Source organism: Melopsittacus undulatus, chromosome 9 (assembly GCF_012275295.1).
Source record: "Melopsittacus undulatus isolate bMelUnd1 chromosome 9, bMelUnd1.mat.Z, whole genome shotgun sequence".
Taxonomy (NCBI): domain Eukaryota; kingdom Metazoa; phylum Chordata; class Aves; order Psittaciformes; family Psittaculidae; genus Melopsittacus; species Melopsittacus undulatus.
Window position 1 is genome coordinate 18,731,190 of NC_047535.1, and position 288,358 is coordinate 19,019,547.

The window sequence follows — 288,358 nt, forward strand, 5'->3', positions numbered from 1 at the left end:
AAATCAACTCTGAGAAGAGTTACAATCAATTTAATACCCAGTTAGAACAGAAAAAAAATGTAAGAGGATTCTTTAAGAGTGGTGCCTGGGCTAGGAATTCACAAAGAATGAGTTGCAAGGATCTCTGAGCACTTTAAAGGACCCTTGCAGAGGCTGATAGCATTTGGCAAGGTCAGCATTCCCCCAGTTAGCATGGCATTACCATACACAGCTGAGAACTTAACATGGAACCTGACAGCAGCTACTCTCTTTATTTAGTCTCAGGCTATCTATGGGCTGTCAACATAAGATGCAGACAAACTGTTGTACAAACACATAATTTACTGGCTGATAAAGCAATAAATAAAACGTGTAGACAGAGGGGCCAGCTTTGCTTCTGTTTTCTAAACAAGTGTAAGGACTACAAAATACACAATGCCAAATCTATGGCATGTCCAGTGCAAGACATGAGAGAGGCAGGGAATAGGTACATATGCTACTTCTGTATGTCTCAAGCTGGCTGCAGCTAGAATATGATTCAGCCTCAGATCAACAGAGTGCTTGCACTAGATTCACATGCGGCAGCTGTAGATAAACACTCAAAATACCCACACAACAGTTCTATGCTACTGGAGCTATGTCCAAGCAGTATTGCCATTTACACAGGCAGAAAATGAGCAAGTTTTCTAAGGAACTTCCTTTCTATTTTTCAGCATGCAGAGGAAATAGAGATGTGTTTGGTGTTCCTAATCATCAGTGATGTGCTATGTAGAGGTCCACTTCTGGATCTCTACATGGACTTCTGTGCCCCGTGAAATACAAGCAGAGAAAAAAAGAAAAAAATTCTTCAATTCCTTGTTTAAAAAGGTAAGGAGAAGGCCCCAGAATAATAATCACTCCTTCTTCTCCTTTACAGATGAGATTAAGGCAGACAGAAATTAAAGGACTCACCAAGACTGCCACACAGTCGGGATTTAAACTCAAAACTTCTGAATCCAGCCCCAGTGCCTGAACCACACATTCCTTTGCTTTTCTGTATTCCCCCACAGCCTTAGGCCATGTGGCCACTATTGGTGAAATGAAAAACAGGTGCAGATCCATGAACAGATGGGAGCCCAGCCCTGGCTGATCTCTGGAGGATAATACAGTGTTGTTTTCCGGCAAAGGACTCCAGAGAACAACAAAGGCAGCCCTAAAAGTGAAGCTGCTCTGCCTCACACTAAATGTTATCTCCATCAGCCCAGCAAGAGGGAGTTTTGAGGCATGGTTTTTTTTGTCAGCAAGGACGCTGCCTTACTGACCTCTCAGACTGGCAGTATTGACATCTCTGGTTTTCAGGCATCCCTATAAAGGTTGTAGAAGACTAATCTCAGTCCCATTCTTTGCAGTAACTGCAGCCAATGTTTCTAAGTTGCTGAAACATAAAATTTCTTCCCTTGGGTAGACAACTTTGGAATGTCTAACCCTCAAAAAATGCCATTAGTCATATGCAGAATCTTTCTCTGAGAAAATCGGTAGTAGTATGGGACAAATCAGCCAGGTAAGATGAATAATATATTTGTTCTGGATCTGTAAGGCTAGATCTACTTTTAATTTCCAGCTCATTCAGAGCTGATGGCTTACTCCACAATATGTGGTTAAGCAAAGAATTTGGTCTGCTTTCTCACTGGGAGAGAGATAGTAGGTAACTAGTAGGGTAATTGCCTGATCCTAAGTTCAGAATGGAGTGCCAGGATGCAAAGTACTTCCCTGGCTTATGTGACCCACAGTTTTAGTCCCTGCAATGGTACAAGACACATTTTCCCTCCATGTATCACCTGACACACCAGTCAGAAGTATTAGAGAAGACATTGTGATCCTCAGTTTCCTCAGATTCACAGAGCACATATCAAACCCAATAGGATAACACACACAAGAGGACAGGGCATACCCTGGAATCATGGATAGTTGATGCTTCATGGAATCATTGGATAGTTTGGGTTAGAAAGGACATCTAGTCCAGTCCCCTGCAGTGAGCAGGGGTATCTTTAAGTAGATCAGGTTGCTCACAGCCCCATCCAACCTGGACTTGAACACTGCCAGCAGTGGGGCACCCAAAGCTTCTCTGGCCAACCAGTGCCAGTATTTCTTCAGTGTGCATGTCCACTTGTGCCAAGAAAATCTAATGAGACCTGACTGCTTCTTAAATACCATTTAAATTGGGGCCACAAAACATGATTTGCAACAGTAGGCCAAAGCCACACTGCTAGCACCATGTATTCTGCTCATGCTAAACAGTAAATCAGTTTGGGAAAACCTATTTTATCCCAGTTTTAAGCAGGTTTTGAAGGAAAGCATTCTCCACAGATGACACTAATAGAATTTAGCAATGAAGACCACCCAGGACACTGGGAATCTCAAACTGCTTGGCCTCAGTTTCTCTGATTCATTCTTCTCAGCTTCATGTGTGCTCTTTGAGAAACAAAAAATAGCATTTCCTTAATTTTGAACTTCGATTTCTCTTCCAGCTGAACATTCGTGAAAGCAGCTGGTCCCAGAGGTGGAACATTCCAAAACCCCGTTTGGAGCCAAGTGAGTACGTTATGGAGTCAGTCGTGACACCACTTTATAGAGAACAGACAATGAGTTTTGGATCTTGTAAGTACCTTTTATCCCTGCAAATAAGTTCCCTTCCCCCATTCTTTTGGAAACATCTCAGTCTGTATTGGAAACAGAGGATGTAATTTATTTTTATCGCCTTCCCTGTCAAACTGGCCAACTGCCACAGGGTTCTGCTTTCAAATGTAGCAAGAGGCAGGAGAATCACAGTGACAAACCATTCATTTCAGTGGCTCCTCCTGTTTCCTTATCTTATTTAGAGGCTACCTACTGTGCTCCCTTATCACTCTAATTCTGCAAAACTTCTCTGCAACTTGACCCTTCCACAGAAAAAGCTGACCTGCTTAGACCTCCCTGCTTCTCTACTCCTGTTCCCTTTCTCACAGAGCAAGTTGCTCCTTCCTTTGTTACTTTAGAACTCCTTTTTCAATTCCTATCTTAGTCCCTCTCTCCTCCTTTTCCTAGTTCATTATATTGCATTACATTTCCTAGCTGAATGCACATACAACTGTGTGGCCTCCTTCGGGTATGCTTAATTTCTCACTGTCCAGCCTGCCCTTTGATGTCTGCTGAAGAAGGATACATCTTCTTTTCCATCTCTTCACATGTGCCTATTAATTACTCTCTTCAGAGAGACTGTTTACTGACTATCACTCTGTTTACAGTTGAATACAGCTAAACATTTGGTCTTCACAGTTCTCCTTCTTACACACCACCCACCCAGCTTCTTCCCAATTGTTGCAGAATAGACGTCTCCAAATCACTTTATAGTCACAGATGCATTGTACTTCCATTCCCACACCCAGCCTCCTGCTCTCAAACACTGTTTTTGCTTCACTTACGGAGATGTAAAGAAAGACTTTGCATTGGTAATTTTGTCTCTAGTTCTCTAATAAAAAAGAAGCAGTGAGGCCTAATATTTTGACCTTTCTGTTGCACATATTCCTACCTTGGGCACTGTAGAGAACCCTGAAAGCTCTGTAAGCATCAGACTTCTGACCTGTGAAGAAATAATACGAGCTCAGTAGCAAGTACAGAAGAATGCCCACTGAAGTTAGGAGGGTTATCCTATGCATAAATTGTTCATATGTCTTTGTGCGACCAGGAACCTTGGGCATGGGGAATTTTAATATGCTGGGGAAGGATTAAAATTGCTCCAGCAAATGTGCAGAAAAATTATATGGTTATAATGCAGCAATTGAGATCTAAGATGAAAATTCCTTCAGATGTCCTTCTCATTCCATATGGAGCTTAAAATATTACAAAATAATATGAAATAAATGTAAAACAAATGTGGACTAAATTATGTTTTTTCCAAAGAAGAGATTATTGTCAATCATAGAATCGTTTGGGTCAGAAGGGACTTTAGAGCTCATGTAGCTACAACCCCCTGCCATGGGCAGGAACACCTTCTACTAGACCAGGTTGCTCCAAGCTCCATCCATCCTGGCCTTGAACACTGCCAGGGATGGGGTAGCCACAGTTTCTCTGGGCAACCTGTGCCAGAACCTCATAGAGAAGAATCTCATCCTATCTAACCTAAAGCTACCCTCTTCTAGTTTAAAGCCATTACCCCTTGTCCTATCAGGAATGCCCCTTTAACTGAAAATTGACTAAAAAATCTATCAGTTTAATAAGCATATGTTCAGTACAGGCTTATTAGATTTGAGTTGAATGAGGCTTCCCATGTAATTAACTCCCTCAAGGTGAGTGTAATGCTGCATGCCAGAACTGAGAAGACCAACTTGCTCTCTGTTCTCCTGCCCCCACTTGCTCTCTTCTGCATCCTGAGGAGGGTCAACTGCTGCTGTACCTAAACGAAGCAGTCGCAACACTGGGCCTGGAAGGAACAGAAGCCAGCATGCTTCAGGCTGGAAGGAAAGGATTGGACCTAGAGCTGGAAGCGTGGAGGGATAAATCCTTAACGATGGCAAATGAGCCAGGCAAGAAGTGGCGCAAGTAAGGGAGCCAGAGGTGTCTCTGATGTTTACCTATGGATGCTGGAAGGAACCTTGCATTGTTGAATCTCACCAATGATCTTCATACTGGAGCAGTAAATGGGCATCACAGTAACCATGTTATTAGTTAAATAGCAGAGGCATGTACCTGGAAATGACAATTTTTAAGTTTGCTTATAACTGATACAGTTTGGAGACCATATCTTATGCTACAGAAGCTGTGGGTGGGGTGAGGGCTGGGACAAGGGAGGAAAGAAGTCCAGGAAGACCTGTGGAAGCACATACAGACAGCTCAGTTTACATGGCCTGCCAGTCGAAAAGTCAACAGTTACAGAAATGTAGAATTGACTGGTGTGTGGCTGTGGTTATTTTTCATCAGTTATCCTGGATATGCAAAATAGCCACGCCAGAAAAATAGACAGCGAAGCTTAACAGACACATATCATTTTTGGTTTCATTCACACTCTTTTCCCTGATACCCCTGATATTCCTTTAAATGCAGAATCTGTATTTATATCCAAAACACTTCTATAAAGAGAGTTTTATTGACACATTTGTTATACTTCTATATAACATAATAATGACAACCAGCTGGCTACAGCTAATGACAGGCACTAATTCATATTGGGTTACTACCTTCGTGTTCTGCAGGCTGTCACTTTCTTCCCGCCATTTTTAGCATTCTTGCCCTCTTGTACTTGCATTTTATGGTGCTCATGTATACTATTCTTGCATGCTAGGAAAAGAATGAGCATTTTAAAAGCTTTATGTTTAATTACACTTGCAGATATTACTTAGTCACATAAATTAAATGGACATTTAATTAAATGTTACCCTTTTAAAAGGTAAACTGGAAGCAGAGCCTATTGACTGAACACCAATATTGCGTGCATTTATCTTAATTAGTCAGGTAGTGTTAGGGATTAACGTACTTTAGCTGTTATATCCATAATCAAATACATTAGCATTTATGTCTTTGTAGCATACAGAAGATCAGTTAAGATGTCAGCTCTCTTCTGCTGGGTACTGTACAAACAGAGCTTGAAGTGCATCTGAAAGACCTCCTTCCTAAGTCAACTTTAAAAGAAGATACTGCAATACCGTCTCCAGCTGTTGCAGGTGTGAACTAACCATTCTGATGACAATTCAAACCATGATCCAAAAATTTCCCCCACCGTATAATTTTGTATTTATATACAGGAGAATTCTCTCCTATAGAGTGAGTTTTCGGTGTTTTGAGATGGGGATATTTCATTCACAGAATCATAGAATAGTTAGGGTTGGAAAGGACCTGAAGATAACCCAAGTTCCAACCTCCCTGGCCATGGGCAGGGATGCTTCTCACTAAACCATGTCACCCAAGGCTCTATCCAGCAGAGCCTTGAACACTGCCAGGGACGGAGCATTCACAACTTCCTTGGGCAACCCATTCCAGTGCCTCACCACCCTTACAGTAAAGAACTTCTTCCTTATACCTAATCTAAACTTCCCCTGTTTAAGTTTGAATCCACTGCCCCTCGTCCTACAGTCCCTAATTCCGTTCTAACACATTGAGGTTCTAGTCTGAGTGAAGGATGGTGCTACAGTAAATACCAAGCCCAAATGCCTCAAAGAGCTCATCTGATTTTGTAAGTAGTTATTTCAGAGGTCAGAGAAGATCATTTGCGAGTAGTCTGGAGCACTGAATCTGGCTGTACAGCAAACAATGGGCTATTTAGTGTCTTTCCAACAAACACACAAACTAGGGCTACTGATTAATTCCACTTCTGTGATAAGCTAATGCTTCTGATCATCTCATTTATAGATTAAAATGCAAAGTAATTAATACTCCTCGGATACCTCATTCTGCAGATGAGTCTATAACCTCATGTTTGGAGAACTTATTTTTATAGTGATTGCTACAGATTCATTCATGTTCATGAAATTTCTTTAGTTGTGTTTGGATCTGTAAGACTAACCTCCTCCAATTCCACAAGTATTCATTTTTTCCTTTTTGCATACTGGATAGAGAAGGTGTGCATTTAATGCAATACTGTGTGTCAGAACTTCCATGGGCATAAGGAACCACTTAATTTACTTACATAAGTAAGTAATCTAGCAAACTAGTGAAAAAGCCTGTTCTGGCATTTCCAAGAGCTTTCCTTAGTCACTAAAATACAGTGGAGGGGGATCAGAAAAAGCCTCAGCACAAAACTAAGAAAGTAGGGCCTCAAATCCTCATTACTACAATAGCAACGCACTGTGGTTCCTTTTGTACAAGAGCTTGATGTCATGTCCATTTACTTTGAATAATTTCCTCCTGGATTTTTATCTTTTCTAAGAGCTGAATTGCTGAGTTTTCCAAAACAAACACAACTTACCATGTTGTTCAGAGGTTTTATGGAAAGAGATATCCAGCTATAGGACCTGCATAGGTTTCTCATGCTTTTCAAAAGTCCAGGACTAGCAGTAGTCTATGCTTAATATAGACTGAATTTTGAATTATATTGTCAATTGCTTTCTCATCTGTTCCATCACACTTGGCAGCAGTTACTATTCTGATACAGTTTATATTTAATTCCTTTGTCTATATTTAGGTGATACTGTTAAAAATGCAGTGGATCTCTCCTGAAAATGAAGCAACTGTGGTATTCTTGTTTCTCTAGTTTACCTGAAATAACCAGAATTCCAAATATTTAACTTAGCCACTGACGATAACGGATCTGCCCTTCATCAGTTATGATTAACATTATGAAAGAGATTTTTATCTCACTTGATATTTGGTATAGTTTTTTTAGGACTATTTTTTAATCAGGTTTTATTTAACAGATATTCTTAATTGCATCAAAACATTTGAAAAACCAGGAGAGAATTGAAAGAGCCCAGATGATTTGCAGTTTCAGAGCCCAAAGCCACTTGGCACCCCCCAAGTCTTGGAAGGCAGACACAGGGACTGTGAAAACCTAGACCCTGGGCCCACTGTACAAGAGGATCTGGTTCGAGACCATCTTAAGAACCTGAATGTACACAAGTCCATAGGCCCTGATGAAATCCATCTGCGGGTCCTGAAGGAGCTGACAAATGAAGTTGCAAAGCCACTGGCCATCATATTTGAAAAATCATGGCAGTCAGGTGAAGTTCCTGATGACTGGAAAAAGGGAAATATAACCCCCATTTTCAAGAAGGGGAAAATGGATGACCTGGGGAATTACAGACCAGTCAGTCTCACCTCTGTGCCTGGCAAAATCTGGGAGCAGATTCTCTTGGAAGGCATGCTAAGGCACATGAAAAACAACAAGGTGCTTGGTGACAGCCAGCAAGGCTTTACTAGGGAGAAATCCTGCCTGACCAATTTGGTGGACCTCTATGACGGCGCTACAAAAGTGATGGACAGGGGTGGAGCAGTTGACATCATCTACATGGACTTGTACAAAGCGTTCGACACTGTCCCACATGACATCCTTGTCTCTAAATTGGAGTGTTATCAATTTGATAGGTGGACCACTCGGTGGATAAAGAACTGGCTGGATGGTCGCACTCAAAGAGTTGTGGTCAACGGTTCAATGTCCAGCTGGAGATCGGTAACGAGTGGTGTCCCTCAGGGATCGGTGTTGGGATCGGTCTTGTTTAATATCTTTGTCGCTGACATGGACAATGGAATTGAGTGTGCCCTCAGCAAATTTGCCGATGACACCAACCTGTGTGGTTCAGTTGATATGCTGGAGGGAAGGAATGCCATCCAGAGGGACCTTGACACACTTGTGAGGTGGGCTGATGCCAACCTCATGAAGTTTAACCATGCCAAGTGCAAGGTCCTACACCTGGGTTGGAGCAATCCCAGTCACAGCTACAGGTTGGGCAATAAGGAAATTCATGGTAGTCCTGTGGAGAAGGATTTGGGGGTGTTAGTCAATGAGAAAATGAACATGAGCCAGCAGTGTGCACTCACAGCCCAGAAAGCCAACCGTATCCTGGGCTGCATCAAAAGGAGCGTGACCAGCAGGTCAAAGGAGGTGATCCTGGCCCTCTGCTCTGCTCTCGTGAGACCTCACTCGGAGTATTGTGTGCAGTTCTGGTGTCCTCAACATAAAAAGGACATGGAACTGTTGGAACAAGTCCATAGGGGGGCCACGAGGATGATCAGGGGACTGGAGCACCTCCCATATGAAGACAGGCTGAGAAAGTTGGAGCTGTTCAGCCTGGAGAAGAGAAGGCTGCATGGAGACCTCATAGCAGCCTTCCAGTATCTGAAGGGGGCCTACAGGGATGCTGGGGAGGGACTCTTCATTAGGGACTGTAGTGATAGGACCAGGGGTAATGGGTTGAAACTTAAACAGCAGAGGTTTAGATTGGATGTAAGGAAGAAATTCTTTACTGTTAGGGTGGTGAGGTACTGGAACAGGTTGCCCAGGGAGGTAGTGAATGCTCCATCCCTGGCAGTGTTCAAGGCCAGGTTGGATGAAGCCTTGGGTGATATGGTTTAGTGTGAGGTGTCCCTGGCCATGGCAGGGGGTTGGAACTAGATGATCTTAAGGTCCTTTCCAACCCTAACTGTTCTATGATTCTATGATCAGACCAAAACAAACAATCCCAGGGGACTGCAGACAAACAGCTTGACTAGCTGTCATAGTGAACATGCACATGCAGTTGCTTGCCGTATCAGTTGAACAGTATGTTAGTGTTTTAACCAGGAAGTAAACTCACAGTATTTTGCAATAGCATGCAGGTTGACAGTGGGATTAATTTCAGGAAAACAAATGATGGTTAATCAGTACAAAACACCACCCAAAAATGGCACCTGACTTATCTGCACTTGACAGCAAGAGCTGGAAGGGAAAAGAAAGGATTGTGGCAGTTTTCCCCCTTCCTTGAAAACTTTTCCCTCACTCTGCTGGGCAGTTGAGCAGCAGAAAGGCAGGACCTGGGGCTGTGCCTGTCACCAAAGATGCAACCCTCCATCCCTGTGTTTGGGATGCCCTGTAGCCAGGGCAGCCATACTGTGGCTCTCACCTCTGGCCACATCTTGTATGGATGGTGTCTGGATGCAGGAAGGTGTCAGCTTGCTTTCTCATTCCTACTGAGCCTTCTTGAACCCCACTGTTGAAGTGCTGCCAGGTCTCCAAACTGGGACAAAGTATTTCTTCCTTCTACAGGACATTTTAGTATCCACAGGTTAGGTATACTAGGAAGCATAAGGTATTAATGCTACAAACAAAAAGCAGTTTACCATCCAGATTGTCTTTTACATTTTGGTTTTGTTCTGACATGATTTCCAGATGCTAATGGGGAAAACGCTGACTCATTCTTGGAACAATATTAACTCATACATAAAGAACCCACAATCTTCTTTTTAACATGATTTACTCAGTGCTGGAGACAAAAAAGATTAAGTCCATTTTAAGCCTCTCCCAGTGCTTTAGAGGAAAGCTTTCCTACAATAATCCAAAAGCTCATTCTAGCAGAATTGTATTTATCAAAGGTATTGAAGGACTTGTGATAAGAAATCATATGCAAACAGGACAGCAGAAGTATGGTAAATACAAAGAAGAGGAAATGTCATTTTTACTCTAGAAGTGAAAAATTTGTAGGAGGTCTCATTCATAAACAGGGAGAGGAGCAGTGATGGATACTCAAAGGCTGGATCTGTTATTACAACTGGAGTAAGTTAGAATTGTTAACGCATGCTAGGGAAGGCAGCAGGGCACCTCGGCACCTCTTCCACAGCTAATACTAAATAGGTACTAAAAGACATACTTAAATTTGTCGAGTCTCACCTCCCATATTTGGCCAGACCTCATTAGATTTGCCAGTGGTTAAAAGTACTAGCTTATCAGAAGAACTTGCTTGTATAGGTATGCTGACAATGTCACAGTGTAAACCAGATCTCAAGATGATAATAAGATTTTTTTAAGGTTACAAAGGACAGTATCAAGAGTTGGAAAAGATGCAGTACACAGCAGCCATGCTGACTGACATACACCGCATTCAGTTAAACATCATAGCCTTATATGTAGAGTACCTGTTTGCTTGTCTTTGATGTGCTTTTCCCAGGGATATTTATTTAGAAAAGAGCTGAAAAAACTCAAGTTTTGGCCACATCTGCTTGTTACTTGAGGCTTTTGGCTTAAACAAATGTGGACTAAGGACTTCATGAGGATTTCCCCCTTGCCATTTTCTTTCATTTCACTTGCAGAGAGAAAAATTGTAGAAAATGTGAAAATGTTAATTTCAAGGTTAAGATACAGACTCCCCCCTCCCTTTCCCCCCCCCCCTAAAGCCTACATTAATGCATTGATTCAGAAGTAACTTGGTGCTTAGCTTCAATTCATGAAAGGGGCCTCAGCCTTAGAAACCTATCTTAAGGACAGGCAAAATAAAGAACAAGATACAACAGGAAGCATATACCTATGGCTCAGCTCCTGCTCCCAAATTGCTATTTGCCTATGAAATCCCCTTTGTTCCTCAGTGAATGCAGCCAGGGTACTGCTCCTCTTCGCCTCACTGAGAGTTTCTTTATTTGCTTCTCAGGAAGTAGCAACAACACTTCTTGTGCCTGCAGCTTATGCTGTGTACCTCGAGAAAGGATGTTAGGTTTTATTTAGATAAAGGTGAAAGCTGATTTTGCTGGTGTTTTTCACACAACACATTACCTATGAGGAGAGAGGAATTTAAAAAACTCACTGATTTACCATGTTAAAAAAAGATGGCACATTTATTGCTACATAAATGTTATATACATAGTGTTTTCTGTTACATTGACAGAAATTTTTTTGAACTTCTTGCTGCTGGTTGGAAAGGTTTATCAGCAATACCTTGAAATTTGACACAGGGTACAAATCTGCAATAAACCAACAATGGAAACTGGAGAACAAGATGAGAAGCAATTCATCTCGGACAATTAGCTCTTACAATACTCCATAGGTACTACACGGTATGCTAGAACCCTACTATGGTCTTACAATGCTATTGTAAATTTCTGATATTAATGAACAGGTTATGGTAAATAACCCTACATTTTTACTACCTAATATAGTAAAATAAAGTAAGAAACTTTTTACTGAAAACTTTTTCGATTTCAAAAATCTAGAAAGAGTAATATTTAGAATTCAAGAAATTTTCTTACAAGATTATTGTATAAAAGACTAGCTACAGTGAAAAATAAGCCAAATGTTTTTTTCTTTCTATTTTATGAAGGAAAGCTTCTGGGCATACTGCAAAGTCTAATATAGCCAAAAAGACAACAAGCTTAGAAGGAAAAAGGCCAGGCAGTGGCACGTGATCACTTTCACACGTCATAAGCAACAAATTTGTTTAGCTGATAAACACTGAAATGAAGAACAAGGCCACAGATATAGTCAGGTGTTATTTGATGATCTATGCAAATTAAAGTAACAGAAATGAATCCACTAATTCCACAAACTGTTTTGTTAGGAACCACCCAAACCATGAGCTGAAATTCATTAGTTTATTTTTAATAATCCATCCTTTGTTCTTTCAATTTAAATGACTTCATAAAAATTACTGGTTTGTTCCTGCTTTGTGTGTGAACCAATTGCCAGTGATGAAAGATGCTCTATATGAACAATAGCTCAGACAACCTTGGCATAGGAAATTTCCTCCCATGGTCATTGCAGTGGAAGACAGTTTCCATGGAAGTTCAAAGGGATTTTAACCATTTCAACACAACTGTGACAAAGGAATACTTAGGGACACTGTTCTGGTAGAGAAACATTTGAAGGTTCAATGCTAATGTGACTTGGAAGGGGGGCATTTGATTCACACTGGGTATATTTTTCTCCACTGACAAGCCATACAAAAATGACAAGATAATTAATGTATACAGTAAGGAAAAACTGGTGACCATTGCTCTTATATTCCATTTTGTAAGTAAGCCCACCATACTGGTGGTTATAGCATCACACTACCTGCCACGGTGAATGTAGGATTTCACTATTCACCAAAATTACAGCCTGAAAAAAAATCTCCTTTGTATTTTAATGCATTTTGTGCTTACATACAGCTAACACTTTACATGTACTATATGTAGTACTTACTGCTCGGAAAACAAAGCAACTCTAACAAAGTAGATTCTCCCCACCCAATTTACACTTCACGTTACAAGCTTTACTATGAAGCCTAGAAGCCTAAAAAGGTTTTGTTTATAATTAGAAAAACAAACGAAAAAAAGTATTTGAGGAAAGTCTGAGGGAAAATAAAAATAACTTCTTAAACCCAAGAAATGTTACGGTCACAGCACTGCTCCTGCTGGCAGCCTTCACCAGGCCTTTCACTGGCTTTGAAGCACAGACCTCAGTATGGAAGGGTGACTATGACCATAACTGTTCAGATTACCAGAGACCAAAAATAACATAAAAAAAAGCTATACCAAGGAATAGTTTCCTATTGCATGGAAAACACTAGTCATATGGCAAAAGGAGAGGAAAGGACAACAAAAGACTTTTCCCTTCCTTTTTTAAGACACTAATAGGTATGCTGGGAATGCTACGGGTCAATGTTTGTCACTGCTTTGTTCTCTGAATGTGAACAGCTTTAGCAAATGCTGGCATCCAGCTGAAACTTTATCAGCCTTTAACATGTTAACTTTTCCCTTTATATGTAGACCTTTACAGTTCCATAACAATAAATAAAATTTGTAGTTACAATGCATTTGTCAATTCAGTTTAGGCACAAGGCAACTTCCACAATGAGTGGAGAGATCACAACAGTCTCTGATTGTGCAGAAGCGACACACTGCTTGCAACAGAATGATATGTTCAGAGTATTTCATGGGCTGAAATTCTGTCTGAAGACCTTGTATCTCCAATCCTGATGCAGGTGTTGACCAGTAGCTTTGATCATAAGATTGCATTTGGGTTTCTTGCTTCAAGTGTTTTCTCCTGTCAGGTTTGTGTCTTCATATAATGTTAGTTGTCTGTGTCCTTGTGAAGAAAGGTCACCTTCTGTGTATCCTACCAATAATTCTGGAATTCTAGAAATAAATTTGGAAGAGTAAAGGGGTATTATGAAAAGAATCAGTAAGAAGCATGGGTCAACACTGGAGAACTAATTTAAACTATACCATTTTTATTTTTAAGCATAGCATTTTCAGTTAAGTGCAAAAGAAAAATCACACAGAGAGGCCTTGAAATCCTTCTTTCCACAGATATCCATACTGAATATGATACACGGAACAGTTTACTCTCAGGAACATTCTATTTGACTTCCTGGACATGGGACAAAGTGTAATCTGCAAACCTCAAACCTTCAATTTGCATTTGACTTTGGTCTCTAAAATAAGCAGGAGTCAGTACCCAAAGTGAATCACTACTGCTGACGTTAGCCATCGCCATATACCCAATGAGCTTTCCAAGTCAAAGTTCCACCTGAGTCACCTTACAAAGTTACATACAAACTTTTAAAAGCGGTACATTGTATTAACATGGCGAGAACAGGCTACAAATTCTGCTGTAAGTCGAGAATTCTCTGACAATTTAGAAGTAGCCTGTTTCTTTGGTATGAAATAGAGCAATTAAAGACATTCTAAGCACCTTATTTTCCTAAAAAGAAACCCCAGAAGCAAGCAGCTGCCTATGAGAGATGAGGGAAAAGTACTGCCTCGAGTAAGGCTTGCTTTCTAAGAAACATGAGAGAGTAATAAATTTCCACAGAATACATTCTGGCAAGATGGATGCCTTTACTTTAAGCTTAAATAGAAGCAAACCAGTCCATATACACAACAAACCTCCGCAACATAAAATTTAATAAAATTATGGATATAAATAAGGGCATCAAACCTAACTGCTTACTTGTTTTGAAAGTGGCAACAGTTCTACTATTTTAGAAGACACGGAATAGTCAGAATTTTTTCTTTTAAAAATCAAGTTTTCCCCCATTTTTAAAAAAGAACAAACCAAGCAGCTACATGTAATAAAACCAGAAGACTAATATATCCCTGGTAAGAGCACCCCACCAGCATGGTTCAAATGAACTACTGCATTTTGGACTACATGGGGCTTTTGGGAATGCTGATTTATCTTGCAAAGCTGAAAGCATTACTTCTTAAACCTTAACTATCTTTACTAATAGAGACTGTGACTTAAGATAGTTAAGCAATCTCTGCTGGGCACACAAGATGAGCTTTAAGCCAGACAGCAAATCTCTTTGTGATGAGAAGTCTCTCTGTTTCAGCACTGGGAAACTACATGGATTTTTAAAAGAGCTAATGTGATATTTAGATCATTTAAAAATGTATACTTCATTTCTATTATGCTTGGCTTATCTAGCAAACTGTTAACTATTCCTCTCATGTCATGCCAAGAAGGCCACCTGAGCCAAGAGATGTAGCCATTGGCAACAACACATGGAAATGAAGAGTTTAATGACAACTTCTTGGGATTTTGTTTTATTATAAAACTAAACAAATCTGCACGCTTTGCTTATGCTCAGAGACCTCAAAGTACTTAGCAGCATAAAGAAGTCTGGTGCTAGTGGCAGCTCAGTAAGTAAGAACAGGCATATCTACATCTCCTTAACTGTAGCCAATAAAAAGCAAAAAGAGCCATTCCCCTCTAGACCAGAAACGTACCTGGCTGGTGTTCACATATGACCCATAGGGTTGGTAGTTTCACTCAGGCCAGGGTGGCTTCCTGGGTGTGGTGTTGGCGGCTCTGCCGATACGGCAGAAACTTTTTCTTCTTCCCTTCTCTTAAGGCAGGCTGCTTTAGGGTTTAGGTTTCGTTCTGGAACAGAAACATGATGTTAACGTCCCATACGCTGATAAAGAGGGCAGTATAGATCCATTAAGTGCTGGAGTAAAAATAGCTGTGCAGCTTCCCTCTTTGAACTCCTGATGTCCCTGTGCTAAAAGGCAGGTGTTTAAAGCTGCAGACAAGCACTACTGAAAACCCTACCAGGCATCTCCTGAGATGTTATTAAAAAAAAAAAAATCCTAAAAAATCACCCAAACTTCCCTAAGTGCCTATCTACCCCCTCAAAAACCTGTTAGGAAGTGCCTCCCTTGTCACCAGGAGTTGCTAACGTGCAAAATGAGAACTGTAAGAATTTACAATGCAAACAACCCCAGATTTATTTCTGTGCTTCACTGGTATGCTGAAGTCACACCAACCTTACTGACAGCACGCTAGTTTTAGTAATGTTACTGCTTCTTTCTTCACCTTAATATTAGCCTGCTGTTAGAAAAGGGAAGGTTGAATGTCCTGAGTCAGTAGCTCTCCTCGTACTCTCAGGTCTGGGAAACCATCTTAAACTGAAAGAATATGACAATGGCACAGAGCAGAAGGCTCATGTATTTTCAAACCATGTTTCCTCTCACATCACAGTCAGTACTTTATATAGGCAGCTGTGGACCAGCTATCAAGCTACCTCCATCAGTATGTTTCCACTTCCCCAATTAGCTTCAATAGATGAAGCCTTGGATCTAGTTTTCAAATTATGATAGTTTCTAACAGTCAACTGTTTCTGTTCTTCAAAATGTTTTTTCACGAACCAAAATACAAAAGATGAAAACTGCCATGGCCAAAAAGACACACGAAAAGTGTGTACTATGTTCTACCAGTGCATGTTGAATTTAATCAACATGTTGAGGTATTTTTCTAGCTGTCAGTGAATTCTGGTTTGCAGTTTAAGATTGCAGATATAATTTTAGCTGTAAGGAGACTGCCAAGACTAAACAGACAGCACAAGCCCTTCTGCACTGCACAGGCACCCCACAGTAACTGCAGTTTGCATTTTACAAGGGTAATCTGACAGAGGCAATTTTGAACAGACTTGCTAATTCTGCTTTCACCCAAGTCATTACCAACTGCCTCCTACTGCATTTCATAAGGATGAACACTCCTAAAGAATCTACTGGGGGAAAAAAACAACCCAAAACTGCTAACTTTTCTTAATCACAGTTTTCTTTGTTTAAATCTGGCTTGTCTTGAAGTTTTAAAGAAGATTTAATTATGTGGAAACTCTGAAAGGAAGTTAATTTACAGTGATTTATGAAACGGAGATGAAAATGCTAGCCTACAGTTAGAGCTCAAAATCTGAAACGTTTCAGTCTGAATAGCACCAATCACAGAATGAGAAGCCTCATTACCAGCAGTGAGAGGAAATGGCTGATGCAATTATATAATGCACTGGTGAAAGCTCCTCCAGGCACTGCACAAAGCTCCGGTCACTCACTGTCAGGAATAGGTGCTAAGAAAGATGCAGAGATAAAAAGGCAGCACAGCCTCCTGCACAAGAGGCATCGTGTGCTTGTGATGCACGGGGAGTAGGAGCTGAGCTGTACACGTGAGGAAGGAAAAGCTCTCAATTTACACTGCCTGCAGAATAGGTCCAATTTAACTGTAAGTACATACAGAAGAAGATTTCTACCAGACATAAGGTTCAGAAACAACCTCTGACCAAGGCAAAAGTGATTTTACTAGCTTTCACACAGAGCTTTCTGTGACTGACAGAATCTGGGAGAGCCAAGAGATGGACTTGATGGTTTTTAAACATTACAACATGGTTTTAAACATTAAAAACCATGCTTGATTAATGTTATTCTGACTTCTTTGTAATATTCAACCTTATCTTCCAGACTCTGTCATTTTCAGAGCAAAATAATTCCCAAGGTCAAAGGTTCAAAGATGCTAAAATAGGGCTTTGCCATGGCACTACTTGGTGCCTCATCTGCAGGGCAGTTAGCTGCTCTATGGAAGAGCCCTGACTGGAGCCTGTGAGCCTTTATTAAAACCCAGGTCAGTAAAACTCTGCCTGAAAACACAGAATTTCACCCTTACTACACAGCACATAAGCCTGTGTTGAGTTATTGTCACTTTGTCACTTTCATTGAACTTTTAACTCTTGCTTTGATCTGTGTAAAACACAAGCAACAAAACAGGATATGGAAGTAAAAATAAGATACACAAGAATAAAACACTGACATAATTCAGTGGCATCAGTGATTCAAAGATGTTGTGCGTTAAGCAAGTATGACTACTGATATCATCCACATCTGAAAGACTTTTCCAGTCACTTGATGCACTTCTGTCAGCAGGACACTGAGAAAGACAGCTACTCACTAGTCCAAGAAAGCAAAACCTGATGGAATGCTCATGTCAGCTACACAGGTCAGACTATTTCAGTTGGACAGGACCTACAAGGGTCATCTCATCCAACTGCCTGACCCACTAGGAGCTGATCAGAAGTTCAAGCAGGGTGCCTCTGCACCTTAACATGTCTTTGACTCAACTGAAGTAGGTTTTCTCTCTCCTCCCCACTATGTGTTTAATGCAAATCCTTAAGTAAATGTGGTTAAATTCACTGCATTTTAATATTTCAGTTATATAAGGTATGTTTTAAAATAGATCTCATATTTTTGTTAGAGCTTTTGTGCTACTACGTAAGTGCTTGTTACAATTTAAAGCAAGGTATGTCAGTACTTTAAATTATTTACCTCTCACTTGCTGCTCTAGACTGAGGATGACTGCCACAGCCTGGTGGAGAATAAGCAGCTTTGTCTGGGGTTTCTCGCTCTTCAGATGAAGCTGACACATACGGCCAAGTTCTTTAAACGCTTCATTAATGTCTCGTACACGCAAACGTTCTCGAGCATTATTTGCCATTCTTCTCTCCTTTTCTCTTTCTATTTTCTGCTCTGGGTTTAAATCCTCATCTTCATTAGTACTGCTGCGAGAAAGTGTAAATAAAAGTATACTGAAGTATCACAAGTGATCGTGCTGTTGGTTCAAAATTTTCAGTTGATGAAATTAAACTTTTTCTGCTTAATCTATTTCATATTTAAGTATACTTAGATAACTAAGGAAGTGTTCCAAATCAGTGCTTAAGTACTCAAGGTAATTCTTGCTGTTCCTGCCTTTTTCTAAAAGTAAGTTTTAAATGGTGTCTGGCTGAAGAATATGCACAGAATGTTATCTACAGGTGGCAAACATCTCTAGGAGAAGTAGTGGCAACACACTGCCCCTTGAAGCAAAACTACCACTTCACTCAATCACCGAGGAATGAGGAGCAAAGAGGTAACTCAGCTACCTCGTCAGGTGAGGAATAAAGCCTTTTCAACAAGTAGTCCAGCCAGTTTCCAATATATCAGCTTATATAAGAAGGCATTTGGGTAATTTTCAATTTACTGTGCTTATTAAAAAGCATTAGTTTTGTTAAAGACCTTATTGGCCAATTTTAGAACTATTTTATCTTATAATAATAGCCAGTGTAGAGCTGATCAGTTTTAATCAGAATTCTTGTATCACTTCAAATTATTGTATTAACTTGCATAGCCTTTTTTTTAAATACAGAATTGTCCAATTCAGTCTAAAACTATGCAAAACCTCTGCTCTAACTAAAATTAACATGCTAAAATGACATTAGACACATGCGATGATACAGACTGTGCTGCCAATTGTTGCAAAACTCTCACTGTTTACTGTTATCCTAAATGTCAATGTTTGTTTTAGGCCTATCAGGCAGATCCAGAAGAATTTTACTCAGCGTCAGCTCCAGGTCTGGGAGAGAAGTGTTTCACAGACTATGTACCTGTCGTGCTCATCCCAGTGAATCAGGGTTACCAGGCTGCTGCTCTCCATCACCACTGGCTCAAGTTTAGAAGCACAGCCCTGGCCCAGGTACAGAGTATTGCAGGTTTCTAACGTTCTCCCATCCTCTATGCTGGGCAGGGTTCTCTGTATCTTACACCACTTACACGCACACAGGCAGGAATCAGGCAAGGCATCCACATAAGGGAATGCACACTTTTGAAGTGATTTCCCCAGAAAATCCTCTATTGGGTATTTAAGTGGATACAAATACATAAACTGTTTATCTGTTTCAGCTGTCTATTAACAGATGCACTGAGGTAATGCAAAAGCCTTGAAATAAATTAATCAGACATAAGGACAGCATGCTACACAGCATTAAGGAAACACAAATTCTATAGGACATGTCAGCAACCCACCTTGTTCTGCCTCTAGATGAGACCTTGATATCCTTCTGGGAGGACTCATCATCTGATTTCATGTCATCCGATGAGGGGGGTTCATGTATATTTTCATCCTTCTCCTTATGTTCAGACTTGATTTCTGTTGGACCTATAGCCACAGACTGGCTCTGTAAGCCACCTGACAATGCTGCAGGCAACCAGAGATCAATGTGAGTATCACAGGCATGAAATGCCAAGGAGAACCTCAAGCAGATGTCAATTGGAGGCCAGAGCTGAGCACAGAGTCTGAAAGGACGACAGGAGGAACTACACTCTGGCAACAACAAGAAGAGAAATCCTGGTAACACTGCATTACTGGGCATGTGTCAGGGGTTGTAAAGGGATCGCAGCTCAGAGCAGCTTGATCAGTAACAGCTTCATCTAAGAAAAGCACTGTTAATAGGACTTCCTATTAGGACTTCAGTGAAGTAAGGAAACTTGCACCTTATGTCTGGGCTGCAAATTTTAGGGCAGAGCTGCACTGACATCGAGGCTTGGGCTTAGATCAAATGTGCAACATGCACCTCCCTAAATGGTGCAAGCATGCTAATGAGTAAGCTGACTTGTGTCTTCTACAGCTTACTGCTTCAAGTTAAAAACTGAGGGAACCATTAAGACCTGTGTGGAGGGACTTCCTTTTATTAGCTAGACTGAAACCTGCCTTCAGCTCACTCTGCAGCCCTTCCTGCCGATTTGGAAATGGCTGCAGTACTGCAAATGCCATTATGGCTCCTTCAGCCAAGAGAACATGGCTGTAATGCGGTCTTCTGCTGGAACTATAGTGGGTCAAGTCTGACATAGGGATGCCCTGAAAATTGTTGCAGGGATACTTCACAGCAGCATTTTACAGTATTTATAATTAATTTCTTATTTCTCAACATCATCTATGTCTTTATGCCCTGTGCTGATGCAATTTTACCAAGATTTATGGCCTCACTGGCTCTGGATTACTGCAGACACCATTTAAAATAACTGGGAAGTTACCTCTGTAGCTTTCTTGTGTTTTATGATTTAGTTCTGTGCTCTGAGCAGAAACTGCACTGGGAAGAACTGAATGGTTGCTGCTGAGGCTGACACTTTCCTCCCGATGAGCCCCAACCTAAAGCAAAGCAAACATTTCCATTAAAGATGTGCTTTAAAGAAAAAGAAACAATCCAGATACAGAAGTTTAAAAGGCAAAGTATTCGCTGGATTACAAGCCCAAGTTAAAGTTCTAGCTTGGTAAAGGAAAGATTTAGTTGGAAGATGCTATTACACTACACCACTTGATCACACCACACAGGATTAAGCTGTGTTTCAAGCAAAGCAGTGACCAACACCTGTTTGGAATAACACAGCAACATAGCAACAAGGTTTTTCACTACTTTCCCACAGAACACTACAGAGTTTTCTCCTTGATTTATACCTGAGGGGTGTAAGACTCGATTAACCTTTGATTGTTTAAACTAATTCAACTAGCAACTCCAGCACATGTAACATTTTGATCCTTAAATCATGGAAAATAATCGTCTTCACCCCACGTGTAAGGTGTGCATACTGCCCCACATTCACATACACAGGCATGCACATATATAAATAGCATCTCCTCACTTGTGCTGAAACAGGATTAAGGCAGAACTGGGTCTAATATCAAAATACTATTTTGTTCACTTTAATAATTTCCTCTCATTTTCCTCCTTTCTCAGCTAAATATATTTATCTTGGTCCCATTACAGAATCTTATCATACAAAAATAACCCAGGTATCTCACTGCTCCTACCACCTCTCAGTATTTTCTAATCTGCTCCTTCATAATACATCATGATCAAATTTCCAAGCAGCAAGCACTGAGAGGAAGCATAAACTTGGATTAACAGTACTTATGCCAAGACAGCGATGAGTGCCCGTGCCCAGCTTGAACAGGCAAATCTGTTAAAAACTGCTCAAGACAGAACAGTGTTATTAATGCAGACCTCTATAAAAAAGTAATATTCTTTTGAGAAAGGAAAAGGTACAGACACACTGCCTGTATTTAAATAATCTGGAATGCAGACTATTTAAAGCTTTTGATTCCTGAAGACACAAAAGTCCTTTAAATATTTATAATACAACCACAATACAATTATACAACTAAAAAAGAACCCAAAACCCTAACAAAGCTGAGGATTCTACTATTATTTATATAGTTACAAAAATTGGCTACAGATGAAGCTTTTTATTGGAACAGTAGCAAACATGTCAAGTATAAGATTAAGCCTTTAATTAAATAGGTTTATTGCCTGGAGTTACACATGAGAACCACTGTTTTTCAATAAATCCTTCAATCCTAGTAAACTGCTGAGCTTTGAATCCCTCTTGAGTAATTAATGCAGCTTCTACCTTTCATGTCTTAGTATGGGTTTTACCCAGAGAGAGATAAATGCCCTTATGCAAGTTTATCCTTTGTTTAATATGTACTTGTTCCTGTAAGCTAACACACAGGAACAAGAAAGGAAAGGGGGAACCCCCCCGCCCCATAACTAATATCAGGTCATTCCAGGCTGCTATCCATATCTATTGTTCTGCAGAAAATCTCTTGTATACTGTGGGATATCTGTTGCTATTTAAAGTGTGTTTTCTCTTCCTGTGTGTGTAATAGGCTTTGTTTGTGAGAAGTTCCACTACGGATGCAGTCATCTCAGCTCCTGCGGTGCTTGAGAGTTCACTGGGAGCAAAGGGCAGAGGGCCCGGGTCTTCCAGCCTATGAGACAAAATTCTTTACAACAGGAACATGAAGCTTGCTCTGCACAGAGAACTTCCAAACCCGAGTCTTCCCCTAATTCTGCCCTGCAGGTTGTGTGATTTGTTCTTCTGCTCATGCTAAATCCTAACACATGAGGGTGCTTTTATTCAAACTACAGACTATGAATCACTTTAGGGCCAAGTTTGTTCCAAAATGTACTTCTTACAAAAGGCAAAAATTCTTAAAGCTGTGTCCAAACGAAGCATCTGCCAGAGCCCTGGCAAATTCCAGATCCAGTGCTAATCTAGACATAAGAGATAAGCACATCAGTTCTGATACAGGCAGGAAATAGACCGTGAATAAGAGCTGAATTCAACTCCATGTTCCAGTCCTTTGAAACAGGCTTACAAAATCAAAGCATACAACTTAGATTAACAACATTGATACAGAAATCTGAAGAGCCAGGTGTCACAAACCTGACCATGCCATGAGCATTCACCTCTGATCTGTGGTGGGCTAGAAAATTCAAACAAAACAATCCCTAAACCAGGAGACTTGCAGAAAGCCACTGTACCCCATGCAAAGGCCCAGAGATGTTTCCTGTAAGCACAGCTCATCTGGGCCTGCTTCAAGGCACCAAACTGGACCTTAAGTGTCTTAAACGTCGAGCTTAGAAACCCGAGTTTGCTTTTCTTTTGCTCGTCCGTTCGCAGAAGAGGCCCTCTCCACCCGCATGTCAGTGCAGTGGAACCTCCTGCTAAGCCTTGCGCAGGGCAGCCTGTGCCGCAGCACAGCCCCCCATCGGCAGTGTTCCGGTGTCACCGATCCCCAGCTCAGCCGGTTTCCCGGCACCGCGGTGCCCCCCCCGCGGCACCCGCCAGCTGCGCGGGGCGGCGCGCGCTGCCCGCATTAGCATACAGCTGGGAGCCTCGGCCCCGCCTCCGCCCGCGGCTGCGCGCGACAACAGGCGGGAGGGCTGAGCCGGCCGAGGGGCCGCTGTGAGGTAAAGCTCAGCCCCGCGTGGGGCCGCGAAATGGCAGCCGGGGGGAGCCGCGGCGTTCCGGCACACACCCCTGCTACAGCCGCACTGGAACCACTCACCTCCGTGCAGCCTCCCTGCACAGTGACAGTATAACGCCTGGGTCGGGTTCTCAGCGAATCGAAGAGCTTACATTTAGCAAAAGGGCAGCCCAAGTCCTGTACCGGCTCCTCAGTGCCTCAACACACTGACTGAAGTTCTGCACTTCAGGAGAGTGGCGCAGAGGGCAGTCTACAGCCACACTACACTGACTTGTGAGCTTAAACCCGTGAGCGCCGAACTTACTTAGTCTGTTTAAGTGATAACATTTGGGAGCTGAAACTAGAAAAGCAGTCCAGTATTTTTGGCAACTAAACAAAAACCAGACGGATCGTGGCAAATAGTACAGTGCTGCACATGTGGAGATCCGACCCGGAGCCACACGTGGGGAGAGGACCTTTGCTCTGCTAACGCGGGGCCTGCATCTCACACTTCAGTTTCGTTATTAGTTTTGAACTCGTGGCAATAAAGCTTTTGAGAACTGAAGAACCCACGAAAAAACTCCCCCAAAACCAGTCTTTGCTCGTATTTGCTGTAGGACTTACCTAAGCACAGTTCAGAACACAAGCACTTCTCTGCCCACGCCAGCTGATCAGTAATACAATTTTAACAGAGGTGAACATAATTAAGACAATGAAAAGGGGCTTTGGAATCAAGATGTTTACACTTGGGACAGCTCAAAGTGGTTCAGTGCGAGCATCAGTTCTGCTTAGAAATACAGTGTGCAAGAGCAGAGGGTGGTGCTGGCAAAGCAGCTCCTACTGCCCTGTCCTGCCCTTACAGCACAGCAGACACAGGGTAAGAAGAAGGAGATCGTCCAGTTTTCTTGGATTCCTGTTATACCTGGAAAAAACCCTGTGACTTAAGGATTGAGTTTCATCCTTAACCGAGTTTCCAGGCCTTTTATTTATTTATTTTTAATCAATTCAGGCTGTTCTTTTTCCATTGTACTTCAATGACAAATAAAAAGCAGCTTGAATAGGAACAAAAAGAGTATTACTTCTTAACTTTTCAATAATACATGAAATAAAATACAAATCAACTTCAAAGGCCACTTAGCAAATATTTGATGAGTTTGAGATATTAAAAATCTATTTGAATAAGTCTAATGGCCAGCCCAGCTAAAAAAAAAAAAACAAGACCATTCAGAGCAAGCAGGAAATGAAGTCAACTAGAGTTTTAAAATAAATCTGGCACAAAAATTAAGCAAATGTTAAAATAAAACCATGTCTGGTTACACTAATTACATAAAAAGGAGTTAAATTACTCATTTCCTAGCTCCTTCTGCCAAGATCATCATCTTCAAGGGAAATTAAATTTAACTTTTCTATTTTTTTTTCCTACAGAGAAAAAATGTTTTGTATGAAAAGACACCCCCGCCTCTCTCCCCCAACGAGGAAGTTTTGTTCAGTGCTGAATCCCAATGAACGTTTCTTGACTTAAAACCCTTCCAAACACGTCAAACAAAACCAGGTAAACACCTGCACTGATCACATTTCCCACCATGAGAGCCAACACATTATTTTCTTGAAATTTACTGGAGGCTCTCTGAAGTAAAGCACTCTTTAATTCGCTGTTCTCCCACATTTACTATTCAAGAAATACAAACAGTAAATAAGTATAGGTTGAAATTGATTATTGAGTAGCACAACAATTGCACCTCTTAAGCGGGGGGCGCTACTGCAATGCAGTCATCATTAACTAACACTGCTCAGTTTCCACTACAGCCAGAAAGGCCAGCCTCTGTCTTTCAGGCTCCATCCTAAGCCATGCTCACTGCCTGCGACTGCAAATGATGGCAAAGGGCACTCGCTGGGGACTGGTCAAGGCCACGACAGGATGCTTTCTGTTGGAGCCAATTATTCTGATCTAACAAAATTAGGGTTAATCCAAGGAATTCTTTAGCTGACTCACTATTCAAGCAAAACTGATCTGCAGGCTTGCTTCACCCAGCCAGACGAAATATAAAAGCAAGTGCTGTTTGTTTGGTTTTTTCATTTTCCTAATCTAAGTTGTTTTTTTTTTTTAACAGAGAGCAAGCATCTTTCAATTGAAACAGCAGGTCAATCATTTGGTGGGAATTCAAGTCTAGATTACATTTTAGTTACACAACTACATCAAACTACAGCAGACTGGGGAATTCATTCTGGGGAGTCATCTTCCACCACCACCTATTTCAATCAAAACCAAGCTGATAAAATATTTATCATAGCTTAGTTTAAAAGAGAAAAAGAGATTTCTGTGTACATTGCAGCACTATCTGCATTTGACTGGATCTGGCTTAGCAGCACCAGAAGGTTCCACAAGACAGAGAGAGAACAATTCTGGCACTACAATTTCAGTCACTCTACCCCACGTCATTAAGACCAAGGAAAAAACAAGTTTTCTTTTATATAACTAGACTGCAGTCTACCCAGACTACTGCAGAACATTCCCTTTTAACAGCATTCTTTAAATATGAGGCAGTATTCAGAAAAAATTCTGAAGTATTTATGCATCACTTCCTTCATTACTAATTGTAATGGCGAAGTTGTATAGAAACCTAAAGCTGAGTATGTGTTGGAAAACACTGCCCCCCTGAAAAGACCCCAAACACACGCAGCTTATAGAAAGTAACCAGTTCTTTTTGATGTCTACTGCAGTGGTTCTGAAATTAATATAAATGGATGTGTGACGTGCAAATGGGAGAGCCTGGAACTAATTCAGTTTTATAAAATACAAACCCTTCAGCAATTGGGGTACCTAATTATTTTGATGATAGGTGAAGTTTTGCCTTGATCACACAGTGCCCAGCTGTGAATCTGTTTTATGACAGAAAATTTCACAGCATGTAACTGGTCTTTAAAATTACGCTGTAAACATGCAAACACATGGCACCACTAAAATACGCATGTTTTAAAAAGCCCTTTTTCCTTTAAGCGTTCTTGAGAAGGGAGGAATGCAAAGGAAGAAAAAGGGAGGTGAGCAATGCTACAAATAGATTTCGCTTACTGTCTAATGCTTTTAACATACTGCTGATCTATAAAAAGCTCAACTACATTTTTTCAGAACAGTTCACTTTTTAAAAGAAACTAAAAGGGATGGATTGAATTATTTCACTCTTCTTGTGGATTAATCTAAAAGTTGTTTCCCCTTCATTGTTACTTACACTGCAGCTGTGCTCAAACTCCTTTTCATTTAGAAAAAAAAGTTTACATTTTGAGCCTGCGCACACCATGGTTCCACATTCCAACAGCTTCCTCCCAGTCCTCTGCCAGCATCTGCTATTGAAGACTAGTTCCAATTTACAATAAACAGCTTTTCCAGACCAGAACACTTGAAATTCAGTCCTTCTTGACTGCTTTTCCCATTCAATCTCCCTATTCACCATTTCAAGGAGAAAACTGTTCTGCCAATTATTACACATCTGGAAAAAATGCATGTATAAGCTGAAATGCTCTCAGCAGAAAGTTTCAGCTTTCTGCATATGGTCACAGCAGGATTTTATGGGCCACTGACCAGGCCCAAGTTTAAGTTTTCCCATCTTTCTCCTCCCCCTCATTTCTACCCCCACCCTAACCCTCTAATTGGAAACCCATAGCAGGTGCAAGCTGTCTGCCACCTTTTCCTCCGCAGGAACGTCAAGTAGTTTCTTCCTGATAAATGTTGGTCTTACACCCCAGTTGTAACTCACTAGGCTCTGCGCTAAGTCAAATGCATCAGCTGAAGCTGTTATGCATAAAAATACACATTTAAAAATACCATTACCATTGACGCTTGTCTGTTGGTTGTCACAAGGCTGGATGCTCCATAGTTTGAGTTCAGGCTTCCAATTGGCCCATTGTGGGATGGTCCCAATAAACTGTGTATATCTCCATGGCCACCTGACAGGCTTGTTGAAGGCCCCACAGCATGATTTCGTAGTACATGGATGGCATCATCAAGTCTGTCCAAGCGATCCTCCATTCGAGACTGCTGTTAGAATTAAAGAGGGACAGGAGCAGCTATTACTGAATAAACCTGCACGCTCATTATACTGCAGTAGTTTCTACCTCAGAGATATTAAAGACAGAAGATGAAATGCATATATCAAAGACTTTGAAGGCACCTACCAGCACTACAACAAACAGGAAGAAGAAAAGATACCTGGAGATTTTGCTCAAGATAGCATTCATTCCACAAATAGGTGGCAGCTTTTAAAGTGAATCTTATTACAAGGTTAATGTTACTCAGCTTCTATTACATGGCATGAACAAAGAAAAAGGAAGTGCTACAAAATAAGCTAATAAAGGATGAGAAAGAATGATCATAAAATCAGCCTCACCACACTGGTAACAATAAAAGAGAGGCTTTTTGAGAACCTGTATTACAAAAAACCTGGACAAAACTTTGAGCTATCGTTTTCTAAAGTGGAGCTTTAAACACATCAGCTACTGCAGAAATAAAAGTGATTTCTGTATGTTACTGCAGAAGAGGCTGTCTTTAAATTACTTTCCTTAAAAAAAAAAAAAAAGACAAACCCCAAAGCAAAACCAATTCTGACACTGCAGCTCTCCAGAAACTGAAATGGCAAGATGTTGGAGTCAGAAGATGGGTCATATGCTACGCTAATTTAAGTTTTTAATGGGGAATCCGAAGGAAGCATTAATTGAAACACAAAAAGGCACCATCTAAAGTGAAATAGTACCTCACAGACATCCTTTAAGAAGGACATTGCATCTTGCAAATGCTCGTGAAGTTGCTGTTCAACTCGATTTTTCTGGCAAAGTCAAGACAGAACAGGAAGCAAAGCACAGGTTAAGATTAATTCAAAAAAGAGGTGAGGAAACAGCTGATGTGCATGTCAGCAATAAATTGTTAGTCAAGTTAATGCAACAGAGATCTGATTATATTAAGATAAGAAAAGGCTAATATTTAACACTGCAGTTTTGTTAGGATTTTAAGATGTACATAACAATTATACTTAATTGCAAAAATATTGAAGAAAACAGATTTGCCTTAAATTTACTCTTGTTAGACAGAAAAATGAAATTTCACCTGTGGAAACTAGAAATATTAACAGGTAATCAAAGCCTCCCCTCAAATTTTTCCCTTTTCCTTCCTGATCGTGTATCAAGAATTTAAGAAAGAAGTCAGTAACTTAAATCCTCTGCTGAATCTTCAAAGGAAGAAAATTTACAATGCTGTAGATGATTTCCCACGTCTTTTTCTGTAAATTGGTTCATTAATTAATAAATGAACACTCCCCAATAACAAATAATAATTATAAATAAAATATATTAGTACTTTAATTAGACAGGTGTAGTGAAGGCAAGCCCAAGAGGCTACCATTTCAGGGAGGGAGGGGAAGGACAAGTAAATGCAAAGGCATGAAGTCTTTATCTTTCCTCCAGACTGAACTTTAGATAAGAATTAGCTATGGATTTGTGAAAAGGTACCAGAATCTCATAACAGTGCTTTAGCACCAGCTGTCCTCAGCACAGAAGCCTGATGCCCAAGGAACAGATGGTGAAAGACACACCCTGCACGTCTTATATTGTTCAACTGAACAGGCCATTTGTTAGCAAAGAATTCATTTGTAATGCTATCCTACTGTTTCCTTTAATGATATGCAGGATTTATACAAAACCAAGCCTTCAGCTCTTAAGTAAAAAGTATGGTGTTGCTTTCAACAATTCTTACCAAGGAGTGTAGAGAGTTTTCATAGTTTGGAGATGAGGGGGCTTGTCCTCCACTCCTAGACCACTGACTGGCACCTGTCAAAATTGTCTAGGTTAACAGAGATTTATGCAGCAGAAGTGGGAAGCAGCGACGCAATATTTCTCAACTTAATCAAAACCAGCATTCTGCATAAAGGTAAGCTAACATATGGGTACACAAAGGAGGACAAATTCCTTCATTCTGCCTTGCAAAGGGATAATTTTTATATCCTGGCATCTGTAGGGTTAGGCACATTGTCGATGACAAAGCAATGACATCTTCACAGTACTTAAACGATACAAAAGTGGACTAAACACACACACAGAGTACCTGAAATACCTGCCCTCTGCCAGTGTCACCATAAAAGGGTTGCTGAACTCCTTCTTCAGGTTATGTTCAGTATACGTAGGCATATCTTTAATAATGTTAAAATATACCACAAAAGTATTTAAAGAAAGCAAATGGACACCGAACTAAGGATAACTGGAAAACCATTTTTATGACACCTCTTTACTAAATGAGAAAACTTAAAACTAGATCAAAAGGACTTATCTTACCTCATTTCACGATACCATTTTAGATTATAATGCATTTCTAGTTTAGAAGAGTAAAAATACACCCAAGTAATCTCCATTTGTGATTTCAGATATACTGCACATAAATTGGCAGTTAAAGAATACCGACTGCAAGAAATTGTCAATTACATCCATACTACCTATACAGTGCAAATTCAGATCCATATCCATTCTCCTCCGACATAAATATACCTAATTACCATGCAAAAATTAAAAATAATTAGATGTGAAATGCTAATAAAGAAGTACTTTTAAAACAAAGCCTGAAGTAGTCAACATGTATTTTTCTCACCAACTAATAACACATCTTTTATAAAGATACTACACAAAATTCTATGGTCATTAGAGACAGCTTCCTTTCAGCCATACAAATGTAATAATAAAGCAATTACATTAATAAATTATGGACGTACAATCCAAAGCAGCTCATTAAAGGAAGAGCCTGTGGGCTTGTTCTTTCAATAACAGCCAGAGCTGTACATCTGGAAAACTGGGAAAAGGTTTAATAACATTACAGTTCCTTTGTTCGGAGAGCTGCAAGTAGTTACCTCTCAAAGAAAGGGGTTTATATAACAAAAAGAGTACAGCTTGCATAGCTATTAAAATACCTAAATATTTCCTTTCTAATTAAAAAAAAATAAACCATCTCCAGTTTCATAGCAGCCCAGAGCTGCTATAACTGTGCTGGAATTCTCCTTTAAAATACAACAACATCAGTGAGCAAGTTTATAATTATCAATTTTCACTTCACATGACTACTCTGGGTCTGGATCTGTAGTCTTTCCCCCCGCATTACTGTCGTTCCTGAACTTTGGAATGACGCTTGGAGTCTCACTTATTTTTGTAAAGCATTAATGGAACAACTTCAGAATATTCTGGCTCACTGTAAGGTCCAGCTTTTTATCTGGTCAAAACTCCATTTTTAAAGACAAGACCATAGTCAGGGCTTTTAGTGAATGCGCTACTTCCTACAGTAAAGCATGAGCTGGCAAACAGAAAGGCAACCAGCTAAGAAAAGAAAGCAAAGGCTCAATGCCTGTTCACCTTGTCTCATGAGTTCGCTGGGGAGCTTTTTTAATAGGAAAAGGTTATTATTTCCTTAGTGTAAGCCCAGAACACTTGAGTGGGACTTCTCACAAAGGAACTAAAAAAAATAAAGGGGGGGGAGGGTAATACTAAACTCCTCTCATACCAACCACCCAACTGCAACCTGCAGTTTTTAATCACACCTCTAGTAATGCTGGTGCTCTTTCTGCACGATGGCATACTCCATCTCCATGTCTGCACAGGTTGCCAGATGGCACTGATTTCCTGCCTTCCTCATTCCACTCCCCCTCCTAGAAGTTTGTGCACGAAATCCACCAATTATATTAGAAAGCATCCTGGCACCACAAGCCCTGCAATTAACAACTGCAGCTTTTAGTGCAGCACCAACATAGCAGCATGAAAATACAAATAAGCTAGGCAAGTGTTAGGATTTACAGGGGTCATCAATAGTAATCACTCCAGTATTGTTCTTCTACTACCAACACTAATCCTCTGGCTCTCCTTTCAAACACACACTGGGCATCAGAGTCCACAGAGGGCTGGTTTTGTACCCTCAGAACCAACTGAAACCTTCTGAATACTTCTGATCCTGGGAGGAGGATTCTTACAATACCAAGGTTCCCACTGTTCAGATTCATATATATACTTCACATATGTATACAGAACCATTGAAACTATGCAAGAAGCTAAGCTCTGGGCATGTTTATGTAAAATTAGAAATTAAATGAGGGCAGGGAAGATGAGACATGCTATTGTCTCACAGTACTTGGGGGTTTTCATCATGATGTTCTCAAAGCTTTTACTTAAATTAATTAAAAAATGTCATTACCCTTATTCAGTAATGTAACAGCCAAATGGTCAAATACGAGTTTATCTACGTGTGTCATGAAGCTATCATCTCTCAATGCTTTAAATGGCAGAGTACTCCTACTGTAATTTACAATTAAAGGATATGCAAGTTATGACTCACTCAAACCTATAATAAGAATGCTAGATAAACAAAGAACTAACTGCAAAAAGAGGAAAATCACAATGAAGGCTAAAATGCTGCAAAGCATATTATTTTAGTGTACATAAAACATTTGTGTTATCTGCAATAACTTTTTGGGTCAGGACAGAAAATGGCTACCAGGAGTATCAACAGCCATAAATGTAGTAGTAATTACTTTACATTGTGCTTCACTGTGTTCTCAGTGACTCATCTGGGAATAAAGATAAAAGTCCAGATTCATAAATGAAGGTAATTAACTACTGCAGCAATTTACCAAAGGCTTGATAAATTCTGTATCACTGAAATTAAAGGGGGTGGGAGGGTATAATCGTAAAGCAGATGCTAAGTTTGTGTCTAAGAAGGATTTCAGAGTTATTTGCTTACATATACTACTGTCTTAGCCATCAGAATCCAGAATAATGAACACAAATTAAAATGCAAATTTTGGAGAGTTTTACATTTGATACAGGTTCCAACAGACAAAGGCATCAATGGCAAAGGGAAGCTTCACATTTCAGGGACCTCAAATTTGTGTTCTAAACCCAGGAATTAGCTGGCGCTTTCACACTTACAAAATCAGATGTAGTATCTGCTCAGGGAACTCCAGTTGGAATCTTTAAAATTTAAATACTTTGAAATGTCAGAACTTTTCTTCCAGCCACAAAGTATTTTCAGTATTTGCTTTGATGTTAAAAAGAAAGCAGTAGCAATTTTCTAGTCTGATCTACCTTTTCAGTACAACAAGGATACACAAAACATTTTTTGTCAACTGCAATCACTGCATCAAAAAGCCCATTAAGCCCATCCTCACTCAATTCAACACGGAATTTTCAGTTATAGAAATGCTCAAAGCAGCTGCTCAGGTATACCATGTCAGATATTCAGTAATCCATTAAGACCATAGAAAACCAGAGCAGTGTCCATTAAACATAAGTCAAGTATGAATGATGAAAGTTTTCTGAGTGACACTGCATGTAGTCTGTATATTCACTTACATATGTCCATGGCTGCATTTTATGTGCCATAACTTTAACAAATTATTGCTCTAGATTACGGAAGTGTCCAGCCAAGCTCATTCTGTGCACCTTTCACTGCAAGTTAATTTGGGGGTTTTTTTAATAAAAAAATCTAAACACTACTGCAAAAAGTGACCAATGGCCTGGAGCCTGCAGGAATATATTAAACAACAGAGAAAGGGAAAACAGACTGTTGTATAAACGTTAAATAATTTAACTAATTGCACTATAGGAAAGAACAGGTTAAAGTTACATCATCTTGCTTGTAATTCTAGTTCTTTGTTAAACAACAAATTTAACTCAATGGCGCTTTCACAGCCCTCTCTATATGGAGAACAGCTGTTCAACTTTTACTAGACAGCTGAGGCCACAGTGTCTGTGAAAGCTGCACTACCCACTAATAGCTGTAGGCAGCTGCCCACAGTTCATCTCCACACTGGAATGCTCCTTCCCACATTCACACTACAAACACACAAAGCACAGGTGACAGAGGTGGCTGCAATATAGAGCATTTATTTTGAAAAATGCCAGAAATTCTTCTCCCATAGAATGAAAGCATTCATGAGATACGAATGAAAAGCTATCCTGTGTAAAAACTGGATACTCTCATAGCTGCTATATTTTCATTAGAGGGAACACACATCTGTTGTGTTTGTCACTGAAAGCTGCCACAGAATTTTAGCATATAGCTTTAAAAAACCCAACAAAACCAACCAAATCACTCTTAATTCTATCCGATAGTACAGATCTGTACAGACATCTTTATAGCTGTGGTTGTATGTGGTCAGTGTTGTCAAAGATTATTTTAAGAAGCTAATTTTAAAAGCCTGTCACCAGGATTTAAGTGAATGCTCGTAACAAACCAGCTAAGAATCTGGATTTCTAAATCTGGATTCAGTACAACGGAAATATAAACTAAATGCAGAAGTAATTTTGCAAGGAATCTAACTGCTGATTTCACTGCGATTCCAAACAGGAGGCTTTCAAAACAACAAATGAGTTACTGACAAATGGCTATTCTCTACCTGTAAGAGGCGATGGTGATCCAACTGGTGTTGACGGATTCGATGGGAAACTACTGCTGGTATGATCAGGAGAATAAATCTAACAACAGACAAAAGAGATTGTGTATCAATACATGCCATAATATTCACTAAAGAAAATAGCTATTAGGATTCCTTTTCATGCTTTTAATTGTCATTCATGATGCTAGATTGATAAAAACCCCAATTTCATCCTTCAATCACAGCTCTGCTTTATCACACTCAAGCCTCTAAAAATGTCCAGAGAACTTTCATTTTCAAGCAGCTGTCAAAATAAGCACAGCCTGTATTTGATAGCAACACGAGTGTAACTGATCTTCCTTCTACTTCAACAGCAGCAGAAATTACAGCCTTGTTGTCACTGAAGGAGAACAATATACATAAGAGTTAACAGCACAAAGATAATTATAACAAACAAAACTTCAGGAAAATGTGAAGAAATAATGACTTCCCCAATTTTACAGAGAGAAAAGATTTTAGCAGTCAACACGTTATCTTCTAGAAATTAAGCCTTCACAAGAGAAAAATACCAAGAAAACATTCAGCCCTAGTTACGTACCTACCAAATGAGAACCATCTGAAATTTTTTTGCTCTTCCTATTGTATTGCAGTGTGCACAGATTTTCCCTCTTATTTCTGTATCAGTTGCTCCCTTGAGATACCAAACCTCAACTTGCAACAATCCATTCCTTGCTATTAATGTAATTAAAAAGCCTTAATAAAAACAGAAGACATAATGCTTAAAGCTTTAATTAAAACTTAGAATTCTAAGATTCTTGGAAAATTAATTTTGTGAGGGCAACTGAATCAGTTTAGGGGCTGACTATGGACTTTAGAACATATTTTTACAGGTCACCAGTTCAAACCTGTTTTGCTTGAGCAGAGACCAGGATTTGTTAGTCATCAGATGGCAGTTAAAAAAAGTCTTCACTGGCAGTGTGGTTGATGTCTCTTCTCACAGACAATATGACATTTCAGCATTTAGCTGACAATAAACTGGGACTTGGTTAAGTTGCATATTGTATTTTTTGAACTGACAAAACTAGGACCTGAGAGACCACATGCTCCTTCTTGGTTTATCACACTTTCCCATTAGAAAACACCATCAGTTCCCTATTGGAAATACCTTCTCCATTTAATATATGCTAGGAGGTAAGTATATTTAAAAGAATAAACCACCTCAGACCACTGTAGGAAATTAATGCATTGCATATGAGCATAGAAATAAATCTTGGGTATCAGTATGGGAACTGCAGAGTTCCAGGCAGGTAAGATACAGAAAAAATTATATCAGAACAAAGGCCACAAAGTTTCCTTTGAAACTGTTTTCCACTGCTCTACCTGCTGATTTTGTATGAGGGAAAACCTCCATTATACCAAAGCCACAACTAAGACACGAGATCAGAATTCATTCTGCATTCAGTCACTGGCCGCTGTGCTGTTAAATGACCAATGATGAACAACCCTGACACCTTCTGCCAGGCTTAAACGGTAACATGACTCATTTTACTGCAACAAATGAGACTCCTCCTCCTATCAGTCATGGTCCATTCCAATCAGCAGGATGCCAATATGCCAGGGTCTAATGAAAAGGCTCTTAGACAAAAGCTGCACAATTGAGAGCCTGCAGAGCCAAACCTCGGAGCTGTTAGTCCAATTTTTTAAACACTACAGTGTACATTTCAGTTAGGCTTTGTTATGCTAATGTTATTGAGTCTAAAGCAACAAAGAAACTTAATTCATGAATTACTTTTAGAAGTCAACTTCCCCACATTTTCTTTTCTTTTGTGAGGGGACCAGTGGCTATTTAACTACTGAGACCGTACAAAGGCCTTTACCCTAGTTCTGAGGTAGGAATCAAAATGTAAGTTATCACAAAGAGGTCTGATATAATCAACAAAGTTAAACAGTTCTCCTGTTTGATCTCCTCTAAATTAAAGACCAAGTGTTTTGATTTGGCATTAGGCAATGAAATAAACCAGATGTTTCTCCTGCCATATAACCCTCCATGGGCACAATCTTAAAGGGTTATTGTTTGGCAAATGTTCAGGGAAACACATTAGAAATGGCACGAATACCCAGATTTTCTTTTCTTTCTATCTATACTAGTTCATTATCCAAACTAATGCGTAATCCACAGGGCTTTGGGAACTTTGTGTAAATACTTTCATGTACAATTCTCTTTCTTGCCTACCCTGAGATTAAGACCACAATTATCCAGGCTTAAACCTAAAATAAAAGAACCTTTGCAAATGTATTATCTGGCCTTACATGTTTAATCACATACTATTCTGTATGGTCTTTAATACCTAAACTGAAGAACAAATGTCATATCCTCTGATGTTTCGCACATGAAAGGCCTATTGTGAGATGTACATCAACAGAATTTTAGAACTAAAAATTCCTCTCAACAGTTGCAGCAGTAGCAGTTAAAACCCCACCAGAAAGGCACGTACTGTTGTCTTGGGGGAGGCAAAAATAAACACTAAAAAGACAATCACAGTATTTAAATGAAACTTTGATCAAACAGAAAAAATATTCTTGTTTTACTGGCTATCAAAATTCATCAGTGCCAGCTTCACCTGCAGCAGAGAGCACCTCCCCGCTCTCCACAGCCAAGCGGTGCTCCTCGCTGAACAAGCGCAAGAAGTGTGCTGGGTGCGCGTGTGTTGTGGGGTGCGGGGGAAGCAGATGGATGAGGCGAGGGATTTGAAGTGTGCAGACTATGGCATGCAGTGATAGAGCAGATGGAATGCATCACCATCAGCTATGACAGAAATGATTTATGGAATGACCTGGCTGCTCCTGCCAAGCAACAACACGAGATGACAGAAACAAGTTTCTATGACAACCAGAGCCCACCCACCAGTTAGATTAAACATTTCTGCCCTGACTTCCACTCGCAATATATTTAGAGTTTTTCCTCACAACATCAGCCTCGCTTTCTCGGCTAGTGACTTGGGAAAAAATACCTGAAAGGATGAGAAAATAACTTATAAAAGAAGAGCAGTGGAAAATGTCAAAGTCCTGCAGCTCTAACGGGCCAGCATGTCAGACTAGCAACAGAAATTTTGGTCAAGCTGCAGAACAGCACAGCAGACATCCTAATACATCTGCAGAGTAAGGAACAGCCTGAAGTATGTAAGCATCGCTATTTCTAGGAGTCAAAATGATCCCAGTTCCTTTCTGACAGGTCTCAAACAGACAAAAAAAGAGTGTTAACTGCCCTCTGGGCTCGTGAATTGTTATCTGCTTGCTGAATCTCCAAAAGCAACAGGGACAATGTTTTTCTCCTCAAAGCCAGTAGGTCAGAGTTCTTCTACCCAATTTGGACATTACAGACATTATCAGATCTGGTAATCCTTTAACATATGACCCTCTGAGGGATGCAGGGGAAACAGGATCTGCACAAATATGCGCATCTGCATTCACTGATAGGAGGTAACAGATGCAGAATCCAACCCAGGAATGGTGTTTTGGGGCTGCGAAGTAGTCATTTCTATCTTTTAAATCAGACCTAGTCACCCTATTCGCTATGTAGCAGAAATACAAAGTGGTCCCCCAGCAGCACTCCTAACTGAAATTGCTGCTATACTGAATCAACTACCACTTCATAAAACGTACATCTGATTGTATTAATGCAAAAATAACTGCTATATGGGTGCACACACAAAGCTTATGATAGACTAAAGGTACCTGCAATATTTTACATTATCTACATTATTGTAGCAAGAATGAAGAGTTTAAACTTTATGCATATATAGCATTTTAAAAGCTGCTCCATAAATCACAGCTGTACAACACAGCATTCAAACCCACTCAGTTTAATAAAGCCACTGAGAAAACATTTTTAACCTTGAGGCAGGATCTGTTCTAAGAGTAATGTTAAAAATGTTTGACTTTAGCTCAACACTACAGGGAAGGAAAAAAACCAAAACAACCAGTCAACCCCCAAGCTCGTCAGGATTGTCTTTTCCTTTGTCTGAACAGCTTTCTGAACTCGGTCTGCCCCAAAGTTTTTGATCACCTAAAAAGACTGAATGAGTCTCCTACTTGTTTTTTTTATGCATTTATCTATTATATGACATTACATCACAGTGTATTATTCTAACTTTGTACATGAAACTCCTGATTTGGTATCAGAAAAGGAATGAAATAATGGATGCAATGATCAAAATGTGATTCTCAGATCTGAATATTCGAACTGCTACTTACAGATGCCAATGCCTTCCCGAGGGCATCACCTGTCTGTGAGCTTCCAGCACCATTTCCTCTGTTTCCTGTAAGGTGGAAAACAAACCCAACACTTATTTTTAAAGCCGAAATCTTATATATGATTTTATTCATCATGTACAGTTGAGCAACCACTTTTGAAATGGATATTCTGAGGAAGTCACTGTCAACAGAATCAGCTCGCATTATACTTAAAAATTTAATTAAAACAATTAGATTTAAATTGAGATGATCTCCTCTTTCAAGTCACACATGGTATCACCGCAATAACTTCAGCACCAGCAAGGGAAAGCAGTTAGAAAACAGACTAAAATTATTTTCTAGGACTACAGGCTAATTTTAATGAAATAAAATTGTATCATTGCAGCTGATTTCTAAACTGTTCTCACTGAAGTGCTGCACATTTCATTAGTTCTTAAAGCCAAATTCACTGAATAGTTCCTTGTGTCTCCCTGCTCCCCCGCTCTAATTCCCCGTGTTGTACTCTCATCTTTATTTTAGAAAATCCCTGAAAAGCTCTTATCCACCAAGCTTTCCGTCACTCCTGCTCTCAGTTGCATGTCAGCAGCTTTGCATGCCCTTTTGCTCCACACACCATTAAGCCGAGAGGCAGTTTGAAGCCCTGCCAATTGCAAACCCAGAAAGGGCCTGAATCCTGCAAAATCTCTGCTTTACTGCAGGAAACAGACCCTTTAAAAGTGAATCTCCTTTCTCCAATTATCAATTTCTAATGGAAAAAAAAGTGTTTATTTAATGTAAATGTAAGCCATTCACACCAGAAAGCCAAATCATGCAACACTTGCTGCTTCAAGTTTGGGGCAAACTTGGATTTTCTAGCCTGAATTTCCCATGCAGATTCATTAACTGCATTCTGTTTAAAAGACCCAAGTGTAAAACTTCCCAAATCAAATCCAATATAGTCACTCTAACTAAACTTTGCTTACTTAAAATGAAACTATGCAAATCATATCAAACTGACAAGGGGCATGTACAAGCAGTTAATTTCTACATCTGTATCTTAAGATGTGCAAATACGTGCAAGGAATGGATGGATCATCCTTTATTTTGTGCTAAGTAAGCACAGAAGAGACTAAATCAGCCACCATCCTGGCTACCCAGTAACGTCTGAATCAGTTAAGAGAGGAATTTACAATGCAGTTTATCAAGCTCCCCAAAGAAACAGCCTTCCTGCCTTTCTCCAGCACAGTACTTCGGTGATGCAGCAGCTCTGAAAACCGCAACACCAGAACTACCTACATGAACAGTACATATAGCAAACTATGGAAGGATAACTGCTGTAAAGTCAGAGAGATACGATCTCCTGGGAATACGCTTGGCTGTGAAAGCAAACAAGCTAGTAAGTCTTAAGCTAACTGCACAATTTGCCTCATCTCAGCCATACTGAGGACAGAAACGTCACAGTGGTGCAGTATCCCTGATTTACATGCATCCTATAAATTAAAGCTTACAAATTCTACATGTCATGCAGCCCCAAACTGCATTTTCTCATAAAATTGAAACAAACAAAAAACAAAATCCAAACCAACCAACCAAAAAAAACCAAGCCAACAAACCCAAAAACTTAAACAAAAACAACAACAACAACAACAAAAAAAAAAGGCAAGAAGAACTTTTTACCCAGAATAGTATCTGATCCATTGACAGGTGGAGTGTGTGAGGCAGCTACATAAGGTGAACCGCTGGTACTGCCACGATGGAAGCTAGACATTGGAGGAAGACTGGCATTTATATCTGTAGGTGAGACTGAATGTGGGGGATAGCTCTAGAGAGAAGAGAAACAGACATAAGACATTAAGTTTGTCTTTAAATAAATGTTGGTACTTTAAGATATCAAACACACAACACCCAGTGCCTTACTAAAGAAAGTGTCTCATCCATCCTCTGAACACACCACTATATAGCCACAGATATTTATTTATACAACAGACAAATAAAAGGACATAAATCTAATATAGGAAGTCTGTGATTTCTGACAACTGGGTTTTTAAGTGACACACAAGAGCAGCAAGAAATTAATTCCTGTAAGTCAGCTCTCTGTATACAAATACACGAATCTGTGCTACGTGTCTTACCAAACGGTCGTGTGTGTGCAGGCTGCCGTAACTGCCGGACTGGGACATGTGGGAAGAGGAGCCTCCCAGCATCCCACCGTAGCCGGGCTGGCTCATGCCATTGGATGAACTCCAGAGGTCAGAAGAATTGTGGGTCCCATCTTTTTTTTGATAAAAAAGAAAATAAAAACCCCATGTTGAATGAAGAAGTTAACTGAGTGCTACTTCCCTTTACACCAGTAGTTTAGGAGCAGACAAAACTCAGCTACTCAAACAAACAGCAGCTGGGAAATGGTGACCAGTTCATCCGGTGGTTCCTATTTTCATGCCACCAAACTGTTGCTGAATTTATAAAAAAAAAAATAAAGAACCAAACCCAACAGAGGCTTTTATAGCTGAAACACAATCCAAGCACAGCTGAGAAAATACCAAGTACTTGTGCTAATTACACAGACCTTCAGTAAGGTGACATTTATATCTAGAGGCTTGATAAAAATTCCAGTCTGAAAGAAATAAGAAAGGGGGTGGAGGGGGGAGATGTTTGGCTGAGCAGAGCTCATCATGCACATACAGTGCAAAACAGCCATTCACCTAAAATAAGCAATTTATAGTCTAAAATACCTCCATACCATAAAAACACAAAAACATTTCATAATAGCACACTGAAGTCACGGAAATGACTGCATTACATAAGCCTTAAACCCGTGTGTCGATGCAGTTTTCCTTCTGCAGCACAAACTGAAGTGCTCTGTAAATTCCCGTATTGACAGACTATGCTTTCAATATGCTCCAAAACCTCATCAGACTCCAGTACGAGCTAACTGCATGACGTGAGGCCAAGGAAATGAATTCCGCTCTCGCTTTGTTCAATGCAAACTCCTTTTTTTTGGCATGCTGGATATACAAACATTTGAGAACTTAAGACTGTTAGTTGATATTGTACAGTCAAATTCCAAAGCGACCAAAAAGCCCCCACCTCATTTTTCTCCATCACTCCAGTGTGCTGCTCTGAAGCCCCTACAAATCAAAGGATGGCGGATTCTCTCCATCTGGCCTGGTGTATAATCCCCTTAAATTTCAGTCAGCAATTAACGTCATGAGAAGAACTTTAAATCAACAGACAGCTCCCTTCATTTAACTGTTTTAGACGTATATAAAACTTATTGATAGACTCTCGCACAACGTTACCTTTACACTTCCTCATTCATTCAGTACTGCAGTGCCTGACTGCAGATGTCTACTCGAAAGACAAGTGACATCTGCCCATATATTTACAGTCATTTTACCCACCTTGCATAAAGAAAGTGCTAGCAAACATACTGCTCGGTGGCTTTGGAGATGGGTAACTTGGAGATTCTCTGTTGAAATCATCAGAACTCGGGGACGGTGCATACACCTAAATATTGGAGAGCAATAAAAGCAGGTTAGTAGTATCTGGTTGTCGTACATTACAAAAACCCATAACAGCATACAGCCACAGAGAGAAAGCACACATAAAAAAAGAACAGTGTAGCAAGCTGCAGCATTTGTTGCCCTTGTTTTATTTGCTTTTTAGCAAGTTGCCACAGTACAGAGGAACTACAGTAGAATGATCCTAACAACACACTTTCTGGTGTGCCAACTCAGCCAGGTGGCCTGATAAAAGCCTGAATGCTGATTTTTCTTTCTAAGTGCCTGACTCGCACAGACTTGTTGCTCAAGATAAAAAAAGCAAGATAAAACAACTGGGCCCCAAACAAATTTTATTTTAAAACAACTGTATGCCCGTTTGAATATTTAATTAGCTGGCATCCCAACAGTCAGAAACAAAAAGAACATCCAGTGACAAAGGTTTTAATGCAACCATTGTATCATACTTTTAGAAACTTCCACACCTTTGTAGAGTCATCAAAAGTATAAGTAATGCCAGTCCTAAGGACACATTTTAAAACTGCAACATCCAGCATGTTATTTTCACACTGGCCTAGCATTAAAGAAAACCAGCCTCGTTCTTTTTTTCAGCATAACTTCACATTGGAACAACCACTCAACTTGCAAGCAACAAATTATCTGAACAGGCTAAACGTTCTAAGATGCCAAATAAATGTAACCATTAGAAGTCTTTCACTGCAGGGACTCTAGGAAGAAACACAAAGTATATTCAGGAATAAGGCAAATCAACAAAGCCAGTATTCACAGACTCAAGGACTTGACCCATAACATTAGTTGTTCTACACAACGCTATGTCATCACACCAGTCAATACACTGAACACTGCAGTATGACCAGTGCATGCTAAAAGAAAAATTTTACAACAAAAAAAGGGCAAATTAACAAATAATGTAGCAAAGAGCATCAAAATGTAACCCTGAAACAAGAGCGCCTTTTTGCTACCACATAAAAAAAGAGGTATTTTTTCACTTTATCATTCACCTCGCTTGTAAATATATAAATCTTCATAAACACATACATTAAGAGTAATTTTAAAACTTCAAAGCATACATAATGCAACCTATGGAGTGCACTATGCCCTACAATCCTAAAATAAGAAGTGATTACTTCTGTCCCTTCCTGCGCATCTCTAGGCACAAACGTTTCTCCAACATTCACATCTCTCCCTCGTCCTTCTGGGATGTTGTTTACCAAGCAAGAGAAGGGCCAGGAAAACCAAGCCGGCCAACAAAAAAGCCGTAAGTTCCCTAAAAGGGAACCATTGTTCTCCCGGAGAGTGACTGTTGTGATACGGATATTTAGAAAGTGAAGTGGGCAAGTCCCGCTTCCATTTGCATACCAATACCCCTCCTCCCCACTCCCAAATGCTTTTCTAGCCTGCTGTTGTCAGAACAAATGGCTGGGCATGTGCCTGCAGACAGAGCTCTTCTATATCAGAGGGGCTGATTTACCACTCGCTTAGACTCGTTTTACATCAACAGAATTTCAATACAATCTCTCAAACTGAAGTACAATGGAATCGGGACAAGGACACAAGGAATTAAGTTAGGGCATAGCTGTCGGTATGAGCTATGTAATGAGAATGGCAGCAGGTAAAAGGGCACTTGGTAAAAAGTACTCAAGTGGAACACAATTTTTTTTTTGTTTTAATATTTTTAAAAATAAAAATAAATTATTTTTTTCTTTTTTTCTTTTTTTTTTTTTTTTAGGAAAGAAAGCCTTTCAGGAAGCTTCTGTTCAATATTTTACTTGCAAATTTTCAATTTATGGAATAAATGTAAAACAAGAGATGCTTACCAAACCTGAGTGACAGAATGACAATACGTTCTAAGTGATGTTAACAGTACATATGTATTTACTATATATGATGAATGCATGTATATTCCATGCCTCCGACATATTTTAACAGAAATGTCACTCTGTCAAATTGTAAATACTCGCACTCATAAGACTGCAAACATATTAGGCAAAACTGGGCTTAATTTACAAGTTCTCCGTTGTGCAGAATAACGCAGCATATGCTATAGCTGATGGATAATCTATCACTGTCACAGGACAGCAGTGGAAACAAAGCTTTATGACATTTAGCACTTCCATGGAGATGTACGCTGATTAATGCGAAATCACCTACAGTGACGGAGTGCATTGCTTTTAAACTGTAACATTATCAGTGAGATTTGTAAATACAAGCTTCAGACAAATTTTAACATTTTGCATAATTGGGTGATTTATAAAAACTGAACGAACACCATCTCAAAAGGGAAATTAAAACTGAAAAACTCCTACAAATGTATCACTTAGATACATATGTACAAGCCATTAACATCATAAAAAAATATTATGAATTCTATTAACATAAAAGAGGCCCTTCCAAACAGCTACATGAAAGCCCTAGCACAGACACATAACTTTATATAGTTTCTGCTTGTTTTGGTATCTTAACTATAGCTTGCAAAAAAACATAGCTGCAATGTTATGAAGCTGCACTTGTGCCAGTCTACATTTTTCAGATCAAAGGGTTCTTGCGGCAAAACACAACTGATGTGGTCTCAAAGACTTCATTAACTCCAGATGTGGGGAAATAGTCAGCCAGTTCCACAAAAGGAGCAAGTCTCTTTTAGTTACAATCAGAACTACCCACAAATTAAAACCAGGCCTCTGATGTCATCTGATCACCTGCAGATGAGCGCCAGGTTTTTTCTGGTTAATGACCTAATCATCATTTTTATGTTGTGTTACTACAAACAATTCAAAAGCAAAGGAGAATATTTATTGAGATTAACGTGAAGTCCGAGTGGCGAAAAACACCGGCTTAAAATAAAAAAGTGTATAAAAAAAGTTGAAGTTTTATTTTTGAGCCAGGAAGCGAGGTAACAGGCAGTTTGAGGGCTGGCTCTGAGCACCCACACACACCCAGAGCCCAATCCAGCAGATCCCAGCCTCTGTGGTACTGGTCTGCAGCTCGCATGGCTGCGTCCTAGTTAAAGGGCTTTCTCTTCTGCAACAGCTGAATAAGGCTGTAATAAATATGACGTGGCTGCTCAAGACAGCCTCTTTTAGCTATTAAACTGATAACACTGACATCCAGAAGGCACCAAACCAGTTTTTCCTGGCTGACATTCCCACTAAGATGAGGAATACTGTCATAAGGTCAGTCTGTCTGCAGTCTCCTTGAAGAGTCTTGTCTCCAGAAGGTAGAAGAGGAGCCCATCTTCTAATCCCCTTAAAACGCACTGCACCCTAAGGCATCGGATGTGTCTCCATGCTGACAAGCAAAACACTCTCTGATTATGAATGGGAAATTCCCTTCTTATAAACTCACACCAAAACTGGATTTTAACATGACTTATCAAGTGGAGGACTTGACTTTCTTGGAGCTGTGCTAGAATATACATCAATCCTAATGTTGCAGCGCTTCTGAAGGGTAGGCAGCCTCCGCAGAGGGAAGTAGGACAAATGAGTTACAAAGGACATCAAGTCCAAGTCCCACGTCTGTCTCTTCTGCACCCTGAAATGGATGACAACAAAGATATTTTTTTGAGGGGTAGTGGTGGGAGCTGGCTTCAGAACAGAGCTGAGGAGCCATTATCTGTACTGCATCACGTTTAAGCAAAACAAACGCATCATTCCAGTTCCAAAATCTGCCCTGATTATTAACATATATAATGAACACTATCATGAAAGTTACATGCACCTAATGTATCTAAAACACATCAAAGGACTAGACAGTGTGCTTCTGTTTACTAACACAAGTGCCAATAACATGAACATTAATTTAAAGATCTGCGTTTACCGAATTTTATGCTAAGTAAAACTTCCAAGTCTTCTTCTATAAATGCATTTGATAAATACAACTCTTTGAATCCTCCTGTTGGCATACTTCCTCTCAGGCAATTTTCCTGTAATATTTTTCAAATTCTTAAATATTTATAAATGTTTAATATTAATGTTAAAAGCAGAATAAATAATAGCAACAAAGCAACCAAACCTTCCTTATGACGAACTTATGCTACCTCAAGACCAGGGCTCCCATCACACATACTGTTTATGGATTTAGGAATTATGTTACTCATTTAAGCCTAGTTATTAGTAATACTTGGAAGTTCCAAAAAATATTTATCAAGCTGCTGGAGACAGAGGATTTTCTGAAACCAATAGAGATGGATAACCTATTCTGTAGCTTGTAAACTCTGCTAAGTAGCCTATCTACATTCCATCAGCATCAGTCATGCACTAAGCAAGTGTGCACTGATGAATGATTTGTACATGTGGCAAAATTTTACAGTGTATTATCTGCAGGTTTTGTGGCAAAAGCTAATTCTGCTGAAAGGCAGCTCTGGGAAAAGGAAACTTGCTTTCATGTTTACTAAAGCTTCAGGAATGTAGAATAGTAACTATAGTTTTCCATGCACCTCTTTACAGCGAGACAGAAGCTGCCAAAAAAAAACCCCAAACCCTAACCAAAAACCAAAACCACCACCGTAAATTCTGATGTAGTTAATACTCAAGCAAGATGATAAAATGAAGAGCCCCAGTATACGAGATCAGTACACCACATGATCAGTACACCACATCCTCAGTCGTACTCTGTATTTCCAATGTCAGGTGTAAAGGTTCGCACATTTTAAAAGGTCTTCTCACCACCCAGAATGAAAAAAAAAACAACTCTCCTTTGAAAGAGCAGAGCATCAGTCTTGTCTGCAAATCCAACCATGATTTTTAACATTCAAACTCCCTGAAGTAGCTAAACTGAATTCCATCTTAAATAAATGTTTATGCAGTTTAGGCATGCTATACATGCCTATTTGACTATTTCTGAAATGCAGAACCTAACTGCAATGACACACAGCCTAGCTTCTTCCCCAGTGTATGACAACTTTAAAGTCATGTTAACAAGTGACAGGTAAACTTACAAAAATATCCCAAATTCTGTATATGGAAATCTTTTGGTCTGTTCTTTTGATTTTATTTTCTGAATTGTAGTGTAAGGCAGAGAGCGGAGGAAGAGAAGGTAAGGCAGCAGGAACACCAGAAATACATCCACGTATATAGCGCTTGAAGAGTCTTTTTGCATTTTATTTGCTAAGCAAAATCTCTTCCTCCTACTCTTCAAACTACACTGTTATTAAAGCATGCAATTGTTAGTCTATTAACTAACAACTAAGTTTTTAGAAATCCCTGATTAAATTCAGATTTTAAGGAAATAAAATTAGCTGAAACTCATCAGCCTGTTTCTTCACCTGTTCCCTGTATTTCAGAAGGCTGTTCTAGCTGTGGTAGGAATCCCCAGCACCAGTACTAACCACAGAAAACGCATGATAGATATAAACATGCAAAAGATAGTGCAATCTCTCCTCTGAACTCACTACTCTTAGTTTCCGTAAAGCCGTCAGAAACTATTATATTCCTGCAAACAGACTTCAGTATGCACATGATTATCAAAACAAACGCACTGAGCAAACAGGGGTTTGCTCCTCTTTGGTGCTCACATTTTGAGAAATATAGATCTGTCCAATACAGCACCTGATCCCAGCCCTTGCTGTTCTCATTTGCCCAATGAAAGGGACATAACCTTCACTTTAAAGCATCAATAAAGCTTGTTGCAGACAAGACACCCTTCTGGCGTGGGACCACTGCTCAGCAGATTGGCAGTTCAATGCAATGGAGTGGAGAAGGGAAAACTCTCTTGGGCTGATGCATTGTAACTCATGGAGTTTTTTTAGTGGGATAGGGAGGTGAAAAAGAATTGTGAGGAACAGGGGGGGAAAGAAATCCAGCTGACCAGTGTTTACTGCCTCTCTTTATTCAATGTCCCCAGTCATGCGCCCCTAGAGATTTTCCAGATTATCTTATATTTGCCCGGACTTACAAATGTTAGCATTGACCTTGTCTGAGTTGCTGTGGGCAGCATATGGTACAGAACAGCTTTAATTGTACTTTTCTCCCTCTATACTAACTGGCCTGATACTAATAAAAGCAGAATTGAATTGCTCTTTTTAGCACCTGGCTGCTCCAAAACTCACAAACTGAAAACATTCTACGCTGATGTTAAAAGACTTAGTAATTATTTATTGCATAGCAGCTCCAGACAGACATGCAGCCGTGTCATTTAAGCATCGCGCAATAGTATTAACATGTTTCTCTATGCTGTAATACTGAGATCTACAGCTGCAAGACATGCATTTTCTCCACTAAAAAATACCCAAGTACATGCATTTGTACTCACACCTGTGTGTATTTAGTCATTTATATGCATGTGCCCATTTGTATGTACATACACACATTTATAAACAGCCTTCTAGATTACAAATTCTTGAGAAAATTCTCAAAAATAATGCCTATTAAAAAATAAAATCACAAAACATTGTGTAAATGCAAAATTATATATATATATATATATGTTGGGTTTTTTTTTTAATCCCTTTCCAAAAAGGCATTGTAGAAATCTACTATGAAAGATGCAGCAACTCCACCTTGGAAAAGGGCTCAAAATCTCAGCCTATGCTGAGAAAAACACAGAGTAGTATATCAAATGTACTTGTTCAGTGCACAGAATACAAAAATAATGTGTAATATAGTCACAAATTTAATCTCATAGAAATAGTAATCATAGGTGATATAATATATAACCAATTTTATTCCTTAAAATTATTTTGGTGATAACTGATATGTTATTGCAGTCTATATAAAAATAATTCTAGAGTAGATTCAGGAAACAACAAATTTATTTCTACACTTGTAAAAGAACTGAAAGGAGTGGAAATCTTTAAAGTCTGTATTTTATTCCTTAAGCACAAAGAAGATACAAAACTGCTATCACTGAAGTATTTTTTTGGTGCTATTGCATTTTATAAAATTTAAATGGAAAGGCCTCAGTGAATGAAGTTCATTTATTTATTGTTAAAAAAAAAGAATGAAATCAAAATTTATCAAGTGCAATTTAAATTTGTGCTCCTATTTCTCCCTGAACATTTTTGAAGCTTTTTTTTTTAATGGGGGTTTTTTGATGATTTTTGGGTCTGTAGCAGAGCTCTTGAAAGAAAGGGAAAAGGTGGAACTTCAAGGGAGATGTCATTTTTAACTAGAATAATTTTCTCAAAAAAAGCTTTACATTAAAATTTCGTTAGCCTCCATAAGCTGAGAATATTTTGTACATATCAACAGGTGAAGGACAAAAAAAAATGCAGGCTAAATCTTTTAAGTTCTTTATTTTCTTTACAAAATAGATAAAAACCTTTTTTCTTTTTTATTTGGGGAGGACTCTTGATATATATATTTATTTATAACACAGATTACACATAACGGTAAAATTATACTCCTTAGCAAGGGATATGTATTAAAACACTATTATTCACTTCCATGTCTCCCTCACAAAACACATTGAAATCACAAAAATTGAACCTCTTCTAATAGTAAACCCCCCTGACTTAATTTTTAAGCTTTCAATTTCTGTGCCAGTGCACATAGGACCATCTATTGGACACTTGGCTTTTAACTTAATATTAGGCTTTCTCCTGGCTTACAAATTTAAGAAGTTGAAAAGAACAAAAAATTTCATAAGAAGCTGACAGACACACACACATTTTCTGCAAATCATTTCCTATTTGCTTTGTGTGTAAAGAAATGAGTTTTTATACACATCAGCAGGTAACAAGGAATGTAAACACTCAAAATCTAACACAATAATCTAAATAAAAATCTCAAACCAAAATAACGAGGTACATACTGCCATCTACTAATAGGTCAAACAATACAAGTAGAAGCAGCAAGACATCAAAATGAGGGTATATACTGTTCACTCACTATGGAAAGGCTCATACAAAGATCTGGCAAACACAAGAGGTGCACTTCATAAACTGTAACACAAACAACAATCCCCCCTGCTTCACATATCCTCCTCCCGTATATTTAAATCAGTACTTCAGTCCAACCTACAGAATTCCTAGGAGAGAAAATGCTAAAGACTAGTGAGATGCTTGGGGAAAAAAAAGTTACTTAAATAAAACCCTGAGCAACATGATATAGGATCATCATATGATTTGTCATCTATTTACTAACTCTTCAAGCTCATAAAGGTCACCTCTGACCCACAACAGGCACATGCTATCAATTTTCCAGCCAGGCTCTCCTACAGTACCAGCACTTCCATCTACTATATGCCTGGAAATACTTAATAAGATCAAAGCCTTTTTTCCTCCTACAAGAACAAAGAGAAATGTTGTAATAGAGTGATCTGTGCTCTAGAAAGAATAAAATCAAAACTTCATGCAAGTTATATTCCCTTTGCTTCAGGGGTATTGTATAGTTAATTTTACTTAAGTCTTATATATATCTCCACATAAAACTTCAAACAGATTGTTTTAGCCTAGGAGCAGACATGAAAGAAAAATAATGTCATATTTGAAAGACAGCTGGCATTTATACCAAAGGAAATTAAATAGAGACCAAGCAATTTTACGCATTCCCCCAGCCTCTCCCCCGGTATCTTTGCTTTTATTCAAGAAGCCCATGCACAGTGTCTTCAGTAACTATAAAGATCCACAGTTTAATTATCAGCGAACAAAGATCTTGGCAAAAGTTTACCGATGACGGCACAGCGCACACAGGCCCACAAGAGAAGGCGCAGTTAAAAGAAAGGGAAAGAAAAGAGAGATCGCTATCAGCATCTCGCTTTTTCTTCCTACTTAATGTAATTTTTATAACAAAAGAAAGCCAAAACCGCATACATCATCAACAGACCGGGAAAAGCACACTGTGTGCAGTTTACCATTGTTTGCTAATTTTTATACACAAAATTCCCAGCTCTCGTCATACGAACTTAAAAATTCAAAGTATCAACCGTGAGGCAGAAATCTCCAATTTCCACAGTTATAACGCAGAGAGGAGGCTTCTGTTCGTGAACCTGTCCGCCCGTCTCCCCCTCCTCCCGGGGCTGTGCAGGACTTTATGCCCCAGTCCCACAAGCGAAGGGCAGCTCTGCCCGGCAGCGGTACCGGGGAGCGGAACCCGCCGATCGGCCACAGCCACAGCGGCGGTGCTCGAGTCGCGCCCCGGGAGGTGAAGCCCAAACCGAGCACCCAGCAGCGCGCAGCGAGCACCGCGGCCACGCAGCAACTTCTCCGCAGCGCCCCGCCAGCACCTCAGGGGCCCGGCGAGAGCAGGGCGGCTGCGGCCCCGGCCCGTCAGGGAGCGCCGCCTGGCTGCGGGCCGCTGCCCTCCGTCCTCCGCCGAGCCGGACTCGGTGCTTCCGTGCATAACTGAGGAGACTTCCACCAGCTCCCCCCGCGGACCCCAGCGCAGTTCCCCTTCACGACCACTCGCCGCCCGCCCCGCTTGCTCCGGAACCGCCGGCACGGACACGGGCTGCCGGCCGGCGGAGGAGCCGCCCTAAGAACTAAGTATGTGCCCGAGGACCGGCCGCCAGCCCCGAGCCCGCCGGCTCCCGAACAAAGGCGGCCACCCTTACCGTCTTCCCGTTGTAGTAGTACATGAGGGAGTTGCTGCCCACCCCGGGGACCGGGTACGCGCAGTACATGGCGCGGCTGGCGGCGGGCCGGGCTGAGCTGCACCGCCTCCCTCCGCCTCAGCCGCCCGCCCGCGCGCCGCTCCGCACACATGGAGCGCCTCAGCGGCGACTTATGCAAAGCAGGACTGAACCATCTCCGGCCGGCGCGGGGGTAGGGCCGGGCGCGGGGCCCCGCCACCCGCCGCGGCCCGCGCCCCAGACCGCGCCAAGCGCCGGAAGGCGGGGGTGGGGGGAGCGAAGGGGGAGCACGCCCCAGTCCCCACACGCGGCCCTGCCGCCCCCAGTAAAGCGCGACCTGCGAGGCCGCGGCAGAGGGACACGTCCTGAGCCAGTTCACCTCCCGCTTTCTGTTCTAATTAAATTAGAGCACTTGCGGCAGCGGAGGCGCCGCTTGGTGCAGCTCCAGCCACACGGCCATCTGCCTCATGGAGTTGTCTCCAACTCCGGCAGCGCTTCGGGAGCTGCCGGGCCAGAGGCCCCCGGGCCGGCCGAAGCACCCCGAGAGACACCCGCACAGACACCCCGCACCAGAAAGCTCGTGTGATGGCACAACACGCACACGGGATGCTCGGCTTCATAATCACTCTTAAAATCATGTAACTGTGTTCGTGTTACAGCATAAATCCAAAATCCAGCTTCAAGATCCCATACACAAAGTGTGATGGCTCTTTGGAAACATGAGCCCAGACTTCCTGTATATTGTATACTACATTTTTGCAAGGATAAAGCAGTTCTGTGCCCATATGAGAAAGGGAGGAGACCCTAACAACCCTGGCACATCACAAAATGGGCATTACACAACATAGCAAACAGGCTGCAACTTCCATCGCAGTAATCCTTTGTATCTGCACATTACCTATGCCTGGTTTCTTAACAGTGCCATTAACTAATGTTAACTCTTAAATGAGGTGTTCATTTCTTTATGTCCTTTATGAATGCACTTCGTTATTAACTGAGCTCCTGATTAAGTCAGAGACGGATTTCAACCCAGGAAAAAAAAAAAAGGTTAAAGCGAAACCACATTCTCTACCTCTGCGTCAACTGCCAACGCTGTGAACTCCCCCTGCCTCCCTCCTGACAAAAGCAGGAAAATACGTCAGGATAAGGAAAAATATGGACAAAGTTCCACAATTTACAGGGAAACAAATCAAGCTCCAGAAATCGGGTTCATTCTGCCAAGTACCTTGTGTCAGTGGAATGAATCTTCTGAACTAGAAAGATCCATGAGGATGACAAACTGACTACAGCAGAATACTGTGGTCAGATAAAAACCTTAGTGGGTCTTCTGTATCATATCCATTATCTCAGGACGTAACTACTGTAGTGTCTGTACATACACAGAATATGTTCATACTGACAAAAAATGTTCACATCCCCAGCTTCAGATGTTTTCTCAGTGAACTCTTCCAATCATTTAGGAGACTACTGTGCTTAGAGTACACTGGCAAATACATCCTGAAGCTTACATCAACTGAAAAACACTTGCACGTTCACTGCAAATCACACTATATATCCAGAACTATGCACTAAAGCTAAAGATACCCAAACTGAACTCTCCTCTGATACAAAAGGCATAGCAGCAGCTGCAAAAAAGAACATCCCTATACTTCAGACTATTAAATCGCCAGGCCTGCAGAGCGAATGGCAGCTTCCTTGTTCCCCCAGGGACCAGAAAGACCCATTTCAGTCCCCAGAGAGTCCATAAGCTCTGTTTTGCAGCTAACAATGCCATTCCTTAAAGCTCCTCACTAATGTTCAGGACTCTACATATGCGATATGTTAAAAGATCTTCATATGTTTACATGTGCTACTTCTCATAGCACCCTAGATTAAAATCACCAATTCAAACTACTGTACAACTTAGAAAAAACCCTAAACACTGGAAAATGCACTTTCAGCTTGCAAGAGCTGAAGAACTAAGAAACCCCTTGTTTTCCTGAAATAATTCAAGCACACAAACTTTTTAATCACTAAATATACTTCCCGGGTAACTGGAATCAGTTCTTTGAAGTAAAGACTATCATCAACATAGTTGTAATTGCTACTGCGCCTCCATGCACACATGCTCTATTTTTTCAGTAGTTGTGTTTGAGCTGAAAAGCGTGATCAAGCCCCCTCTCAAATAATCAGCGTTCTCCACCCATATTACAAACAACTGGAAAAATGCTAAAAGATGCAGCAGAAAAAAACAACTTTCCGGGGTAGCACTGGGGAGGAGTCTGGTGTTTCTCTGCGTTACAATGGCCCTATACTTGTACAGAGCAACTGTAATGAAAAATATATAGGTAATATTAACTGGTAATATTTACTAACACAATTAATATCTATCAGCACAAGGAATTAATTGATGTTGCTCACCATCACATGGTTAAGACAACAGCAACAATCTGATCAATAAAAGTAACACCACTGCAAATGCTGTCTATTTGCAGACAAACTGGTTTAAAAACTTGTACCTCCATAATGAGGCAATAAGCAAATTTCCTCCCAAGTTACTTCCCCACAGATCAAAAGGATAACAATTTCATTTTACCAAAAAGGGATTTAGTTGTCCTACTCTCAACGCTGGTGGGAATAAAATCTTAGTCTACAATACCTGAAATTTATCACTGCAGCTGCTCTACATTTACCATACAGAAATGCTGTTTCTCACAGGATGTTTGCTACATCGATGCACCTTACAGGATCCAACCATAACTCCCTCAGCATATGAAACTTTAACCCCACAGAAGTTTACTTGCACCACAACACATGAAAAATAAACCTAAACCGGAAGAATTTGAAAGACTGCTCAAACACTTGCGCCGTTGTTACCACCAGCTCTGTATATGCAGGAACTACTCCCACGTAACTGTTCCAAAAGCTCCTCAAGTCCAAAGTAAGTTTTCGCTTTGTGGCTGCAATTTCTATAATCCCCATTTAAGCCAAGCAACAGCTGCTCCGAAATTTGTTTTCTTAAGAGAATCATGTTACAGTGAAATGAATCATCGCTGGATTAGCGATACTGTACTGGGTACAGTTGTTTACTCCATTTTTCCTTGGTGACAAGTCAAGGGTTAATCTCATGACTCAGCCTGACAAAACAAGTCAGCTGGAGACAGGGCCAATTTTTTAAACTTGATTTCAGACAGACATGCCGTCAGCAGAGGAGCACTGAACTGACATGCACTTTGTAGCCCCAATTGTTTCCACTCATGACCCTGTACTGTGTGTCAAAAACAATAAACTGCCTGTTTCTAAAGTATGCAAAGAGATTATGAAAGCTGATGCGGAATGAAATACTGACCTAATAATAAACCAAGCTACCTGCAGGAGGGTGTTTTCAAAGATGGTTTTAACACCAAGAGATTTTGTGAATGAACTACGTGTTCTCCCTGAAAACACACTTCTATGTGAAATATGATTTTGCCCAACTTGTCAGAGCCTCTCACAAACACGCAATAAGCACATGTAACCCATCATTTGAATTTATAGAAAAATAAACATCATTTTCCCAGATGACTGAAAGTTATACTGTGTGAAGGATAATTACGTAACTGTCTCAGCAGATGAGAGCCATCCTCTGGTCAAACCCATTCCACAACACTGAAATATCAAAATACTTTTAAAAGGTTACTGCTTTTTAATCACAGCTTTATGTTCTAAATGGGTTTATTCAAACACAACAAGCAGCGAAAACGAGAAAGTGAAAGTTTCTTTTCCACTAACAAAAGCAACTGTGACCTGTACACCCAAGTACCTAGAGTTTCCTCATAGAGAGCTGGTTTCAGTCCTGCTGACAAAATGGTGACCTCGTCAGAGCCAAAATTCTGGGATACAAATTCTGTTGTTCTAACCAACCTCCATTTAATTTCTTAGGGGCTAGGTTAACCTTCTATCTGTGGAAATAAGGTGAAGGCAACTGCCCTAGAAGCCCCTCCTTTCCTCCCTACTCTCTCCAAGGTTGGAACTCCTTATCAGTTTCAACCACATTGGACAAAGGAACAGAAGTTTCACAAGTGATTAAGCTCTTACCAGTTTCTAAGAAAACTGAACCTGAAGAGAAGACAGACCCCAGCTGATACCCCAGTGAAATAAAGGCAAGGAATGGGGAAATGAGGATAAAAGACAAATTTATAGTCCACTACTGAACAACCTGTTGCTAATTAAAATACACTCAGTAACTTTCAGCTGCTTCTCTTGCGACTATAGCAAGGTCAGAGTTAGGATCATTGATAAAGGGTGCATTGAATATAATGCATAATGTAGCTGTTAGACACAGACAAGCTTTCAAGCCTTAAGAAACAAACCTGGCTGTTCTAAGGAGAAAACACATTGCTTATTATACTGTCCTCTATTCAATTGATCAGTTAAGTAAGTGCTAATTTAGTTTTAAATCCTGGAAGTATAGTCTTGTGTTATTAACCAACCACTAAGTACGCTGTTCAGCAGAAACAGAGCAGACTGTGGAAGACAATTTAAAATAACCCAGTGGACTAAATTCAGTAGGCAAAACCTCCACAATATCCAAAGGAAGATGATTGAAGCAAATTAATTTACTCATCTATGCACGAGCCAAAATACTTTGGTGATTTTCCTGTTAAAAAGGTTTATCTTTAAATTCACATTTAACAGTCATGTTATTACAACCAGGAAAGAGGGAACAGTGTGAAGGAATAGAGAATAGACAAGTACTAATGACATGGCTATTAATTGCTATCCGTTACTTTTACCTAGCAATACTACCAGGTTTTAGGGGATGTTTGTTGGGTTTTTTGTTGTTGTGTGGGAGGGGTTTGCTTGTTTTCAAAAAAACCCAGTTACCTGTGACCGTTTGGGTTAAAAAACTTGGGTATTTTTGTTTGGTTTTAATTGCAAACTACAGGTAGAAAGTTTCTCTTTCAGTAGTTTTCCAAATAATACTGAATTTTACATGTTTAAATTTTTACATAAATATTGTACGAGAGTGAAAAGCATGAGGGAAAAAAAGTGCTGTGTATCACATGCTTTAGAGCCAAACACAAAATAGCTTGAGTTTTTAAGACTTGTTCCACAGTCCTTCAAATACAGCTTCAAATGGGATATTGCTCAAATCCAGAACGTTTTACCATGTTGCTGAAATACTAAAGGTTTGAAAGCCTCCATATGAAGGTCTTAACTCCCCGTGTCGGCATTAAAAAGTAAACAAACGTGTTAATTACTCTGAGGCAACAAATAACCCCATCAGAAGCCAGATAATCATCATCCCAAAATGTGCTTTAACCTATCCCATCTAAACATGTGTATAGACAGTACAGCCGGACATCGGTCAGCAAGGCTGCGTTAGGGAAGGCTGCAGAAGTCCTGAATCTTTCCACAGTAACTCAGTATGACCAAGGAATTTTATTTGGAAAATTAAACAGTGATTAAGGGGTCCCTCTGCTGGTGCAACCTCACAGCATCGTTTAACTCTTCTTTCATCACTGAAGTACAGGGTATTTTTCACTTCCTCCCCTCACCAAAACCGTACGGCTACACCTGCACTCGTGTGAGCTCCCTGTAGGTGGCTCCAGACTCTACACCTGAGCCCAGCCCAAGTTCTTAACACACACACACACACACACACACACACACACACACACACACACCCCACTTTGTGAATTCATGAAACAATCCCGTGTCAGAGAAGCTGTACAAGCTTGCGTGTCAAAACGCAGGAGCTAATCGTGCCGCAGCAAGAACTTCCCTGCATTCCTCCCCTTCGCCTGCACTTACTGCTTGGAAAAACTGTTTTGCAAATGAAGCCAAGCGAGTTATCAAAAGCCAAAGGAGCAATCCCCCTGCCATCCACAGTTAGGAATCTGCCTACTTCTTCCCTACAGAAATTAAAAACGCTAACAACTAATCCTAGCTATTGGTGCAAATCGTGAAATCCCATACTTAAATCTCCAAGACTGTACAACTTGGTTTTTTTTGTAAGTCTTGACATCACAAGAAACTCCGTGGCACTAAAACAAGAGGTAATTTAATTCACTTTCTTCTCTTCAGTGTGTAAAGACCCATCTTGCCCTGAAATTCCATTTCAAGATGATGTGCTTTAATTTCATAAAATAAAGCAGAGCTTTAATTTCAGTACCATTCTTTTGAAAAAGCAATCATTTTTGTATTGCCCCTTTTGACGAACGGGCAAAGCAACCTGCCCAGCACTGGGGCTGAGCAACGAACTGAAAGGAAACATCTCATTTCAACAGCATGTAAAAGCCTAGAAACACAACACTGCTCACCACTTTCCCAGCTGACTTCAGGGTTTATAAAAGCCTTCCCACCAATACCACAAGTATTATCAAGCAAAAGACATTAAGAAATAGTCTTCAAAAAAGCTTTTATCCTTATCTAATGTTATAAAACACCACACTAATTTATGGTAATGGACACATTAATCTTTGAGGTAAAGCAGAAGTTGCAGCAATTCCATATAAATTCTCCCTAAATTATATGAGCTGCAATTCAGTCATGTTATTTTTTCCAGATAACAGTTTTAGAACCTATGCACAGATTTAAGGTCCTTTTATGCAGATCTACACTCTAATTTAAGAGCATTTAATGTGCTCATTTTGATATGTTGTGAAAACTTCAAAAATAAACTATCTCCAGTAAATCCAAACACAGAGAATTAATGTGACATCATTAGGTATCCCTCACATAGGTATATGCAGGATTTTAACAAAGAAGATCTCTCAATGAAACAGCCTCACAATAGTTCACCCCAGTCAGATGATGAGGTAGCTTGGAAAAAGTATTTGATTTTCATTTTAAAAAAAGCTATTAGGAGAGGGCTACTTAAGCACCTTTACCCTAATTCTGTGAGAACTCAATCTGAACTTTTCACAACAGGACTTCGCAGTGGACTACTCAGTTGTTTAATGACAGCTAAATGTGCCCATATAGCAAAGAGCAGGTGGAATGCTGTAATCTGAGGTCACTGCTGGTTTCTGATACATTTCAAATAAAGCTCACATTGAAAAAAACTAAAATCATCCAACCAGAAACACTTCTGCTTGGTTTGTAACAGACTGGGGGTTGGATGGTTTATATATTTGCTTTCTGTTCAAGCTCACAGATGAACATGGTGCTTACAGAGGAGTCTAGAGCAAGTCCCTAAAAACATCCCTTGAATCAGGTGACCAAAGAACAGGCATAAAGTAGAAGAAAGGAAGATGAAAGACTAAGTCACAAGGAAGAAATGGCAAGTTCTGTGTTGCATTACCCATAAGGATTTATTTGCTCAGTTTTGTTATTTAAAATTGCCTTCTAAAATACAGCACAGCATTGGAGGCAAGGGTCAATGAGTTACTGCTGTCTTTGAGAGTGTTAGATACTGAAGACAAGTGACAGTTGAATGTATTACTTGACTGCACAAGGCAATTCAGAGCAGCTCTGAACAAACTAAATGCTGCTGTCTACATTTTGACACCATTTCTGGCAAGGGGGAACAAATCTTACAATAAAACCAAAATAAATAGAAGTCTCACTAGAAAGTCAGTTAAACACATCATCACTGCCGGTCAAACACTGCACAAAGATCTACCCGGGATGCTCCACACTTCCTATCCAGAGCCACAGACTTCAGCAGAGTATTCTAAGGATGTTGCTTTACACCAGGCTACTTCAATACCCATTAAATTTGGTAATATTGAGGATAATTCTCTAAAGAAAGGCCACTCCACATAGTGAACAGTGCATTTCAGATAAGCATTCAGAGGACTGGATCCTTTCCACTCCACCATTTCAAATTATCTCCTTTACCCTTCAGGAAGGGCAGACGAAGTAGGGAACACAGAAGGGAGTAAGATCTATTATTTTCCTTCTGGTACCATTGCTATCTTTTGAGACATCTCCTAAAACATATTTATCAAGCTCGGTCTTAAAAGACTAACACGATACCAAAAAAGAAAAGTAAATGTTTGGGAGGTAGTTCTATTCACTAAACCAGGTTTTGGGGTTTTTTTTAGCCTTTCTTCATAAAGAACTCCTGTAATAAATTAGCACCATGGACTATACACATACAATAGAAGATGATATATGAGGAACCCCTATAATCAAATTGTAAATTGTCTTAAATATATTGAAAAACAATGAACTTGAATTTACTAAGAGAGCTCTAGTACTAGAAAATATTCATTTGACAATCTCTTATTAAATAAGTGGAAATCTAAAGATTAATATTAAACCGATTGTCTCAGGTACTGCGAAAACTAATACACTCAAAATATGTATTAGAAATGGCATCACACAGAAAACAATCAGGTATTTGTTCCTGTGTGTCAGAGCTCATTTTCTGTAACAAAAATTAACAGACACGATGTATTCCAGGTTTGTTTCTCTGACATGAGACTAATTAAATAGCAAAAAAAACAATTATATTCTCACTATTTTTCTTAGAATTATGACTTCACAATAGCTAGACATTATGGTACTAATAAAAAAACATTAGTTTGAATTATTTTCTGACTACACATGTAAATAGTATGTTTCTGCTCATAGCCCGTACATAATTAGATGGCAATCTCCCTGTGCATTTCCAAGTGAGCCTTACTTGTCTTTCTCCTCCCTCTGTGGACTGAACAGCTCTTTGAAAACCCTGGTACCCTGCTCTTCCTAATTCAACCCCACGGATTAGTTACAACTGGTTTCAAGTCATATGATATTAGTTTCCTGGTTTAAGCTAAGGTACCTCCCACAATCAGAGAACAAATCACAAATACAACAGTCCTGAATCTCCGCAGATAATGTAACTCACCAAACAGTATTCCCCCCTGCTAGAATATAAATGGCACATCATAATTTTTCTGCTCACTCAAGCCTGGCTTGAGCTAACAGTGAGAAAAAATAAACTACTGATTGTTTTAGTTTCTATCCTCCCCAGAAGGCTTTAAATTTAGTAGTTGTACAAATGCTCGCGTGTCAACATTCAGAATGCTTTGGGCAATGACTCACCACTTAGAAACTTACAACAGGAAAACTTAAAAATGCATCTGCCCGGTGCATCTGATTTTTGCAGTAAAAGGACACGTTCAGATTCAGTTGTGCTCCAGAAACTAACTAAACAATTTGTTAGCACTTCTCTGTAAGTGTTTTTACTTTAGACCCTAAGAATACAAGAAGAAAGATAAACCTCAAAGCAAGTAATTTCAGAAAATACCAGACAAATGCAAGAGACAAAGAAAAAACTACAGGAAGGGGTTTTTTATTTTTTTTTCCTTAAAAGACTGTTACTAAATTACAGTTATCTGGGAAATAAAATTCCTGTTGAGTATCTGTTGACATGGCAGCCCTATACTAACATGAAAACATTGCAGAAAATCTTTCAGAAACTGAAAAATTAAATACAGATTTGTAGAACATTAAGTATCACCTTTCTTGTGACTTTTCATATTATAATTAAACTTAATCTGCACTGCCTAGTAGCTAAACTGATTTTTATCCCTCCACAATACATTCGAGACTTCTTGCAAAGGTATATTTAAAATAGAGACAATACTTCCACATTTATCTGTCAGTGAAATTTAGTTTTTGTGTCATCTTCCAAAATACATCATACCTTGTATCACTTTTTTTTTAATACGGCATTTTGTTCAGCCCTGACAGCATCGGAATACACAGAAACAGTACTTCAAACTGCAGCATCGCAATCACTGTTTACTCACAGTAACCGCACTTCAGTGCACAGATTGGTACAATGTTAACACAAATAAAATTTAGCAGCATTTTGTTGTCTCCACTCTTGCCACAGAAGAATTAAATGAAAGCCATTTTTAAAATACTGTTTCTTAAAATTAAAGTTTGGGAAGAGAAATGAGAGAAATGTTTCATTTAGCTAAAACAGTCTCTCTACCTGGCTGATGCTATTAACTATTAAAAATGTAACGTAAGCTTTATTACTCGCCCGGAATTATGGTAATAAATTACACGAAAACTGCACTGCTCTGTGTTTTAGCTTCTCTGACATCTTAAATATATTTTTGTTAACCTAGCAGAAATCATCTGCTAGACTGTAAAGCCACCCCACATAACACACAACTGTTAAAATGTAAATTGCCAAACTATTTTTAGCTGCTGCTGAAGGGGAAAGGAAAAAAAAAAAGGAAAAAAAAAAGCAGGGGGGGGAAGGAAGAAGAAGAATATTCCTGGCCTCGGGAATAATGATTTGAGGCATTGTGTTCATTTTGTTTATCAAGCAGCTATTCAGCCTCTAGTGGGGCCCAAGTGCTTATGCAAGCAAAAGCTTTTAAGAGTGCCTGCAGCTGCAATCCTGGCTTCCAGGTAGGCTGCAGGTTCAGAGCACAGCTGCCCCAGGCTATCTAGACTATCTCAGCTCCATCTGGAAGTACGGTTAAAATAGGATTTCAGATCCTTCTTTCTGTATGTACCATAGTGAGCAGGGGGAGGGAGCAGGGAAAGAGGGAGGAGAAAACGGGGAAGATGCAAGGGCTAGAAGACACCATCCGTACTTGAGGCTCAATACAAAATGAAAAGCTCAGAGCATTCCGCTCGGCTGTATCTCTGCTGCCCGTGCAGTATGTTCCATTCAGCCTATCCGGCTTTGAGTTATGACTCAGCCAAGTGCACCTGCGCCCATGTGTTAAGTACTGCCAAATAAAAGCCCAACAGCCATTTACACAACAAAGAGATGTACCCCGCAAGGCAGGAGCTTCCCCCTCCCCTCCTGTTTGTTCTGAGCAGGGGAAAACACAATTCCGTCCTTCACTTCACTGGGGATTTTTCATTTCACGTGGATTTTTAAATGCAGATTCATTTATAAACAATTTTCTCCCTTTTAAGGATAAAACATATTTAATACCACAAAACACCCCTATAGCATTAGATTATCACAGCCATTAATGATTTTTTACCAAAACCCTTCCAACCTTTTTCATCAAAGCCCTTTATTCTCGAAGGATAAATTTTCAAGCAAAGAGGGATCAACAAACTAGTTGCTTGAAAGCTTTCCTGATGCTAGGCTGAAGTTAGGAAAGGCTTAATGAAGGCTTTAAAATCCACCAGGGCTTCACAATGAACATCTGACTCGGTGATTTATGCATATTAATAACCTCAGTCCTACTGAGGCAAGCAGAGCTGTACATGTCCTCCGAATCTTAATGTCTTCAGCTCCACTGGGATTATTACAAATGTAAATTTCTAAGATTCTCAGCTATTAATCTCTGTCTGTCCTCCTGTTCAGCAACATAATGACTAATTAAACATCAAAAGACCTGTACAGGAGATCTTCTTTGACAGCTCCTGGCCCAGCTCTCTTCCCAAGAGAGGAATTCAAATGACAGGGACAAGTGGGTAGGAGCATATGAGCAAGCTACAAATCACTGCTATGAAATCTAAAAATTCCACATCAAATGTGTATTTAGTCCTCCAGAACCACACCCAATCACCTAGCCTAGCTGTTTATGTCCAGCAGATATCCTTTCTAATGCTGAAGTTAAGTAATTTGTGTGTATGTCAAGTGAAGAGAGCACAACTTGAGCATGATTTGTTTACTATCAGTAAAAACATGCAGTACTTACAGAAGAAGGCAAACCAGGGGGCACCTTTCTTACTTTCTTTGTCTGGAGAGGATCTGAACACAGAAAAACAACGTTTCATCAAATATCTCCGTTACAGATTAAAAAGAACAAATAGCTACACGAGACAGTTTTTTCTTTCCATGCTAGATTTCTTACTTTCCAGTGTAATGCATTTTTATTCTATGCCAATGAAATCTTTCACACCAATACAAGAATGTAACATACCAATGTTCTTCTCTAAAATAAAGCTTCTGCTAAATATTTCGCTAAACAATTACTTTCAATCAGAACACTAACTCTGAATGGCACACTGATACCTTTTCATGTTTGATAAGAAACAGTAAGATTTGGACTGAATAGTGAGAGAAATGCTTTCCCTTTTTGTACTTCAAAGACAGAACTGTCAAAAAAGGATTTGACACGTTTAGGTACAATTTATACTTTAAAAATACTAATATAATTTTCCATCGTTTTTAAACTATAGCAAGGTTCTAAATAAACAGCAAATCCAATGACCTAATCATTTTTCTTAAGTAGTAAAGCAAAACAAATTTGCATGTAATAGTAAAGCATGATACCTTCTTCCTTCTACCAACAATTATTATAGCATCATGAAAGTATCTAGTAATTTCACTACCTAAATTAAGACTCTGAACCAGTTTAATCAGCTGCTAATAAAATTACATTTGAACACAATGCATACAAATTAGAAGTCAACTGATGGTCTGAAGACTCATATCTGGCAAGATTACCAGTTCTACAGTTGACCCATTGAATCTTCAATTAAAATACAAAATTCGTGTTTTTCTATTTTCATTCAGAACATTTAATCACAGTGTTGTTACAAGATATGACAAGATAAAAGTGAGATAAGGTGAGAATGTCTGCTGGGTATCTTTATGCTGATTGTTCCCCACAGGGCTTGTTCAAAACGAAAATAAAAGGACTTATGGAAGAGATATTTACACTGCACTCAAAAGTGTCACCTAGAATGAACAACTGGTTGGGTTCTATGAACTTTAGTAGCAAGTTTAAAGACAGTTTGTTAAAATCCTGGTCAGGCAACTCCTTCTTGGAGATAAACCAGCCGTATAATTAAACTTCTAACTAGTAACATTTAACTAGTCCTTAAAAAAAAAGATGAAAATTCAGACATACTTTCTCAAGCCACTGGAAACAAGATGTGAGATACAAGTGCACTTCCTCTTTCCTGCATATCTGGAATAACATTTGTAACTAGCCCCTGCCATGTCCCAGGTTTACAGTCCTCCAAGATTTAGCCGTGAATCTTGCTATCATGCTGCTATCATTTGAACAGGTTTATACCCCCCCCCCCCCGGCTTCTCTTTCAAGGAAAATAAATAAATAAATAAATAAATAAATAGTACTACTCTGTAAGCACTATGCTTAGCTTCATTTTGTTATATTTAATATTATTTGCAACTTATTGAACTCTATCTAGTTTGCAGAAGAAACTAACTTTATCACATAATCAAGTAAATAACAGGAATCAATCTGATGTAGGACTCTCCCTCAATGATTGGTCCCTAACTACTCTACGATTCATACCATAACCTTTCTGCACATGCTGGCATCAATGTCCAGCTACCAACCAAACACTCAAACAGCTCCCCACTACTTGAAACCATAGCAGGTTACTATTACAGTAGTTTCTCACTAAAATCGATTCAATGGGGACTAAAATATGATCATCATTATCCCACTATCCAACTCTTCTATTAAAGTTCAAACATCCTTCCAAGCAGCAAACAATTTCACTTCACTTTCCTCAACTGCTCCTTTTCTGAAACAGATCTGAAGAACTGCTGCCTTTGATTCTCATGTTCTGAGGAACATGAATACTTACAAAAATATCTGTGAAGACAGACAACCCCAGATTAAACGGTGGTTGTCTTGACAACAGGTTAAAAAGTTGCACAAAAAAGGTATTTTAAAATACATACACACACACATATATATAGGTAAAGTTCCAAAGTAACAGCTTCACAATTAAGATTTAAAAAACCAAATGTCAAGTATGTTCAGGGCTTTTTTAATGCCCAAGGAGTCTGCAGTTCTAGCTAATACTAAAATTACTTCAAGAAACAATTTGCATTTGATGAAATCTTATTTTGAGTAAATATGGTTTAAGTTACATGGTTTCAACAAACAAGATTTCATTATGGTATAGAAGTGCTATACAAAATCGGGAGCATTAAAAACCCAAACATACAACTTGACTAATCCTAATGACATAACATGCTAACATTGAAATATAATAGCTTTTAAAATAGAATATCAGGTTACACTCCTTCTTACACAAAAAAGAATGTTTTAAAACCTGCACACCCAATTATTCATGATACTCATAGCAGAAATGATAGAACAGCTGGTTCCTTCTTGATTCCCTAATTCAATGCGAAGTCTTTACAGCTATGAAACATTACAACTAACTATGACCGAGTACAAAAATATCATTATCTCTAAGTCTCTCCGGAGTAAAATATTAATACTGTCACAGGATTAGAACAATTTTTAAGCAAGTTCCTGCCTGTATTATTTTGCAAGGTAGTTTGATTTTAGGATGAACTATTAGTTTCCTATTGGTAAGAACTTTAAAGGCATGTTGAACCAATTACAATGAACTATATATTGCCCTGAATAAAGTTACTTCTAGCATATAAAAGGATAATTGTTTCCCCTTTGTGTCTTTCCCCTACTAAATAATGGTAATGACCTCAAGGTCAGGCATTTCCAGGAGTTAATGATGGCATGGGTTAAGGGCACTCAGCTGGTCATCAGCTCCTATCCATCTGTCATTATTGCTTTTGCAATTACGGGGTTTATTGGGATTTTCTTGTTTGTTTTATAAGCAATACTGACCAGTGTTGAATCCCAACTAGTGTATCAAAGAAAATGTTAATAATTCCAGTTTCTCTCTTCTATAGCAGTTTGCTGTAATTTGAATTGCTCAGTACAGAGCAATCTCCAATATATAAAATGAGCTGTCAAAGAAAACAATAAGGTCTGCAGAAATGCAGCAGCAAAAGTAGTTTAAAAACTGTCTATATTACTCACCAAGAGCTGGTGAGTCATGAAGTGGTCTTCGGCGCTGATTTGTGCCGGAAAATGGATAGTAGGGTGCTCCAGGTTTTCCAGAGGATGACAGCTGAGCTGGACTTCCAAGCCCCATATCTGACCGAAGCAGACTAGACTGCAAAATATACAGAGATAAGTAAAATTAAGCTCTATAATAACTCAGTTGTTATTATACCAGGCTGACAAACTATTAACCACACATACTGCTCTCAGCATTTATAGAAATTTACTGGGCTTTCAGTGAGGGTCTTATGGTTCAAAACAGAAAAAGTTTACTTTTTGAAATTAGTATTCAGAGACTACTAAAGCATAATTCAGAAACGCAGAGCAAGTTTGGCTGCGGGCCTCCATGAAACCGGAACCACTGCAGTTTAAAATAGTCGAAAGAAACAGTTCATACTTGAATTCTAAACAAATATCATAATACTCTTTAGTTTGCCAGCAACACCTCTTCTATTACACAATATAAACTTTATTGATAAAAACTGCTAAGAGTTTATAGCGTGACATCAGGCTTTAGCACATACTCAGAAATCCAGACTGGTATTACATTCATAAAAACATGGAATAATTGTAAAAAACACCCGACACAAAATGAAACCCCACCCCAAAAACCCCCACAGACCAATGGGATAAGATTAATGCATAGACCATAAAAAATGATGACATTTTAGAAACTTCAAGCCACTAATGCAGTTGAACCCTACGCTTTGTGTTCCCTTTTCATGCAGTAAATACAAAAAACATTCTAAATACTTAACAAGTGCATTATATGTTGTTTGACCTCATGTTATTTGTATTTCTTCTGTGAATCTAAAATTAATGTTGGTGATTTGAGAACAGAGCTTTACCACGGTTGATATTATGCTTAGCCTTCCTGGGGTCTGAAAATCCCCAAACTTGGAGGGAAACCCACAGAATGTTGTGCAGAAAACAATGCTCCCAAGCACTGAAAATGCATTCCTCACTGCTTCCCTCCTGGCTGTTGCATGCAGCTTTCCTCATACAGCAACATTCAGTCTGTGGTGCATATAGCTAACGACATTTAGCTTTTAATATCTGCAAAACCAGATTATTAACTTTAATAATCTGCAAAATTGAGGTTCCATGGTGGCCTTCAGAAACAAGTGATTTGATTTCCTCATACTTGGTCATTACATAGTACAGTGTTCCCTGTCAGCTGGCAAGACAACCTTCACACTCTTGTCCTGCAATTGTCAGGTGATGCTAAGACAGAAATCACTGACTGGTTTAACTATTATACCAAAACAAACTAGAGGTGCCACTAGTTAAAATTTCTCCTTCACCCCCACCACTCCCAATCCAAGTTTCCTCCTCCCCTCAAGCAACTCTCAATGACAAAGTCCATGTGCCCCTGCAGGTCTCAAGCTCACTGCAGGAACTGCTTTAGCACTGGTGCCTTCTAGGGGTACAGCAGCCCACTGGAATAGATGCAGAGGACATTGCTCTTGGCTCTCCTCACCTCTCCTTCTAAGGCCTGCACACCCTCATTCATAAACAAATGTACTTTTTGAGTCATATTGTATCATTCAAGCCAATTCTTGTAGTGTGATGACTTGTGAAAGGTGAGGCTAACTCATATGGCTTTCAGCAAGGTACTAAATTCCTTCTCATTTGGAATGCACTGGGATTAGCAGAAAATCCTGAGTTCATATAAAATTACAGACCACATAAAAAAATAAGCAATAACCTCAAGTGCAATTTTCCAGATAAGTGGCTTTGCATCATACCACTACTGAAATTTCTATCTTGTATTTCTCTGATGACTAATTTGAGCATGAAAATCTTGTATTTTAATTGAAAAGACTGGGATGTGAGTCACCCCATTACAAACTAAAGGAGGGCTCAGAAGCGTTAACTATTTCTTACAAATCTATCTCACAGTTTGAAGAACAAAGTTAACAATGACTAAAACTGATAAGGGCATACAGTTTCCCCTCAACTCCATTTCCTCATTCTTATTCTTATAATAAAATAGTCTTTAAATCAGAATTGTTAACATAAAACTTGTACTGAAATGAAATACCCTTATAAGGAATGAAGGAATCTTTACACGAAGTACACACAGAAAATACGGGGTGTGTGGAGGTGGAATCTGCTTGCAGACTGTTTCAAGATTTGCTATTTTTGTCTCTGACAAACAGTTAAGAGTTTATTGTTTTGCAGAAAACATGATTATCAGAATATCTGGCTTACACAGTAAGAGTGTAAGAGTCTGAATTTAGCAAAGATACTATTCTAAACAATTATTAGTGTTTTAGTGGTGAACACTGTGCAGGAAACCTGGGCAACATTCTGTGAAAAGCAAAGGCATTGCTCCTCCAAAACACTTCACAAAGGAAGAAATGAAACCAGTTCAGCACTTAGCCCAAGACTTGACCTTCAGACCAAGAATACCTAGGTCTGAAGCAAAACTACTTTACATAGCCCATGGGGAAGGGGAGGAAGTACTGCAATAGTTGTCATTTCAAGTAGCTGAAGCAAGGTCCCACTCACAGCATTCCAGAACCACTGAGGCTGGCAGGGACCTCTGGAGGTCATCTAGTTCAGCCCTGCTTGCTCAGAGCAGCTGTCAAACACAATTAGGAACTATGTCCCATTCACATTAAAGACAAATCTCCCTGCTTCTGCCAGCATCTCCTGATCATTGGCAGGGATTCTGGAAATGCAATGGGATCCATACAGACACCTCCAAAAAAAGAACGGAGGAGCTAGGAACTCTCACTCCTCTATTCACTGGGTGGTAGGGAGGAAAGGAGGGGAAGGAGACGACAGAAAAAAAAAAAAGGTCTAGAATAACTCAAACTCACTTCTGCCAAGCCACTCCAAAAGGCATGTGTCTATACCTTTTCCAGACTTAACCTTCAACCTTTACCTCCTGACATTTGCCACTCTTGCTTTTGTTCTAAGCACTGCAGTTGTTGACATTTTTATCAGATCCTGAATTTCAAAGCAGCATGGCTACAACAACATGAAGTTAGTGTGTAAGTAATATAACACATACACAGGAAATCTCAAGCTATGTTACACACTCTAAAGAAGATTTCTGATCCATACTGTGTTTGGGCAAGAATTCTTTATATCTATCAAAAAAGAAGTGGAGGGGAACACACCAAACCCACAATCCTCTTCCACCATCCCACCATCAAATGCAGCATCTGTGTAAAATTTTATAATTGTTCCTCAGTCTTCCAAAAGAAAATACAAATAGATGTCATTAGTTCAGCTCATTGATTTTTCTGCCTGTTTGAACCAATTGAGAAGCAATATTGATTAGGACTGATCCTTTCCTAAGGGCATCTGATAAAGAAAGGAATACAAAAATACCACTGAGGATAGCAAAAAAGCTTTGTATTATCAGCACCAAGCTTCTCCTGACTAAGTGCCTGAGGTCCCTGCACAGAGGCAGATCACTTACATACATAGTTTGCAGCATTCTCCACAGAGAATGTTCATGCTCACCCAGAACCTCATCTGCCAAGCACGGATCCAATTACTAAAGAATAATCAATGACTGGTTATTCTCCTGAACACTGCCGAGTCCTGTGTGCATTACCATTATAAATAAAAAGGCATAACCCTTAAAATATGCCTCTTTGGATTCTATAAAGGGTATTTTCAGCCTCGAGATAAACAAGAATTTATCTAAAGCAGTATTTTCCCTAAACAATGTGTGTTCAATAACCAATATTTAAAAAAAGGGAAACAAAATAAAAAAGGCTTTTATTACCATGACTGAAGAACACATCAAGCCTGATTCCAGAGAGAAGAGAGAAAGAGGTAAACATGACTGCTTTACTTCTCAAATCTATCCCTTTCAGCAAAACCAAAACCCAGTTTTGACAGCCTCAGAGGAAATGGCACAACCCAACCCAAAAAATAAAGGCTTTTACAAGGGCCACTATCTAGACAAATGCTTTATAGGTGTCCTTTTCCTAAGACGCATTCTCATAAAAATAAAACGCAGGGGAGTCATCTGTTCAAACATTGCAAGGGTGAGGTGCAGGGAAAAAAGAATCACATCTACATACAGGGTGCGTGTATTTATGCACCTTTGTTGCAGAAAACAAGTGACATTGTACTGCAGCTGCACTTAACATGCACGTAAAGTTAGCTTCCATTCAAACTAACAAGCTAATCAACCATATGCTTATACCAAAATGGTATGTATGCCTGAGATAAAAAAAAAAAGCTCCTTACTCGACATATTTTAAGATGTTTTTTAAATTGATTATTTCAAGGAATTTGAGCATTAAAAAAAAAAAGAAGTGTTTGACTGCTTTGGATGTTGTCTTTTCCCCAGCCCAACTCTATGAATCTTTAGAATCCCAAAGGTATGACTTGATGCCAAAATACTGATCTGCCTTGAGTGAACTTCTAGGACACCAGCCAGCAGGATTCTAATATGTTGGTAAACACTTCTTTGATTCTTTTTTGGTTACTTTGATATAAAAAAAGAAATATGAACATGTAAAGGCCTGCAGATGTCCTTATGTAATATTCCTTGCAGCTCCCCAGCACTAAGGCTGTATGCAGATAGGAAAAACAAGCTATCCCGTAAAATACACAAACATTTTTTAACTAACACACTCCATACACTGCACTACCATATATAAGCTTTTACCTTTTCAAAACAATGTATTTGTTAGGGGCAGTTAGCCATGTGCTTCTTGGTTTAAATCTCGTTCACGTTCATAGCCAACCTATGCAATATTTTCATCCAAATACAACCATGTGCCTTTACATTATTCATTATTTTCTATCAAAAGAATAATATGGTTGAGAATAAAAGCACTGCCCATTATATGCAACTGATTATGACAGGCCCATTGTGCTGGCATAATAAGGCAGGCTGCTTTGGCAGAGAAATGAGGGCTGCACCTTAGTGACTGCAAACTTAGACCTTGTCCCTCCCCTCCAATAAACTACTCAGATTTTATTTTTTCCTAGTTTTTTTTGCAATAGCTTTCTTTTCAGAGAGTTTATGCTGTGAGGCCGAGCAGCCAGGCTGTCCCCATTTCCCAAAGCAGGAAAACTGTTCAAAGTTTAAAAAAACAAACAAACAAAAAAAGAGTACTGAGGTGTCTAGTTAAAAACTGGAATCCATGATTTTGTAACAGCAAAGTAACACAACACTTCAATCAAATCCCTCCATTATTCCATCACAGTTGTAGACTAACTCACTTCACATTTCTCTATTTCTCAGAATGTTACAGAGCAGACTAAGTGCATTCCTTGCCTCACAGTAAACTTGAGCCGCTGCACTGAGAAGAGCAGAAGTTTCACATACATGTCCTTTTATTCAAGTGAGCCATTTGGATGACATAAAGCATGCATATAATTCATCTTTATTTCACATCCTGCTTTACAGATAAACCTGACAATTTGCATGAGCTAGATTAATGTAACAATCTAGCTCATGTCATCTAATATAATTGAAGAATGTAACAAAACTGAGAAGTCAAACTCTGCTAAACTTGCAAAATCCTCCAAGTTGTGTGTGGTTACTGTGATTCCATAGGAAAACCTATCACAAAATCAAACGTTAACAAATAATTGCTCTGTGAGATACTTAACAAAGTACAGAGGTTTGAGCTGAAAAAAAGACCATTCACCTCAGCTTCACATCATGCAGTTTAAGCCAAAAATATAACTAAGATACAAAGTGTTGAATTTCACTTTACTCAAGTCTCCAGTCTTTGGAAACTCTGATGAATATGCACTCCAAAATAGGAGCTGAATTTGGAAAAACACTGACATATGATGTAAATTCATTTTAAATTTAAATTCTAGAGATATGTTTGCAATTATCAGCATGTTGTTAAAGAATCTCATCCTGAGAATATCATCAAATAGTAATGTGAAATACAGTGTTACCATTTTGAGAACAAAGGGACCCTGAATGAGTAATCAATAGCAACTGGCAGAAAATGAGGCATTAATTATGATCCTCTCTAGTGTTTTGTCTCAAACAAGGTTTCATTAAATATATTGTGCTAACCTGTACATCTTCGAGCCATTACCAATAGATCTGATCAGATACATTTTTGGTCTGTTTCAGGAAGAGGAAAATATCAGAATTAAAAAACAACAACATCTAAAGTGTTATATGATAACTTGAGCATTTTTTCTTGATCAATTTAAAGGAAATCAGCAGTTACTAATAAAACATCTCAGGAGAGGATCCTCTAACAACATGCTGATAATTGCAAACATATTCCTCATCTGAAAAAAATACTCAGATCTTATAATCTCAATGTAGTCTCTTGAAAATTTAATTATCATCTCCTATACCTAAAGTATCATGCAGGTTTGAGAAGATAATGACAGTCATCCATCAACTGCATCCTGCCAGTGTAATCAGGCTAATCTAGCTCACTGGAGTAAAAACCTGCTACCTAGGGTACTAAATACTGAAGTGATGCAACATCATAAACAAAATAACAGACGTTTAGTTTTACTGTCTTCCCAATTAATGCTAACACTCAAAAATATCAAGGTATCAATATATTCTCTTTTTACACCAAAGCTTTCCCAGATCACCATGAAGTGCTTATTTAATGTGTTTACCTAAGCAGAATCTGGTGCTAGGAAAATTCTGCTTATGTGTAAATATACTGAAACTAAGCACAGGGACAGAGGACAGAAGGAAGAAGCTTACTCAGAATTCCATAAGATTTTTTTTAGCAGTGAGCGGAGTAAAGACTAAACATGAAAGCAAGAAAACATTTTGTATTCCTTCTGTATCTAGATGGCTTTAAAGCACCCGATTAATACAGATATTTGACTGAGGCCCTTCCTTCTCTTTTGCAGTAATGGCCTCCCTGTTCTACTACCGCATATTGGCAGGAGTACAAATTCTGTTTTACGCTTCTCAAAGAGGCACCCTGCTGATGTTGGTGTCCAATCCCCGAGGTTATGCTGGCTCAGCTTGTCTTCACTCATCCCCCCGGGCAAGGTATTTTTGCGTTGCTGACTGAATTCTAGGAAGGCATTACTAAGCATTGTGATTACAGGTCAGGCTCCCCTCCCGTTGCCTTTGAATCTTTTTGCTGCATTATGAAAACAGTAATTTGAACAGCTTCCTCACTGTGATTATACAAAAGCAGAAGGTTTGTGGAGAACTGCAAAATGTCAGAAGAGAAGCAGCTGAGGGGTTACTCATTTACTTTTTAATTTTTCTGCACCAGCCTTCCTGTGTTTCTCTCTGATTACCAGATATGAGCATGAGAAGTCAACATTAGAAGATTTTTTTTTCTTATTTACAGAAGCCAGACGATAAAGGGCATCATAAAGCCCAAACTACCCTTACATCTGTTTCTCCCTCCGCATCATCAGCAAATTGATTTCAAAAGATTTCAGACCATTAGTCGAATGCTTCATGTACACAGTATGGAAGCTGTGCCCCTCCTCTCCCACACAACAGAAAAACCTCACTCACTCTAAGCATGAAGTCAGAAAACGTGTAACATAATGAGGGTTCAAAAACTAACATTAACATAGCAACCAGATAATTGTTAGGACTTAACATGGAGGGCCCATATGTTTCCATATATGATCAAGCGAAAGCTATGCCCAGTACTAGGGTGCTAATAAATAGACAAGCCCAGTGAGTATCTTGGGGTACAATCTCCTTGCCTTAAAAAATGTCACCCTTCTCTCCCTACTCTTTAGAAATCTGTGCTATCAGGAGCACTATCATCTTGAAAAGCATGCCACAACACAATTGAAACTGATGCAAGTTGGATGATTTAGTTCCATGGAAAACGAATCAAAATGGCAAATCTGTCTTGCGCTTCTTTCCAACCACTGACTATTCACTCAAGCTGCAGTCTCTCCTAGCCCATGCTAGACAGCAAATAGTAAGCAATAGGTTGCTTACAACACTTACTTCCCCTTTCCCAATTCTGCTCAAGGCCTTGTACTCGTCTCAAGAGCAGTCATCTCTGCAGATGCAAAGTTTGGGAAGGGATTTTATCCCTCTGTGAAGAGTGGAAGGTAAATGGGAACTCAACATATTAGAGTAGTCACAGACAAAAAGAATATATGTCAAGAAAATCCAAAGGGCAATCCAGCTCATTCAGACTGGCAGGTTTGGCTGGGATAACTGAGCTAATCTTTTCTCCATCCTGAAATAGTACTATAAATTTTTAATTGGGAAGCACCCAACTCTGAGGCAGTAAGATTAGCTGGAGACAAACAGTAACTGGCTGAACAAATTGTATCTGCACTCCATGTTATAACATGCTTTTTCCTTCTTTATGCAGGAATATGCAAGATACTATATATATATATTGATTTACAGGATATTCATTACCTTAAACACAATCAAACATTAAAAGGAGGCAAGAAAATTTGCCAACCCTAAATAGTGTGAGAAAGTGAAGGGCAAAGACAAGTAACAGTTTGTTTGCTTAAGACATCCAGAATGATTCCTCGCAGAACTGCTCCCTTTTATAAATAGCATCCCTCCCCAAGTATAACTAATTCCTAACACCTGCTACCCACTCCATTCCGGGGGGATGTCTTCCCTGATTAACTTCAGGTGGTCACCTCCAGCTCTGGAAGAAGACATCTCGCCTGTCCCCAGTTCTGTTTTACTTTCTAAAAAGGTTCTGCAGATTTCTTATTTGCTGAGAGACAGGAGATTATTCTCCCAGTAGCACAATAAGTAATTCACTTCTAATAAGTCCTAATCAAGAGAAAGTTAATATTGCTTGATTTTACTGGAGGAGTAAAATGAAGCAAAATAAACTCAAGTGTGGATATTCCATCTGCCCTTAAACTATATATCCCTCTCCCTATTCCATCCTAAGATGGTATCAGCTGGCAGAATCCAGAGTCACTGCTTCAGTTAACATTGTGTCACAGCCTTTCCTTCAGAAGACACATTTCTTAGAGATTGATAGCTCAGCTGTAAAAATCTGCTTTAGGGAGACACCTGATATCAAAGATGTCAAAGAAGAGGAGATTAAACAGAGAACGTTTACAAAATAAAATCAGTTTGTCAGCTTTAAAGTTATACTGGTATTAAAACCCACACACATGTACAAGCCCTATTTTTTTTTTCTGTTACCATGGATGTTCTCCATACTGCTTCTAAAACTCTGTGAGGAAGTAAGAAAAGCAACTGGTGCCACTGACTGTACTCTTCTCTAAAGGCCCCACAGGTAAGAAATGTTCAGAATATCACATATTTTTCTGCCTCACTGGAAAGACCCATCTAAAGCATCATCTAGATCTTTTTTTAACTACAAAATTGTTGCCATGAATAGCACCTATGCTTTTTTATAATTAGCACATTTAAAGTGTGCAGAGCTTTTCCTTAATATGGGGAACATATGAAGGGTGTTGCAGTTGCTTGTTTTAGTGGTGGTGGGGTTTTTTTGCTTGTTTTGGGTTTTTTGTTTGGTTTGCGTTTGCTTGGTTTGTTTTGGTATTTGGTCGGTTGGGTTTTATCCCCACTCTAGCATCCCTTTTGCCACAATATTGCTTCCTCTACTGTCTGCCACCTAGGTGTGGTCTGAATTTGCCTCTTTCCATCCAATTATTCCCAAGACAAGCTATTTATATTTTTCTATCAATTTAAACTCTTTCATTAATTGCCCCCCTCTTAAAAATCTTTTCAGTAACACTGCAGTATCATCGGAGCAGATGGCACATCCTCAATACAGAGTAACTGTCTAATTATTTTTCTCGAGGAAGCCAAGCAGGGATAGAAGTCTTAGAGACAAGTAATAAAAGTTTCAGGATATGAACTGAATTCCTACAGGAAGAAACGAAGACTGCAGAACACCAAATGTGTGCAAGAGGGCTGGCCTATGCAGACTTCAGCATACATCAGGTTACCCGAGAAGAAACTACTGGCCCTACAAGAAATGATGTATCTGCTCTTCACAGCTGTCTGCCACTTCTTTCATCTTCCAGCAACATATCTAATGCTCACTATTCTTTGAAATATAATGCTACACCAAAGCATGTTAGTAGTGGTCTAGTACAATGGCCCTTGCATTAAAGTAATGAATAGTTAAAAACTCAGCAAAGCATCCTAGGGGGACTGCAGAGACATGCCACACCACCATGCTGCTTTCAGGGGGCCATACCTGCAGATCAAGAAAGACTTGTTCAGAAGTTTTAAAAACTAACCTTATTTTAAAATGCCATGCACTAAAAATACCTATTTTCTGACTTGCCCATTTCAGGTAACATCTCAGCTGTCAGACACCACTAAAAGACTGTTCACAATCACTCTTCTCTCACTCTCGCAGAGTTTTTTGTTCTTACAAAACACATATTCCAGATTACATTTTTCATACTGTTCTTTGCTTTTCTATTTTTGTCAGTAAAACTCCTTTCTGTTTCCCACATACCTTTTTATACACTCTTACCTCCTAACATTCACATTTTGTCTGCATTCTTGTTCTTCCAGCTGTTTGTCACCTCATGCTTTACTAAAAAACTTAAATCAGTTATCTTCCCCATAATACTATGCACACACCTTACAACTATACGGTTGATGAATGTTTTCAAAATACATTTAAGACAGTGCTATTTTATTATTTTTTTTGTCTATGCAGCGTGCTGGTGTCTGCATCCCAGGACGGATACTTTTGTTCACTCTTGCTTGCATTATCCCTCACCACCTCACCAGTACACAAAAAAATGCAAAAAAAAAACCAAAACAAAAAAAAGCCTTTACATTCTCTCTAGACAACTCAAATTTCTGGAGTTCTACTCTTATCACACTTGTCTAACCTGTGAGGGAGCTGATATAGAGAGCGTGCTCAGAGATACCATTTTCTCCAGCAAGGCAGGATTGTTCTTTAGATTTGCATTCTGCTCAAACTGTTTTAAAGTCTTTTTAAATTTGAAAGAGGAAAATTACTGACTATGCAAAGGCAAAGCAACATACACTTGCAAACATTTCTTTTGCCAAAGTGATCATCTGTTAAATTGCCCAAGAAATTGGTGCTAAAGGCATTTTTGGCGTTTATTTCAGAGTTCCAATAGTATGTTTGTTAAAGAGCATCTTAGAATTCTTTTGCACAAAAATAAAACAAGCTTTTTAGTCTGCAGAGTATGTAAGAGCTAATAGACACGGTTTTTCATGCTTGCAAATTTATACTTTAATAGATTGCTAAATTTGCAAACAAGATGCAAACCTTTCAAATTCCACATTAAATTGTGAAGAAAGTTGTTCTTTAGTCAACAAAAGTCGCAAATTTTTGCTCAAAAGCCAGCAATATGAGTTCCAGTTGTTTAATAACTACACAGTATTAAAATCTGTAATATATTTCAGCACAAGTCAGGCATATACAAATCTAGCTTTCTCTGACTGACCTCCAGATGAGAATGTTTCCAAGCTGAATCACAGCAAAGGTGGAAGACTGATGAGTTTGTTCCAACATATTTTAGCAATCAGTGTGAAGTCAGCTAATTTCTTCTCCAAGGTACCTATCTAAGTTACAGCATACACTGAAAGTAATGAAACACAAAACATGCTCTGAAGATGTACAAATGCCACATTTATCTTAATTCCGGTGAAGCATACTTTTTCTTTCCTGATAAAGAAGAAACTGGTAAATCCTGAAAAGTTGTCTGAAATCATATCTCAATATGCTTACTTCAAGTATATTCCCATAAGGAGCTCTAAGTATGGTGCTAATGTGCATAAAATGTTACTGTCATACTGCACAATTCAGGCTCATTTAATAATGCCTGATGTGCCTTGCATTGTGTTGCAGTGATGCAATAATCTGCTGCTAAATGAGTCATCTCACATTAGCTTCACAGCAATAGCAGAGTTGATGGCTATTGAAGGGAAAATAGTGGAGCAGTATTTATTGGAAACATTGATGGGGCTGCTCTTCCTACTGGATTTTTCTTCTTCATCTAAAACTATAGATTCTGAAGCAGCCTTATTTATTACCAATACGCACAAAACTTCTAGAGTAATAGTAGCAGCAGTGAGTTAAAATCCAAGTGCACTACTAAATAAAATATGTGGAGTACACACAGTATCCTATCAATTCTTCATACACACTCTATGTAGTACTGTATATTTCATACTGCATGAAATATATAGTAGCATATGTACAGATCATGTACTATACAGTAGTATATTTTATGCAATATTTTATATGCAATTTTACATAGACTAAATGAAGTGTATTTAGTAAATATAATCCATAGCTCCTTCCAGCATTCATCTACAGATCAATTAAGCTTTTTTCTAAGTGCTTATATACCATTTAAGCATCCCATCATTGCATACTGTACAGATTCAAAAGAAAAATAAATTACTGTCTCTTTATAAAAAGGTTACACTAAACAAAACCTGATTAATGTCTTTTTAGTTCTTGCTTAACATCCACTACATTTAGTACTTGATTTTTATCTCCTTTCTTGCACATGGGATAGTATGTGGACCTGAAATTATTATATGAAGGGAGGGTAAATGTGTTATCTCAACATGTCAAAAAATCCGTAATGTCTATTTTTCATGCATGATTGCTCAGAATTAAAACGGAACATTAAGGGGACAGTCACAAATAATTTACTATTTTCAGCCTAGTGATGCTAGTGGGGAGAGACAGACTTTGTCAGACAGATGAGAACAGGCACTGTTAGGCCAAAGGACCATCCCCCCGCCCCTCTCCACCAATTAGCCAGGGCACTTACAGGCTCATGGGGATAAAGTTAGCTTCTGTGACGACCCACAGAAACAATTATAAGAATTAGTCTAACAGCTACACATGTACTGCACATTTATCTCAATTTCACTTTGAAAATAGTGCAGATTCCTGGCTTTCTTCAAGCTCAGACCTGTCAAAGCAATGTGCAGTGACAGCTGGGTGCCCTTTTGATGATACTGGAAATGGGAGTCATGCATTCAGTTTCTGAAGTCTCATCACACATCCACACCAGGTTATTAACACCATTTACACCAGTGACATATGAAAAGAACTTTGGTAAGAGAAGAACAGGTTAGAGAGTACTTGCAGAAGTTACGTATTTTCAATTCAGCTGCACCCTCTATAAGATACTCAGAAGACTGGCTCTTGCTGTTGTTGCAATTTCAGAAACCTTAGCCACTGTCTTTGAAAACTCATGGTTCTGAGAGAGTGCAGAGACTAAGAAAGGCTGTGATTAGTTGGTTTGTTTCACAGGTAGGAACAAACAAAGTGGCTTGCAAATCCTCAACAATTAAAATTTCATTTGGAAGAATATAACAGAAAAAAATTAGACTGAAAATGCCAGAAGGTAACAAAGAATTTGTATAGATTCAGCTGGAGTAAACTCTCTAAAGCCTATTTACTTCCTTCTCGACAGCATAATAGGTGTTTTAATAAGGCTTTTACTACTTTCACATTTCACAGGTGAACTAAGGAACCAAGGACAACTAAAACTACTGCTGAATACAGAGCATAGCTATTTAAAAACCAGTAGCTAAGAGTTCATGATCAACACTGGGTGAATGTATTAACTGAGAATTTGCAGGCATCTGTTTTGGGCATCATTCCACCTCTTAATTAGTGATTTGGATGAAAAACGAAGACCACATTTACTAAATTCACAAAGCAACCCAGAAGGATCTACAAATGCAGTGCAAGCCTGGAATTCAAAGTTGCATTGACTAATTTAGAGAAGGTAGAAGCAATATGTTAGAAAGTAAATACATTTTTGCATATGGAACCTGTAAACTGAAAAATACAGGCTGAGGAATGACAAGCTGGCCAGCACTACCACAAGAAGGCATTGGAAAATTTTAGACCATGACCAATCAGACAGCTATCAAACAGTGGATTTTTTTTTTAAATGAAAAAGGATAAATACCATATGGCAGAAAAAAACAACAGTATTGTCAGAAAGATCCAGATTTTATTTTTTTTTTGCCATAATGGTAAGGCCTTAGATGATGTACTTTACCTAGTCTGAAACACTGGAATTCTCTAGTTGTGAACCTACAAGTTTTTTTACCAATACTTCAATCTGAGATAGACCCTGATATGTACCTGCTACTAAATATATACCTCATTATACACATCAATGTAAGACTTAAACAGAGTTAATTTTTATCTTTTTTAAAGCCTGCATATCATCTTAGGGGATTTCCAGCCCCTACTGACTTAAAAGAGCACAGATCCTTCTCCACATCTACTGCCTGTAAGACAAGAGTTAGATGCCTTAATTACAATGATATTTAGATAAGGCATCAGGGAAACTTTTCAGGAGTAAGTATGTTTAAGGAAAACAAAACCCAGTGTGGCCATGCAGTCTCCATCTCTAGAGGTTTTTAAGACCTGACTATTTGAGCATCCATGAGGGACAATGCAGCTGATTCTTCATTTGGATTGTCAAAATGATCTCTCAGGATCGCTTTCTACCTTTTTCTCTAAGATAGCTTTCAAGCATTGTAGCTACATTGAGCTGTATTTCAGGCATTGCTATGGATTTATGAAAAATAAGTTTAAAAAAAAAAAACAACAAAAAAAATTCAGAAACCCCACCACATTTCAAGTTAGCAAATGTTTTCAAGCTCTGTCAGATTTAACTGATACTGTCAAATTAAGGTACAAACTGTAACTTATCAAATAAATTTAAACTGTATTAAAATTTAATTGCAAGTTAATTCTATGACCATTTTCTATTACCCTGGGCTATAAAAAACAAAACAGATTTACCTAAATAACATTTTCTCATATACTGACAATGTATTAGAAACTGTGGGTGAGAAATAAGCAGGAAGCATATCAAAGGAATAAATGGAATTAGAAGTGATGTTAATAGAAACAAATATGTATAAGATTTTGGCTTTTAGAGAGCTACATGTAAAAGATTAATATTAAATGGTACTAGATAGAAACAATTAGAAGAATTCTCCTCAGTGAGAAGCCAAACAACAGAAATTACACTCATTACTGCAAAGCAAAACAGAATTTTATGCAAAGTTAGCAAAAACTCATTTTCCAATGCAGAACATTAACTTAATGAAAGAGAAATGTGGAAATTAATTTGCTACTAAACTAATGTCAAGTTTAAGTTATGATATTTAAATATACTACACACAGAGCTATTTGAACAGTAATAATAATAACATTAATACAATGTTTTACTATCTAGACTGTCAATAATGTGAAGCCTATAACTTGAACTTAAAGAGTTATCCTGCTTTCTGTGAGAATGTTACTGAAAGCTCACCAATACAGTTACAAATGGGTCTTTGTTCCTCACATCTGTGTTTCAGAGAAGTAGTAAAGGCTCTGAGAATGATCCTTTTTTAATAGGGGAAGCAATGCTTGGCCTTCATTGCCACATGGGGCTGCCCATTCACACTTCCCAAACTACTAGTGAAAAGATTTAAAACCAAGATGTCAAGTTTCATCCTCAAGGAGAATGATGTTCCTGAAAATATCAATTTAAAGCAAATAGTCTGTTTAGAGTAAAATAAAAAGAGATCCCTCTTTGGGAAAACAAACATAACAAATTAATTGATTATAATTAAAAATACAGTATTACTTATTTAAATCTTTGTCCACAAACACAGAATGCAATCAAATGTTCATTAAGAATTCAAACAGACTTGAAACAACGATCAGAGTACTGTTAGTGTGGCTCATTAAAAATAACACGGAAGAAATCTTCACTTTAAAATGAAAATCTAAAGACATAAGACGAAAGTTTCTTTAATTAAAAAACACATCTAAATTACAAAATAAAACAATATTACACTGGATAACCCAGTAGCTAAAAATTAAAAGCCTAGTAACACTGTCTTCTTTAAAAAATGCCCATGATCTCCACAGGAATAACATTCAACTTATGAAGTATATTTGGCAATTACTGGAATTTTTTGACAAACTAAATGTGGAAATTATCACGAGTATCGTGGACCAGTTGTGATGTGCAGTCAATACTGGCCTGCAATTCTGTCTGCAGACTTGGAGAGAGGAACTGCAAAGGGTAAGAAAACTCATTTCACAATGATCTGTAGGAGAGATGTGATACACCTGGAGCACATTGCTCCATATGTTCAGACCAGTAACGATCTCCCTTTTACTAAAACCATCTGAATTCATGCTCATGAACTACAGAGCCAGTTCCACTCATACATTGCAAAAGTGTCTCCCCTAAGCAGATGTATTTAAGTGCAAGGCAATTTGAACACACAGAGGCCAGAAACTATTCTGCAGGTTGTGGAATACATTCTTGTTTATTATGTTTGGTAGCCTGACACATTCAAGTAGCTTAAACTAAATTCTAGTTCAGGTTATTCCATTTGCTTTCAATCATCACTATACTTACCTGACAGCCTGGTAACCCCGTATCTCTTCCATACAATGGAAATGGACCTCTGTCGGAGGTTTTTCCTGTAAAAGACAGGCATTTGATTAGGTTCTTCTAAAAATCTGCTAGATAGCTGCATCAGTTGCCCTTACACAGGCAACTCAGAAAACCTGTGACCATCATAGCAAATTTACCAAAATTAAACAGCATGAATACAAGCAGGCTTTTATACGTGTTTTTAACACACGCCAAGACCACTACTATGATAGATGACATACTTACCTAACTCAATTTCTTACATAACTGATCAATAAAAAGAACTACTGATAGTTTTCGATGTTATAAAATATCCCTATTAGTATGCTTAAATAAAAAGGGCAAAGGTCCAGCTTCATTTTTGCTAACAATGAGAAAAGACAGACACTTTTAGACATTTCTCCTTCCTACACGAAACTAATAACATGGCTGGTATCATCTTAGGCAATGAATATACATTGCCAAATAAGCAGCAAAATAAAACCAACAAAACAACATGAAAAGTGAACAAAAATTTCAATTCAGAACAAGAAAACCCACACCAAACTTAAACCATGAATGAATCATTCAGCTATCGACACTTACCCCTTAAATCCTTAAAAATCCTTTCATTTCATATACATTCCAGTGAGGTATAAAACTCAAGCAATAAAACTGATCAAGATGGCAAAACCGACTGGACTCTTCTGCCATATGTGCAATATTTGCCTGTAGGTAGCATATACTAAATATAGTGCCTTGTACAGAGTGACTGCCCTCTGATGTTGCGATCTGAGGTCACAAGACATTAGCAACATACTTGTCAAGTCCAGAAAAAGTACTCCGTGATTTATTGCTCGTTGTGCCACCAAACCGGCATGTTTGTGTATTAAAACTGAATGTGAAGTTCTCCAGTAAGGCTCCAGTGTCAATCAACATTTCTTTTTAAAACAATCCTGAAGAGAAGTCTCTTGAACAATGTCAAGAATCAGACAGTCATCAAGTATGTGTGTAATTGCCCTAATTATGACACAGACAGAACTAAGGAACACCCTATAACACCAGTCAGACTTACCCAGAGGTAAGCATTAATAAACTACAATACCAGTTCATTTGAAAATGGTTGTCATATTACCCAACTAGGCATTGCCTTTTCTAAACAACGCATGTCTCATTCAGCCTTCAAGAAGAAAAAGTAGCCTTGCTTGCACATTCCCATTTCAGTGATAAATAGCTCCATGCTGTTACAAATGCACTTCTAGAACAGGACTTCCTTTGCTTTTTCTGATTTTTCTCTGTAACTACCAAAAATCCCTAAATATCATTTTGTAAGAGAAAAAAACTAAGGTATGCTTATAGTTCATTTTAAATGTGCATCTTGTATAAGCAGAAAGGAAGTTTCAATCTCTTGGAACAACAACTCTGCAAGGTTGTCATCTTGATAACAGGTAGTCTGGTCAACAATAGTTTCCTTGAAAAATAACAGCTTTGCTGTAACAAAGGGAGGAAAAAAACATTTTTCTGCTGAAGCAATTTGCCTCTAACAACTATCAGGCACTAAGCAAGTAAAATACCTAGTATGCAAAATTATATGAAGTAGGATGAATCACGTTGTTCACATTAAACCAGACTCAGCATTTTCTTCCCAGAAAATGAGAATCTTGTACCACATGATAAACAACTTTGACTGAAGTATGCAGTATTCCAGGGCAGGCTTTGAAACAAATATTTGTACAAGAGTCAATTACAGACACTAGAAAAATTATGATTTAAATTATGGTTTGCGTAGCAAGCAAGAAACCGGTAGATAAGAATGCATAAAACCACGTTATTCAAATGTTATCACTTTGCAAGTCTGGCAGGTTCCTACTACTAGGAGAAAAGCTTAGTAGAATAGCCCAATCTATGCAAGATTTGGTTCTAAGAAATGATCAAGAAAAGTCAAGGGTACCTGATGCTGCACTGTGTAAATATTTATCCAGATCTGGAGCTATTTAGCATTTAACCTGCGTTCAAATGGATAAGCTTTTCAGTGAAGGGTTTGGGAGCACCCTAGGACCAAGTATAAGACAGTGACTTTCATAGACAGTCTTCCAAACACACTCCCAGTGCAAGCACTTAGATAGGACTCTCAAACCTGCAACAGTGTCACAATGTTAAAGGTACACAATTTTAAAGAACAATAAAAACCAACAGGCACACATGACAGAAACACACGTTGAGCCCACACTCAAGTCCTGTCCTGGTTCTCTCTTGTACAGTGGAACCAGGCTGTTCTGTCCCTTTTGCAGGACTGTGTTAGCGTCAGTCTTCATATTCTTAAAGCAGAAGCATAGGAGAGAGAAGGTGAGCCATCCTGGGCACTGCTAGAGCACATCTGTTGTACTGCTCACTAGAGAAGAGGAAGGACTCCATCAACAGCCCCTGGAGCTTCACTGATACTGTATCAAAGAGGTTTCCCAGCATGCTGCTGTCTAGCTGTACCACAGGACCCTTTCACTATAAACACAATCCAAAAGTGAAAGAGTATTGACTAGGAATTGCCTGTTGTCATTTCAACACACTTCAGCTGCTCCTGCCTAGGCACAATGATACTGTCACTATTTAAAGCCTTGTAAGCAACCACCACAGTAGTGTTTACTTATAAATAGAAAAATACTTAGCAACTACTCTGCACAGTGAGCCAAGTACCTTAAAAGTAGGTAATGACAACTTCGAGAAGGTGACACTTCCTCATTGGTTTAATAAACAGGTAGGTCCCATACATAATTTCTGCACAAACCAAACTTACCAGGATACCAGTGTTTATGACACTGAAAGCCAAAGCTGACCCTGAAACGTCTTGCAGGTTTACCCCACAAGATCTGCTGTTAAGCATATTCTAACCTCTGTCCAATCACATCTTCTCCACCTCTTGTCTTAGTTAAGTGCTCACCATGCAGATGGCAATAGTACCTTTCTTTATTATAGCTGGAAATTCAGAAACTCTAATGATCAGCATTAAGGGGACATGAGGAAACTCACTACAGCATCTGACATTAACTGGAAGAGGGTTATGCAGAAACACTATTAAATGACAAAACCCTCACTGAATTTTTTCCTTTTCACAGGTTTGTGTGAACGTGACTGTCAGGTAGTTTGCAGACATAGCAGCTGGGAAGGTAAAGCAATGCCCAAATGAAATTTATTTCCTCATCAGATTCTATTTTCACAAAATATTCATGAGAATTAAAGCAACTTGGGCCATTTTCCCAGCCCCACTGCTTCCCATCAGCCTTGTGCAGGATAGCTTCCTACTGTGAACCATCATAGAATCATAGAATAGTTAGGGTTGGAAAGGACCTTAGGATCATCTAGTTCCAACCCCCCTGCCATGGGCAGGGACACCTCACACTAAACCATATCACCCAAGGCTTCATCCAACCTAGCCTTGAACACTGCCAGGGATGGAGCATTCACAACCTCCCTGGGCAACCCATTCCAGTACCTCACCACCCTCACAGTAAAGAATTTCTTCCTTATATCCAATCTAAACCTCTGCTGTTTTTCAACCCATTACCCCTTGTCCTATCAGCTCTCGATCACCTGAACATGTACTTCCTAACTCACACATTTCAGAAAGAAGCTGTCATTTTAGAAGCAAAATCTAAGCCTTGCTTACACAGTGTCTCAATATCCCAGAGTTTTGTCTTTTAACCAGATTTGAACTAAAGCAATGGACATTTAGAAATTATAGAACTGACTGCATACAAAAATCTTATATCTGCACAGATCAGCTCACAAGGCATCTGAATCTCTTCACTTGAACTTGGCATGAATTTACATTCTTTTTTTTTTTTAGTATGTTTCATGTGTTTTCATGAACAAAACCTTCACTGACCTAAACACTTCCTTAACAGGCTTAAAAGCCCAAGGACTATGAGTTAAAAGGCATCCAAACAAGAAAATCCCACTGAGCATTCTTGACCACAAGTATTTCCTGAATTCATAAACTTATAATCTGGACACATTCTGCACCAATTCAAACATTAATAGGCATTTAGTAAATAATTTTTTTCTCTTGCTATCACTTGTCTAAATATGATATGCTCACAACTTAATATAGCTTTCAAATACCACACAAGGAATTGTCTTCCATAATAAATCTATCTGTATAACAGCTGTGCAGACTAAATACTCTCAACACAGAATGAACTGAAACAGCAAGATGCAAAGTCATAGTGAGCTGAAAACAGCTCTACATAAACTCAGTTGAGGACTACTTCAGTGAATGTGCTATAAATGCCTGCCAGTAGTAAACCAGCCTTTTCCCACTGCTACTAGATAATGCTTGGTTTATGAGAGCATGACAGAACATAACTGCAAAAAATCACTTAAATTCCCACAGAATTAACCCTTTACAGAATGAAGATCTTTGTATGTATTGCTAAGAATTCATTTAGGTGCTAACATGGAAAGCACCAAAATTTTTTAATGAATCCATGTTTATCATCCAGTATAAATACCATAGTGACCACAGCTGGCACCTGCTCTATTTGTCAGACATGAAGTATGTCTGCCCTACTTGTACAGAGACTCATCTTTCAGCAAATCTTGAGGCCTGTTTTCAGAGTTCCTAATCATAATTTCATAATTGAAAACACTGTTAACTGGCCACAACAGATAGCATACCCAAAAGTCAAGTCTGTAACAAAACGTTGTTGGTATCTTTGAGGACTTCCTGTGGGCTTTGTTTTGTGTTGAGTTTTTTTAAGTTATTAAATTGCTGTTGGTAAATTTGGTTACAAATAATTTTTTATATTGCTTTCTCCCCTTCCACACCCAGTAACAAAGAATCCAGCAACAAAGTACATGGCTTTGTTAGTCACAGAATACATTCGAATGTTTTTCATATGCAGATCCAATATAATAACAAACAAGTTGTAAAATCCATATTGACAGGTGCATATGCATGATTTAAAAACAACATTCAGAGTAAACATTTCTCTAAAACTCAGTATCACTTTCCAACATACCACAAAATAGAAGGAAGCACACAAAGTTTATACAGGAACATCCTTGCTGCCTCCAATACAGACCCATTCTTCATTTTTGTTGCTGTTAAAAATTCCTATTCAGCAATTATGAATTATCATTCGGTATGGTGAGAATAAGATTACACTCGATCAAAACACAAAACCAGCCCCATTCCCAGGATTTGGCATGCTGCCGCCTTCTCAGAGGCACAACTGACACATGGAGCCATAAAAGTTTTACTACATATCTAGACATTTCCCACAGCACCAGAGAAATAATTTCTTCCTCTTCTACTGCTATATAGGCCTACTTATTAATAGAGGCTGTCAGTTTGAATATCTGTCTTATACATACAATCTTATCTCTAACATTTTGAAGGTACTCAATACACAATACATGTATGTCTCTGTGTGTTAGTGAATATATAGAAGATTATTATATGTTTTTCCTTACAATACTTGTGACCAGAACTCCTAGAAATGAAATGAGATCTGAAGCAACATAATTTGAAGAAAGTGCTTAAAAGAAGTGACCTCCTGTTCTCTTCACAACAATTTAGGTATTATTGGTTAATGTGTGCCAAGCACGCTGCTGGCTACACTGAGGATGTTTAACAAGCCAGTGCCAACAAGTGCAGCTGCTGGACTTGCAGCACCCTCCTCCTGTTCATCCCAAGCCAAATTACTCACTCAGCTATGAACAATGAAGCAGCAATATAGGAAAATGACAAGTGCAAGTGAAATTAGTGATGAACTGCAGGATCCCTACAGAGGTCAGTGATTATCAGGTCCCCAGTTGTAATCACTTTCCCAACCTAGGATTTTATCTCATCATTACACTCTATCTTAGCTCAGTCTTCTGACTGTGAGTAGCTTCCCAATCAATAACCCTTGAAGTCTTGCAAACTCATCCACACTGTCTTACCTTTTAATAAAGCAAACCTACATAATAAGAAGTGTATGCAAACTCATAATACAAATTTTGAACCTTAAAGATTAATGAGTAATTAATGCATTAAAAATGTTACTGGAAAATCTTGTATGAAAGTAACAGAAGAAAAATTATGAGCGTATTTAACCAGGAATGCCAAGTCCAAGTGATGACCATCAATGCAGTCTATACAGGTAATCACACGAACATTGGCCTATGTGGTTTTGAAGTATGGATAAGGCAATGGTATGTACAGACTATCACCAGTGGACATTATTTTAGATTTCTCCCCCATACTGTGACATCTTCTAAAACCAGGTTTCCCAGACAGGAGAAGGAAAGGTTAAGGCAAAGCTGGTTTCAAGACTACAGATTTGCTCCCTACTCTTTCTTTGTTCAAAATTTTGAAAGACCATGATCCTACAGAACAATTCTAATAATCTGCAAGAAGCAATGAGATTTATGGGATTTAACTGTCCAGTCTCAGGTCTTCCAGAAATCTCCTAGGATTCTCCATGCCATAAATTCTCATTTTTAAGATAGCACTATACTTCTGCTATCCAGTCCTATTGCTTATTTGCCTTATTTTTTTTCCTATCTAAAAGACACCAAATGTGTGAATTCTGAAGCTGGAATTATCTGGAACCAACTTCCCATTGTAATTGCTGAAATTTAGGTACAATGCTTTAAGACAGCAAATACTAATTTATTGTTTTTGTTGATGTTTGGGCAGGATCATCTGGGGGAAAAAAAAAAAAAAAAAAAAGCTTGGCTTTTTATTTTTTTTTCATTGTACTTTCCAAAGATCAGAAAAGTTCCTAAATTCTTTTATACTTGTGTGGGCACTTACAGATGTCTTTCACTCTAATATGACTGAACTGACCAGGCAACAAATCTCAAGAATACCATATCACAATGATAAACTTGGAAGCCAAGGGATATCTTACCAGACATTTAATACAATATTTTAAAAAGAAATGTCAGTGTGTGAAGTGGTATTACAGAACCTGCTTCCCAAAGACATGCCTTTGACACTTTCATCCCATTGATTTGTAAGTACTTCTGAGGAAAGATGAAATATTTTGTCAGTTTGCAGAGCACTGCACAGATCTTGTACTGTAAAAAACAATTTATTAATGCTCTTACGTACTTACACAGGAGGTAAGGGTGGACTAAATTCCATGTTCTATTTGGACTGAACCTATGAACTTGCAATTTACATGCTCATGTCAAACTGAGACTATTTCTATTCCACCAGTGGCTGATCCATGATGGCTCTCCTTCCTCAGTAGTGTTCTTGTCCCTCCACTTACCAGGCTTACACTGTGCTAAATAACACATCAAATGTTTGCAAGGGTAAAATGTACTGAAGTCTCCGACAGGAAGATGCACATGAGTAACTGAAAGCAAGGGGAAAGAGAAAGTACAAACCTCTTAAATGAAGAAAGAACTTCCTTATCCTCCTCCTCCAAGACTAAGTGGGTAAGTATTTGCGAACCAAATAACTTCTGAACAGCTGTGTAGTATATTTAGTTTCAATTCTCCACTGCTACATCTACTCCAGGCTAGCCTTACAATAATAATGTTACCGCTCTATTAACATATTAACATCTGCCATGCATAGACAGAACATCCAGCAAAATGTACAAAAGTGTACTAAAAATGAGGGAAATCAGATATGTACAATATCCAGAAAACAATTAGCCACAACAAGAATGCATGTGAATGCACACACATTTCAAACCGCTGACAAGAAGGCATTTTTTCACATGCGTTTACTCACCTATCCACCACATATATTTCTATAGTGTTTGAGTGTTTTCACTTTGTCTATTAAAATGTGTCTTCCTTTGCCATCTTGCCAATCTCATCCCAAACTAATGAAGTTGCTATTTACAACTAACTTGAAAAGTATTCCTTGCTCTCCTGGTGTGGAATTTGTCTCAGATCTAATGACAGAAGTTACTCAGCCGCTGTCAGTGACATTGAACATCAAGCACATTATTAAGTCTAAAGGGAAGAGGATTTTTTAATTGGAAATTAATAGAGAATCTACACTTTACAACAAAATGCTACACCTGTTTCTGATTAAAAGATCATTTTGGAATACTACTTACTACAGATTGCTAAATTACTTCATATATATATAATGATATAAAAATTAGAAAACAGTTACTTCAGCTCCTCTCACCATCCAAGGTCTATTAATTCACACTAAACTTGAAAAAGCCAGCTTTATCAACAATGGTTTCCCCCCTCAACCATTTCTATATAAACGCAGGTACAAGCATGGAAAGCACTTACAACCACCTTCCATTAAGCAGCTGGCAAACATACACAACAGTACTCTGTTGTACAGTTCTTCCTTGGATGACTTGCATAACTTATTCAAGCTTCCCCCTTCACAGGTAATCCAGGCATCCCAATCACACAGAGACAGATGTTTGTCAGGTTTTCCCAAACTGCACTCTCCAGACTACCAGTAAAAAACCCAAAACAAACCAAGCACAATCCAACCAAAATAAAGAAAATCAAACCTCAAACACCCATTAGATACTAAACCAGACTTCAAATGAAAACAAAACATGTTAAGTGTTTTCCCAGCATTACTGCTTCAAGAGAACAATTTCTGCAGGTACCACAGAGTAACCAAATTATCCATTAAAACAGGAGTGAAAATCCTCACAGGACAGTGCCTTGAAAGCAGTCATCTCCTGTTTGGGGGCTGAAACCCATGACTATTCACATGTTCTACTTGCAAGGACACTGAGCCAAAGGAAGATGAAACGAAAGCCCCATAAAAAAGAGTTACACAGTTTAAACTAATACAAAGCTCCTAAAATGCTAAGAGATTAAAATAGGTCCTCTTATTTCAGTACAAAACCAGTAAGGGACTTTAGACTGTCCAGAAATTTGAAAGCAGTCCTACTAAGCCACAAAACATTGACGATAAGTGCACAAGAGAACATCACTGTGTTGCAGAAAGACAAACTGGTATTGGAGTGACATAGAGAATGAAATTCTAACTATCTACTAAAAGAGAAACCAAAAACAAACAAAAAACCCCAAAAAACAAAGCCCCCCCCCCCCCAAACCCAACAACAAAACAAAACAAAAAAAAACCTCAAAAAAACTCAGACCTTTCTAACCCATCACCTGTAGGCAACCCATGTCTCCATGTTTATGAAAACACTGATACCTTACTGCCAAGGCACTTGAAAGAATTCTAGAGCTTGAAGTTATTAAAACAATACCAAAATAAAACCCCAAAAAAAAGCCAACACACACACACACAAAACCAACAACAAAAAAACCCACCCAACAAGCAACATTAAAACCCAAACCAAACAACCAAAGAAAAGCAGTTGTAACGAAAACAGGTGACCGCTGCTTGTTTTGGGAGGTGAGACAAGTGGCATTCTTGATAGAAAAAGAAAAAAAAAAACAAGTTTTCATGACATATCACAACAGCCGTGGGAATGGACTGAAGAAATGTGAACAGTAACATGCCAGGTGAATGTAAGTCTCAGGTTCAAAAGAACCAAGTAACATGGTGTGCTGTTCAGTGAACTAAAGAATAAAACTTCATGTATCACTAAATATTACCTCCCCGCTTGGCTACCTCTAGAAGTACCACCAGGCTGCTTTAAATGACCTAAAGCAGATAATTAAAACACTTTTCCTCAGCATGTTAAGAACAAAAAGAATACTCATGGCAATATTGGTAATTATTTTATAGAAACGATAACATAAGAATGATGAAATATTTTCCATTTCGACAACATGGAAGATGTAAAAGCTATTGCTAACACTCTGCACTTTGGCATCTGCAGATCTAGATAACTCCAACAGGACTAATGGTTTTTCACATACACATAAACCAAGGAGTTCTCTCAAATATTGGCACTGGTTTACTTTCAGAAGAACATTTTAAAGGCATAATTTAATTACTCTTCCAAAATAAAAATGCATTAAGGTAGTAAAAGCCAGGCACCAGACAAAGTTTTAAAATGCAACTGTGAACAGAAGAACATCACTGAATATTTTTCAGTGACTCAAACTTTGTCCCTAGATTTACACACACACTTCCTCTCCACCCCATCAACATGACAATCGAAATGTGTTACTGGCAATTCAGAGCTTGTTGGCAGATTGAAACAACTGAAGACAGGTCACTGATCTGGAGTGCTCAGAACTGCATGTATGGAAGCAAGCTGCCTTTTTGTTCAGCCAAGTGCAAAAAGATGCCTTCAGGATTGAAACAAGGCCCTACAGACTCCTCTTCTTTAACTAGATTTATGGCGGGGAGGAGGGTGGTGGCTACGGAAACTTTTTGTTGTCCACCATTATCCTGACCTTTCCTGTTGGCCAGCCTCAGCAGCTCTGCAGGAGGCACACCAGCCCTTGCAAATCCTCCCCAGGCATTGAATAGGAAAGCTTAAAATGTCTACCTTGGGGCTAGGAACATGTGGTTAGCACAGCTCAAAGAGTTGCAAAGTGAAAATCTTCCTTCTCAGCCTAAATGGTATTAAAGAGTGTAAGTAAAAACTGTGTGGGTTTTGTATCTTTTAATCTATTTTACCTGCTCATACTTCAATTCCTGTGCCACCGAATGGGAACTGTGGAGCTTGAGCATTATTATAGAAGTCTTTTATACACAAACCAGGATTAATTTCAAAGACACTTTCCCATTTTGTATCTAGCCCTTATCTCTGCTATAAGCTCTCAACTATATTACTTCTTGATATTAAACAGTCATAAACACTTAGAAAAAGGCTTTTCTTGATCCTGCTCTCTCTTGAGTTATTCATCCAAGTCTCAGCATCTCAAGCACCTATTTTACTTCTCATGCAGTTGCTTTTCAACCTAAATTTATGTTAGGGTGGTGAGGTACTGGAATGGGTTGCCCAGGGAGGTAGTGAATGCTCCATCCCTGGCGGAGTTCAAGACCAGGTTGGATGAAGCCTTGGGTGATATGGTTTAGTGTCAGGTGTCCCTGCCCATGGCAGGGGGGTTGGAACTAGATGATCTTAAGGTCCTTTCCAACCCTAACTATTCTGTGATTCTTTGATTCTATGTTTTTATCAATCTTCCTCCATCTATAATTTTGTCATTAACAACTATAGTATGTATATGGAGCCTGTCCTGCTTGAAGTCTTTACCAGTAGCCTGGAGGAGAAGACAAAGTACACCCCAAAAGAGTTTGAAAAGACCCCAAATTTGGGGGATGCAGTTAGAATGCCTGAAGGCAGGACCACCATTCAAGGAGGTGTAGATTATCTAGAGAACTGGACCAATAGGAACCTCACAAAATTCAACCATAATAAATGTAAAACTCTGCACCTAGAATATAACTCCTTGCAGTGGTGCAGGTTGGTGACCAAGTCTGCTGAGGACCAGTAGTCTTGAAAAGCACATAGGACAGCAAGTGGAGGGGAGTGATTATCCACCTCTACACAGTACTTGTTATACCATACGTAAAATAGCACATCCAATTCTGGGTCCCTCAATCAAAAATATTTAAAACTAAGAAACAGAACGAAGCTAGAGAGCAAAATGGTCAACAGGAACATTCACGCTGCCTTCACTGGACACTGAACAAAGCCTCATGATGATGTATCCCTTCCTTCAAATGGTATCACATCTATTCCAGAATCCCAAATTCTAAAATCCTACAACTTACAATTCTCCCTTAAACTTTCTATCACTGGATCAAATCACTTCTGCTCCTCCAATTTCTTTTCTCAGCTTCCTTTTTATTCCACAGCAGGCAACTGGTTTCTCTTTACCTCTTACACTGAGACCTCATACTTATTTTTCCCCCAACATAAAGATTTAAGCAAAACCAAAAATGTAAGGTTCCAATTCAGCTGAATTAACTCCCTTGATTATTCTTTACATACTGTCTCTGCAAAAATGCTCATGCATCTAAAAAGCCCTACACGCTATTTATTGTATACCATCTTTCCTTCTCTGCCCCAAGAGCACTCTCTTGCATACCTGCTCTCTGCAGTGAGTTTATGATTTTCGCTATGCTGCATGAAACAGTAAATGATTCTGAATTATGACAAAAACCATTCTGCTTTGAGCAAACCATTTGAGGAAAGGTAATAAAAAGGATTAAAACTGCTATTGAAATGCCTGGACCTCTCCATTTTCAGATTTAAAACTGCACAGTAAAACATCGCATCGTTGTAGGAGTTCCAGGCTACAGTTGTATCTTAACACCCTCACTACTTCTATTTTAATTTAATTCACATGTATATTCTAACAGAAAAACAAAGTAGTACTGAGGTGATTTAAATTGTTGCACTTTTACTTTGAGGGTTATTTTCACAAAGTCTATTTTAAGAACTCCTTTGGAAGCAATTGATGTTTTATGCAGTGAACTGCTATTTTCCCAGATGAATAGAATATCCATTCTTTGGCTCACAGTTTCCATGACACTAAAAACAAAACATTCATCGGCACCGACTCAGTGTTTGATGGTAAATGCAGCTGCAGCTCACAACAGCTCGCAGTGTACCTCAGCCTGCCTCAGCTGAACACAGGCACTGTATTTTCCCAACGCAATTTCATTGTTTTACAGACAAGCCCTTTCTTGCCAAACTCAAACATTTCAAACCCTGCTGGTATTCCGTCTTGAAACGAAAAGTAATTCAGTTCTGCAAGCAATGATACTAACACAAAGTCTTCCAAATTACTGAACAAAGTACATAACCAGAAACACGGCTTTGGTAACAGCATCATTTGCCCCACAGTTATGGAGAAATTTTTGGCCCAAGAATTTCAAACTTTGCTCCCTGTTATAATTCCAACTCACAAGAAGAATATTACAGGGACCATTTAAAACTCATAGACAGAGAAAATCACACTGGCAATTCAGAAACAAGGAACAGCACTCAGCTTTCAGTGCTGCTTCACTCCCCAAAAGAAGCATTAAAGCACACACCTCTCTTTAGAACAAAAGATATTATGAGACACAGGCTTTTGCTTTAGGGGATGATGGAAAACTCGCATTAGCTAATAATTTAATCTGCCCTATATTAGCTAGCTTTTTGTCTATTTGAGATGCAGTTTAAGTACAAGGTCACTCACCTTTTCACACTGGTAAGTACACTGCTGTTACACACACCTTGACTTAATCCCATCGGTCTGATTCGAAAAGCCATGCCGAAAACAAAACCTAAACAATGCTCTGCATTTATAAGAAGCATTTTTAGGCACCAATTCTGTAAAGCTACTGGGCAAATAAGTACTTAAAAGTATAAAATTGTACTAAATTCAGCAGGGATTACTTATATAATTTAAACTGTACATTACTGAATATTGGTGGACTGCAGGCTGATTACAGAGAAATCTGACAAAGGAGAACGCATCACCTTAGTCTACTCAACGTAGGCTTTAAGAAATTCAGCCAGGACTTCTGAAAGCATTGAAAATGGAATATGTCAATAATAACCTATGTGCAACTTAAGGGAAGTGCCATTTTAAGCTAGAAACTAATTTCTTTACATTATGCAGACTGAAATCCGTTTCTGGTTTCGCTACCGAGCAGAGTAATGATACACCCTCTCTCCAGGCGAAGAAACAAAGTCCTGGCTCACAGCGTGCGCGTGTTTAGGGACACGAAAGGAGACAAACATTCGCACTGAACTACTGAAATGTTATGAAAACAACTTTCCAAGACAAGTGAGAGCGGGAGGGGAAGGAGGTGGCGGCAACCTCCTGCCCCCGCGCAGTGCTCCGCTCCCCCTCCTGCCCCTGCCCGCTCTGCACAGGGCTGCCGTGCCGAGAGCTCCCCCTCCTGTTCCCAGGCACTCGAATCACGCTGCAGATGGAGCTGCCGCACATCAGCAATCAAACCGGTCCACGGCCTTCTGAGAAACCTCTACATCGTTACAAAAATAATCAGATGGGAAATATAAGCTAAAGGCATTTCCTTATACTAAAATGGAACAAGGCTCCCTTTCCAACCAATCTCCTTTAAAATACATCTCAATAAAGAAAAGCATTAATCCAAAGACTGCAGCAGTATTTATTAATAAATCATTAGCAAAACAAAAATAAAAAATTTATTGCTCTTCATACCCAAACCACTGACTTCAACTTGAGATTCTGCAGACCCTTCAGGATCAAAGAGCGTTACAGCAGCTTACTGTCAGAGGCCAGTGGAATTCACTTTCAGGCATGACTCCTAATAAATTTCTATTGATGGCCTTTCTACTGACAACCTACTGGACTTTTATAACATCCTCACACTAAGCCATTAACAAGAGTGGATCATCAGTGAGCTCCCCACAGGCCACTGCAGATTACAAGATCAGAAAAAAGTGAAGCCTGCTTTTGTAGCTTTTCCAGGAGCCAAATAACAACGGCACACACAGAGAACATTTCTTACTGCCAACACTTACATGTTCACAGAATACTATGAACTGGAGTGTAATCTAGGTTGCAGGTAATCATTGTAACCTAATAACAACATTCCTGTTTTTCAAATATAGTCCTGCAGAAGTTCCTTAGTTGGTCAGTAAACACTGATACGGAACACAAAAGCTATCTTCAAAATTTTGGTTTTATTACGTGTCTGCTGAGGCTTTGACTCTTACTTTCCTTCAGAAGCCAAAAAGGTGATCAGAGGTCCAGAAGCTGGTAGAAAGAGTCAACTCCCCTTACAGTTCCTGGAAAGAATTTTCTTATCTACAGCTCTAAATTCTTCAAGTGTATTGCAGCACTGGTGCACATTTTCCTATCCTAGTATTTCCCAAACAGTGGACAATAAAATACAGAGACCCACTAGCTGACTAGCACACCAGATGATATGTTGCTCTTCCTCTGCTTCAAATATGGAGCAAGTTTTACTAATAATGCTAGACAGATCAAAGATAGATCAAGTTTTTTCCTGAGACTGCCTTTTTGCAAATGCAGTGGCGGTAGCAAATAGGTGACTTCATAGTACAAATATAAGCAACAATGTCCTTAAGTCCACAGTAAATCCCCACCTGGCTCTGATACCACACATACAGCCTGGTATGCAGGGGAGAGATGAATGAATCTAGAGAAACTTTTTAAATTATAATTTGCAGCATGAAAAGCTGAAAAGAAACCCCATATCCTAAACTAACACAGATTCTTCATAGGTCAATAGTTATCCTTTTTATTGTTGACCTTCTCAAAAGCAGATTCTGTCTAGCTGCTTACTTTCCAAAATTTCAGATAATGATCAGAGATGCTAAACTGGGATGTTGAGCTATGAAGCTGGCAATGTGGGAGGGAGACTGAACAGACAAACAGTATCTGTTATAATCACAACCAATACATACCCCTCTTTCCCAGCCATGCACCACATCTTCTCTACCTGCTCAGGTATACCTCAAGAGCTATTTAAAAAAAAATAACAAATTCATATTCATGTGATAGTGATTCAAAGGAAGGAAGAAAAAAATATATCACAGCAGCTATTTTGGGTGGGAAGGTCAAGATTTCCAGAGACTCAAAAAACTGTGCTTTAGAAGAACTTCCAAAACTGCTATCTAAAAGATGTCTGCTTTTCAGATAGTAAAGCACCCCATTTTATTTGGAGCCTAACTCGATCACAAATATACAGGAATGCTGAAGCCATGTCATGCAGCTCTATTTGAAATCCTAAATATGGATTTATAGCCCTGATCCTTCAAACAACTACATACATGCTTAACAGGATTATGCATGCTTAAAGTCTCTTCTATGTGGAAGTATTTGTAAAATTAGGACTTACCTTCAGCACATAGATCATTCAATAGGAGACATTAGATTTATATTGGCTTTTGTTAAACTCTAAGACATGGGACACTTCTCATTATATAATGCAACCACTGAAGTAAACAAATTAAAGGACTTCAGCAGTATTTTCCTTCCTTGCATTGCAAAAAAGCTTATAAGGATTACTGTTTTCCCCTAAAAAAACCTCAGGATAGCATCAGGACATTACCAAAGCACCAGAATGCAAATTAAGTGGTTATTTTGCTTATGATTTAAAAAGAAAGTCATTAAGTAAAAATCAGAGATTTGTTTCAAACAGCTTTTCTCACACTCTCCTAGAACGTTCTGTATTTCTAGAACTGGCGCTATCCTGAAATACCTGAAGAGTTAAACCACTTGAGGTATTATTTTAAGCACCTTGTATGTGTGTATGAGTAACAATACCTCACCTATGTTTCAGTGTATCCAAACCACTTCAGCCATATAGTTTCACTGAAATTTTTCTTCCTTGAATAAGGCCCATTCTTTGTTTACTACTTTTTTTTTCTTTTTCTTTTTTTTTAAGTCTTTTTTTTTTTTTCCAATTACGGGCAGGAAATAAAAAGAAATGCAACTCTTTTATGTAAAGTAAATCCATCTGGATGTTTGCTGCATCCTATATTATAAACTTGTGATCCCCAACCAGAATGAGTTATAGTGAAGCTGCAGGCAAAATTGTCTCCATATACCACAATCCATTATCCCTGTCAAGTTAATGTTGCATGTTGAGCCATATGGCGTGGGTACACACTCAACAAAGGAAATTCCTTAAACTTGTTATAATCAGCACTTACAGTCATCCAAAAAAACTGACATAAACAGCTTTATTGTGTTTTGTGCATTTCAGTTGATATCCATGACAAAAAGAGGAAGCTGGGGTGGGGGTGGTAAAGTTGCAATAATAAAAGGGGGGAGGGAGAGACGGAGAGAGAGAGAGACTGTACATTTCATAATTACACAACATTTTCCTTAGCAAGTGATTTTCAATTACAATAAAGCTCAAGCCTCCTGACACTGATACACTGTGCCAGATTAACAAGAAACAAAAAAACACCACCAAAACCCCCTGCATCAATACCTCATTTTCAATGCAAATAAGAAATCCTGCAGTTTCAAAGTGCCTGACTCATGTAAAAGATTCTCAATTAAAAAAAAAATCTGAATCATTTTTAGTTTTCCTGACTTTGGAGAGAAGGTTTGCCTTCAGTTGTTGTGTAATTACCAAGAATTTAACAGTCCTTCATTAACAACATGGTAATTTAAGTAAAATATCTTTCTATGCATCAAGTGTAGGTCACAGATGAATTAAGGGCTCCCAGAAGCCTCCGCTACCTGGCACAACCCATCACATCAAGCCTAAGTCAAGGTACAAGTAGAGCAGAACTTCATTCCAGCCCCCGCAGTGACAACAATAAAACGCTGAGAAAACACACTATCAAATACTGAACTCAGCATCAATTTCTGTTAATTACAGCCTTGTCAGCAACGTGATTATTCAAACAGCTCATGCAAATGTTAATGAGTCCTTATTTGCATATTTATTTTTTCCTTTGTTGAAATGTCATTGATTATTACATTCTACAATGATGAATGCTGCTGATGATGTGCTCTGATATGTAATTAGTCATTAAGTGGAATGAATAGATCAATTATGAAAAAGGAGTGAGATTAAGAAATATCAAACAAGACCGCCCAATGTAACTATAGAATTTTTTTTAAAGGAACTAAAATAATTTCTTGGCATTTAAAGTGCAAGATCAGTAGTTTTCAATAAATAAACTACTACTTTTCTGAGGTTAAATAAGATCTTCCACATGCGCTGCTACTTGGGTAATCTAATTACAATAGCAGAGCGCTTTTGTAAGAACAGTAAGAAATCTGCAGTTACACGTAGGTTTTGGGGTTTGGTTGTCGGGTCCCGACCCTCCCCCAGCTCTTGAAAGAAATTATAGCGGTCCCAGAGCTGCTCACGAGCACACCGCAGACTATGTGATCTTTTAGCAGAAACGAAAACAGCGCTCGCTGCACTCGCAGCAGCCCCACTTTGTTCTCAAGGCAAAGACTCACGCTGCCTTTTGCAACCGCCGGCTCTAACGACCCAGCCAGCGCTGGCTGCTGGCGGATGAAGGGGAAATGGGAGAGCAGAGGAAGGAAGGGGAAAAAAAAAAACCACCCAACAAAAAAAACACATTACTGCAGACCAGATGGGAACATTCCACATGACCAAACCAATCAATCACCTCGGTGGGGCGCAGGTGCAACACAGCCGTGTAGCAACACACCATTTCACAGTCTATCGGGCACAAACACATGGTCACCAATCAATGGCACCCCCAGGACCTGGGGGGGAGGCTCTCTCGAGCCTTACTGGTCCATGCCTGATGACTTCATAATCACACATCATTTCATTCACTGGAGGATACAAACCAGCATTCTAATAACCTTCCCCCGAAACCGGTCATGTTGTGCATATTAATAGTGCTGGGTAGAGCTGAACCACCGGCTCCGTGCCGCAATCTGAGCAGAGCCTGCAAGGAAAAAACCTGAAGCTACAAACTCCTGCCCGAGAAAGGATAGTCGGCTCAGACCCAGATCAATGGAAACATTATTCATTCTGCCAAAATAAACTGTGCATGATGCTCGCACCTTTCACAAAGCAACCCTTGAACAATAGCAAGCGAGTAGGGATAAAGGACAAAGCAAGATGAAAAACGAAAGAATCAATGCAAGAATGTGCTTCTGTACTTGGCAATACCTTAGACAAGATTCTGAAACAAACAGGACCACTGGCAATCTAAAAAAACAAGGTTAAATCTACAAAAAAATAAAACAAACAAAAAAAACCCACAAAAAACCCCTACAAGCTTGCCAGTGCTGTCAGTGCAATAAATTATTACATTTCTTTTAAAGCAAGTATCACAAATAAGTTTTAAAGAAAGTAGATAAAATATTACGCAGGGTGATGGGATCACACTACAAGTCTTGAATCAGAGCCCTAGCTGTTTTTAACTACAGTTAGCAAAAAGGGCCAATTACAAATGTCTATTTATGTTTGTCTTATTGATGACTTAGGAGCATAATAAACATTACAGACATAAGTGTATGGAGACAGTTTGGCCAGAGTTTATCATGCTATACTCGTAAGTAATTGCACTGTTAAAAAGATATTCGGGAAACAAATGTGACAAAGAGTGCATCTTCTCTTGAAATTGCTTTATGCCTTGGGGGTAAAAGTCAAATAAGTCACAACTGAAACGTAAAGTACTAAACAAACTATTAATATGCACTTTTCACATTTAGAATGCTCTAAGTGCCCAGATACGTAGCTTTCACTCCACCATTTGGTATCAGAGAGCTTAGTTTTACCTTTTTTTTTCTTAAATCAGTTATATGAAGAGCAGACACCTCTGAATTACACAGTTAGATCCCACAAGCCTGAACCACCTCATCTTTGCTTTCGGGTGTAAATTGCTGAGAACTACTTGGAGAAATAAGTACAGTAGCCATAGTAAGAGTATAGTTGTTAGGTTACACTACATGTTGCTTTTGGTTTATCACAATTCCTCCTTTCCCATCCAGAAGGCTACACAAAGGGACTACAGTCCAATTCATTAATACAAGAAGGGGTGTGGGGGGATATCACGTCAGAAGCAGAAAGCACTATTTTTGTTAAAAAAACAGATCATTTGGTGATCTGTACTGCTGCAGGCCCTTTTATCTCCTTCCTTTGGCTTCCTCCCTTCGCTATCACAAAGATCTCAGAAAAATGCACGGAAACATTTGCATTTTGCTCTCAAGTCAGAGTCTCAGTATGATTCACCTTTTCACAGGGCCAAATCTGTGTTCTGTAATCCAAAAATTCCACACGATAAAGAGGTTGCAAACTTGGTGTTAAATGAACACAAAAGAGTTAAAGAACAAATATGAGTAATATCAAAGGAATATTCACATCCTTTTGCAGAATCATGCTGACCAGCAGCAGATGAGGAAGTACTCTCCCCTCACTAGAATACAAAAAATCATTAATCAATAAATCATTAAATTAAGGGCCTGACGACTAGTTCTATTCTGGGCACTCACAGAATGCTAATTACTGTAGTATCTGGGGAACCTACAGTGTTAAAACCAGAACATCTTCCTTAATAGGATCAGGTTTTTTAGATTACATTTAGCTTCTTTTATTTTCAAAGCTCTTGAACAGGAATTAAAAATGTCATAGAATGAATCAAGTATTAATATTCGTCATACTTCATATGTAACACAGGGCAAGCTGGTAACTATGCTACAGACTTGAAATCTCTTAAGAGGTAAAAAACTAACAGCTGGTGACATTTACAATGGAAAGAGCTGGGAAAAGTTTGACAAAGAATGTCATCCAAAATGAAAACAAACCTCAGCAAACCTCACCCATAACTTAAGCAAGAGGAAGAAGGGGACAGTTAATCCAAGTGTCCAGGCCAGCCTGAGCACCTCACCTGCCTTCCCTGTGCTAAAGCACTACACAAGGGAAGCCAAGGACATGTATCTCTGGTAGGAGGCATGCCCCAGACACTAAACCTGTTCTGGTTTAGAACCTCTCTTCTCATTGACTAAGGTAGGAAAGCAGTGCAGTTTTGCTTGCTTGTGATGTAATTGTACCTAAAAAAGCTACAACATAGAAAGTGAGGGTTCAGCTGAACATATGGAAACTAAAGCACAAAAGGGTAACGTTTATCAGAGAAACTTCAAAAGAAAAGGTATTTCAAGATGGCAGAAAGGTGACACTGCTTGCAAGCAAGGGGATTTCAAAGAACACTGCATGAAACGACGAGACATTTTTAATGAACTTTTGAAAATCTTTTAGAAGTATCGAGGATACAATTGTTATATAGATTTTATAGGCAATAGGACATCGAGATAACAGGAACAGATTTTAATCAGTTCATCCAAATCAGTGAACAAGTCATGACAACAGTAACACAAATTCTAATCCATAAGCAAAACATTATATAACTCCTGATATGTTGCCTGCAGCAAAGGACTCTAATGAAAATTTCCTTATACTATGATTCTTACTCCTAAAATATACAGACACAAAGCTGTCAACAAAATAGTATATTTAATTCACACACATATAGTGTATAAATTAGTAAAATTTATCTTGCAAGTAGCAGCTTTCATTTATCAATTCATTCAAAATTAGGCAAGTACCACTGTTTGGAAAAAGAGAGACAGAAGATAATGAGCAAGACAGTTATAAAACAAATGAACAACACCACCACCCCCAAACCAGAAAATGTCGTCTTGTCAGTGCAATGGTAACTGGTTACAAGGTTAACCTGAAATGATTTCTGCCAGAAGTACTCCCAATATTATAAATACAGCAGAATTGTTATTTACAATAAACAGAGGTAAAAATGTGTTGGAACTTATGACAGTTGATAACTAAGAATGCAAGGGTTTTGTGATTTCTGGAGTAAAAATGGTTAAATGAGGCACAGTTAATGTGAATGTTGCCCTAACAAGCAAAAGACATGCATTTGGACAATGTTAAAAAAAGCTTCACAAAATTAATTCAACAAATAAAACCGCAAACTGAAAACCTAGCTAAAATTAGGTATCTAGTTCTTTTAGCACAAGCAATTCTTTTAAGCATACAAATCCAAAGAACAACTGTAACACTACTAAGAACCTTCTTTAACTACTATAAAACATACAAACCCAGCTAAATTGAATGCTTTAACATTTAGATACAACCTACAGCGTAACTGGTCTCCCTTATCTAAATCACCTCTACTGATGTTACTCAGCTTTATCCAGGATCAATAAAAACTATTCATTTTACATTTTGTCTAACTGGATTCCTTATGATCAGCTGTTAGTATCAAGCTGGTTGATTTCCATTCAGGTTTTACAGCTGGGTTATTATAAAAAGGAGTATTAAACCCTGGGCAGGCATAACTGTCTTTGACTTCAAAATAAGCATTTTTATAACTAATCAGGCTATACTTCCAGGTATCAAATAACATTTTCATTCCAATACTGTTTTTTCAATGTGACACAGACTGCATGTATTCAAGAATTTCCAGTTGCTGTCAAAGTTGCAAACGTAAAAAATCAAAGACAGAATTTTCAGAGAGGAGGAAAAAAAACCCCAAATAATGAATAAAGCCAAGAATTTATCTTCTATCAGTAAAAGTCTCCTTGCAAAGCAGAGCTGGAGTTACATGGAGGCAACGGCTCATTTTTCTTTTTTTTTTTTTTTGAAGAGATAAGGAATATTTTGGGATTTGTTTTACAGTACTTACTGAGTTGGATCTTAAAGTCATGATAAAGAGAATACTTATGTTACGTGGAGCTATTTTACATTTAAAGGCTGCTCTTGATAGTGAAAATAGTTTCCGCAAGATGAGTATATTCTTAAAAAATAAAAAAAAAAATCAACATCCCTGGGGGAAAAAAGGGAAGTCTGTGCAAAATTTTTTATTTAGATTTGTCTTCCAAAACAGAATAGAGATGAGCAGCTCTCCCAACAATGCCTATTTTAGCAAATATTTGAAGAGGGTCAGCAGGACAGAAAAGAGAAAGTCAACGTAAGTTAGAAAAGGTGCTCCTGTGTACAAATGAAAAAATAAAATATGGCCACTTAATAATTTGCAGCGACACTGCCATCCCCTTCTTATATCACTGAAAACATCTGCTAGAAAGAAGAACAGGTGGATTTTCTCAGGGGGAGGAAGTAAAGAAGGCAAAGAGCCACCTCCTCCTCAGAACAACAGACCTTGAACAGGCTACAAAGGGAGTTCGGGACTGCGCTGCTCACACGGGAAGGGGAGAACGCAGGAATATATACTGTCAAAAAGACAGTCAAAAGCAAAAAGGCAGGAAGGGTAAGAATGTAAGTAATTGAGAAGGAAAAACAACACAAAAAGAAACCTCAAAATAAAATTTACTTGCTGTAGTTTGACACTTCCTGTGCCTCACTGTTGAAGTACTACTTCTATACATTTGCAAAAACAGGGAGATACAAATCTTGCCACAACAAAATGGTCAGTGCGTATGTTTTTAGAGCACTGAATCTTAAAACTGAACAGCCAGGTATGAATTTAATTTTACCTGCTACAGATTCTAAACTATTTAAAAAGCATGAATTGCATTAAATCCTAAAAACATCAACATTTTTTAAAATGTTTTCTTTAGGCTCTCCAGAGCATATTTATGGACCCCAGAAAGGAGACTGTTGACCGGATCTTATATCTTGAAACTTCAGGTGTTATTATTAGCTGCCATTAATCCTGTCTTACAACTAAAAAATGTATCCAAAGAGAGACACAAAAACACATTTTGGACAGCATCCTGCCGTTACAATCACTTGACACAATTCTTGTAGCAAACTAAAACACACAAAATATCCCCATCAAGCTGAAGAAATTTAAAGAGAGCATTTTTAAAGCCAAACTAGTCCTTTTTGTGCCCCATTTTTGAGTTTGGTCAGCAGTTTCCTCTACATACGCATTTATACGATGTGACCCCCACATTATTTACTAGTAGAAATGAAATGTGAAAAAGTTTGGAGTTAGTACTTTCTGAACTGGTCACAGCAGAGTAAGCTCAGATGGCTAGTCGAACAGAACATCCTTAGGGAGACAAGAGCCACCCCAGCGGCTGTGCAGGCAGAAAATCTCCAGGCAAAGTGATTCATCATGTGTGGCAAGATGACTGTGACATCTACAGATTCTTGCCTTGAGCAGCATGGTACATGCTACAAGGGATCGAGCATCCTGAAAAACACCCATGTACATCACAGAAGCTTCAGTAAGAAGGACATGTTTTAAATAACAGAACATTGCACACTAAAAATGTGCATATTATTTTGCTTTCTGCAGTGGAAAACTATGATGTTTCCCTTCAGCATGTCTGAACCCATGCTGCTGACCTAACACAGATATAAGCAAATTTTACAATTTTGCATTCAAGCTCACTCTTTCAGAAGTAACTAAAGGGTGTTTTAACATCTGGCTCATATTCCTTCCTCCAATGTAGCTAAGCCACAGCCTTGCAGGTTTGTTTACAATCTGGCCATCAATAAATGATTCTTTTTCCAGTTAAAAACGTATTTTCCTATAATGGCTTTTATTATCCTCTTGTCCATGCACTATAATTTCTAGCTCTTCTAACAGAGTATCAGAGAACGCACCTCTACTGCAATATGAGAACAAACAGTTTTGATCTTCCAAATCTAGTACACAGCAATCTGTGCTGTGAAAGAGAATACTTACTGTACTACACAGAACCCCTGTTCACAATCTGCACTCTAAGATCACTTGGAAGAGCCTGGTTTTGAATGTGCAGATGTCTCACATATAAGCAAAAAGATCCACAGTGAAACAGAGAAATACTCCTCTACCATGGTATTCCACCAATAGCACTGGCCAGTAACACATACACAGATAAAGCACCAAGAATAACAACAGAGCAAATGTGAAGCATGACGTTATGCTCTACATTTCAACAGCCAAGGAAGTACCATATTGTAAATAACAGAGCATAATCAGGCTTAAAACTTTCTTCATATTTAAGATGAAGGGAAAAAAAAGAAAACCTATCTACAAAAAGCAACATAACTGCACAAAAGCACAAAAAAATGGCCTTTCCTAGAACAGTCAAAAAAAGTCAACTGACCAAGGAAGACAGTCAAGCCTGGTAAAGACAAGGAAAATCCCAACATGCAGCTGTGTGTAAGCCTGATGGAAGTGTCCAGGTGGAACAGTGTATTGATCCAGATGGGTGAGTTCAGGGACAAAAATACAAGTTTAACCATACAGTAAAACTATACTAAAACTATACCCTATAGATTTGAAAACAGGTGATTCTGCTGATGATTTTAATGTAAATTTACATTATTTTCTGCTTCTGCTGTTTTGGCATTTTTGAAGGGAATATATTGGGCCAATGACATACAATTGTGTTGCACTAAAACAAGAAAGCGACATAAAAGTACCATCAAGAAAACAAGAGAGATTGGACAGAAGGGCAGTGGCAGGCTTTAAAACATAGCTTTCAGCTCAATAGCGGTGCTGAAATTGGTTATCAAGGAAATAATGATGCTTTAGACCACAAGTTAGAAGACGAAAAAAAGTTACTGGGGCCTGGATAACATTTTCTCCTGATGAATCACTGCCTTTCAATTTGGTGTTTTATTTCATGTCGGTTTACTGGCATTTGCACTATGTCTCTATCATGAGTCCAAGCTGTGCCTGTGCTGGGGGAAGAGAGGGAGGCGCACAAACCAGCAGATTGAAGGAGTACAATCAACAGGGAAGCTTGCCTCCTTCATACTGCAGAATGTCAACCAAGCACAAAAGAGCCAGCTAAAGTCACTATCTTGAGTTCAAGGCATTTGTGCTCTGAATTTTCTTCTATGTAGGCAAAATGAGATGAATCGTACAGAAAATCCTCTACAAGTTGTTCTTTATCTTTACTCTGTTCTAAATATATTACTGAAAGCCCACTGTTAATTCCGTATATGTAAGCAAACTATCCTATATAAAATGGTTACAAACTGGAGAAACACATGGCCCTTTTCCTTCTGCCAGCAATCTATATTCCTTTTCATAGTTTGCAACTGTGCCACTTCATCAACGAAAACCAGCAGTATTTCTCTTCTGCTCCCTCTGCCTTTACCCCCACTCCAAAATACTGGAGGAACAGGTTTACACTCAAATCATTTTAATAGTTTTACAAAGTTGTTGAGCTATTTTTACCAAGCACCTTTTGAACCATGTTTCTAGGAAGATACATTTCTAAGGTAATAGCAAAAATGTAAATGAAATAAAGAGCATACACATATACTGGACAAAAAAATTCACTGTAATTGTGCACAAGGCATAGTGCCAGATAGCTGTCAAACAAAGGAACAAAATCATACAGTTGTTTGGCACTCAAGGCTGAAATCATCATGAAACATGCACTGTTTATAAATTGTCATTGATGAATAAAAGCAGTGAACAAAAAAATTAAAGGAAATGCAGCCAAGCACCAGAAAGACAAGCCAATTGTCGCTCCTCCTCCCACCACTCTCAGCAATCAAACAAAACAACCCCCACCTCCCCAGTATGCTGGGCAAGAACAACGCAGCAGTGCAAGGTAAACTGAGCATTACATGAACAGCAGACTTCAGATTACGCTCTCATAGCTCAGCCCAATGTACCTAGAAAAGTGATAGGTTCGGACACCTAAAAATAAATGGCATGAGGATTTCTCAGCTTTGTTCCTTATAAAGTAATATTTTAAATACTAGCAATGCTAGTGACATTTATCTTGAGCTTAAGCATATCAATCCCAGAAGATGTAAAGAAAAATTGTTTCAGTGATGGTAAAATACGTTAATAGATCTTTTGCCAAAGAACATAGCACTGCTTGAAAAAAAAACAGAAATAGCCTCAACTATCGAGACAATTTAATTCACATCAGGTGAAAGGATGACATTTCCTTTGACTGAGTACAAAGTAAGACAGAATTGTATCCCAGAAAATAAGAGCTCAGTTTCCGATCTTGCGTATCCATACCAATTTCAGTATCTTTCATACTTGAAGCTGTGCACTACAACACATTTATATGGAAACAAAATCTCCTCTAAAATTAAAGAGAAAACTTTATAAATATGCAAAAAATCTTCAGTTTTTGACTGACAGGTAGAACATTAAGGTGTGCTAAATGCTTTCTGTAGAATAATACATATGAGCTTCTGCCAACTCCTCTGAAGCTAGGGTGACATGATCAGAAGATTCTCTACAGTATAAGGCAATGCAACTTTTAGAATAGGTATGGCCTATTTAAGAAATATGGTTCTGTAAGGAATTATTTTTTGTAAATCTCTATTCAAGCAGGTTAATCAACCTGTACTTGAAGTTGGATGCAGACTCCAAATATATAAATTAAATCAAATCTGAGGTGACAGCTTGTAATGGACCAGCAGTATGTGAAACAAATAATGGATGTCATAGGAAAGAAATTAATCCAGTAAGAAACAGAAGTGTTATTTATCACAGTAAAATTGTAAATCAGACTTCACTTTGATCCTGCAATGCAGAAAACATACTTAAAACTGCAGTACCCTCATAAAGAGTGTGCAAGTACACTTCTTCCTATCTCTGCACAACTTTTTAACCCACGATAAAACGTATTTATGATGCAGTCATGCACTTAAGTATTCAGCGCAGACCAAAGGGATCAGCCTTGAAACTTCAAGGACTGTTAACAAGTCACAGTGTTACTCTCAAGACTTCTGCTTTTTATGTCTCATTGTATAAGAGGAAGAAATTGCAAGAAGCCTTATTTGTAGTGCATTTGTGCCACAAGTGCCAGGCTTATTTTAGAGATCCCTGTTACACTGGGAAGTAAACTAATATTTCGTAATAGCTATTGTGACGGTAGTACTGGTTTTGCACACAGCCTCTACACTCCCAATTTGAATTTACACATACATTTACACATTACATATGTTAGTGCACATGGTTCTCAGCTACCTTTAAGGTTTATGCCAGACCTCAGCAGTTTCAGGAAAAACTGCAAAATCAGTCTGAATTTATTTCAATACTACCTGCTGTGATTCTTTCCCATTCCAATGAACCTTTTTTTATTTCATCACTGAACTTAAGGCTAGTGTTCTCTTTACAGGAATCATTAACAGTAATCCCAAATGCTGTCAGTTTCTTTATTCCCGTACCTAACATAATATCACATAAAATGATGTATTAACTCAATCTTCAGATGGGGGACCCCTTGTAAACATCTTCCAAAAACACCCTCCCCAACCAAACAGCACCCTCCCTCCACCAAATACCATCCTGGTGAGGCTTCCACTCATAAGAATAGCAAGTTTTCTATTTCTCAAAGTGACTCTTCACCTGGATGCCTAAGAAATAACTCAGAATTTTCAGCTGACTTCCCAATACACATACATGCGTTAGAGTGACAGAAACCACACACACAGCTGAAAGCCACCGTGCTGTTTACCTTCGGAAAAGCATAAAGACAGCAACCAAAGAAGGCCCCCATGTAAAGCAAGATACTACCATCTCCTAACAGCACGAGCTGCAGCATCTCTGGTCTTCTGCACATTGCTGTCACACAAAAATCTTTCACCCACTTTCCAGAAACAAAATTGTGGTGCAATACTGGGCTGAAGTGAAAGTGTCCAGGCATTATTTTCAAAATCAAACTTTAAGAACTTGTTTTCTTTTGGTGATACTCTTTCCATTAACCCACTCCATAAGTGAAGCACTGCACACCTGCAGCAGCTTACAACTCTAGAGAAAACGCAGAGGCCGCTTGGGCAACTCACAAAGCCAATAATATTAGAAGTCCAATACCTTCATGCACCTAAAAAGTAAAATTACACCTTTTATAGGCTCACTCACACTATTTCATCTGGTTTGCCTTTAGCTCTGAAGTGTCTGTGTATCTAAACAAAGTCATGTTTCCAGCAGCAACAAACAGTTGACTCACTAAAACCCCTTCTCTCAAGAAAACTATTAACAACTTCAAATCATATTAATGCAAATACTGTAACACCTCAAATCACAAAAGCTACTTGTTTTGGCACGAGCAGCCTAGTTACATCATTTTGGTTGATCGGTTCAGGATTTAATCACTGGATACAGGCTGCTACATTTATTAAAAGCTGGACTGCTAGTGACTCACAGGCTGCAGCTTACATGCACACAAGAATGAAAAAGAAATTAATGGAATGAAATAGAGATTAGGTAAATGATTTTTATGCACCTGGCGATAAGCAAACATCTTTATTGCAAAACAAAGACAAGCCATGAAAAATTACAAAATTATCTTTTAATCACCAGTGAGCTTTCTACAGTCTCCTATTTGAACAGGATAATAGTTATTATGTAGATCCCTAAGCGACTGCCTCATGGGGAAGTTACATCAGCAGTATGGGAAAGAGTCACCCCCTCCTCCCCTCTCCCTGGAAAAGAGCTTGGTGCCTTCAGACAGACTGAAATTTAAAATCCTACAGCTTCACCCAGCTGATCCCATCCACTGGAACACATCTACAAGTGCCCAGGGATGGCAGGAACCACAGGAGAGAAATATGCCCTTTCAGCATTTCATGCACTGATGAGCCTTGTAACAGATAAACATACCCTACAGCAGCTAAACTGACATGTTATAACAAAGAGGAAATGCAAGACTTAAAAATTTCATCAGATTGCCTCTGAAAAGGCGAATAAATAGTAGAGTACACTGTGAATAAATTGACACTCCATGATATCAGACTGCACTAACTAAAACCCAAGCTTTGCAGAACAAATTTTATCAGAACCAAAATATTTCAAAATTAAAAAAATCCACAGACTTGCATATTTGAATTCCCCCAGTGGCAATCCAGAAGTACTCAGTATGACAGAAATTCTGGGCTTAAGTGTGAGGCCTTTTGGAAGGAGGCAACACTTTGTTTGCCTCCAACACAACCCACACTAGGGCCCACTTCCTCTTGCATCAGCAGGCAGTGCCAACACCACTGCAAGTTCTGCCTGTGGGACAGGCTGTGTCCTGTGTGAAGGTGCTTGTGGCACTAGTAGTATCCGGTGAAAAGGTACCACCTGCTCTTCATCATACAGTGTTAAATCATACAGTTTGATGGATTTTCAAGGACAGATTCCTTCACTTCCCTACTTGCCAGAAAAAGGGCCTTTTTGTTTTCTTCCCTTGAACCTCAGACTGAGTCTGAAAATGACTCCAGCACTGATTTGGAGACTATAACAATCTTGTAAACTTGCACAACGTTACCAGTGCTCACTCAGGCTGAACTGCTGCAGCAGTCACTTGTCAGGCTCATGCAGGGAGGGGAGGTGAGCACAGGGCACCTGCTTGCCCGGTTCCTCACCCGTCGGGGCAGGCAGCTGCTCCTACCTGCAGCCCCACACCTGAGCACCACTGGAGGAGGGAGTGGGGCTGCCTGCCCCTCTGCCACAGCTGCTGGCAGGAGGAGGATCAGCCTCTCCAGGGGGAGTGAGCACAGGCGGACACCTGCTACAGCACAGCATTACCGGGGATGCGAGACCCCGCTGCATCTGCGGAAAGCCTTGAGGTATTACTGTGTTTAAAGAAATGTTAGGAAAGCTATTTGATTGAAATATTACTGTAAACAGAAGGGAAAACTGAGCTTAACACACACTCTTGTGAGCAAAAACCCAAGGGTAAAAATGCCCTGCACTTAGCACTTTCACTAAATGACTGTGTAATTTAATTTCCCAGAAACCCATTAGCTTTCACAAAAGGAAAATGAAGAGCAGATGAGAGCAATTCTTTGGTGTGAGTGGAATTTATTTAATGTAATACCTGGGGAAAAAAAAAAGAAAAAGAAAAGATAAATCTGAAACCATACCAAGAGATACAAAACATTGTAACTAGCAGGCTTCAGCCTGCAGATTGGCACAGTAACCAGTAAGCCAGGTCCAGGGTTTTCAAGGTTTTACAGGTAGGATCAACAAGAGGAGGCTGCCACTGCCTAACAGGCCATGTCAGAGCTGGGACACAGGCAGATGTCCCCAGAACGAAAGAATTACTAGTATTTAAAACAAACAAGACAGGGCAGAGGGGAAGAGAGAGAATGATGGGGAACACACCTGCAATTTACAGTGATTTATATATATGAAACAACTCCAGAAGAGAGGAAGAATCATTGAAATTTAGCTTAAAACAATTCTCTGAGTTTGAAATTTTCATTATAAGCATTCACATTAGGCTGTTAGCCGATCTATAATATCATCTACAAAGGGTTACACAGTGCCAAAAGGAGAACAAGCATTCTTACATGGAAATGTAAATATAAATCTTCCATTTGCCACGTTCATTATATGCAACTATTGCAGAAAAGTAATTTAGAAGGAAAAACAAAACATACAGCAATGTGAAGCAACAAAACATACAGCTCTAGTGGGGTGAAGCAATGACAACACTTTGAGAAACACAGCCATGATCTATTACATATAGATGAGTCGACATTTTGGTATTTTTAGCTTTAATAATCAAAACAATAAATGATTTGCTACAATGTAAACATAACGCTGTGAAACTGCATTACTGTAACTGCATACTGAAACAGCTACTGTCAAGTGAATTTCAAGGAACTTCTCCAGCATGGGAAGCTGACAATCTATAGCTTGTGGTGGACAAGTATCTTAGAGCAGCCCAATACCCTTGAGTACTGTATCTGTGGATGATTCTAACTTGGTCTTTTCTACTAAGAGAAGTTTTTTTGAACTCTTAGCCTACAATAACATTTGACAGGTAATTATGTGAAACTTATTACCTCTCCTTAACAATTTTCTTTAAACTTATTGCCCCACTCCTGTAAAATGAGATGAACTGAAGCACTTGGTATAATTTTTGTTGTGCCCCTATTTTGTTATTGTCTTCTTTTAACATTTTCATCTTTTTTCCTAATGATTTCTCTGAAGGATACAAAATATTTTGTCCCCACTATTCTCCAAGTTAATCCTGATGTAACTGCGCACAACTTATCTCAGAACAATCTTGCCATTGCTCATATCTCTGGTGATCATTTCCCTTGTGAATGCCTATTTTATTCCATGTGTGAAGATTAGTAATAACTACAGAAGACAATTCAAGGAAATCTAACTATTATTTTGGACAAGTATAAGGCCTGCCAACATACTACTCACATCTGTCCTCTCCTTTCCTAAAGGTAATTAAAACAAGATTCCTAGCAAAAGCTGTAACGGCATCATTCTTAACATTTGCCATTTTAATAACTATTTACCCTTGCTTCCTTCCTTTTATTGCTTTCCCCATCATAAAGCCATTTGATAATAAGCTCTACCTCTGCAATTTCAGAATTCTTTTATTGAAGAGCTACTGAGAAAGAAAGCAACAGTTTTCCTGAAGATCAGTTAGATTCTTAACTGAGAAATAATTCAGATCAATGCCTTCTTTTACTTGTATTTTGAAGTTCAAGTCTCCCTTTTTACCAAGGATAACCTTTGCAATTTAAGGTTTAAAAGGCTTACATCACCTGTTCAAGAACACCATCAATATTGGAAATCTTACTGAAGCTTCAGCCATTTACCATGTCACTTAAAAAAACGCCTGAAGTGTGCATCTTTAAAAATACTTACCACAAAGACACTTAATTTACAATTCAAACAATAGATTTTAGAACAAAAACAGCGATGTCACTGGTTTGACACAGCAATGTCACTAGTTAGACACAGTCACTCTTACAAACCGACAAAACCCAGCAATCAAGTCAATTAAGTGAACAGTAACTCTAAAATCAGAAGACATCCCCAATCCAGATATTGGTCACTCATTTACATGATTAATCCACAAAATGAGTCTTTAGTTTCACAGTAACTTGAAAGCCAATTCATGGAATCTGGCTTTGACCCATCAAACACCTCTGCTCCTGCCACCCTTCACTCCAAGTGGCAGTTTCTACCCAATCACCTGCTACACTGGTACAAGACAGTTAAACACTAATACGGGATAATACCATAATAAGTGGTGTACGTATATGTAATATATTTGAGAACCCTGTTTTGTGAAGCCTGATGACAAAACATCTGAGTGATTCAAGCACATCAAATACAAATACATTCAAGGGATCCAGACAGCAAAACCCCAAGTATTTATTACTTTGCTTTCACTAAGGAGTACTTTGTTTGCTTCCTTCACATTTTTATTTCAGGGTTATCCTTTATATTCACACTATAAATAGAGTGTAAGAAACTATTTTTGATTAAAAATCTGAACAATTTATAGCTCTAATTACTGTAATAATACTAACTGAGGCATGTCTTGACTTCCCTGCATACACTTAATGCTGACCCCAATAAAATACTATGTCCATACCTACTGCGGAGTTAAGTTTGTTAGCAACAATCACCACCTCACTAAGACACTAATAGAGGTGACTGTTACAGTGTCCGCAGATGATAGGAAATAAGCAAGTAATTATGGCCCTGCAAATGGTCTTGGACAGTGAGTAGATGAGCCCAGGAAGATGCAAATGATCTAAAATCCTTCATTCCTGTACATTCATAGTTTCCTATGACAACAGTTTCCAGTTATTTTGGTTGACAAGTCTTTAAACCCTGTGACTAGCTCCAAAATACCCAGAGCTCTAAAATTTAACCAAATTAAACTGTAAAACAACTAGCAAAAGAAATAATGGTAAAACAAGGAAGTATACTTTAAAGAAAACTTGAAAAAAATACTTCTCTCTCTACTTCAAGCAACCAATTTTAACATGGCAAGCTTACATTCAACCAACATCTTTTCACTCAGTATTGACTAAAATTGTTAATGACAGTTTATCATGTATAAGCCTATGGAACTGGGTAGGACACTGATGATGAACACAGAGCACTAAAGTTTTGCCTTTATCCTTTCTGCCTCTTGTGAAAGAGCACATACTCAAAAAGAAATGAAGTCACTCACTTCAAATTTTCAGGACATAGCAACAAAAATCTGTTTAAGCTATATCCAAGAATGACCTGCTTTCTTCCTGGTAGAAGAAAATAGTAGAAAAGCTCTGTAGAATAAAGTCCAGGGAATAGTACAACAGAAGATACAGTACCACATACTCAAAGGGTCCTAGCAAAAACTGACCTCTGCTTGCAAGAGCAGCATACTAAAAGACAGCATAATTAGAGAGAAAGAATCTCATATCCTTGTGAATAGTTTTCTAGAATGTAATTAAACCAGAAAGTGTTGAATAAGCAAAGATTATCCAGTCTAAATGGAGCTACAATACCACCAATATATCTTAGCCTGATTTTCTACATATCTCTATGGATACCAACAGACTATGGTGGTGCCAAGAGGATTCAGTGGTTTTACTTAAAATACAAGCAACGGCCCTTCTTTTTTTGTACTAACAAATCAACAGGATAATTCTGGAATTCATTAGTGAAGAACACTAACCAATCCAACATAATAGCTTTACTTCCTCTGCAAAACACTTCAAAAAATATCTAAATGAATATGGAAATGCATCTTTCTGTGGTAAATTGTTCATTATTGAATCATTATCAACTCTTGTTAGACAAAATTTCCCTCTTTTGCAATGTACAAGATCATTAAAATGTTTGAGAGCTCCATCATGAAAGACAGTGCCACTTTATAATACGCTATCTCTTCAGGCAAATATGCTTACGGCTGAACATAATACACAAAATAACAACATCCCCTTGACACACAATTTTTTCTTTTAATGGTGCTCTTAAGTGTTGACAGCAATGGTGAAATATGTTGTTTCTCTTTTTTATTTTTTTTAATAGTTTTTAACTATTTCAGAGACATATTTCAGTAATGATAGACTGTTGGGAAGGAATGTGTTTCTTACGTCTTCAGCATGCAACCCCAGATGCTCCATCTTTCTATTAGCCTAGTAAGATACTGCCTATAAGCTCATCAAGTTCATGTTCCTAGCCTCCATCTCCTTTTAACATCACAGACTAATCAATTGATGCACTAAAAATCATCTACAGTAGCTAATAAAATGGATGTTTTCATCCTGTTTATAGAAATGTGTCTGCAATTTGATGCTACACAAAAAAATATTACACAGTTTAAGAAACAAGAAATCTAATTTTCTTTTCAATAATAAACACAGAGGTACTACAATGAAAACTACTAATCAATACTTCTATGTAGCTTTTATCATTACTCTCTTCAAGCTTTCAGCATCAAGTTTGGATACACTACAGAAATTCCTGATGTGAAAGTATGATATACAAAGCTGCATCCTTTACTGTAACATAAGTAAAATGAATATAATTTTTTTGTTCTGACAAGCCAAAAACCACAGGTGGAATATTTTTTAAAGCACAGTTTTAGAGTTTTGAGGCGTACATTTCTTACAGATACATACTGAAAGCTTTCTAGAATTCTTTGCTACATACAGACTGAAATGAAGTACTATTGCTCCAACAAAATAAAATCTGTAACAACTGTTAGCTATAAAGCATTACAAAACTATTTCAGCTCACAACTGCATTAGGCAACTGACACATACACATCTTGCAATTCATTAGATCTCTCTACAAAACAATCTCAATGGAGACTTCTTCTCAAATCTGTATTAAGGATGTAATTTATTATGTCTAATGGAATCACCTACCCATCTCTTCAATAAAACTGAAAATCCAAGAAGATAGTTTCTTCAAGTATTTAGAGTTATATATTGTTTAGAAACTGGATGTCCCAAAATAAAAAACATGAACAACTAAGGGAACAGTTAACCTTTGGCAATACAAATAAAAAAAAAAAAAAGTTAAACTTTGCTATGTATTTTTGCAAAATAAAAATCAGTGTCAACTACAAAGCCTAGAGCCATTCGATACCTGCTACTGATCAAAACACTGGAGAAGCAATTGAAGGAACTTGCCTTTTTAGTCTCTTGTATTTAAGGATGAAATATTTGAAACCATATTATGGGGACACTCTACTCTGCTTTATCAAAATAACTAAGGGAAACTACATTTTAGCTTTACTGTCTTCAAATATAAGTATCATTGATCAATTGACATGCACTCTAAACAAAGACTACAGAGACTTTCATTTTCAATTTACATAGTTTTAGGTTCATATATGGAGGTTTAAACAAAATTTTGATTTCAGCAATAGCTATGCTTTGTCTCCTCTATCTGGGAGAAATTAAAAGTAGTAAACAAAGACTGAGCAAAGTAGAAAGACTTCCAAAAGAAATTGCAGACCACCAGGATTTGGATTTAGGTAATCCACTTAGATTACCATGGCTATGTCTTAAAAGGACAATACTGCATCACAAAATAGGTCATGTCCACAAGACAGAATATATAAGTGAAACAATGCCAAATGTACAAACTCAGAACAAACGTTCAGAGTTATCCCTAGGTTTAAGATAAAAAAAAAAATTGTGCCAAAGCCATGTATTGTCAAGCAACAAATATTTTAAAATCAACATTTTAAAGCTCTAAACTGGAATAGGAAAAGAGTTTCAAAAAATGCCATCAATACATTAACACATTTCAGGTAGCGCAAGTGAGGCAATGAAGAAAAAGCTTTCACTACCTAAACCCACCATGTAATACACATTATGCTTGTTTTGCCAGTTTCAAAAATAGAAAATGTTGGACACCCACAGGCTTGGATGCAGTGAAAACATTTGCCATGCAAAGAAGGAGTTTGTAGCTATTTGTTAGAAGTGACAATGTTCCTAGCATAACAAATATCAAAGAAATCAGAGAACTAAAAATAAGAGGCAAGACCTCAAATTATTAACTGAAGAAAAGCCTAAAGTAAATTGGCAGGTGGTTCAGTAATTGATAGCATTAGAAAAATAAGCCTTTTTTATTTTTAATGTTCAAATTAAAAATGTCTATAGATGTCTTCTCACAAAAGGGATAGTCTTGAAATAATTTAGAATTCACACAAGAAATGTAAAAATCAAATATAAATATAGCCGCTTTCTAGATCGACTCGAGAAAATCTAGGTTGGTCTTTCTTCGAAACTGCTGCCCAATTCCTTTATGAGGAATTTGCCCAACATAAAAGATTTCAATAGGGAAGTTAGTATTGCTATGAGAAACAGCAACTTCCAGATGCTTGACATGTCAGGCCTAGACAAGGGAATGAAAAATGTCTCTTTCTGACCAAAGAGGCTTTGAGGAGATACTCGTAAAGAATTACCTACTTACCCATCAGATTTGAGTTCATGAAAGGTGTCGGGGACAATCCTTCATGGGGCCCTAATCGACTGTCATTCAAGTGATCACTGTAATGAGGACTGTCTGCAAAACCCTAGAGAAAAAAAAAAAAAGAAAGAGACCAGAGTATTAAACAGATTATTTGGCAGCCCTGCTAATTGAGTGTAATGACACTTTCCTAATTAAATGTGTGGAGTCACAATCGGTCATTAATCACAAAAGTTGGCTTTGCGTCTATCTCACAGAAATTACTCCCTGCCTATATTTTACCTTTTCCCCCCTCTTTCCTCTCTGCCTCATCAAAATGAAACCACATCATTTCTTAATAAGCCGTGTCCTCGTGGACAATATTTCTAGAAACTGAATAATACTGAGATATGTTGATATTTGAATCCTCTTAGTGATAAGTCGCTCACCACTGAGAGAAGAGAATTAGTCTGGAGAACCCAAAACTGATTCTCCCCCCCCCGGTTTCTGTTTGCTTCAATAAAACACTGCAAAAAGGTCAGGAAGAGAAAGGACTTTTCTGACATTAGGAAAAAATATTAGTGCAAATGAGAAGAAGGAATTCATTTCCCCTTGCAGCCTGCTATTAATGTTACAGATTAATAGTCATTTTGACCCTATCACATTACTAAATGGCATAGCTCACTGACAAAAGGTTTCCTTCCAAACAGTGATCAAATAAACAACTTTGTCACCTGATTTGCAAACAAGCACTCAAACTGAAAAACTTTTTTGCACTTTTCTACCATTTGTAGAGCAAACTTAGCAGGCCTGGAGCAACTCTCTCCCAGTCCGGAAACACTGGCTTACTGAAAGCTTGCGCCAAAGGCATAGAGACAAAAACCACAGAAACCCTTGGATGCACATGTTATTTAATTAACCCAATTACTTAAAATGCTTTTGTACATTTCAAAACGCTTTCAGCTTTTCCATATAAAGATATGAATATAGAATTTGACATTAAGACTGATCAGAAGTGCACTGAATCTCTTACTCTGTACCAAAACACAACAGACCTGATACTCAAAATTGCACCTCTTTTGTAGCCAAAGTTTTGAAAAACATTTTGTTAACCTTATCATATAATTCCCACTTACTAATTTCTCTATGTCTGGCAGAGAGAAACCTAGAGCTCAGGCCCAGTTAAAGGGGAGGGAAGTGGAAACTGTTCACAGCTACCAGAAACCATCCCAAGTGCCCTGGGACTATAAAATCATCAATCACTGAGCATTTATCATTTTTGCAGACCACAGGCTCACATTCAAGACAACATTAATGGGGCTGAAACAGGTTTCACTATCTTTGCAGGCATGCTGTCAGTTCTACCAAAGGGCTAGTAACTGAGGGCTAAATAACTGTCAAATCACTACTGCTGCTTATGGATGCATGTCACAACTCTGGCTGCTATTTGGCTTTAAAAGTAATCTTCTGGGAGTCCCAACTCCCATATGAATCTTAGGCTGACTTTATCTACTTCAGAATCAGTGATACACATGTGATAGGCATTCAGAAACAATCTTAGTGACATTTACAACTTGGTTATGACCACAAGGGTGTCCTCTGGTAACCATGACCTAGCCCCATCTGTCAGAAAAGCAGCATGCAGCAGCAGCTGCCGAGGAAATGGAGTGGCTCCTAGCTAAGGTCACCACATGTGGTTTATTTTTATGCTGAAATAAAACAAAAAAGAAATTAAAGCTGCTGAATGAAGGAAAAAAAATACAGCTCCTAGGTAGGCAGTTTCCTATTTGTCTCTCTGCTTATATTGTGGGGGTTTTAAAAACCTTTTTCCCCAAGACAATACTTCAATTATATGTATTTTTTTAAGTAAAAAGCTAGAAAGGACACTGTCAATAAAAGAGAATCGTTTTATCTCAGACATCCACTAGTGGTACCTAGATGAGCCCCAGAAACTGACATCTTCAAGAGATCTTTATTTACAAATAATAAAACTACTGGAAATGTAACAAGAATCATTTCATACATGGTTATACATCATACAGGACAACCGCCCTAACACACAAAGATTAGTAATGCCCCTCCCCAGGTTAATAAGCATATTCCCCCCCCCCAAAAAAAAAAAAAAATAATTGAGGAATTGGAGAACTGGATAGGTAGTTTACACTGAAAGGAATGTTTTACTGTCAGAATTCCTTCAAATAGTCCTTTCTATCACGTTCTTTTCATATCCTCTCAGTTTCCCAAAATGCCCTGCAACCAATTACCACAGCATCAAAATTACATTTCTACACCACTAAACAAATCAACTACTTCTACCTGAAATAATGCTTCAAGCCCTTCACTGCACTAAAATCACAGAAAACAGAACATTTAGTATGGGGGGGGGGGGGGAGGGGGGGGGGGCTGGGGTGTGGAGGGGGAAATGTTCTACAGCATACACGAACACAATTGTTTTTTCTATGCTTGGATTAAATTACGAAAATTAGATGTCAGGCATTTTATTCTTTGCCACGCAGTGCAGAACTTACACTTGTGCAAAGCGTAACCTCTCTCAGCCTTCATCTACAGTAGACCTACATAAAGAGGTCTTCACTTGGCTATCAACCATGACATGAGTTATTCAGAGTCTTAGTAATGAGTTATGGATTATCAGCTCAAGCAGCAGTCTTCTTTCGGATTAGAAACCCTGGACTGATTCCCATATAACGCACCCATATTAAATGCATACAAAATAACCATAAAGACATGCAGTTTTAACAAATTTCTTCTGCACTTCACAAAAGCAAATTAAGCAAAATCTGAAGAATTCTAAAAGGATTTAAATTACATAGAGGTATTTCAGAGCATTCTTCACATTTAAGCTGTACTTCAAATAAAATTGCATTTGTGTTACCATTCCCTGTTTCTACATCTGTATTGTTAACTTACATAATAAACCACATAAATTTCTACTGGGAAGAGCTATAATCAGTCATAGATAAAAGCTTTAGAAGCTTCCAATAGCTTCTGAAAAGCTACGGGAATCTTCTAGTCATACAATCAAGGCTTAAAAATGTATTTAACCAATACAATAGTACAAATGGACAACATGTTTACTGCTTAAAGAGGAATGCAGTTTAACCTCATGCAGTTAAAACCTCTGCAGCACCTATAAAGGACAGTGGTTTATTAGGAGGATATCCCACCTGTGTGACTGAGTAACAAAGAGAAAACACCATCAGCTGGCATCTGAGCTCACCTCTCACAGCAAAAGCAACAAAAGGTGGTGGTGGTGATTTATATGCATCATAGAATCATAGGATAGTCTATCAGAGCCCCTTTTCAAATCTATGTTTTAAAGAAGACTCAATAATATAGGCAAATCTCATTCTTCCTTTCTGGGAAAGGAAGAAAATTTCAGTTCATGACAATTCTGAAGACTGTCATCTGAAAGGGGACTCACTTGATCATAGCTAGATACTGACTCCAAGGAGAAACAGAAGCTAATCAGTTATGCCAAAAGCTATTCTCCCCCTTGGGAAGAGCTATTCAGTGGTACATACTCTGAGCTGGCTCTGCTGGAACAGGCTGGTGATGTCATTCTTGGACCACAGGTGTGCTTCCAAAGCCCTTTGGAGCATTGCTACCTACTGTTACCTGTGAGGCAAGTTTGACATAGAAAAGCTGGAAGGAGACACTTCATGCAGAGTACACATCCCCACTTCTGCCAGCATTCCTCCCCAGCAAACATACCAATGGATTAGCATGCATCAGAGCACACAGTTTGAGTATTTAGCAATAACTAGCAAAAAGTCTGCAAAATAGGAGTTACTGATAAACTTATTTTCTGTTCTGAGCACCCTATTCTGAAGTGACAGCAGATAGCTGGGGACATTTTTCTGTCTGCAGAAAGAAAGCTGGTTTTGACTATGATAACCTTCCAGTATCTAAAGAGGGCCTACAAGAAGGCTGGAGAGGCACTTTTTACAAGGGCATGAAGGGACAGGACAAGTGGCAATGGCTTTAAACTGAAAAGGGGGTGCGGGTGTGGGATTTAGATTCTTCCCTATGAGGGTGGTGAGGCACTGGCACAGGCTGCCCAGAGAAGCTGTGGCTGCCCCATCCCTGACGATGTTCAAGGCCAGGCTGGATGGGGCTTGGAGAAACCTGCTCTAGTGGAAGGTGTCCCTGCCTGTGGCAGGGGCTTGGCACTAGATGAGCTTTAAGGTCCCTTCCAACCCAAACCATTCTGTGATTCTATGATTAGATGCCATAACTGTAAACTCAAAAACATCTTGTTTAGACTATTTCTTACATAGCTACTACAAAAGCAAGCAGGAAGGCAAATTTTTGGAAAAGGAAGGCAAAACTTTTCTTTCTGTACAACAGTACAGAGCCCCAATAAAGTCTAACGGGGGCTGACTGTTCCCTTGTATGTTGCTGTATTTTGTAATGTTGTCACCAGTCACTCTGCACCTGGATTTCAATCCGACTGCATGTTTGTGATCAGAAAGACAAAGTCAGACATGTCTACAAATGAAAGCAACATGTATCACCCATCAATAATACCTGTCATGAAACGCAGCTGAAAGACTACTGCTAATTAGCTCTGCAATGTAATTGAGTAGCAAAGGCACTCTCAATGTTGAATGCTCTAACATTTTCCTAATTTTTCAGGTATTTCATTAGATTAGAGTGATGTTCTCTATGCAACAAACACAATCCAACCAACCAAAAACCAACAACAGTTGCAACAGTTTTCATTCCCACCTCTTCTGCGTAAAATGCCCCAATTGTCCAAGTAATTTAGGCTTTACCAGGAGGGTGTCCCATGCACAGGTACGCTAACACAACTAAACTAACTGAAAATGAGACTGTTTACAAAATCATAAATGCAGGACACATGAAAATTATCTTACAGAATGTGTTTCTCTAGAACAGAGAAAACACATTCCCCCACAGCACATTTATCCTATCACACCATAAGGGAAGGCCTGATACAATGAGTCAATGCCCCGTTTTACAAAATAAAACAGGAATGAGCCTCCTAAAACTCAGTGTCCATTAAAGTTCTGACATTTTGGATTAAGTCAAACAGAGAACTCACCTAAGAACAAGTCAAAAAGCCTTCTCAGCTCACTGTATCTACCCTTTTTCACTGCACTGCTTCCAGGGCTCCTAGAAGATTCACCCTCTCCCTTTTACTTCCACTTCAAAAACATAAAGCTGTTGTCTCTTAGTAATTATTTTCTTAAGTCACACCAGGATCTGTCCATGCTTAAGAAAAACTGTACTCCTGACTCTAAAGTTGGTTGGTCGGTTGTTTCTAAAAAGCACAACATCCTATCTCCACTTCAGGGTAAAATCTGAAAACTGACTGAAGACACTGTAACTACATGGTACACTATTTTCTCATGCATTTACTGACTTCATAGAACAACTTCATCTGGTACAGTCAAGTACTCCTCAGCATTTAATCTGTCCAAGTCCATGAAAGTAGAGAACACAGGCGCTTTTCCCTTGCTCGTCCTTCCTCACCCCAAGCCCTCTCCTACACAAGTCCCTGCAACCAGACCAAAATCAGACCCAGCTGTAGCTCATGACCAAGCTGCTAGATCAGTTAAGTGGGTATTTGCATTTTAGCAACTGACAATATAGCTCAATTACTGCATTTAAACTTGAACCATTAAATTTTCACTAAAATGAATGGCTGATTTCACAGCTTGATGTGGCCAAAAGATGAAGTTTAATAAAGGCTCCTTCCGATTCCTTGAGTTTTACAAGTTGGGCTGACCTTAACTAACAAACATTCTTTAAAACTCAGGAATACTGAAGTCTCTTCCGAGCTAAATTTGGTTATGATCATATGAATCAGGCAACAGTCATCTAAATGACTAATGTATAAATGAATGACAATGAATCTACTGATGAAATCCACTTTATTTTGGATTATCTGCCTTTCCAAACTAATCTGAGATTCTGAAGACAAACAAGAGGGGAAAATACTCAAGAGGGGAGGGAGTGGGGGAAGAAAGCAAGATGCAGAGACTGACTACGCCCAGGAACATTGTGGTGAGTCACTGACTGAAGATTAGACACAAAGTTCTGGGCAACAGCCATACCAAGGTGTCCTAGCTAATTTAAAAGATTATGGATTATGTGATCACGTATGCTTCCAGAAATAAACAACCACCTTGTTCTGGAAAGACTATTTCCAGACATTGAGGGGGAAGGGGGCGATCGTGTATGGAGCAGACGGACAGGAACACTAGACTCCCTACACCCTTTAGATAATTTCTTCCATATTACTGCCAGTTGCCTGCTACAATGCAAAGTCTAAGAGACCGAGCTGAAGACCGGTCTGATGTGCCAGGAAACAAGCACCTCTTCCCTCTGCAGGCTCCATGCGTGCCATGTCCCAGCCTGCTGAGAACAGGCAGCACTTCAGCCCCATCTCACTTTACTGCGCAAAAAACTTGTCTAACTCTTGAACAAGGGAATTAATGCAGTTAGCTGATGGAGATCACCCAACTGCAACAGAAACAAGGAACTGTACACTTCCTAGTTTTAATTCTGGTTCCCTTTCACTATCAGCAACTATTAACATTCCACTACAATATCCTAAAGACAGAAACATAGACTTGTATACTACTCAGTAACCTGCTACACTGGGGGGGGGGGGGGGGGGGGGCGGTGGGGGTGGGAACCAGGTATCACTACCCCAGATGTCAGGTATTATTGCGAAGAGAGCTTTCACAAGTACCCTCCAAGCACCACCGTAAGAAGTTATGTGCTTTGTAAGCTGTAAAAAATTTCAGTAACTTATTTCCACACATCAAATTGAAATAGATGAAAGCTACATGTGCAGGAAAGGAGTATGAGAAAAACTGAAATACGGTTTACTTTATTTAACCTGGTAGAGCATTGGAAGGGAAAGGGGGGCACAACACACTGAACAGAGAATCTACTTTGAAGTAACCACTATTTTCTCCAGTTGTAAATCAATTTCCAGTAAGTTAACTCGGTGAATGATGAATCGGATTTTAAACAGCTAGAACCAATGGCCAATTACACCTCTCTAACCTCTCCAGAGACAACAGCTATCAACATGATATGAAATGGGACAATTCCCTGGCCACACAGAAAACGAGTCCGTGAACAGATCCCAATACTAATTTCAACAGATAGGTAATTGCCATAAAAACAAACAAAATAAAAACCAGAACACACTTCTCCAGTATGGAGTGAAAGCAGTTTCTTCTAGCTCTTATCTAGGCTATAAAGCAGGAAATAAAATAATACAGGTATAGCCAATATACTATCAATAAATGCTTATAAACAATACTTAAAAACCTACCTAAAGAGTTCAGAACTTACATGTCAGAACTTGCTTTGAGAGGTGCTGCCCAATCAAATTAAAAAGCAAGCTGCATTTGCAAACATATCCTGTGCACCGAATATGGAATATTTAATTTTACCTTTGATTTTACACTGAATTGTCTGCTTACTTATAAAATATCTCAAGAAAAGCAAATAACCAGAAGAACCACCAACCTCCATTACCCACAAAAAAAACAAACACCAAGAGACAAAAAGGACACAAATACAACAGATTTGATAATGCCTACTGTATTTCTGTATCCCTCTTGTTTTGCTATTTTAACAGCTTCCTTTCTTGTCAAGTACCTGAGAGGTATAAAATACTAGCTCAAAACCTGCTAGCTCATTACTATTTTTTGACTTCTTCACAAATGAAAAGTACTAATGGGGAGGGAAGAATAGTTGAGGCATACAGTATTTAGGTTCCAATTTATGTCTGAGTATTTTACATACAACACAGGGCATTACCTGTTGACAATTTGTTGACTAATGCTACAAAACCATCTAAATCTAGCAGTGGTATCTTGATCTGTGCAACTTTGGCTTCAAGTAGATATATAGAAGAGTTATGTAAATTAAAAGAAGGATAAACTGCATACTCAGTACTGAAGCTACCTTCTGTGTTAAATCAGCTCAAAATGTACACTCATCTTTTAGTGCAATGTAGGTGGTGGAAGATACTTAAAACACTCACCATTCAGATTTTGGAAAAGAACAACCTCAGCTAATTTATGCTACATTTTTTATTGTTTGAAATGATGTGTGTTTATATAAAAAGACTATCCAGCAAGGAAATGTCTTATGGAAAAATATTTTTAGATATGCTTGGTTTGCAGACAGCAATCTAAGCAGGTTAAAAAATAACTCGCTCCTCTTATGGCAATGATGTTACAACAAAATCAAAACAATAGAAGAAAACCTCAGAGAGCGGGATTCTTCATAAAACAAAAGCAATCATTAGCCACACTGCAATAAAAACTATGGTAGATGTTTAATTAAAGGCAATGTATATCCCAAAAAACATGGCAACACCATTCTGTTGCTACATTGTAATTTACAATTCCCAAATAAAGTAGGAAAGCTAAACTGTTCAGAATCATCTCACAACAGGAAGATGAAATTTTCATATGCTGCAGTGCAGCAAACATGCCTCTTGGTTCAAGCACCTCAGAATTTGCCTCAGAGAACTCAGTAGAGCAAGGCTTTCACAAAGCAGCTTTACAGTCCTGTGCAACAAACACTAAGAGCCAGCTACCCTCCTAATGCAAGGGATTATGAACACGTGCAAAAATACATCACTTAGCTAAGGGAGGGACTTGCATACATCAACCGGAAGACAATCACTAAAAAACCACCACTGCTGCATACATAGAAGTAAAAGTGAACTTGGAGAACTGGAAGAATAACAAGCACCACAAGAGAAGGAAAATAGTAACATGGTTTTCTATATGGGCTTCATTATAACCATTCAAGAATAAGAGAGACCATCAGCACTGTGCAGAATTCCCCTGACTTGCTAATCACCACTCTGGAACAGTTTCCTCTAGAAAAAAAAAATAAAAAAATAAAAAAGTTTTCCTACTTTTTCTCCCACAAGAGACATATTTTCAAAGTTATTCCTTTTTCTAACAAAACACCTGGCCTATGCAGAAGAGACTTTGCGCACAGAAACCCCTAATGTCTCAACTTGCACCTTTTCACATATTTAAGACTGTCACAGCCAACTCTAACACAAATATGCACTGTTCCTTTAGTTTCACAACACTGTTTAATTAGTAGGTAACAAAAACCAAGGCTTTCACAAAGTTTTCTCAAGTTTACAGTGGTTCTCAGCCTTCAATATTAGTATAAAAAACACTATGAAATAAGAGTTTGTTAGCTTTTAATGCAGTATTACCAGAAACTCTTAAAATAAACTGCTATAGAAAACAAGAGAAGGAGCTTTTGTGAATTAATTATTGATCACAAGATTAAAATACATGAACACCCCACCCAAAGGCTCAGGAATATATGTCCAGTTTTCACAGTGAAGTTACCAATCTGTTTCCCCACTTTCACCAAAAAATGTACTCAGCCCAGTGTTCTTAAACATTTACATGACTAAATCTAAAAAGACTGGGTAAACAAAGACATAGCGAAGTTTGCTGATCACAAAACACCATTCTAAAATAACTCTTACTAAAGTTAGTGCAAAATTGCAAAGCGAATTCTTCATGCAATTGGTAATGAAACAGCAGAGTCTGGTGTAAATGAGTACAAGATGAACGTGGTAAAAGATAACAATGTCATAACAATGTGATAGCAACTGTACAATGTAAGAAAAAATATCTTTTTCTACACAGTTTTTGAAACATCAGAACTCAGTGACAGTCAAAGAATCAAGACTTAATACTTTCATTCTCTGTTCCTTTCTTGCTTATTACTTTGTCTTGCAGAAATTGATGGTATACCCTCATCTCAACTAGTACAGGCTCATAAACACCCTAAATTTTGGGTTATTCAGAAAAAGCAGAAAAATTCAGAGAACAGCACCAAGGACTAACCACAGGTTAGAAGTTACTGCTCAAGCAGAGACCAATAGATTGTGATTCTTAATTCAGTTGAGGAGAGGAGAGGCACAGAAGTGGCATGTAAAATAAAGATGTTTCTTTAAAAAAAAAAATTAAGCCCATCAGTAACAACCAATCATTACTATTTGGAACACAGGAACATGGCAGAAATCAGTGAAATCACTGATCAGCACACTTAAGACAAAAACATCAATATTTCTGCCAAGAAATGCTTGTAATTATTGCCAAAACTGTAAGCGAAGTCAGGAAAAAAATAATACCACAACTTGCAGAGAACAATTCCACCAACAGCCGTAAGAACAATGTCCAAACAGTCACCTCTGCCCAGGAAACCTCCTAAGTCCCAAGGTACTGCTTGTCTCAAAAGAGTATGACAGTAAAGATGGCAAAATATTTGACCTATACTTACACTCTTCCTTAAGCATCACTGCTGGACACAATCAGACCATCTATACTGACCTGAACAGACCTTCAGCATGAGCTGGGAAAGGAAGATCTCCTTTAGCCAGTCTTCCACCATCTCATTTAATTAGCTTTAACAGGTATGTACTTAACTATCACCAAATAGCAATTCTATTCAATTGGAAATTGTCTATCTTTATGTGCCTTTGGAAATTCCAGCCAATACTGTGACAAAAATTTAAATTCTTCAATAGTTTGGTCCATGTATTGTGACCTTTAAAGAAAAACCCCAGTAGCAGGCTGCAAGATTTAAAAATAAATTATCACACTCCAGATAAAAAGAAGAAATGGTACCTCTTGAGGTTTCAACTTTTCTATGTCTGTGGAGAGGTCTGAGCTTTTTCCATGAAGACTGCCATTTTCCTGTGAACAGGCAAGCAGTAAGAATAATTAGGACAAGAATATCATCTATATTGAAATTACAGAAAAAAAGCACCGAATTTTCAAGTTGAACATGTAAAACAATTATAACTTATTTAAACCCTGTATGTTAACCACAACGAATAACATAGGAATGTAGAAGGCTAAGTGTATCACATGCCCTGCCTCCCGAGAAAATCTAATCTATATTCTTACAATATAGGCCCACACACTCATTTCAGCTTTTCCTCAAAGTCATCCAATCTGGCAGCACATGAAGTAGCACAACTTATCTTTATTCAAAATTCTGAGCCAGTGCAAAGCATTTCATTAGTTGAAAGAAAAATCAAAAAATAAAGACCATACATCTTACGTCAAATTTATGCACGTGCACTTCATTTAGTCCAGTGTGTTTTCAGCAATTTCAATGCAGAAGAGAATTTCCTTTGTTCTACTTTTTTGCAAAAGAAGATGGCCATGGGATGAATTAAATTTGTGCCTCCTAAGCATTACCAATTCTGTACACAGACTGTATATATTTCGAGTGTTCATGACTTCTGGGGAAAACACCGGAATGGAGTTTTCCTGTGAAAGAAATTCAGTTTTCTTTAAAATAAAACTGTTGTCATTTAAACAATATCCCAGACAGCCATTCTTTATTCCTTCATGCAGAGCCTCTAGAAAAAATGGCTGTGTTGGGTTTTTTCAACCCCATAAAATTTGTAAGTGTACTGAAGGCCTGGGCAAAGATGATATTCATCAGCCGAACTCTCTGAATTCCTCTGGATAGCCACTTCACACTGATGCTGCATAATATCAATCTTGACCCTGTGGGACAGGACCTACTCCTCACCACATGAAGATGATCTCCATCATAAAAGAAGGATGTTTTGTAATCTTAAAGCCCAGCACCAGAGGCTGATGCCTCCTAAGACAACCCAACCACACTGGTGTCTCAGGAAAACCTAAACCTACCCACAGCCACTACCTGGTCAGTGATCCAATCAGGAACTGGTGCCAAACAGATCAGAACCTTCAAGGGTTGTGAGCCAACAGCTCAGAGCTAAACTGACCCCATGGAGAAATTTTGTGGGCAGCCTAATCTAACACGATATTTGCTCTTGAATTTATCTCATTTAGCAGGCTTTCCAAAAAGAAGATTAATGTAGGAAGACACTTGAGGAGATACTCAACTTGTAATAACCTTTCACTAGAACTTAGGACTATTGGGGTACTGTCCCCCATCATTTCTGTTGCCCTTTGACAGGGGATTTTTTTGGCTTAAGTGAAGAAAACTCTACCACCTCAATACTACTGTAACAAACCATCTTTTTTTCTTTAAAAAGAGAAGGCAAAGAACACAAAACACTGTTTTGGGAGACAGAGGGAAGAAGTGAACCTTATTATTTTGTTTTTAGTTTATAAATCAAGAGAGTTTGCATGCAAGTATTTGGTTCTCTCTCTAAATTTTATACTGATGCATACAAAGCTATACTATAAAATAATTAAATTCAGCCACAAATACAAGTAGGGAAATAAATCTACATGTCAGGATTTCCAAAGTCTGTAACTTTCCAAAAAAAAAAAAAAAAATCAGACAGCATTAACTACCAATTGTCTAAAATTAAACATAATTTATAATGTATTTAGTTTGAATTGAGAAAGACCTATTAAAACTGTATGCTCCAGTTTAAACAAAAATGAACATACTTGCTTTCAAAAAAATCCTGTAACCATCACAAGCTGTAAATAATTGGTGCTTCAGAATGAACTCTCAGCATCATCTTAAATTACTAGCATGCAAGAGAAAAACCTCTGCACTTAGCAGAGGAACAAATGCTTCAATAACATTCTGGGGATAGATTCCATCAACTCTTAACAATATATTTGGGTTTGGGTAGAATCCAACTGGCTTTAGCTGAAACTGTGCTATCATAAATTATGATTCTGCAAGAACTGTTTGCTGGGAGGTAATTCCTCCCCCCATCTCACCCTGTGCCACACCCACCACCCCTTTTTTCATATATACTATATTAAGTTCAAGTTACACAGACACACACCTGACTGTACAAGAATTTAAGATCTATTTTTCCAGAAATTTTCCATAGGGCTCAAGGCAAACCGACACTTACATTTGCTTTTCTTAATGATAAGAAAATAGCAACAACCTCTTCCATGGTTCTAACTTCTGTTAGAGCACTAACATCTGCTTTTATTACCAGCTTTAGGGTATAATGGTATAGTTTGTGGACGGTTCAGTTCTTGCCCAGTGTTTGAATTTCACAGACATAATCTTCTGTTATAGCAAACACCTCCACACACACACACACACATCATCAACCCAAAAACAACCAAAAAAAACCCAAAACAACCAAACCCAAACAATAAGAACACACCCAGCACCCTGACTTCACAGCATTGGAATGCTAGCTGGCTGATCCTCTAACAAGAAAAGCGATTAATATAGCTAATACATTACAAGCTCAAAATCATGTTAGGTCATCTTAATTTATGACTTATTTAAATTGATCAGCAACATCATAAATGAGTGTCAAAACACCAAATAATATGACTTACTTAAAGCTGCATAATAAGATTCTAGCTCAAATGTAGAAAAAGCATCTAAATGCTCATCAAATTACACAGGATGTTTTCAAACAATCCCTACTTTCTATGTTTTACAGAAATATTTCTACCAACCATAAAGGTCTCCTATCTTTTTATTATAATTTATTTAACAAGACCAATGGAAAAATGAGGACTTCATGATAAAATCTTCCAAATGCTTTCTTCCAAAGTCAGAGAGCAGCTTTAACAATATCCAGTGAGCTGGACAAGACCTTGCAGACTATCCACTTTATTCCACAGCAAAAGCAAGCTGCAAAAGAGCTAACACAGCTGAAATCGCAACAGATTATTTAGACTAGGTCTATCGGTTCTGCTGTGTATTTCCAATAATTTATTCATTAGGTACTTAGGTCACTGGCTTTTCAGGGAGTAGCTATTCATAAAAAGAAAATTGAGAATATGAAAAGGAATGTGATTTACAAGGGAGAAAGCTTGCTTTTGACCACTGAGTTGTTTTTTTAAAAAGGCAGTATTATTTTAGGATATTTAGATACTATCAAAAACCTTTAGCTCAATAAGCAGGATGGATGAGGCTGGAATGGGAACAGAAGAAAGGTATTTAAAGAGAAAAGCCGCTCTCTGACACGACAAACACACCCTATAGCTGACTAATGATAACGGAAAGTGTTCCCTACACTTTGCAAATACATGCACCTGAGTAAGCACTGACTTATATTTTCATTTTCCAACCATAAATAAAACAGATATTCATCATTCAAGTATACAGTTACATCTTTTCATAAATTCTTAACCTTTATAATTTTTAGGCTTAGAAATGTGAATAACTATAGGAACTTACAAAGTCAAAGTCTCTAAAATATGCTAATCTCTTATTTAAAGGATCTTACCCCTCAAAAACATTGCCAAATCATTTGCTGATTTTCACTGCACATTCCCATATACTTTGCCTATGAATTATTATGTGAAAACCTTACCCTTGAAGATTCATACGAAGGACTTGGCTGACCACTTGTTCCCCAGGATGTGGCACCTGTTCGCTCATCCATACCTAGCAATAAGAAGAAAAATACAGACCTATTAGAAAAGACAGCAAAAGCACAATGTTCTCTGATGCAACCTGAAAGCAAATTAATCCACTTCTATATATTTAAAGCAGTATTTCTAAGAGCAAAACTTAAGATGAACAGTTTCCTTGTTAATGAAGCTGGCTACAAAGCAACCTACTCATTTGGACACCTGCAGCTGCTGAAAACAGGAGTATAAAAAGTCAAGATGATTTGCCAGTCTACAGTGTCTGCCCTACCCAATCCATAAGAAATTAGCATCAGTAATGAAACAAGCACAGCGATTTTAGTGTGGCTTTCTGCACAGCCTGATTCATCCTTCGTCTTAACCAGTGAATATTGCAGCACATACTGTGGAATATATACTTATCAACTTTTTGCTCTCATGACTTGCGTAAGTATTGTAATACATGCAAGATTATTTCCCCTGCTTGTTCTTTATGTGACATGCAAGATATTTTAGCATAAGGGGAGAAAAAGCAAGACAGACTGGTTATACTACGATGGCTTAAAAAAAAAGTCCCAACAACCACAGATACTCATGGTGTCTGCCCTAGTAAAACAGGAATCTGTAACGGTTCTTTTAGAATCGGTTCCCTTTATGCAAATCCAGCTTACAGTTCAAAAGAGAATGGGGAACAAAAAAATAGGGAGTTCTTTAGACTCTTTATCAGAATAAATATCCCCTGTATATACACATATAATTTATATCCTGTGCTTTAGCCAACAATTACAAACACTGTTGCCAAAAATTTCTTTAATTACTTTCTATTAAAATTAATAGGTCAAACCATCTTTAAGCCACATTCCAAAACAACTGACTGCAAAAGTATCTAAATTCCTGTAACCAATTCATACAGGATAAGGTTACTATTCTAGTAATCAAGTTCCTGATTATCTGTGTCACAAGGTATTTTTAACAGGAAGGAGCACTTCCATCCTAAACTGCAGACTTCCACATTCTTTGGCCTACACAAACAACTCGTTATTTCCCTGTCACTCAAACTCATAAGGAGTTTTGATATAAAGCATAAATTCTTTATGTGATGTATAGTATAAAGTATTTATGAAGCTTTATGAAGTAATAATTTATAAGTAAGAACAAAGTGCCACAATTTATACATAACAGCTGAGTGCAAGTTACCCTGTCTATGATCCCTAAACCCTAATTTTATACTGAATCTATAAAACTTCCACACACACCTCTCAGACTCTCACTACAAAATAAAATGCAAGGAAATAGTGTAAATAACTACCTGTGGAGTAACAATATGCTAATATTTTTCTGTTTATGAAGCTTTCATTATGAAATTCTAATAATTTTTTATGTGTTTTTCAAAGCTACAAAATACTGTCTTGACGAAGCCTGCAGAAGGCTTGTTAAACAGAGTGTACAGCACAATCACCCAGGTGAAAGCTACAGACACCTTCTGTGTACTGCAGGAAAGATCCTCATGGCTGGAAATGCAAAACCACCACTACACTCAGCCAGCAGTTTGTCGAAGTTTGCTGCTTTGCAGCTGACAGCACTGTTGTTTCATTGTAACTGGTCCAGGAGCTGAGTAAAAAGTCGTGGCTGGCACTGACAAAGGCAAAAGTAATCTTTTGGCACAAGTGACTCTTTTCTGACAGAAACAACAGCGCTACTAATACAGTGATCATCATAACAAGTCTGATAGTGCTTTAGTTTCAAAAGAGACATATAGTGGAGGGAGGAATAAAAATATCTTCCTGCAAGACAAAAGCGTTTGGGAAAGTCTTAAGACACAGTACATTATATCAACCTATTTAGGAAATACGTCAGCAGATAATGGTTATGCAAAGAGTGTTTAGATGCATGACCCCTGACCAGTAAAACATGTTATTTAAAAATCTGAGTCAGTGGGGCGTAAGGACCCACATTAAAATTCTGCTAAACCAGCACACGTATAGCTAAAAATTTTCATAATTCTAAATTTGAATTATGCAAATAAATTTTTTTAAGAAATTGCTCTAAACCAAAGTATAACAGTTTAAGATAGGGAGAAAAACTGATTTCTACATAGTGCCCAGAACTGGTTCTCTAAAAAAGCCCAGTATGGTTAGTTGGAGTACTGAGAAGTATTAACACACTTCCTGTTCTTGCCAGGTGTCTTCCTCCTCCTTCTCAGGCAGTGTTTTTTCTTCTTCTACATGCACCAAACTGGCTTGCATCTAGACCTACCCTTTAATCAGAATTTGCACACAAGGTACACACATTCACACTTTAGAAGTTCCTTCAAGGCTATGAGGAAGAATTTCACTGCCTACAGAATGCAAGCACTCTGACTTCCCACTCCTTGACATCTGGATTTGACTTGGAACAAAGGTGCTTGCTGCCCTCAGGTCCCCATCAACATACCACACAGCAAACAAGAGGAGAACTGGCCAGCAACCCTCAAGCAGGACATCAGATATGTATCTACAGTGATGTTCAAGGAACCTGTCCTGGTTGGTAGACTAATGTATGTGATGTAATTTCCAGTGATGACACATGAAAAACAATCAAATGCTGCAAGAGACAAAGATCCAGAAAAAAAACTCTTAACAGGCTGGGCACAAATGAACATCACACACTTTAATGCAGCCACGGGAATGCATCAGAACCATAAAATACGCATTCCAGATGGGAGGAGAGTGGCGAACACTCACCAAGAAAGAACACAGGGGTCATCTCTGGTAATAAATTCAATAGCCTCAAAGCAAAAAAAAAAGTGTCATCAAAGGGTTAAAGCATTTTCCTGAGAAATGCAAAACAGAATTGAGGAACTAGGGGAATCATCACTTTCATATAACTCCTTCCACAAGGAAATGAGGTGTCCAATTCCAGTATCCACTAATTCCTCACGGATGTTAAAGGGCACAAGAAAGCTGTGACAGTTAGCAGAGCACTGAAAACCATGCTGCACATGGAAAGGCTACAATATCTCAATCTGTTTAGCAATGCAAAGAAGGGGGAAATACAATGACTATGTTATAAACACAGATACATGCAGTCAGGTAGACAAAAGTATAATGAGGTTCTAACCCCGCTTCCTTTTTTGTGTAGGCATTAAGAATGAAAAGCAACTGAAATGACTCAAGCTGATTTTATAGTTCTCTATCAAAATAGGCTACTTGTACAGCAGATAGGCCACAGTTTAACTAGGGGTAGTGCGGTATGCTTGATCTCTGTTCAAGCAGACCTAGCTGGCAGCCTGTGGCTGGCCTGGTTTAACACAGCACCTCCAATGCAGTTCCTGCTGCTGTGCCAGGGAGGGCCAGCAGGTCACTGCCCCTGCCCTTGGCCAGCCCTGCAGACAGAGAACAGCCCCAGCCTGTGACCTCAGCCAGGCCGCAGGAAAGGCTGCATGTTCCTCACTCACCTTGGGAGGGCCAGGGCAGTCACAAGAGTGCTTTCTGACTTTATACACTGAACTCTAAAAAGACTTCGCTTATGTCACTTTAAAAGATGGCACTGTGAACATTTCGAGCTCTTCTAGAAGAAAAGCTGAAGAAACCTGTTGCCTCATTACTTCTATGTATGCATTCATACTGAAGAAACAGGTCCAAACATTTATTTAATAAAAAAATTGGATCTTACACTCAAACTGAAATGAAAGTTGTTGTTCTTGCTCATATAAAACAAAGACAACCATATTTAAAACTTATTTCAAGAGACACAGGCTCTCATGTTCGCGTAAACAAGATAGGGTTACCATCTGCTATGATCTTGATCAAATAAATGATTTGACAAAAAAAAATCACATTGCAGATTGTATACTAGGTACTCAAGGTATGAGTTTCTATCTTTCATAGCTTCTTTATCTAATTTTGTTTCAGAGTAATAATATTCCTTTAGATAAGATTCAACAACTGAAATCAATTGCAAAAAAAACAAGAGCACAAACCATAACATTGATTGTATTTTGCATCTTAGACACCCAAACGGATCAATCTACCATTAGATCCTATATTGCAAAAGGTCTATTGTGAAGTACGATACAACTTATTACCTAAAATTGTATTTCAGGTCTAGACTTTCCAGTAAGGGGATGCAAAGAGAAATCTTATTTGATAAAGAAATACTACTTCAATTAAAAAATTTAAATTTCAATAGGTTAAGACTACTTCTCAGCCCCTTCTTCTAGCTTCCAAATAGAAAATATTTCTCACTTTAGATTACACTTAATATTTTTGGTAACATAATTATTTTCATTGTAAAATAGTAGTTGAAATTTGCGAATCAGATAAACTAGTAAAGAAAAGATAAAAGTTCCACACATTTATTATCAGGAAAGGGGCAGGGAATACAGGGGACAGTACTCAAAACCAAAGGCAGCTTGACAATAGATGTCATGTGGTGAGCTTAAAATATACAAAGCTAAGGACATTAATCAAATTGAGAAGAGAAATGAAACCCAGGCAACCTATCAACAGTCTAACCACTGAAGTGCCATTGGGATAAATTCAGATGCAACATTATAATTAGGTAAAAGGCAAGCCACTTCAATTTCAAACTATATAAATAGAGGGCTTTCTCTCCAGCCACCCCCAAAGGAAAGGCAAGAGGAAGTACTTCAAGTAACGGGGGGGGTGGGGGGGGGGGAAAGGGGGAAGAAAGAGATTTAATCGCAATCCATACTGCTTCTTGGAGAATGTAGCAATTGCCTTACAGCATATGGACGTGAAGTCGGGATCAAAACAGAAAGTTCCTCCCAGTAAAAGAACTTAATCTTAGAAGCACCAGTGTCAGTATCTCTTTTTATACCTTTTGCCCCAGAGAAGATTAATGTGCAATGGGTATGTCACAAACACTATCCTGAGTCAGAGTTGTCTGGTACAAACTCTGGACTCCACAATTTCCTTCAGGAAACTTTCTCAGATACTCTGATTCAATTGCATGATGCTGCTCGCTCTCCTACCTTTATTAAGCCCCAGAGTTGCAGATCAAATACTTAATCCATTGTGTGGTCTAAAAGTGAGATTTCTCCTGGGCCTAACCATTACTTTCAATATCCCTCCCCACCTGCCCAGTCAGGTTTATAACCATGAGAACTGGGGTTGTTAACTAGCAAGCTCTAATGGCAGACATTTAAAAGCTCAATGAAGCGCTGCAGGGATTGAAGCCACCCTGAGGAGGCATCAGTTATCTCAATTATTACCCATAAAACATTAGCTTCCATTTGAATTTTTCTTTGTAAAGATCACTTTGTAAGAACTGTCTGAAATATCAACAGATATTCTTATTAGTAGTAAATAAATTAATCTGTATTTTTGAAACATTGCTTATCCTGGAGAATCCCAGAGCACGATCATCTGACATAGCAAAGAATAAACATCCGCTATGCCAGTTATCGTGGAAATTATTTTCAGAATAGGCAATAAGAAATGCTATACAAAGTTAATTTCTATCCCCAGAATAAGCAATCACAATTAAAACTTCAGCAGAACAAAATTATTCAAATGGGAGAAATGTACATCAAGTACATCTTGCCTGAGTAACAGCAAAAACAGACCAAAATTAGCATTGACAGGTGTTAAAAATTAGTTGGATCCTAAACTGTATCAGCAAATTACATTAACTCTTCATGGAAGGCTTTTAAAAATCTGTATTTCATACAGAAAATTATTTGGAAGAATAATAAAACTTTGGGGTGTACACTTGGAAGAACTTTTTTCTAATACAACATAATACTTATGTTGTATAAAGACAGAACAAAATGGGAAAAAAATCATGCTGTTTCAGGAAAACTGATGAAAGCTCTCATCTACTTTAACAGTGTCTAACATGAAAAGTCAGTACTGCTAATAGAGTTCCTGTATAACTGTAAAGTATGTTTTAGATTTGTTTCCACTCATAACCTAAATATAATTTGCTATTAAAAAAAAGGCCATTACTACTTTTTACTTAATTTCAGAAGCAATCCTATTCATTTCTGGTAATAAGACCCATGTATTCTGTAAGAACAACATCAGGTTATTAATTCCTGTAATAGCATGCTCTTACAGAAATGTCAGAAGTAACCTGCTTCTCTTTCCTCTTACTCTGTTTCTGTAAATCACACCACCAAACACAGCAAGCGACCTGGTATGACCTGGACACTTTAAATACAATACAAATAAATAATATTAAATTATTTAATAATTTATTATTAAAAATAAAAAAATAAATTAAATACAAGCTCAAAAATAACACTGGAACCAGCATTTCCCACCCAAACTGTACTGAACCAGAAAACTCCATATTGCTACACTGAACCTGCCAGAAAAAGTACATCAGGTACAGCTCAAAGATGAGAGCATATTCACAATACTGCATGTAATATGCTGTATGTAATATATTTATTATTTGTGTATGTTTATCCAGACACTTCAAGCACAATTAATTGATGAAAATATAAAATCAAGCATCTAAATTAGTTTAAAAAATAGTTTCCCTGTATAAAACACAAGCTTTAATATGTCGGGGGGGAAAGAAACCCAACACCTAAAATGCTTATATTCACGTATATTATATTTATATGTGTGCAGACACAGTATAAATTGAAACCTCTCTGGTTACAGATGTGAATTCAGCAAACCAGCTTAGAGATCCAGCCTTTAGCAGGGATACAAGCCAGAGATTTTCTTCATATGCGAACATACACACACGGTTAAACTGCTATTAAATCGCATCATGCTGCTTATTCGCCCCTCTGTATTGAACCATGAAGTATCAGACTGAAGAGCTCTAACATGCAAGTCTCAGCTTTACGATATTAGCTGCCATAATGATCCATTCAACTGGCAAATTTTCCTGTGGTTACTTCAGTTATGACTCAACAGCTTTATACAACCATACACTTTACTATACATATACATATATTTATATTTTTCTTTATATGTAAAACAAACCAAGGCCAGTGTCACAAGACTGAACACACCAGGCCAAAAATACTCAAATATAGCCCCATAGTCAACAGCCACTGTTACCAACAGTATCACAACAGTACAGAAAACAGGCAATTCAGGCACCAGAACACAATACAGTCTGAGTTACACAGTGTGTAACTCAGGCGCTAATCCTCATGAGCAAAGAAAACACTGCAAGTGTAACAGCTTTTCTAACAATATGTCTAAAAACATTAATAAAAAGTTCTTTCTGTCATTTACTGCATAAAGCAAACTCTGACCCTCTTGAAAACAAATTCCAAGATCAACCTGTCAGCATCCCTTTATAGTGTTGATGATTGTCATGTACATGTACAATTAAAATCACCCAACTGTATCAAATTAAAAGTACTTGTTGATATTTAGATTATCACTAATGCATTAATTAACACTCAAACCCTTTAAGGAAAAAAAGACCAAACAGTTGTGTGTGTGTGTGTGTGTGTGTGTGTGTGTGTGTTAAGGGAGAGGGAGAAGGAGGGGAAAGGAACTGAAACGATACATTTGTGAGAAACATTATAAACTTCATTTTTCCGAATTTATGTAAGTGAACCAGAGGAGAAATAAAGTATCACACAAAAACCTTCCACCCTAGTAAGCCTTGATTTTGAGCTTTAAGTATAATGGCAATATACAATATAGACACGGAAATGTAAATGCCACATTTAAGCTTCTATGATTAGAAACAAAGATATTTACAGATATGCAGTCAAGATCACAGAAGTCTGATCTTCAAAAGATCTAGACCAAGCCATTTCCTAAAAGTATGTGAAAGAAAGCCTATACTTCGCTAATGCACACAGTATCCCTGTATCCGACTTTTGGCTACCCTACGCTACTGAAATCTAACATCTATCTATTAACACCAGCACAGCATCCCGGCATCTCACATTAAAACATCAATACACTAACATCTTAGGTTTATCGTAAAAGAAAACTCATAGAAGACAAAGTAGTTTGAAAGATTTCAGGTTTACCCAACCCTAACACTGATTTTTTCCCCACCACTGCCCCCCCGGTTTATCTTTAAAAGAAGATTTCTTATGATTACTTGCTCAAAAGAGTACACAGTTCTTAACAGAATTCTGGCTCTTTCAATTTAGCTGGGAAAAGTGTCTATTACATGAACGTCAGCATCAGACATCATCTTTTAACTCCAAACCAAAGTTTATCTGGTCAGTATTTAAACAGGGAAGAATGCCTAATGGATAAATGCAAGCAGAGCACATCTGTTCAGTTAAGCCAGAGATGTGGTAGGCCAGCTCTATGCTACATGTGAAAAAAAAATAAATATAGCAAATATTAACTTAGGTAATTAGTACAACCTGGAGCACTTATCTTCCTCTTTTGGGGGGAAGCAATCAAGAAGCAAGCCTTCATACTTCTTCATTTTCATCCAAGAAAAAAGCTTTCATGGGGTTAGGGCTTTACCATTTGCCCTACAGCACAACATGCCCTGCTGGCTTGTCCAAGGGAAGATAGCACCTATTCCCTCAGTAAAAGCCCCGCCTAAAGCAAAATGTGTGTTCTTGCATTATTTTAGGTATAGATTGGGGAAAAGAAAATAAGAAAAATTTTAAACTATTAAAAACTTTCAAGAAGCCTCTTTATCTGCATTTATACAGCCAAGAATTTGAACTGATGGAAGTTAACATCAGCCTGCAATGTCAAAGACTACTTTTTCCAGGATGCATTGTGCACTAACTGGTGCTTCCCCTTCATAAGCTGGCTGGAATGTAATAAAGCTCTTGCCAGATACTCCTTTAGCAGAGGTCCAAAACCAACAGTTCTCAGTAATTCCATTACTTCCAAAAGCCATAAGCAGAATCCAGTCTGAACAAACGACAGAGACCTGGCACAGCCTGAGCTGCCAGCAGGGCCCTCAGACACCTTAAAAAAAAAAAACCTCAAAACACAACAAACCCATCCAAACAAAAAGCCCAAAGAATCCTTCAAACCTCTTCCCTCAACTCTGAGAGAGTTCTTCCAACCACTTCTGTGACAGAGATTTTATTGGTATTTTTGAGCCTCATTCTCAGAGTAAGAAAACATGACATTCTCTGTCAAAGGAGAGAAATCTGCCTTTAAATTTCCCAGATACCATCATATCTGCCCAAGTATTTGCTGAATCAAACTCCTTGATGCCTGGGTTGTTAGCTACTTTCTGAGTCAGGCAGGCAGGTTTGTGTTGACAGCTCCCTTAATGTGAGTGGCAGTAAATGATGGTGTGCCCACAATGCTGGAAAGCTGATATGATTCAGTTCAGTCTCTTGCATCAACAAATGAGGTGGAAGGAAGATTGCTGCCTGATGTTAATGGGCCTTGCACTAATACACAGTAGTACTGCAGCAACTGAGATGTCTGAGGGAGCCTAGTTTACCCTACATCCCCCCAAAGAAGTGTTTCTGTTCATTAGGAGTTCCCACTCTTTATTTGAAAGAAAGGCTGTTCCTTCCATTGAACCATGGTGTCTTACCACACCTCACTGACGTATTAAGTTGCCCAACACCTGTATTCACCAGTTTCTTCCTTCATAACCAAACGGTATTAACCTACTTCCTTATTTCCATCACACTTTAGGATCATGTGCATTTTATCATTCTTCTGCTAGTATATCCATGTTGCTACAGCTAGTAAGATTGGAAGGATTACCTTCCAACAACAAAATTACACCTTTAGACAATTTAGTCAGTTACGCAGAAGTAACAACTCTAGAGTAGTCAAGGCCCCCTGTTCAGCACTGTGGTATTTAAATGCTGAAAAATAATGACAACAGTTTAACACTGCTAATTTAGCAGAGGGACCCAACTATTTCTAAAAGAACTTAAAGTACTACCCTCACTAACTTAAATAAAAAAGGCTCTGGGTCTGATGGAAATGAGTCCAGAAATACCTATATTTGATAGCAAAGTTATTGAGATTTCTCCAACTTTACTTCTTAACCAAAAGACAGATTTTTTTTTCCTCCGGTTTGAAGATTTCACTGCTCTTCCTTCTATTTCTTCTGCTAGCCTATCATTTAATACTCCATACTCTGGTTGCACTGTGTAACATTTCTCCTTGGCTTAAATCCTAAATATCACACTTTTTATAGAAATGTGAGTTTTCAATGCTTTTCTTGTAACAAGTGTTACATGAGCTAAAACACTTTTAATAAAATACACCTAGAAACCATACACATTTCAGAAGCAGAACTCTGATGGAAAAGTTAGAACTGGGTTTTATATTCAAGTATCTCTATTTTAAATTGCCTTTGTTCTTTAACAACCTTATGGCTGGAACTGACATACCTGTTGCTGTTGAAGTGTATTTTTAAAATGAGGACAAGGTGCACTTTGAATGAATAAACAAAAAATCTGCTTCTGCTTCTCAAAGTATGCTGTTACAGTAGTTCTGTAGCTTATAGCTAAAAAATGCTGAAAGCCACTGAAATATGGTACACTCTTTCTGTGGTGAAAAGCACTCTTACCCGGTAATTACTCTTTCTTATAATAATAATACATCATTAAACAATCCAAGCATTAACTTGAATAGTCTGTAGACAAAAAGCAAGTAGCAATCAATAACTGGCTGGTTGGGCTATTTTTTTAATTCCTTCTCCCAGGATGTTTTAAAAGTCTCTCCTTCTAACAAAAGCATCAAATAGTCTCATAACTTCATTCCTACAAAACTTAGACCTTAAAATTCAGAACAGGTTTCTAGGGATATTTCACTGGGACACAGAAACTAATGATTTCAGATTAGAATTAGAACCAATACTGCAAGTTTAATATTACAGGTGAGTAAGAATAAGAAGTGGATGGAAGGATACGAAAACTCTCCAGCAGTTCCCTATCACTGCAGGGAGCTAGCTGGTACCTGCCAGCACAGCATCCAGCACATTGGCTAACACGTAAGCTACAGCACTACAACACTTCCTCATGCAAAGTAAGCCTTTAAACAGTCAAGCACATTTCCCAACTCCTCAGAAGGGATTTTGATGCAGGAAACATTGCCAGACAACCGCTCATGAGTCAAGTTTTATGTATGCAAACATAAGCCTATCTTACTAACAACTAAGGGCTGGCTGCCACCCCAAAGGAGGCCACCCTGTTTCCCTTAACACTTTGCTATCCCCATTACCCACAGCAAGGCTTTTGTGTCTTCCTCCCTCATACGAGCACCATTGTTTTGCAAGGTCCTGCAGTAAACGCATTCAGGAAGAAACTAGCAGAAAACAGAACCATAAAAACAACCCTTGCTGGTTTCTGGCCAGATGAGCTCACAGAAATATTTCCCTTCTGGGGCAAAATATGACCAGCACTGGCAGAAAGGATGGGGAGAGTACAAGAATCAGAAAAGGCCAGAGTCAAGAGTCACAGTCACTTGAAGAGCCAGAGAAGTCAGCCCAACACCTCCCAAGCAATTACTAGCTCTGAGACTGGCAATACTCTAGAAACATGGTGATGTCTTTGGGGAAGAGGGAGAAGACATCACTGTGTGGCAATGCACAAAATCCTGCAGTCTACTTTGGAACTCTACTGGCTTTATTGGACCATTGATACTACATGAGTGTGTGAGAAAAAGAACAGAATAAATGCATCTTTTCATTACAATAAAAACCAACAAGCTTCATAAAATCTTAAAGCTATCAAATCTGCTCAGTGTTAGGGTAGAAACAGGTTACCAGAAGTTCAACAGTGCCAGAACACTCACACACAGTTTCATTCATTTGCTAGAATTTCAGCCAAAATTTAAAGGAAAAGCAAATTACTTAAAACTAAATGGCAACAAAACCCAAGATTTTTCCTTCCCTGTTTCTTCTGTAATTAAAAAGACAAAAAGTAGGACTCTTAGAAATTTCTAAGTACACTTTGAATTCTAGCCAAAACAAGTCTACAGTTCCGTGTGCCAAATAAGTTGATTCTATAAATTACTATAGCACATTTTCTCTTTTGTATTTTAGAATCTCAAGCACTGCCAAAACAAGCCAATTTAAACCTCGCCTCTCTGGGTGGTGACTTGAAGTTTAAGTTTTGTTGGCCTTAAATCTAGCATTTGGCTCTCTTTCTGTTACTGCTTTTAGCTCTAGCAACAGCTTTCAGACTTTGCTTCACTTTGTACTTTACTTTTTCATACTCCAACACAATGAAATTTGTGTAAGTGCCCAGCTTTGCTCAGCCACTAAAAATAAAATGTTATCCTTTATAAGGATTATCAAATAATTGAGACACTCTTCACATTCTGTTGAGTATGTAAAATAACAAAAAAAAAAAGAAAAAACACTTTCTGCCTTTTTGAAAGGGACAACTATGACTCAGTACCCGGGAAAAAAATTCTTACGTTCCAGTCACAAAGAATATTATTACCCTTCAATGTACTATCACTTAAGTGTTTTGCAGATCACACTGTGTGAAAGGGTAATAAGGCATCAAACCTCTCTTCCTATCCCTATTTGTACACAAAATGTTACTGACTTAGGTTCAGATGAAAAAATATCAACCCTCCCTTCAAGATGGAGAGCATTCTGAAGATTCACATATGTAATAGGACAACTCAGAATAAACACCACATGCAGCTCCACAGTATGTGTTCACATGGACTAAAATTGAAGAACATACTCCTTTAGAAAAGGAATGGCCCACATAATGTTAAGAAAATGGGGAAGGGAGAAGGGAGAAGGGAGAAGGGAGAAGGGAGAAGGGAGAAGGGAGAAGGGAGAAGGGAGAAGGGAGAAGGGAGAAGGGAGAAGGGAGAAGGGAGAAGGGAGAAGGGAGAAGGGAGAAGGGAGAAGGGAGAAGGGAGAAGGGAGAAGGGAGAAGGGAGAAAGGGAGAAGGGAGAAGGGAGAAGGGAGAAGGGAGAAGGGAGAAGGGAGAAGGGAGAAGGGAGAAGGGAGAAGGGAGAAGGGAGAAGGGAGAAGGGAGAAGGGAGAAGGGAGAAGGGAGAAGGGAGAAGGGAGAAGGGAGAGGGAGAAGGGAGAAGGGAGAAGGGAGAAGGGAGAAGGGAGAAGGGAGAAGGGAGAAGGGAGAAGGGAGAAGGGAGAAGGGAGAAGGGAGAAGGGAGAAGGAGAAGGGAGAAGGGAGAAGTGAGAAGGGAGAAGGGAGAAGGGAGAAGGGAGAAGGGAGAAGGGAGAAGGAGAAGGGAGAAGGGAGAAGGGAGAAGGGAGGAAGGGAGAAGGGAGAAGGGAGAAGGGAGAAGGGAGAAGGGAGAAGGGAGAAGGGAGAAGGGAGAAGGGAGAAGGGAGAAGGGAGAAGGGAGAAGGGAGAAGGGAGAAGGGAGAAGGGAGAAGGGAGAAGAGCGAAGGGAGAAGAGCGAAGGGAGAAGAGCGAAGGGAGAAGAGGAGAAGAGAAGAGAAGAGAAGAGAAGAGAAGAGAAGAGAAGAGAAGAGAAGAGAAGAGAAGAGAAGAGAAGAGAAGAGAAGAGAAGAGAAGAGAAGAGAAGAGAAGAGAAGAGGCTGTAGGGACTGTAGTGATAGGACAAGGGGTAACGGGTTGAAACTTAAAACAGCAGAGGTTTAGAAATTCTTTACTGTCAGGGTGGTGAGGTACTGGAATGGGTTGCCCAGGGAGGTTGTGAATGCTCCATCCCTGGCAGTGTTCAAGGCCAGGTTGGATGAAGCCTTGGGTGACATGGTTTAGTGTGAGGTGTCCCTGCCTATGGCAGGGGAGTTGGAACTAGATGATCTTAAGGTCCTTTCCAACCCTAACTATTCTATGATTCTATGAAAATTGGGAATACTGGTAAACAGAACTGCACTGAATCTTAATTCAAACAAATGTGGTATACTCACTTAACTGAAGGGCTACAGTAGATGAAGTTCATGTCCTTTTGTGCCCATTCCACAAACCCCAATAGCCAAACAAACACACGAGTACTTCACTGAACTTTTGCAAGTGATGCGAAAGTCCAGTGAATCTAACAAATACATGTTAACATAGGGTGCATATGAATCAAATGTAAAAATTCAAAGTACAAAGAGCTCCAGTCCATTGTAATTCACTGCACATATCTAAAGATGTAAAATTTATACTTAGAAGGTCACACAAAGGCAGTAATCATGTACGTCACTCAGGTGCACATACGTAACTTCAACTTTAAAAAATCTCAGTATGTCACCAATTACAGTATCAACTTCACATGAAGTAATATGGACTGTTGTGAGGATTTTATTCTTTTCTTTTTAAAAAAGCAATAAATAGATCTGAAGCCACTTCCTTTGACGTTTTCAAGTTAACTGTTGAATTTTTAAACATCAGAGGCTTAACTTGCCTTGAGTAACACATATATTCTTAACTAATTATCAAGAAACCGTAACACTGTATACACTTGAGCCCTTAAGATCTCTTTAGCCTAGTTTTCATTTTCCTAAAGGACTCAGAGTGTATCATTATCTTAATCTGCTAGGAAGAAACAAGAGAAAATGAAAACCAAAATCAAACCACCCACTACCTACGAAATATTACATAAAAAGACAATAAAAGACAAGAAAATCTACACCTGCTGTTACTAAAAAAAGGTTCAAAGTGAAAAGAAACTTCATACATGGTCCTCTTAAGTGAAGCCTAAGTTATCCAAAGACTAACTAAGTTTTTAAGTCTTAAACATCTAGTACACCTTATTCACAGAAAATATAAATTAAACATAGGTTAACCCTTTCACTGTAAAATCAGAGTTTAGCAGTTTACAAAAGATTCTAAAAATACAAGAGAAGCTAAGCCACTTCATCTATCTTGCTATTAAGAATAAAATACCTTTGAAGCTAAAATTCTAGACTTGCTGCACTTGATTATATACAGAGTAATGCCATCCACAATGTCCTACAGACAACTAATAGAAGAATCTGATGTGGTACCTGCTCTGATCTAGTGTTGCACCTAGCACCTTTTATACTGAAAGCCAATTACATCTCCTTCACACCCACATCCCTCATTCTAAGACAAGGTTTACAAGATTTTGTTAAATCATTATAATAAAGCTTCTGCTGAAAAAAAAAGGTATGAATTATAGAGGGGAACACCTGTATTTCAAACAGGTCTCAACATTTGGCCTAAGGAAAATACTGACTGCAATTACAACAGTGTCATCATGTGCATGCCGTCTTTTACACATGAAATCCACTGAAAGCCATTTTTAAAACAGCTCCAAAATTAGACGTCTGGAACTACAGCAATCTTCAGACTGTTAAGCTTCCAGACCACAGCCAGCTCAGAGCAGGGCTGATTAGCTCAATCACAGCACCTTGTTAAAAGCAGCCAAGAGCTCCAAACTGAATCTAAATCACATCAAGCAACTCAAAGCACAGGCAAAAGTACTTTACCCTCAAAGCATCAAGGATACTAAAATAAAAAAGGATGGATAACCTGCACAAGTTCATGAGTTAATTAAAACCCCATGATACATAATATTTCCACAGACAGCACATATATCAACAATAAAAAGTAGTATTTAGAAGAAGCCTAGAAATCAACCTCATGAACACTCTTAAATTATGGAATACTTCAAAGTTTAATGTTCTGTTTGAACTTAGCAGTTGCAAATATGGTTATAGGACAAAAAGAGTTATAAGGGGGGAGGCAATATGCTATTGATCAGAGAGGGGGGAAAATCAGAGCTAGCAGCTCTAGCTAGGTCTTTACTAGCTCTTTCTTTGTCCCTTGATGTTGTCAGCCTCATTGGAAAGGAAAAACTAATCTGTAGAACTTATTTTATTTACTTTTAAATGCAACCGAGGTAAATCAAGGCCACCAGCAGCCTAAAGAGGAAGAACAAACCACCTGCAGAGGTCAGTATTCTAAAAGCACGTCAGTAAAAATTAAGCAAAATATATCAAATTCTTTTTTTAGGAGGAATATTTTACTATGCCTATTGAATGACAGTAACCTAATGCATCTATACACATGGATGCATTCTTCTCTGTCCTTTGGCCAAATAGCACAGAACTAATTTTGCTCTGATCAACACAATGTGGAAGAAGAAAAACAAAATTCTTGAACTGGTTCATCGCAGGGGTAATACCTGAATAACTGCTTAGTGAATTTAATGTCAAGAATTTTGTTTCGCTAAGCAAGCCTCTATATAATATTAAATATTATATAGAATGTATGTATTCTATAGAGAATATTCTATATATATGAGAGAGAGCAATGGCACTATAAAGTCTACTTTCAAATTTACATATAAAGTTTTCATACTAAAATCAAACAGTAAAATTACTTCTCAGACAACAGAATTTTGCTCAGCTCATATCACAAAATGCGTATGCTACAGTAAAAGGTCGTTCTGGAAGACTGAGAAACACACACAGTTCAAAAATTTTACATACTCACTGTGCAACAAGTAAAATATCTTTTACTAGACCATGAAAAGGATTTAAAATATAGAAGACTGCATTAATGTGCTCTACAGTGAAAAGGATCACGAGAATTCTTACCATTGCATCTTTTCTCTGAAAGTGTATGACATGCACCAGACAAGATACCAGGTTTAATCAAAGTTTTCTATTGATTTCAGCAGGAAATTTAAGTTATGAAATTGAAAAGGAAAGGTACACAGTTATTCAGTCTTTCCCACAAAAAAAGAGCATTGCAACAACAGATCTAATGAACCTTCAGCAATAACATTAATGTTTGATTCATATACAAAACTTTGGTTTGAAATTCAGGTTTTCAAATACAAGGCAGGAGAAAGTCACCATACCTACTTACCAAGCAGGACACAGAAACAGTATTTTTTCTGAAAAGGGTCAATATGAACAGCTTAGATTTAAACAAATGTATGTTTCATCCTGCACCAGTGACTCACTGGTTTTTAAATGTCTTTTTCTTATGTTTGTTTACCATTGTGTTTGGTCTTCCGGACATGCTGTAAATGATTTTTTTTTCCTGATTTCCAGTCCTTCCCTTTGGGAAATAATTTTTTCTCCAAGGTTCTCCAATTTTCCATCCTCTTCAATACACATCCAGTTCCTGTATTTGCACCTGGCTGTCAGTTACAGAAACAATTCAGTCTCCAGACAACCATTTATGTGACAGGGGTTAGCAGCAATGGTCAACAGGTTGATCTGACAAAGCATTTGTTTAGAAACCTGCTTCTGCCACATCATAGTCTTGGCTCTTTGAATTTTATTTTCTTTTTTCCATCAAAAACAAGGAATCTATCTACTGATCTAGAACACTGATGTTATCCAACTACACAGAAAAAGCAAGCCAAAAGTTCTTTGAATAACACAACCTTTGAGAAATCCTATCAGCAGAACTCCCTGAATCAAGGACCTCAGCACTCTTCAGCCTATTTAAGCAGCCAAAGTGTGAAGCAATTAATTGACTGTATGATCACAATATTAAATATCTCCCACTGCCCATGTTCAAAGTGAAGCTGTTGAACAACAGAGGAACTACTTCTGAGAAAAACTTTTTTGCTGACTACCTCTAGGACCAATACCAGCAACATCCTCAGTTCTGTGCCAGGCTACACCCTATGCTCAATTGTCTACTGACTAAGCATAGTCTGGAAAAAACACTTATAGCTGGCAAATATGATCTTTCACTATCACTGCCAGAACCACTATATGTGATGATTGAGACCATCTCTCTACAACTTCACTATCATCTAGTTTTTAGGAAACACTGAAGTACTCTGCCATTTAAGAGTGTTAGGTGCAGTTATTAAAAAACTTACTTGAATTTTTATTTCATAGAAGGGTGCCTTCTGTAAGTCTTCAACCAAAGAACAGTTGCTGTAAAAGTCACTGTGCTACAAACACCACAAACCTCAGGCAGAAGGTGCAATTCCTCGTCAACACACTTTCACTGCATACCCACATCTGTACTATGTGGTAGCAAAAGTAGACAGAAAGAATCTATTAAAGTCTGAAATCGTTCCACACTCCAGAAAATAATTATACATGTGCTTGTGTAAGTAAATAAATATAAAAAATAAACTAACAGCCAACTAAATCACTATTTCCTTTATAGTCATTCCAGTTCAAGAATACAGGGTAAAGCCAGAAAGAAAAAACACTTAACATCCAACCTAGGACAGAGACTGACAGCTTTCAGTGCACTTGGCCTTGAACACTTCCAGGGATGGCAAATCAAAAGCTTCTCTACACTAGCCAGCCTGAGACAGGAACAATCCTAACCAGCTACAGTCTGAAATGACATTTAATACCTGTTGCCTTTGACTGAGACATGCTAGGAGATTACAGCAAACATGCTATAAAAAAGCACTGAGCTTTCTTATAAAGGACAAAGTTATTACATGCCTCTATATGGATTTTCTTTACATGGACCTTTTATTGTGAATGGATGCATGCACTGATTGGTATGATAATAATTGCTTTTTATATTATATGATATTCACATATGTACTGGAAAAGATACACTTGATAAAATATGTAAAACTTAGTCAGTAAAGACTGGACAGGTTTTTAAGCAACCTCTGCTTAGTGGAAGGTGTCCCTGTCTGTAGCACGGGGCCAGAACTGGGTGATCTTTAAGGGTGCTCCCAACCCAAACTATTCTGTGATTCTGCATTAGTCTATACCAATGGATATAAGTTTACCTGCAAACTAGAAACTATCTTAAATATTATATGCAGTATTTGCATGGAAAACATTTTCAATCAGTGTATTAGGTTTCTAGTTCTCTCTTACATCTACCACACCTGTCTTTGGAAGCAAAGATGGGAAAAGATAAGAATTAATTCACCAGACAGTTTTTCCATATTAAAAAAGGTCCCAACTATATTCAGAAAGGAAAAAAATGTTTTATTAAAGACTGCTGAAACAAAAATGAGAATAAAAAGATGCAGGAAAAAAATGAATGGCTGCAAAACAAGCAAGAGGAGTCCTAAGGATTCAGGGAAATGGGATGGGTCAGGAGGTAGAACAGTTAAGTAAAGGACAAGGAAAACTAAAAGATGAGTACAAAGTTTAAACCTTTAAGAACACCAAATAAAGTATGTGCTGCTAATCAGCGTATGTGCACACGCAGCTCCCTGACCTCTTCTTCTCCTGACCATTTCAGTAAGCACTCCATGATAACCTCTCAGATGAACACCCCTGCCTTTGAACGTGCAGGCATGTGGCACACAAACAACCTCCAGCAGGCAGGGCTCCCCGCATGCTCCCAGCCCTCAGCTATGCCACCAGGTGAGAGCTGCTGCACCAGTGCTGGGCTTCCTCCTAGCTGGAGCACGGGGAAGTCAGCCTCCTCCTGTCTTACCTAAGCAAGACTGCTTTTTCGGATGGCAAAGTGGGAAGGCGATGTACATTACCACTTTGAATAGATTTGGCTTTAAAAATAAAAAGCACCACAAACAAATCCCCACACACAACTTCTGCCTACACTGTAACCAAGAGCAAAAAGAAGGAAAATTAGAGCATGTATTACTAAGACAGATTTTTAAGAAAGGCAATCCTTTCCCATAGCATGCTCCATTTTATCATCCAGGTGCTGTAACAATATCCATTTGCTATTGAAACTGAGTTATGTTACAAAAGATCAGATAACAGTAACAGGCAACATTGGACTATTAACGCCACAACCTCACAAAGTATTTAAGCATGATATTGACTTTGTAAGATTTAAGATAACAGCACACACACAACAGCCTATCCTTATATAAAACATCAGCATACTGATATTAAATGGTTGGATTAATGGATTATAAGGGAGTAACACCATAAATTAATTCTGATACATCTCAAAGTTGCTGAAAAAGAGAAGAGAGAAAAAAGGAAAGAAAGAAAGAAAGAAAGAAAAAGGAAGAGATCAGCATTCTAGAAGTATCCCTGGGGGAAAGTAGCAGCCGATCACGGCACACATTACCTCTGCCCCTTGTTCATCCATCTGCTGCACCCCAAGGAATGCCACAGGGGAAGCAAACATGTGGAGCACAGCTAATAACAGCAATTCTGTCCATATTAGAAACTAATTATCACCCTTTCCTATCAGGATCAGTGCTTCCAGAATTATAAGCAATTTACCCTACTAAATGCAGTCTAGAATTTAACACTCAATAGCTTTTTTTAAAAAAAAATGCCAATTTGGACCTGTATGTAAAACAAATTTTATTATTTCCTTTCTGTACAACCTGCTCTCTTGCACCTGAAGATTTAAATTTTGGGGGGTTTTGTGGTTTTTTTTAGTGAAGGGTTGAACAGAATGGAACTCTGCTTTAACACAATCCTGTGCATTTTAACTCTCGGCTCAAAACTGCACAGTAGCTGTGATTAAGTCCAAGTAAATCTAAGAAAAAAAGACAAACATTGGGTTTGTATTGTTTTAGCAATCTTCTGGAAATAACCAGCACAAAATCCCATTGCTCCCTACCAAATATACTACTTCTCATTAGACACACGGACTATAAAACTACAAAATGAGATAAAAAGCTCTGAATAGCATTTTATATACTGACCTTGCAAATAGAAATCTGAGTTTTCCCTTGGTCTATTTTCATTCTACCAAACTAAAAATTAAGAACTTGGAGAACTGCTGAGATTCCTCTGCATTAGGCTGCTATGAGAAAGTAATTTTACTTCAAAATAATCAAGAAAAATTTGTTTTGCTGTAGTTAACATTACCTATTTGAGACATTGCTTCTGCACACAAGTGATCCAAATGGTCTACAGCACAATCCAAAGAAACAGGGTACACTAAGGAAAATCATACTATGAGTGCCACAACCTGAATAAAGAGCATTAGGCAGGGATCAAAACAGTACTTCTCTCCCAAGGATCTTAATTTCTATTTGTTTTCAATCCATCCACTCCTGGAGCAAAGTACTTCTTTAGCCCTCACAAGCCCTAGTTCTGTATCACAGCCCACCAAGACCAAAGTACTCTCTTCCAAATTTCCTCCAAGCCCCTCTTGGATAGCCAGCAGGTGTCACTTTTTTGGAAAGACAAGGTCAACAACTCCCTAAGGATTTGAGCACAACGCCTCCTTGAGCGAGCAGTCTGGGATTTGAACTCTGGTCTGCTTGCTTGAGACTGCACATGCTGGCTCAACGCCTTGAGGTAGCAATGTCAAGAACTGTTACAGAAGGATTCACAGAGATGCCTCAAAGATGTAAGTGAAAAGCATTCTAATGAAAATCACCAAATTAATTCCTTTGTATCCCTGAAAAACAGACAGATATTACCTTATAAAACATTTTCAGATGGAAATGAAACAGTCCCCAAAACATAAATAGAACTTAAGAGTCAGATGCTGAAGAACTGTAAAAATACAGCAGAGCACTACTTTCTGTAGACAGCCAAGTCTTACACTAGCATACATCCAAACTACTTCTAAAGCTATCTTTTTAAAATCAAAAATAGTTGAGATTGTATTTATGATCAACTACATCCTTCAACATGAAGGGATACAAAGAACAAACCTAATGCAAAACGCCAGCAATCTGGCTTAATAAGATTACAGTACATTAAAAGGTGCTCATAAGCATTTTCTATAAATGAAATGTAAAGCCTGATGACTACATACGATCCGGAAGACCAACCTAAGCTCATAATGAAGGTGTGACAAAGCTTAGTACCTAACACACCAACAGAATCGGTGTGGTTTTGAGGTAGCTCAAAATTCTACACCAATTTTAAGGCAGCCATGTTCTCACTTCTCAAAATGACAGTGCATTTACAGGGCAATAGCACATGGCTGGAAAAATTAAGCCATGTGTCAAATACCCTTAAAGAAATTAATAATATATGCATATTTAACTCTGTACTAAACAGTTTCTGGAATATGATGAAAAAAGGATATTATGATCTTTTATAGGCAAAGCAAACTGTCAGACTAAATAAATCTCAAGAACTGTATCCATTAATTCATTAAGTAATAGCAGTGAAAAGAGGGGGGAAAAAAAATCAGAACCCAACACCCCTGCACTCCTCACACATGCTCTCTACCAGTACACAGCAGAAAGTACTACAGTGAATCAATAAGTATCAGGCAAATTTGGTTTTGTTTCACCACCTTTGCAATTTTGAGCATGTTTAACCCCACGCCTACCACATACATACACAGCTATTCTTATATCATCATCTGCACCCCTCAAGAAAACAATCCTACAGAAGATCATCTAGACTAGTAAGGACACCAATTTGCCAAGAGATCTGACATCAGCAAAGATAAACAGCATATAGACTCTTCTACCAACACTCTTACTTACGTATCAGTCTTAGCTTGATTCAGTAACTAAATTTACATTAAAATACTTGTACAACTGTACTTCTGTTTCCCATAAGCACTGTGTTCTTTAATGTATCAGTGTGAATCATTCCCTTGCTTAGGGAGGAAAAAAAACCCAACCCACAAACAGACAAAAACCCATTAATCAAAAAGCATCAAACATAGAAGCAAACATCATTTCACTTTGTAATTCATACCTGGTTGTCTGGCCAATCAAAAATCAATTAAGTCTATACCACCCAAGGTCTTTATTTCTCTAAATGACATCTCAAACCATAGATACAAAGACAAATTCCATTTTATTTATAAGAGTTACCAGAAGGTCACTGTGCATGCACAATGCATACAGCGTGCGAGGAGGAGGATCTAAAGTAAGGATACTCTTACACAAGCCAGTCACCCATTCTTGCCACCATCTACAAATAATAATTACAAAAAAAAAATTAAAATACATATATCCCCTCTATAAACTAAAATAACCAAAAGATTTTTCGTGTTTGTTAAATTAAAACTCAATTCCTAAAAAAATATATTAATTCTTTTACTTGGAATTCAAAAGGTATGCAGGCCTTTGAGTAAATTATGTAAGTACAACCTGGTATCTATGTCTAGTAATTCCCATAATAAAAGCAGAGTTTTAAGTAGAGCTCCTTTCTGAGAGCAGATTTTTTTTTCCCCCCAAACACTAGCAACTTCTTGCAGGCCACAATATAAGACAAAAAGGCAAACTTCTTAACCTGTTCCTCCTAAAGAGTGCAGATCTAACTACAGACATCCAGATACATACAGCTGGATTGGAAGCTGCATAAGGAAAACGGGTTCTGTTCTTGTGTTTTAATAACATGCAGCAACCTACTACATGTAAGTACCCCCACAGGCAGCAGAAAGGGAGGCAGTATTCACAGAAATGTAGGTATATTCAGACAGCTTCTACTCTGCAGTATCCATGCTTACCAAGACACTTTCTTCACTGCAGTACACCTTGTGTTACCATAACATTTACTTTTAAAGTTTTCCATTCCCAGCGGCAGCCACATTTTACAGGAAATACTTTTAAGGGCATGCAATATTATTAGATTTTATTTGGAGGGGTAAAAAAATAAATTAACAATTTAGGACAATTTCCACTAATACAAAGGAGTACTAGAGGGAACTGCTAAAATTTATCAAAATCTCCAAAGTCAAAATAGAAGGGCCAAAGACAAAGAGGCCAAAGTGTGCTGTATCCAGCACAGAGAGAGCTCCAGCTTGAAGTACAGTAGAGGTATAGCAAGAGAAGGGTACTTTAAGTACAGAGTCAGCTCTCTCCTCACACAGGCATCTGCAGGGCACCTCCAGTATCAGGCCACACAAACATCCAAAACGTAACAGAGAACCATTTCCAGGCTATGAAAGTACATCCCTTTGGACTTCTACTTCCCCATAAATAATCTGGTAGGAGCGAATGACAACTGAACACAAAAGGTCAGAGGCAACAACTTCCCAAGTAACTGGCACTGCCCCAAGCCATTAGAATGAAGTTATGGATAAGTAAAGTTTCTGAACCTAAATTTCCACACCCCAAAAATACTTTAGCATCCTGCTTGAACTCTCCCTCTCCAACCAGCCAATCCCTAACAGCTTCTTTCTGCTATTGAAACCAGACTGGCAGTAAGGGCAGAATGAATTTGTTCACTGCAGAACATAAACCACAACCAAGCTCTACCACACATGCAGCACTAGCTGCACAAGCAAATGGCTTTCAGCCAGCTTGACTCCTATCAGTCAGGGGCAGGAATAAAACCAGACAGGCCACTTAAGCAAGGTTTGTTCACTGTGGGACAGCAACAGAAGATTTATTTGCACAATTGGAGCCATTATGCCAATAACTTCTGTTCACTGAGACCCTTTGCAGAAATCCAGGTGGTTACCTTCCCTCAAAGGAAAAAGTTACAGCACAGAGAATACGTAGAATACACTGCAATAGTTCCAAAATGGCCAAGGCCACCTGAATTACAGTGTGTAAACAGGAGAGTAAAAACTGCCAGCATGCAAGTGGCTTCACCACAAACATAGTACAGGATTTTTATCCAGCCCCTAAACCACATTCCAACAGTAATATCCTGTCCTATAAAGGCAATACCACTACTGCAAGTGAATTCTATTAGGTATAAAATTCTTAGTCTTGTAATTACTTTACACTATCAATATTTATTTTGCAGTCTATACACAAACCAAATCAACCACCCCATCTAAACCAGGTGCCTGACTTCTAACTATACAGATTAATATCACTGACAGGTTCACTGGTCTAAAGTTACATCATTTACTTGACTGAGATAAAAGAATGTAAATTAATCTAAAGTCTGGGAAAAGGAACACAGGAAACACTAACTGGACATGCTCTATCAATTCACTTAAGGCCAGGAAGAAAGAAAATAATAATCAAGAATAAAATGAGAATTCAGAAAGTGTTTAAGAATAATAACAGACTTCCAAAGTAAAACTGACCAGCAAGAAAATTGCACACTTCTGAGGTGATCAAGAAGGATAAGGTATTATAAGATGCTGTGATCAACTGCAGTACATTTATGCATAAACCAAATACACTAACAATAGATTACCTGACAGAACTTTAAAGAAGCTAAAAACCTAAAAAATTATGTAAATGGAAAGTGACAAAGTTGACAAAAATCAACAGATTTCACTGAATTAACAAATGCCCACTGAAATTCCATGTGTGCTTAGAGATAACAATCAAAACACAAAGACTAAAAATGTTTTGGATAAAGGAAAAGGACAGATTCCTTTCCCCGTGAAATGAGATTATACCAGAATTTCAGCAACCCGCCCCACAGCCTCAGCCCATTTGCGACTGTGATAGAGCAGCGTGAAGAGGAAAGGCAGCCAGTATTTCAGAGCTGACAAAAGCAGTGCACCAGATACCTTTAGTGCTTTTTCACTTCCAGTTTGTTTATTACTACTACTGTTACAGAACACACAAGGTACTTCACAAGTGTAAGCATGCTTTACATTTTAAGCTGCCCTTTTTTTTTTTAAGGTAAATTGAAAAGGCACAGACACAGATACCAGCTTTGCATTACACCATAAACAAGCATGCCCAGGATTTTTGAGTAAAAGGCATCAGACTTCAGAGAAATTAAGTCATTCCTTATCTTGCTAAATGGTATCTGAAAAAGCACAACAAACTTCTTAAGAAGAAATAATTATATCACTCTCAATAGTGTAATTCCAGGTAAGTGCCAATTAGTTCTATATACTGGGTGTATATTTCAAAGATTGTTCCAGAAGACCTGGAAACAAATAATAATCTTTTTTTTTTAATCTGTCTGCATTTAAAGTCAATAAGCCATGAGGCTTCAGAGGGAAAAGCTGGCTGAAAACATATTTAAAAGCCTATTCCTAGCCCCAGGAGAACAGAAAGTCTCAAAACACTAAAGCTGTCACTGGTTCAGGGGTGATTGCAGACACTGCTGTGCCTCCCAATCACATTTTCAGTTGTAAATTTCCAGAAATATACGTGTGAGAAGAAATTTTAAGACAAGTAATTTTTAAAAGGAAAAAGATTTGAAACTGCTCAAAGGTGATTATGATAATCTTCATTTGAGGCTGTCTGGAAGAATACACATACAGTAAAAGTGAATCAAAATATATTTCAGAACACAGCCACTATTCCTAATATTTATGGTCCACACCTCTCCATGTATCATGTATTCTTTCCTTGTAATAGATACATACACTACCACTTCTGCAGGATACCACTGTATCAGGAACAGCAATGAAAGAGAAAGATGATGAATTGTCCTTGGGCATTTTGTCCATCGAGACATGTTAGGAAGATTAATGTAAAGTAAAAAACACAATACAGTATAAAGCATTTAGGACTGGCATTCATTTAGTTCATATTGTGCAAATGCTTGGAGGAACTGCATACACTTAGAAACAGTTAACTGTATTAATGACATGGATGAAAGTCAATGAAAGACAATGAAAATGACGAAATAAAATTAAATAATATTAAACATTATCTGAACATCCAAATTCAAATCTACCCTGTGCAAAATAAGTTAATTTTACTGTTTTTCTTGATACCCAGTGACAGTTATATTACAACAGTTTTAATTACTACATTAATACTTAATATTAGAAGCAGCCACACCAGCAAACTGTTATCAAAAAAAAAAAAACCCAAATTTTTTAACAGCTCATCTTTTTTTCTCCTTAGAATTGAGAAAAAAAATTCCTATTAAAAAGTAATCATTCAGAAATGGAAAACGTACTCCACATCAAGGCCAGAACAAAGCCAACCCCAGCTACCAAAGCCAGTAACAGAAGCCTGGTAGTGGACAGTAGTGAGCACATGGGAATAGACACGGCCATCTGCATGAAGAGCGCTAAGGGCAGAGGAGTACAGTTCTTTTCTTTCCCAGCTTCAAAGTACAACACTACTCTTACAAAATGTTGATGGTCTTAAGCTTTCTTTGTTCTGAGTTTCTGGATAACACAATCCTGCCAAAATAAATAAAGTTGCTTTCATACTCTGTTTCATTACCATTTAACTCAGACAAATATTCTTCAAGAATTAGTTGGAGAAGACCTCTATCTACAATAATAACACAGTGAAGGATCAAACATATACCTTGCACATTAACAACAAATAAAGTGGTAAGAACCCCTTCTTGCACATCAAGCACATGGAAGAGCAAACAGCCTTCCCAGACTAAGTTTCACCCAGATTACTGCCATAGGCTCCCCTGGAAGATACTTCTACCTCCCTATTTCCCCAGCTTTCTGTATCTCTAAATACTAGCCTCAGTGCAAGCATCCTACTTCTCATAAAAGCTGCTGTGAAGTTTAAAAATAAGTATTTCAATTGCTTGCATTACAAGAGAAAGCTGATAGGATTTATAAAAAAAAAAAAAAAAGCCTCACAAGTATCACATTCAGAAGCTGCTGTATGTAACCTATAAATTGGGGTGAGCAGTTAATTCATCTTCCTAAAGGAACGTTTAATTCCTTAAACTGGTTCACACTCTCTCCCCTTTCACTGTTTTCTAAAACATTGTCCCTGCCAGCTATATCAGAAATTCTATTTAAAGTAAGAGAGAACAAAGTTACAATTTTTGGAACACAGTTTTTATCCCAACCCAGATGATTTTACTGAGGTTTACAGAATGTAAAGCAGCTTTTTACTCCCCCAAAAGCTAGAACCAAATATAAGCCAATAGTCATAACACCTTAGTTTGGCAAAATAGACTAGTTTAATTTTGCGCTACAAAGCATTGTTCCAGAGCCAAGGCATTGTTTTTCTCTTACAGGATACTTACATACAATGTAGATTTTAGTAATCAAACACAACTGAGACCAAAGCATACTGTTAGTATGTAAAGTGTTTGTTTTCAAAATATCTGTAGTGCTTGAAGTCTTCCCCTTTGACATGTATTTACTCATCAGTACTTCTTAAACTTCCCCTCACATACCAGAATTATGATACAAGAATTGTGTATTTCACAGAAGGCTCTATTTAATGGTATACAACTATTTTTATGACAAAAGAAACAAACAAGTTAAAAAGCACTTCAGGGGAAGGAGAAATTAATGTTTTGAAACTAAGTTCTCCATGATCATTAGGTTAAATCAAATTTATTTCATAACTTTAGAACACATGCTGCTATAGCACAATTAGCTTTTCCATCTCTGTTTAAGCATAGGTTCTATCTACGACATCCCAAAGAGTATTTATTCAGTACGCAGAATATACAGGCACAGTAGCAAATGCAGTCACATTTCACACAGCCTCATTTCTTGTTTCAGTCAGAGTAGCTTTTGTCAAAAAACCCACTCAATTACTGAATCTTTTTAGACGACTTGTTACCATATCCATGATTATTAGATCATGGCCATGGGCTAGACACTGGTACATATATCCAGCTGTCAAAGTGCATTTAATCCATTAAATACAAAGGATAGCTATGGACAGGACTGTTTTCTGTTTATGCGCCAGGAAGCCCTTTTTTTTCTTCCTTGAAAAATTTTTGGCAAATGTATTTATCTGCACTTTCTTATTTGGATTAGATTCAAATGCAATTTACAGAAATGAGAAGCATATGTAATCTGTGAGGGTGTGCTAAAATGACTTCTAGAACATTGCTATGAGTCCTAGACTGAAATGTCTACTTCCACCTTTTTAAATAACAGAACTTGTAGTTAAAAAGCTGTATAGTAGATACAGTAAGAACTGTATTGAAAATGAAAACCCCAAAACTTCATCAATGTAAGTAAAAGATTGAATTAAACAAGCAGAGAAACAGAAATCATACACAAAAGCAGGGACTGAATATTAACACTGCAAGTATGTGCAAGCTGATTTAACTCTGCTTAGGTATGAACTCATTAACCATTCCAATTCCACCATTTCCCTGAGGATGTTAAAAACCACCATCTCTTCTACAGTGTGAACACTAGACCTAATTTTATAGCTGAGAAAACCAGAGAATAGAAAAGTTCTTCAAAGAGACATAGGAACTACAAAGTATGATACGAGCAGAAATTCTGCCTCTTTGCCATGTCCTTTAAAACTAAAGTTCTCTCTCTCTTCATTATGCAACAACACGACCTTGGCAAAAGTTTTTGATGGAGATATTAATGCCTGCTTTAGCTTATTTAAATTACGAAAACAACAACACTAAGTGTCAAGTAATCGTCTTTCCTAACAATTTGCTATTCCAATTAAATTTTAGACATGAATTTTCATGAAGTCATTAAGACCAAGTATGTCACATCTAGAGATTTTTGAATTTTGTTTATAATTCAGTATTCCATGTCCTTACAATTTAACTGATCTGATTAAACACAGATGAAAACAAAACCAGAGGATACTGAAAAGTATGTAATATCTCAAAATGGAAGCTTGTTACATTAATTACCTGAGCAGCTCATTTAATTTTAGAACCAATCATACAAGTAGAAAAATCTTTCAGAATTTAAATTTCAAAAGATGAATACTTCTCATACTAAACTAATTTTAAATGCTATCCCTGCTAAGCCCAACTAAATCAGGCCAGTATTAATACTTACGTATTCAGAACACAATGAGCTTATCTCAATGTTACTTCATTGAACCTATTGCCACAATCCCCAAAACATTGCCTACTCACTATTAACTGACTCAGAGGCTAAAAGGACACATTAACAGAACTTTTGTTGCAGTCCTGAAAGACCTTCACAGCTCCTTCACATTTCCCCCAAAACATGACTTGAGACAAATTGGCAAAACAGTTATAGAAAGCTTGGGTTATTAATGTTATTTGTTCCCAAGGATAGCTGGAGAGCATCAGTACACATGTCCGCTGATGCAGCATTAAATTTGCTTAAATAAGGGAAACAAAAACAAGCAGACACCTTGCAAAGTCTAATTCCCTTGCTTCACACCCTCACTGCAATCAATGCTGACCTCTCTTTGATGCAGGTCACCATGCCAAGGTCACTTACACCCCGACTTGTCTACCCAGGTTAGACCAACACATGTAGAAACTGCAAGTAACAAGTCCTGTCTAAACTGCTTAGAGCTGCAGCTCAGTAATGCTTCCCAGGGCCAAGCCAACCTGAAGCTATGCTTCGTCCCTACTCTGAGAAAGGGGCAAAAGGGTGCAGGGACTGAAAAACAAAACCCAAGCTTAAGATCACTAGTATGGCACTTGCTCACATTTGCCACAGCAGGCACAAAGGTCTTTACAAGTACATATAAAGTATGATTTCATTCTTCCTTATTTTCACTTTGAAGGATGAAAAAGAATTAAGTGTTTGTTTAATTCTCATCTATATCTACTATTTCAGAGAAAGTGATAAAGTGAAAGCTAAACAGGGGAGAAAGCTTGGTTGGTGACTTCAAATTTAAGGAACACTTAAACATGGAAATCCCAGTGCACATGAAAGAAAATGCTGCACAGTGCTCATCACACTTACAAAAGCTTTTGCTTTTTATTCCTCAGTTTTAAAATTGTTTGATATTTTTAAATAAGGAAAAAAAATTAATCAACTCCATCCTCTCAGCACATGTAGAAATAGATGTTACTGCTGTCTAGAGCATCTGAGCTACACAAATTGTCTCTGAACTCCTCCTACACTTCATCTTGGGGAAGAAAACTTCACTTTCTGAGAAAAAATATCTATCTGATGGAACACAAGAAATTCATAGCGTTTTCTTAATTTGATATCAAAAGCACACTTCAAGAGAGAAGTATTTATACACAAAGATCTAGCCATATCTGCTGAAAAAGGGATCCTAAGTGTAGTGACTCTCCTCCATTAGTATCACATTTAGGGTTCTGTAATATAACATAGGAGTAAGGCAACCATTATACCTGGAAAAAAAGAAAACAAGTTGAAAAGCATTATGAATAAAGCAGCATATTTTTACAGCTATTTTGTGGTAACCAAAATCATGGAGGAAACATTCTAAAATATGCTCCAAGTACCTAAAGGGACTATGAAAGTCACCCAGTGATACTTTTGCAGTGAACACCCAATCTATGCATTCACTCAAGCCAAGAATGTTAAATATAAGAATTGTTCAGAGGATAAAAGTTTAAAAAGACGTAGTTTTATGAATAGGGGTTTCAACCAATAGTTAGCTATGAAAAAAAAGGAAAATCATGTATTTTAAAGATATGTATACTTCCCGCTCTTTTCACTACAGCTATGCACTAATACTGGCCAAGGTACTTTCAGATCAATGCACCAAGCACTTTAGGAGAAGCAACAGCTCTGCCAAGAATCCTGCCTTCAAAAGGACTTTCATTGCTATGGCAACAGCATGTTCTCCAGTATCCAATTCGGAGACAACCTATGACACATACATGAGAGACGGCCAAACTCCAACTGATTCCTCACTGCAGCACAAGTCGCATTGTCATAAACACGCCAGTTCTCACTTGCAGAAATGCAAGCTACAAACCACGGATTTTTTTTTTAATAATAGTTCACAAAGCACTTAGGCTACCTACCAACAAACATGCGTCTAGGAGAAAAAAAAACTTCATTCACTTTACAAAACAATTATGGACTACTCAAAGGCCAAAAGGAATATAATCGTTAGCCTAGAATATAAACTGCATTATACGTCATCTCCCATATGCAGGCATTTACCTCTTGTCTGATCTCAGTTTCCCGTAACAGGATGGGGGGAAAAGGAAAAAGGAAGTGTTTGTACATAGTAAATAAGCAGATGATTGAAACCATTATTCAGTACTCAACAAGTATCTTGAAATTAAAGTGGGTTTAATGAGTGTAACAGACATGCATAAATATAAACTCTGGGTTTACCGCATCACTCAAAAAAAAGCTATCTCTCATGTCTCTTCTAATGCTTCACCTTCCACCCAGAAACATATTCACAAATGCATGGCCTTACATGTCATGAAATTCATTCACCTAACATGCAGAGTTTTAAGTATTCATGCCATATATAACACTCTTACACAAGAGTTTGTGTACTTTGATATAGGATCCAGCAATTCAAACCACTAAAAAGGGTACGAAGGAAAATTAAGTTACATGTCCACTTTTATTACATGGCAGCTTTCAAAAAATAGACAAAATCCAGCCTGTTGTTGCTCACCTAAATTCACTCACCCCAGATGGTCAGATATATCCTTCCTGTAACACAATGAGAAACGTTAACAACATGATTGCATTCTTTACGTTCCTGGCAACCTTAAAATAGTTTAGCAACCTTTAAGATTACTTCTGGTTGTAGGGCACAGGATTCACATACTGGAGACTAACACAAATGCAGGAACTTTTTGTAAAGAATCACAACCTTTAAAATCTCAGTTAAAAAAAAGGAGATTGAATTAACTTTCACAGAAGTTGACTATTTGCCACTTTAAAAGGATTGACTTACAAAGAGGGGAAAAATAAAAGGCCCTTTCACTAATTCATGAAGGCGTGAAAGAGTGTTGGGAGAGTATGTTCTGGAAAGGATATGGTCTTCTATCCTTTAAAGCCTCTCTCTGCTTTCTTCTGAAGGAATTATCTACCTTGCCTTGCAAGCAGGAATATTACAGATTATTAAGAAAAAAAAGTAGTCCTAATAAGCTAACGAAATTAACAATGGAAAGGAAAAAAGGTGGGGATTTTTGTTTGGTTGGGCCTTTACTGGGGTTTAAGTTTTCAGGAGGTTTTTTTGCATAAGGTGTTGGGGGCATTTTGTTTGGTTGGGAAGGTGGGGATTTTCTATTGGTTGAGTATTGGGTTGTTTTTCATACTGACAAAGTTCGTGCTCTGTTTTTTTTGTGTGCTTATTACTGTCCCCTGGCAAGTGAATACGGTATCAGAGATATCTGCAATGTTACTAAATAAAAGCATTACAGAGAGTAGAGAACATGTCAGACATTACATGCATTTACACACATAAAGTGGCAGAGATGTGCATTTCTTCTAGAATACGTTTGAAATCTGCCACAGTAAGCACCAGGCATCATTTTTAGAAATAAACAAAAGCTTTTCATTACTCCAAAACTCGGTCATCTTCATTAAACCACCATCTCTTCATAAAAGCTTTGGCTTCATTTAGCATTCAGGAAGATGAAAGAGCAGCTACCCTCCTCACGGATTACTCCTCTATTACAACAGAATGTTTTGCACGTCAAAAGCAAACATTAAAGGATTAAATGATATTGTCATTTCTGCTCTTGTTTATTTGCAGTGGACAGGGAGAAGAATCGCAAAGAAACAATCAGTGATTATTTTAAGCTGTGTTCTTTTACAAAGATGACTCATGGAGTTGCTGCATAAAGAAACTGGAACAGGATAGGTGTTGCATTGAAATCCAAACACCACAATATAACAAATGTTTGTCCTACAAGCAAAGCCGTCCAGTTTAATCATTTCACAGAGTAGCCACAAGAGCTCCTGGGATAACACCAAGACAATGGTATCCTGGATTCAAATAAACAAAAAATACAAATATAAACAGTGAATTCCATTCTCCTACAGAAGACTAAAACTAGGATAGGATTTTCTGAAGTGTATTTACCTCCACAGTATTCAACCAACACTAGTGCAACATAGAAACATTGAAGAGATACCTGATTACAAGACATCCTTGAAGCATTCAAAATGAAATTACTTCATCATGGACTTATCTGCATCTTTTAGGCTTCAAACAGAACTAGAGAAACCAAGTTCACAAAGCAATGTTATTTTAAACATTTTTCTCACACATTATAGGCTAATAGATATAAATCACACTCAGGTTTATGTTTTACTACATCTTCTTCTGTCTGGTTCCCTTCTTATTGCCTAATTCAAGTAAAAAAAAAAAAAAACTAAAAAAAAAAATCCCAAAACCAAACCACACACACCTAAAACCAAAACCAGTTTATTTTGGACTTTTAGATAGATGTTAAAAAAGAGCAGATAGTACATACAAAAACCAGCAATGTGCATTCTAGTTTTATTCCAGGTACAATTTGGAACCACACAAATGCACTAAAGATTTTGTCTGTAAAACCTGAACATGGAAGAAGACAGAAGGACTATAAATCAATTCACTCCCCAAGGACAATGATATTAAAATTAGCGATATATTTTGGTCATACTTAGCAGAATAAATACAGACATCAGGCCAAGTTCTTGCTTACAATGAATTACAGGTTAACTCCGGTTTAAGCTCAACTTCATTTAACACACCAAACACATACAATCATGGTCTGATATTTGTTGGTATTTTAGCTGCAAAACCTATGCAATTAGGAATGACCAAATTTGGATTTTTCGTTTTCCTAGTTATGCTTTACTAACAATTCATTCTGCCTATTTATTTTGTAAAAGAGGAAAAAATATGCTGTCTAAAATGTAATTTTCACAAATTGTAATTTTCACAAATAACACTCTAACCCAGCCTAACTTAAGTTTCTCTGTATTACCAGAGAACACAGCACCCCAGAGCTCTTTCAGAGATGAGGCACAAACCAAACATTTCCTGCAGTTTTGTTCATGCAAAGGAAAGCAAAAAAGCAAAAGCAAGTGGTTCAACTTACTACTGGAACTGCACATAACTAACAACCTGATAAAGCCATGGAGATACTACCGTTTCTGCAGCTACAGCTGGTACAGAAAAAATAAAGTCTGCAATACCAAAAAGCAGACTTGAAAAGCATAACAAATACCTTCCATGCCCACAGAAAAACCCGAAACAACACAATGTAAGCAATCTCTGTAGAAGATCAGGTGCAAGAAATCAGGAAGAAAGCAGGTTGACTGCAATAAACTGCAGGGAAAATAATTAATTCAAAGTTGCCAGCTGAACGCAAAAAAAAATCTGCCTATTTTCCACTTAACAATAAAGAGAAACGGTACTACCAGAAATGTACACATTTTACCTTCTTTCTTAAATGCAATTCTATAGCATGAGCTGGTTTTTAAGTTTTCCATAGCACAAATATGAAGTGTACAATTTTCCTGTCCACAACAAACCTTACTTAATGTTATGCTAAGGTTTTGTTGGCATTTGCAGAGCATTACCCTACTGAACAGGGTTGTAAAACTCTTCTTAAGTCTCCTCTTCTTGCACCCCCCATTCCAAGTACCACTTTAAAACACCAGCAACAATTATTTTGATGTGACCAAGAAAGATTTTTCCACATTACATTGGCAAGAACATGAAGTTTATTTAATTTTAAGCAATGTCAGCTCCTCCTTCAGGAAAAAAAAAAAGAAAAAAATCTCAACCCTAGCATACAAGAATCTAACAAAGTCCTAAAGAATGATTGGGTACATTTCAGCCTGATTATCCTCTGAAGACAGTGAGATATTATTAAATATAACAAAAGCTACTCTTTCTGATCATTCTTGGTATTCAGTTAACATCTTCACCAAAAAAGTATGTCCTTTATGTTTTAGAATGTTGTGTTTACAAACACAGCTTTGTTTCACAAATGAAAAAACAAGGCATCCATTCAAGACATTAAAAAACATTATCATTAGCTCATCTTAGAGTCACAATACTAAAAAAAAAAGCAAACCAAAAAAACCCTTTGCCCCTAAAAATGCCCTAGTAAATAATGGATTGCAGTAACTAAAAAGCCCACAATTACTTCGAAATCATCAGGTTGAGTACACAATAGAACTGAGGACCTTCTAGACTTCCATATTAATTAAAAAATTAACAAACTGAAGCGTGGCCATCACTACCTAAGACAGAAAAAAAATACAAAATAATAAAAAATATAGATATTTAAAATACATTTCTTGTCCTTAGAATTATAATCGTGTACTGAAATAATACTTTCCCCTTTTTCTTACAATGCTTAGTAACCAAAAAACAAGTTATTAAGATGTATATAAAATTTAAAACTAATTATGAGTATTCAGTAACAATCTTCAACAAATTATTCGTATACAGAAGAAAACAGTGCCTTTTCATATTTCTTTATTTACTACTTAAACTTAGTGACTTCCTCACAGGCGAGCATACAAAACTAATTAAAGTGTTGCTATATACTTGTGAAGAAGTACTAACATATTAAATTAGACAATGCCTCTGAAAAAAGCTTTTTAGAGAACATGCTTTAGTCAATGGAGCCATTTACTGAATCTGGTTTTTCAAATACAATAAACTAATATTTATTTTTAAGAGAATTTGCAATAGAAAACATACGTATTATATCACATAAATCACATCGGGTTCTGTAAGTAATTTCAGAAATATTATAAAGCTTCTAAAATGCTCAGTGCTATTCCCCAGAAATATAACCCCTCCACATTAGAGTATCAAAAAACGGAACTGCACCTCTGCAGTCAAGAGAAGTCAGCGCAAGGAAATCTAGTAAACTACTTAAGTTCATGCACATCCTTCCATTTTAAAATTAGTCTCCACAAGCTCCACTTTTATTGATATGGGTTTATATTAGTGCCTTAAATATTCTCTGTTCATAAATAAATACACATGATTTTCAACCATGAAAATTGCACCATACTTTTAGCAACTTAAAGAAAAAACAGTTTACTAAGTTTACAGTACAGTAGACAGTAGATCAACAGAAATTCATAAAACAGTATCTATAGACTGAACTACAGATAAAGTAAACTGAGACAAAACAGCTGTTATACCCACTTGACAGAAGAATGACTAAGGGGTTAAGTCCTCTATACGTGACAGCTGGAAAGAAATAAGGGGAAGGGGAACTCTGGCATATATGTATGAATGACAAGTTTTAACATGAAATTCCCTTGCCAAAGACCAAAAAAAGAGACCGCAAACAACTAAAATCAAATAACCCCAAACCCTAGCACAAGCTACAGATTGAATATAAGTTCTGTGGTAATTAAGGGACTGAGTACAACCTCAGCTGCCATTAAAATATACACAAATACCTAAGAACCCCATTTATACCTGTCTTTAAAGAAAATTAATTCCTCAGATAACATGTAATTTCTCCTCAGTACCTCTCCAGGATTCTTCCTCCATTTTACCCTAACCTTTAGTCCTTGTGTTGACATTCATATCAACACTTCTCTCTGGTTAAACCCCAAAGTACAGCAACAAGCAACTTCAAATCATATTCCTTCCTTCCCACATGCCATTAAGACCCCTCTCCAAAGCATCTGGACATTCCTCATCACTTAGAGTAGATCAGAAAAATTTGACAGGTCAAAGAGATACTGGCTGGGGTGAAGGGTGGGAATAGTGGAAGGTGCTCCATCCCAGGTAGTTCCACATCAGGAAAGGATATGACACTACTGGGACCTTCTGAAGCCACACAGAAACAACATAGCAAAGATCTTCCTTGGCTGTGAGACAGTAATGTTTTATATGGGGATTGGAGGTTAGACACTGTGCTTGTAAGCACATCACGGCTCTCATCCAGGGAAAATTAACTGCTGGAAACACAAGATTACATTTTTGAAAGAATGTTTTCTCTGCGTGCCAATACAGCGTAAGTTAGTTTCCTTTATTAACAGTGGCAAGTGTATCTCTGAAGACATGCCAAACACTACTAAAAATCTAAAATTAGTTATCTGGAATACAGCAAGGAATTTCTGACCAGTTGGCATGAAGTTCATACTATCACCTAAGTGATAACAGGCATTTCAAAAGCATAGCCAACAGCAACAAATGATGGACAAACACCTACTTATCCGCTCATCAAGCTGGATTCAGAACACCTACCTGTTCCAGGAACAATGCCTTTGTAACCTTTTTTTTCCGAAGCACAAAACCCTCAATATCCACAATGTGAGCACAAATACATTGAAGAGTGACTGTCTGCTTTAAAGTTGGGTTATTGGTTCCCTCTGTTTGTCCAACATTTTCTCCCCCACCTTTCTAAAACAGAAATATGGAAGCAGTTACTCAGTCCTTTTATCTGCTGTACTTTTCAAGACTGTTCATGCAGCAAGTGTCTGATAATTTACCTTTCAGAGACAAGGCAAGAGGAGAAGGTAAAGGGACAGCAATAGTAAGACAGAGGCTGCCAACAGGTGATTTGCAGTCACATATTTCCTAGCATTGTAGCACCCTTTTAGGCTTGTAAATGCAATAGGTGAAGGAACCAAACTGAAATCTTCACCTCACTTGCATATGGCCCACTTGAAGGGTAATCCATAGGTCTCACCTACAAACAAGTGAAGAGGAAAGAAGCTACAGCCCTTTATGCTTTCAAGCACAAGGCTTCTACAACTCTACCCAGGATCTGCAGAAGAGGACAGAATCTACCAACCCTCAGACCCAGGATGAAATACCAGGTTACCAGGTCTGCTGGTTCACTTGTAATGGAGCTAAAGAACAAAATTAAATATAAAAATAATAGAAGCATGACCTAATGTTTATTACAACAGGCCACCCTAGATTTCTGGCATTTATCACACAAGAAGCTCATCTTTTGAACAGCAAACTAAAACAAACAGGATCGTAACATATTTTGGATGACAAAACTAGAAATGCATACCAAATTCCTGAAACACAGGCCTTTGGCATTTTTTTTTATTTTGAAGAGTCTGGCATGACCTAACATACTGTAGGACCAGACTGTACAACTGACTACATGACACCTCTCATCAACTCCTTCATTCAGGGATTAAGAGCAGGCACTAGGAATTTCCTACACCTCAACAGAAGACTGCAGCAGAAACACATGTAGAATGGTATCACGGAATTGATTCTTCTTCAGAATCACAGTTCTCACAGAGAGAAAGACAGAAAAAAATACCATGTTTTGAAAGGTTAGGGGAACTGATTTGCATATGTAAGTCTCATCTTTCTGCAGTTTTCTCCAAGGCTGTGATTTGGCTGTCAGAGTTAAGAGTTCCTCTTCTCTTCAACCCTTGCAGTGGATTAGTGGATGCAGTGATTAAAACACTGCCCACCCAGGTAACTCTGCAAAGATTTGTTTGTTGCATTTGTTTGTTTGTTTTACAAGGAACTGCTGATGCAAAAGTTAAAAGGAAGTTAAGAGTTTATAGGACTGACAAACAGTAACCAAGTCAGGTTGTGCTAACTTTGGAAACACTGATAACTTAATAGACCCACTAAAGAATGCCATTGTGTCCAGTCTCAAGACACATGGCCCCAATTTAAGGACACTCAGGTTAATGGCAGGCTATCAACTTAAATGATCTTTGCATGAAGCCACTCATTAGAGACCTATTCCAATCCTTCCTTAGGAAAGGGAAGTCTCTTAAATTTGCATAAAAAGGGACCAAACTGATAAAAATGGGTATCTAGATAGATACATTCAGAAGGTTTTTTGCATGAAGGTCTACTATGAGGAATGTCTGGGTACACAAGATTGTACGCAAAGCTGCGCACAGACAAATGTGTGCACAACAACTGAAGATAGTAGGCTCTAATGAAATATTCTCAGCTGGTTTATTCTTTAACATCTGAGAAGTTATTTGCAACAGAATTTTTTTAAAAAGGTTTTATTTTAGAGTACCACACCTGAGATTAAAAAGTTTCAAACTGAAATTGAGATTGCACTGAAAACCACAGGAAAATTAAACTGTTATTGCCTATGGCAGGTGTCTGAATATTGTGACTGAAATTTAATGGAGTTGCTGTAATAAATAAAGGGTATTGGCAAAATCAGTCACCATCCAGGTTTGCACTGCCATACATTTTGTGGTTTTGACAAAAGCAAAACAAAACAAAATTCCACTGTAAATCATAAACACTGCTACTAATCATAGCATGAACACAGAAAACTTTAAATCAAATCTACAAAAAAGCCTGGTAGAGTGTATCGCTGACCTTTACCTACTCCTATGATTTCTAAGACAGAAATGGCCTTATCCTCACAAGTTTTGAGGGTGAAAAGAATGGGAAGTTCTGTTTTAAATAAGAGGTAATTACAACAGGTATGACAAGGTATAATTTTGTGGCTTAACTCCGTGACTGACATCTCAGGTTACTTTTCCAATCGGTTTATTTTCACCAACAATGTGACCAGGTTATCTGACTTTATCAGCAGCTTACATGACTGACTGTCATAAGATACTATGATGTATCAGACTGGTTCACTTATTTCATCTGTAGCTTTCATTCATAACTGACTGACCTGTACACAGCACGCCTGCCCCGATAGCAGACTCTAGCCATCTTTTAATCAAAACACAATGTTCACATGCTAACCCATGACAGAATTTTCTTACAAATTACAGGTATCAGTCATATTAGCTATCTTATTTATGCAATCCAATTAGAAATATTACAGCATAATCAACAGAACACTACAGATATATACCAGATCAAAATTAATAACATACACCCTGGTATTGCCAACACTCCATAAAGCCACGCCTGAAAAACAAATAAACGTAACCATTCCTGAGCAGTAACTAATTTATCCTTTTAAACTGGGAGACTGTAAGGAAAATGCTTCACGAGCATTCCAGCCTTCAAAATCAGACTTCCCAGAAACAAGCAGTCTTAAGAACCATGCAAACAAGCAATTGATTTTCACCTGCTTAACGGGGACCATTAGGCTGCATCTCAAATCACTGATCAGTTGGGGGGGGGGATGGAGAGGGGGGAGGTAAGGTGTTTTCAGATATGCTTATTTAAAGTCCCAATGAGAAAAAGGGGACTGTGTAATAACAAACAATAAACATATGCTTTTTCCAGCTAAGGAAAACACTTCCCTTGGGACAAGCAGTTATAACTTTCAATTGATAGAGGGAACATTAAGATTAGACATTAATTAAGAGAAAATTCTTTACTGTGTGGTGAGGCACTGGCACAGGTTGCCTAGAAAAGCTGTGGCTGCCCCATAGCTGACAATGTTCAAGGCCAGGCTGGACAGGGCTTGGAGCAACCTGCTCTAGTGGAAGGCATCTGCACCCATGGCAGGTGGTTAGAATTGGATGAGCTTTAAGGTCCCTTCCAACCCATTCTGTGATCTTGTGTTTGTAAAGGTGTTAGAAAAATAAAATAACCAAATTTAATCTGACAGATTCTGAATCAAGACGCATTTCTGCAACTGCCATCAAAGTCACAGAAAGTCTCCATAAGAGAGAGCATCATTCTGTATTCAAATAAAATTAAAGAAGTGCTTTCCAAGAATCCATGCACATTATGCCTTTCGGTACTAGACAGCTCAAAGAAATAAATAAATACCTCCCCTCCTCAAACTTCTCTTAAAAAGTGGCCTCCAGCAGTTAAAGGGAAAAAACAAATACGTAAAAAAAAAAAAAAAAAAAAAAAAGCACATTGCTGGTCCTAGAAGTTACAGAACACTTGACATTAAAGCAAGATCATAATTAAATCAGACTGCTAGAAATTAAATGCCTGTACATTGTCAATGATCTTAACATAAGTCTTTCTACAACACAACACTGACACAGAACACAACTGATGTAGAAGTTTGTCACCTCTCACTCCTGCAGAGTAATCCTCCTAGGTCCAGACTTCGGTCATAATGCTACAAGAATTGGGGCATATAATTCCACTAACCAGCAAATCTCTGCAACTATAAGTGTTTTGAATTAAAACCCACAACCATTATCTTTTCCAAGGGGAATTCACCTAAGCTTGTAGTTCATTTGACAGCTGCAGTGTGTTGCTCATGATTGGTATCTATGTGCCGATATACCATATTGGTAAAGAAATTTCCAGGAGTCAGTAACACTTGCTTCTTCCTAAATACTAAGTATTCTGACATTCTCTATTCTTCTGAGTCATCCAAGCAAAGAAGGGAAACCTAACCTACAAACAGGGCCAGCCACACTACCCAAGACTGACTTAAGAGCTAAACTCAAAATTAAATCTTGATTATTCAACAGAAAATTATTCTACTCATTCAGGAAAAGCAAGGGAAAAGGGGGATGAGATGCTCAGGTTGTGGTCCCCACAGTAAGTTTTAGCTGCCTGAATGTCTTCTAAAAAAAGCTTTTGAGAAACAAATATCTTGAATGTAAGTATAAAAAAAAAGAATTAACTACATCATATACAGATTTGCTGTCTTATCATTGCAAATAATTTCTATTTGACATACTTTTAAAGAGCAAGACAAAACCACTTACATGTTTTAGGAGAGAAAAAGTAAAATGCTTTTTCAAGTATGTTACAATTACATTTGCGACCTATTTTCATTAAACATTGAAGATATTAGCTGAAGAGTCTGCAAATATATACAATTCAAAAGTTTTCAGATACTTTTGAAAACAAAAATTCTGAAGTGTCACTAAGATGCGAGGTGTTTCATACAGACTCTCAAAGTAGCACCTCTGACACTGTAAAAGGCAAAGAGGTGACATTATTGCTCGAATGCCAGCAATTACTTCACTCCTCTACTGGCATTCTAAAAATTATTTTCATTAACTACATCACAAGCATCACTTTGTTGTATTCATAAAAACAAAAATATCACTTCACTGTATTCACAGAAAATACACACACATGAAAAAGAAAACATTATCAAAAAGTTACTTAGTTTCTCTTCTGTAAGTGCTAATAAATCCAAAAATTGTATCAAAAACTGCATTTATTTCCTATTAGAGGTTTCACTTTAAAGTCTCTAAAAGCCATTATGTAGACCTCATGAGAAGACACTCAATTCATAACGTACATGCAACATGTAAGTACAGTTACTTGTTTTTGGGATGCACTGATAGTCAACATGAAAGAAATTTGTCAAGACTTGGAGAACTACACAGCACTAGGGAACTGTATTAGCCTTACATTTTCCTTCAGAACTGCATTTTAAAATATATTCTTCAAGTGGGGAGAATTTCATTATTTGGCATTTTATTTGTGCTTTCTGTTTTCATGCAGGGGATAGGAAATACTTTAATTGAATAGGTAGATTTGATTTTATCAAACAAACAAAACCAAAGCAGCCCTTCATTTTTAACATCATGGATAAACACACAACTTGCATGTCAGTATGACTAGAGATATTTAACACTTCACCATAATGGGACAAGTACTCTAAGGCATATAAAGGGAAACTGTGGTTAAAATGTGTTAGATCAAAACAGCACATCTCTAATTAATTTGAGGATCTTATGAGAATATGTACAAATGAAAGATTTTGATACTTGAAGCACAAAAAGACTAAGCTAAAGCATCAAGACCTAGTTACATGAACTTTTTGTATCTATTGAGTGCATCCTACCTGATCCACTGAACTGGCTGCTTCCTAGTGTAGTTGGTCTGGTTTTCCCACTATTAACAGGTGGGGAAAACATCTGCAAAACAAGAAAAAATATGTGTTTAAATTGCCTTTGAAACTCAGTTCTAAATTATTAATGTAAACTTAAAAAAAAAGTTAAGAAACAATTTTTCTGTTAGACAATTAAGAGAATACAAGATGCATGCTTAGACCCTTAAACCAATAAGCTAAAGTACTCCTTACGATTTACTGATACCACTAACATCTCTTTAAACAACTTTAAGAAACTTTAAAAAATTAAAAGCAGACCTACTACTACTATGGAAGTTTCAAACAGTTACTAGAGATCTTAAATTTTGCTACTCAAAACATGTATCTTACAGACCTGTGAGTCTAATGTCACTGGATACAGCCAGCTGTTGAGAGGCCGTGGCTTCCTATTATGCTTATAAATCAAGCACCTTTCTGAAATCCGTTAGAACTATCACACTGAAAATACCTAAAATTTTCTAAGCCCAAGCGATCAATAAATAACCTTTGTTATTTAGGGGTGTAACATTTACTTTTGGTTAAAAAGGGAAAAAAAACAAAAAAAAAAGCTAAAGTATCCATGCCACATACCAGCTTAACGAATGTTAATTATTAGATTATGCCATCACTGGGTCAGCCTGATTTTAACCAGTTAAACCAATTAACCCAGCTGGTATTACAGTATTAAATCTGGAAGTCTAGACATTACATCAAAGTTTAGGTGTCCAACTTAGCTGAGCTGGACTCAGCCAAGCCCTGCGCGCTGCTGCCCCTACTCCTCAGCTCGCGTTACCACGCAAAAGCCATGGAAGACCTCGCAGAAAATCCTACCGCGCTGAAGTCCAGCAAGTCGCTCAGCTCCTTGTCAGTTCCTATCGCGGCCATCCTCTGCTGCTGGGAATTCATCTTCTTCCACTCACCTCCTAGAGCACAGGGAGAGAGGCGCGGGCAGCGCTGCACCTCGGGGCTGCTGCCGCCCCCCGCTGCCGGGACACCTGCCGCAGCGTGGACGGGCCACCAGGACCCCCCGGGGAGCCTGGCTGCACCGGGCGGCCCGGCGAGACGCGCGGCCGCTCCCCGCACCAGCCAACTCTCACTAACTTTACTCGGAGCCCCTTGTCTCCCCCATCCCACTTCTCCCCACCTCCAGCGAGGTGCAATAACGCCGCGGCGGGGCCACGGCCAGGAATGAGATTCCCCCAGGCAAGCGAAAGCAAGGGACCGGCCGCGGCGCAGCGGCTCCCTGGGAACGCGCGCGGATGCAGTGACTCTCTGCCTGCGCAACAATGGGGCTGACAAGCGGGGCCTCCCCGCTGCCCGGCACCACCGCCGGCCGCCCCCCCTTCCCCCCCCCCGCCGTGCGGGCTCTGCCGCTCCCCGCGCGGGACCGCGGCGGGCCGGGAGCCGCCCCCGCCCGCCGCACGCGCACACGCGGCGCGCGGACGGGGCCGCGCGCCACCACCGGGCGGGCGGCGGGGGGCGTGCGCGCGCGCCGCGGGATGCGGTGGGGGGCTGGGGGGAAGGAGGAGGAGGGGCAGCGGGGCCCGCGCCTTCTGCCCGGCGGGCGCCGCGGGGGAGCGGCAGGGGCGCTGCCGCAGCCCCACTCCGAGACAAGTTCCAGAGTCCCCGGCGCAAGGGCCCGGCTGCGGCCGCCGCGGTCCTTTATGAGTGCGCGGAGCCGCGCGGCCGGTAGCACGCAGAGCGCCGCCAGCGGGGGCCCACTGCTGCCCAGGGCCGGGCGCCACCGCCCGCCCGGGGTCCGCCCCACCGCCGGCCGAGACCCCGGCACGCCGCACGCCCGGCACTCCGCCCGGCCTCGGCTGCTGCCGCCCCTCGGGTTTCCCCCGCGGCGCCTCCCGCCGCCCTCGCGAAGGCCCCCCTTCCGGGCAGCACCGCTCCCGCCCGGCCGCGGCTCCGCGCCCCTCTCCGCCGTCTCTGCCCCTGCGAGCGCTCGGCCGCCTCTGCCCTCCCCCACCTCTCTCCCAACTTCTCCCGGCTCCTCGCCGCCCGCATTTACCTGCTGCCCCCCGTACGCTCCGGAGACCAGGGCCGGCAGGCGGCAGCGGGCGGGCCGCGGGCTGGTGGGAGGTGGCGAGCCGAGCGGTCCCCCCCCGCTGAAGGAACTTGTGGGTTTCCCTCAGGCAGACATTTTTTTGCTTACAGAGCCTCAGCACCACGCTCACGGCTCCGGCTCCGTATCCCTCCGCGCCCAGTGCCTCCGCGGGCTTAACCCCTGACGCGCCGCGTCGCTACCGGCCGGGGACGGGCGAGAGGCGCCGCCGCGCTGGCGGTGACCCCGCGGGCGCCTCTCGGAGCCGGCTCGGCCCCCGCCCCGGCAGCGGGGGGCGGAGGGTGGTGGCGGCGGGGCCCGGCCTGGGCTCGCGCACCGCACGTAGCGCCGCGCAGGATCCGGCGGCGCGGGGGGATGCGGGACCCAGCAGCCCCCGGCCCGCCTGGGGACACCGCAACGGGCCCCCGCAAAACCCGCCCCGCACGGGAACAGAGCCCTCCCCGCCTCATGGAGATTGCTGGCACAAACCTCGGCATGCAGCACTGACTGCAGTGGCCGTGCCCCGAAATACATTATCCCGCTCACCCCGAATCCACATACTCTAAAATATGCCTAAATACTTTGAATATACCCGTATACCGTCTCATTTTACAAAATAAAATTGCACATGAATTGTCTGAGGCTTTAGACGTTCATTAGCAACTTCCTCCTAAATACTGACCATTAAAACATTAACGTGTTAAAGCATAAAAACACGTATGCTAACGCAAGAACACACATTCAAACAAACTCTGCAGTTCTCTCAAACCGGCTATGCTGCGGGTCTCCGTGCGGGAAAGGGAGCCAGCAGCGAGGAACCCTTACTGGGTCCTGACACTGCTACAGACAAATTACTTTGCCCCCCTCGGTGCCCTCCTCACGGGGCTGCACTACCCGCTGTCCTGAGGGAAGATCCTCTCGCGTTCGCAGCAGCCCGGGCAGAGCACGGTGACCCAGCCTGCAGAGCCCCCAGGCGGCACCTACTCGCCACCGCCCGGCTCTGGGCCTGCTCTTTCCTGACCCGGGATACCCGGGCTACCTATGACGGCCAAAATTAACAAATAGCCATCTCGGCAGATACTGACGTATCCTTCTTTCGGAGCAAAGGGACTTATGGAACACAAGGACAGAGGAAAAGGGTACTTAAAGTCCTGGAGAACCTTAAACGCTCCAGGGAGACAGTGAGTGCTGTGAGGAAAGGCACACTGTGTAAGGAGCATTCATCCCTCACAGGCTGCAGCTTGGCAGCCCCCCAGGTTCGGAAAGCAGCAGGCTGCACAGAAAGCTCTCCAGCCTCACACCCATCCCTTCCAACCCCCAGATCCCGACTGTGACATCTTCCGGAGGAAGGGGAGGGTGATAACAAACTTACCACCCCCAGGCAAAGACAAACTGGAGATTCTGGAGCCTTAAAACGTTCTCCTCCATTTTTCTCCCATATATGCTGTGTACTGGATGATCATCTGGCCTCGATTCTATGAATATTCATATATTTACCACTAAGATATGCAGGAGGCAATTTGTATTAAAATATCAACACAATGACTCCCATTCTCTGTGCCCTGAGGGACATAAATATGTACTTTTGCCCTTTGATGTAGAAGTAATACAGTTATAGAGGAAAGCACTCAGTGACAAAGATCATTATACATTTCATGAGTGACCTTTAACATATTTCAGTTACAGGAAAGATACCCTATTTATATACTGTGAAAATACTATTTCTCTTGAAGTGTTACTGTTTAACCAGTACTGGTACTTAGTAGCATCAGGACAGCTGCAGCCCTGGGAAGCACTGATTAGAAGCCTGGCTAAATAGAGAGAAGGTGGAAGCCATAATGCTACAATTACTTGCACTGATGTGTAACTGTATCAAAATTAAAACTTTATTTCAAACACTTCTTATTTGTCCTCTGACCAAATTTGTAGGCTTCTATTTGCAGCCACAAGTTTTACATGGTAGATGCTATATTCTCATAATCCATGGCATAGGGTTTAAAGACACACAAAATACCATAAGATGTTCCATTTGGTCCACAAAGATGTGACACTTTCTCATGTAGATGCTGGCAGCAAACATGCTCAAAAGTCCCATGTAGCAGCCATTTTTCTGCATTACGTCTCTATGGGCTGACCATCCTCTTTGAAAAACTTCATTGCCAGGCACCTGCAGAAAAATGATCAGAACATAAATGAAGTCGCCAAAAATTACGCCAGACAATTTAGCAAGTATCCAAGGCCTCAGGGAAGGTATTCTCTCTCAGGGAAGGTATTCTCTGGCCAAAAATGTACCATAAGTCCAACCTAAAGAAGAGTGCTCTGGGGAGCCAAATTGTAATGACTTGGCCAATTTAGAAATTTCAGAAGAAACTCGTGTAGATTGGTGGACTGAAACTGTTGTGATCTCTCACAAGATCTTTCACACTTGTGAAAGTATCACATCCTCCATTACAATAAAAGTCTAAAAAGAGATTTAACCTAATCTTCCCCAGGTACTGATCATCATCTGCCACGTTGGTAAGGTATGGAATCCTTACAGTTTTTAAACCCCTTTCACGTAAAACTGATCAGAATTAACATGTACACTTGAAACATGGAGGAATAATATTCCACGTCCATGCAATATTGTCTTTCACCTATTATCAGATTCTCCAATCCCTTTCTCAAGCTGCTACTTTCTAAGTATCCTTTCATCTCTGCCACTCTATAAATGATTCCTATTCACTGAAAAGATAGGAGTTAAAAAAATACATGCATTGTAAAACCTTATCCTGTCACAGTCATACACAGGAAATGAAACAGAAAACAGGGGCAACATAAAAAAAAAAAAAGCCAAAAAACAAACAACAAAAAAAAATTTGGAAATCTTTATGAGAAATATGACCAAGTAGGACTTTTCAAATAAACATTTTAAAACATTGAAAAAATGGATATCTGAAACTAGGTTCAGACAATTACAACAGTTTTCCGTTTGCAATAAAAAAGCACTTCCAGTTTCATTCCTGCTTCAATCCCTAGTTATAGTTGTTCCTTATACATGCACAAATGCAGCAAACATAGTACACACATCATACAATAAAAATCACCCAGCTTTGCTGTGCCACAATGACACCTGCCTTGTACATTATATAAAAAAGGCTGAAATGCTACTGTCTTCTGCAGCTGTTACACCTTTTTTTTCTTTCACTTCTATAAAAATAGGTCTTCACTCCCTAGGGAGCTGCGGATCAAACAGATAGCACAGGAGATAGGAGCAGTCATAAGCACCGATCATTTTGCTAGTGATTTTGTCAGCAAAGACTCCAGCAATCAGGGTTGAATTCCTGACAATGTTTTCCCCATCATATTATCATCAGTGAATTTTCTATCAATATAAATGAATTTATTCATCTTGTAGATTTCCTTAGACAAGTTTTATGTCTCTCATGGAGCAGTGCAAGTAAACCAATGCACACAAAGTCATCACTGAACTCCAGACACTGATACAACCGTAAATCTTTACAGCCACAGCCCTGACAACTGATCTACTAACAGCAAGATGGTCAGCTACCAACCACAGCAATCAGGGAATTGCTAGTTGCCAGATGGTGATGGCAAAATTCTTCTACAAGCTTCAACGTGACCATGAAAATTAGAAATTACATACGGGACATAAAAAAATTAAGAGGAATATAAAAACCAAATCACTTGAGCACAACCCCCTGAAAATAATCACACTCAGATGCTGTTTCCACAGCCTTCATGAATTGCTTTCCACCCACTCCTTAAAGGAAAAATATCTGATACAGCAGACAGCTGTTGTGCATTCAGGGATGTGAGAAAATGTATTCCGTATTACTATTTAATGTATCATGCCTGTGTGAATAAAATCATTAAGCTTGCATGTCTCCTTTTGGTTTATTTATTCTTAAATTTACACACACTGAATTAATTCACCCCCACCACCCAAACTGCACAAGCTTCGGGGGTGTTCCCCGACAGAACATTTGACCCAGGATGGAGTTTGCACTGGAATGGCTCCTTTAAATCAACACATTTGTGATCAGCCTGCATCCACAGCCCGCAGTTTATCCTTAATAAATGCTATTGCTCAGCAAATGGACAGCCCTGGAGAAATGCCAGCAGACCTCCTTTCCTGTTCTAGTTTTTTGTTTGAACAAATTTCCACCCTCACTTAAACCACTGAATCCTTTCTATTGCTTTCAGCAGACTTCCCAGTACAGAGAGCAATGCTTATTTGGAGTCCACAATAAGAACACAATTTTGTTTCCTGCAACTAGCATGGGCAAAGCTATTCCATTTTCTCACTGACGTGTTCCTGGGGTCACCCAGAATCTGACTCAAGCCAGTAAGAACTAACTAAAAGATTTCTGTTGTCATGCAGGAAACTTTTGGGTAAAGCTTTTGGGGATGAACCATGTTTTTCCTGCAGTTCTTCCTTCCAAAGCAGACTTTGTAAAAAGTATCCTACAAACGATCTTACAGCTCTGTTCCTATGACCAAGCCTCATGACTACACAGTGCTTGCTGTTATCAGTACAGCCCATCTTACAGATAACTGAATTTGCGGCCTCGCTTGCTGCCTGCTATATTTACATCACAGTAATTAAAATTATATAACATACATATTATGTAACATATTCTACAATGGAAGAGACTTAGAACATTTGTAGGAGGCTATAATGGTGGAACTTCTCACAAACGGAAGTACTCATGAGATGACAAGAAAGAGCAGGCAGGTTGACTATTATGAAATTAAAACCTGTTTCTGTGGGGCCACTGACAGTTACACTTAGCATGTTACTGCTGACAAAATACTCATCAAGTACTTCTGGCTAAGCAGGAAAAGGGTGAAGGCTTCAACTCGCCGTAAGAGACGATCTTCACCGAAGGAATTCTTACAATATAAGAAAGTTGACTGGGGGAACGGGTGGGTGATTAAAAGAGACCGCGGTGGGAGGGCCCTTCCCGTCCACGCAGCGGGATCGGGCCCTGCACAGCGAAGCCTCCCGCGGCCGAGACGCCGACGCAGCAACGCCGCCGGTCTGGCTGGCGCCCTCCGGGCAGACCAACGGGCCGCGGAGCAGAGCGGGAAGCTGCGCCCCACCGGCGGGTGCTCCGGGAGGAGCCTCTCCGGCCCGAGCCTCTCCGGCCCGACGGCGGAGCCCAGCCCGCGACGCGGCAGCCCCTCGGGGCGCACAGACCGTGGCCCGCCCCCAGCACCGCCCCGGACGCGCCGCGTCTCGCTGCCCCGGGCCGGCCGCCGCGGGGAGGGCGAGGCGGAGGGACCGAAGTTGGCCGTGCCCGCCTAGGCACCCCCGCTGCTCAGCTCTGCTCCCCGCTCGCAACGCCACCCCTCAGCAGGACCGGCACCCCGCACCCTTCGGCCGGTCACGGGCCCGCTGCCCGCCGCGGCAGCCCAAAGTTGTGCGGAATCGAACAATGCGGCGAGGACTATTTGTCCTTCCGCCGGCCGGTGGTGCCGTGCGAGGGAGGGGGGAGGTGGTGGATGGGGTGGGGCTGGGGGGGCCGCTCCTCGCTTCAGGCTCGCGGGGCGGGCAGCTGACCCCTTCCCAGTGCCCGTTACGAACTACGGGGGAACGGAGCGCTGGGCGGCCCGCCGAGGCCCGAAAGCAGGCCGGGAGCCCTCGCAACGGGCTGAGCCGTCCCAGGGCACAAGGAGGGCCTTGCGGGAGCCGCCTCCTGTCCCGGCACAGGCGGGGCTCCCGAACGGCTCCTTCTGCGCGGAGGGGAAGCCCGATCTCCGTGCTCCCGGGTGCCGTCCTGCCCGCCGCCAGAGGCGAGCCCTGCTCCCCGACCGGCTGCCCGCAGCCTGCCCCGAGCACGAGGTCGCCATAGGAGCGCAGCGTGGCTCGAAGGCCATGTGCGGCCTGGAACACTGCCCATCGTCCTGCCTTAGTTCAACAAATGAACATCGCCAGCGACAAAGTAAATAGTTTAAATCCAAAAGTGACTTTAAATTCACACAGGAGGTGGTTTGCGTTCTTGCAATGTTTAAGCCTACTTTTTTAAAATTAACTGAAAACAAATTCAATCTAAAAACAACATGCTTTGTTGCTTTTACAAGACCTGGCTGCTGAAAGAGAAATATGTAATCACAGGAGATTAACACTAGCTTAATAAAACTATTTTAAAAGTATACTCTCTTCAAATGTAACTTAAAAAAAACAGGATGAGATAAACCTTAATTTAAATAAACACCCAAACATACTCCGAGGTAAAGCATTCATTAAATCAAAAGCTGATAGATCTCCCTGGTGCCCTGTGCGTGGAGGTGAGGAGTGCGGGAAGGAGCCAGGGTGCAGGGACAGACTGCTGGCAAACCCAGTGCTAGTGCTTGTGCTGCTGCACCACGCCTAAGTACTTTTAAGAAAACTCATTTATAAACTTGGAAGACATGGATTGCAACTAAGAATCACATAAGTGAGACTATAAAATTGAGTTATTTTCACTGAGAAAACTTCATACCAAGTTTTATGTTTCCTATGTAAACTATATGCCCTTCACTACAAATTTTTATGATCGACTGCATCATGCTGAATGTGAGCAGATCTGACATAGCCCTAGGATAAGCACCCCTGCTGAAAGCAACTGGGGCAAAGCATCTCTCACTAAAAAAGTGTCTCACACAGACTTTGGCTAGACAGTTAGAACGGGGCTAATGTGCAGAGAGGATAGAGCAGGAGCATCACCATTTTTTAGTCTGACTTCCTAGGGAAATCACTTGCAGACAGCTGCACTGTGTTCATGTGGCTGGATGCGTTTCTTTAATAAATCATAAACCTATCTGCTAATTTCAACCAAGGAAAACAAAGAGATCACATTCACATGCATTTAATGGGAACAGGGATTAAAGCAAGAAAAATTGAGACCCTGTTGGTGCACCTACTGAAGAAAAGACTAGTCAAGGGCAATCCTCGTCAGCAGCCAAAGACCCTGGGATCAGGATGCAAAGCCAAGGGAAGGTAACTTTAGCTAGTCTCCCTTCTAGCAGAACAATTTCTGGTATTCTGCCTGCCACTGGGAGCTAGAACCAGCAATCTGTTTTACACAGATCTTTCTGAATGCTTCCCCATCTCCAAAGTTTCACAGGAGCCAGGAAATAATTGCTTTAATGTAACCAAAAGCCGTGTAACCTGCAGATAATGTTTTCCTTTCTAAAACTGCTAGAAAGAATGTAACTGAAGTCTGACTACAGTCTGACTACAGCCATTCATCAGCCAGTCCCAGATGGGCCTCTCTCTCATGCATGAGATTCCCACTGAACACTAATTCCCTCCTTGGCACTGAAGGGAACAGGTTCTGTCCCTCACACAACTAATGGACCATCAGATGATGCATCCTGGGGAACAAGGAGATAACAGAGAAGACCAAATTTACAGAGAAAAATCACAGCCTTGAAGAACAGTAGGAACTCTATACCAAGCATATATGAAACTACACTTTAAATTATACTGAAAGCAGTTTAATTTTTTAAGGTAGTCGAGTGATAATACATGGGGGTTAGTATTGTTCTCTGCTTTCAGGCTTTTTTAGGTTTTTTGTCTTTTTTTAAGGTTTTAGAAAAAAAATCTTAGAAGTTTTAAGTTCTATTTTGAAGACTGCTGCAGTGTCATCTTAGGTAAACACCTGTATTAAGAAAACTGAAAATACAAGTATCTCCTTGTATTATCATGATTATTTTGTCCAATAATATCTGCACAGCACATCAGATGAATTTTTATTTGGGAATACCATTGTGGGTACTCTCCATTTATGGGTTCATTCTACTTAATATAAGTATTTCTGTTTGAAATTAAGGACAATCTTGCAAATGTTCTGTTCAGGGTCAACTACTGACTGACTATAATTAATGTTCTTTTTACATGAATCTTTTAAGATTGAGCTCCACAAAATACATCCTGTGTCCCTCCATCCCCCTCCATTCTGCCATTATATGGCTCTTAGCATAGTAAAATCTGTGGGGATGAACTCAGTTATTGAAGATAGTTGATTACTCAAGATCCAGGAAACACTGTTTCTCTGTCTCAGAGTAGGAAAAAAAAAAAAAACTGAAACAGCAAACCCACAAACCAACAGATTCAGAAACAATAAATAATGTGACAGGATTACTGTGCATCGGTTATTGCTTTTTTGACCACAAAGCTGTTCCCATGACAGACATGCAAATATTCAAGGCCAGATGACTTCAGCAGTGGTACCCCTGCTTTTGATGGGTTCAACTAGTTTGCATTATCTCATCTGAGCCCCTCTTTTATCATATGTAGATATGAGACGCCTTGTGCATTCCTATGGTTTTGACATTGTCACATGCAGATACTCATTGCAACTACAAAATTTCCAGATGCTACAGAACAGTACCACAGAATTTTATGAGTTTGTACTCAAACTAGAAACTAACATAGGAAATTGTGCACGTTATATCATGCAGTACAAGGTACCTTGTACCATATAGGTAGCTCAACACTGTCTCAAGTCTAGAGCTAAAGTATGTTTCAAATAAAGTGAATTTTTGGGGTACTATTAGTTTTATCTTTCTTTTTGGGGGGAGTGGATTACTTTCTAAACAGCATATCCATGCTTTCAGTTCTTTGGTGCATGTGCAGCACTAGTTATAACTTCCAAAGCCATCATAAATCACAGGTAATTCTACCCTTGCTTCAGATCCTGGAGAGCTGGCATATGTCAGAGGCTTCTGAGTAAAATATGACCTTTAATCAAGTTTCAACAGCTTATAAGAACAGAGAACATACAAAAGGCCACAATGCTAAGACCAAAGGTCCACCTAGCCCAGTAAGCTTTATCCAAAATAACAACCCAGTATAGTGTCCATTTGCTTCAATTTAATCTCTCACACATTCTCAATGTAGTGACTATTCAGTGGGATTCTGGAGAGTGGAGAGGAGTTTGGCCCTGTGCCCCTTCCTGGTATTGCATTATTTCCAGGGTAATGAGAAGCAATAATCATCAGCCAGTACAGGATGCTCAGGGAAATACGTAAGAACCAGGTATGAGCAGAGTCATCCTGTATCTGGCATATTCCCACTTCTGCCAATGAGAAAATTAAGAATTTCTCCAGCAAGAAGTTGCATTTGGTTACTGTTCTTAGCAGCTATGGAGGGCTTATCCTTTATGAATTTCCATGGTTTGTGTTGAACTATTCTAACTACTCAGCAGCTTTAGTTGTAGAGATCATGAAAACAAGAGTCAGCAAGTAATGAAAGTTGTTAATACTGTCAACGAGGCAAACATATTCCATTAGGGCAGCTGTCTGGAGGTCAGTAAAGGAGATCCAAGTCTTGAGGGAGAAGAATTGCATTTATTCTCCACCAAATACAGGCTAAATATATTGCCATTGAAGTCTCCACAGACAAGTTTGATTTCTGGCAAAATCTGAGATTTTAGTCACTCATTTTACATTCTCCACATCACCTTATCTCTAGTTGTAAAATTGAGGTTTTACAATATGGCACATACTGTGATTAGCCCAGGGTTTCATGATTAGTTTTCTACTACATGCAAGTTGTTGTCTCTAGGTTGCTGGGCAGAACAAGCAGAATGGTTAAAGATCAATCTCTTTCTACATTTGCCTTAGTAGGACCCTATGTAGGATTTAGGGATTTAGTATCTTTTATGTGAACCTCATGAAGTTCAACAAGGCCAAGGTCCTGCACATGGGCTGGTGCAATGCCATCCACAACTACAGGCTGGGTGGAGAATGGATTGAGAGCAGACCTGAGGAGAAGGACTTGGGAGTGCTGGCTGATGAGAAGCTCAACCTTACCCAGCAGTGCGAGTTTAAAGCCCAGAAACCAACCGTGTCCTGGACTGGCTCAAAAGAAGTGTGACCAGCAGGTCAAGGTGATCTTACCCCTCTACTCAGCTCTCACAAGACCCCACCTGCAGTCCTGCGTTCAGCTCTTGGGCCCCAAACACAAGAGGGACATGGAGCTGCTGAAGTGAGTCCAGAGGAGACCACTAAGATAATTAGTGGGCTGGAGCACCTCTCCTGTGAAGACAGGCTGAGAGAGCTGCAGTTGTTCAGCCTGGAGAACAAAAGGCCCTGGGAAGACTTTCAAACAGCCTTTCAATACCTAAAGAGGGTGTACAGGAACTCTGGAGAGGGACTTCTTACTAGAGTATGTAGAGATAGGACAGGGGTGGCTTTAAAGTGAAAGAGAGGATATTTAGATTAGACATTGGGAAAAGAAAATTTAACGATAAGGGTGATGAGGCCCTGGAACAGGTTGCCCAGAGAAAGCTGTGGCTGCCCCATCCATGTTCAAGGCCAGGTTGGACGGGGCTTTGAGTGCCTGGTCTTAGTGGAAAGTGTCCCTGCCTGTGGCAGTCTGCTTGGACCTAGATGAGCTTCCAACCCAACCCATCCTATGATCTTTGAGACAAGTACCCTCTGTTAAATTGGATTAAAATTGGAAAATACATTGACAAGCTATTAGAAAGACAAACAAACAGATGAACTGAATTGCATAAACATATCTTCCATAAAGCAAAACCAGAATAAAAGCAGTTATAGAAAGCACTTGCCATAATATTGTTCTGGTTTAAGTCAGTGGAAATGAAGCTACTAGCTTCAAAGGAGAACCAAAGTATAGCCTGTCTAGTGTCCCTTCAGTAATATCTCCAGTACAAGTGTCACAGCCTGTCAAAATAATTCATATTACATGTGGAAATTTTTCATTAAGTTCCATAAGAAAAATGGTGATTTCAAAGTCAAGAGAGTTTTCTTTCTAACATTATTTTTTATTAATCTCCTCTTTTTCAAACTGCACAAAAAATTCAGATTACTTGTATAGCTCAAGGCAGTTCCAAAGTTTACATTCATTGTTGATGGTGATTGAAGTGATGGTTATTAGAGACCTGAGCAGCTGCATTGCCATCAGGGTCCTGGCTCAGAACTGAAAATTGAAGGGTTGCCGAGCCGAAGTTGAAGTTCAGAGCATACTTTTACCTCTTGCAGGCAAGAATTATGGCACAGTTTGCAAATTTTTTCTTTGTCAGACTCAGTTAAAGTTTCTGAAAGGCTACTGTTGAACAAATAAGTTTGAGTGCTGTCTTCCACTTCTTAGCTTTAAATATTACAAACTCTGTAATATTACAAACCCTGTTCTTACTTTTAACATTAGCAAAAACATTTTAATAAGACAAATAGAGGACTTGCAGCAGAATCTTGCCCTCCTGAACCATCTCAAAGTTTTAGGTTTCTTGTCAGTGGAGCTATGATTTTCTCTTCAGTGGAGGTACTATGATTTTCTCTCTGGGTTTTCAACTCTGCAAATAATCAAGTCACTCTGTATAGGTCTGTTTAATTTTCTTCATCTCAGTTGCCTCATATTTAAAATAAGAGTAGACAATAACCTCTCTTAAAAAGCTGCCAAAAAGAACTAAACTATAAGATGTTCAAATTAAACACATAGTAAAAAAAAGTTTCAGGTAATTTAACATTTAAAACTAGGAGTGGGTAACATTCTGCTTATCTATAAGACTGTATTTTAATTTTGGATTGTAAGATAGATGTACATAGAAAAAGGTAATTTAGAGAAGTTACCACTAGTGATATATTACCTTCATTTTAAAAAGCTAATAATGTTCATCTAGAAAAACCCTCATTATTGCTATTTCATACCCAAAGATTTAAAGACACAGTGTACTACAACTTCTTTAAAGATACTTTCAAATTCTATGAAAAATTTAAAATTACTGCCTCTAAAAGTATTACTAGAATATATGGCCTGCATTTCCTAGCAGCTGTACACAGAAGCCGCAAATTTAACTTGCTTTTTCTATGTAAATTTCCACTCACCCAATTTCTCTGCTTCTCTGAGCATGTTTTAAAATATGTAATTTCAATAGGAAACAGTTTCTATGGTTACACCTTCTACCTGATATTTTAAAAACACTGCAAAACCTATGCTGCAACTCAATATCAATGTAGCCTTTAAACTCTCCCTAAATCAAATAACAAAAGAGGAATTATTAGAATAACTCCAAATAAAGAGGAAAACTCCTTTATAGTAAATTTTACAGCTACTTGGCATTTGTAGCTTATGAATAAAATGAAACATTATAGATGTTTACTGTGAGTCACTACTAACTTGAATTTCACATTTTCAGAACTTATTTTTCACCTCTCCATTACAGGATACACAATACCCAAACAGGACAGGAGAGGGTTAAGAGGTCCAGAACTATAATATATAGCATAGACGTAAGTCTGGGAGGAAGGCCATAGAATAGTTAAAGCTTAGCTCTGAAAAAGAGGTCTCCAGCTTTTATTTTCCATAGGAGAGACTTTATTTTGATTGATAAGACCACAGTTTTAAGAAGCCTATAAAACCTTTCTTGAGACAAGAAAAGTTTCCTTTGGGATTGCTTTTCAAGCTGACAGTTAACAATAAATAGTGATATTTTGGTATGTAATCAATTCTAACTGCCATGACACAAAAGAATATCAGAACTGTTACCTTTATACCATGATATTCATGATAATGGTCTTGTGACCTGCTCAGTGCCACCTTCTTTGTCTGACTTAGCTCTGCTGTAAATAGAATAGGTAGTCATCCCCATGTATCATTTGGTTTGTCAACCTTGTGAAGTGCCTTCCAACATGAACTACCATACGATCCTATGATTTTTCATACTAGTTAGTTTAATATTTCTTATAAGCCCTCACACCAACAGAGAAATTGCACATGAAAAACTGCTGTAGGTACATAGAACTTTCTCATAGAGGATAGCCTTTGGAAAGGTTAGCAATGAAATACCAGATAGTCTCCCAAATGCAGAAAAAAATGAAAACAATTTGTTTAGCATGTTGTAAAGCCAAATTAAAACTAGGACAGAAAGCTTTTGGGGGGATAGATACATGGTAAATAAAAGTGGCTGCTGCCACTGCCACCCTGCAGCACCTTTCAAGATACCATGGAATGTGTCAGTGTGATTTATTTTTATGAATTATTCCTATGGGCATTGTGTATGTATTTTGTGAAGATTAAAAGGTTGTTTCCTTAGAAATACTACATTAAGAATATCATAATGTTATAGTTTAATTTTGTAAAATAAAAGATCCCACTCACTGAGCATAAATCAGTATAATAGAATAAATACTGTATATAAATTCCATCCCAGAACAGTTCACAAGGCTAAATACATTTGTAAAAGCCAATGAAGGCAAAAATTAAACATATGAGACAATGAGCAAAAATATTTTCCAGTTTTGAAGCAATATATTCAGGGACGTATTTCCTGTATTGTCCAATTTAATTTTCTTAACTATATCTGTTAGCCCCTCGAGAACTTACAAAGACCCTGTCTTGCCTAATGGCCACTGGACCACTGATACGGCCCTGTCGCTGTTGCCACTCTGCTTGCCTGTATTTGGTGTCCTGTTGGTAAAGTTCTTGCCTAGTCTGCACTGTGGTCACCCCTCAGCTACCAGCTCAACCTCCCTTAGGGAGCAACCTGCTCTTGCTGTTCCCTGACACTGTGCTTAAACTGCACTCCTAAGAGAGACACTACGAAAGGAAATCCTGTAGTGTTCAAAATGTGGAAAGCCTGTAATTAAGTAACTCAAGTCTTCACTCATCTTATGACGGAAGGGTAAGTTGCAGCCAGACTGATATGCCCTTTCTGGACTTGAGATATTACTTTTATATAAATGACAACTGTTATAATAAACACATATATGTCTATTTTACCTTAAAATACAAGCAACAGGACAATTACTGGAAAATAATTACTGCAAGAAATGTGTTTTTCATGACTGAGACAAATCTGGGCCATTAATCAAATCTTAACCCATTCCCATTTTGTTGTGAGAGAACAGAACAAACATTGTGGTTTTTTATAAAACATGAAGATATTTGTATTACCTTTCAGAGATTTTTAAGCAGGGTAGTAGCTTACCTTGTCCATCCGTTACTCAGTTACAACTTCTCAAACATGTTTTGAAGTGTTACATGCTAAGCAAGACTTTTGCATCTATACAAAGTAAGTCTCAGTCATTTATCACTGAAGTGTTAGGAATGAGTCGTAATTATATGAGGTGCCATTTTTCCTATAGCATATTAAATGCAAGAGCATGTCAAACATCAAACGTATTGCCACTAAGGTTTATTGTTAAGTAAGTCTGCCAAAAGCATTTTGTTCAAAATAATATTTGTTGTATCTCTTGGAGTTACAAGGCTGTATTAAATGTGCTGCTTTGCTGCCGTCACCAGGATAGAAGAATTCTTTCCCTGTCTCAACTCTGCCAAGAGCTGCAATTGTGTCAACATTCATCTATGACACAAACATTATCACTGCTAATGTGCAATTATACTTTGAGCAACTGTGGAGTTTGCCAGTATATCTTTATCCATAATGCAAGATCAATGAATAGTTGGTACTTCTAGTAGTCGCAGTCTCAGCCTCTCCTTTACTGTACATTAAAGCAACTACATTGTCTTCAACAGCCTAAAAGGTTTAGATATCTACCTGAATTTGTAGCCTATTCTAGGCACATTTGCTTTGCATTAGACAAGTGGGTGCTCTATCTCATATATGCATGGTTATATATAGAATTAGTCACTTACTGAAGTGTTACTGGGGATGGGGGTAAACAAGTCACAGCAGCTAACATGGACATGAAAATAAGTCTAATCTGTGTTGGGCTTCAGTTACTTCAATCTAGAAGGCTCTGTGAGGCTGTGTGTATCATTACGATCCTACTGTATAATTCAAACTCTTTCATCTAGAGAATAGCCTAAATAAGCAGTACAAGAACACAAGAAGTCTCTAATTCGTGTAAGTGGTGACAATACTATGAGGCATTCCATTAGTTTTGACCTTCACGCTCTGAAGTATGAAGGGTTTGTAAAAGTGATATAATAATTCTTTTTTCAGAGCTAATTTGAAATTGCACACTGTAAGATCACACTGTAAGATCATGAGAGTCCGCATGTGAATATTATTGACAACTGAAAACTAACTACAGTCTTCTGCAGCCCTCCCCTACTGTGATTCATGAGCATCAATGTAAGTTGTGCTTTCTAGAAAAGAGGACTTGAGGACTTGATTCTAAATGTGGCATATATTTGTCTAAGCCATAAAAATACTGTGGAAGGAGAGGCCCAAGGCTAAAATAGCAGGTGTTTTTCAAGCTAGAACTGAAATCAATTGGCAGCACTGCATGGGGGAAGCTTGCACAGTATCTTCCTGAACTCTTTAAGATAGTGTTGGCAAACCTTATTTTCATGAAGTTAAGAATATATACTTTTTTTAGTAAATTATAAAAAATATCACTTCTAATCAGATCTCTTTATGTAAAAAAAAAAAAAAAAGAAAAAGAAAAAAAGAGCTGGGCTTCCTGACAGAAAAATCTGATAATTCCTGGATACAAGCAAGGGTTCATACAAAATTGCAGATCTTTTATAAGCTCATTGAGCAGTGGCTTTATGATTGTGAAGTCTGCCAGTTTTTTTTAATGGCTTACATTTCAGAATGTAAGCATCAGAACTATGGGTGGCATCAAGTATTTAGGGTTTGCACCATTTAAACCTCACAGCTGTTTAATTTACTCTGTTGCATAATAAAACTATCTTGGAATAAAAAGGCTACTTTTCAGTTAAGACTAGTCAGAGCAAGATCACTAAATGCCACTTTAGCTGCATTAAACAGGTCTTCATAGCGTTTCACAGAGTTAAAGTAAGAATTTCAGAGAGAGATTCTCTAGGCTTTTGATTTCTTTGTGATTCTAAGCCAGTAAGGAAAGACCAGAAACAGGGCTCACAGCAAGGATAAAATAAGTGAAACAGGATGCAATGGCTTACCACCTATAACTGTCAATCTTAATGCGGGTAGTGACTACAGCACCCTAGGGCAGGGTGGTGAGGGTGACCCTAGTCCTCTGTGTCACTGCTGAGTAGGAAGGATTAGAGCATTCTCCAGGTTGCTGACATCTGTTATAGCCAAAGCATAACTGCAACAGCAGATAATTTGTAAAACTCTTCCAGTTTCTCTTGCCTCCCTATCTAGCAGACATTCGCTACAGCAAAGAATTACGCACCAATTTTAACCACATTTCTTGGAGTTCTTGCACTGAGGAGTGCCTTTGTCCTGGCCACAAGGAAGAATACTGTCTTGCTGGTAACTATCTTTCATGCTACTCTTCATCAGCTGTTGATTTACTACAGCACTGCTAAGCAGTGCTGAGGATGGTCAGCATGAAGTTTCTTTCTGTAATCATGACAGAATGCTTATCCCATCATTTCTTACCCATGTTTATATGATTTTTGAGGTAGATAATATTTCCAGGTACTATTAAACAATTACATTTCAAAAGGATCAGGAATGTATCTTTCAATTTTTTTAATCAGAGCATACCAGACTCTTGTCAGTGGTGCTCAGTGACAGGACAATAGGCAATGGACACAAGCTGAAACACATTAAATTCCATGTAAGCATAAGAAAACACTTTACTGTGAGGGTGTCTGAATGCTGGAACAGGTTGTTAAGAGTGACTGGGGAGTCTGCATTCTTGGAGACATGGCGCTGGCCAACCTGCTCTAGCTGACCCAGCTCCACCAGGGGCATTGGACTATATACAATTTCGGTGTCTTCCAACCTCAACTACTGTGATTCTGTAATTAGACCACCTTCTTTAATGAAGTCATCATGAGATTTATGCCTTTTACTTTGAGATTAGGCAACTGTAATTGATTCAGCAGTGCAAGGCTTCATGATCACTTAAGAGTACGAAGCTGCTAGAGATTCATAGCCTAATAGTGTAAATGAGAAACCTAAAAAGCAAACAACAGAAATGTCTGCCAGCATCTTTCCATAGTGGCACATCTTCCCCTTTGGTCTTGAACAGGCAGGTGTTGTTAACTCAAACTAGTCTATAAAGCTGCAGGAGTTTCACAAGAGAGAGATGTTGCTGAGAAGATTCTCTTTGGAATTAGCAGGATGATTTTACCCTTTCAAATGTTCTGAGTGCAAACGCTATCTGCTGCTTTAAGCACAGCGTTTGTAGGTGTTACTGGTATATGAAAGGGGAATTTTAAGGAGTGAGAAAGATCACAAGTATTCAGGTTGAAAACATTCTTTGGTTTTGTACATTAAACACAGTTTAAAATTAGTCTCCCCCTAAATATTAGAGATTAAGTGTCATTCAGATGTGCTGGAATATTTCTCCCCTTTTCAAAAGCTACACATACTCTACAGTTTGGCTTCCCTTCAAATGGAACAGTGTAAGAACTGCTGAGCACAGGGGTTAGCAACAACTGCACTTTAACATGATTAATACTTTAAAATGATGAGGGGACTGAGTTTATACATGTGAAATGGAACAGGGAAAGCAGAGAGGCCATGAAAATCAGGTTTATACTAGGACTGGTTGGACTCATGAAATGTGATTAGATTATTAGCAATAAAACTTGCACAGATCGTGGAGTTAAACATATTTGTAGAGAGAGGCCTCAGCTGCACTGGCTGCAAAGAATGGGTTTGTTTGACAAAAAATTTGAAAACAAAACAGCTCACTTAAAAAGGTAGATGCAGAAAAGTACACATTTTGATGTTAAGCTTCCAAAAGCAAGCGGACTGTAATTTTTTTTACCTTTCAATATGCCATTCAAACACTTTTCAGTGGGTAACAGTTCTAAGAAAAAAAAACAAGCAACAAAACCCCACAATTTTTAAGCAAATAATTGATCTTTAATTTTTAATGCTATTTCTACGACATTGGAATTAATTGTACATATTACCTAATAAAGGCTCTAAGAGCCTCTAAAGGCTTAATAAAGGCTCTAACAAATATGTGTTTAGCCAGCCCTATCTGTGTAAAGTTACATGAGGCATTAATACACCAAGACCCCTCCTCTCTATACTCTATCAGAAAAATGGTCCCCTTATTATCTTTTCAGCATAGCAAGCTCTTTTATTAATTTCTTTTACAAGCCACTGTTGCCACTATTCCCCTTCATGAGTCTTGACAGCTGACTCAAGTTGATGGCTGACTCCTATAGAGTAACATCCAAAACTGTTTCATACTGTAAGACCAGTGCTATCTGTAAAATTCCTCATTTCTGAATTTGCTCCTAATATGTATATAATTTCATCATGTATATGTTATTGTGTAAGGTGTGGATAGAAAAAAGAGTTTTGTTTCCTTTTTTGCTATTTTGCTGAAATAGACAAATCTTTAGAAGGTAATGCACAGTAGAACTCCTTTGCACAGCATGGCTAAAACATGACGAGGACTATGTTTTAAAAGTAAACCTTTCTACTGCAAAAAAAAAAAAAGAAGGAAAAAAATGAGTTGAGGATGCTAATTAAACAGTACAAGAAGTCCTTAAGGAAGTATGATGGTGTTGAATGTGTGATACAGGCCAGTTTTTGGCTAAGGAAATAATGGTTGTGTTAATTAATTAAAACACGCAAGGTATAGGCCTAGAAGCAGAGATTATTTGCAATAGTTCTTGTGTTTTGCAGACAATAGGAAGCAGGGTTTTGACTGGCCATCTGGTCTGCACTCTATAGCTACAGCTGTGTTAGCTAGCTCAGAGGAGGAGTTGCAGCTGTGTAATGAATATATACAGCGTAGGAGGGTGTGATATTTATGGCAAAGATAAGAATGGATAAAAAAGTAGGACTGAACATGCTTTAGGTTTAAGATGTCATTTCAAATCCTGTTGTCTATGATTCAATGCTGGACATTTCCTTAAAATATTTAGAGACCTGAACTAAGAGGTCTGATTCCCAAATTTGCCATGGTGTGCATAAATACAAATGCTAAGAATTAGTATACAACTGCCCATGTCAAATTGTTCTAAACATAGTTATATAAACACAGGATTTTTCTGCTAAGCAGAATGATCAGAAGTCTTTGGTTTGATAGCTTAGTACCTAAGAATTAGGAATTTCATTTAGATAGCTCAGAACTGTGAACACCTTCATCAAAATTCATTTTATATTATTCACATCAATGAATCTGCCTCAGAATTAGAGATGGTCTGGGTGTCTGGGCAGAACAACAAGTTGTCATTGCAAGAGTACACCTCTTACATAACTTGTTGATATTTATGTTTCAGTAGAAAATGTTTGTTGTTTTTTTTAATGGGGCTTTTTTTTTACATTTACATAGATATATACAGCAGATGCTAAACACATTCTACCTACTGCCCCTTCTACAGAGATGGTGAATAAATAATTTGAATGTAACTGTCTAAAGTTATACCTTCTCAGAGAGGACATTATTTAGCTGCCACAGCTAAAGCTATTTGCAATGGCCCATATACTGGTAGAAAAGTACTAACCTGGCCACCAGTTACTGACAGACAGGAGCTAACATGCAGTTGCCACAGCACACAGTACCAACAAGAAGGTACCTGCAACTGGGTGGAAAAAGAATTGGCAGCAAGATTTTGCCTTGTAAAAGAAACATACCTTGAATGGTAGGTACAGCCTTAAAAATATATTTAGCTAGAAGCCCATGAATAGAGAATTAGTCACATTCCTGGTTGCTTCTCCTGTGCCCAGGACAGTTTGACAAGCACAGACAAGTGTGAAAAGCTTTGATAATAAATCTAGAAATAACATTCATTTGAAGAGTTGGTGTCCCAGGAGCATGGAGGGAAAGTGTTATTCTCTAGTATTCCTTTAAAAACTCAAAGCAAATGCATATTATTCTGCCTAAGAAGACATTCACAGAAATCTCATTCTATTAAGTGCTATGGCCTTAAGTACTATCAGACAGTTAACAACCTATTCCTTCAAAAATAATTCATTCTTAGTGAAAAAAATGGGCCACAGTAAATCCTGAGATATAAGGGTGGACATAAGTAGCTGGCATTTGTTTCTGATTTGTGTTTATCTTATTTCATTGCAAATTTTAATTCATCTCTTCCAAATGAATATGGAACATTTCATTTGCTGATCTTTTGCATTAATGTGGTCAATATAATTGGAGCTGAAGTGAGCTGTTTGCCAGACTTTCTAACTGCTGCCAAGAAAAACTTGGGTGTCATTTTAGAAAAATCCATGGGCGGAGGAGGAGGAGATCATGACCATCTGTCTATGCATCAAAGGCTAAATCATTATAGGGGAAAAATAACTCCTCTGTTGTGTTTGCCAGCCATGTTCCCCTTTAAAGTAAGTTCAGATAGTAACTTTGAAGATGAACATTTTCAAAATTGTCCTGTGGGTTCAAACATTTATTGGAAGGAAGTGGAGAAAAAATTTAAAGGACAAACCTGCACAATTTGGAAGTGAACAAGATAGCAGGAGGATAACATTAGAGGAAAATTATACAGTCTCCTTGGAATCTTCCCAAATGCTTTCCATTGCACCCCTTTCAGTTCCAGGATCTAACAAGTATACAGAAAAAGAAGCACACCGTCTTTTACTTGTCCTGCAAACAAATTATGTGCCATGCCATGCCCCATAGCACTTACAGACTTCTTAACAGTTAACAAAGAGACAATAGACTAACAGCATTTGAGAGACATGACAGTAAAGAGACACATACACCTATTTAAGTCTTAGAACTTTGGTTGTCAGTTCAGATAATAGTCTGAAAAGTAACTGTTCTGCAAAAAAAAGTTAATCAAAAAGAAGGGAAATATCTGTAGTATAGCTAATACTTCGCTTTATTTGGTTGCATTTTTTGTTTAATGCACTCCAAAATTAAAATCTTGGCATCACGCTGAAATCCATCATATGGAGCTAAACTTTTGAAAAGTCATCAGTCCTTCAAACCAGGAGTCACTATTGCAGGAGTGCTGTGGGCTCCTTTATCAGTAGTCACTGTGACAGAAAGGCCTCTATGATGGGAGTGAAATGACAACAAATTGAAAATGCCAGTAACCATGGGAGTTCTGTTTAGACTGCCACTTCCAGCACTGCTTCTGTTCTAGTTGAGCCTGCTATAGTAACTGCTTTAGTTCGCATAAATTCTACCTTCCAGCATACTCTCCCATCAAAATATTTGCATTTTGTAGGGTATGACATCTAAGCCCAGACATTGTTATTTAAAAATATTGCTCTGGTTTTTCTAAGCAGAAATCCTTCATAGTGTCAGTCTTCAAAGGGAAGATTTACAGTTCTTATCAGGTGTATGGGGGTTTTCTTTGTATTGAGATTCTGAGTTCTCTCCTTTGAAGATAAGAAACCCCTGCTATCACCAACTTTATCTGAATACGAATGGGCCCCTGGATTTGATAAACTGTTTAGGACTACTAGGATCAAATCCTAAATATGTGTACATCAAAGGTTCAAAAGGTGAATTAATTTCACCTTTGTATGCTTAGTATTCTTAATTCCTATCTTTCCTGATAGTAAGTAATAAAATTCAAAAATGCAATTTTAAAGAATTATGGCTTTTTGGAGTTACACTTCATGTTCTGCTCCAACATTTTAGAATAAAAAACTATGTATTACAGACAGATCAGCATGTGAGCTTTGGAAAAATAATCTATTGTTCATTTGTAACAAATGCAAAACCAAGCACACATTTTTTTATATGCAATCAGAGGCCAATAGCATGTTTCATGTACTTGAAATGGAACAACCACAATTTTAATTTGCCATACACTCTGAGCAGAGAGCCACAGCATTCTGCCACATCTGGAATCTTTGAAGAGCTATATATATACCACAAGTTTCTTTCTAACAGTAACTACAAAGTATTACCTCAGCCTCAGGTAATAAAACGCCAGCATGAAGACAAATGGGAAAATATAACTGCCTAACTAAGATTTTTAAGAGATATTGACAATTCAACTTTTACATTATTGAAGTTGAATAATATCTTGAAAAACAACTCGAATTCTGCAAGTCTTCCATAAAATCAGAATTAGAAAATTCGTTCACTGCAATGATATGGCTGATGTTGCTAAAATGTTTGCTTGCATCAGGCTTCTTGCTTGAATTGTACATTAATCATCTTTTTAAGCCTTTAGTCTTTATGTTAACAGTGCAACAGCATTTGTGTATTAAAAAAAATTAATCAAAGGTTAAAAGAGTAAAACCTAATAACAAAGCAGTCCTGTAACACTTGCAAAAACCTGGTGGTAAAGAATTAATTTATTTCATTATAATGAGAAGTGTGCATATATATGTTTCAGGACATTCTCCTAAGTGTTTAAAATAATGCCAAGAGTAGATACCTTTCTGCCCCACCGTGTCACAGTCCACGTGGTCAACAGATAGTTGACCATGTATAGTAAAATTTTACTGTCTGAGCTGAAAATAGGATATCCTGTAAAGCAGAAGTGTTAGAAATCTGCATGGAGGATTGAATTGGAAAACTGCCAGAAGTTCAAGGGCCACATCCATTTTGCATAAAATGGAGCAGATGGTAGCTGACTTAATCTTTGATACCATAGTACGGTCCACAGAGATTATAAATCCCAGCATGAAACACTCAGTTCTATCTTGCATTAAGCAGGTGATAAAGGAAGATACAACATAACTTGCAGATATTTTGAAACACCTACTTTGAAAACAGGCTCTGTGCTGCATTAGCATTTCTCATCTAGATTTTTTTTCTAGCAAGAGTTCTGTTTTTAGCACCTACAACTAACAGCATACCATTGATTAGTAACTAACTAATTGGCCATATTATTGGAGCTTTGCCTATGCTGGCCCAAAGATTTACCCTGTTTCTTAGGAAGTCTTTTTGCTATGTTACACAAGCATTTATAAATCTTCCATCATTATATTTGATATATCTGATGCCACTCAGAGGCATAACCAGATCAATCAACAGATCAAATGCTGAGAGTAGGTATTTTAAATCCTTACTCTACTCAAAAAGCTTGTGGGACATTAACATATTGCTAAGGAGAGGATGTCTTGGCTTGTCCCTGAGGACCATAATCTAATAGCTATTTAACATGCCATAAGTATCTAAGACTATCAGTTTTTTTGGTTGAGACTGTAAGAGATTTAGAGCCTATTCAATAAATCTTAAATTTAAAAATAGTCTCTCACATTAAGCAAATCAAGTAAACATAAAAAAATTACTCTAAATAGAAATCCACACCATCTACATATGCAGACTTAGGAATATGATAGAAAAATGTGTTACGGATAGTATTCAATGAGTCACTACTTGTAGACATCTCTGTGCAGCACCATATAAAATTCACACTGGGTATAATTCATTGTGTAATATAAAGGATCTTAACTGTTTTTAGTTCTGTTGCTAAAGTTCAGGCACAAAATGCTAATCTGGAAATACTGGTATTCCAGATTGAAGAAGGCTAAGCCAAAAGAAGTAAAGTATGGACGAATTTTGTCAGTTGTCCACAACTTGTTCACACAGTGTAAAATCCATTGGATATCTCACAATAAAAATGATCTGTTAATAGAAAGATTACCTAGAAAGTAGTCATAACATGTGTTTGCTAGTGCTTCTGTATCTATTTCCTTCAGAAACAGAAAATAGACAAGATTTTGTCACCCAAAGTTATAACCAGTATTATTCAACACTTGTGAAACCCAGCCTTAGCCTGTCTGCTTTGCTCTGATCTGACTGCACAGAGCAAACAAATCTTGAAGGGCTGATGTGGTGGAGAGTTTACTGACATTCCTGCACGCCCTTCAGATCCTGCTCCTCTTCTCCCATGTAGGTGCTGCCAAACAATGGACATAGCTTTGCAGCTCTGTACTGCTTGTCAGGATCTCTGGCTAAACCTTTAAAAACTGTCTCAGTAGCTCAAATGCATTATTTGCCAGAGCCTGCTGGGGATGTAGCTCTCACTGTTAGTACTGTTCAGTTTGTCATGAAGAGTTCCAATTTCATGATGCAGTAACAGCTACAGAGCCAAAGAGTTGTATCCCGTTGCTTCAACTGGAATAGTATTAGAGCTGCTATTATCTGTGTCAGGGTCTGACTCAGTGCAGAACCTAAGGGGCATCACTGCAAACTAAGGGGTTGTACTAAGGTTTATCAGTTCTGATGAAGACTGCCCTGAACCTATAAAAGCAGTAATATTTCAATTTTATCAATGAGAGAACATGAGAGAGATCAATTATTATATTTTTTAAATATAACAGAGAGTTTAGCATTCAGGAATTTCTGCTCTTGTCCTAACACTGCAATAGGAAACCAAAAAATCAAGGGGAACAAACATTTAGAAATTATTGCAAGTGCATCCTTTTTCTCTCTCTAGTTGTTTTCAAGCAATGGTTTCCTCTTAACAGCTTTTAATATTTTATTAGTAGCTTTCATCAACATGGGAGTTGTTCTCATTTGTTACTTCTATGTTGTTATTATGAAATATGACAGAATTCTAAATATCTAACGGGAATGGGATTATTAGGAACGTGCCCTTGTTGCACACTGTATTGTTATCCTCCTTAGTATCATAAATTATAAAATGTACCTGTAGCAAAGAGACCTTAGTCTCTTTGTCTTAGAGCATACAGATGGAATTGAATTCCTAAAGCATTTATAGGTCTGCAAGTGTTATTCTCAAGATCTCTACAGTCTTTTTAGATGAACACCCATGAAAAAAGTCTTTCTCCATCTTCTTTTTAAGAAGTCCACTTATTGTTCCAAGATATACTGGTATAAAATGATCGGTTTGATTACACCCTAAAATTGAAGACCATTTAGATTATGGTTGGTGTTCATCAACATAAAGTAAGTTTATGATTTAGTATTTCACTGCATGCGATATTTTTCTTGCAGATTATAACACCCCTCAGAGTATTCTTGGTTCAATAGACTTTCCTAATGCTCTCAGAGGAAGGTCAGACTCTGCCAAAGGTATATAAAGAAATATTCTAATTTGAAATGGAATAGTACAAAACAGTAAAGTCTTTAAGAATCATATAGTACAATCTCTTTTTTTTTGTGCTAAACCACTGCATGAAGATTATAAAATACCAATTAGTCAGTTGAAGAACACAGAGTGGTAAACCTAGATTATTCACTTGGCATTGATGGTTTTGAAAAGAGTGTAAGCAACATAGATTTTTGTTTACAAGGTGATGGAAGGAAAAAGGACAAATACTTCATGGCTCGTAAGGTCACCTTTGCCCTCTGAAAGAGCTCATTCTAGGTTGGCAGTATATTTGCAGTAGTTGAATTTAAAATTTTATTTGGCACTTCAATAATGTGGCAAATCAGTGGGGTATTTTGATATAAGCGAGATATAAAAATAGAACAGCAGCCCAAAACATTCACTGCTCGTAAGAAGATACGCAGTGCCTGCAATGTACTTAGGGCTGTGTTACAGATAAGCTCCACCAATGTTAACACAGCTGTGGGAAGGGGAAGTTCATGACTAAGTCAGATTTTCTTTATAGAACAGCTGGTGGACCAGCAAAGTTACTCATATGACAGAAATAAACTGGCAGCAACCATAGAGGTAAGCTGCATCAAGAATATGTAACATCACATATTGGTCAAGAAGAACATGAAGTTATTTGAGTTGCTGAAGCAAAGTGAAATACATGGTTCATCTCATGTAGCAAAATCAAGAGTACTGCCTAATAAACAATGAACTACCCACCTTATTTTCTGCTGCCAGTTGTTCTCAGCTCCACTGAACATTAGGTCAGTGGCAGGGTGTCAGTCACTGGTTCCTACAGTCCTGATGGCTCTGTAAATTATAATAGTCCATGTGGGACTGCTGCTGCAGCAGCTGATTTTCATCTTGTATATCTTCCTGCACCTCAGTTGGGTTGTGTCACAGACCAGCTATCTGCTATGCTCTAGCTTCCAGAAATTCAGCCATTTCTTATTCTTCTGTATCTTGATCACTACAGACAAAAAACACAACAAGGCCATTTTTAAACCTTTTTCCCTTATTAACTGAGGCTCTTCTTCCTCAGTTCTTCAGCCTCATTCTGAGGTTGTGTCCAGCTGACATCTATAGAGACAGGATAGCATCTAAGCCTTCCACTAGTCAAGAAGACAACTTATTTCAAAAAGTGTTCCTTAAAGCTCTCATACATTCACTTTCTCAATAAGCTTTACAAGAGAGTCCAACAAGAGTAACCAGGAATCAAGCCTAATGTTTGCATTGGAGAGGTGGTTTTCTTGAAAATGGTGAGAGAATTAAAGTATTTCTTGAATATGAATGGTTTGGGTTGGGAAGGACCTTAAAATTATCTACTTCCAATCCCTTGGTCATGGGCAGGGACACCTCATCCTTGACCACGTTGCCCAAGGATCATGAAGTCTAATAATTATTTTGTTTTTCACAAAATCATGGAAACCAGGTGCAGGGTGTTCTTAGCATTGATTGTTAACTACTGGGAACTGGGAAATGGAATCAAGTTGCAATGTGCTGCATACAGATGCCTGACTTCTTTAGGACTAATGTAAAGAAGAAAGATTACTGAATTGTGGGGTTTTCACTATGAAAAAATTCTGAAAATGCTTTGGCCTACATCTATATGGAATAGTTCATAAAAGAAAACTGTAATTCAAGATTGATGTCATCAGAACTATTGCAATTCTGAATCTGCCTTAATTTCTAGTTGCTTAATTTAGTTGCTTCACTAACTTCTCTTCAGACAGGATTTTAATTTATCAAGATTCTGCTTTTTGCATAATATCTTTCAGTAAGTTTAGCTGGCTTCTGATTTACAATGCTATTGAAGATTTTAGAGTATTGTTAGCCATCTATGATCAGTGTCACTTTTAAAGGAAAATTATTGAATGGAAATGCAACTAAAACAGCAAATATCTGGGAAAAGACACTGCAGAAACTTTTCTTACTTAAATTCACTTTAATATGCTACCATAGAAATTGGTAAAATTTAATTTATTTGTTTTAATCCAATTAGCGCAATATTGGATTTATATATGGTGAGGAAGCTATGTTCTGCCAAGGGACACAAGAATATCTGGTTTGGACTTTGGAAGTATATTGTATTAAATATTTCTGATGTTTAAAAGGATAAGTTTATCGGGTGGATACATTTAATTCCTCTCCAAAATAACAATAAATTGAAAATACTCTACATGAATTAGCTAGATATGTGATTCCTTGGGAGCAGGATCTAATTCCCCTATTCTAGATCATCAAGTGATGAACAATGTGAATGAATGTGGCTGCTTCTGCAAATTGTTTTCAATTAGCTGTTGAAATAGAAAACTCATCTGAGAAACTGCTCTAAAATTATACCTCAAGTTTCCCAAGTGAGTGCTTTGCTACTGAACTAAAAGAGCAGTCCTGCAGCTTAAGCCACTAGAGACTGTTTATAATTAATGCATCAACTTTTGCGGGTGCATTTATTATATATTTTCTTAGGTATTGGCATTTTATAGCTAACTTGGATTTTATCAAACTGAAAGTTGAAGCTTTAGTCCACATAGCATATACTGAAAGCAGCAAAATGTGTTGTTAAATGTATAAGTCCATTCCACATAGATAACTTTCAGAAGACTATTTTATTTCCAAATTAACCTTTTGTCAATGCTGGTAAATAAAGTTGCAGCACTATGTGAAAGTCTTCTCTAAAATAGTAATTCTGAACAGAAGGCTGCCTTTAAGTATCACTAGTCTCTGTATATCAGTGTTTCCTGAGATTACATAATTCTATTTCCTGAAAAGTAAAATATTAACCTGTCTTGAACCTTCAAAGGTATGAGCTGCTTTTTACTGACTTGTACATACATGGCCTTTTCAAAAACTAATTTTGGGGACTGGCAGACCTGGTGAGTAATCCTGTCTTGTAGTAAAGGGTATGCACAGTGTCCACATACAGTTTAAAAAAATTCTGTCAAATTCAGATAAGTATCTGTTTGTTGTAGAAGTTTAATATCTGTATTCTACCTGTGTAAATAAAAGCAGAGCAGTTGACTGATTCTTCTCAGTGGAACCGTATACTGAAAGTGGGACACTAGAGAAAACTACTTGTCTGAGGTCTTTTGCCTGTGACAATGAAATTAACTACAAACTACCGTTTAGGGCTTCAGTGTCTGGCTAGACATGTAACATCTAGAAAAATTATTTCAGTACTGCACATAAATTTGTACTAACATATCAGCACAGTTAAGGAAATCACCCTGCACATATCTGCTGCATGCACATTGAGTAACCTGTCAGCTGCAGAATGTTACGCTCAAGATCCCTGAAACAATTCTGTGCAGCCTCTGCTTACTTGCATTGTTTGTTAGGATGTTTTTTATTGCCATAGCATTGTTGTTTATCATTTAATACTGTTTGTTCATATAATTAGATTTATTTTTCAGCTGTTGTTACATCAGAATGGCATTTCTGTGGTCCCAGGCCACAAAAATTTTCAGCTGGTACCAATGCAATACTGTTAACCACAAAATTCCAATTTTTCCCTGTATATCATCACTCAAAGATCAAAAAAACATCTGTCATAACTTCACTCTCCTGTAACTCTCTCTGTAGGTTTAGCTCTACAATACTTTGTTGCTACAGGCTCTCGTGCCATGCTGGTCTCTGTTGCTACCAGCCCATTATGTGAGTCTACACCACAGAAATATCATCTTTAGTTGACATGAAAAGTAACACTGGCCAGACACAGAATCTGAAGTGAGAAATTAATGGATATTTTCACTAGTTTTATGCATTTACACAATGGGACAATGACAGGGTATATTGAGAGGAAATGGAACGCTATGGGAGATGTAAAAACGGAAAGAGAACAAAGATAATCAACTTGAAGTGAGGTTAGCACAGAAGTGGTGTCTTCCCTCCCTCTTCCATATGCTGTACCAGTTTGAGAATTAAGACTACTTATTATTTAAAAAATATTTGCAGGATGCAGAAAGATAATACACAAGTCAGCAGAATAATTCTGTTTGTGATAAACTGCTAGTAAATGTCAGAGGTGATAGAATGACGCAGACTGTCAATGGGACTAGCTGTGCTTCAAGAGCCAACTCAGACACTGATTGCTCATGTGACATCCTTGACACATCCTCAGAGTTCAGGAATTACTGGGAAAATAATGGTGCTTTCACTTTGCTTACTCAGGTCAGCAAGCAACACAACAAATGAAACCTGCCTCTTGCTTGCAAACGGGTTCAAACCTAAACAGGGGAAGTTTAGACTGGATATAAAAAAGAAATTCTTTCTTGTTAGGGTGGTGAGGTACTGGAATGGGTTGCCCAGGGAAGTTTTGAATGCTCCATCCCTGGCAGTGTTCAAGGCTGGGTTGGACAGAGCCTTGAGTGACGTAATTTAGTGTGAGGTGTCCCTGCCCATGGCAGGGGAGGTGGAACTCAATGATCTTAAGGTCCTTTCCAACCCTAACTATTCTATGATGAAAGTCACAGCTGTTTCATTTCTCAGCTCTCTCTCCTAGACAGAAGGAGTGTTTCTTCATTCTAGCTCTCAGTATGCGTGCTCTCTACCCAGCAGTTATTTTTTACAAAATTTTAAAACTCTTAATTACTTTAAAGGTGTATCTACCTTTTACCAAATTTGTTTCAAATCCACCTATTAATGGGGCACATAATACGCTATGACTGCACAAATCTCCTTTCCTTAGTAAACTAGGCTAAATACCTCTAAGAAGCCAAATGTAAGTTTAATCTTTAAGAAATGACATGCTGTTAAAAATCCATTACTTACAGACATTCCTTCCACATTTTATGTCATGTTAATACTACCATTCAAATCTACAGGATAAAACGAGAAATTATTTTCTTTATATGATTTTGTGATCCTTCCACCCCACTGATTTTCAGTCAAGCTGTTTAGAGCACCTGAAATGTTGCACAGCAAATGACTGACTTGTCTGCCTCACAATATTAACACCAATGAAGTATGCATCACCATGGTATTCAGATGGACTTTGCATTTTGATTGAAGTACAAACGTGTCCAGGTAGGAAGCGTGCATTCTGTTTTGTAATTTGGCAGAACTACAAACTGGCTAAATTTTAGTGAAGGACCAACTGTTCAAGAATCTGGACATGATGGAGAGCCTTGACAATATTAACTCCGTCTTGGAGTTGCTGCTCACAACTTTGTTTCATAAGTTTTCTTCAGCTAGTACAGTAATTCCAGTTAAGAACACTATATGCCCAACATGAGGGAGCCTGAAGGAAAGATAAACAATTCGAGTCTGCTGAATATTGAGGCAAAAAGGAAATAGCTGTGTAGATACAGGGTTGTTGGGAGAGTTTCAGACTTCATAAACAGCAGTGGATCAGAAAACTTACGATAGAAAAAACCCAGCACAACCATTTCTTATAACCATAGCTTTAAAAAATACATAGTTCTACCATATGAAAGCTATAATTCATACACTACAGAGGAACTTCCTAAAACTGAAGAGAAAATGCTGATCTCCTAAAGATTGTTCTCCATAGAACCTGGCAAAAAATGGAGTTTAAGGGAAGGCAATGATACAGTATTCATATGAAATAAGTAGCGTGTTTCAGATGCCAACACTTTCTTTTGATGGCTCCTAAACTTCGCAAAGCAGTGTGAATGCAGAACTCTAGGACACAATTAGCTAAATTCATAAGCAAGAAGAGGAAGGTAGAAGTGATGACGCCTTTCATCCAAAAGTCTAAGCACCAGTGCATTCACGTGGGAGAATGCACTACACAAAGAAGACCTCTGCTTAGCTCCCTCCTGTTTGAGAAGATCTGCTCACTCAGATGAGTAGGGATTTTGGAATAAACCTCATTTTGATTCACTAAGTCAGAATGACTCAAGACTGGCGGGTAAACCACGAACTGGGGAGGTGAGGCATCCTTGGCTCTTACTCCCCATTCCCATAGAAATTTAACACTCTTAAACTGGAACAGCTAAATCAAAGAAGAGCATCTCAAATATTCTGCAAAACTCTGATTTAAATCAGACCCATAGTTCATTCTAGGACTAATATGGGGTCTCCCCTTACAGACTGTAAATTACTTGGGTAGTGGATAAAACAGCAATCCCCATTGTTTTCTGTTATGTTATCCTAATACTTTCTTTCATTTCGTTTCAGCCAATCTGACAAATAAAAATCACTTACTGGCACAGACACACTCAGAAGTCATGGACACATTTTATAGATGTGATGACAATGCCAAGAAATCACTTTCAGTTCTAGTTTTGTGAACAGAAGCGGCTACACAAATGCATGATTACTTGTAAAGAATAAAAGAAATCTAACAATCTGAAAGTGTGTCACTTTCTTCTTACAGTGTTTTGCCCAGAGTTGCTCATAACTCAGCAGAAATTCTGAATAATATTATCCTAAAGGAATATTACTTTTAAAAGATTTTCTTCTGTATTATTAGTTCTTTCCTTTTGGATTATGAGAAAATACTTATTGCTTGGGAGCTGATATGTTTCTGTTTATTCTTCAGGTATTTTTAAAATCTTTGTAATAGCAGCTCACTGCGACGCAACGTAAGTTACTTTGATTTCAAAGCACATGCATCATTTATTACTTCTTGTACTGTTTGCAGTAGTTTAAAAGCCACATTGGGGCATTGTACTTCTACACGTTTAAATTAACTTTTCTTTTTGTCCTTTCTTTTTTTGGAAGGAATTACCCTCTTTTTGTTGGCCCAGCACAACGTGGTTTGCTTGGGGGATTTTCTATGAAGAATGGCTAATCTATTGCATCTATATCTATCTCTATAGTTTTACAAACCACAAAAAAAGGAAGCATTATAGGACTTTTTTTTTTTCACCAGCAGAAAATATGACTGGAACCTTTACCCATTAGTGTAATTACTCAACAACAGTCTCTGAAACATACATTGAGTTGGTATCATGTCACTTTTCCTATTTAAGGCTCTGCCAGTGTAACAATGTCTGGCATCAACCCAGTGGAACAATATTCTTTACTACTGAATTACTTAATTGAGTTGAAGTGGACACAAAGGCTAAACCAAGTAGTTATTTGCTTGGATTTTCTTTACCATGTGGAGTACACAGTAGCAGACAGCTAGGATTGAATTTGTTCCAAGGTGAATGATAAAAATTAATCCAATAGGCAAGGTATATTCCCTGTGTCTCTGATCTGAGAACCAGAGCAGTTCCAGTATTTAACTCGATGTACATAGTATAATATTTTAAAATCGTTTTCTTAAATGAAGACTAAACTATTTCAGGGGCTACTTCTTAATGTTAACCTACTAACTTTATTATAACCTAAAGTCACTAAGTAAAGTTTCTGGAAACTAAACCTTTTTTTTTTTTTTTTACGAAATATTTTTCTTTTGCATCCAAATAAACAAAGTGGATTTGTATATAGCAATAGCTCTATTTGTGACCATTTTGGCTCCAATAGAGTTCATCCAATTCAAACATTTCTTGTAACTCCAAGCAGTTTAGGACGTGTTCTCATCTGATAGTTTGAGTAATGTTGACACGAGAAATACCTGCACACTGAAGAGACACTGACTCTTAGCGATGCTAATTACTGGTTTTTTAATTGCTATTATTCTGCATGATGGTAGTTAGAAGTGTTACAAAGACAGTACATGGTTTGGGTTGGGTTTTTATCTTATTTTACAGAAGCATAGTTCTAAAGTTTAAAGGACTGGAAGCTTACACTTTCTGCAGGGTTGCATGTTAGACTTTTCATATTGTCTCAAAAAGCAAAACATAAACATGTTATGTATGCCTAACAAACGTTATAATATCATGTTATAAACAGATTAGCTCACCCCTTATTGTTTATACTTGTGCCAAATTCCTGGAGGTATGATACTGTAACAACAAACCACAGCAGACTAAATGCAACCAATTTTACAAACATATCTTATGGAATGCTTGAATACTTGAATAAATCATACATGTGTTGAACAGTGTTTGTTTTGCAGATGTTCTTTTAGTATCTGTTTGTGCATTCATAGTTACAGGCTTCCCATCTGAATATATCCATTCTAGCAAAATTTTGGCAGCAACTCCAATTGCAGTATCATGCAGGTTGGTACTTGCTGTATGTGTGTAGTGCCTCTAAGAATAACAAATCATATTAAACAAACCCATAACTTCAGTGTTAACAAGCAAGACCTCCTCACTCTGCTGTGTTTTTACTGACATACAAAATCAGAATACAACAATTGCACTCTGATTCCCAGATTACATTCAAATGGAGTCCTCATTCAGTACGTTTTAAAAAGACCATCAGCATTAAGTGTACTTGCCACAGTAGTTTAGTAGCACTTCCTCCAGTAGTTTATAGCATTAAATGTACCATGTCTGCTTCTGACATGCTTTAACTTATTCTAGAACTCGTTGGTGATGGGGACCTCACAGTCTCCCCATGTAACTCCGATGAAATAAACTTTAAGGTTAATAATAAGGCAGCATTATGTTAAACTTAAGCCACATCTAAAACTTGTTTTTCAAGATTATGGTCAAAATATCTCAGAACATACTATAAACTTCTCCACATTTCTGATGAAATGTATTGTAAATTTTAGTCTGTAAAAGTTGTTTTCCTAAAAAAATCTTATAACTTTTGTTCTCCTTGTAATCCACTTATATTTCTGTGTAGGTAAATTTATGATCCCTATTTAAATTCCCTGTAACTTTCTTTGTATGCTGCACTTTGCTTCAATTGGAATGCTCCTGGCATTGTTATACTGACCTCCAAGTTCTATGATAGAGGTATCTGCATTCTGGTGCAGCTTAACTGATCTCCATGTTTATGTAACCTATAAACTTGTAGGAGGCTTGCACAAACAATTTATGATGACACCTGTCACTGCTTCAGTTAGGAAATGTGAATTTCTTTTTTTAATGTATATAAATATACACTATCTCCCATTTGTCTGTTTGTGGAAAGAGTTGGGGAAGTGAAGACTTCCGATCTAACAAAATCGGTTAGGTCATCTTAATAACAAAATGGATTTTCTAAGATGAATGTCAATAGCAGTATTTACAAGAATGTCCTTATAAATTCTTAACCCAAACATAATGTAATTTGTAATGTATATCTGATTTTGTGAATCTTTAACGGCATGGGTAAAGGTTATCCAAATCAGCCTGTAACTACAAATGAATAAAACACTAACTTGTCTTATGATTTCATGGTAAGAATTAAGGTGGTTTATATGCTTTAAGCACATATTTTGCATTTCTTGTACAGCAAGGATTCTAAAGTATCACCTATATTTCCTTGTTTCCCACTGTCTAGCTCTTCAGTATTGATCTGGAAAAGTAAAGCAGTTCAACCAAACTATTTGTGTTGCTAAAAACCTTGATGGAATTTGTGCCTTTTAGCTACACATGGATGGATGTCTGTGGTTAAAAATCAAAAGAATCAAGTTAAAATGCATCTTGCTGAGGTGAAAAGTAATCATCCAGCTTTTGCAGACATTGATGCATTGTTTAAAGACCTGACAATAGATATATGAGGATTTTTTCTTCCCCAGTCCCAAGCTTTTTTTCCGTAAGAGAGAAACAGATGACAATTTTGAGCGTTATTATACTGAGCCTTTTGGTTACAGAAATCAATGACAGAAAAGACATTTACTTGCCTCTTTTTTATTTTTCTAGTCTCTATGAATCAATATGAGGATTTTATTTCTTTTTTTTGTTAACGTCTGAGCTGAAGCAATTGTGAGCAACTGCTGTCTCACAACTTGCTTGTCTTTAGTTATTACTTACTACTTGAGAAGATATGCTTTGGTTTCCGATTTGCCCCCACTTTGCCTACTGAACTACAAAATCCTCATGCTTAGCTGGTGCTCTTGCCTCAAAATGCCTGAACATGATAAGCAAAATAAGAACAATATGAACAACTGCTGGTTGATATGCAGAATAAAGCTGATAGTTGCATTCATATTTCTCACTTATCCATCCTTCTACCAATATAAAGTCAGAGAAGTCAAGACAGGAAATAAGTTATACCCTCTGGCTTTCTAAGCAGTACATCTACCAGTTTCTGCTACTTCTTCACAAACTTCTGTATCCCCTCTCAAAATTAAACTATAATCTGCTAATTCATCAGTGGTTGATACAGGATGATGTGGAGGCACAGACCACTGGGATAGAAGAAGCATTTTGGACAACTGAGGGATTTTGCAATCAACTGACTTCTCTGGCACAGACAGTGCTTTTGAGACAAAAACCAGAAACTGATGAAAGATTATTGCCAATAACTCACAGAAGGAAAAGAAATGTGTCTTTAGTAATTAATTCACAGGCCAGTTGATCTAAGATAGAGTAATTCAGACTAGTTAGCTTCCAAGCTCAGCTTTACTACTGTGGCTAACAGTGCATGTATGCTGCCCAACTGCATGAACTACAATTGTTCTCTGTAATCAGCTTCTGCAAAGTTTCTCTTTAGAGTGTATCATATGTTTGCAGTTTTCTCTGCAAGTCTTCAGGCATGGCTCTGCTAAAACATCTTGTTATCTTATCAGTTCTTCCTCTTACATATAAAGCAGCCTTCCTTCATTGTACTTCATTCTGGCTGGTGTCTCCAGAACTTGCAGTTTTTTAAACTCCATTTGAAAGTACTGCATGTCTTCCATCATACTGTCTTCTCCTAGAGGAGATATAAATCTTCCTGTCCAGTGCATCTGCCCATGTGTTTCTTTCTGCAAGGACACCATGGAGGAGTATGTCTTTTAATTCCCTGGATCTACTTGCTCACTGCAATGGTAACTGCCAAGGACTATTATTAAATGTGGAGGGTAGGAATCCCTGGTTTTATCTGCCCCCCACCCCAGCACATCCCACATAATTTCCATGGTTCATGAGGAACATTAGAAGGGCACCTTCATTGCTGATGCAGTCTATGAAGTCTCACATCTTAATGTCAAAGAGACACAGTTCACCTGTATCACAGCACACTGAGTTTTCTGTCTCTTCTTTTTTAAAAACCTTTCTCAGATCTCATTGAACTTTTTTCTTTAATTAGTCACCATTATTTGTTGCAACACAAAGTTTTAGGGTTTTCCCATTAATTACCTACTAAGCTTAGCCAAGATGATCACCTATAAACCAAAGGAACCTTGGAAAGAACTATTTTATTGTAATTGTGGGGGGTATTTACTATCCTTCATTCATTTGTGAGTTTCGAAGTTGTGAATCATAGAATCATAGAATAGTTAGGATTGGAAAGGACCTCAAGATCATCTAGTTCCAACCCCCCTGCCATGGACAGGGACACCTCACACTAAACCATATCACCCAAGGCTTCATCCAACCTGGTGCTTATTGATTCTTGTCGGATAAACTCATTTTGCTCCTATGGCTTTGTAGGATGATGGAGAAACAGGATATTCAAACAAATTTGTCCAAGGACTAGGTAGGGGTCTTGCAGAATAGACAGTATGCAATTATGCACCTTCAGAATGCATGAATTTAATTATATGTGCAGAGTTGATTCCAATTATATCACACTTTTTTAATGTTTTACCATGTAATCTTAATATACTTTTTATATTTATCCTGCTTGAACAAAAACACCTGCAATGATCTCTCAGTGAGTAGTTGAAAATATGTTTCAAATAACTGGAATATAGATCTCACTTCACGTTTACTTCTATCTAAAATAAGTTTCCCTCTCTAGTTCCCATATTTTTTTCTCCTTTTCTGCCAAATACCAAGATTATTTCTTTCTCTTTCTTTTTTCCTCCTATTTTAGCAGAATGTCATAGTTTAATAATTGTTCAATTACTGGACTGTAATACACAAATTATTTAATGGCATAATCACTAAGCAGTAATTACTTAATTAGTAACGTTGTTTTGTTTTTTTTTTTTATTCTTCACTTCTCTGAGATTCCAAAGTAGTCCGGAAGCATCTCAAGGCTAAAGATTATAGGGAAAACGAGCAGAATATTTTCCATGCTAAACAGAGTAGTCAAAGAGCTTAAGTTCACACAGACACTTCATTTGTTCTTCTGAAGAAAACTTCAATTTCAGAGAGACTCTATGGTCAATTAATTGAGGATACCAGATGGCAGCTATGGCAGAAGTCACCAAAGTAACTTCTGAGAATTATGGGCTGAAAAAGTTGAGTGATAGAGATTTATCTGGATACGTGCTTTCCCATTATTTCTCTTCAAAATTCATCAGAAATATTTTGAAACTCTAATAAATGAAGAACTGGGGGGGGGGGGTTGGTGTGGGTTTTTGTTTGTAGGTTTGTGTGTTCATTTATTTATTTAGGATAGAATGGACAACAAAACTAAGAAGAGGAGAAAGAAAATTTAAACTCAGGAGCATTCTTAGATGTTGGCCAGGGTGAAAGAGCACTATGGACAAAAAGGCATAAGAAAATACGAATTTCTTAGTCACCTTTCGATTCAGCGATTTTCTTGTGTAAACTCTAAGGTGAGTGAAAAATGTAGCAGCTCTTTGTGGTACTGTACTCCAGGACTGTTTTCTTCAGCAACTGTGGCTTCACTGCCCAGATTAGACCTTGTCTAGCAGCTTCACAATGTCCCGCTGAAAGTAACAGAATGTTTTATTGAGTAAAAATTTGGAACAGTTGACCATGTATTTTTGTTATATAACCAACTAAGTAAGCGACTGTGAGAAAAACCCACACAGAAAACACACAGAGCAAACCTCCAGTCAAAACAGTGTTCAGTTTAGAAGCTTGTATTCCACTAATTCCAGAAACACATTCTGTTACACTGAGTTGCCTGCACTTAACGTTAACTCTGGGTACAGCTTTCCCTAGCTTTTCTTCGGTCCCATGTAGTTACTAGTGCTTGTGATTGAACGTACCACAAGGGACATGCCTGACCTCCGCTCGCGGCCTACCAACGGATGCTCCCGCCGGCCCTGCACGGCAAGCAGGGCCTACTTACGGGGCGCGGCTGAGGTGAGCACTGCTCCAGGTCCTGGGCCCGCCAGGGCTTTGGCTGCATGGCGACGGAGCGCAGGCGCACCCTGGCCTGAAGAGGCCCGAGGCGGCAGGCGCGCAGGCCGAAGCCGGCCGCAGGGTGTGAGGCCCGGCACATGGCGCGTGGCCCCGCCCCCGAGCGGCCCCGCCCAGCGGCTGCCGGAAAGCACGCGCCGCTGTGGGGCTGACCCGCGCTGTACCCGGCAGGCAGCGCGCCGCGCGGCCTCCCCAGGCGGAGGCTGAGGTGGGGCGCCGCGGTCCGGCGATGTGAGGCGGCTCCGCCAGCGCGGCTCCTTCCCATCCCCCCCAACCCGCTACCGAGCCGGGCGGCCTGCCTGCCGCGGCCTCTCCGGACACGCAGCACGGTAAGCCAACCCGCTCCTTGAACTCGGCCCGCCCTGCCAGGGCGGCCTGTCACCTCCCCGGGTGGAGGCAGCCGCCGCTCGGCGGCTGGCGGGCCGCAGGGGGATTGTCGCCTGTGAGAGCGACGCCATCTTAGGTCGGAGCGCGGCCTTGCACCCCCTTGGCCTCTGTGGATGGGGACCCCGCGTCCTCAGGGCTTCTTCGGAGCCCCCACGAGGCCCTTCTGGGAAGTGGGGGGGTCTGCCTGCACGGGCGTCCCGGGCAGGGTTCGCTCCGCCATGGCTGCGCTGTCCCGGGGTTGGCTGCGGCCAGGGTCCCCGGCCATTGGCAACGGGTGCTGGGCTTGCCGCTGGGCCTCTTCCCCTCCCGTCAAGGCTACGGGCCTCGTCCAAACCCGAGCTTGCAGTCTCCGTTGGAGTACTTGCGGTCACCCGGGGCGGGTAGGCGGGATGGTCAGGCTGCGCCAGAGGCGGCGGCGCTGCGGGCGGAGAAGCAGCTGCTCGGCTGCCCCGGGGGGGACTTGGCTTTCTCCCGCGGCCTCGCACCCATCGCAGCTCAGGAGTGTGAACTTCTGACTCGTTTGCAAAGGCAATATTGCCCTTCTCTAGGCGGAGCTTATACCACCTCATGGCAGAGAGAGTGGCGTTGGTTGTGTAGGTTTGGTTTTGAGGGAAGTTGCTTTATACTTTGGCTTTTTAAAGCTTCCAGGTTTAATTTCAGCTTTGTTATTGTTTCTTTGCTGCTGAAACAAATGCAGCACTCAATGAAAATAAAACACGGTCATGATAAAGCTGTAGATTACATACTCCTCTACCACTAGCATGCCATATGCCTGGATGGGAAGTTACCTGAAAAATACAACGTGCATACTCACCATATATTATTTACAATACCGATCTTAACTTCCATGTACATTTGAAGTGCAGCTCTTAACTGCAGTTCAGTTAATAAGGGGAAAAAATATTTGAATAATTAACTGATGCTCATATTATGGAGAGATAAGGCCAGCAGGAGAACTTTCTGGTAAAGTAGATGTCCTTGCTCCTTAAACTCACTGCCAGTTTCTTACTAGTGATTTCGTTTCAGTTCTTTTAAGCAAATCCAAAAAAGTGTTGAGTATGGGAAAGCTCACTTGACTTTAGAAGTGGAACAGGTGAATTGTATCTAATGTAATGAGTTTTCAATAACTGTAAATCTGATTGCAGCTGCATTTCTCGTGGTTTTATATCGTATTGATTGTGATTAAGGTGCTCTTCTACAGATCACTTTTTGCTGTTTTCACTAAGCTGTTATACCCTTATTACATTTAGTAATGTTTGTATCGTTTTTGTTGATTCAGTGTGACTGCTTTTAAATACGGTTGAAAAAAAAAAACTGATTTTTAATAAACTTAGCTATGTTTAAACATAATTGCCATGATAAATTAAGAAGTTTGAAGTAGTACTTTTAAAACCCTTATTTTATAAGAACCTTATTGCTCTTTTGTGCAGTAAGTTCAGGGTGGGGTTTTTTTAGAATCTTAGAATAGTTAGGGTTGGAAAGGACCTTAAGATCATCTAGTTCCAACCCCCCTGCCATGGGCAGGGACACCTCACACTAAACCATATCACCCAAGGCTTCATCCAACCTGGCCTTGAACACTGCCAGGGATGGAGCATTCACAACCTCCCTGGGCAACCCATTCCAGTGCTTCACCACCCTAACAGTAAAGAATTTCTTCCTTATATCCAATCTAAACCTCCCCTGTTTAAGTTTTAACCCATTCCCCTTGTCCTGTCACTACAGTCCCTAATGAATAGTCTCTCTCCAGCATCCCTGTAGGCCCCCTTCAGATACTGGAAGGCTGCTCTGAGGTCTACACGCAGCCTTCTCTTCTCCAGGCTGAACAGCCCCAACTTTCTCAGCCTGTCTTCATACAGGAGTTGCTCCAGTCCCCATATCATCCTCATGGCCCTCCTCTGGACTTGTTTCAACAGTTCCATGTCCTTTTTATGTTAATGACACCAGAACTGCACACAGTACTTCAAGTGAGGTCTCATGAGAGCTGAGCAGAGGGCCAGGATCACCTCCTTCGACCTGCTGGTCACACTGCTTTTGATTCAGTCCAGGATACAATTGGCTTTCTGAGCTGCAAGTGCGCAGTGCCGGCTCTTGTTCATTTTCTCATCAACCAACACTCTCAAGTCCTTCTCCACAGGGCTGCTCTGAATCTCTTCTCTGGCCCACCTGTAGCTGTGCCTGGGATTGCTCCGACCCAGGTGTAGGACCTTGCACTTGGCATGGTTAAACTTCATGAGGTTGGCATCAGCCCACCTCACAAGTGTGTCAAGGTCCCTCTGGATGACATTCCTTCCCTCCAGTGTATCAAGCGAACCACACAGCTTGGTATCATCAGCAAACTTGCTGAGGGAGCACTCAATCCCATTGTCCATGTCATCTTCAAAGATGTTAAACAAGACCGACCCCAACACCAGTACCTGAGGGACACCATTTGTTACTGGTCTCCAGATGGACATTGAGTCATTGACCACAAGTCTTTGCGTGTGGCCATCCAGCCAGTTCTTTACCCACCGAGTGCTCCACCTATCAAACTGATGTCTCTCCAATTTAGAGACAAGGATGTCATGCAGGACTGTTTCGAACACTTTGCAGAAGTCCAGGTAGATGACATCACCTGCTCTACCCCTGTCCATCAGTTCTGTAGCCCCATCATAGAGGGCCACCAAATTGGTCAGGCAGGATTTCCCCCTAGTGAAGCCATGCTGGCTGTCACCAAGCACCTTGTTGTTTTTCATGTGCCTTAGCATGCCTGCCAGGAGAATCCACTCCCAGATTTTGGCAGGCACAGAGGTGAGACTGACTGGTCTGTAATTCCCTGGGTCATTGATTTCCCCCTTCTTGAAAATGGGGTTTATATTTCCCTTTTTCCAGTCATTGGGAACTTCACCTGACTGCCATGATTTTTCAAATATGATGACCAGTGGCTTAGCAGCTTCATTCTCCAGCTCCTTCAGGACCCGCAGATGGATTTCATCAGGGCCTATGGACTTGTGTACATTCAGGTTTTTAAGAAGATCTCGAACCAGATCCTCTCCTACAGTGGGCCCAAGGTCTGAATTCCCACAGTCCCTGCATCTGCCTTCCAAGGCTTGGGTGATGTGGTCAGAGCCTTTGCCAGTGAAGACCGAGGCAAAAAAGTCATTCAGAACCTCAGCCTTCTCCAAATCTTGTGTACCTAGTTCTCCCGATAGCTTTCGGAGGGGGCCTGTGTTGTCCCTAGTCTGTTTTTTATTTGCTGCATACCTATAGAATCCCTTCCTGTTATCCTTAACATCCCTAGCCAAGTTTAATTCTAAGTGGGCCTTAGCTTTCCTAACTTGGTCCCTAGCTTCCCAGACAACATCCCTGTATTCATCCCAGGCCCCCTGTCCTTGCTTCCACCTTTTATAAGCCTCTTTTTTCCTTTGACTTTTTCTCAGCAGCTTGTTATCCATCCAAGGAGGTCTCCTCATCCTCCTGCTGCACTTCCTTCTAGTTGGGATGCAACGCTCCTGAGCTTTGAATATCAACCAAGAGTCTTGGGCCCCCTTGCCCTCTAGGGCTATATCCCATGGAAGCGTACTAAGCAGGTTCCTGAAGAGGCCAAATTTTGCTCTCTTGAAGTCCAGGGCAGTGAGCTTGCTGCACGCTCTTCTCACTGTCCTGGGGATCTTGAATTCGACCATCTCGTGATCGCTGCATTCAAGGCTGCCCTGGAGCGTCACATTTCCAACATGCCCTTCCCTGTTGGTGAGCACAAGGTCAGGCATGGCACCTCTCCTTATTGGCTCCTCTATTACTTGCAGAAGGAAGTTATCTTCCACACAATCCAGGAAAATGCTGAATTGCTTGTGCCGGGCTGCTCTGTCACTCCAGCAGATATCAGGGTGGTTGAAGTCCCCCATGAGAACAAGGGCCTGTGAGTGTGAGGCTGTTCCTATCTGTCTGTAGAGTGCTTCATCCACAGGTTCCTCTTGATCAGGTGGTCTGTAACAGATCCCCACAGCAATGTCTCCCATTGCTGTTTTCCCTTTAACCCTGACCCACAAACTCTCTTTTAACTGATCACGTGTCCCCAGAGAGAGTTCTATACTCTCCAGCCTATCCCTAACATAAAGGGCAACTCCCGCTCCCCGCCTGCCAGGCCTGTCTTTTCCAAAAAGCCTGTAACCTTCCATTCCAACACTCCAGTCATAGGAGCCATCCCACCATTTTGTCTTGTATCAGTTAATTGGTTGTCTGGTAACAATAACAATGTTTTTAGAATTGTGTTTTTCAGATTGATTATCTCTGCTTGCCTAATGAATTTACATGTCTAGCCTTAGGTTTTGCTCAGCAGTTGCCTTTTAAAGTAATCTCTTGATACAGTTCATCGATACTTTTTAAATGCTTTAAAGAGCTAGTTCACAATTTTGACATTTGTTATCGTAGAACAATGGATTAAGAACTTTTTTATCATTGGAGTTCTGTACCTCTCAGATCCCTGGACTACCTTTAAGGAGATTTTTTTATGAATATGTATATATGCTTATACATCTTTTAAAAATGAGGGAAATAGTTTACTGACAGTAAGTTCATCTTTTTTATCCTGGGGTCTGCACCTCCACTGGGAAGCATTTGTGGAGATTGGAGAAGGATTCGCTGTTGGGTTTGGCTTTGAGAGCGCCCACTAGCTGGATTCCTGGGATGGATTTTCTATGTTGATGTAGTTAAAAGAGCTGAAAACTTGGAATTCAGTTGTAATCAAAAAAATTGATGTAGTGACTTCCTTTTGTAATGGAGACCATTTGAGTAGATCCTGACACTTGTAATCAAATTCGTTCCTCCTTACTGCAACTTTAATTGCTCAGACCACACGTTTTTTGACCTCTCAGTTGTGCTGGTAAAACTGTTACTGGGCTAAGTTATTTTTAACCTGCACTGGTTCATGTTTTAGTCCCTTGAAAGGTTGTACTAGCACAACTGAGGGAGCAGTGCAGGAGCAGAACAGGAACCCATTAGGTTGGCTTTGTTGTCAGGAAAAAAGTCAGTGAAAGCTTGGGCTTCAAATTATAGCATGGAGATTAAAAAAAATAGATTAAAAGGTCTGAAATAATGTTGATACTTGTCTTTTAAAAGCTGACATGTGATTTGAGTCATCTTTTCAGAATACCTTAACATATATATCCTGATTCATAAAATGAAATGTCCTCAAGAGGTGCTAGCAGTTGATGTAACTATTTTGAAGTTGATTCGGAGAAATCTCCAGGAACTCACCAACAAAGGTTTAAGTTGACAAGCAGGTATTCTTTATTGTGGTGCCAGAAGACATGGGGGATCACTCCTCCAAGCCTGTCTCTCCCAAGCATCAACCAGGCTGTAATTATATTGTCCCTAAACATACATATTCATTAGATTACATACATTACATCATACTTTTAGAGAATGGCTCCTGTATGCATACAAAAATGTGGTGGTGGGCTTTCTGACCCTTGGTGGTTATTTCTTCATCACTTTGTTTTAGGATAGTTGTCATATCAGTAACCACCAGGCGGTTCTGGCAAAGCTTATCTTAGTAATTTCCTTTTCTCTATAGTTGCTAACAAAGCTTAATGTTCTTGGTTACTTACTTACACCCCTATTCTTCAATCCACACGATTCTTCAATCAGCACCATTCTTCAAAGTTCATGGCTATGTTATGAAATTACTTTTAACTGTATTAGAAAATCAGCTGCATTATGCTGTAGCTGAGGTTATCACATGCATCTTTTTAGAATTGTGCTAACATACAGATTGCTGGTGCCTATTTTGTGTTTTTAGTATAAATTACACATGCTCTCATTTGCATTCTCTGAGCACATTTTATAATTGATTACTTTTGTACTTGAGGTCTAATACAACTTTTTTAATTTATTTATATTTTTAATGCAAAAAAAACCCCCACAACTCATGTTTATGTTGTCAGTTCCATGAAAAAAAGAATCTGAAAATAGTCTTTAATTGTCCCTTGAAGTCTAATGAACTTTGCCTCTGTGCTATTAAAGAAAAGGTGTTCTAAGGAATGTCCTTCAACAGAGTCGTATTCTGGAAAAGACCTTTAAATATCATCATGTCCAACTATTACCCCAGGTCTGCCAAGTCCACCACTAAACCATATAAAATAAAGATAAATAATTTAGTTTAAGAGACACCACTTTATGATTATGAATGTAATCTTTTTTTTTTTTCACCTTGTATTATAAGGTTTCAATGACATAAACATATACATTAGTGCTGCTCTGATGCCTTGGCTATTGGGTTTAGGAAGTTAAACTGTCAGAGAACTTCTCACTGTATAATAGTGGGAAGTCAGGTTTCCTTAGCTAGTTTGCTTTGTCAGGTAAGTGTTGTATCAGCATAAGAATGAAAGAAGTATTGGTAATACTTTTTGTTGGAAGTAGCCAGGTAATAAGACCAGAAATGACTGTGGCCTTCATGAAGGGCTCTGTGGCTCAGGTATTCTTCATTTTTTGTCAAAACAGTCCAGTGATGAATTGAATTTCATGTACTTAACTGTTCATTAATTTCAAGGAATTCCTACAGTGGCCAGATACTAATATTTGTATACTGGCTGGGTTCTTCATGCAAAACTACATTGTTTCTTCTCCAGTTCACAAAAAAATGGCAACACTAAATTTTGTTAAGTTCTGTCTCAAAGCAAGTACCTTTGTATGGGGGGCCCTGATGCAGGTTATTGCTGAGACAGCACTGCAGTTTTATGAAATTACTGTTCTTACTAACAATTAGATCATTGTTAGTGTGTGTAAAGAAATATGAAAGTTTCTTATTTCCATACACGAAAATTCAGAAATACTTTCAAGATTATGTTAGAGGAGGTGAAAAGAAAGAAGAAAACTTATTTGGCCATCCCTATTAAAAAAAACAAACAAAAAACCCAAAACAAAACCTAAAATAACCCCCAATCAAACCCATTTGTGGTTAGAAGTGCTGATGTTAATTCAGTTAATTCCAGAACTTACATATTTTCATTGCTATTTTCATACATAACTTTTTTTCCTTACAAGGGATTCAGTCTAGTGAGATAAATGCAAAATTTTTATGAAGTCCTAATTGGTGACTGTGGGCATGGGTTAGAATTTTTTTTGTTTGTTTTTTTGTTTGGTTTTTGTTATTGTTGTGTGGTTTTGTTTCAGGGTGAGGTTTGAGTTTGGTTTTCTTCTCTTGTGGGTGATTTGTTTGGGTTCTGGGGGTTTGGGGGATTTGTGTGTTGTTTTTGTGTGGTTTTGAAGAAAATGTGACTATATGGGAAGGCCTGGCAAAATCTTAGAAAACCTGTGGGTTTGGGTGGGGGTTTGGTTGCGCTGGGTTTATTTAGATGTAAAGAGATTAAAGCTGTAATTAGTGTTTCAGTAATTCGGTTGTGCAAGGTTATACTACATGATTCTTAATAGGGTCTTTGTGTTTCTTGTACATCACTTACCAGGAATAGGAGTATTTTTTTAAAAGATACCTTGCATTGTGGTGTCAGAGGCTTCTTCTGATAGTTAGAGGGGGATTATAAAATAATAGTTAATGTGGAGGATATCTTTGGTCTTTTGTCATCCTTAGTAGCAAAAATTGGAATTTAGGTAATTACCAGAAAGGTGATGTGGTCTTCTATGTCAGATCAGGTTCTACCTGTACAGAACATGGTGGGTGGTGAAGGGAAAGAATTATTGTCAAGTGCAGCAATCTTCACTGGACAGTGAAATGTTTGTTTCATGAAATTACTGACTGGTTTGCTGTGTGTGTTTTGGTTTTTTTTGTCTACTCTCAAGATGGCAGAGTTATTTATGGAATGTGAAGAAGAGGAGCTAGAACCATGGCAAAAGAGAATGAAAGAAGTGGAAGAGGATGATGACGATGATGATGAGCCAATCTTTGTTGGGGAAATCTCAAGCTCGAAGCCAGCTAGTACATGTAAGATGACATTTTCCATAATTTAAAATAGGTACTTCTGTGTGTAAAAACTTTAAACTTAATTTAAAAATAGAGATTTTTTTTCCCCTTAACAGTAATACTTAAGAAATTCTACATTGTAAAGCTGTTTTGTGGGTCAGTGTCATACTGAAAACTTGAATTCTTAAGAAATTCTGTTCTAAAATCTAGGTTGTATGCAGCCCTGTCTACCTTTAAACTTCAGTCTCCACAGTCAAGGACATTTGAAAGTTTTAGCATTAGCAGTATGGTTAACAATCAAATATATATAGTTCTGAAACCATGCATGCAATTGCTCTCAATATAGTTGATACTTAGTTACATACTTGGAAGTGTCTCCCTGCTATAGGAATGTGTGTGAATTTAAGTATCTGTTTTTTCTCCACCCCACGTTTCATGTGTTGGTGGACAGTCTGATTGGGTGGACATCATGCTGACAAAACCAAGGTAACTGTCTTAAAGTGCCTATAATAAAAGCACGATCAGGAAAAGAGATTAACATGAAAGCCTCTCTGTTAAGAGAGAAATTTTCATTAATAATAATAAATTCATTTATCCCCTCTAAAGCAAAGAGGTTTTTTTTCATCAAATTCTAGTTTTTCCTAGTGCAGCCAGTGCAGGGAGTGAGGTTAGGTGGTTGTAATGACAGCAGATGTGTCAGAATTCCATGTTTGTCTGTGCTTGTGCAGGTAAGTAAAGGAGAACATCACTTTTATTACTTGAATTTTAGTAATGAAACTTCTTGTTTTCTGTGTAAGACCATCTTGCAGTCATTTATTATGAGGTGTGACCTAAGGTTTCTCTAGCTGTTCAGTACTCAGGACATTGACTGGTGAGGTTACTGCTTTCAGTTTGTGATTCATCTCTTTATTCAAGATTTCCATAACAGTTTTTTTAAGGTGTACAGTTTGCAGTGAAGAATCTCAAGAAAAAATGTTTAACTAAGCTTTCTGTTATACTCTAATGCATGGACTTTAGAACTGTTACTAGCTGTTCAGTCAGTTTAGTTTGTGGTACTTCCATCTCACATCTGAACTCTATTTTACTTTGTTACTACACACTGGGATAGTAAGTCTAATGCTTCTTGCGCTAGCTTAAAAAAGTGGAAAATTATGCTTTAAAGAAAGACCAAAGCTGATGTTAAAGTTCTCTCACCTGAAAATAGTTCCTATGTTTCTTAATATTTTAAAAATATTCTAGAGGCTCTTGAAAATTTGAGGAATGTTTTAAAATTCCTCTGAGAAGTTTTCTGGAGTTAAAAATTTCTACAAGGACTGAAAAATGACCTTTATTACTGTTTTCTGGAAGGTCCAGAGTCCTGTGGATTACTGCTGGTCCTTGGCAGTAGGTCATAGCATGGAACAACTGTTAAAGCACAAGACATATATTGGAACTACAAATATGCCAAGTTTCATTGCAGTTGTTGTAGCCTCAAGAATTTTTTTGTAGTCGTAAAGGATAGAAATAGTTCAGATGAGAACATATAATTTTAATATAATTCAGCAACCTCAAGAACCTCGATAAAAGATGCTTAAAATGTATGCATCATATTCTAGTGCTGTCCATACTCGGTCCTGACACAAGTAAAATCGCTTATGGTGTAACTTTTTACTTTATCTCTTTTACTTCCCTTTCCTCAACTTTTCTGTTTGTAATCTTCACTATCAAAAACAGCTATGGAAGAATGACCTCAGTTCTTCTCTGGCTTGTAAGTAGTACTACCTGGCAGTAGTCAGGCTTCAGTTTATTGTTGGTGATAGGCAAGAGACAGTGAACTCAGCTTTTCTTATCGCTGTTGTTTAGTTTTCCCCTGGGAAAATTCCTGTCTGATGAAATGAAAAATTAGATGACAAATGGAAACTTGCTTATAGTTCTAAATTTTCTGAAAGGTATATTTTCTGCAGTACATAGCATATTATTTTTTTTTAACCTTTTCCTGACAATGCAGTTATCAGTTCTTATACAGACTAGTGTGGAAAACTTGAAGTAATGGTTAAAAACTCAACTTTGACCTGCTGGTACAGTGTCATACACAATAAAGTGCTTCTGATGTACTGGAGGATTAGTTTGACTAGGATGAAAAGTAATTTACACTTTGTTCCCTTTACCATTTCCTGCAACTGTTTGTTTTTCCTGCAGTTACTGCTTATATTTCTTGCTTCCTTTTCATAATGATACAAACGTGTAATTTGTTGCTACTTTAAAATGTTGTTCTGCATGTAACCTTTCTTCAGTGCTCTTTTAGCTACACAGGACAAATAACACTTTGATGGGGAAGGGAATAGGTTGCATCAAGGCTGTGATGAATCAGTTGAGTCGTGTAAATCTAGTTTATAATTCCAAATCACAGAGTTATTGATATTTTCTGTTTAAAAACAGTAAAATCTACTGTTGCATTTTAGGATGTCAGTTTTGTGTGCATCAGACTGTCCGAAACTGAATATACTTTGTGAGACAACCTTTAGGATAGAGGTGGTTTTTTTGTAGGTAGATGAAGTTTCGTTTCACTCTGGAATTCAAATATGAGGTATAGACTTATTAACAACCATGAAGAAGCATGTATTCAGCTAAATACCAATTAAAGATAATTCTTGCTCATAGTGTTGTGTTGAAGTTAAAATAGTATTACTGTTACAGGATGAGATTTTGTTATAGCTTAAGAAATGTAAACCTGTTTGGGTCCGTATGCAGCTGCTTTTTTATTAGTATGATGTAAATGCAGGTGACAGATTGAAAGCTGTGATGTTTTCAGCTCTACTGCTATTAGTTTTATTCGTCAACCTCAGTAGTATATACTAATGAACTATTGCTGCTGGAAACAGCCTTAAGGTTGTTAAATGCAATGTGTAAATACTCTTTATTGTTTGAGATCTGACCTTGGTTTGAGAAGGAACTTTAAATCTTGTTGGTTAGATAGTGGAGGATCAATCTAATTTCATATGCATATTTTCACATGTCAGAGCAAGTAACTCAACTGCAACAGTAACAAAACTGAAAATCTGGGGTAGAAAAATACTTGGATTTGATGAATAGTTTTGTAACTTTCTGAAATAATCAGAAACCCCAGACTAAGATGTAAAAAGCTGGGGAACGTTGGTGGCATTAGCTACCGAGTAAACATCAAATCTAAGAAATTACATGTGTTTCCTGCGAGCTAGAACTCTGGTCATAGACTACCATGTAGGATGTTGAAGAAAATCAGTCCTTCTGTAATGCATTTCCAATACTACAACTACTTTGGTTGCTGGTCTGTTGATTTTTCTTTCACACTGGAAAATGGAGATCATGAAGTCTATACCCAAGTTTGTAAGTGCTGCATTTTCCTGTAATACAGAAGCAAGTTGTGTGGTTACTGGTTGAGACAAAATGCTTCTTTTAGCGTAGAGCAGTACAGTATTTGGGAACTTACTATATATATGAGAAATAGAAGTAAATAAATGCATTATAATCACCAAAGCTAAATATTTATTAAATGTGCTTCTTTGTTTGCAGTCGTATTTGTGTGTTAATCTGTTTCTGAGAAAACAAAAACTGAGATTCTTAGGTGAACTAGCTTAACCTAAAAGAAGGTGAGAATTCATCTTAATTTGTACAAATTGCATTTTGTTTTGCCAGGTATTTATTTTAGAAATAATCTTCTAATTTATTAGTCAAATCCTAATTGGCTTACTTAGTGGATATGAATGCTACTTTTATTTTGAAAAGCAATTAAGCTATTAATTTAACTGCAATTAAGATAATGTAACTTTTGACAGATATATTGAACAGAGTCAACTTCAGCTCATCACGAAGGGGGATACAGAATGGTGCACCCAGTAGAGGTACTTTATTGTCCTAATATGGTAATTAAAAAAAATATCTCTATGCTTATGAAACATCTGACTGCAAAATTATAGAAAGATAACTTTGGAATTATTTGCAACAGGTACAGTTACTACATTCAAGTCTGACAGTCACCATTATGCACCATCTGCCTCCAGTCCCAGTGCCATGCCTGTTTCATCCGTCTTTCAGTCTGTATCCAGACCTACAACTAGCTCTGTAGCAGTTCAGCCATTGTCTATACCAGTGAATGTTTCAGGAACTTCACAAACACCGCAAAGACCAGTTGCTGGATGTTTATCAACACAGCAGATGCCTGGGTCAAGTTCGGGAATATCACAGCCTGTTAGCAGACCTGTAACTGTTCCAGTGACAACACAGCCAGTATCGAGAAATATCACGGTTCCTGTAGTGGCTCAACCTGTATCCAGGCCGGTGACTACTCTAACAGCAGAGCCTGTAATACTCGATCAGGTAAATTTTTATTTCCTTAAACTATCAAAGACTCAGGTGGAATTACTTTTGAATAAATTAATAAGCAACATGCTGAGCCAGTCTGGTAATTTGAAGACCTGGACTACGATTATAGACTAGCATTATGTAAACTGTAAAGGTTCTAGGACCATAACCTTGCACTGGTGAATTAAAATATATATTTAAGTATACTGATTTGCAAGATGCAAAGATAGTAGCTTTAGTAACAGTGGAATGTCATGAAACGAAAATCTGAGGCTAAGAGAAATAAGTACTGTTTAGGTTATGTTGTGTGGAGAAAGAATAGAAATTCACATTCTCTAAATTTTGCAGATTTTTTTTTTGTTCAGAGACAGATCCTCTGTATTGATAAGTTTATTTCCTTTTTAAATAGCTTGCATTTGGTGTTTAAAGTAACATTGTGCTTTTCCTACCTGATTTTTACTTCTTAAGAGAATACTAAAGTGGTAGCTCCTTAAGTGTTTTTGCTTTGGGGTTCACTTAGCTCTTGTGGTGAAACAGTAGTATGGTAAGGAGGGCATAAGTAATGAAAAGTTGCAGGGTCAGTAGGTGAAACAATTTGGCAACATAATTGTTCTGTTTGAAAAGCCCAAGGGAATGATGCTCATAGTTTGTGTATCATAGATCTTCCTGGACTTCCACAGAACCTCAGAATGATAACTTTAGGGAGTCAAGTTAAATGCTTGTTTTATTGCCTTGGCTGTTGGACATTTGTGGCAGAGAAAGAATGAAAATTAAATATTTCATACTTGGATGAGATAAACTGATACCATTATTGAAAACAATTTAAGATTAAACTGTTCAGACAATGTGCCTATAATATTAACTACTTCTGTCAGGTTTAAATGCAGCCTGACACTAGGTTCCATGTCTACCATCCATGCAGATATCAGCTGTTAGTCTTTTTGGTATAAATAAAAATCATGTGGTTTAACGTATTCTGCATTTGTTGAAGAGGGTAATCACTCTGAGCATAGTTCATAAGGCCATTAAGGCATGAGAATTAGAGGTTCTTCTCAAGACTTGTGGCTAAATCATTGCTTGTGGGTGTCTGTATTTTAAGAAAAACAATGCAAAGTAATCATTGCCCATCAACTGGGTAGCTGAATCTCTGGGCAGTTCATTAGGAAAGAGCTCATGGTTTCCAATTTTGAGTCTTCTGCAGCTGATTGATAGTTTGCAGAGAGAAATTGTGGACATGTCTAGTGAGGCGGGTTAGCTAAATCAGTCGCTGGCTGTGTATAAGAATGCATAAAAGTGATACAGACAAAAGTCCAGATATCAGTAGGATGTTTAGGTTGCCTCTGAAGTTCTCTTAAATCTGTCTTTTACAGCAGGACAGATTGATATAGAAAGGACTGCTACTTCACATGAGGTGTACGTGTTTCAAGTCTGTGAATTTCATTTTTAAAACTTTTACTTAGGATATAGTATGCTTTATAAAATCCTTCAAAGGAGTGTTAGGATGTCTTAGAGAATCTTTACTGCAAGGGAAAATCTGTCCCTTCACTTCCCTCACACATCCATGCTTATGTTTTTGTTCTAATAGATAAACCTGGTGATGGCTTCTATGTTGTTGTTATTAGAGAACCTTAGCATAAACAGACCTAGGAAAGCTGAACTTCTCCGAAAGGTATATGTAAGCTGGACATAACTCATCAAGACAGTGATTTGCTTTAAAGACACTATGCACACAGCACTTGTAAGAATTTTCTCATTCATGTAGTTTACTTTCAACAGGAATGTCACTGATGAGACGTAAGTTTTATAGTCTTACTTTGCCCAAATCTGCAATTTCTTTCTTGGCAGAGTAGAGAAATACCTATTTGAAGAAACAGGATTTTCAAGGTACATGGCATGGAAAAGAATATTTTGTTTGTTTGGTTTTGGTTGGGGTTTTTTGTGTTGTTTTGTTTTGTTTTTTTTATGGAGGTACTATAATTCAGCTTCTTGGGCAAGATTCTGTGTTTTATTTTTTATTTTTTTTAATATAATTTGTGCCACATTGCCATTTGCTGTTAGAATCATAGAGTAATTAGGGTTGGAAAGGACCTTAAGATAATCTAGTTCCAACCCCCCTGCATTGACAGTGACACCTCACGTTGAACCATGTCATCCAAGGCTCTGTCCAACCTGGCCTTGAATACCACCAGGGATGGTGCATTCACTACCTCCCTGGGCAACCCATTCCAGTGCTTCGCCACCCTAACAGTAAAGGACTTCTTCCTTGTATCCAAACTAATCTTCCTCTAAGTTTTAACCTGTTTATCCCTTATCCTTTCACTATGGTCCCTAATGAATTGTCCTCCAGCATTGCTGTAGGCCCCCCTCAGATACTGGAAGGCTGATATGAGGTCTCCACACAGCCTTCTCTTCTCCAGGCTGAACAGCCCCAACTTTCTCAGCCTGTCTTCATATGGGAGGTGCTCCAGTCCCCTGATCATCCTCGTGGCCCTCCTCTGGACTTGTTCCAACAGTTCCATGTCCTTTTTATGTTAATGACACCAGAACTGTGCACGGTACTTCAAGTGAGGTCTCACAAGAGCAGAGCAGAGGGGCAGGATCACCTCCTTCGACCTGCTAATCATGCTTCTTTTGATGCAGCCCAGGATATGGTTGGCTTTCTGGGCTGTGAGCGCACACTGCCAGCTCTTGTTCATTTTCTCATCAACCAACACTCTCAAGTCCTCCACAGGGCTGCTCTGAATCTCTTCTCTGGCCAACCTGTAGCTGTGCCTGGGATTGCTCTGACCCAGGTGTAGGACCTTGCACTTGTCATGGTTAAACTTCATAAGGTTGGCATCAGCCCACCTCACAAGTGTGTCAAGTTCCCTCTGGCTGACATTCCTTCTCTCCAGTGTATCAAGCGAACCACACAGCTTGGTATCATCAGCAAACTTGCTGAGGGAGCACTCAATCCCATTGTCCATGTTACCTTCAAAGATGTTAAACAAGACTGGTCCCAACACCAGTACCTGAGGGACACCATTTGTTACTGGTCTCCAGATGGACATTGAGTCATTGACCACAAGTCTTTGCGTGCGGCCATCCAGCCAGTTCTTTATCCACTGAGTGGTCCACTTATCATATTGCTGTCTCTCCAGGACATGCATCCTGATGCAGGATGGTGTCAAATGCTTTGCACAAGTCCACGTAGATGACATCAACTGCTCTACTGCTGTTCTTAGTGTCATATATATACTACCTGTGTTTTTATTCTTGTCCTTGGTTTGAATTCTTCATTCGCCTTAGGCATTTTCTAATGTTTTTGTTCACATGTTTTCCATTTCTTCCTGACTTGATTCTTCCAGAGGGGCAAGGGTTTCAAATAATATTTTCTGGGCAATGATTGGCATTTGTATCTTTAGCTTCCAGATGTTGAAACTTAGCAGAGAAAGTAAAATATTGTGGCCGTGAGGTATGACTAGACACTGTGGCAGCACCCGTTTTTAGCTGAATATCTTTTAGGGTGCCTTTGCATTCCTAATATGCTGCAGTATTTCTTAATCTCAGGATATGACAGTGTTGTCTGTTGAAACTGATTGCTTTTGATTGCAAACTGACTTGGAACACATTTCCTCAATTTCATAACATGCAGATCCATAATATATCATTTGTTAATGTTTGCTATTCCAGTTTTATCATTGAAAATATCCATTTCCAGTCACAGGATTGGTTCGCTTACTTACTGTGAAAGACTAGGTTTTGTGTTCTTGTTACTGCACTATGTTAATGCAGTTCCAGAAATTCAGAGTTTAATTTGGCTTCAGTTGTACTGTTCGCAGCAATTCTAATTCAGTCAAAGCTAGTGCTGTTGTATATGATGGCACATATACAACATATGTGTATGTTGTATATGATCGTCTTTAAGAAAAAGTTGTTCTTAGGGGTGAAGATTTTCTGTTTCAGCAATCACAATGCTCTCCCAATAAGCCCCAGCCAACTTTGTATCTTTCCCCTGCTTAATAAGAACTTTTGTCAGTCTAAGCGTGATTCGGGTTCCAGTTGCTCCTAGATAATTTTGGGAGACCAAAGATCACACACCACATGGTAATTTCTCTGTGTGGATTTATCAGTTACTGTGTTGGTTTCCACAGTTAGGACATCGATGATGCACAGCATGAACTCGGTATTTTCACTAGTCACTGGGAAAACTAAGAGTGGTGGATTAGTTTTCTTCACTTGAGCCTTAGGATATTAATTTGTAATAATGTTGGGTTTTGCTTTTCTGCATTAGAGAACACCTGTATGTTAGTTGGATTTTGTATTTTTCATTGATGTGGTAAATGTTTTTCTTTAAAATGTTTTTGCTTTCTAAAGCATGGAAGATATTGGGGGGGGGGGCATTGTAAGTAAAATGGTAGAGCCAGATTGCCTGAAAAGAATAATTATAAACAGCCAAGGACATTTTGAAAGTTATAGGACTTTGAATTTCCATGTTGTCTGCTTTTACTTTTTTCCTTGCCAGGTATTTTGAGTATATTGTAGGGTGATATACACATGCTTTCAAAATACCCAGGCTGTTATTTTGAAGAAAGTTAAAATGTTAGCAGCACATGAAAATAAATCAAAAACAGAGTAGTGAGTGAAGCAGATATTGCATGTGCCTATTGTGTTGGTCATATTTTAAATGTAGGTGGAGTGCATAGTCCTCCACGCTAAGAGGCTGCCTCTAGCAGCCAGGAGCATTGGTTGTCCTTGAAGTAGGGTTTAGCTGAAGCTGCTTGGTTTGTAACTAGTTTCACTAGTTTGTATGAAACCATTGTGGCTACAATAACACCTGCTGTTGTGACTGCAACTCAAGTAAGTGTTACTTCTAACAGATTAGAGCAGAAAAATTTAATAACTATTTGCACAACTACTCTATTTAGTTTGGTTAGATTGGATGAGGTAACTCCTCAAAAGAGAGAATGGATCTTCATTATCATTAAGGTTCTTCAGGTTCTTCATTCAAGAGATGTACAACAGAAAGGCAGGATGTCAAGAGGCGTCTTTTTGTTCAAATACTTTCTCATACTTGGGTGTCCTGAAATAGCCTATCACACATGTATGTTTGCTTGTGCACCTACATTGTGACAACTTCCACCACACAGATGTTTTCAAATAAGTAGCACAATTGTGAATAGGAAGCAATTTTTGAGATTGATCTTTACAGCAGGAAATGTTTTGGCCTTTGTCTCATGGATACAGTAATCACAAAGTCTGTGTATGTGTCTTGGGTGATTATTTTGTTTTTCAAGGAAAATGGAGCTATTTCTGTCAAATTTTTTGTTTCACAGTACAGCTTGATGAAATGTAAGCAACTAAATTATTTCAGAGTAGGAAGATCACAGTTGTCAGTATTTTGCCATTCATACCTTAACATTGAAATTAATCCTAACTCTATTATAAGGTTTTTATAGTTCCTTATTACTATTGCTGAAAATATTTCATGTGTCAGGTTGATTTTGTTAGGATATATGGCTTACTGAGATGTGAACAGTACTGATGAACTTTGGTAAGAGTATTTCTCCTACCTTGCCCCAAACCTTGAATGTGCAAAGAGAGCAAAATTTCATGTTGCTTTTCCCTCACAATATTACCTATTCGATGAGCAGTGAAGGTTTTTAATTTTAACAGTTTCTAGTGTTGGAGCCAAGAAATGTGGACTGTTTATGTGGTATTAAAGGGCAAACCTTTTAAACTGAATGGTAAGAGAATACCTGTACTTGGAGGTGCACAGAACTTAATATAAGAAGGCACTAAGTAACATGAACCAACTTTTACATTAGCTGTGTGCTTTCAAAAGAGGTTTTGATTATATTATTTACAGAAGTCCTTATGAAATTGCATAAAAGAAAAAAAACCTTTAATAATATTGTGTATGATTGCCATTCCCGGTCAACATCCTATAGATACTTATACTTACAGTTAAAGCTTGACCACTCAGTAGAATTTGACTTATTTAATATCATCTTGCTTTGAGAAGCTTCTGCTTGCTGCAAGTTTATACTACTGTTGAATTGTGTTTTCTGATCTTTTAAATTGCATCTGGCAGTTACACAAGAGTAACACACAAATTCCTGAGTTTTGGTTGAAGGAAGAAAGTATTAAGAGTCTTTTTGAAAAATTAGTGTAATTTGAAGTATCATCAGACTTTCCAAGAAAAGCAGTTATGGTTAGCAATTCAAACAGATTTAGTAATACTTCATAAGATGGACTTTCCCAGATCTTATGGTTGCTTTTACTATTCTGATACACAGCTATGAATAAATTAACAAGCACTGATGAGAGTTGAAAACTTATTAAAATGTCAAAAGAAACTATTTTGGGGAGATTGTAATTAACTTGATTTACAGCTGAGTACATAGGAACAGTTTTAAGCAGTCATATGTTTTTAAAGTAAACCTTTTGAAGCCTGCAAGTAAAAAATGTTAAACCTAAAATTTCTTTTCCCTCTTGAAAATATCTTATTAGGATTATATTATGGATTCTCCACCAGCTGCACCAGATAATACATCTGGTATACTATTTGGTGTGAGAGAGAACTCAGGAGTCCCACAGTACCAGACTGGGCCAGCAGTGAATGTAACAGGTGGGTATGACTGTAGTAGTTGTCACAAAAAAGAAACAGCCTGATGTCATTTAACTGGAGTGCAGATGTTTGGGTTACAACTTTAAATAGGATTCTAGAGCATAGTATAATTACTTTATTCTTCCACCTGTGTTTAAGACTGTGTAATATTAAACAAAATAAACTTTGGACCCTTGTGTTGTCAGACTTTGCTTTTTAGTGCATTAGACTGTAATATCAACTGATGTCTTTTAATGTTCATTTAGATAGAAAAAAAATATTGCTAGATCTACTGTATTTTTTTTCAGACTGATAAAGGATCATTTTCAGTATATCCGGCACTCTTTGACTAGCATGAATAAGAATGATTTTTAGCACAAGAGGGGCTGTCAACAGCATGAAAAGAACTTTGCGTCTGCTGAGTGGATTCCCTTCAATGATGGATGATGGTTTTGGTGTCTTGACTGCTGTGTGTAGAAGCTGGAGTAGATGAGATCAAAAGAACCCTGCCTGAAAAGGTGGGGAAGGGAGAGTACATAGTTTGATAATATTTGGGTTTGGGTTGGTTTTAGGTTGTTGTATTTTTGGGGTTTTTTCCCAATAGCTAAATTGTGTTTCAGCAGAGACTGTTTATCCTACTTGAAAACAAACCAAAAAGCACCCTTTTTTATGTCACAGCAGGTGAAGCAGATATGAAGCATGCAGTGTACTCAATAGCTTGGGACTTTGGGACTTCCCTTCTCTTTTGTGAAGGATTGTACTTTTGTAATAATGGACCAGAGTCCTGTCATTCAGTCTGTAAGTTACAGATGACAGTTGTTTCTGATTGTTCCATGAGGTAACAGGTTATGTACCGTGAATGACCTAACTGGTCATACTAACAAGTTATGTAGAACAGAGTGGTTACTAGTTTATTCTTCTTGATGTGATGATTCTGCATCTCTTAGATACTTATCAAAGAAGGTCTGGTAGTGTATTTCCTTGTATGTGTCCAGTATGCTGTGATCTCATTCTTGTCTTACTGGGTTTTGTAACTTTTTGTTAAGTAAGCAAAGATCTTATTTCTTGTGAATGTTCAGTATTCCATCCATTATTCTCTAAAGAATAAAGTTTTTTGTTAATTCTATGTTGATTTTTTGTTTAGGAAACCGGCTTGCATATTTAAAGTTTATTTGTGTTAGTCTCTTTTCAAGGAAAAATTAAATACTTAAAAGCATCCAGGATTATAATTCAAAACTTGTTAAATATACCATATTTAGTCTATTTCTGTAAGATGGCAATAGGTTTTAGAAATTCAAAGGTCTAAAGTTGTGGGTTGAAACACAAATATCTTTGTCACAGAAGGCAAACTTAGGAGACATTTCACTTTACAACAAGGAGTGTCTGTGTATTTTGTGGTTTGGCCTGTATGGTGAGATCCCTTAAGATGTCTGTGGTCATGTTGATTGTATGTCCCCATGTTGATCAGATGTCCCGGTGCCTACCCGCCTGCTAGCACTATGCTTCCTTTTAGTTGACGTGGAGTACTGTGGACCAAAGACATTCTGGAATATGGTATTTAAAAGCAGAATCCTTTCAGAAACTGACCTGGTGTATGGAGGACAATTGAACTTCTGTACATGGATCATTAAAGATCTTTTTTTTTTGTGGCTTAAGATAGCATAAATACTAATTTCTGAGGTCTAAGCAGGGAAAGGACAAGCTGCTAATATACAGGAACTAGTAATTTTATTTGCTAAATAGGTGGTGGTGTTAACTTAAACAGCATTGGTAACTCATCTGCAGGTTGGATGGCACCTGGGGATGTACATAAAACTGTAGCTTGTTTTCTGAGAATGTTTTGAGGTCATTCTTCCGCTAACTTTACCCACTTGGAGGAACCAGAAAATGTCATAATGTATAGAAGAACTGTTCTCTTGTATGAGTTGACTGGGCTGTACACATGTATTCATAGCATTACATTAATGGTAGATGTTGGTGAGGGATTGTGCACCAGAAGCCTAAAACAATTTGGTTTTCATATCCCTAGTCTGTTAATTTGATCTGTTAGCACAGTATACTTGATGCTTTTATTGTAGGTTGCCACTTCTATGTCTTTTGCCATTGTTCATAAAATCAGGCCCAGCCAGTACAGATGCACCCAATAGTGTTAAGGATTTTACAATAATGTTGTAATGTGTGTTGAGAAACCTTTTGGCTTGCTGATACAACATCCAGTATAGTTTACTCTCTGCAATAATTTTCGATATTGTACACAATAATACTGTGTGTGTCTGAGAATAGCCAACTGTTTTCTAATACATACAAAACATTGTCAGAAGTACTCACTAATAGCATGAAGTGAAGGTAATAGACTCCTGAGCAGCCTGAAAATTAAACAAGAATTGTTTGGCTGCTTCTTTTCTTAGCTGTCTTGAGTACCTGAAGTCCCTGACAGTTGCAGCTGTGTGGAATGCTGGGTAGAGGATTGGACAAACTAATCTGAAACACGGGTGATCCTCACAGCAGCTGTGTATACACCCTAGCTGAGAGAAGCACTTTGAAAAAAAAGAGGAATCAGTTTGATTTATACTGACTAGATATTAAATATTTGGAATTGGTTTATTTTTCAGAATAGGCTTAATTTTTTTTTTCCAATGAACAATCAATAATTCATATACAAACCTATGTATATTCTGAAAGGGAGAATTTATTAGATCAGAGTTGTATAAGCTGAGTTAAGAATGTTCACCTTTATAAATACATGAAATAGCCTTCAGGCTTTAATTGAAATTATTACCAAATTTGTTGCCGTTTAAAAATAGTCTTTTCTTCCAAGTCAGGTTTTCTACAGTAAAAACAATACTTTTTTACTTTTGTAAAACCTACCAGGCCTCCTATGTTATCCCTGGCTGTCATTACACAACTACACTTAATTAAATACATAGCAGCAGTGCCTAATGGCCTGATGCTAGAATAGTCTCTGATACAGAAGAATGCTCAAGTCATACAGCTCTATAGAAGCCTTTGTTGATCAAGACAAATATGTCACTGTAACCGGCTCATATACCTAGTGGTGCAAGTGTAAGTAAATTAAAAAACCCTAGGAACAAGTAGTATCTAATGAATGTCCTGTTTATTTTGTGAATGTGTTCATTACCTTAGCCAACAATGCCTACAGTGAGACATTTGAGCTTAATGTGTTAGTGTATGTTAGAAAGAAGGAAAGGTGTATTACAATGGAAAACATTAGGATGATTAAATTCATATATAACAAGTGAATTATGTTTCCTGTGTGAGGGGTACAGTGTAGTAAAATCTCTCCAAAATGCTCAAATATCAGCATTGCCTGCTGGAACTCTTTGGCTCTGTGGGTTGAATGGGAGACTATCCAGATTGTTTGTTAGGTGTAGATAGGTAGGTAGTTACCACTGAGTAAACACATCTTGGGGGTGGGAATGGTGGTGTTTCTTCTCAAAAGGTTGAATAACTGTGTGACACAAGTTACCTTTGCTTGTTGAAGATTACTTTCTAACTCATTTTCTTATTACACCCAGTGAAATTGTTGGAGCAGCTAGACTGTTGCGAGGGCAACATTCAAGAATGTTCTTAGTTCAAATCATTGTGTCTGAACTGAAGTCTGGTCCTTGCCGCTGCTTATGATAGTCTTAAGGCTATTTGCAGTTTGTGATTCTGACAGATGTACAAGGCCTGACAGATGTACAAGGCCACTTCAGACTTCTTGGTGTATAGCTCAGCTTTTTTAGGCCTACTTGAGGACTGATCGCTATTGATATTACATCATCAAGGGCAGTCTTGCAGTGACAGACATGAGTTTCAGGACAAGATGGAGACAAGTTTTGATGGGCATGTTAATCAGGCACTGAACCTATGATTTCAGAGTTATTATTTAGAGGTTTTCTTTTATTTAGAAAGAATACTACAAACTACTCTTCTTGCAGAAAGGAGCAAATAGGTGTGCTCTGATTGGTCATCAGGAGTTATGACACTTTTCATTCTGCATACAACCTTAAGTCTCAAATGTTTTACAGAGTTACGTAACAAACTAAACCAGCATTAACACAGAACCAGGAGAGAGGATAGATGTTCCTCATTAGAAGGACAGAGGTTGTTCCAAACAGTGGGCATTGCAGAAACCAGCTGTGTAGCTTAATTTTATTACTGTGAACTTGTCTTGTCTCAGAGTAGTGTGTGTCAAGATGTGAAAAGTAGGCCAAATGAATTCAGGTGGGCATAACATGATTTACTGTCTTTCAGGGATGGGTCTGTATCTCTTTGCATTTACCCTTTCCTTCTCCACTGGCTTTTGAATGTTTACTCTGAGTTGGATATAATTTTCTTCTGTATGGTTTATTATTTAGGGAGATCTTAACTGCTTTATGTGCACTTGCCTATCTTTTAAAGTGTAGACATCACTGCTGTGTTTGTAATATACTATGGAAAAAAACCTGAGGTTCTTTAATTTAAACCACTAGTGCTGAATGAGAGTGTTTTATATTTAAGTGTCTTGCTACTTCTGGAGGCAATGGAGTATTTCCAAAAAAGGCCAAGCCTAATGAGGTTGGTGCTGGAAGGAATTCAGCTATTTCACCTGCAGTTAACTCTACAGCAGTAACACCATCACAAAATGTATCTTTAAAAGGTAGAATAATCAAATGGTCTAGCTTGTCAGTCCATGCATTTGTTGCTTGGAAAAAGGTTGCACTCTTATAACGTTTAAGTTGATTGGTATTATTAATGCTAGTAAGGCAATGTAAATGAGTAACTCTTGTTCTTGTGCCTTAAAATAAGAAAAACCTTTCTATGCAAAGGTTTACATACCTTTACAAGTTAATACACCCTAGGTTATTATCTGTTCAGATTTTAGACCTTTGTTGTTTCAGTTGTTTGTATTCTGTAAAGCAATGACTTATTTGTCCAGCAGCTGTGAAGGCGGATGATCAGAATAAATGTCCCCAATATCATATCCTTAAACAAGATTTTCTGCATCAAATAACTGAATAGAGAGTTGAAATTTAAAATACAGCCAACCAGAAGATCAAGATTGAAATAATTCTGTGACTGCTGAATTTATCAACCAATTCTGATTAGATAAAAGGAAAAAAAAATCATTGTAGCAATGCCAAGCAAGGCAGCAAGGGCTCAGATTGTAGAATCTCCATTTTAGGAGATACTCGGGAGCTTAGTGGATGTGGCTCTGAGCATCCCAAAGGAAGTTGGACTTTGAGAGGCTGGACAAAAACACCTCCACAGGTTCAACCTTAATTACTCCTGTAAGTCTGTACTTTGACTAATTATTGCATTTTGCAGTTCCTCCTCTTCTTTTGCAGCTGTGTTTTTGATACAGTTTAAAGTAGTGGGAAGGGAGGAGACATTTAAGTTTCAAAGAGAGGATGTTCTTTGAAAGACCTTTTCTTCTCTACAAGAAGAGAGGTAGTCTAGCTGTTTCAGCATATTAATAATTAGGTGCATTTTCCTCCAGAGCTAAAAGGTGCTTTCCAGCTGGTTGTACTAGACAAAGATTTATTCTTGACTTTGAGAGGTTTCCAGCTGCATATTCTATCCCATATTGTTAAAATGAGGCACTACCTGTGATTCTGTTGTTGGGAATAACTTAACATTTTTGGGGTTTGCCTGTTTGCAGCTGGCTTATTATCAGACCCTTCCCCAGCCATCAGAAGAAAGTGACTACAACATGGAATATAGCAGAAAAAAATTTTCTTCCACTCTGTGTTGGGTAAAACAGATAATCTGCTGCAGTTTGAAATATACAAAAAGGGAACTAGAAGATCTTCCTAAATGCTGTGACAAAGTTAAGTCTCTAAGCCATTCCGTGCTAGCATAGCAATTCCAGCCTGTCACAGAATGCAACACTGAAGTACTACAGAACACAATCTTGCTGCAGAAGCTGCTTTCTTCAGCTTGCCTCCACTTAGCTGTGATGCATCCAAATGTTAAACCAACAGTGATAGCAACAGTTTGCAGCACTGCTTTCCAGTACATCTCTTGCATGATCAACCATTCATGTGATGGACTTTGTGCTTAATTATGACTCTTGGCAATACTGTTAACTTCAAGGAAGAATACTGTTTGATCCATGTCTATGTCATGGACTATGCAAGACTACTTTTGTGAAAAATGTAATGTATGGTCATCTCTTAACTTATGCGTATTTACTTATTCCCTTGTTATGAGGTGGATGAATTTATGTGGTTATTTTTAATTACATTTTTTCATAGCCCTAGCAGGGTACAATTGACTCTACAGTTGAGATGTTACTTGAAACTCTTTCTGTGCTTGACTTCTTCTAAACTACATACTCAGCATGGAGTCATCCAGCTATATGACTTGAGAATGCAAGAGAACTTCATCTGGAAAAGTAGCACCTGCTCTGATGTGTTTTGGCAGTTTGAAGAAAACTGGAAGCATGGGTTTATTCATTGAGGTTTAAGCTAATGAAGGCTTTTTTGGTTTTGCTCAAAAGGTATTAATCATTTTATGTTGACAAGAAAAATACTATTTCTGTTCATTACCGGGAGTAATTACATAGAGGATTTATTCTCCAGGTTCTCCTTTACTCAGTAGGAATGCTGCATCTGAATAGGCCTGGGTTCAAACATCTGTCCAGAGAGAAAAAGCCTCACTGAGAACCAGATGGTGAAATTCCTTTCCAAAGCCCGTTATCTGAACCCTATTGTGATGATGATCAGGTCATGGCATAAACCAAGTTTTACATGCTCATTTGAGAATCAGAGTTCTTTAAAACATCAAAAATCCATGCTATCTGGGGAGTGGGTTGTGCATAGAAAATTAGTGCTTTGTCTCTATCGTGCTACCTTCAGCCTCCTATTTTTTACTTGGTTGCTGTTAAGATTTTGTAAAAGTTGTTTATAGGCTTGTATCAAACAGAACAAAGTGAGTTTGGAAAAAATAAAGGGTAGTTAAAAGATGGTTGTAAAACCTTGCTTATGGTTACCTCAGCTAAATCAATTGTAATAGTTTTCATATGAAATTGCATATTTTGCTAGAATAATATTGTTTGTGAATTCTGAATATTAACATATTTTAAATTTTACAGGTACTGATGCTGTAGCAAGCACCATTAAAAATGGAGGACCTTTTCCACGAGCTTGTCCGAAGTGCAATATTCACTTCAATCTTATGGATCCTCTAAAAAATCACATGAAGGTAAAATACTTTGGGTTCTTAAACATTATAGCAAACTTAATGTGGGCTTTGTTTGCTTATGGAAGAGTGCCGTGTTTTTGTATGAAGTTAGACTGGCTTCTGGTTAGGATCAGCCAGAGCCTAAATGCTCCAAGTCCTGCAGTCATGGAGAGGAAGAAAGGAGTAGGATGGCTATAAATCCTACTACTTTTTGCCTTATTTTTCCAATGAATTGTGGCATATTTGCTGTCTGTGTATGATTTCTGTCTGCCACAGCTGTGACTTTTTGAACCACTGGCCAGCTTCCTGTGAATTTGATGAGAGTAAGTGCCTATGATAATAGGCAGCCAGTTGACCCACATCTCTGTTAAATTGCTACTGAGACAAAGGTAACAGTGTAAACCTAGCATTTTATTTTGATACCGTTACTGTTCAAAATTTGTATTTGAATATGAATAAAGTCAGTGTGTCAGAGAATTGAGCTTTGTATCTAACTGAAGTTAATGAGTGGCTCCAGTTTTTAAAATGTTACTGTGATTGATGCAGTTTGGTAAGAAAGATTGATACCTTTGTTTCTGTTTCTTCTTCTCCCCACTTCCATCCAGTATTGTTGTCCAGATATGGTAAATAACTTTTTCCTGGGAGTGGCCAAAACAGAATGTTCGAGCGCAACAGGCAAGATTGCTGAATCTGAGAAAGGAAAATTGATTATGTTAGTTAATGACTTTTATTATGGGAAACATGAAGGTGACACCCAGCAGGTACAACAGGAGCAGAAGACTCATACGACATTTAAGTGCTTCAGTTGTCTGAAAGTTCTTAAAAATAACATAAGGTATTTGAACTCACTTAATTGTTTGTTAATCACTTACAGCCCATAGTCTTGTGCATTGTCTCGTGCATTGTCTCTCTGGAACAGATTTTTTTTTTTCTTACTGAAAACTGGTAATAGTGAGTAGCTGGACAGAAACTGAGTTAATCTTCACTATGCATGTATGGCCATAACAAACTTTTTCCAGATTAGAATTAAAAAACTTTATGGTGTTTAACATAAACAGTAGAGTTTTAAAGAGAGCAGTTGTAGGACTTTGGGGTTAGAGAGGACAACACAGAGTATTTTACAATTTGACATCTGGATTGATGGTGGTATCAGTAGATGCAAGTATTAATTCCCTTTAGTACTGCACAATGACTAATCGTCGGTGGTTTACTTATGTAACAGCTGTTATTTTGATGGAATAATTTTACTTCCAAATGCTGCAAAAAAAAAGTTCAGTAAGCTGTTTTAATGGGTAGACATGTTCGTGTCATTGTTCCTGTGAAATTTAAGGTCATTGAACTTTTATACATGCATTCTTCAAGGGAAGCTGAAGTAGCAGAATGTAAAACTGAAAAATGGACTATTCCTTCAAAGGGCATAGTCAGCAATTTAAAATGAACAGGTTTTTGCTAACATTAGACCTATATTATTGAAAAAACAAAAGTTTCATGTAATTAGAAACATTAAATTTGCTATTAATTGTTAAGGATTTATAAATCCTAAGTAAAAGTATTGGTAAATTGTCTTAAGCAGATTGAAATTGTTGTATGTTGCTAGACTTTAAGAGTTTACTCTTACGATTTTTATAGTTCTTGATAATTATGGCATTTCTTCCCTTGAAATTTATCTTTTTAAGTCCAATAAACAATATTTGATATGGGCTAAGAGGTTTTCGTCTGTTTTTGTATGGACAGTACTTCTCGAGTAGGCCTTTCTTGCAGTATCATGAAAAGTAGTTCCCAGAATCCTTGATTTAAAGATACTGGGTTCATTTTAAAAATACTTTTCAGGCATTATTTTCTATTCAGCTTTATATTGTACACTGCTGGTGCTGTAGTGCGTGTGTGATCTACAGCAAATCATTAAAAATGAGCACTTAATTTGTTTCTCTGAATTTCTGTAGAGCTGACTGCAGCCATATTAATTTTTGCTGTAACTTTGTTGCTGTTTTCTGTAGTTCTCTAACTTCAGATTTTCTATTTCAAGGTGTATTTTACACCTTTAAACATTTCTAGTGCACAAAATAAATATGTAGTATGTCTTCTAATGGGAGTTTTATGAACCTTAATTCAGAAAAGCATAAAAATGATTTATCAGTTAATCCCGTACTTTCTGTAAAAGATCTATGGTTGCACATACAGATCATGTTAAATCTATGTGAATAATGTTCCATTAAGGTAATATGCAGTACTAGTATCAGTTTCTTTCTTCCACTTTTTTTTTCCTTCTTTCTGTTTTAAGCAACTGATACTAGAAGCTTGAGCTCAAGAGACTATTCTCCTTGCTGTCCCTCCCCGCCCCCCAATTCCAAGGTCACCACTTAGAGAATTACATTTCTTATGTGAGTGTGACTGACATTTACTAGTTCCGCTGGTTGTACTGAAATCAAGCACACTGAAAATAGAACAGTTTTTGAAGTTTAATAGTAGTGCATTGTGCAACTAATCTGTCCTGCTGCTCCACCAGGAAGTGCGACCTGCCAGTGCCTAAGCTTCTCAGTCAGAATAGGGTCCTGCTACAGATAGGTGGACGTACTAATGAGGAAAACGTGGTAACTGAAGTAGTAGCATACCATCAAGTTTCTCATAGTTTTTTGAATGTCAGCTGTACAGTGTCATTCTTCGATAACAGTCCTTTGTAATTCAATTCAGTCCTGAGTGCTTTATACAAAGAAAGCTCCTGAAAGGCTGCCAGTTTTGAATGGAGGTAGTTTCAGATAAAGCTGTAATGTTCCAATTACAGATATGTTCTTGCTACTTTAATAGTTTTAAGCAGAGCTAAAGTTATACTTATTTCAGAATGTGACTTTGAGACACTGGTGATGGTGAAGTGTGAACAGCTGACACATTTTGTTTCTGCCTTTGCTAATTTCCCTTTATTTCAAGACAATTTGCAACTGTGAAAAAAGCAATAGATTGCTTAATCTTGGAACACATTTTAGATACATTGCATGTTTCTTGTAATAGTCACGACTTCTTTTTAAGCTTTGAATGGTGATTTCTGTCAGTCAGCTTGCTTAACTTGGTTGCCTCTTTATTACTTTATGAACACTTATTCCTTAGATTTTTTTGAAATTGAGAAATCCTTCCAGAGTGAACTTTAGAAGAATCCAGTACCTCTTGCATGTGATACAATGAATATTAAAATATAGGTTTTGCACCTGTTTTCACCATCATTTAAAGGTTTATGAACCACATGAAACATCACTTGGAACTAGAGAAACAAAGCAGTGAAAGCTGGGAAAGCCACACTACCTGCCAGCACTGTTACCGTCAGTTTCCCACACCGTTCCAGCTGCAGTGCCACATTGAAAGTACACACACCCCTTACGAATCATCTAGTAAGTTGTATTGTGTCACATTGAATCTTTTTGTGGTCTAAAAGTTTTAGGTATTTTCTGATTTGTAACTTCAGAGTAAAGCTATTGTATTTTAAGAGTAATAGTCTTGATTTAATATAGGAGCTAAGTGCTCGTTCAATGTATGTAAGAGCAGTGTGTGTGGAAAAAATTCTTAAAAAGTTTTTTTTGTTGGTTTTTTTTTTTAATTGAAATCTTGACTGCAAGAATTCACGTTGTTTAAGGTTCTTGGACTCCTGGCTTTTTGAAGTTATACAAGGAATTTCTTCTGAATTCTAGAATAATTGTTAGATTGCTTTACCTTTATAGATACTTACAGTTGACATATACATAGTATTAACATTTATTTCCTTATGACACCAAATTAATTTTTACTTTGTTTTTCTTTCACTTTTCTAGCAATTTGTAAAATCTGTGAATTATCCTTTGAAACAGAGCAAGTTCTTCTGCAACATATGAAGGACAATCATAAGCCAGGTGAAATGCCGTATGTTTGCCAGGTATCTTGAGTGACTGTTTTGTTTTTAGATTACACCCCCCCCCCCATCTTTACTATTAATAAATTTTTAACAAGAAAGTCAACTTTTTCATTTTAGGTTTGCAACTACAGATCCTCAGCTTTTTCAGATGTAGAAACACACTTTAGAACAGTTCATGAAAATACAAAACATTTGCTGTGTCCTTTTTGCCTCAAAGTAATTAAAATTGGAGCACCATATATGCATCACTACATGAAGCATCAGGTAAGAAGATATTTTCAATCCTTGATGGTAGAAAAATGCTAAATATACATAATGAATCTGTCTCTGGGGGAAGACAAAGGCGTAACTGATTTGTGTAGTTGTTACTGGATAAGAATAGTTAATAGAAAGTCTGTAAGAGAATTGTTAGACTTGCTTATGTTTGTGTATAACAGCAGCTTGTTAAGAAGAAAACTGAATATTCTGAAAGTATTTCTGCTGTTTGGTTTCTTCAAGAAGTTGTAGTGATCTGTTCTGCTTTTCTTGATGTTAACAGCAAACCTTTCACTAGTTCAAGTAGACAAATAGATAATGAAGTCCTGTGTCGTCTTGTAACTGATAACCTGATTCCTTGTCATCTTAGTAATGATACTGCCTCATATTTTCACATATTTAAATTACTATTATTGAATACCATTTAAGTAATATTAATAAAATCAATACTATTAATATAATTCAAGTAATTCTAGAAAGGAGAAAAAATATGTTTTCTTCTTTCCTATACAGTATTTTGGCTTTGTGCAGTATCAGTTTTTCTGATTGATGTTTTAGAAACTGGATGTCAGTTACTTGAGACCAGATAGGGTTGGAGTTTGTTTATTTATTAGGACATTCATGCTTTGTTTATGTCTTCTGTTTATAAAAGAAAAAAGGAATATACCGTTGCACTAAGTGCAGACTGCAGTTTTTGACATGCAAAGAAAAAATGGATCACAAGACTCAGCATCACCGAACATTTAGGAAACCCAAACAGTTAGAAGGATTGCCTCCTGGAACAAAGGTAAAACAAACGGAAACCAAACCACATTTTGGTGGAGAAAGTCATGGAGTAAAAAGAGGAGGTTTTCTCTTTCTTTTCTAAACCAAAGATTTATTTTTTTCCCTTTTTTTGCCACCTCCAAATCTAAAACTAAGAAACACTCCTGTTGCAAGAATTGCCAGGTACAGTTTGCAGCTTCCTCCTGATGGTCTGTGGTGTTGCTTTCTGTCCCAGTTGTCTGTACATGGATAATAGTCCAGTCAGTGCTACTTTCTTGAGCTGTTGGTTCATTTGCCGCCCTCCCACTTAGCCTTTCTTGTGCTAGGAGCAAAGTAGGTAGTCTGGGTGTGATCTGAGGGCTCTGCAGCATTTCTTGTAGAATATATTTCAACCTGTGGAAGATAGTGGCAAAAAATCATACAGAGTGCTGCACCTACTTCTCTATAAACGATATTGCTTAAAATGAGTTCACCAGGTCTTTTCTAGCTCTAGCATTTGAAGGGTAAGAAAAACACACCATGATTTTCTAAGTGTTTCATGAAGTAAGTTTGGGTCCCCTCACAATGCTTAGGCGATCTTTAAATCCTTCTTCCATTTCTCAAGAAGGAACCACATAGACTAGGATTTTCCTGTGGGTTTCAGGACTTTTTTCCTACAGTTTTTTATAGAAATGTGAGGATATATGTCCATTCATTTGAGTGGAAGAAGAAAATGATATTCTAGTCTTACCAGCTCTTCATGGTTTGTTTCCTGTAGAATCGGGAAGATTACTGAAGTTGATGGCAGTTGTGTTGCTTGGCCTAATGTAAAGCATTGACAATATCTCAGGCTTTTAAAGATTTCAGGGTCTTCATGATCTAAGAAAAGCTAAGATTATTTATAAAATTTTAGTGTTAGTAGACACCTGGAACCAGGTTTAGAGATGAGGACCTTCTAAACTATTAGTATGGGCAAGAATTAGCTCTTGGGGCTCCAGGATGAGGAACAAAAATATCTGAAGGAAGTAAATAGGCTAATGATGAGGCAGCAAGACACAGGGCTTTTATCAAAGTAGGTCAAAGTGCTGCATACAGTTCTGGTGTCCCCAAAACATGAAGAACATGGAACTGTTGGAGCAAGTCCAGTGGAGGGCCACAAGGATGATAAGGGGGTTGGAGCACCTCTCACACAAAGACAGTCTAAGAAAGTCCAGGCTGTTCAGCCTGGAGAAGAGAAGCTGTGAAGAAACCTCATAGCAGCTTTCTACTATCTTAAGGGGGCCTACAGAGGGACTCTTCATCAGGGACTGTAATGACAAGGCATGGGGTAATAGCTCAAACTTAAACAGGGGAGATTTAGATTAGATATATGGAAGAAATTATTTATTGTGAGAGTGGTGAGGCGCTGGCACAGGCTGTCCGAGGAGGTGGTGGCTGCCCCATCTCTGGAAGTGTTCAAGGCCAGGGTGTACAGGGCTTTGAGAAACCTGGTCTGGTGGGAGGTATCTCTGCCCATGGCAGAGGAGTTGGAACTAGATGATCTCAAGGTCGTTGCCAACCCAAATCATTCTAATTACAGGCGCTGACAGAACTGTTTGATACTCTTCTTAGTAGGGCTAATTGGGCTGATACCCATTTCTTTTCCACAGCTACGTTATTTTTTTGTTTGTCGTAACAAAGCAGGATGTAGCCAGTTGCAGGTCTGAAAAGAGAGAAGTATATGTTGTCATGGCTATCTCCATCAAAACAAGAGCTTTTAAAGCGTCCAATAGGCTATTGAGGCTAGCTTTACTCTAGTCAACTGCATTTCATTATTTTCAAAACAGTCTTCACTGTGGAGTGTTTCTGAACGCTCTGATTTTTGCCTGAAGTGGCTTAAACATTGAAACAAATAGAAATGGGAACTTAGATTAAATCTAAATAGAAAATGTTTTAATTTCATACTTGTAGGTGACTATTCGAGCATCTCTTGGATCTCTTCTATCAGGATCATCAGCTACGTCTTCTGTTAGTACAAGTTCTTCCACATTTCAGTTATCACCTAAAGCTAAAAATACCACTAAAAATCATAACAAATCTAATACAAATAGGTCAAAAGCAAAATCAAAACCAGCTACATCAAAGAAGCAAAATGCATGGACCAACAGCAGAAAAAAAAAAGAAGTTACAAATACAGCATTGCATAATCTAAGGTAATATATTGGCATTAAAAATATCCTTATACTTTGAATATAAATAATCCATCACTTCAATGTGTCTTCTAATAACTTCTGGTTGATAACTTATACTGCAGTAGAGAAGATTAGTTTTGTAGAAAAAGCTACTGGTACTGTTATTATAATTCTGAATCTTCATTCACCAATTTTGTTGGTGATAGACTACTTTATGCTGCAAAGACATATGTTCTGGAAACTTTCCTGTCCTAAATTTAGATATTTTTTTTTCTGCAAAGAGCCACAGAGTGTTGAGACTCATGAGTCAGATTTATGTTTAAAAGTGACCTGAGGACGGGAATACATCTGCCTGCCTGGGTGTTCTTTGCAAGTTTTCTGATGCAGGGAAAAGTATTCCCCTCCTTCAATTTTTTTGAAGGATTTATTTGAACATGTTATTTGAAAGGTCAAGTCTTGTCTGTCCTAGGAGATACTTTAATGCTATTGGGAATGCTGTCTTTATATTTACAATTTACTGGGGTTTGCTATCCTTGTGTTAATAATTTAATGGGTGTTTTATAGACTAGAATATAACCTCATTGGCTGAGTTAACGGTTTTCTCTGTCAAAGATTGTAGATATCTGTCTTCCAGTAAGGTGCTGATGCTCCCAGTGCATAGCTCTCCGAGACATCTGGAATTGGGGAAGAGCAGGATTACATTCTTGCCTTGTAGATATTTCAGAGCAAAGTGGGGAATATCAAGGGGTGACAGGAAAACCAACAGTTTTTTCTGTGCATTGTAGAGGATGAAGCATTTCTTTGAAATCCTTCTCAAGAGAGACAAGAGCAGCTGCTGAAGCTGGAGGTTCTCATCTACTGCAGTATCTTCTTGGCCAGGAGTTGCCAGTAACAGATGCTTTTATTAACTTTCACATTTTTTATTAAGAAGAATGACAGCATAACTTGAGGAAGAAGGGAAACAAAATTTTTTGTTATGTGTGCTATGGTAACGTTTAAGTACTGCATTTTTAAGTTCCTCAAGTAGGAAGTAGGCAAGCTTGCTACTAACTTAAAGCAGTAAGTTTGGAATAGTCGTCTTAAAATGTTGATTTTAATAGTTAACTTTTTCATATTACTATTAGGTATCTTTCAGGAGTTCACAAATGCATTGAATGTTACTCAGAAGTAAAAGATTTTGCAAGCCATTTTCCTGCTTATGTCCACTGTAGCTTATGCAGATACAACACTAGCTGTAGCAAAGCCTATGTGAATCACATGATGAGGTAAGAACTCTTCAAAAATTTGATTGGGTTGTCAAATACTTCATAAATTCATATAAGGTTTCTTAAGTATTTCTGTCAGTTGAATTTTCAACTGGATCATAGGACTGGCAGGGAAATGTGTAAAGTTGGAATTTTGCTTTATAATGAAGGCCTAAACACAATGTTCTTGTTTTGCCTTAAGATTCCAGTGGTTCAGGAAGTGTTCTGTCTTTGCTTCAGTTTCTGTGAGATATTCCACAGTGATTTCAGCCAGACTTAGCAAGTAGTGACAAATTGTTGCAAGTTCCTTGGGATTCTGATGGAATGCCTTACCTGATTGTACAAGTGTTGAATGCATACAGCCACAAATACTGCTAATGAAATCTGTGCACAGACTACCATGTAAAGGGTATCTCAAATAACATGCTAAAGTGGATACCTTTTCTTAGACTACGTCTGGTCAACTGTTAAAGTAACATCTCATTTTGCAGAAGTTTTGTCACTGATTGTAAGGCATTGTGGGGTTTTAGTGATGACAGCTCTAAAAAGCCTCTTAAGAAAATAAATGTGTTTGTTTTCAGAGCAATAGAATTATACTATTCAATAATTAACACACAGCAGTGACAGTAAAACAAAACTTTGAAAACATACTTGTTTACCTTGTGCCCTAAACAAGCCAAATATATTGTATAAAAATATAGAATATATAAGATATATGTATGTATAAAATGCCTTGGTATTTTTGAATGCTAGAATTCTTGAATTTATGAGCCAAGACTTTACAAGTTTTTGAATGCTTGATATGTTGACCTTTTCGAAATAATTTGAATGCTTACGTAAGTTCTAGACCAAAGTATAATTTTATGGATATAAACCATTGGTTGCATGCTTAAAAAAAACAGTTAAAATTAATGTGTTTAATTCTGGTTGTGCAAGAGGTTTACTCCAGAAAAGGGGGGAGAAATTTAAGGTAAACTGTTCCTACTGTTGTCCAAGTCTTGTGAAATTTAGTGAAATTCAACCGTGCAATAAAATAGGCAGTCTTTTGTCTTTGTCTCCTTGACAAACTAATGCTCCCTCTGTTTGACCCCCTGCAGCATCTATCATAATCTTTTTTGGTGAGTGTAAGGAGCAAGGGATGGTGAGGAGGAAGGGTGTTTTTGCAGTAGCAGCCCCTGTATTCAGCTGCTTGCTTTTTTGTTTCATATGGGAGTACAGTGTTGGCACATAGTTAACCTGTATAAGAGAACTTAGAGGTTTTCTAAAAATTTTATTTGTCTCATTTTAAGCCATTTCTTTAGGAAGCATGAATTCAGCAAAGCTTTGCTATTGTGGAGCAGTGTATAGCTATAGCCATGGTACTTCAAGAGCTAAACTGCTGATGGAAGCAATGTAACTATGTTCTTGCAGGGCTGTGCTGACAAAGTTAAGCCTTGTTCCTGTTATTTGTAAAAGAGAGCCAACATTCTAAACTAGAACCGATACTCACAATTCTGTAAGTTTTCAGCAATTTAATGTTTTAGGATAATGCAGGTTAGTAGTCAATCTTTCTGTTTTCATGCCTTGTCATAACTAATGTACAGTGTAGGGAATAATGTACTCAAGAGAACCAGTCTTAAGTGTTAATGTTTTCATATATTCAGTTTTCACAGTGCTCGTCCAAGTAAAAGATTTTGGATCTATAAGAAGCATTCTGAAGAGCTACGGTAATTCGGCTTTTTTTTTGTTACATATCATTGTGGGTTTACTTTCTGATAGTGAACTGATTTGTTAAATGAGATTAGAGCCTATTGAACTTCTGGGCTTCCACAGTTTAGGAAGAGCAAGGAAATAAAAACTTAAGCTCTTCCAATAGCAGTATTCTTTCAGTGACAGCTATTTGTTATTTGTCCACATTTAGTAACTTCTGAGCAGTTTTAAAAAATATTTGTTTCTGTATGTTCTGGTTATTCCTAATATGCACAATGGGGAGGAGGCAAGGGAAACAAAAGAATGAATAAACAATACCCACCAAACTGAAGAAACTCTTGCTTCAGATAAATTTGTCTAAAGTGTTCACTGTGCTATGTCCAGTGTGGAGATGTCCTGGTCATTCATAGGAATTACCAGGTGCTAGCTGCAGTATGAAAAGTAAGAACATGTTTTTGTTTGTAATCTCATCTAAAGGTAGAGGAAATTTTATTTTGTTTTTCTTATAGTCTGTCCAGTTGCTGTAAGTTAAGAAAACTGTTTCCACAGCTTTATTGTATTTATACTTCCTTTTCACTTTCTGTTCTCTAGAGGTGTGACTGTAGTGTGTCTTAACTGTGATTTCCTGACTGATGTTTCTGGCTTAGATAGCATGGCCACACATCTGAGTGAAAGCCACACTCATACTTGTCAAGTTGTTATAGAGAAAGGTGAGTACATATAGCGTCTTTTTTCATATAGTATACATATACAGATACCTCCATGTGGATGTTTTGGTCTTACTGACATCCTTTTTTTCAGTTGCATTATTGTTATTTCTGTGCACTTGGATTTAAAAGTTCCACATTTTTAATATTTTTAATAAAATCTTTTGTTTTTATTTTCAGTTTCTGTAGATATCCCAACTGCTGAACAAGTATCTGAGTAAGTTCTGTTTTACTGCTCAATGTTTATTACTTTAGTAACAGATGGCCAAAATTTGCTCATTGAACTTGAATTTTTTTTTAATTTCACAGAATTTTGAATATATAGTAAACATAGACCTTTATTAGTACTTACTGCTCCTACTATGTCCACAGTTACAAGAATGAGGAGAGAAAATAATTACTGCAGCCAAAATCAAAAGCAGGTTTTTGTTCAGTTTGGCCAAACAGACAAATGATTCTTGAAGTATTGGCATTTTTCAATTGCTACTGCTAAGCTACACATAGAAGTGAGACTGCATAGTGAGACTGTTAATTCAACTTGCTTTCAATACTGGCTTTAATATTTAGTTCTAAATGAGTGGTTTATGTTCTTACATAATTAATAAGAATACAAAAATGTGACTTTTATTGAAGTGGGACAAATTCTTAACCTGTTGTAAATATTAAAATATTTTCAAAATTGTTATCAATATGACCCAGGAATACTGTTTTGTACTAACTTTTTTAATTCCAATTTCAAAGAAAAAATACAAGGATTTTGGCTTTCAGTTTTGTTAAGGATTTGAAAAACAAACCTGCAGAATTCTGGAGATTGTGTTATAGAGTTTGCTTGGGATTTTTTTTAACCATAGAAGAATCAGACATGCCAAGCCATCCCTGATTATCCTGGAACAGTACCTGTGGCTTTACAATGTAGTTTGGGAACCTGCTTATCCCTTAATCGAAGGGTCAGAGGTGCGCCAGTTGAATCAAACATTTGAGTTCTCTATAGATTATTTCAGGACATAGGAATATAAAGGTCAGTTAGACTGCAAAGAAATATATTTTAAAAGATGGAAGGAAGTAGTTTAACCCTGATTCAACAAGGTGTCATTGAGTTCATCTACCCAATAGCAGGATTTTAAAAGGAGTTAGATACTCATGCACGATGAGAACCCTTTCAACAGTTCTTAAGCCTCTAAGCGTAAATCAGCCTTCACTGAGTGTTGGGAATATCCCTAATAGGTTATTACATAACTATGAAGTATTTTCTTAATTTCTATAAAGTGGCCAGTAAGAGGTGGTACTGGAATAATGTCATCTGACCTAAACATATAAATGCTTTTCTTTGCCTATGAATAATAGCATCAGATACAGTTGAATAAAACTGGCGGACTGATGGGATGACTAATAGACATTATTTAAAAGAGCTGAAGATTCTCTGGCAGGAAGTTAATTAGTTTGGGAAAACAAATCAAAAAGACATATAATAAAAATAAAATTTCTGATTTTGGAGCACGGAATGCTGGAATTGGACAAAACAGTGGAAGTAGTCATCTAGGAGGAGGAGCTATTACTCCAGGGTGGCTTGTGTTCTTTAAAAGTTTAGATTTTAGTGAAAGTCAGACAATGGGAAAATAAAGTTTTGAGCTGTGATAACTGTGAAACCCATAGCTTTTCTATTTGGAGCTGGCAGTATGTGTTGGGAATTAGTACTTGCTGAACTGTATGTAAGAAAAGGTTATAGCTTTTATAGTATTTAATGGTGGGCAAAGAGGTACAGTTGTGGCAGGCTGTTGTCAGTACTGCACAAGGATCTTGCTGTCTTGAGTATATTATAGAGATGTCAAGCATGTTGGATTACAAAGTAAGTATTGCTTAGAAACAGATGGGTAAGTGCTATAAAGGTTTGAGGTGGAGTCAAGAATATGCAGGTTTCATTCTGCAGGCTGCTAGTACAGATGCAGTTAGCCATTGTTTTCGAGAGCTCTGATGTTGGCATTAGTTACTGGTACTACATGAGATGATATAATATGTGATGGTGCTTTGTGAAGCTGTCATGCTCTCTGACTTAATTAATTTCAGCAGATCTTGTCCTGTTCCATGTACTAATTTTCTAATACTTTGGACAAGAATATTTCATTGCTAAGCCTAAAAGCATTGAATATACCTGTGTAGCAGATATTTTAAAAATCATTATTTGCAATACAAAGGACATACAGAAAGGCACACCTTTTTGCGGGATGGTTCTTCATAGTACTCTGGTTTGCTTTGGAAGAAGAGGAACTTGCAGACAGTATTCATAACTTGTGCTGTGTAGTTTCTCCATGATCTCTGAACATTTCTTTCCATTCTTTGACCTATAACTCAATGAGATACGACTTGTTCATGGGGCTCTTTAGAATTACTTCATCATCAGAGACAATGACTTAACAGTCTTGAAAACTTTTGAATCTTCTCTTGCATCTTTCAGATGGTATCTTTTGGTATCTTTTACTATATATCAGACTGTATGTGTTGTAAAACTCCTCTTTATTGCTAATAACCAGACATGTTCCACAAGTGCTGTGCAGTGTTGATGCAACTGTCTTCAGATCACAATCCTGCCATGAATATTACAGATAACCTAACTGGAGATGTTCCAGCAGGAATTATTATTTAAGTTGTTACTCTGCATAAAGTTGTCTTGTTTGTTTAGTGATCCACCTTGTGCTGAGGGAATAAAGCTTAATAACTATGCCAATAGTCTTCTAATGCTCAACTCTCTGCTTTGCGCAACAATTAACATTTTTAAATGAACTGACAGCAGACATTTTTGTTGCAGGGGAGTTGACAGTGAGCAGGTATCCTATACTGCCTTGGCTCACTGATACATCATTGTGGACCAGAAAATTGAACCCAGTCCAGCTTGGGATTATTTTGGTATGTAAGCGAACAAGGATCTGACCAGACCTTTTCCTTTTTCTTCATGCACTGAAGCTGTGGTATTCTCTTCTTGCATCTTGTAGGTCTGGTCTTTTCTCCCAATATTGTAGTCTGGCAAAGGCCCTTCTGTGTTTATGTTCTCTGCTTTGCAGCATTGACTTGCAGCTTTTTGGGGGCTGTACACCTTTGAAGAGAGGCTTACCAGGAGTTTCACTTATGTGATACAGTGTTTCTTTGCTGCTCATTTGCAGTGTTTCTTTGCTGCTCAAGTCTGTTGTTACCATCCCCAGCTAGAGTAGTGTGTAAATGATAACATGTATGTGTTGACATCAAAGACCATTTTGTTCTGAACTTGATCCTAGCTTCTGAAACTAATGGGCTTTATCATTCTCTTGGGTGTTCACTAAAACATACAAGTCCTGATCTATTATTCAAGTAAGTTGCATTTTTGTCTGCCAATGGCTTTACAGTATATAGTGGCAAAATATACTTTGAATGACTTCTGTCGCATGTAACTGCATAAACTGAATCTTGGCCAAAGGATTTTATTAGCTGCTTTGCTCTGGCAGCTAAGCTTCTTTTTGCTCCTAAATACTGTAGGAGGAAAGTATGTAATGGAGGCAGATACATCTATTGAGCCTTGTTTCTGAGGGTGGAGCAGCTACAGTTCATTCACACCTTGTTCTTTTGGTATCATCTCTCATCTTCAAGGATACTCAAGCTGCTGAGACATCTGCTGCTTTTGATTTCACTGCTTCTGACTTCATCTTTAGTTCTAGATTATCTATGGCAAGTTTATCCATCAACAGGTTGTCTGGAAATATGATGAGCTTTCCTTTTGTCATGATGAACATCTAGTGTTCCTCCAAACTCAACCTCCTGATTACAGTTAATACATGTCTTGGTTGAATCTCTCATATACTAGCTTCCAAGCAACCTGATAGGTAGAGCTAATCTTAGTCTGAGATCAGTCACTGTTATAACCTCCTAGTTGTAAGAGGTTATTTTTGATGAATGCAAGCTGTTCCTGATTTGCAGCACTTTCTTTTTCTGCATAATCAGATTCTCTGAGATTAATCCATTTTTATCACTATTTTTGTCCTCTTCACTTTTAGTTTTCAAACAGTAACAGTTTTGGTTACAGTGAGCTTCTGCAATCACTGTGAAATTGCTAATAATGGCAAGGATCCTGTCATCCATTGTCTTATGCGTATTTTGTGATTGAGCATCTGCACGCTTGCTCGGTACTCTGAAGTCTTGTTCTTTTTGCTATTTTTTTTTCCTTCTGACAGAAGCTATGTTCCATCTTGAATGCTGCTGTTCAATCATCAGTTACCTACTACAGGTTTTTCTTGCAGGACTTATTTCTGTTTTGACAGCAGCATTCAAAAAAAGCATAGTGGGTTTGTGTTTTCATTGTGAACGTGCTGTTGCATTTCAGAAGAAGTTGGATCTGAGATATTTCATTTAAATTCATGTTTCTGGCAACAAAAAAATGAATATGATTACAGATTTTTAACTTTTCAGAAATGTTCTCTAAGAATTTCCCAGAAATTACATTAGATTGACACTGATTTGAAGCTAAGTGAATGATACCTCTTTTGAATGCTCATTTTGGATATTATCAATTGACTCTTTTACAGCTTTGCTACAGATTTTTTTTTTCAGTTTCAGACTTGCAGTTAAAACATTTGTAAGCTATGTACAGATTTGTCAGCTTTGTGTAAATAGTTTGTGTAGAAACTATTGGCATCATGGTGTCCTGTTTCCATTTGTTTGAGGATCTCAGAAGTGTTACTCGTGTGGAAAACTTTGTAACATAAAACCTGTGCTAAACCATGCAAGTAAAAATGCGTGTCTTGACATAAAGTATCTCTGATGGTCCCAACAACTACAAAATTGCATGAATAATGAAACGTACTGGATTGTATCTGCAAGGAAAGAGCATGAATATGCAAAATATAACCCATTTAGCTTATGCTCAAAGAATTGAGATTTCATTTATGTGTACTTTAACCTGTCTTTTCTTTGTTATTTTTAGGATGTTGAGTGTCACTGGAATTTGGGTTCTTAAAAGACATGCAGTTGCAGAGCAACCTTACTTGATTAGCAAATTATTTATTAACTTTGGAAAGTCGTTTGTCTTCTCAATTGACCTGACAAGAAAGGAAATGTTTGTTTCTATTATGCTGTTAAATATTTGTAACTATGCATCTTTTAGTGTAATAACGCTTCACTACTCCTGATAATACTAGGAAGTGGTTATGTAGCTATCTACATTACTAGCCATCTTTCTTTTCCCATTGAGTCATTAACAGTGTAAAACAGCATAGTATAGAAGCAGCTTTTTCTCTGTAACTGCATTCACATGTAGACTAAGTGCTCATACGGTCAGATGTCTGGAGGAGAATTGTGCTCTACTTAGAGTTATATTTTTCAAAATGGGAAATTCCTACTGAAAGCTGGAGTTCCCTTAAAACATGTAAAATCAACTAACCAAAACCTTTTTTACTCTTTCGGTTGTAAAATAGGTTTGTGTTTGTAATGTAGAGTGTAGAAACTACCTTGAGCCACTTAAATAACATGAAATTGTTTTCTAGAAATTCTTGAAGTTACAGTCATCCTAGAAAAGGTTACTTTTGGTCAGGGGTAGGTAGAAAAAGGGACGTTTGCAAAAGATTCCAGGTGAGTTCCCATGCTGCTTACACAAAGAAGCTGTGGGAATAACTCTGGTTGTAAGAGAACATGACACATCACTGGGATGACAGTTGTTCTTGATTTGGGCTCAGTGTGTGTTTGCATGCAAATATACATGATTTTATTGATTGCAGAAATGAGAATACTTCCACTGGTGCTTAGCCTGTGCATTTCAGAGTCTGCTTGTTTCACTGATTTTCCAAATAACTTCCACTAGTCCTGGGTGATTCCTTATATATCAAATATTAAGTTTCAGATGAACCTGAATTTAGAATTTAGACTCTAAGGTATCTAAATTAATGTTTTTAGTTCCCTGGCTTTTACTGAGTCTTTGGTTTTATGGCACACCTGTTCTGGTGAGTATCTCGATCAAGCTGAATTTTTGTGCTCAGCTTCTACATTTTGGGGTTTTTGTGTTTGTTGGTGGTTGGTTTTGGTGTTTTTTTTTTCTCCATTTTTCTTGACTAGAAGTGAATTTTGGTGTAGAATGAAGAATCTTTGGGGTTCTAGAGAGGCTTCAAAATACCTCAAAATTCTGGCCCAGCAGGCTGCACTTACCAGAAATGGTCACGATTATATTTTCATGTTCTTTCCAGAAGCACTGTAGCTACATAGATGTAAGAAAGTATGTTGTCTTTGTTGCGGTTTTAGAACTTATGTGATAAAAGTGCTGGATACATCACAAGGTGATAGCTTCCTCTGAATTAGTACCCATTTATGAAATTTTTGCTAATTACAAATTAGAAGGAACTAAATTCTAAACCCTATTCCTAAACAGAATTAAGGTTGAGAATGTGTCAGGAATCCAAGATAACCCATATTAATAAAGATGTGGTTAGCATAAAGTGTTTTAAGCCCTGTTCACTTCCAAAACAGCATGAACTAGCCAGATTGATTGTTTTATAAGCTATAGGAAATGTACTTGGAAATCTGTTAGAAATTGATCATGTAAAATGTTTACAATTTATTTAAAACAGTCTACAGATACTGGATCCAATTCATACCCAATTATTTTGGTAGCAAAACTTACATTTATTCCGACAAGAATAGTAGGATGTTTTGTCCTTGGATATACAATATTTGATTTTTTTGTATCTAAATTGTTCTGCTCTTTCAGGAGTGTCTGTTTTTAGACAAATTACTATTTCCAACATACTTTAAGTTTTTGCATAGAAATAATTAAAGCAGTGAAGCAAAGCTAAATATTTGGTGTTGCTTCATCTTTTACTGGTGTTGCTACTCATGATTAAATACTTTGGAGTATTGCAAATCCCTGACCCAAAAAAAATGTTGTCATTTGATTTACCCTGATCATTTTTCTTACTGTTAATTAGATGAACATTATTACAGTGCTATTGTAGCAATGTTATTCTTAAATAATCCCTCTTTTTTATTTTCACAAACTTCTATTGCAAATTAAGATCTGATAATTAAAATACTTATAAATGGTTGTTTATATTACAGTCCAAGTTGCTCATCAGCTTAGCTAGGACATAAGTATTAGAAGGTGTTTATGGTTTACTGAAGCTATATGCTAAAATTCTATAAGAGGTCTGGGTTTTAGCACTGCTTTCTTAGATTGAATTAGGAAAATACATGTGGTAGATGTCAATCTAATATTAGTATACATTTTTCATACAATTTAAGTTGCTAAAGCTGTTTCTTCTGTCAAATATTCTCTACTTTGTAGACAACCATTAAGACTTGCTGAGGTCAGGTAATTTAATTTATGATTAATAACATTATTTAAATATAACAGAGGCAGCACCATACTTCAGCAGATTAAATTTGCTTTTAATGCAGCATCAACAAAGAAGATACAGGCATAGGCAATTTTGAGGGTTATGTTCATTTTTTCTTTTTTTTTTATAGGAAACCCTTGAAAGGTTAGATTTTATATTAGAACTGATGACTTAACAGGTTTTGTAGGAGACATACTTCTTGCTATCTCTTTGATAGCATTTTCTCATATAAACACAGAAAATCTGTGTTAATAATGTTGTGATAAGCTGTTTATTTAAGGTGGTTTTTAAAGGTCAATTAATTTAAATATTTTATAGTTCATCTAATGTATGGTCTGTCTGTAAAGGTGTTTTGAGGGAACTGTCTCCTCCAAAGAGCAGTTGGAAGTCAGCTGCACTGTTTTACAGTTGTCCTGAAATAATCTACAGCTGTGTTCTGGGTATTTGGTTTATGGTGGACAATTAAAAGAAAATTGAGCTTCTTTTTGCAGAATGTTTTTGTTGGGTCATAGTGTGTCTGGATGCACTTAGCTTAGCATTTCAGATCTTTAATACCTCAGGCATGATGTAAAAAGCTTTTAATCCTCATGTAGAATTGCAGGAAGCACTAGAGTCAAAGTACTTCTAACCATCTTAAGACTTGCTTCCTGGTTTTCATGAGGTGAGGTAACTAGAAAAGGTTACTTGAAACAAGTTTATCTTAAAATTTCTGCATGCCAAATAAAATGCTTTAAAATGCTGAAGTGCTCTTCCAGAACTCTGAAGTACATCTAAACTCAAGTAACAACTTGAAAAATTTATTGCAGATTGAAAAGTTATTTCTTTACTGTAAGTTATCTTCACCCTTATCTCTATTTTAACCTTGCAGTATTTTAAAAGTTTGAATCTTAATTCATTATTCACTAGGTTAAAGACTGAAATCTCCATTAGAGAGAGAGAACCTAAGTTGGAGGTAATGTTTTTTCTTTTCTCCACACAGTCTAACAATATCTCTGAACTTCATAACTAGTTTGAATGTCCCAGACAATTTTTCTTTAGCTATACAAAAACCATTGTTGTCGTGGTGGTCAGAAGATGCGCCTAGTGTAGAAATCTAGCTTTGTGCTTTAAAACAGAAAGGTACGGCAGTGTTGTAGGGACACCTTCAGTATGTCTGCCACATCCAACAATTTCCAGTTTGCAGCCAGTTCATTCTGATTGATTTATATGCCAGGCTCCAATGAAGGAATGGTTCAGAGCTTTAAATTATCTTCATCTTCAGGGAGTCTGGAAATTGACCTGAAATATAACCTGAGATGTGTGTAAATACTGACTCTAAACTGTAACTTTTGGAGGTTTTTGTTTACACTTCTTTAAAGAGGAAAATCTTCAGAAATGCCTCTTTAGGCCTGAATTCTCTTTTTTTATGTGTACAGATTTTCCCCTGTTTTCTGTATATCAGGAAGCGAAATGATCTCACACTACATTGTGGTTTATTTGTGGGATTTTTTTATTTAAATACGATCTTTGGATTCTGATTTTAGAGATCTTTTTTTCTGTAAGAAGTTGTTTTTCTGTTGCCCTTCAAAAAGGGCGATCTGTTACAGAAATCCCAGCTGGTAAGAGCCTGGGTGAAGTCCTCAGATCTAGTAAAGATTTTTCTTGTAACACTGCTTGCCTAAGTTGTTTTTCGGTTTTCGGGTTTTTTTAACAAGCAGTAATTTTGTAGAAATGTAAGAAGGAGAAGACTGTTCATCTTCATTCACCAGCATTAAGCAAGATTCTCAAACATACACAAGAACACATTTCCTTTCCATAGACTCCATTACCACTTCAGATGTGTTTACTCTTAGTTTTTCCTTTCTTTTTTTTTTCCTTTAATCCCATATTGTGTTTTAGCATTTCAGAATGTGTTGAATTTGCAATTTTTGCTTCATAAAACTGCATTCTGTAGTCCTGGCTTTCATTTTAAAATTAAAAATATAGCACTCTCCTGCCCCCCTAAAAAAAAAAAAAAAACAACAACCAAAAAAAAAGTGCTTGTACCTTAACCCTTTTTGCTGGAAAAGATGGAGAATACAGACAGAACAGCCTACTTGGGTGTTAGCTGTCTGAATTTACAGAAAACCTGAACCAAGACCTTTCAGAATAGTGATGAGCTGCCCATTCCGTGTTGCCTGGGCCATGTGGAACCTCAGGTTGTTTTTCCAAGGTGCCATGGAATGCCTGTTACTTTGCTGCAGCCAGATGCTTGACATTTTGGCAGTTCATTGAAATACACAGCAAGAAGACAAGCACATAAATTTGTGGAATTTGTTACGTCAATCTGGGGAAATAATTGGGATCTTGTACATTTTCTTTTGGTGTACACTGTGGGTGGATTCATACTTCATATAATTAATCTAAATATTTTATTCCAGATATCACAGCCTGAAATGTCATGTTCTAGCTAGTGATTTTTCACAGTTGTTGGTGCAAATTTAGCCTTTAAAAGCTTAGTCAAAATGTAATTGTAGTTACTTGTTATATATGCACTTATAGTCAGAGCTTCCAGTTCATTTCCTCAAAGAGAAACCTAATTACCATGCCTCTGGACTGCTCTGTAAACCAAACCAGCATTTGGGAGCAATCAAGGAATGTGCCTCAAAATGTTTGTGTTGTTTCACACCAAGCAGTTAACGTATATGCAGCTGTAATACAGGTTTTGTTACCTAAGAATACTTTTTCATCTCTTGGATTCATAATGATTTCTTGTACTACTCCCTTAAAGTAGTCTTATTCAAAAAGCTGATTTCATATAGACAATATGGCAGGTAGTTCATTAGTATAGCCAGTATTTGGTAGTCTGGCCACAGTTTGTATCATGCTTTAGAAAACCTTTTCATTGTCTTCATTAAAAGTCAAATTTTCATATTTTCCAGTCTTTTTGATGTCTGAATTTTTCATTTTCTTATACTGGAACCAGTATTATTGTATACAGAGTACTAAGAGTATGTTTTATTCCTGGTATTGAATGGAAGGCTATTGTTTCTCAGCTTATAGAATGATTTCTTGAAATGCTATATGATTTTTCTTTCTGTTGTGGGATTTTAGTGTGTCACAGTTGCTAGGTTTTGCTTATCCATCTGCAGTTCTCAGCAGACGTAAATTATCTCATTGGAGAAATACTCTTATCTAATTGAACTTAACTGTTGTGGTTAGTGGTCTAAAAGATCGCTGTTCTTTGTGGCTAAGTTTTGCACAACAGTCATCAAAAAGCATGCTGCTTTTTTTTTACTTGTTTTATTGGCATTATGACTCACAGGAAGGTATGCTGATGAGAGACAGCTTTATTCTGCATAAGAAATTAATATATATGAACATATATTTTCTTCCTCTCCACTTACTCCCTTCCTGTGGTTTGCCACAGATGAGTGAGAATGAGGGGCTAGGGTTGAATGAAGCTGGGATTTTGGTTACTAGAAGGTGAGGAAGGTTGTGATGGATTCCTTTTACATGTTAAGGGCAGATTTATCCTTTAAGAGTTTCTTGATGTACATCTTGTATGTGTACATAAATGTCATCCATCCGGAGTTTCCAGTGTGGAAACGCTGCTCTCTATGTGTGGATGAGGCATTAATCATCTCTTTATTTAAACCCTTTTATTTTACTTTTTGCATATGTTTTCAAAACTTCCTACATATGAAGTATAATTCTGTACTTGTTAGCTCTGCAACTACACTTCACCCTCAAGCTGCTTTAAAAAGTAGTAGCTAAAGGTCATGTGTATAAGCACTCTTCCATAAAGAGTTGACTGGATTTTCATATGAAAACAGCTCAAAATATTTACTAGCATTTATACAGCTTTGTATAGCTGAAATGTTTCCCTGGAATAGACAAGGTAATTAAGAACAGTTATGGTAACACCACTTATGTCAAAAAGAGCTGATGGATGGCTCTGCATGTTGGCTTTTGTCTTGAAACTGTCCTGAGTTTCTGGATTTTTTCACGAACTATTACCCTTCCTCCACCCCTCCAATAGACATTTTGTGTATTAGAGAATGTCAGTTACTGATTTTGATAGGTCATTAAAGGGGGGGGGGGAGGGATGAAAGCTTAGAGGTTGACACAAGTAGCAAATTTAGGTTGTAATTTGGCCTCTTGTTAATTCTTTATTATAAATTAAAAAGTAGTGGAACAGGATGAAAATGTTCTTATGAGTAACTGGTAAGATTTTATCACTAAAGGATTTGCCACAGCAGTCTCTTATTCCTGGTCAGAATATTCTTCTGACTTAAATTCAAAGTAGGAAATGGAATATTCTTGGATTAGTTTATTTAAGTGAAACTACAAAATGGATTTCTGAATGTTCATAGTATGTAGCACCTCTTCAAGAAGAATAACTTTCTGTAAAATAATTTGGCATATAGGTAAAACACATGAGTTGGTTTTAATTCCTGGATCAGTAGAACAACTCTTCAGCTTGAAAATATGTCATAAAATCAAAGTAACAGTGAAATGGTTTTCCCTTTAAAGAGTCCTGAGCTGTATGTCGATTAGGTAATGTTAAAAGTGGTTTTAGCCAAAAATTATTTCAAACCATTTGAAGAAATAAAGTACAAATATGTTTAGATTAATGAGATATTTGGTGATACTGTATCTCTCACATCTTCTGTCTGCATGTCACTGTTTAGAGGCTACTTGCAATTTAAGTTTTAATTTTTATAAGGTATTTTGGGAGACTTGCTCCTAAATTTACTTTCTATATAGAATTTGAATCTTAATTCAAACCAGCAGTTGTTCTTCCGTATTCCTTCCCCCAGTGCTTTCTTTTGTCTTGTCACCATCATCATTTGAGCTACTTAGTCTGAAAAACTCTGAATGGGTTAGAAATTATAGCTAACTTTTACCAAATTTAAATCTTTGCAGAAAAACTTGAGTTCCATTATTGAAAGGGTGGGAGAAGATGGTGTTTCTATAACAAATGAAATGTTAGGAACTAGTATTTCGAATTTTGACTATTGGAATATGAACATATGAGCAAATTGCATATAACAATATGACCAGACAATTTTTTAGGTTTAGGTTGGGGTTTTTTTAGGCACAGTTGGCATTTGAAACACACAGTTCAGTCTGTCTATGAAATATTCAGGTTATTTTCTTTTTCCTGATCACTCTAAAGCACTGTGAGCATGTGGCTTTATTGAAATAAGATGAGGTTTAAGCAATTGGTTTGTGTATGGAGTTCATATGCTATTCTTTAGATTTTATTATACAGTAAGAGTCTTATCTTTGCTTGCATAATTCAATCCTGATTTGTATTTCCTTTTCATAGTTTTAATTTGAAAGGTGACAGGTTCACTTTTTCAGTAAATCCAAATCTGTAGTTGCTCAACTAAATTATGGATTTAAGTTAGTTTGAATTTCAACTGTTAGCCTGTTTTCTCACTTGACTCATTAGTATTGCAGAGTCAGTTGGTCATTATAAAGGTACAAACTAGCTGGTTTTGGTTTTGGTTTTTTCCCCCCTCACATGCTTTTGGCTTTGCACATCAACAAAAATTTCCAAGTAGTTGTATCTGCATCTGTGTATCCTCTGCATGTGCAGGTAGAGGAACTTCCTATCGTATTTTGGAAAATTCCATGCATCACACAAAGGGGACAACTTAATTTTCCTTTTTAGTGATGAAATGCAGAGGTAGAGAGTAGTAGTTGACTGCTGTATTCAAAGCTGAATTTGTAAATAGGTAAGAAAAATGCAGCTGTTAAATTCAGCCTATCTTGCTAGGAAAATTTGGGAGAATTACCAAATAGGAAATGTACAAGACTGCTCTCTGAGTGTCACTTTGTGGAGTACAGCCACATGTTGCTTTATTTCATTTGTGGTTAAAAATAACATGTTTTGTTTTTTTCAGCAAACAAGAGCATGACTCTTCAGACAAAACAAAAGAATTCTACAGAAGTCAAACTAAAAAAGTTGCATCAACTGAAAAGAATGAAGAAAAGTCATCATTGTCAAATACAGAAAATGTTCCTAGTTTGGAACTCCCTGACAACAGCTCAAAGAATTCTTTGCATGAGAAAGGAGCATGTTGCGATTCATATAACAAACAATTAATAGATGAGAAACAAAAATGTATTCATGGTGAAAGTGAGTTAAGAACTTGCCAAAGCTCAGATAATGTTGTCTTGAATGAGCAGACTCAAGTGCGTAGTTTGGATGTAACTACTCTTTCAGCTATGAACCCAAGGGACTTAAAACTGACATTAGGTGAAGATGTTAGTTTTGAGCAGTTCTTGAGAAAAAGAGATGATCCTGAATCGATTAGTTCAGACATTAGTGAACAAGGTAGTATTCATTTGGAGCCTTTGACTCCATCAGAGGTACTGGAGCATGAAGCTACTGAAATCCTTCAAAAAGGTAATGTTGCACCTTCAGCAAAGAAAGCTGGACAACTCTCTGAACAAACAGATGAGACTTCTAAAGAAAGCAATCCCAACAGAATGGAAACAGTTGTACACAAGACAGATGAAAATGAAGCAAGCTGAAATAATGTTTATTTTATTCTTTGTTAAAAACAATGGTAAGAACACCATGGACCATTCCTGATGAGAGTGCTCATTTTCTAGTTACTAAAAACGGGGGTGGAGGAGAGAAGAGATGCTGAAGTGAAGTCTTGCATCTGAAGACAGCATGTATGTGTATGTGCAACTGATTTAACTAAATTTACAGAAGGTGATGTTCAGATACATCTTCCTGTCTCTTGGATATGGTATATGATTGACATTTGAAAGGAGGAATAAATTCTAATTTTATAGTTTACTAGCCTGGGATAAGATGATTTGTTTGCCAAGAAAATATTTTTTTAAATCCTTCAGTGTGAATATCATTAAACAGTGGAATTTAGTATGGATTAACTTCTGATGCTAAAATGGAGCACACTTGCAGTGATGGTTATTGGTCTGCTGATACTTCGGGTAAACCTAAACCTTTGGACTTGATGTCACATTCCTGTCTGTAAAAGCATGTAAACAGAATTATATGAGTCTGTGCACCTCTGTACAGGTGTAATCCTGCCAGGCTATAAGCTTACCTTAATAAACTTTCAGTGAAAGTGAAACTATTACAATAAAAATATATATTTGTGGGGTTTTCAGTGTGCAGGCTGTGCAGAAATACCTAACATAATTGTATAAAGTAGAACATAATGCTGAAAGTACTGTAGCTGTTAGGCTTTTATCGTTGTTTATTATGATTCTTAGCCTTAGACCCATAGGAATGGTCTGTAAGTCACACCAAAGTACAGTTTAATGTAAAAATTGTTTTAAGCAAAAGTAAGGAAAACCCCAAACTGGAAACATCAACTGTCACGCATTCTGCCATTTTGCAGCTGCTGCTGGCTGTTACAAAAAGGACACAAGGGTATATAAAGTGGAATTGTACAGTTCAATTTCAGGACTTTTTTTGTAGTCTAAATGGTGTACAGAAAGATAGCTGCTGGTTTTCATTTAGTTTCTTTTGGTTTTGTTTTTTTTCCTTTGTCTTCTAGTTAGCAGTTAGATGTAGGAATGCATCTGATTAACAGTAGCTTGCTCTTATGACTTCATTGCTCCATTTGAAACACTCGAATGTGCTTTTGACTTACAGTTTTGTTTTTAATGAATGCTAAATGTTTTGAACAGCTGTTAAAGCACTGCTGTAAATTATTACTTTTTGAGTAAATATTTGCAACAAAATTTTGTCTTTGTGCATAATTTGATGCTCATCTTGAAACTTTGAGCAGAGTCTTCCCATCTTTATAAAAAAAAAGTATATTGATAGTTCCCCAAATCTATTTCATTTTAATATTGTGAGTTTGAGACTTATGGTGGTGTTTTTGTTGGGGGGGGGGGTGTACTATTGTTTTAGAACTAAATGAGTAAGTACCTATGCATAAACATATTTTTGTAGCTGTGTATTGTGGTAAGATGTGCTAACTTTTCCAGATTAAATGCAGATACTTTTCTGGGCTGTCAGTGTGCAGCTGAAGCCTGCTCTGTCCTCTTGTGTTAACTGGGCTCAGCTGCTGAATGAGTCTAAGTAACAGTATCAAAATTTAGAGACCATTGCAGCTTATTGGAGGAGTTGGACCCTCTGAATAAACCACATCAATCTCAACATCTCAAAAACTGTTTCATACTCTGAAGAACTATATGATGTAAATTGTGAATTGCATCTTAATTTTCATCCATGCAGGTTTAGAAGATTTTTAAAAAGAAAACAGGAACAGTTTACCTAGTCATAGCTCTTCAAGACCTGCCGCTTCAAACAACAAAACACATGAAAAACCTGACAGCAATTAAGTTGCAGTATTATTTTGTCTTAGTTGTTTGGGAATTCTGTTGGGTTTAGTGATCAAGTTAGTAACTTGAGATATGATTAACTAGTCTGATCTCTTCATGCCTCTACGTGTGTATAAAACAACATCAGAATGAGGACAGTTTAAAGGACTTAATCAGCTATGGAACTTGGTGTGTATGTTACTGGTGGAGTCCCTGAATGGGTCTGTTTGAATCCAGAGAAATCTCAGTAGTATTTTTTATACAATTAATGATCTTCCATGCAAATGATATATTTTGAATGGCACATTGGTACGTGGTTTTGGAAAAGATGAAGTTCATCTGGAACCACTTCTATAATACAAATTTCTCAAATCTTTAATTAGGCAAGTAAACTTTTTAAATATTTACCATTTTGATAATAAGAATTTGGCCACATACTGTTGAGAAAAGTTGGAAAATAAAACTTGGGATTTAAAAATTGCATATTTGGCAGAAGTGTATATATTTTAATTTTCAGATTCTTAATATATAAAGCATTGCTTGTTTTAAATAATGTAGAGAATGCTTGTACAAAAGGAAATGTTAAAACACCTTTCCAAAGGAAGCGGTGAGCTAGAACTACATTGTTGTAGCAAGACCATCAGATTGCTTTAAATGGGTAAGGCGATTCATGAAAATAGTGGCATGGAATTTTTGCAAAGGAGAGAAACTGAAAGTCATTACAATTTTTCCTAAATCAAGTCATTAATTTGCTGACTGAGCACTGTAGGTGACTACATAATTACGAAGATTAATCTCTATCGTGTTATTTGGGAGGTTTCCTGGAGATAAGTTGAATTGGTACTTCTGGAGGAAGTCACTCCAGAGGATCAAGTTACATCAAATGCATTTTGATGTATTTGAACGTGACTACGCATGATTCCGTTTTTTGGTTTTTTTTTTTTTTCATTTTGGAGTAATTTCAAAGTTTTTTTTCCATCCAGTATTTCTTATTCTGTGCCACCTCTGGTTTTGTACTTGGGGAGACATTTTACTTCAAGTTTTCACTGCCTTATAAAAAAAACAACCCAGTAACTGAAAGTTATTTGTATCCATACTAGATCCACCATCTCCTTCCATCTCAAAAGATTAACCATATTTGCTTGAATAATTATTGCAGGTGGTTTAATGTTTATTTTTAAGAAAATTGCATTCTATGCATATACTATTGTTATTTGCATTGTGCAGTCTGGGAAACAAACTGGCTTGCTGTGATTCAGATTTCCTTTAACAGAATGAATGAGTAATCCCAGGAAAAAAGAAAAATAGATGAAATTATAGCCCATAGTGAGTTCTAGGTATTGGCTGATGTATTTTAAACAAGAAAATTCTTATGACAAAACCATGTCCACTTTTTTTCCTGGAAATGGGGGAAGAGAGAGAAGAACCCTAGTTTTAAATTAGGTTCTGTGGTGCTTTACTGCTGGAAGGCATTGGGAACTGAAGGTCAGGGTGAAGAATCTTGAATAACACTTGGTATTCTGCAGAACCTTACAAGATCTTGGAGCTTTTCTGCAGACATTAAGTATTGTTATTTATATGCTGACACATAGAAAAGGGTGGGGGGGAGTTATGTGGTAGGATATACTAATATTCCACCAAAGACTAGCCATAGGCTGTCACAGTAGAATTTTGTTAGGGACTGTGAAGAAGCTTCTGTGTAGGGCATTTTTTTCTGCCCAGTTGTTCTCCTTTTGGTTTTATTACTGTTTGATTTTTTTGAGGCTTGTGAGCTTATTTTGTCTAGTTGCATCCTGTATTTTTTTGATGAATGCTTACTATGCCTCTAATAAAAAAAGCAACGGTAAGTATATGATAACTTTGATTTTTGCTTTTAAAAAAATGTTTGCAGCAGTTTTAATGTAGCTCAAAAGGACAGTTTTCGGTTCTTAGATGAAGCCAGGCATGTATCTCTGTTGAATGTTACATTTTAATGCGTAATTTTTGCTATATTTTTTTTCCCCGCTAATTCAGTGCTAAGAGGGAAAGTATACTGACTGGTATTTCACATTAATTTAGACACTATGTAGTCAGTTCTCTTATGTTATCTTGAGTTTTGGTTCACTGCTGTAGCTAAGACAATTAAAACTTTGTATTCAGTCATTTCATGGACCCAAAGTAACCATCTTAGGTTGGTGTCTCCTGTATCGCACCAGATTTAAAAAATAAAAGGTGGGAAATACTCCACTGTGAAAGCCTGTACTTAGAGGGAGTTTAATTTAGTAGTTATGCATGTAAGGTGCTATAAAGCTAATGTATTTAATGATGTAAAATGTGCTGGTTTTGTTGAGGGGTTTTTTTACTGTTCAAACTATTATGTCAGAGAGGCTGAGGTTTTTTGTGACTACCACAGGGATAACTGATAATATATGTATATCTGCATTTAAATTTGGGCAAGTTTAGCTTCATCTTAAGTGCTCAATTTAAAATATGATTAATTCCATGACCAAAAAGCTTTGGCTTGTCAGCAACCAATTCTTCATTTTATGGCAATTTTAAAGTAGCATTGCTGAGTGAATCCATTATGTTATAACTTAATGTGAATAAAAATAATTCAGATTTTATTTCACTAAACTCTCAATATTAGGCATTTAAATCAAAAGAGCTGTTTTCTACAAAAGTTGTAGTGAATGGGGTAACATATAGCGGTAAGTACATTGTCTCATACTGAAAATAACGTAGCCTTGAAAATGTAACCTTCATATGTTTTGCTCACAGATAGTATAATTAATATCCTCTTGACTAAAGGGAAGTATAACGTGCTGGTCTGTTTCTTACTTAAAACTTTCTCATTATAATACTGTCATTATATTCTAGCAAAAGACTGGGGGCCTTGCTTTCTTCTAAGGCTGTAGAAGTGGAACATTGACTACTTAGAAGTTTTTAAATTGCATATATTTGAATTACCTGTGTTTGCTGCCTGAAATGATGGGATTTTGTTTACCAGCTTCTCAGGTTTTCAGCTGAATTCAGCTGGGACTTGTGCCTTTCCACTAAATCTTTAGTGGACAGCCTTCATTTCCTCTTTGGGATAGGAAGTTGATGGCACATACTATAATTTTCCCAGGATATTTAGTGAAATGCAATGTATTTGTTAGATATCATTTAAATGGCTGCTTTTTCCCCTCTCACAAGCCCTTGTATCTTTTCTTGGTGGTGGGTGTATAAACAACTTTTAAGTTGTTGGCTGGTGATGGAAAGCGAGAGAGAGTTCTGCAGGGGAGAAGCAAGAGTAAGTTCAGAATTTTAATCATGAGTAGCAGTGTGTAACATGCAGGACAAGTTGTTGGTTAACCTGCTTTATCTGGTAAAGTGGAGCTTTTCTTACTGGTGCCTAAAATTGTAACTAGAGGAACCAGGGCAGTGGGGCACATACAACTTCAATGACTGGAAGATGGCAAAAAGCTTTAGATACCTGTATCTGATCAGAATTCCCAAAAGGAGCCTAAGGCAAAGCATTCATGGTAGGGAAGCTTTTCTTCTGTATATGTGACTTCCACTGCATTTTCTTTCCCAGATAACATATGCTGGATGCCCTCTTGAGACTATAGGAAGGCCACTTACAATAGGGAAGACGAGTGCTTGTATGATCTTCCTTGATTAAACCAAAAAGAAGCTCTTGATATGTGGCATGTATGCTGTTTTGTATTAATATAGGATGTGCCTTAGTGTTGAGTAGTTGCATCTTTGCTAAATAATGAGGTTCTGTCAGTTCTTCTGAAGAGTCTTTCAACATTGCTGTTTAAAATAAACATCCTTTCAACTGCAGCTCCTCACTTTCCAGTGACCTTTGTCTGACATAGCAGGCTAATAATCACCACAGCAGAAAAGTGTCAAGGCAGGCTGTTTCATCAGCTGATAATGACTTAGCCTTTCTTGGGGATAACCTACAAAGTTTCTTCAGGTTTGTTTTAAGAGAAACTTCAGTACAGAGAACTCGCTATCGATTAATTTAGGGAGACAGACTTATTCAAGTGGAGCATACTTCTTAATACCTTACAACTTAACTTCTGTTTGATAGAGGAAATCCATTGTCTTGTGGGTTCCTCAGAAAGCAGTCTTGATGTAACAGGAAATGAAAGTACAACCTGTGTTTAAAATACAGTAAACATACCAAAGTTTTCTAGCAAAAGTAATGCAAGTTACTTGTGGATGGGAATGTGTAAAATAATCCACTCTGCCCAGAAGTCTTCTCAGTTTCTTTCAGTGGAGTGAAAGATAAAGCTTTCTCCGTTCCCTTTGCAGTTGTTTCCCTTAGCATATTTGAAATACTGGTGAGGGTGTAGTGCCAGGATCAAACCAGGTATTACATTTGTATGGCCTTAAAATATCCAAAGCAACATTATTGCGAAGGATGTTTGAAAGCTGAGCTGAGGAGCTAAAACTCAAACCTTGGCTGCAGTTTGTTGCTTTAGTTTCACAACCCCAAGAAAGGCTATGTACCTGATGGTTTATCTTTTTATTATGCAGCTGAAGCAAAAAAAAAAACACGATTCTCTTCCCCTGCAAACCTGCATCACCAACACCCTTTTGACTATCATACTGCACCACCACAAAGAGTTAAGTGAATTTAGCTTTATAAATAATTTCTTTAACTTGGCAATTACAAGTTCTTTTAGATTAAGGTGTTTGAGTTTCAGAGATGTTTCTAAACTAAGGCTTTTAAGGCTCTGATTTTGTAAAAGCATTTCCAGTGACTGAAGCAGCCCTTTTCCCTTGTAGCTGCTAAGTCTCACTTCAGCCAATTTTTGCAGACACATGCTGAGCTAAAGCATGGAGCTGATCAGGTTAAAAAAAACACACTGGCAGCAGCAGAGGACAGCATAGTCAGTTTAGGCCATCCAGTTGCTGCTGAATGGGAAACCACAGCCTCAGAAATACAGCTTTTGGAGTGGTCTGTAGGGAATTATAGACCAATTCCTATTTTGTCCAGGGAAAGCATTTCTATAAGAGGAATAAACACAGTAAGCTTTTAGTATACCAAACAGCTGCAAGTAATGAAGCCATTGGATCAGTTCCTTTTGGAAACTGTCTGCTTATTATGGCTGGATCTCCAGAGATGTTAGTGTATAGTGTATTTCAATTGTTACACAAATGATAGTTGTGTGTATTTCAATTAACTGCTGCCACTGAAGGTAGGAAACTTTTCTGAGTATGACCTATACATCCTTCAGCAAAAGGCTTAAAATTATAATACAACTTTTGTAATTTGCATGCATGCAATGTATGTCTTTTAGATCTGTGCAAATTCAACGTATTTTGTTCATCCAAGCGAGCACATTGCAATAGGGACACCCTGTTGCAGTTACAGGAGGATGCATTTTCAGTATAACTGCTGAAAATTCAAATGTTATCATGTAGGGTTTTAGAAAGTAGAAAACTAGTCTGCTACCCAGCAAGATGTTCATCACTCACACGTAAATTTTTAATCATTTATATATGAAATCTTATTGCTGAATAAACCTGGGACAGAATGGAGGGACTCGAAATTAATCCAAGTAAATGAGCAATTAGGAAGAATTCAGCCTGAAATGAAACCTTTATAAAAACTAAACAACAGGGGTCTTATTTTTTAGCATGTTAAAAAAGAGGGTAGAGTTCAGCAACAATCCTTATGCTCTCTTGAGCACAAAGTTGACTAAACAGATTGTTGTAAATTTGCCATTCTACTTGAAATAAAGCATCTTGCTAATCCAAGCACACTTCTGACTAGGTCAGCTACTCAATGGACGGAAATGGGGTTTCATTTCCAGTCTCCATAAAAGTAGGTGAGATGTGTGCTAAGGAAGCAGGGCTCCCTGGGGGCTCTGGGAAGCATTGTTCCTGTCCAGGATAGCTGTGCCTCTCAAACTTGCTAGGTTTGTGCACTCCAGGCTAAAGCTGGCCCTTCCTAGTACAGTTGATCTGTAGACACTATTATCTATGGGAAAGTTTATTCATTGTTGAAAGGAAGCAAATGAAAGAATTCTGCATGAAAGCAGACCTCCTGACTGAGCTTTCACAGAGTGATTTAACTGCACTGGAGAACTGCTGTTTAACAGTGGTATCTTGGAAGCTTTTAACATGCCGTTGCCTCCTAATTGCCATTTGTATTTTGGCAGTAATAAATATTATTACTGCCAAAAATATCTGTTGTCTTCTCACGTCATATGTGACATATAAATATATTCTTTATTTTATGTGTTTACACAGTCCTTACAAATGCACTGGTTCTTTCCATCAAAATAAACTGTATTGTTTGAGAGAGCTTACAATCCATTTGTAAGCTTATGAGAGTTTCTTGATCACATCTCTATTGATCATTTCTATGTTACCCTGCATAAAATAAATTGAGGTGCAGGGACTATGAAAAAATATTTTAAAGGTCAGTCTCTTACTTACCCCTAATTAGAGTGGATGAAATATATTACCCTGAACTTCTGACTCCCTGCAATAACAGTCATATTCTCTTTCTTATAGATGATGCTAAAGATGGTAGGAGTTCTGCTGAACAGAATGTCCAGAGAAAATACAAAGCAGCAAATGAAGAGTGTCATTGGATTGTCAAGATGCCTAACTGCAATAAAAGATTAATAATAAACAGCAGCAAATGGAAACTTCACTGTGCGTGGAATATAGAACATGTACAGGCAAAATGCTTCTGCTTTTAGTCTTTTAGTTAATGAGAGTAGGGGTCTCCATCAAGAAACATGAGGTTCTGTGCAGTGTCTGACCAAACTGTTATTAGTCACTTCACAGCACAAAGAGATTTGACCTGGCTGTAAATTGATATGCTTCAGTATAATGTTCACCAATTAGCTAAAGGTCAATAATTGTTAACATTCACTCAGTCCAAACTCAAGTAATAATTCTTGTCCATCAAGATAAATGTATTTCACTGCCATGTCTGGTTTGGGGGAGGTGAAAAGTACTTTCTGCACCTCACCCATTTTAGATGCTGTGGTCTTGACTTTCATTTGATCTGCTGAAAACGTGCAGAGAGTAGAAAGCTTTTATGCTTGCTGAAGACCATACTAGGTCGGTACTGTCTCTTTGTTTAACACCTTGTGTTTTGGGGATGCAGTAAAATCAAGTTTCAGTTTAACTATCCTTGTGTTCTTTCTCCTAGCATAGGAAATGGACTGACTTTCCTGTGGGTTTTTTTTTCCCCACAAACTTATCTTTACTGCTCTGCTATCAGTTTGACAGTGTATGTTCTAACTGTGCATGGTAAAGTTAGTTCTGCAGAGATATAAAATCGGCATTTACAAAAAACAATTATTCTGTGTATATAGGTCTAATAGTAACCAATTTCATGGTGTCTCTCTAATACCCGAAACTTATGAACACTTTGCCAGTTCAGTTCTAAGATCAGGAACAAAGATATAGATTTATATTTAAGAAAAAAAAAAACCAATAATCATCTTCCTTCAGCGGCCGGCAGAACACTGTTATTGTAGAGGTCATGTCGCAGAGCATCATGTGCCCAGTGGAAGCTCTGAGAGGAAGTTACTGAAGCGGAAAACAGCTGAAAGAAAAGCAGCTTCATCCATTTAGGTTGCACAAGAGTGTCCTTTAAGTTTCCAGTGATTTCTGCATCGGATGCTTGTATTTTTACCATTCCTGTCATCAGCAAGTTCTATGTCGCAGGTTGTGTGTGACTAGAAAGGTTAAAAGGTAAAAGTTGATTAAAGGAAGTTAACAGAAATATTTTGTTCTGCACATAGTTGTTCAAATAAATTTAATTGACTAGGAACCTGCATATCTAAGGAAAGGTTCCCAATGCATGTGCTGACCTTTAACAAAGAAACTAGCAGCCCTTCTGCTGGTTGCGGTCTGCACGCACTATTGAGGTGAAGCAGAGAAGCCATTCCTGTGTGTGTAGATGGATAGCTACTGTAGTTGCCGATGAAACCATAGCTCATTAATCTTTGCACCCTTTTATGGACTGTTAGAGTATGTAGTGGAGTAAATGCTGCAGGGTTAACCAGCTGCAGTTGTGAAATCAAGAGGTGCTTAACTAGATGTGATTTGAGGTATTAGAACCAGAGTCTCTATAGGCAATCCAGGCAATGATTTCTTCTGTTACTACAGAAGCAAGAGGGTAATTTTTTTTAACAAAACAATGCATCTTTCAAACCATGGGTGAAAATCTGGATGAAACTCTCTGAGGTTCAATTAATGCAGCTAGGGCAGCTTGCTGTGCAGTAGCTGTGTTGATGATTGAGTCTGTAACCACTACAAGAAGATACTGGCAAAATTGAAAATAGGAGTAATTGGACTACCTTCAGACATTAAAAGCCTCTTTGCAAAAGAGCAGAGACAACTGTAAAATATTCTGGTGCTCCTAAAATTGCATTTAAGAGTCTTCTTGTCAATGAAATATGATAGGTTTATTAAATATGCTACAGAATACTGTATGTGAAAGTTGGTTTTATCTGCTACAGTTTTTCTTCTTAATTTCAGCTGTATGTATGCTACTGCAGCCTCAAAACATCTGGGTACAGCAATTTTTTTCTTTCCTGCACCTGCAAGTGTAAGTACACACATAAACAAAAATGAAATTAAATCTTTCACAGAGCCAAAGAGAAAGGAAAAAGCCAGCCAGCCATGAAGCTCAGGGGAGCAGTATGACAAGTGCTGAGCTGTAAACAAGCTTGAGAGGGATTTAATTCTTATGACAAGCGCCAGTGGTAGCATCTCACATGGACTCAGCATATGCACACATTTCAGAGGAGGAATCACAGAGGACTTAATGCACATACAGAAAAGCTCAGAGCACATCAGCCTATACTGTTCCAAAAATAGCCTCACAAATCAGGATGAGTTAGGATGGTAATTATCTTGATTTTTCGGCATTTTGGCACTTGTAACAGGGTTTCTGGCTTAAACTTGCGCTAAAATTAGACTTTATAACATATAAACTGCACATACAAACTGCAAACATGCACATATAAACTGCAAACTCTTTGGGGCAGGAACTCTCTCATATTTGTATGACAAGCACAAAAAGACCTCATTGGGTGGTGTTTTTAAGGTGATAGTACAATATAAAGGCTGAGTAATAGCTGCTGTACTAAATTTTAAATAAGCTTATTGTAGGTCTGAAGTTTTTTTGTTGTGGCTGTTTGTTAAGGAAAAAGAACCAAGATGTAATTTGGTATCCAAATTAAATTTGAAAAGCCTCTAATGGACACTTATTCCCTAATTACAGTCAGGTCCTTTCTCTTTCAAGATGCTCATAACCACCTAATTTCTCTAGGAACATTCTGAAAAGTACATACTGCAAAGCCATACCCTGCAGCCTTTATTTAAGCAGATTTCCCCATGGCAGTTGATGGGTTAGGGCTGCAAGATGTGGCCAGTTTTCACATAACCTTCAGGCAGCTTTGAGATGAGTAGCATGCTCTCTGCACTCCAACAACTATAAACTATACAGGTTTGACTCATTTAAGAAACCAGAGCAGTGCTCTGTTCACATTAGCTGTTCAACCCAGCAGCTTTTTTTCTGCTTTCATCAGCCTGCAGTGAATGAATTTAAAAGTTAAATTTACTAGCAAAGGGTTAATAATCCCTAGAAGTATGGTTTTGTATTGTCTGCAGGCTCATCCAAATGCAGTTGAGTAGTGTTGTAGTTAGCTAAAAACTGTTCTTAACTGGAGTTTAGATTTCATTGGAAAAGGTAGGCAGTCCCTAGGAAGAGTGTCTCTTGGACCCAATCTTTCTTGCTCATTTAGATGATAGACAATCGGAAGGATGTGTTATTTTAGCAAAGTTCTATGTTTTAAACGTGCTGAATTTTAAACAGTTTTACTATACTGATATTTCTGCATTTAAACATTAGATTTGTGTGTGTGTGCACTGTCCTTCATTTGTATGATGTAAATACTCAGTTTCTTAGCTGCTTTCTGGATGTGTGTTTTGGACATCCCCTGTACTGCAGATGATTGGAAATGGACCATCATTTTCAGCTGGTATGAATAACCTTCCAAATAACAATTAACAAGCTTTGGTTTAGGAGTGGAGTAATTTCCCACCTCTGGTGTAGAATGCTAAAGCTGCTGCTTCTCTCATCAGTAACATGTTCTGGTTTAAAATTTTGGGGGTTTTTTAATTCTGATTTTTTACTTTGATGATTTTTCTTTTAAGGACAAGTAAGCATGAAAAGAACTGATTTTGTTTTCAGGTAAATAGTCTAATGGTTTTCAAAACTGTAAGTAAGCATTATGTCCTCTAGGAACCTGTAATTACTGATTTTAAATTACCTGGTTAGATCAGTGTGTGGGAGAAGAGCAGAAGAGATCCGAATCCTTTTTTTACCAGGTGACAGAATAAATTTAACTATAGAAACTCCCAGCCTGAACTCTCTATTTGTAGACATTTTGGGAATCACGTGTAAATACAGGTTCAAATACTGAGTAAGTTAAACAAGCATGTCTGAATCTTGAAAGCGAAGTCCCAGTGTAGTTTGGATCCTGTAATGTTTATTTTCTTTCTGAATGTTGAGCATAGTGCTGCATATTGCAGAAAGCCTCATAGTTATTTACCCAAAATTCTGGGACTTCAAAGAGCTCTTGTGTGAAGGTACGACACCATGTTTCCTTCTCAAAATAATCTTTTATGCAGACCAACGGCTAGTATCTGATTTAACAAAACAAGTTATAGTGATTCCATTTATACTGCAGCCCTTTGAAAGAAGCATTGTACCCCTGTCAGCAACTTGTTCTTTATTCATGGCAAGATAGAAATTTGACTTTTCAGAAAAGCTTGTACAATAAATGCTGACACGTTCAGACGTAAGGGGTCTTGCATTCAGTTTGGCTGAACTGTTACTTTGCATACTTTATGGATTCCTGATTTTCAAGTACCTTCAACCTTCCCATGAAGAGAAGGTCTGGGTTATGCTAAACCCAGCACAGTAACACATAGTAACTTTAAGAATTATGGATTCTCATGTTCTATATTTCTTGCACAAGTAGGTTGAAATAGAGGAGGGTTGTTTTATTGGTTATGGGCTCATCCATGAACCTCAAAGTCTTCCTGCAATAGAAGTTGGAAGGGTGGTACTGGAAGGACACTGGATAGTGTGGGTGGCAGTAGAACTGCGCGTTTTTACTGTCCTGGGATTATCATCTGTTGAAGAGTAAATAGACAATAGACAAGACTGTGGCAGGCTGCTGTGCCTGTGGGGTTTTTATTAGTTTGGATTTTTTTATAGGTAGTGATGCCCAGGTATATGCTTTATGATTCTTTATGTCAACCTTGCCCTTCTTGTCAGGGAGGGCAAAAAAGCCACTGCTCACCCTAAGGTTTGAGTAGGCTATTCATGTGAACACAGATATGTAATAGGTAAGTCCGTAGGCCAATCAAAAGGCAACTATATACCATGCTGTTATTCTTATAATGTCCCTATAATATAGGAACAGGCTGGTGGCTTTTAAGCTTTCTATGCAGAATGTTTTGCTTAATTTTATAACTTGATTAAACCAAAGTTATCTGTCTGTTTCAAAGGTGAAAGACTAGATTTAGAAGAAGGGAGGTTTACCGAGGTAAGAAACAGTTAACTGTTGCTCTAGGCTTCCTTGTGCTTTGTGCCTGCCAAGTTCCCTCTGGCACCTCTCCACTTTTACCTCTGGAGTAGCTTGGGCAGCCAGCAGAAGGAGCAACTTCAAGCCCATCCTACTGCAGATGTCTTAGTTTTGGTTCTAGTAATCAGAGTGAAAAACTGCCGCTTTCATAGTAATGGGGAGTATTTCTATCAATGAGGCAAATACCTGTTTTTTTAGGAGAGTCTGCTTTTTTTTATCATTAACAGAAATTAAGTTGATTGTACTTTGTTGTATGCTCTATTACTGAACCTAGCTCACCCTTCTAGTGCTGTAACTAAAAGCAAGAGAAAAGCAAGCTGGAAGTTCACATAGCTTACAGCTTAAATCTTGCTTGTGCTACTTTTAAGAGTGAGATAGTACTGTTAGCTCTCTGGTTGCATATATTGTTCTGAACAATCAGAAGGTTAAAAATGTTTAGGAGATTTCAATTATTATAAGATAAATTCCTTCTGCAGGATGAAGACAATATTCACCAGAACACAAAATTGTCCTAAAAACACTGGCTGAGTTTAAACCTTGCTCCATTAATTTAAACCCTCTGTGGATGCACAGGCCAAACATGACTAACCTGCAAGATTTGTTAAAGGCTTTACTCTTCTAATTCCCACTGGGGTATTTTAATGTTGACAGTTGTTAAAATTCTCAGACGAGCTTCACATCCGTATTCTCTTCCTCACAAACACCTGTAATGGGATTCATCCGTTTTCTTTGTTATTCCCTCTGCTCATTTAAATGTAATGCGCATTTCTCATCACACCACTGGATTAACTTTCATATAAAGTACTAAAATACACAGATAGACACTCATATTTGTCCCAGAAGAACAGAGGAGTGTGTTTTGGTTTTGAATATAAAGTTGACCAAAGATAAATGCAGTACTGTAATCCTCTTGCCTTTTTTTAAAACAAAAGAGATTTTTTTATTACGTGCTCAGTAAGGTGCGGCCTTTTGAAGCTCCTCCTGAGATTTCCATCTTCCCTATCCCTTTTCACTGATAAATGTTCCAGGAGTGGAGGAACTGATTCCATTGATATTCTAGTGTCTTACTGTCAGTTACAGGCTCCTCCCCTGCTCCTGCAGTCTCTTTCTTCTGATTTGTATTAGCTGGAATCATGGCTTGGCTATTTTTTTTTCCTGGGAAGGGTTAGCCAGGTATCCGGTGGGGTGGGTGTTGCATTCCTTCACGGATTATTCATTTCCAGAGTCTTTGTTTTGCAAATGATGTTAATGGCATGTGATAATGGCTGTTTTACCTGATGTCTGTTTGAGATTCCTATTGAACCCATTTTGTCTGCCTAGATTCACCTACAGTGCAGGCAGTTCAGGATGCCAGCCTTTTATTTGCACTTCAGTTAACTCAAAAGTAGCTTGAGTACAGTGGCTGGTAAAGCTGAGGGATGGCGGCTGAGCAGTCTGAGACAGAGCTGTTAAGCCATACAAAGTTTCCTGCTGCCACAACTGCACTCCTTGAGACACCTCACTGAGCCAGTGTGAAATCTTGTTGGTGAGCCTCCACTGTATTGTGGTCCCAACAGGGATCATCACAGAATAGATCTAGCACACCAATTAAAAGTATGAGATCAGCTGAGATGTAATCGTGAATCTAATCTGCAGAAGATACATGCTGCAGTGCTGGTTAAATTAAATTGTAGTAGGAAGTCAGGCTTGTATGTATCTTATTTAATTCACTTCCCCAGTGAGCAAAAGAATAACTGAATATAGATGAGTCAGTGTTATTTAATGCTCTGCAAATACTCTTTCCATACCAGCAGCGTTGCCCATATAGCTGGAAGAAAACCCTTCTCGTATGATGACTCTGGGTATCGTATTTGCTTTTACAGCCTGTATATGAGGGTGGTAGGCTGTCATCAGTCAAGGCTGGCTTTTGGGGTTAAAATGATACTTCAGCACTTAGATGAAGCTGTGGTCCTTGTACCTGTTGACTAGGATGGGGGTTAGACTTTAGTAATTGGTCTAATGATCTTGTTAGGAAAAGCAGTAATGCAAATAAAAGATGTAAAATACTTAATTTGAACAACGTCAATTCTAGTCTGCCCTGACTTTTGATTTTTAGCTACTTAGGGAACTAGAAATTAGATGCTGCTATTTGAACTGTGCAACTTTGGCCTTTTATCTCCAACCCTTATTGTCATTTTTCACTTCTACAGATGCACACAGAAGCCCAACCCAGATTTATAATTTTGGTATACATGGTGTAAATATGGTTGGGATTTTTTGTTACCTACCTAACAAAAAAAAAAAAAAAAAAAAAAAAAAAAAAAAAAAAAAAAAAAAAAAAAAAAAAAACAAAAAAAAAAAACCAAACCCATTCCTGTAAAATTTTCTAGTGGGAGTTTGGAGAAAGAAAGGATTTTAATGGATCCAAGTCAGAAATGTGGAGAATAAGGAACTTTCTCAAATTAGCCTGAAGTGAAAATCAGATTAAGTAGAGCATATATAGCACTTTCAGCAGAGCTAGAAACAAAGTATTTCCTTTATTTAATTCCAGTGTTTTCATTTACAGGCCTTTTCCAGGCAAGTGATCGAAGTGTAATACTCAACATACTCAGGGAGAAGCATCAGTCAGATAGAACAGTATTTTGGAACAGGACAGAGCACTTCAGTGTTACCATACCATAAAACAAAAACAAAGCCCTACAACATACTTTGTATGAAGAATAATGGTATGTTTTGAATCTTGTTTTTATTTTCAGTGGTGTAAGAATCCTATTTTCATATTTGAGTAGGAAGATTTTTGATGTCTTATACAAAGCTTTTTCTTGTCATGGCTTAAAAGCAAAGAGAGTATACAGTTTCTAATAATAAAAATCTTTGCTCTAAGAAACATGCTAGCATAAAGATGTTACCGGTGCATCAAGCGTAAAGAATAATGTTGTCTTGTTATAATGTGTCAAAATACTCTTTAATGAGAGAAGGTATATAAAATGTACAAAGCAGGGTGAACCAGCTACTGATACCTTCATTACTGTCTGTCAAAAAATGACAGTCCTATCAGTGAATGAATGAGCTAGAAAGAATAAATGGACAGCTTATAGAAATTGCTTTCATAGTGATCTCTGAACACAGAAGATGCAGTCTTAAGCCTTCACATTTCAGTGCAGTCGTTTTGGCAGTAACTACATATGGATGTCTTAGGTGTCAAAAAACCTTCTATTCTTTATACTCCATAGTTAGGCTTTGGAGCATTTTTTATTTTTAAATAGCTTTGGTGAAATATCTGTGCATTCTATCTTTTAAAAATTATTTAGCTACTAGCATTATTCTCTGCTGTAGAATTCACCCTACTAGTTAAACTTCTAACAAGTATAATTGCTGGGGTTTTGGCCTTTCAGAATTAATGGACCTCTTTGTCTTGCTCAAGGCATATCAGAGCATAATACTATGAACAAGATGATGACCTGACCATTGATTCCAGGACGTGATGCTGGGGCATGTTATTTTTGAGGCTCATTCCAATAATAAATTACAGTTTTAATGATAGTTCTGCTAACATATGGCAAATAGAAAACACTTTCCATGGATTAAGCAGTATAGCTTCCATTAAACCTCTGCAAGGACTAAAACCCAGTAAATTGTTACCCACCTAAGTGTTCATTTGTTGTACTTTCTGTTGAATTATTTAACACCATCCTCCTTTCTGCTTTAAGGTATATTCTGCATTAGAAATACTATTCCTAATCAGGTTGCAAAGTCTTAAATCATATATACTGTTCCTGCTATTTTAAAAGGGTACATGGTGTTTACCTGAGAAGCAGTGAAAGGCAGCTATATCGCTCATAAATTAATTGATGAATATTTATATACCAGATGGTTTTTTGAGTGCTAGCCAAAACTGATGGTGTTTAAATCAGAGCAATTGACAAAGATAGGAGTAAAAAACTTCTCCATGGAGTACTATGGAGGTGTAGTACATTTTTGACTTCTAGCAGCCAAATTGTTTAAGGGTTTGGAAGTACGGCTTGCCTACTGCTGATACCTTCTTGAGCTTCACATCCTTGATTGTGCATCTGATACTGTAGTTAGCCTGTGCTTTTGGGAGCATGATTACTGCTGTATGTAGCACAAGATTAGCAAATGCTGAAAGTATGATGACTCCAGTAACATAAATATCTATCTACAGCATCCCTTGGAACTAGGAGTCTGAATCCGTGTCTCATTTTGCTGTGCACGCTTTGAAAGGCAAAATCTTTGTTTACTGGTTAAGCATTGAAGTCTGAGACATGGGGGAAGAGGGAGCAAGGGAAAAGTGATGGTTTGTTTTAAGAGGTGCATTCCAGCCTTTACTTAGTTTATGCCTATTTTATACAGTTTAAATTAGATAAATTTCAGTACATTTGTTGTGATGTATTTGTCCAAGCAATCTGTCAGTCGTCGAGTAGCATTTGCTTACAGATTGAATTTTGGTGCCATCATCTGTTACAGTCTATAATTGCAACCGGGGCAGGTTGGGATCCTAAAACATCTAAGATTACACTTTTAGTATTGCTTGTTTCACATATAACTACAATTCTTGTACTCACAGAAGAACATGATATATATATAGGTGCTGATTTAAAGAAAAAAAAAAACCCACAAAAATCTATGTAGTGGAGCAGCCATTTCCCATTGGGCTGGATCTCTTATGTAAATTTTAGTGCAGACAAAGCAGAAATTTTTCAGGGAAATAAACTGGGCTGTGTGAACTCTAGAACAGCATCTGTAAAGCTGATTTTATGTAGCTATTTTACGTCAACACCTACAAATGCTCCTGAGCTTTTGTAGCAAGAATGTGTGCTGTAGTTGTTATTCTGTTCTTGCTATTCAGAAACTTCTGCTGTTTGTTTTGGTAAAGAGTTTGACCAGCATAAAGAAAACTGTTTGGAAGCAGTAAACACTGACTTAATTCTGCTGCTGTAGAAACTGGAGCTAAAACTCCCATTCACTTTCCTGGGAATAAAGCATCCTGCTGGTATTCTGTGTTCTCTTCAATACTAGCATCTGCAGAAAGAAGAATGATTGGTTTCTTTGCTTTACCAGAATGGTGTATTTAAATCCAGCAGATCATCCACAGACAGAAAGATTTAATATGAGACTTACTTGCTGGTAGTAGATGCCTACACTATAATCAGGTTTTTCTGGCTATGAGGTGTTGTAGTATTAATGTTTCTTTACACATTTGTAGCTCATTATCACTGCATGGAAAAAGTCTCCATTCATAGCTTCAGCCTCCATTTAACAATTTCTATAAGATCCAGCAAAAGAGATAAATAAGATGATGTTGGGGAGATGTCTGGAGTAAGAGCCACATTTTTGAGAATGAAGAGCAAGACTTGGCTACACCTCAGGGCTGTGTGCCTGACATTTGTGGGTGAAAGTCATTGTCCAAGATGTCTGTGTCTGTTTTGTTTTCCATTAAAAGCCAGTGGAGAGAGATGCTGACATGATCACACCTTGAGGTAGACATTGATACCTGGCAGGCATATCTGCTTCTGTCCATTGACATTAAAAGGACTTCAGACTCAACTGGAGATGCTGCAGTTTAAACTGCTAAGATGGATCCCATACAATATATCCACACTGTCACCAGGTTTCCATTGCAGAGAAAGCAGCTTCATGATGACTATCTACTGAAGGTTGTCAGCTGAAAAAAAATTGCTTAGAAAACCCCAGAGCCCTGAAATCCTGACCAACATGCTGGAAACTGGCCCAGCTCTGAGCAGAGGGTTGGACCAGACAACTGCCAGAGTCCTGTACACCTACAGCTTGTGCTTTTAGCTTTAAAGCAGGTTCCACTTGGCCACCAAATAGTTATCTAACATTTATAACTCAGTGACTGATTTGTGCTGCACAGTAAGCTGCCCAGGTGAACTCAAAACTTGTCACTGATTTTTGCACTCTCTTAATCTTCCTGTTTCTTCTGTGCTTCATTAAAGTCAATCTGCTGGATGGACTGTCACTCAGGCTAGGCCTGTCCTGCTGTCTGCACTCTCTAGGGATCACCCTTCATCCTGATAAATGGTCTATTAGGAGAGCACGTGTCAGAGAGAAACCCTCCATCAGGCTAAATAGATTAGAGTCTCTTCCCTCTGAACAGTCTCAGTGGAATAGAGGAGGCACGATCGTTAAAGCGGATTTAGAATGAGAAAGCACTTTTTCCTCAGGACAGGAAATAGCTCTCAGTTTAGAAAGGTACGGATTAGTTCTAGTAAATACATAAAGGGAAAACTCTCAGTGTGAGGCTTGCCACCAGAACAGATGCAGTCTGAAAGTTGCTCAACTTTCTTTTGGTGCCCACTTGGGAACTGAGTAGATACAGCACTTCTCGATGGAGGCTTTGTAATACCTTTCTGTAACTAAGGAATTGCTAGCATGGAAGAGCAGTGCTGAAACAGCAGCCAGTATTCTTGCAGTGCAGTTTAGAAGATGTGTTAGCAGCACCAGCATAACGACCAACAAACCTTCAGCAAAGGGAGGGAACTTCTTGTTCTTGCAGACATCAAGTCCCCCCAGCTGTGGCACTGTAGGTCATTGCTGCACTGTCCTTGACCCTCTAAACACATGGTTACAGTAAAGCAAAAAATCCCTTACAAATGGAAAACCTGCCCTAGAAACTCTGTTTACAACTGTGACTTAGAACAAGGGATCACACACGCAGATGCCTTCGGTTCATCCTGTGGCGCTGCCTTTCCCTGGTGCAAGTTTTCTCAGGGGGAACATGGGGATGGGAGCTTGGGTTGCTCCTGTTTGTTTCTTTGTGGAGTTCAGGAAGTGCTAGGGAGAGGATGATGAGCTCAGTTGTCTCTGAGGCTGTTGGACATTTAGCAGAGGTTGACTCTGCCCCCTCCAGACCCCAAGAAGCAGTTTTGAGCTCCCAAGGTTGCTGCTGCCTTGTTTTTTTATCTTTCTTTCTCTTCTTGTTTTTAGTATCTTTTTTCCTTCAGTGTGTGACACCTTCCCTTTCTCTGCATCACTGACTGAGGATGAAGGGAAAACTGAATCGGAGCTTTCCCCTACAACTCTGTGTCCTGAACAGCCATTTCCATTAGCAGCAGAAGTCTCTATTTCTCTGGTCTTGCGCTTATTCACCACTTTGTGGATGTTTCAGGTGTTGCAGGAGTGCCTGTGGGAAAGGGGAATCCTATGCAAAGAATGTGCGTATGGGACCTTGGTGCTGCTTTTTCTGCTGTGTGCAGGGACTAACATGAAAAGCTCTGACTTTCACCCTTGTTGGAGCCAGTCCAACAGACATACCTCTGTTCTGCTGGCACTGAAGAGGGTGACAGGTCCTCACTGGTGTCATTTGTACCAAAATGGGAAGGCACTGCTGCCAGAAGACACTCTTGTGTGAAGAGTGGCTATCACCCAGGGAGAGCATAGGAAAGATTATGCTGAGAAGCTAATTTGAAATGAATTAGAGGAAGATAAATTCACATTTTCTGGTAGAGCATCTTTCAGGAAAAGAAATCAAATAAAACAGCATAAAAGTAATAAACATCAAAGTCAACATTAGTTCTAAGGTAGTACTAGGCAAATATTGTAGGCTTTTTAATAATAGTAATAAAAAGCTACAAGTATCATAACAATATGCATGCTGTAAACTCACATAATCTCATGCAGTTATTGTTCCTAATGTGCATCTTGGTTTTAGCAGCAGTAATATATTCTCTGGCTGCCTGGGAAGATTTGGTAGACAATGACTGCAGTGATGGTACAAAAACTGAAAAGAGGTGATGTGGGGGAAAGGGAGCTCTGGAAGACTCTTTTCAGCTCTTTCTTTTGTTGTTGTTTATTTAAATGCAAATTCATCAGCCAAAAAAAAAAAAAAATCCCACATCCAAAATCTGATAAATATTCAGCAGCTTTGGTGGATTTGGGAATGTGAGGCCAAAGTTCCAGAAATGGAGAGTCACACACCGACACTTGTCCTGCAAAACAAGGTGCTTGATTTGGAAGCTAAAGGAAGAGCAGAGTATAGCAAACCCTTAAATTAAGTCAAAGCCTACAGTGTGTGTTAGTGTCTTTTAACTGTACTTCAAAAGTCATCTTTTAAAATAAACTGTGTAGAAAAATAATCACTTTTGTCATCTTCAGGGAAACCTAAGCAGTAATGAATGCAGACAGCTATAATCAGTGCAGCCTTCTGCCTTCAGATCTGTAAATGACAAGTGTCTGTAAAAGCATGCTCTGCTATGGTTAGGAAAGCAGGTTGTTACACAGCTGGGGACCAGGTCATCATGTGCAGCTGTACTCATGAGCATGGTATCTAGAAATGTCATTGTGCTGTGAGTGCTTTGGTCTGTACCAGTGGACATGGCCCTCCCAGGGTGAGGTCTTCTCCCAGGGCTGGACATGGTCTGATGCAACCAGGTGCAGAAGCTCATTTTCTGTCCTTTGGAAAGCCAGTGTCTGCACTATGTGGCTTTCAATCCCTGGACAAAGTGCAGCAAAAACGTGGCTGCTGCATGTGACTCCTGTGAGAATAGAACTGAACCTTCCTGCAGGTCTGGGGTCCTGAAGGTAACCTCTCCTTTCCTCTGCCAGTTCTGAAGAGGTTGTAAGAGAGGCAGCTCCTCCACCTGAACAACATCGTGGCATGCTCTAAGTACATGAATTCTTTAATTTATTAAGGCTAAAACATACTTGACCTATTTAAAAAGTGTCGCTGTTTCCAGGGTATCAACAATAAAATAATACCTGAGAGACACCTACAGAAGAGCTTGGAAGCATGTCCTGAATGTCATGTTATTTCATGGCTTTACGTTTAAGCCATCTTAATTACAGCATTA

The 288,358-nt window shown here is 38.3% G+C and overlaps 2 protein-coding genes across 15 annotated transcripts; one reads left to right on the forward strand and one right to left on the reverse strand.

Moving 5' to 3' along the window:
* Window positions 1-11,198: 11,198 nt before the first annotated feature.
* TCF12 (transcription factor 12) lies at window positions 11,199-177,600 on the reverse strand. 10 transcript variants are annotated; one of them, XM_034066284.1, is made up of 22 exons: window positions 177,425-177,600; window positions 176,239-176,330; window positions 175,381-175,453; window positions 132,572-132,645; window positions 128,943-129,011; window positions 118,282-118,384; window positions 81,854-81,918; window positions 65,507-65,642; window positions 62,429-62,481; window positions 41,226-41,331; window positions 39,957-40,096; window positions 39,502-39,646; window positions 37,846-37,910; window positions 33,613-33,691; window positions 28,941-29,014; window positions 27,946-28,017; window positions 27,027-27,233; window positions 20,485-20,599; window positions 19,477-19,648; window positions 17,965-18,194; window positions 15,100-15,253; window positions 11,199-13,503 (listed from the first exon to the last, which is right to left on the reverse strand). In XM_034066284.1, exons 2-21 carry the CDS (start codon window positions 176,311-176,313, stop codon window positions 15,111-15,113), a joined length of 2,196 nt encoding a protein of 731 aa, XP_033922175.1. In that variant the 5' UTR covers window positions 176,314-176,330; window positions 177,425-177,600; the 3' UTR covers window positions 11,199-13,503; window positions 15,100-15,110. The 10 variants fall into 10 exon arrangements, with proteins under 10 accessions (XP_033922175.1, XP_033922174.1, XP_033922173.1 ...); XM_034066283.1 differs by having other exon boundaries at window positions 17,965-18,197; window positions 27,027-27,230; window positions 177,425-177,598; XM_034066282.1 differs by having other exon boundaries at window positions 17,965-18,197; window positions 177,425-177,597.
* A 37,886-nt stretch (window positions 177,601-215,486) lies between these two features.
* Window positions 215,487-267,360, forward strand: ZNF280D (zinc finger protein 280D). Of its 5 annotated transcripts, none has more exons than XR_004550022.1 (18): window positions 215,487-215,604; window positions 223,439-223,580; window positions 227,354-227,419; window positions 227,524-227,894; window positions 234,372-234,489; window positions 241,547-241,656; window positions 242,241-242,470; window positions 244,858-245,015; window positions 245,433-245,533; window positions 245,630-245,776; window positions 246,420-246,554; window positions 248,462-248,703; window positions 249,807-249,947; window positions 251,570-251,632; window positions 252,207-252,325; window positions 252,503-252,539; window positions 255,126-255,223; window positions 265,539-266,077. XR_004550022.1 is itself a non-coding variant. In XM_034066276.1 (17 exons), exons 2-17 carry the CDS (start codon window positions 223,439-223,441, stop codon window positions 266,170-266,172), a joined length of 2,814 nt encoding a protein of 937 aa, XP_033922167.1. In that variant the 5' UTR covers window positions 215,487-215,604; the 3' UTR covers window positions 266,173-267,360. The 5 variants fall into 5 exon arrangements, 3 of the variants coding, with proteins under 3 accessions (XP_033922167.1, XP_033922168.1, XP_033922169.1); XR_004550023.1 differs by lacking the exon at window positions 265,539-266,077 and adding an exon at window positions 257,268-257,295; XM_034066276.1 differs by lacking the exon at window positions 255,126-255,223 and having other exon boundaries at window positions 265,539-267,360.
* Window positions 267,361-288,358: the final 20,998 nt, after the last annotated feature.

What these genes read in the sequence shown, in the direction of transcription:
- TCF12 (XM_034066282.1), bottom strand. Translation starts at nt 176,313, where the DNA reads ATGAATTCCCAGCAGCAGAGGATGGCCGCGATAGGAACTGACAAGGAG. An exon ending in AAAACTCTCTACACTCCTTG is followed by an intron (nt 28,018 to 28,940) that starts GTAAGAATTGTT and finishes TGACTTTGCCAG; the next exon opens with AAAAATCGAGTTGAACAGCA. An exon ending in AACACAAGAAAGCTACAGAG is followed by an intron (nt 19,649 to 20,484) that starts GTAACTTCCCAG and finishes GGTTGCCTGCAG; the next exon opens with CATTGTCAGGTGGCTTACAG.
- ZNF280D (XM_034066276.1), top strand. Translation starts at nt 223,439, where the DNA reads ATGGCAGAGTTATTTATGGAATGTGAAGAAGAGGAGCTAGAACCATGG. An exon ending in GAATGGTGCACCCAGTAGAG is followed by an intron (nt 227,420 to 227,523) that starts GTACTTTATTGT and finishes TATTTGCAACAG; the next exon opens with GTACAGTTACTACATTCAAG. An exon ending in AAGCATTCTGAAGAGCTACG is followed by an intron (nt 251,633 to 252,206) that starts GTAATTCGGCTT and finishes TCTGTTCTCTAG; the next exon opens with AGGTGTGACTGTAGTGTGTC.